The sequence below is a fragment of the Podarcis tiliguerta genome (genome assembly GCF_965153285.1).
Source record: "Podarcis tiliguerta genome assembly, chromosome: 2".
NCBI lineage: Eukaryota > Metazoa > Chordata > Lepidosauria > Squamata > Lacertidae > Podarcis > Podarcis tiliguerta.
The window spans coordinates 98,158,608-98,446,965 of NC_139535.1; the positions used below are offsets into that span (position 1 = coordinate 98,158,608).

Genomic DNA, 288,358 nt, shown 5'->3' on the forward strand with positions numbered 1-288,358 from the left:
TCGTTTTATCTGTATGAAGAGGCTGAGTAATGAAGACAAATGCTGGCAGTTCTCAAATGTGTACTGAAGATCTATTTCCATACAAGATCTGTTTAGAATTTAAGCTGAATTTAAAACAATTCCTCCATAAAGCTGAAGTTTAAAATAAACAGACATGTTACTTATGTTTTAAATGCAACGATTTCCAGAGGGGTGATCATATTAGGCAGCGTTGCAGCAAAAACAATAAACTGTCTTGTGGCACTTTCAAGACTAACTAATTTATTATGGCATCTGCTTTCATAGGCTAAAGTCCACTTCACCAGCTGCCTGAAGTATTACCCTCAGTTGCAGACATATACACATACAGTATTGGAGTGGGGGTTGTAAGCAGTAAGCAGTGAGGTCATAAGAAAATGAATTGTCACAGTTTGTACATTCTGCACTACATTTCTCTTTGACCTCGCTGGTTACAACACCTCCTTCCCATTAATATATACCTGCATTATATGCAAATAGAGGTTAACACTTCATAGTTATTTAGCAGATGAGCTTTGGGGGCATATTTTAAACTGGTTTTAACATCATGTTTTAATTGTTTTTGTAATTGCTAATTTTATTAGTTAAGCTCTTGCAGTTCTTCTTCAGCTTTCCTAGCAAACAAACCTGCTAAATTAAAGTGTCACAAAGCAACTATATAACTACCCCAGAAAAGCTCAGATAGGGACGACTGTCATTCCTTTTTGTTTTCATTCATATGTTTTTTATGTCACACTAGTGATATCTCCCATAAACTGTGATAGTCTGCACCACACCCCAAGATATAGGAAATGATTTTCTCCTCTATTAGATGTTGTTGCTTTGTAAAGAAAAGAAAATGCAACCCCACTGTAACCATCAACTGCTTGCCCCCCCCCCACTTCCCAAAGTTAATTCACTGGTGGACTGGAATAAGTTACTTCACTACTTCAACTACCCTTCCGGCCCATAGACTGGCGTGGCAAATGGCAAAGTTCTCAGGTAAGAAGAGCTACTTTCCTTAAATACTTATTGCCAGTGCCAGATTTACGTATAAGCTAAACAATCTATAGCTTAGGGCCCCACCCTCTTGGGGGTCCCCCAGAAAATGAAGAGGGAAAACTGGATGTACATTTCCAAAATATAAGATAAAAAACAAATAAGACCCACATACAGCAACAGTGTTTTGTGTTGTGTAGGCTCCTATGATGTAAGTAATGGGCCCCGCCTGCTAGCCTGCTCCCTAAAATATCACTGGTTTGCTCATTTCTATCTCAACTACTCTGATAAAATACATATTTTGTTATGTGCAAATGGCTTTAGATACCTATTAGGTCCATAAATTACCATATAGCATATATTCAACACAAAAAAAACAGTGACAATTTATTGCTGACAAAGGACAGCTGGACATTTAAAGGACCCCATTACCTTCAGTAGCTTAGGGCCTCATCAAACCTAAATCCGGCCCTGCTTATTGCTATTCCCCTCTGATTCCATTTATCTCCAGAGCTCCGAGGGCTTTTAAAAACAATTCACCTGTTCTGCTTGAGTGCAGTGCAGTCTCTTGCGTAATGATTGACCTCTTTTGTGAGTGCTGCAATACCTTGACGCTCGGGCGGCAGCTCGGTGAGAATGTCTTCTGATGTCGCATCGCTCACCTCGCTCCCCCTCCCTCAGCGTTCCCAGAAGCAAATATGTGATCCTTTTACGTTCTAGCCACAACCGTTCCGCCCACCCACCACAGATTACAATGCGCTAATAAGGATGGCTGTTCTCGACATGCACAAAGCGTAAGCTGAAGTGCTTCACTGTCAGCAGAATGGCACGTTATTGTTCTAACAGGATACATACCCAACAGATCTACAGCCCTTATACACCCAGCAGATCACTGCGTCTGAGGGAGGGCCTCCCACAAATGTCATCAGGAGGTCCATTCTGTATGATATAGGAATTGGGTCTTTAGCATGGTAGAATTCCTTTGGAATACCCTCATATTAAATGTAAAGGGGACCCCTGGCCATTAGGTCCAGTCGTGGCCGACTCTTGCTGTACTGGCCGAGGAATCTGGCGTACAGCTTCCAGGTCATGTGGCCAGCATGACTAAGCCGCTTCTGGCGAACCAGAGCACCACACAGAAATGCTGTTTACCTTCCTGCTGGAGCGGTACCTATTTATCTACAGTGGTGCCTCGCAAGACGAAAAGAACCGTTCCGCGAGTCTTTTCGTCTTGCGGTTTTTTCGTCTTGTGAAGCAAGCCCATTAGCGGCTTAGCGCTATTAGCGCTATTGGCAGTTTAAGGGCTAAAAACGGCTTTTTAAGGCTTAAGGGATTAGCGGTTTTGCTGCTAAAAGGCTTTTAGCAGCTTAGCGCTTCAGAAAAAGGGGTTTTGGCGCGGGGGAAAAACTCAAAAATTTTCGTCAATTTTCGTCTTGCGAAGCAAGCCCATAGGGAAATTCGTCTTGCGAAGCGCCTCTGCAAACGAAAAACCCTTTCGTCTTGCGGGTTTTCCGTCTTGCGAGGCATTCGTCTTGCGGGGCACCACTGTACTTGTACTTTGATGTGCTTTCGAAGTGCTAGGTTGGCAGGAGCAGGGACCAAGCAACAGGAGCTCACCCTGTCGCAGGGATTCGAACCACCGACCTTCTGATCGTGTGCATGCACACTTTTTCAGATACACTGAAACAGAAGTATCTGAAGAAGTGTGCATGCACATGGAAGCATATACCCAGAACAAACTTAGGTGGTCTCTAAGGTGCTACTGGACAATTTTTTATTTACTTCGACTGTGTCAGACCAACATGGCTACCTACCTGAATCTACAATTTGATTGTATTTCTCATAGCTTGAACTTCCAAGTATAAGCAGTTTGCAGGCTTCAAAGGGTAAATCACCTCCTAATGAACTGTAATATGTATTCACCTGTTTAGTGATCAGGTTTTTAAAAAAATATTTTCATTTGGAACTCCTATCATTTTCTTGTCTCTCAAAGTTAACTCGGCACATCTTGCAGTGTAACTTATTTCAGCTGCCACTGTCACAGACCAAGTCCATTGCCTGCATCCAGTAAAGTGATCTGTTATCCGTAATAGCTCTTGCCACAAGGAACTTAGGGTTGTATCCCATGTAGCGCCAAGTAATTCACATAACACAAGGATTTACGCTTGCACAATGGAATTCCCCCCCTTCCCATCATGCCCCGTAAATGTGTTCCGGATTATTACCAACACTCCAGAGTTGATTTGGAGAGGGTGTGGGCTCTGAGGAGAGGGAGGGAAATCCAACTGCACAAGCATAAATTGCACTGATGGGACACGTTAATTGGATACTGCTCTTCATCTTTCTAACAACATGTGTCTTATTGTTATTAAGGTATTTTCACTTGGATTTGTTAGGATTCTCACTCTAAACCATGGTTTCCCAACCTTGGGTCCCCAGCTGTTTTTGGACTACAACTCCCATTTTCCCTAGCTAGGAGGACCAGTGGTCAGGGATGCTGGGAACAGTAGTCCAAAAACCAGTGGAGACCCAAGTATGGGAATCCCTGCTCTACACTAACGACTAGGACCAGTATCGAAAGAGCTACTGTACTCTTCCATCATCTGTGATTTAAAAATTAACAGCTCCCCTTCCTTTGAGCAGCAGGTTCCTGTGCCAAATTCCAATTTTCATTTGAAAGTCCTTGCATTTTGTCATGTCGCATGGTGAGCCCCTATTTTAAGAACTCAAGTCCAAAGGACTTGAGAACTTCGTTTTGCTATTCTTTGGATCTCTCTTTGGGTTTATTTTTGGCTTATGTTAACAGGTGCTGTCCGTGGTGCTGAAGATAACATTCCATAATTCAAAAGTGGGGTATTTTCCGAGTGGGGCTTAAATAGCTTTGGCTGTCCAAGTAGCAGACATTCAGTGCAACAAACTGGGCAGAATCAAAGCACAATCTACACTCCAATACCGGGATACTGAACCTGCTCTCAAATGGATCAGGGAGCTGCTTAACCCACATGTGAACCTACAGAGTTCCTTCCAGGTATCTGCTTCAAAGAGAGGATTCATCATTTCCAATCAGCCCTACTGTATCTCAGCAGGAATCACTTCCCTGAGCTTATCTCTTTCCACTCAGGACAGGAGTTATTCTCAGAACAGTTCTTCACGCAAAAACACATAGACTAGTGGGCTCCTTTGAGGGTGAGCAAACTTTTTAAAACTCTAAACATAAACTGTTTCTGGGTGCAAGCCAGTGTGGTGTAGTGATTAAGAGCAATGGACTCGTAATCTGATGAACCGGGTTCGCGTCTCCGCTCCTCCACATGCGGCTGCTGGGTGACCTTGGGCTAGTCACACTTCTTTGAAGTCTCTCAGCCCCACTCACCTCACAGAGTGTTTGTTGTGGTGGAGGAAGGGAAAGGAGAATGTTAACCGCTTTGAAACTCCTTTGGGTAGTGATAAAGCGGGATATCAAATCCAAACTCTTCTTCTTCTTCCTGCAAATTTCAACTCAATACAAAAGTGCATCTCAGCAACCAGAGATTTAAACACTGGGCATTAATGGTTGGGGAACATCTCTTGCAAATGGTATTTTTTAAATTTTACCCTCTTCCCATTTAAGAGAGCTTCATGCCATATAGCATCCCCACCCCTTTTCTTATCTAGCGAAACGTGAGTAATATCACATTATAAAAGCATATTTATTTGAAAAATTATATTGCTTAGTATAATTAAACCTCTAAGTGGTTTACATAAAAAGTGGTTTACCAAAACTCTTTAGGGGGGATTCTAATGGGGGGGAACCCTGACAACATCCCAATGGGGCCTGAGCATGCTCAGTGGCCATGAAATTGCACTGGGGCAAGAGGATAGTGAGGGAGAAATGGAATGGAGTATTGTGGAGGAGGGCATGGTTGGTTGGTTGGCAGGAACACTGATTCAGAGCACAGTAGGTTCTACTTGCTTATAGATAAAACATTACAAAAATGTCACAAGTCCTCAGTGTGCTCTGATCTAAAGGAAGTCAAACCCACATTGCTCTTATCACTTGGCAAGGTGGGGAGTATGTACCATTACAAAAATTTTAAAGATAAAATATCATAGTATCATTAAAGTGAGTGCTAGTACTCTGGACTGGACTGGACTGTGCTCTTGCTTGCTTGCTCATTTTCTCTCTCTCTCTCTCTCTCACACACACATTGCCTGCCTGGCATGGCAAATAGGTCCTGTGCCTGAAATTTGGTTCCTGCTGAGTTCTGACATGAATTTGAGCAAAACATCCGTGCTGACTTGCAAAAGGCAGCATCTCTATGCCTTTGCAAAATTTCGTTTCTGATTGTGAATGCTGCAAATGCACATTGGAAGGCATTGTGCCTCTGAGGTATGCCATCGCACAATTCATCAACACGAAGCTTCAGCAAAGTTATTACATCCCGGCTACATACACACACTGTGATAATCTCCATCCCTCACACCTTCCCCCAAATCTCTTTGGCAGGATTGGGAGAAACTTCAAAAAGACTGCATGGTGAGTTGAGGGGGGGGGGATCATTCTTGCAAGCAGAAAAACTTGCAAGATGGAACAATCACCTTAGTGTGGCATTGAATTCCACCCTAGATGTATTTAAAAAGTGAATATATGGGTTGGATTCAGCTAGACAGTTGCACAACCCTCACATGGCCCAACCCTGCATTATTTCGTTTGATTGTGTCCTGTTATGCTCAGGCCTCCATTATAGCATGCTGAATCCCTAACACTCTCTCCCCTCTTTATATGGCAGCCATGGTTTCCCTCCCTCTCTCCCTAGGATAAGTCAATTGAACTGTCAGTCCAGGCCATGCTGTGTTTGTGTAAGCCTGTGCATGAATGTGGGCAGGGCCACAGCCCTAGGGTACAGTACTGCATACACTTTGTATGAAAAAGGACCCAGGTTCAATCCTCATCATCTCCAGCTAGAGCTAGGAAATACTGTGTTGGAGACCAGGCTGAGGAGTATTGCTCTGATGAGGAACGGTGGGATCCTGAAGCTGCTCGGGAGCAGTGGAACAGTATAGATTTGGAAGAGTGGCTTGCAGAGGGGCATAGTTCAGAAGGCAGAAGATGGGACAAGCCAGGGGGTTGAGCAGCAAAGCGAAGAAGAACTGGAAGAGAGAGAGCCAACAGACTCTCTCTCTCGCTGGAAAGTGTCCAGTCTATCAGTCCAAGGTCACGTAGGGCAGATAAGGTAGTGGTTGCGAGATCAGGTTGCAAGGTGAGGAAGTGACGAGGGTGGGGAAGGGGGTGTAGACATTAATTGGGAGCACCTTTACTCTGAGGGATGCGGGTGGCGCTGTGGGTAAAACCTCAGTGCCTAGGACTTGACGATCGTATGGTCGGTTCGAATCCCTGCGGCGGGGTGAGCTCCCATCTTTCGGTCCCAGCTCCTGCCCACCTAGCAGTTCAAAAGCACCCACTCCTAAGTGCAAGTAGATAAATAGGTACCGCTTTATAGCGGGAAGGTAAACGGCGTTTCTGTGTGCTGCGCTGGTGCTGGCTCGCCAGAGCAGCTTCGTCACGCTGGCCACGTAACCCAGAAGTGTCTCTGGACATCGCTGGCTCCCGGCCTCTTAAGTGAGATGAGCGCACAACCCTAGAGTTGGACATGACTGGCCCGTACAGGCAGGGGTACCTTTACCTTTACCTTTACTCTGAGAATGGACGCTTTGTTCTTTCACGGTGATCATTAAAATCTATTTAAATGGTAGGGGACTACAGTGGTACCTCGGGTTACATGCACTTCAGGTTACAGACTCCGCTAACCCAGAAATAGTACCTCAGGTTAAGAACCTTGCTTCAGGATGAGAACAGAAATCGTGCTCCGGCGGCACAGCAGCAGCAGGAGGCCCCATTAGGCAAAGTGGTGCTTCAGGTTAAGAACAGTTTCAGGTTAAGAACAGACCTCCGGAACGAATTAAGTACTTAACCCGAGGTACCACTGCATTTTGCTTTGTTCTGCTTATCCACGGGCAAAGGGAGGGAAGCGAGCCACGTTCCCAAAGCCTGACATACTGTTCCCTGAAACCTTGAAGTGCCACTGCCAGTCAGTGTTGGAACTATTAAGCTAGATGGACCAATGGTTTAAGGCGGCTTCCTGTGTTCCTACACTTGTACCCATATTTCACACCTATTAACTGCCTTTCTCTTTTGTAATAACTGTGAACCTTTGCTTTCCATATAAATGGTAGTCTGCGTTCTGTTGCCGATTTCTTCCTAATCTTAAGTGTGCAGGGCAACTTCTCCTGCAGTGTGGGGTTATTCTAGGCCCAATATCTTAGAAGACATCCTTCCGTCGATGGCATGCATGTGTGCTTGTGTGGCACATGTGATGAGGTTCATGTGTTAACAAGTAGTGCACAGGGAGAGGGAATATGACACGATTTAACTACTTCTATCATGTATTTATGCTGTTTGCGCTGAATGAAGTGCCTTAATGGGGTTCTGCAGTTTGCCCTTACAATATAATATTCGTACTCTTTGGGGACATCTAGTGGAGTGACAGATTTGTTACATTGCTACATCAGCAAGGCTTCACCCCACAGTGGTACCTCAGGTTACAGACGTTTCAGGTTAGACGCTTCAGGTTACAGACTCCGCTAACCCGGAAATAGTACCTCGGGTTAAGAACTTTACCTCAGGATGATAACAGAAATCGCATGGCAGCAGCAGGAGGCCCCATTAGCTAAAGTGGTACCTCAGGTTAAGAACATTTTCAGGTTAAGAATGGACCTCCAGAACGAATTAAGTTCTTAACCCAAGATACCACCGTACTTTAATTCAGAACTTGATCAAAAGACATTGGGGAGTAGGGCTTCTGTGCCGAGTGTATAGCTTTAGCATGTCAGGCACTGCTGTGTTTCTCTTGGGACTGACCATGATAAACATATGGCCAAGGAGACAGGTGTTGGCATAGCAGGTGCATTTAAGTGCAAATAATCATGGATCGTCTAAATTTTCACCCGTGTCAATGAAGCTTCTTGGTGCTCTGTTAACCTACTTGGAATGAGCTGTTGTTTTGCGTTACACTTATGGGAGTAGTAGTCAGCTATGTTTTGCTCAGAGTAAACCCGCTGAGATTAATGAGCATGACTCATAAATTAGATTCGTTAATTTCAGTGAGTCTACCCTGAGCAAAGCTTTGTTGAATACCATCCGTAGTGTTGGAGATGATAAAAGGCACCTCTGGTCTACTCAGTCCACCAGCTCATCCCAACTCCTTAGTTCAACCTACACAATTGAGACCACATAAGCCAAGTATAGGTACATTTACCAAAATATATTCTTCACATTACATTTCCATTTCAAAGATGCTCTAGAGGCGGAAGCATCAGTCCCTGACACAGCACAAAAGAAGGGCCAATCCCCTACCATATCCAGTTAAATGTTTAGTTGGGGTTGGCGATTATTTCACTTTGGGTATAACTATAAACTGTTTGTTATTATTGTTGCTGCTGTTGTAATTGATTTCTATTGATTTGTTGGTTGGTTTGTTGCTTGTATAGGATATTGTGGTTTTTAACATTAGATGTTTTGTTGTGTTTTTATATATGTTGTAAGCCTTCCAGACGGGCGGGATATAAATTTAAAAAATATTATTATTATTATTACAGTGGTACCTTGGGTTACAGATGCTTCAGGTTATAGACTCCGCTAAGCCAGAAATAGTACCATTTATTGCTTCAGGATGAGAACAGAAATCTTGTTGCGGTGGCGCGGTGACAGTGGGAGGCCCCATTAGCTAAAGTGGTACCTCAGGTTAAGAACAGTTTCAGGTTAAGAATGGACCTTCGGAACGAATTAAGTTCTTAACCCGAGGTACCACGGTATTATTATTATTATTATTATTATTATTATTTAGTAGCAGGCAGTAGGGGAAGACCTCCCTCCATCCCTCTCCTTGCATCACAGCCCTGATCCAAATTGAATTCCCCACACAGCTATATTTCGCCAAAATACCCCTAGAGACTGTGACTCTGGAAAGAACAAAGGCTCCCTTCTGTATTATAATATGCATGCCAGTGTGTGTGTTTTCTAGATTCACTATTATGTCCTAAATAAAAGAGTTGTATAACTGTGCAAAAATCTCCCTTGCCTGTTTTGCATGCACTTGAGCAACTTTAACATTTTTAGCTGTGAGAGCTCACTGGGTGACCATTGCCATTCAGCCTAACTTCACAGAGCCCTTGTGGGGATTAAATAAGGAGAGGGGAGAACCACGTACATGCCACCTAGAGCTCCTTGCCAGGGGGATCGGGATTTCTTATTGCTCTTCTAAGCCCTGTGGGGGTTCTGGATAGTATTACTGCGTCATCTGCGTAAAGCAGAGCCGTGATGTGCCGGTTTGCTAGCTTCGGAGGGTGGAAGTCAAGGTTATGGAGAGTGGTTACCAGGTTATTTAAATAAAAATTAAATAATAAAAGGGCCGAAAGGCATCCTTGCCTAACACCCTTAAATGTTTTGATGGGGTCTGTTTGATGGGGCCTAGCCGGCTGCACCTGACTCTAAGGGCCGTATTTGAATGTACTACCTGAATTAAATATAGTAGCCTTCTATCGATGGTAGTGGCCCGAAGCTTGTCCCAGAGTCTGGTTCTGGGAACTGAGTCAAAGGCTGCCTTTAGATCAACAAAGGCTACATATAGTGAGGCCTGCCGTCCTGAGTTATAATGGGGGTGGGGATGTGAGATATATGCAACTGATTGCAGTGCTATTTTCTAGGAAAAGAAGTGCCGGAATTCAACATGAACACCTCCCTTGTTCTTATAATGGCAGTGGTGCCCACCTGAGAGATGCCGGAACTGAGTTCCAGTGAGTCCAGCTGGAAAAAAAGCCCTGACTGATCGTACGTAGCACACTCTGAGAGCTTTATTGGCTAAATAGCAGGGCAAAAATAAAAATAAAAAAATTGACTTAAATAAATAAATGAAAGTAACTCCTTTCTGACTTTAGTGTTCCACACTGTGGTGGGATTCACCTTAACAAACCCTTTCAGTGTAATTAGTCCTTGCATTTGATTCCAGATCCTGCATTTGGTTCCGTAATCTATATCTGATACTGCAGCCTCTGCTAGCACATATGGGTTCCACTCTGGAAGGGAGCAAGGAGAGTTTTAATGTCAGGTGGCAGAGGATCCAACCCCCTACGGCAGGTTGGCAGGAACGGATAAGGCAAGGAAAAGTTCTTACCAACTGCTTTTTATTCAACATTCACAGAAAGAGGCTTGGGAAGCTTCTTGGAATAATGGCATTGCCCCAAGTGAGTCTCCACCCCTTTCCTCTCTCATGCTACAGATGCTGAAAAGTGCCCTCTGCCTTTAATAATAATAAATAATAATTTTTTATTTATACCCCGCCCTTCCCAGTTCAGAAAACTGGGCTCAGGGCGGCTAACAACAAATTTAAAACACTTAATTGATGCAACAAAAACAGCATAAAATACAGTATAAAACATTAATAACAATAAATCCAGAATTCTAAAATAAATTTAGGCGGGAAATCCATCCAATAAACATTAGATGATCACCAGGGCTAGCTGGCTAAATTAGTCCTATTTGGACCAGCGAGGAGACCAGGGGAGAATTAGCTGTGGGATCCCAGAGCGGGTAATCTTCATAAAAAGGAGAGGGGGAGGGAAGGAAGGAAGGGGAATAAAAGATCAGGCTAAGTTCAAACTGAAAGCCAGGTGGAATAGCTCTGTCTTACAGGCCCTGCAGCAGGAAGTTAAATCCTGCAGGGCTCTGGTCTCATGGGACAGAGCATTCCACCAGGTCGGAGCCATCACAGAGAAGGCCCTGGCCCTGGTGGAGGATAATCTGACTTCCTTAGGGTCTGGGACCTCTAAACTATGATTATTCATGGACCTTAAGGTCCTCTGCGGGGTATATCAGGAGAGGCGGTCCCGTAAATACGAGCTCTTTGTTTTCCTGCTTTCAATGCTTGCCAGGTTCTGGGAGAACGGGGGGTGGGGTCTGGAATGCTTTCTAAAGACACTATGTCTGTCAGCTGTCCCCCCCCCCCAGTGCTTCTTCTTCCTCCTCTCCCATTATTTCCCAGCTTTCCCCCTCATCTACCTCTGAGCAGTGATCTCCCTCAAACCCCTGTTGTAATTCTGAACAGTCTTCTTCTTTTCTGGAAGGGTCGGGCTGGGGAGGCGGTCTCCACCATTGCTCCTCTGCAGTGTCTCTGACATTTACTCAGCAAAAGGAAAAGAAAAAACGTATCCTCTTATCTCCTCTATTATTGTTACTGACCACTTGCCCAGGGGAAAAGGCTGCAACTCACTGGTAGAGAACATGCTTTGAATCCAGAGATCCCAGCTTCAACCTCTGGCATCTCTAGGTAGGACTGGGAGAGAATCTTGAAACCCTGGAGACCGACTGCCAGTCAGCAAATACAGTACTGCGCGAGATGGACCAATAGTACAAAGCAGCTTCCTATTTTACAATGCGTGACGGACACAATTTTGGCTTTATGTACTATCCCCGGCATGTATACCCTTTGTAAGTTTAGAGTCGCCTGTAAATACTCTGTATACCTGAAGGAGCATCTCCATCCCCATCGTTCTGCCAGGACACTGAGGTCCAGCGCCGAGGGCCTTTTGGTGGTTCCCTCGCTGCGAGAAGTGAGGTTACAGGGAACCAGGCAGAGGGCCTTCTCGGTGGTGGCACCTGCCCAGCAGATGTCAAGGCAATAAACAACTATTTTACTTTTGAAAGACGACCGAAGGCGGCCCTGTTTAAGGAAGTTTTTAATGTCTGACGCTGTATTGTTTTTAATATTCGGTTGGAAGCCTCCCAGAGTGGCTGGGGAAACCCAGCCAGACGGGCAGGGCATATATATAAATAATTACTATTCTTGATGGTAAAATTGCACCATGGTAAAATTCTTTGGTGTGTGTTTTTTTAAAAACTCTTGATGGGCCCATATTTATAATTTTTCTTTGACCATTTTAAATTTATTTCATCTCTACTTGGATCTTTCATATTAGCATGTTAGCTTGTGCACTTGATCCCAGTTAGCAACAGAGCCGAATACCATGGCAGCGTCAGTCTCGAGGCACATTCAGTAAAGCCCTAGAGCTCAGACTGGGCCAAGCTGCTTCTGCCAAGCTTGAGGCTTTCTCACTAAGCAGCAGACTAATATTTATTGTGCATGCAATATGCAACCGTAATAGATAATTTGAGGAAACCGTGGAAAGGAAGTCAATCACTAATGGAATGTATATTGGAAAATGTTGGTCTAATTTTAATAATTAATAATAATGATGCATTCTGAGCAGCAGCAAGCCATAAATCGAGCCATGAATCCCCACCAACAGTAATATTGGAGAAACCGGGGGGGGGGGGGGGAGACAAGTTCTTTCCAAAATGCTAGTCAAAAGAGAAAACTGAAAATCTCTTGAAACTGGCAAGCTCCATTAAACCATGACATGAGTTCTATTATAACTCAAAACATTTATTCAACTAAACATTTACTCAACTATTTGATGAAGAAAGCATGCAAGAAATCGGTTTTCGGTCAATAAAGATGGTAATTTAACATTAATATGTTGAAGTTCTTTTGCTGAATACTGTTAGGAGCTCTTTTGTCTATTTGTAAGCTAAATGGAGACATTTATTACTACCTAGATCCCTAGTTGAGAGCAGAATATAAATGAAAATCACTGAATCCAACTCTAGAAATCTCAGAAGAGGAAGTTAAGGAGTGATATTAAAAACAACAAACACTGGGATTAGATGGATTTATTTTTTAAAAATTAAATTGTAAAGATGCAACTAAGGAAAGTTGAAGATATCCCCCAGATGCAGAGAAAAACTGGAATAGTAGCTATTCCTAAGCCTAGAACAGGATGCATGTACAGTGGTACCTCGGGTTACAGATGCTTCAGGTTACAGAACTTTGCTTCAGGATGAGAACAGAAATCGTGCAGCGGTGGCACAGTGGCAGCGGGAGGCCCCATTAGCTAAAGTGGTGCTTCAGGTTATGAACAGTTTCAGGTTAAGAACAGACATCCAGAACGAATTAAGTTCTTAACCTGAGGTACCACTGTATCTGGAATCTGACAAGTTCTACTAAACAAAGGTGCTAATTTATTCAAACATCCTTGTCAAAAGCATGAAGTGCTACATTAAGCACTTTATAAAATCCGAAAAGGTTTGTTCACAGTGGACAGAGGGCTCAGTACATACAATATATCCACAGAACTTGCCTCTGAACAATGGCCTCCCTGGCATTTATCTGAGGCACTTTGTCTATACAGTGGTACCTCGGGTTACATACGCTTCAGGTTACATACGCTTCAGGTTACACACCCTACTAACCCAGAAATAGTGCTTCAGGTTAAGAACTTTGCTTCAGGATAAGAACAGAAATCGGGCTCTGGCGGTGCGGCAGCAGCAGGAGGCCCCATTGGCTAAATTGGTGCTTCAGGTTAAGAACAGTTTCAGGTTAAGAACGGACCTCCGGAACGAATTAAGTACTTAATCCGAGGTACCACTGTACTGTACTTCAAACTGTGTATAATCTGTTCCTTACATCCTTACTGCTCACAGGAAACTCTCTGCAAGCAATTTAGCAACTCCTGTCTATCTCACTTTTAATACTAACAGACAACTCCTTTTTCAAGATTCGGAAAAGTATGGTTCAAAGAGTGGGGAACTCCATTCTCACGAACAACTAACTCAAAAATAAGGGGTTGTGAAACCTACTTGGTCCCACCTGTTTCAAGCAAGACATTTGTGCCTCTGACAAATTTTCAGCACTGGGTAATGAATATGTCGCATATAGCTGTAAAAAGTTTTCACATTATATAACACGCTGCTTGGTATTTCAGGCAGACGGCACAGAAAAGGTTGAAATCTGCATGGCAAGAGGATCTGTAGGAACCCTTTGTCTGCAGGGGGGAAAGCTGATCCAGCATCTGGGGACAACAGCAGCCTTTCAACATGGGTTAGAGAATGCTCATTGATATCTGTCCAAAAGCTGACATTTGTCCTCACTGCAACTGCACAGCGTTTATAAAATCCTACATCCCAGCGTTGGAGGGCTTATGGGAAAACAAATACAATACTGAGGCCAGTGTTGAGAACAAATATTTAGTGCTTCTACTTGAACCTTAATGCTCTCTTCAGAGACCCTGCTCTGAGAGTCCTCAGCAAAAGAAATGAGGTGGAGGACCACCTTTTTGTGGTGACACCCCAGTTATAGAACAGCCTTCCCAGAGAAGTTTACCGGGCACTATCTTTATGGTCGTTTAAGGTCCACAAATAACAACACCCTAGAGGTCCTGGGCCCTAAGGAAGTTAGATTAGCCTCAACCAGAGCCAGGACTTTTTCAACTCTGGCTCCGGCCTGGTGGAACACTCTGCCTCATGAGACCAGGGCCCTGCAGGATCTGCTTTCTTTCCGCAGGGCCTGTAAGACAGAGTTGTTCCGCCTGGCCTTTGGCTTGGAGTCAATTTGATTCCCTCCCCCTCTTTCTTTTTTCCTTTCTCCTCCTGTGATGAGGCAGCATTTTAATTTTAATGTCGTATTTTAATCTTGTTTTTAAGTTGTATTCATTCAACTTGTTTTTATTATTGGTTGTTAGCCACCCTGAGCCCGGCCTTGGCTGGGGAGGGCGGGGTATAAATAAATTATTATTATTATTATTATTATTATTGTCTCACACCCTGCCAAAATCTGTTTTCCAGGAGGGGCTATAGCAGGGTTTCCCCAACCTGGTTCTCCAGCTGTTTTTGGATTCCCATCATCCCTGACCACCGGTCTTGCTAGTTAGGGATGATAGGAGTTGTAGTCCAACAACAGCTGGAATTGGGAAACCCTGGGCTATATGAATAGACAGAAACCAAATCCAAATAAGGCAAAAGTGTCCATGAGGGTGATCTTTACAGTGGTACCTCAGGTTACATACACTTCAGGTTACATACGCTTCAGGTTACAGACTCCGCTAACCCAGAAATAGTACCTTGGGTTAAGAACTTTGCTTCAGGATGAGAACAGAAATTGTGCTCCGGCGGCACAGCAGCAGCAGGAGGCCCCATTAGCTAAAGTGGTGCTTCAGGTTAAGAACAGTTTCAGGTTAAGAACGGACCTCCGGAATGAATTAAATAATTAACCCGAGGTACCACTGTATTTCACTGCTGCAGCAGGATCCCTTGCCCAACAAGTAAGGAGGGGGGGCAAGAAATGCCCATGGCGTAGAACAAAGAACCCTTATGCATCTTCTCAAATGAATAACTTTAGGCTAATTGATGACATTTTGTTGTGGCCTGCACGCACTGCTCAAGGCCACTTATCAGCAGCTACATTCCTACCCTATCAGGCTACTTTTGAAGTAGACTTTGCTCCACAGTGGGGGCTCCTCTTGCTTATCCTCATCTGTCTCACAACTATCAGGTTACATAAACATTAGGCATTCAATTGTCCGCCCTTGGCCTTGCTCAAATGCAAGCATTGTACAGACAGCTGCGTTGTTCCAAATTAGTTCTTCACAGGTGCCGGGTTAATATCTTTTTATTCACATGAGTCTCTTAACTAAAACTTACGCCAGGTATCCCCAAACTCGGCCCATCAGATGTTTTGGGACTACAATTCCCATCATCCCCGACCACTGGTCCTCTTAGCTAGGGATGATGGGAGTTGTAGTCCCAAAACATCTGGAGGGCTGAGCTTGGGGGTGCCTGACTTATGCATTTCAATCTGGGTCTCTCAGTTTTAAATTGGGGTTTGTTTGCTTTAAAATAATAATAACATAGTTCAATATTAATGGCACCTTCAATATAAAAATTTGAAAATAATGCTTGTTGCTGCAGGACATTCATGTTTGCTGGAGTTCTTCAGTCATTGGGACATTGGTTAGAAATATGCAAACTAAAAGGGGAAATTACATGATATATTACACTAATGAGGCACAGTAGCCTGGTTGGCTCAGCAATGCCATGGAGAGCCGGAAAAGGACCAGGTAGGAACGATGTGGTTCTGAACTCTTCTCTGTGAGCCTGCACATTTGCGTAGCTCCATAAACCATAGTTTCGCTTACTCATGATTCACAGCCCAGACCAGGATCTGCCTGGCTTGTTATTTGCAGCTGACATGGATGGCACAGTTTTATAAAATATTACGGAGTTTACTTGCAAGGGACAATGGTTCAAAAGTTCCTGATAACCAGAATAATAATTCCCCATATTTAATGAACTGGTATTTCATACTTTGGAATGTTGCCTGCATGGCAAGACACTCTTTGGTTAAAAATGGTAGAAAGGTTTGTTGTTTTTACTTTTTTGCAGTTTGCAATTACACATATGGTGACAGCATCAATTTGATTTCTTGTAACTACTACAGTTATATCATAATAAACATAACAAATATACACAATTTCTACTCAAGATGCCATTGTTTATATAAATATCAGGTGGCAAACTCTTGTTGTTGTTGTTTTTAAATGCAACAGAATTTGGTAAGAATTCTGAGGATGACTACATGTGGCTCACTAGCTCTTCCTAGACTGTGGGGCTAATAAGCATCTTCTACGTTGAAGAATTATTATGTTCAGCTGCTCAGTTTTCCTCCTGCCAAAGTGTCCTGAAATAGCAACAAATTAGACCCATCTTTGAAGCTTCAAGTTTCTGCCTGGAATGAAATTAAAAGGGAACAAAGATTCAGACCTAAAGCATCTGTAATCTTGCTAGGAGTCTCTCTCCACTCCTGTTAGACCTAGGTTGTTTATAAAGCCTCAGATGCCATCCTTCCCACAGTTCCTTGGGAATAAGCATCACACAACCCAGTGGGACTTACTTCTAAGCAGGGGGAAGGTCCTGGATTTACAGAAGCCATCCCAGTTTGATCCCGGAATGTCCCACTTTTCCTTAGGACGTCCCTATTTTGACTGGAGAAATGTTGGAGGGTATGGAGTTATCTGAGCTATCTTAAGGCAGCCTTTCAGCTTCCAGCAGAATATTAAAATACAATGATTCATCCAGTATTAAAAGCTTCCCTAAACAGGGCTGCCTTCAGATGTCTTCTCAAAGCCCGATAGTTGTTTATTTCTTTGACATCTGATGGGAGGGCAGATGTGGTACTATGACTTCCCTTCATCTGGACACTATACTTCTGTTAGGGCTGCCATATTTCTAAGAGCCAAAAACATTTGCCGACGTCCACTTTTAACTATGGAGCGCGGTGGCAGCTCTCATTTCAAAGATCCATGAAGAAGAAGAAAAGGACTTGTCCTGGAAAAAGAGCACATACAGTGGTACCTCAGGTTAAGAACTTAATTCGTTCCGGAGGTCCGCTCTTAACCTGAAACTGTTCTTAACCTGAGGTACCACTTTAGCTAATGGAACCTCCAGCTGCCGCCACTGCGCAATTTCTGTTCTCATCCTGAAGCAACGTTCTCAACCCGAAGTACTATTTCTGGGTTAGCGGAGCCAGTAACCTGAAGAGTCCGTAAACTGAAGCGTCTGTAACCTGAGGTACCACTGTATATGGCCACCGTGTTGATGCAGCCTAGCATAGCATTAGCTCTTTTTTGCTGCTGCATCATCACACTGTTGATTGATGTCAAGCTGGTGGTCCTGGTGTTGCGCGTGCTCTTCCTACGGGCGGCCTGGCTTCTCCACCCCATCCATCTCCCCGCTGCCCTAGGGGTCGCCACCGGGATTGGGAAGGCAGGCTCCTCAGTGTATAATCCGAGGGGTGGGTGGGTGGGTGGGTGGGTGGGTGTGTGTGTGTGTGTGTGTGTGTGTGTGTGTGTGTGTGTGTGTGTGAAGAAGAGGCCACCGAATGCATTGCCTGGCAACGCGGCTAGGATCTGCCGCATTCCGTCCCGAGGACTCGGCGGGAGAATGTTTCTTTTCTGTCGTTACGTCTAAAGCAGCGCCTGCGGAACGGCGCCTTGTATTTCCATTTCTTCCCTTCCCTCGGAGCGGGGAGGAGGAGAGGAATTCGCTGGGCTTGGAAACTTGCTCCTACCAGCAGACGACGCTCCTTCCTCTCCGCTTTCCGTCCAAGCCGGCGGAAGGCAGCTCGCCTCCCTCTCGCGCGGCAGAGCCAGGTAAGCTTGCCGTCTGCTGCCCTGGGAACGAGGCTGCGGGGCCAAAGGCGCGCAACGGCAGCTGCGCGCCATGCGCGCCGGCCGCCGCCTCCTTCTCCGCCCTCTCCTCCTCTCAGCCCCCCTGACGAAGCGGGCCTGAGGTGGAGGAAGCGGGGCCGCTGCCGCCGCTGCGTCTCGCCGGCTTGGCTGTTTTGGGGAGCGGCGGCTGCTTCTAGGCGAGGCTGCGGCTTCTCTCAGGTACAGGCTCGGCGGCGGGGAGGAAGGCGCCGTGTGGCGGGAACTGAGCGAGAAAAGACGCGGGGAAAGGGGAGGCCAAAACGAGGGGGAAAGAAGAGACCGTGTGGAGATATTCAGGGGAAGGAAAGGAGGCGGCGGGTTGGTTGGTTTATTTGTGTGCCCCCCCTTTTTAGAGGGCGAGCAGCACCCCCAGGCCCAGGCCCCTCTCCTTCCCACGATCCTTTGCTGGAGAAGCCGCTCGGGGGCTGCAACCCGACGGTCTCCTCTTCGGGAGGCTTGCCAAGGCCCCGGGGCTGTCTTGGGCATGTCGGCGCACGCGGCTTCTCTCCGAGCCCAGACAGGCTTGGCTGCTGTCGCTGCAGGTGTATATGGGGCTGGAGCTGTCAATAATTGAGGAGCAACCCTCACGACGGCGTCGGGTTTCTCCGCTTCTTGGCGCGGAACGCAGCAGCTACGCGGGCTGGGAGGGAAGGAGTTGGTTTTTGTAAGCTTGTCCGAAAGCATGCCTTTCGCATGCGTGCGTTTATGCGCTTTCCCCTCCCTGCCCCTTCCAGAATCGATGCTTTTGCACAACCTCATTATGCTGCCCATAGGAGCCAACTCCTATGAAATATTGGAGGGGGGGGCAAACCACCCCCTCCCAAAGTTGATGGGCATTGCAATTCAAATGGTGTGTGATCGATTATGCTGGGCCGGGATACCCCCCCCCCCATACAGTGGTACCTCGGGTTAAGAACTTAATCCGTTCTGGAGGTCTGTTCTTAACCTGAAACTGTTCTTAACCTGAAGCACCACTTAAGCTAATGAGGCCTCCCAGTGCCGCTGCGCCGCTGCTGCACGATTTCTGTTCTCATCCTGAAGCAAAGTTCTTAACCTGAGGTACTATTTCTGGGTTAGCAGAGTCTGTAACCTGAAGCGTATGTAACCCGAGGTACCACTGTATTTTATTCAAGTTGGCACCCCGGATGCTGCATATGAATTAGGTATCAAGTGGACATCCTTGCAGTTTTGCAGATAATGAGATATGCAGGGTGGGGAGGGAGAAGAAGAGCAATAGCAAGCCAGGTCCAAGGGATGAGGCTTTAGTAACACTTACTGCTTAAATTAGAAATATCCATTCGGGTGGCATGAGAGGGCAGTGTGCCTCCTCACGTTTGGAATGCAGACAGTGGTGCTTTAAGAACAAATCCCAAGGCTGTTCTTCTAGAGCCACAGCTAGAGTGGCTAGCTGTCAAGATATCAGTGCAGCCACCGTCAGTTATCTTTTGAATGCGGTTATGCCTGCACATGCTTAGATTATGGGAAGGAACAGTCCATATCTAGCTGCAGATAAGGAAAGGCCATCTTGTTTTCCTTTGAGGAGCAGCTGTATTTTACAATTTGCTTCTACTGTAGTCGTTCTGGGTTCCGGTTAGGGTTTTTGGGGAGTGATTTTGTTTAACCGTAAAGAGAGGCTGTGGGGAAAAAAAGACCAACAAGAGCACAAATTAATTCTCTGGTTTCCCTATCGCCACCAGCTGCTCTCTCTGCAATGGCATGCCAAGCCCTGAATTGATGCTGCATCTTCCTGTGGCGCAAAGAGATAAGATAAAAGTGAATAATGCAGATTGAACACATGTATGTTAGGGCTGCCGTCTTGTCAAGCCGTTTTGGCAGGAGGTTCCAGAAGCAATAAAAATAGATGGTGGGATATGATGTTCTGTTAAATCCTAAAGGACTGTTTCTGGGATGTTTGAAGGGTCACACCTGACAGGAAGACTTGGAAATTTTGAAGAGTTTTACGTGCAATAGCAAGATAAGTGGTAGCTGCATCTTGGAAATCCTCGAGAATATTTTGGTATGAGGAAATTTGACATTTCTAACCAAAACGTACAGATTAAAAGGATACTCAACAGACAGGTTTATTGAAAAGTGGTGTTTATAATCAGTGGAATATGAAATACCATGATAATTGAACCATATATATTATTTTGATAGGTCCAACATTGTTGTTGTTGTTGTTGTTGTTGTTGTTGTTTTGTTGTTGCAAATTGAAATCATATATTCATATGCTGTATATTTTATTTTCTAAAAGTAATAACGGTTTTTTATGTTTGGATTTTCACAAAAACTAAAATCATTACACATTCCCACTCCCCATCTGCATTCCCATGTAACCTTATGTATGTATAGATCAGTCAACTTACATAAAATTTAATGCATCTGAAGTGGAGACTAGTCCCCAGAAGCCTATGCTATATACCACAAGCCTTTCAGTAGCTTTTAATGCAACAGGCTTGCATGGCTAACACGCTGGATATATGTTAGCTTATTGACAGTGATAGCCTGCTTCATGTGGAAAGTTGATTGCATTGACAAAACGTTGATTTTCATCTAGCAGGCCATAAGTATAGTGTCAGGGTAAGTTTTTGGCAGTACAGTCGTACTTTGGAAGTCGAATGCCTTGCGAGTTGAATGTTTTGGCTTCCAAATGCCGCCAACCCAGATGTGATTGTTGGCGAACATTCTTTGGAACCTGAACGTCCATCGCGGCTTCCAATTGGCTTCCGCGTCTTGGTTCCCAAATGTTTTGGAAGTTGAACGGACCGTTTGACTTCCGATGTATGACTGCACTGCATAAGAACATAAAAGCTCTGCTGAATCTGACTAAAGGCCCATCTAGTCCAGCGTTCTGTTCTCATGTTGGCCAACCAGTTGCCCTTTGGAAGTCCACAAGCAAAACATGAACCTTAACTGCATTCTGCCAGTGGTGATTCCCAGCAGTTGTCAGCCAGGGGCACATTGCCTCTGATGCTAACTGTAACATAGCTGTTGTCTGTAGTAGTGAAATACGTATGTTGAAGTTTATATTTCAGCCATTCTTTGGCAGTTCATGCCACTAGGACTGCAACACTCGGGCTTCTTTTTTAAAAAAACAAACCATAATCCCATTAGAACTACTGTTTTATTAATGTGCATATTTGTGCATAATTAATCAGCAATTACTCAATTAAACCACATAGCTTATTCCAGTATGATTTCTTCAGATAAGTGGCCATTCTGTTTGCCAGCAGCTCCTACAATTGCTCATTGGGCTGGCTCACTGTCAAACTGCGTTTCCCTTGTTAAATGGCAACTTTAGCTGAAGCCTTCTTTCTTAACCTTACTTTTTTGCAAGTGACATCAGCTGAAATAAGTGTAACTCTGAATAAATATTGTTAGGAGTGCTTGTGTCTGAGAGCTGTCAGGCTAGTTGGCATGAGGGAAAGGACCTTTTCGGTGGTGGCCCCATATCTTTGGATTGAATTGCCGGCTGGGGTTCTTCAGGCATAAGGAGAATCCCAAAACTCATATGCTTTTACTACCACTTCTTTGATATATATTTTTGTGGTTCGCTCCTCCCTTTTATTGTAACTGCCTTTTGTTGTGTTTTTCTTGTTGTTCGCAACTGTATTTTTTTATGGTTCACCATATCTAGAGGGCTTGGACCCTTAATGGCAGCTTAGAAGTATTTTAAAAGAAATAAACAAATTAGGAGTATGTTACTTTAAATAGTTCATATTAATGTTTGGACTGAGAAACAAAATGAGCATATGACTGAGGTACTGTTCCCTTCGTACTGCATCTTTTAACTGATTCCTTCCCTGTAAATAGTGATTTTACTTTTAAAGAGTGTGCACAGCTTTTCCTAATCTCTTGACGTATTGGCAATATTCTGAGCAGATTTAAGAGTAATCCAGTTCCAGTTGCTAAAAAAAAAAGTAGGCAGTTGGCAGAAAAGATGGGATGTGATCTGTAATACTCACAGGTTGATCATGTGTGGATATTAGATTAAGAGGAGGCAGAATGAAAATGTATTATCATGCATCTTTTCCTACAAAGTACAAGTACAATTGTACGTGAGAGCTATACAGGCTAATTTCAATTAACTTGTGTTACCAATAAACTATTGGAGGATGTTAGATGAATCATTTTGCTTCTTCCATTGTGTAGTCTATATAGACCTTGGGATTTTCTCTCTCAGAAGCTGTGGGTGAAAAGCATTCAAACAAGGACCTACGAAATGCTTGTAGGTTACCCCTAACATTAGCTCTAGGTTTCTAAAATCATATTAGCAAGGAGGTTTCTGTGTGTGTGGGGGGGGGGTAATGTCTCTGGTTTACTGCACTGCAGCTGGGCTGACTGATTGGCTAAGTTCCTTTGCGTGACCTCCATGCTACACCCCCCCCTGCTTTCTTCAGATTTGCATCGGATGCTGCTGCTAATTTAGCATTACAGCACCACGTAGAAAGGAATGAGAGGTTCCTTTGCAGAAGTCGCCTGTACTTCTTCTGTAAGCCAATACTGTACATGTGAAGCTATCTGGATCTTTAACAAAAGGGGGTAACTAGAATACAGTTTAGTTCAATAGAGGCTTCAGTCAAACATGACGGGCATTAAATATGTAAACAGAATGCCTCTGTCTGGTCAGGAATTGTCTTTCTTGAAGCAAAGTGTATCTGCCTACTATAATGACATTTAAGTCTGCCTTACTGGCCCCTGGATGAGGTTTCACACAGTTTCTCCTCCTTGAGTGCTTTTATTTCAGTACGCCCAGATTGCAAAGTGCTGTGATCACAATGCTGTGTGTCCACAGAGAGACTCTAAAAGCCTCTTTCCTTTTTGTGCAAATTGCCTCATCCAGCCAATGTTGTCAGTTTTGTCAGAAATCCCTTTAACCCGAGTTCTTCACAGGCCAGATCCTTATAGAGAGGAATTGCTGTCAGATTACACAAATGTGCTTGAACTTCCCTTTCAAGATTATATTATTATTATTAAAAACTCTTCAAAGAGGGGAAGCAAGATTAGTGATGTAAATGAACATTGATTTCATATAGCAAATGTGCCATCTCTGTGTACATATGGTTAACTTTCTGCACCATGTTTTAAAGAGGTTTTTGGGCAGGAGTGGCAGATAATTTTAAGCTACAGAGGTGAGAAATAAGTTATGGTTTGTTTGCTCATCGTTGAGATGACTTGTTGAACAAATCATGGTAATAACAAACCATAGTTTAGCATTACATGCAAACAGCCTGTGAGTTGAACTGAAATAAGTATTTGTATTGAATACTTCACATGAAGAGGTTAATACCGTACAGTAAGCTGTCTTTCCAGGCTTAGCGAGGTCACTTCCCCTACCTTGGGAGGAACTAAGTAATCAAATCTATTGTTCAACCCCTAGTTTACCAGAGAACCTCAACATGTAAGGAGGTGTGAGCTTGTTGCTGCAGCTCAGGCTGCATGGCTCTTACAAGCCATTCTTGAGTTTAGAGAAGTTCTTAATGTTTGAAGTTTTATTCTGTTTAATATTCTGTTGGGAGCTGCCCAGAGTGGCTGGGGAAACCCAGCCAGATGGGTGGGCAATATATAATACATTATTATTATTATTATTATTATTATTATTATTATTAGTTCCTATACCAATAATTTAGGAACTTCCATCACTGTAACTCAGCCAAATTTTACAGTCTGTGCGGCTTTTTCTGAATGCTGTATGGAAAAGCATATGAATCAGACCTTCGAAAAGTTGGCATTGTTGGCTTCTCAGAAGACAGTTGATACACAGTATTCCTAAGGGCAGTGCTTTCTCTTCCTAAATCACAGGGATTTTCAATCTTTTCCTTTCCTTTTCCTTTTTCAAAGTTCCAGAGGACGGAGGCTTAGAAGAGATGCAAACATTAGAAACCTAACCATGCCTTGTCTGTAATGCTTACCATGGAGCACCAATAAATTCATTGATGGCATTATAAGACATGGTAAGCCATCCACCATGGCGTACCATGGGTGAGCAGTGTGCTAGCGCCCAGGCTGGATTGCTCCTTCTGCACTCCTCCATCACAGCAACCAATAAGCAATTGTAACAACTGTACATTTTCTTTTCATACGCTCCCAACATTTCCCGAGAGGAATTCGGGACACTCCCCATTCCACCGCTTGCCTGCTCACCCCCCTGCCACCTTATCTTCCTCTCTCCACTGCTGTTTGTGGCCTGTGGCTGCAGGCAAAGACCACGATGCAGGCGACTTCCGGAGGCGGCGCGAAACCGTGATGGCGGACCTCTTCGAGCTCTGAAGAGGGGCACCGCAGAAAAGGGTTGTTTCGCTACGGCGCAGCGGCAACCCATCAAGAAAAACCACGGACAGAGAGAGTCCGTGGCCGTGGGACTCGGCGGGCACCTGGAGCGACCCCAAATTCGCGGAAGGGACCCCGTAAGGGGCTCCGGAGTGAAGGAGGGGGAGCGGTGCTGTGAGTTCATCGCTCTTTCTGCGGAGGCGAAGCCGCGCGGCTGTCACGGATGAGCGCTGACCTTTCTTCCAAAAAATACTACTCTGAAACAGCAAACCCGTGAGTAAGGACTTAAGATTTGTTACAATAACTTGAAGAAATTTGGCTGAAACCGGGAGACGAGAAAGAGGAAGTCCGTCTTCCGGCACTGCTTATAAGATCAAAGCAGACTGTTTAAAGAGCGGAAAGCGCTGTGAACAGGGAAGCTTTAAGGCTTTAAAGTGGGACTTTCGTGCACACTTGAAATTCTATTCTTAAAGGAAGAAAAAATACAGTTTAAATTGGACTTGGAGCGGTCCCCCATGGGGCGAGGGAAGACTCTAACCCCAAATCTTCGGGTGGCCGGGTGAAGTTGCTTGACTGCGGAACTGTTACAAACTTCCAGATACTTTTGTGACTGAAGTGCAACTTTTGGGCTTACTTAGTTTGAGTGGATACAATTGCAGGCACCTTGTTGGAACATTGTTAAACGTTTTAAAGTGCTCTGCAGGACTTTTTTCTTAGTGTTTTGGAACTAACTTGCTTTTAAAATTCTTTTTGAAAACGGAAACTTTAATGGCGGAAAAGTTACCTTCTTCTTACTAACTTTTGGTGGCACTCCCCCTAGAGGACATTGGATAACAAAGGCCTGGGAAAAGTTTTTTTGCTTACTTTCTTTCTCCAGACTGTTTATAAATTTGGACTTGTCTTTCCCATGGGATTACAACATCTGACCTTGAACATTGACTGATGAGTGGGACAGGAAAGACAAGAGCAGCCAAAGCTAAGGAAGCTAAGGAAAAAGAAAAAGCAAAAAAGCAGGCACAGCTTTTGCAAACAACTTTAACTCAGGGACGTAGACTATCAGTGCCTGCTGTGCTTGCAACACAAAAAGTAGAAAGTGAAAAGCCTGAAAAATCTGAAGAGGAAGATATGGCATCAGGAGGAGCAGAGGCAGCACTGAAACAAGTTTTGGAACAATTGTCAACATTAAATCAAAAAATTGATAACCAATCAACAAAAATTGACCAAGCTACATCCTCGATCCAGAAATTGACAGATCAGGTTTCCCAACACACCCAAGCAATTGAAAAATTGCAAGGAGCAACGGAAGAGAACCGTAAATTGGCAGGGGAAGCCGTTGAAATTGCAACATCAGCTAAAAAAGAGGTTGAGGAAGTTAAAGCAGAAGTCAAGCCTCTGCATAAACAGATAGGGGACCAACAAACCTATCTCTCTTTGGTGGAACTGAAAAACTGGGAGACTAATCTTAGGCTTAGGGCGGTCCCAGAAATCGAACAAGAAGATTTGATTGGATTTTTGACAACAGAATTTTCAAAGTTCTGGGGCTTAAAAGAAGAAAGTGATTTTAAAATAGTATCGGCTTTTCGACTGGGAAGATTGGTAAGAAAAGATAGATCGAGAGACTGTCTAATAGCTTTGAGATCAAGAGAGGAGAGAGACAAAATATTAGGCCTACACTTCAAAAACTCAATTGAGATACAAGAGAAAAGGGTGGAAATCTACCGAGATATTCCTAAACAGCTATTGGATCTGAGAGCCACCTATTCAGAATTGGCTAAGTTGTTGAGACTTAACTCAATCCCTTATAGGTGGGAGTTCCCACAAGGACTATCATTTACTTACAAACAGAAGAAGGTTAAAATAAGATTACCAGAGGATCTACAAAAGTTCCAGCACGACCACGGAGAAGATCTCCAAAAAGAAGCAGCAGCCCTTTGGCCTATACTTAAACCAGGACCCACTCTGCCAGCAGGCGGAGGGACGCCTAAACCCTCGGAATTAGAGGAAAAAGAAGATACACCGCTCTAGGTGTAACAGAATAGTTCAGGATGTCTCTGCAGCTACTCAGTTGGAATATAAATGGCGGAAATTCCCCGGAGAAAAGAAGGAAACTGTTTCATATATTGAAGAAAGAACAATTGGATATTATTTGTTTACAAGAAACCCATGTGACCAGGCTCCACAGGAAAGTTTTGGTCAACAAAAGACTAGGCCAAGAGTTTATTTCCTCAGACAAGGTAAAGAAAAGAGGAGTGGTGATTTATGCTAAGGAGAGCCTGATACCTAAATTTTTATTCAAAGATGAATATGGAAGAATTCTGGCAATTGAAATCCAGACCCAAGGAGAAAAAATATTGATACTAGGAATTTATGCTCCAAACGACGGGAAATCAGAATTTTTCAAGAAGCTGCATGAGACGCTGCTGGACTATCTGGACTATGCTAACATCATAATGATGGGAGACATGAATGGAGTGGTGTCTACACATATGGATAAGTCTTATAACCAAAATCTAACATCAGACGGCAGACTGCCTAAAACTTTTTTTGAAATGACTGACAATCTGGATTTGATTGATATATGGAGGACAAAGAACCCCCTAGGTAAAGAAGGAACTTTCTTCTCTGAGGCCCACCTGTCCTGGTCAAGGATCGACCAAATCTGGACCTCCAGGGGGCTGGCACCCAAGACTAAAAAGGTGGAAATCTGCCCAAAAACATGCTCCGACCACAACGCCCTGAAATTAGATCTCAGACTTACTCAAACCGGTTCCTTCAGATGGAGAATGAATGACACTCTTTTAAGAGATCAAGAGATTGTGAAAAAGGCCCAAAAAACATTAAAGGACTATTTTGAGATAAATTTGAATACTACAGTAGAAAAAAGAACGATCTGGGACGCAAGCAAAGCTGTCATGAGGGGGTTTCTGATACAACAGAATACAATTAAGAAGAAGCTCTGGAATGGAAAGAAAGATAAAATACTGGAGAAAATACATCAAGGAGAGAAAAAATTGAGAACTAAACCAAAGTCAAAGGATCTGTTGAGAGAAATTAAATTCCATCAAGCAGAATATTCAAAATTGATTAATCAGGAGATTGAATGGAAAATAAAACAGATGAAGCAAAGATCCTTTGAATCAGCAAATAAATGTGGAAAGCTGCTAGCTTGGCAGCTGAAAAAAAGACAAAAGTTGAATACAGTTACAAATCTAGAGATTGAAGGAAGAACGGTGCAGAAACCAGAGGAAATTAGGAAGTGCTTCCACAGATATTTTAAAGAACTTTATGTACAGGGGCCTCAGAAAGAATCAGAGATAGATCATTTTTTAAAGACAAATGGACTATCAAAAATAACTCAAGATAAAAGATCAATCTTGAACTCTACAATAACCACCCAGGAAATTGAAAGTGCCATTCAGAACATGCAACTAGGCAAATCTCCAGGCCCGGATGGGCTTACCTCCAAATACTACAAGACTTTGAAAGACTATTTAACACAACCCTTGTTGGAGGTATGCAACCAGATACATGGATGGGAAGAGGGCACCAGAAACGTGGAAAGAAGCGTTCATCACATTGATACCTAAGATAGAATCTGAAAAGACTCAACTCAAGAACTACCGCCCCATCTCACTCCTGAATGTGGATTACAAAATATTTGCAGACATTTTGGCAAGTAGACTTAAAAAAGTTTTAATTGAAGTAATTCACAAAGACCAAGCAGGCTTTCTCCCTGGTAGACATTTATATGAGAATACCAGAAACATCATCGATATTTTGGAACTTTTACAAACTAACAGGAACACAAGGGCGGTGTTAATTTTTGTTGATGCGGAGAAAGCATTTGACAATATATCTTGGATGTTCATGAAGAAAAACTTGGAAGGGATGGGAGTGGGGCGGGGGTTTGAAAATGGGTTACGAGCAATTTATTCAGAGCAAAAGGCCAAATTAATAGTGAACAATGTGGTGACGGAGGAGTTCAAAATTGAAAAAGGGACACGACAAGGGTGCCCTCTATCCCCTCTTTTATTCATTTCAGTCCTGGAGGTGCTATTGAACATGATAAGGGAGGACCGGCTGGTACAAGGGATAGAGGTCGGAGTGAAACAATATAAACTTAAAGCTTTTGCAGATGACCTAGTTTTGACATTGCAGGAGCCAGAATCCAGTACAAAAAGAGTTCTTGAACTTATATCTGAGTTTGGTCAGGTGGCGGGGTTTAAGTTGAACAAACAAAAAACCAAGGTTTTGACCAAGAATTTGACACTTACAGAAACAGAGGGGTTTCAGAGAGAAACAGAATTAAATGTGGTAAAGAAAGTGAAATACCTAGGGATCTATTTGTCTTCCAAAAATTTGAATTTATTTAAGGACAATTATGAAAAATGCTGGTTGGAAGTAAAGAAGGATTTAGAAATTTGGTCAAGATTGAAACTTTCCTTGTTGGGAAGGATTGCAGCAATTAAAATGAATGTATTGCCGAAAATGTTATTCTTGTTTCAAACCCTACAGATCGTGGACAGAGAGGAATGTTTTGGAAAATGGCAGAAGGATATATCTAAGTTTGTCTGGCAGGGCAAAAAGCCCCGAATAAAGTATAAAATATTAACTGATTCAAAAGAAAGAGGGGGGTTTGCCCTGCCGGATTTGAAGTTGTACTATGAAGCTGCAGCCTTCTGCTGGCTGAAAGATTGGTTTTTGCTAGAAAACACCGACGTCCTAGATCTGGAAGGTTTTGATAATGCATTTGGTTGGCATGCATATCTATGGTATGACAAGGTTAAAGTTCACAAATTGTTTAAAAGCCATATTGTCAGAAAAGCGATTTTTGCAGTCTGGATGAAATATAAAGACTTATTAGAGAGTAAAACACCGAGGTGGCTATCACCGTTGGAGGCCAAAGCTCGAAAAAGACCCAATATGGAGGCCTATTGGCCGAAATATTGGGAATTAATTGAAAAAATTGGAGACGGTTGGAAGTTGCAGAGCCAGGACAAATTAAAAAACAAGGTGCGAGATTGGTTACATTATGCTCAAATTCAAGAGGTTTTTAAAATGGATAAAAAGGTTGGTTTCCAGGAGGGGAAATCGAAACTAGAGACAGAATTGTTAGAACCAAAGACCAAGATTTTATCTAGAATGTATAACTTGCTGCTTATGTGGAACACACAGGATGAGACAGTTAAATCTGCTATGATAAAATGGGCACAGGATGTTGGACATAATATTATGTTTGAAGACTGGGAAAGGGTATGGAACACCGGAATGAAATTCACGGCATCTAGTGCCTTGAAGGAAAACATTATGAAAATGATATACCGGTGGTACATGACCCCAGTCAGGCTAGCCAAGATGCATCACCTGTCTGACAACAAATGTTGGAAGTGTAAGGAAGCAGAGGGGACTTTCTTCCATCTCTGGTGGACCTGCCCAAAAGTGAAGGCCTTCTGGGAAATGATTTATAATGAATTGAAAAAGGTATTTAGGTATACCTTTCCTAAGAAACCAGAGGCCTTCCTGTTGGGCATGGTGGACCAGAAAATGTCAAAGAAAGATAGAACTTTGTTTATGTACGCTAGCACAGCAGCAAGAATACTCATTGCAAAGAGTTGGAAGACACAAGATTTGCCCACGCTGGAGGACTGGCAGACGCAGTTGATGGACTACATGGAGATAGCTGAACTGACCGGCAGAATCCGAGATTTGGATAAAGAAACAATTGAGGAGGACTGGGGAAAATTTAAAGATTATCTGAAAAAATATTATAAGCTGTATGAATCCTAAGAAAGTGCATGATTAGGAAATGTTAAGCTTCTGCGAATATGATTAAGTAAATGGTAAAATTAGTGACAAAAGAGAAAAGGAGACAATTTAAATTGAATATGTTATGTTTATTTTAAAGGTATTGAAATTGAGATATAATATATTGTATTTGGATACATAACATTCGAAAGTTACAACAAGGTATGAAATAAGGTAACAAAATGCTGACATTGTTAATGCAAAGAACGCAGAATCGGAAGGGGTGGGGAAGTCCAAGTTTTATTTTGTTTTTGTTGTTAAAAAAGAGAAAATTTGTTTCTTGTAACTACTTTATTTGTTTATAAACCTATAAAATTATGGAAAGAAACGCAATAAAAAAATTTATAAAAAAAAAAAAAGACCACGATGCAGGCAAAGACCACGATGCACGGTCAGGGGAAAAACAATGCTGTCCAGGGTTGCAAAGACTGCGGAGAGAATAATTGGGTGCACTCTTCCCTCCTTGGGTCAAATCTATGCTTCCAGGTGCCACAAGAAAGCTGCAGAGATAGCGCAGGATAGTGCGCACCCTGGAAATGATCTCTTTCAGCTTCTGCCTTCTGGAAGAAGGTACAGGGTTATAAAGACTAGGACTAGCCGCCTGAGAAACAGTTTCTATTCAAATGTGATTTGGGTTTTAAATGCAGTGTTAAGGTAGTCTCTATGGGAGTATATTGTATTTAATTATGGGGTATCAGAGTTTTTAGTGGGCTAAGCAGGCTGAGATAGCAGGCTTGTTGGTTTCTGAATTTCTGATGTAGATTTTCAATTTCGTTGTTCTATATGGGACAGTGACAATAAAGACTATTGTATTGTATGATGCGGTAGAGGTGGAGTTCGTGGTGCAGCAGAAGTGTGTTGTCAGCACGCTTCTGGAAAAGCCCAGAGCCTTGGCTAGGGCAGCACCAGCACAGGTGGAGACTGTGGCAGTGGTGGTGTTGGCCAAAATGGGACATCTAGGATTACTTTCAGAAGCTGGGGTTGCTTATGTAAATCTGGGATGTCCCGGTAACATTGGGGCCCTTTTTTTTTTTAGTATTGTTAAGTCCAGTTTTACAGCGGTACCTTGGTTCTCAAACGTAATCCATTCCAGAAGACCGTTCAAGTTCCGAAACGTTCGAAAACTGAGGCGCAAAGGGCTGTCTGCAAATTCAGTTGAGAAAATTGAAAAACACTCAGCGGAAGCTGTTTGACTTCTGAGGCGCATTCGAAAACAGAAGCATTTACTTCTGGGTTTTTGGTGTTTGGGTTCCAAAACTTTCATCAATGGAGATGTTCGAGAACCGAGAACCACTGTAGTAGCTTTTCCTGTGCTTGCAAAGCTGGCTGGAGAGAAGAGTATTTCTAATCATGTGCAAACATAAAGCTTGATGGAATTTTGCTAAATAAATATAGTGTTATAAAATCTGGATTTGGAGGGTTGTTTGTTCATCACAAAATTAACTAAAGTGTGGGGATACGGACCCTTTTTGTGTTCACCACCCATATTTGTCTTTAAAACTTCCACAGGCCCTATGCTATGATACCAAAAGGTTTTTTACTTCTACCAAGGTTCCCCTCATTTACCCCTCCAATTTAGACTTTTAAATTATTCTTTCTTGATTGCTCCCTTAGTTTCTTAGTTGCTGTGATGTCCTGCTTAAAATATGTGATTCACCCCCGGCCCCATTTGACATTTACAAAAAAATAATAATTGAATTTTGTAATAAATGACTCAAAATAGTGTAGAATCTTTGATGGAAAACTCTTATGGAAGGCAGCCTTGGGTAGTTATGAAATTATTCAAAGCTCCTGTAAGAGCCTGCTCATTATTCTACAATTAATAATATGCACATTGGGCATTTAAAAGGTACAAATTCATTTTATGTAGCACGCCTCATGCTTTTTGCTTGCTTTTCAGGCCACGTGTGAAAAATGCCTACAGATGCTCCGAGACATGTGGGAGTGTGGCGACAAACCAGAGCTCTTTTATATAAGAACTGCCTAGTTAAATGGAGGACGAAAAAGAGCAGTGTTCAGGTGAGCTGAACAGCAGTATTCTAATGTTTATGGCTGTCTGTGTTTTCTAGATTTATCTGAAAATGTTGCTGAAGGTTTAACGGCATTTCTTTAATTCTTGGGGCTGTGTTTTACAAAGATCTTTCAGATTTGCCCTTGGGTCCCTTCATCAAAAAACAAAATTGCTTAAATGTGATGGGCTATGCTAAAGGCAGTGTTTTAGTTAGCCAATTTTAATCCTTTGTGCTCCACGTTTTCTAAAAAGTGGAACTTGCAAGTATAAGGAGTGTATACGATGATTATCATGAGCTCAGTAGGAAAACAGTGTAACCATGTGAATTGCTATAATCACACCGTCATTTCAGTACTGCCACAATCTCAGGAGAAGCCTTGGTGCTTTTCTACCCATGCTGCAGCTGACTGTGCTTTTTGTTATTATGAATCATCAAGGGCACACTGACTGCGAGACAATATTAGGAGCAATGCTGTAGACCAAGAGCTGTTCTGCAAAGAGCATTTGCCAATGGAACTGCCAGAATGGGGCAGAATCATGCAAAGGACATGGGTGCTGCTAGAGTAGAATAGACATGCCATATCCTATACCCTTTCAATCTGCAGTGGGTGTAGCTGTTGACAGAGCAATTTTGCACCAACCCCAGACTTGGTGTAACAAATTTCCCTCCCGCTGGTTCTCATTTAAGTCTGTTGAGATGCTGTACCCACTAGTCATGATTATTTGCTTCTAAGGGTTTTGAATTTATCTGAATAATGTTGATTAATTTGATGTACCTCTTTTATACTGAGCAAGTTTGTGCAAAGGGTACAGTCCTGTTTATTATGCATATTTAAGCTTATTGCCTACCATGGGGTTAGGTACAGGAATGCAGCCTTAGGTGGCTACTGTTAGTTACTGTTACCCATTTAACTTATTCATTTCATTTGTGCAGGAAGTCCTACTTCCACTTTTCTTTTTATTTTGGCTAATATTAATGAGCATGATGTATCCAAACAAGAAATATGATGAGGTGCCTGATTCTGATCTTTATTCTGTGGATCACTCCAGCATCTCTGACTTAATTGTTGGCTACACACCAGCGAATGATGAGACAAGAAAAATCATGCACAAAATGTCTGCAGAATACTTTACAGAAGGTATTGCGAGCTTTCATTCTACTCTTTTTTTTGTTCTTTGTTTGTTCCGTAAACGTGTTTTGCCGTTTCCCTTTGCATTTACTTGGCAGATGCAGCTATCAGAATGATTTATCGAGTACGTTTTCTGCATGGAAGAGTGTTTCTCCTGTGTAAACACTACATTCTCAAAGCCTTTGACTTCACATTTTGTTCATAGTATCTAATCCTACACGACTACTGAATCCCTCTTGCATCCAGCTCAGCGACATATAAGGGCTCAGACAGACATATTTAAGGAGGAAGGTTTCTTTTCTCTCTCACTAGAATCTTATCTCGCAATGTGCTGTTCTCCATTGTTTCCCACTATTCAACTTGTCATTGATGTTAGAAGACTGCCTCAGAGGCCCTGAAGAATACATCTTCCTACTATACAGTGTTCTCATTGCTGGATACCAAGGGAGTTTTCACTACTTTTCCTGTGCCACTGCCTGAATCACATTAATAAGCCACATAGCAGTTATACCTTCCAGGAACAAAGAAAACAAGTTCAAGATTTGTCTTTCTCCTATTGGAAAAACTGGGTGAATATCCCTCCAGGGACATTGGCATCCTGAGTCTTAAGTGACCTGCCCCCCATGCTTTATGTTACTTGAGAGCAAAAGATCTGGGCTCTGCCATTATATTTCCAGTTGCTTGTGTAGAAAACACTTGCACTTCATTTGCCAGGGGCTCAGAGCCCTAATCTATAGAATCGGTCCACGGAAAAAGTACTTTTCTATTTTTGAAGCATACAGTTGCTAGGCTTATGTATAGGACATGATATTCATACGAGTTTACAATTTTCACTTTGCTGTCGGTTGCTTTGAATAACTTCAGGGGTTCCCATGCTGCCTGAAAAGCTAGAGCTGCCCTTTCCAGCACATACCGGTATTTGTAAAAACAAAAACAAAAAAGGCCTTCTAGGCTGTGGGCTAACAAATGAGGCAGCATCTAATGTACTGAATTGTCCTCCTGTTTATATAGATGTCCATAGTTGAGAGTAGCTAAGAGAGACTTTTATATTTTGCAGGAATAATTACAGAAGAATTTCTAAGTGAGGAAGGAATGCAAGAGGCTAATCTTCGTAACCCTCGAAAATTTGTGGGTGTAATTTTCAAGGATTCTATGTCCTACCATCTCAGATTTCCTCCTGCAAAGGTTCCAGTATCTGCAATTTATATGGAATCCAGAGGTAATACCTGTATGTATGTATGTATGTATGTGTACCCCTTATAATATTACAGCTTTAGTCATGGGAGCAACTTGCAACAGTAATTTTCAAGACAGTTGTTTTTGGTTGAGCAACTGCTAATCTTTTTGCTGATGCTTTTTCTTTGTTATTTTATTGAATGTATTTTTTGAAGCTTTGAAGTGTTTAAGTAGAAGAGTGCATTAAATAAGACAACCAAACCCACATTTTTGTTCCCATAGCATAGAATCACTGGGCAAAATCTAGCTCGGTGACAATAAAACAAATTCATAGGGTTTTGTCATCAGAATTTATGTCAGCCTTTTTGCTTTTGGCTAATTAACAGAGAAAGTTTAGGTTTCTCATCTTAGAATTTGTTTTTCCACAGCCAGCTGCCCAAGCCCTTCCAAGATATGTGAAGCTGAAACGTACTGGCGCAATGGATTCACTGCTCTACAGATCAGTATTGATGCAGCAATTATACAGGTAAATGAAAAGAATGAGAATGTGAAATGCCCTGAATCATTGTTGTTCAAGAAGAGTTGATATATTAAAAATCATTGCACTTTCTTCCTTGCATTGTAAGGCATTTCACATAATGGAGGGCTTTTGCTCAAATGAACGGCAATAACATTTGCCTTCATGGTGACTATCAATCAAGTGTATATGATGATTTCTATAAAGATATCAAGGCCAATGGTTAGCCCTCCATATACGTCCACCCAAATGGGTATTGTGGATATACATGCAAGCAACATTAACTGTGTTATGTGTCGATAAAGTTGGTTAACTGGATATTTTTTATAAGATACAGCAGACAGGTAGGTGGAGAGTACCATCATAAGAAATGAGAAAACAAGAGGTATGGCACACATGACTTACAAGATATGCAGAAACATCAACCTATAACTGAAACCATTAGAGGCACAAGGAGAACCAAGAATAAAAGGCTCTGTATTACATCAAGAAAATTTTTCAACCAATTAGATGTTACTTATCCCAAATTTCTTGAGAAGCTTGGAGAAGGGACAAGTGTAATTTTTGATTTTTTTATGTATTCGATAAAATCTCACCAAACAGAGGCAAAAAAGGTGGCCTTTGTTTCCCTTTCAAAAAAACAAACACAGGAAAATTATATTACATGAAACATTTACCCACAGGTAAATGTCTCACATAATGCAATTTTCTATACATCACTCCGCCATCATGTCAAAAACAGCATTTTGAATTGGACATGGAAGCAAGACTGGAAGCCCATAAACACAACAAAGCACTTAAGAATCTCACAGAACTCAAAAAGAACTTACTTCTAATGACTGCACTGTATGGATGCTTTCTGAGCATTTATCATTTTTGCTTGTGAATGTAACATCCCATGCCAGTTTTGGTTTGGTTTAGTTTTCATGTGCTTGTCTCATGAAGTTCTATTTTGCTATTTGGTTTATATGGGTAAAATAAAACAAAAATAAAATAAGGCCGTTCTTTGTTTTGTTTTGTTTTGTTTTGTTTTTAAGTGGATTTTGGCATGTTGAACTAGTTCCAGGAATGCTTTGACATAGATATGAATCAGTTTTTGGAAAACCTGAAAAGTTGGTGATAATGCAGCGTCACAGGTTGTAGTATGGACATGTTTTCTGTCTGAAATTCATTTTTTATTAATTTATTTGACTTTTCCTCTGCTCAAGAACCCCAAGATTCATAGAGTGAAATAGATAAAGCAAGCAAGCATTTAAGAAATCAGTTTTGTGAAACTCAAAAACGTTTGAGTTCCATGGGATTTAGCTGGATTACTAAACTAGGTTAAAGCACACATATTGTTATATTTGTTTTAATGATTTTGGAATTAAAGTTTACTTAATAGGGGCAGCATAGAAACTGATTTTAACATTCCCTTCCTTTTCTTTCTTTCTTTTTTAGCTGAAGACTAATCATTCGCTATTGGAAGACCTGAAACTAACAAACGCTGTCATGATGGGAGAGTCTGCCATTATGGAAATAGACAATTTCCCTCGTGCAATCATTTTAATTTATTTAGTAATTGCCTTTTCCCCCTTTGGTTATTATTTGGCAATTCATATCGTGGCAGAAAAGGAGAAGAAATTGAAAGAATTTTTAATGATCATGGGTCTCCACGACACTGCCTTTTGGTATGTATGTGCCTTAGTTCTTCGGTGTTAAGTAAACAGCATGGATAGTAATGCAAAGCCAAAGCCATGTTTTAGTGTGATTGCGTAGGCTCTCAGAGACGAGATCATAGCTGCTTTGCTCCTTCTAATCCTGCTACTTTGAGCTAAGCTGTGGTTTGGGTTAGCGTGGTTTACAGCATGTGGTTTGTCTGGAGGAGACTTACCTCGAGCATTTCTCCTCCTACCACAAACATGGACAAACGGATCACAAGGGCTTAGCTTACTCTCAAAGCCATTGTTGATTTTTCATATGCCGCCATTATTGATATGAGCTCTGCCAAAGGCTCCAAAATGGATCCAATGGTACATGGTAAAGAAAAGCCTATTATCCTGATGATGCTGCCACCCTTTTGCTCAATATGAATTCCAAGAGGCCTTGCAAACTGTTTCCCCAGGCCAGGATCTTATACCTCATTTCCAGAGGTCAACTAACACTTAGATTGCGTACCATTATGTAGCCCTGGTCTTGGGGGGCAGGGTTAGTTCTGACGGTTGCAGTTCCTCTGTTGTGGAGAGGTCTGGAAAGGAAACCTCTCTCTCCCCGCCCCCACCCCCATCAAAGTTGTTTTCCTTATCTTGAGCCAAAGGATGATGATTATGATGATGATAATTTATTATTTATACCCCACCCATCTGGCTGGGTTTCCCCAGCCACTCTGGGCGGCTTCCAACAAAAGATTACAAATACATTAAAACATCAGTCATTAAAAACTTCCCTAAACAGGGCTGCCTTCAGATGTCTTCTAAACGTCTGATAGTTGTTTATTTCTTTGACATCTGATGGGAGGGCGTTCCACAGGGAGGGTGCCACTACCAAGAAGGCCCTCTGCCTGGTTCTCTGTAATGTTGCTTCTCGTAGTGAGGGAACCACCAGAAGGCTCTCGGAGCTGGACCTCAGTGTCCGGCTTGGACAATGGGGGTGGAGACACTCGTTCAGGTATACTGGGCCGACACAGATAGTTGGCAAAGGATTAGATACATTGGCAGAATTTCTGAGACAGCTGTTTTGAAAGAGTTCGGAAGAATTATGTACTTTAGAACCTTTTGGATTAAAATGTTATTGAACTCATTTCAATATCTGTGCCACAATGTGCTCCATTCATTTGAGATTCACGCGAGGGCTCATTTTAGGGCCTTATCACTTCGTGCAGCATTGAGTAGCATGTATTGCATTTGGCTTCAGTTTGTTGTTCTTCATGGTCTCTGGGGTATCACATCTGAGTTCTGCACCTATGTTGGGCAAGTTCAGGATTTTCCTAGAACTACCCTTCTGTTTGGATAGAGCAGTGAATTGAGACACAGGGCAAGCACCTTCCAGTTCGGATCTCTTCTGGCTGTTCTTACAATAACAGCATTGATAACTTCCCTCTGACAGTTCCCTTACAAAATTTCTTCTAACACGATCCTTTGCATGTTTACTCAAAAGTAAGTCCAACTGTATTCAGGTTGGCCAACAGTAATTTTGTCTTGTTTTGTTCCAGCCCTGGTTTGTTAGCCTACGTTCAGCCCCCAACAATGATGTAGAACCTTTTTGGCTTTAGATGAAATGGAGAAATATTGCTGGGTGTCAAAATCCCTGGCCCACCATTTCCTGTGACTTCGTGAAGATGCTAAATAGTATGAGGGACAAAATAGGCCAATGCCAAAGGGGTGAACGGTGGTCCCCCCAAACCACCTTCTGGGGACACTTCACCAAGCAGGACTGAAGCCACTGAAAAATGGTTTCTCCAAGCCAAATGTTGGACATAATGGCCAATGACATAAAAAGCCACTGAGCATTCTAGTAGAACTAAGAGGGACCCCATTACTTCCCTGTCTATTATCTAGCGTAGATAGTTGGCAAAGGCAATTTTAGCCCCAAACTATATCAGAACCGAGATTGGAAGGCTTTGGCCGTCCTAGAAATTTCCCAACTTGCTCTTCTCAGGTACAGAAACCAGGTTTGAGACGTGCCCAGATGACCATTCAAAGGACTCACAGAAAAAGTATCTTTATCTGTACAGATGACCTTGAAATTCATGAACTTTCATTGTGTTTCTCCTCTTTCTAGGCTTTCTTGGGTCCTACTGTATACCAGTCTGATATTTGTCATGTCCCTTCTCATGTCGGTCATTGCAACATTCTCTTCGCTCTTTCCCAAAAGTAGCAGCTTTGTGATATTTCTTCTTTTTTTCCTATATGGAATATCTTCCGTAAGTGTGTGTATGTGTTCGTGCTCATTGTCAGTATATTGAGAGTACTGTGTTTTGGAGTCCTTCTTGCTATATTGGCATAAACGATTTGTTTATGATGTGTTTTTTCCCTCTGCTGTGAATAGCAGTAGGTACCCTACCTCTTTGACATAAGAGGTCCTGAATAGTTACATTTGCTTATACATTTTGGGAGACATTATTTTTCATTTGCTGTTGAATGTATTCAAATGGCTACTTACCACATAACCCTTCCCTGGTATTAGAATGAACTGCATTACTTATTCACTGCAGTCCTATTTTAAGCTGGCAGCTTTTAAAGAGTTATTAATTATCCATTAGCCAAGGGTGCAGTTCATCTTGGAAACATTACCACTGATTTTTAGTGGACCTGGATTATTCCAGTAGTTTCTGAGTGTTTTAAGTCTTTTGATTTTTAAACAATTTATTGCAGGCATAGGCAAACTCAGCCCTCCAGATGTTTTGGGACTACAACTCCCTAGCTAACAGGACCAGTGGTTAGGGATGATGGGAATTGTAGTCCCAAAACATCTGGAGGGCCTAGTTTGCCTATGCCTGATTTATTGTTTCTTGATGCTTGCAGGCATTTAAATAAATCAATGGTGGGTAGCAGAATGCACTCTGTGGATACTAAGATTAATTTATTTACAAATTTATCATCTGCCTCCTGTGAGGCCAGGGGTTTTGGTTTTTCAGTTTCAGAACAAACATCTTCAAACAATAGGCTATGAAGCTGGCTTGTTTATCTAATCACTGTCCATTTCAAACCACGATTCCTCGTTTGCATGTCATGACAAGCCACAAGTTGTCAAAAATGAAATGTAACTCTGGCAAAGTCCTTAGCATGCGACCCCAGGTTTTTGTGTGGGCTCATTTCTGTTCATGCACACAGTAAACAATGGTTTAACATCATGTGCAAATTCAGCCAGCATATCAAAAGCTATAACACTCTTAGGAAAAGATCCTCAGGATGATGGCCAGTTGATTTCTTGGATCAGGTACATTATAGATATTAAGAGAGCAATACGTTGTAATTGTTCCAGATTGTCTACACAAATTATGATTTCAGCAATTTTAATCGAGGTTTCTTGTGCACTGAAATAAATGTTCTGTTTCTGTTCAGGTTTTCTTTGCATTTATGCTGACCCCTCTCTTCAAAAAATCAAAATATGTCGGTACGGTTGAATTTCTGACCACCCTGGCTTTTGGTTTTGTGGGCCTGACAGTTGTTCTGCTGGAGGATTTTCCAAAGTCATATGTCTGGTTACTAAGTCCTCTGTGTCAGTGCACATTTTTGGTTGGTGTTGCACAGGTTAGTAAAGTTTCCTATTTAATCAGTGCTGGTATATGGGTTTCCATGAATAGTAACTTCACTATCGCTTAAATAGGATAATAAGATTTCACCTCAGTGTAAAAAATGTGTGACACGGAGTTGTCATTTCTTAAACTTGCAGTGAACATGTTGCTTGTTTATTATCAATGGTTTTCTCATAGCTTACATTGGCAGATATTTTGCGGGGACCAGAGCCAGAATAAATCTGCAACCCACACCCAGCACTCTCAAGGATGAGTAAATTTGGAATAGCTGGATCTTGGGCTCAGCCAGGGCTATGCAAGTTGAATTCCCTCATCTTGGCTCAGCTGGAGATATGCCAGTATAAGTCCCATAGCCAGCTGAAACCTGCTGAATTGAAGTCAGGTCAGGATAAGTCCCCCCCCCCCCAAGGGCATTCTGTGGGTATGGTAGGGGCAGGGCAGGGGAAGACTTAGCGTTATTCCAAACTCCTTTGAGCTCAGTCACATGACCTAGTCAAACTTGTATTTTAAAGGCTTGTTTAAAGCCTGACATCAGCCCTACTCCTGAATGGAGTTAGGAATAGGATGTTCACAGACGCGTCCGGGATTTCAACTAGTGTCCCAGGGGAATTTCGGAAAACCGGCCAAATGTCAACAACTTCCCCCCAAATAGCTCAACAACCCTGGGATATGTCCTAAAGCATTTTTTTTTCCTCTGGGACAAATTACACTGGCTTCCTGTCATTTGCATCGCTCTAATTAGCCTTTTCCTTTTGCTAGTTTACAAACCAATAATAATGTGTCCCCACAATTATTGATGTAGGAGAATTAATGGTTTTTGTTTTTGTTTTTGTTTTGTTATGTATTTTGTGTTCTCATTTTGTATTTTTATCTTGTGATCTTCAGATGAAGGGCAGTATACAAATTTAAATCATCATCATCATCGTAATAGTCTTTAAGGTGCCAGAGGACTTAAGCAAAAACAACAAACATAGATAGCCCTCCGAAAGGAGGTTTCTGCTGTAAACATTCGTACTAAGTGTACTGTTTTGCCGCTGTAAAAATGTGACTGCTAACCTTTTCCCAAGATAGTCAGTGGTTAGGTTCACCACCCATGCACTATATAAACCTTTCTCCTTCCATGTTCTGAGTAACCTCAGCTGGAACCTGCTAGGGTCTGCATTCCAGCAAAATACGGTAGGTAGGACCAGAATAAGTGCACATTCACACCCTTCTATTCTCCTCTACCACTCCCTCTCTTATGCAAAGCTAAGTAGAGACAGGCCAGCTGCCTGGCTTGGATTCTCAGTCATGGAATGTGGGGGGGTTGAGTGTGGCATTGTGGCCTTTGTTGCTTGGGCTAGTGTGCTTGTTTACATCCCTGCTTTCCTCACGGCGCTACAAGCCAAGAGGAGGCAGCCAAGGAAGCCATGGGAATTGGGGAAGTTGCAAAGTTGCACTCCCCACTCCCAACTGTGGTAGAGGTATTCTGGTCCCCTCTCCTGTTGTATCGCTGCTAGGCTGACCAGAGCAGGCATGGCTTGAGGTGAGGCCGCTGAGGTCTGGGTGAAATGATATCATGGTCTGGAGGTTCACCATTCCTGTTACAGGGGCAATGTTCAAGCTCTCATTTCCCGTGGAACATGTGCTTACTCTGTTCCCCATGGGATGGCATTCACTCTACCTGCAACAGTCATTAATGGTTCATTTTGAAGCTCATTGTTTCCTCTCAAAAATGCAGGGTGTTGTGTGTCCAGTTTCACACAAATAACAACTGTAACTTCTTCATTATCATCGTCTTCTTCCTCCTCCTCCTCCTCTTCTTCTTCTTCATTTACTTATTTATTTATACCCCACCCATCTGGCTGGATTTCCCCAGCCACTCTGGGCAGCTCCCAACAGAATATTAAAAACACGACAAAACATTAAAAACTTCCCTAAACAGGGCTGCCTTGATGGCCAGTTAGAAAAGTTCCCCTGATAATATTAAATAAAGTAATTCTGTTCCATAGTATCTATAACTTCTATAGTCAGTCAGTTTTATTGCACATAGCCAAAGGCTGCTGCAATGTACACAGAATCATTCAAGAATTAAAAGAAAATACGCTGGATTAATACACTGGATTACTATAACTTCTGTATTTGTTTGCAGGTGATGCATCTGGAAGATTATGAAGAAGGAAGCCTTTTCTCAAATTTAAGCCATGGTCCTTACCCTCTAGTTATTGCACTTTCACTATTGGCCCTGGACAGCATGCTTTATCTACTCCTAGCACTTTACCTGGATCAGGTGATTCCAGGTATGATTGGTTTTAGCATACACGCACGTACGTTCTAAACATTGCCTAACACAGCATAAAGTTGGTAGCATCTGGTAGGACAACATCCGGTCGGTTCAATGCCCACCTGTATAGGTGCATCCCTGTTCTAATAGTTAAGTGGGAAATTGTTCAGTGGGTTATCCCCATCCTTCATAAGAGAGAATGAGAAAGCACAGATAGGATTCCACCCCTGGATCTTGAGCCAGAGATGCTCGTGGGTGAAAGAAGGATTTATATGCACCACCAGTATTGTGCAATGCAAAGCATTGTGCAGCTGCACAGACAGCAGATGTGTATTCCCAAACAACTGTCCGAAGGCATTTGACACAAATGCATTACTGGAGTTAAGCTGGTGTGCCTGATAAGTTGCCTGGGTGGGAATCTGTTGTTACTGCTTGGATGGGCTGGGGCCTTTGCACATGCCCCAGAATTATGTGGTTCTTTTAGCTTTGCTTAGCAGGTGACTATGCAGTGTGTACACTCTCGGTGCAAGTGCATAAACTGGCAACTGTAATTAAAAAGAGATTGTTTGGGAATTGAGAGGCATGTATGCTGACACGTGATAGTTTGCTATCTGCCAACACCAGCATGAACCTCTGTTTGGTCTTCATTAGCCCTGGCGAAAAGGAAAAGAACCTTCTTTTGATTTACACTGTCATGGTGGGGACTGAATCAACAGCCATTTGCGTTTCCTAAGATTGAACACCTTTACCTTCAGTTTCCTCTGTATCTTAGATCCAAATATAGCATGGACTTGAGACAACTGAGTTCTGATTGGTTGTTGCCAATGGAGGCTGGTCCATTAGGGCAAATGGAGCTCTTCTCCACCAACTCAGTCTACCATCAGCCAGTCCCCATCCCCCCCGCCTTACAGCCTGTCCTGGGGGTGGCACTGTCTGCCAGCCTGCTGCTCCTTAGTCTCAGTGCTGCACTTGCAGAACTCGGCAGGGAGGAGGATGGGGGCAAGAGTGGAATTAGTTGGCTCTGCTTGGCTTTGGCGCCACCTGCTGTTGACCTCCCTGTCTCCCGTCCTACTAATCCAAATGGGCACTACCCACTGCTAGTTTTTGCCTCTCGCTCTTACCCCCTAGGTTGGCCCAGTCTGTGGGGTGAAATTTGCATGGCCGTGTTGCGAGAACGTAAATAAATTTGAAACAACTTTCCCAGGCAGCTGTTCAAAATGGTTCCATAAATACTTCCAAATATGTGTTTCTGTTGGGTTCAGAAAAGGCAAATACTCTATACATACCTCCTGATTCATTTGAGCAGAGCAACTGGGCATTAGTTTATGCTGATAATTGAAGGACGTGCATGCTCTGTAGTACTGACAAACTTTCCTTAATAAAGACCTAAACCCCGAATAAACCTTACAGTTTTCTCAGCTATCTAAAAAGCCATAATTGGAAATCAGTGAACATAAAAGCACCTAGCATTGATATGCTTTGATCAGCCTGTAGTTAATATTTACAGGCCTTTCTTTCTCTCTCTTTTTTTTATTTCTCAGGAGAATATGGACTGCGGAGAAACTTTTTTTTCTTCCTGAAACCATCGTTTTGGTTAAAGCGAACCCGAAATTATAAAGAATTGTATGAGAGCAGCATTAACGGGACCTTAGATTTCAATGAGATAATTGAACCGGTATCCTCTGAATTTCAGGGGAAAGAAGCTATCAGGTATGGACTGATTATGCTTCATTCTAGCTTCTGTTGCTAATGTCAGTTACTAATACATCAGGGCATGGGACACGGATGGCACTAAACCACTGAGCTTCTTGAGCTTGCTGGTCAGCAGTTCAAATCCACGCGACGGGGTGAGCTCTCTTTGCTCTGTCCCAGCTCCTGCCAACCTAGCAATTTGAAAGCAGCCAGTGCAAGTAGATAAATAGGTACTGCTGCAGCGGGAAGGTAAACGGCATTTCTGTGCGCTTTGGCACTGGTCACGGTGTTCTGTTGCACCAGAAGCTGTTTAGTCATTGTGGCCACATGACCCAGAAAGCTGTCTGTGGACAAACGGCAGCTCCCTCGGCCTGAAAGCGAGATGAACCCCGCACCCCATAGTTCCCTTTAATTGGACTTAACCGTCCAGGGGTCCTTTACCTTTACCTTTTTTTACATCAGGCAAGTCTGAAGTAGCAGTGATTCAGTGATTGGAATGTGCAGCTACTGCAAGTAGCAATTATTTTCATGGTTCAACTAATGTCGTGTAAGAAATGTTATGTAGTGGTTTCCGCATGTTACTGTGAACCAACTAGTTCTTTTGAATATGCAGGTTAGGCTTTCACTGCAAACCAAAGCAACCATTATTTATGGTAAAATAAATATTGATCCCTTTATACTGTTCACTTTTTATTTTGCTAGGGAAATTCTGCCAGAGTTCTGTGTTACCTTTTTATAAAAAAATAAAAAAAATAAAATTAGCTTGTCTTCTTTCAGAATCAACAGTGTACAGAAAACATTTGTTAAGAAAGGTGAAACTGTCGAGGCTCTAAAAAGTAAGAATTTCATCCCTCTGCCACAAGTGGGAGTCCTTGTACTTCGGTTGCTGCTGTTTATTATATAGGGACAGCAGAAGCAATGATATAGCACTTGAACAAGCTTCTCTTAAACCTCACTGATTATTAACTCTTCTGGATGTTTAAATATATTAACTAATATATGTTATATTATGTTGTGATAGTTTCTTAAGGGTGAGTGGGACTGTACTCTGTATGGCAGGGTTTCGAACATTTAATAAGGAGGCATGTAGAAGCACTTTCTTACAGCTTTTATCTCTGTCCCTCACCCCCACCCCAAATCACTTCATTCTTCTTTCCTTTCCTTTCCTTTTTTTAGGTTTATCCTTTGACATATATGAGGGTCAAATAACAGCATTACTTGGACATAGTGGAACAGGAAAAACAACCTTAATGCACATTCTTTGTGGATTGTGTCCACCTTCTGATGGTAAATATCATCTAAATGTGTCTAGTTTATCTGATCTGGTAACTAGTAAAGAAAGAGTCTTCCTAGGAATAATTAAACAGGTGGAACTACTTGATTTAGTTCATAGAACAACAAGTGCAGAATCACTCCTGTGGAGGGCCTTCTCGGTAGTGGCTCCCTCCCTGTGGAACACCCTCCCTTCAGATGTCAAGGCGATAGAGAATTACACAACTTTTAGAAGACATCTGAAGGTAGCCCTGTATCGGGAGGTTTTAAATGTTTGATGTTTTTATTGTGTTTTAGATACGCTGTAAGCCACTCAGAGTGGCTGGGGAAACCCAGCTAGATGAATGGGATGGAAATAATAAAACTATTATTATTATTATTATTATTATTATTATTATTATTATTATTCAGCTAAGTCCCTGCTGCAATTCCAGTGGTCCACACTTACTATTTTTTGTCTTAAGATTTCTTTTCTGCATCATTGCCTATCTTAATTGTATTTTTTCCCCATTAGGTTTTGCATCAATCTATGGATATAGAGTTTCTGAAATAGATGAAATGTTAGAAGCAAGAAGAATAACTGGAGTTTGCCAGCAGTTAGATATATTTTTTGATGTATTAACAGTGCAAGAAAATTTGTCAATAGTTGCATCAATTAAGGGGATACCCCCCAATGATATGATACAAGAGGTGAGTTAATTGGATGCAAGCTGCACAGTGCATGCAGTCATATTTAATTAAGGTCAACATATTATATTTAATGTTTTCTAAGCAAGCTTGGTAGATGTCCCAGTAAATTGAGGTTACCGCTAAGTACTTTTAATCCTTATTTTTAAAGGTCCAGAGAGTTTTACTAGATTTGGATATGCAGCCCATAAAAGATAACCAAGCAAAAAAGTTAAGTGGAGGACAGAAAAGGAAGCTGTCAATTGGAATTGCGATTCTTGGAGATCCAAAGGTAAATGGCAGCGGAACTGAATGTCCATAATATTTTGTCTTCCGCATGCAAAATAGATGTTTCTTTGACTTGCATGTAACCGTTAAGCATTTGTAGAAACATTTTACAGTGCATATTCATTATTCCCATTCATTATCCTATTTCTGCTTCTAAAGTGAAAATACAAAATAGCCAAGCGTTGTGGTTTATTGGAACTGACTGGGATTTTTACATCCAGTCCTGTTGCAATAAACACTCTTGGTGAGAGTGCTGAATCCTAACCAATAGACCACCAAGGAACTCAATAATGCTCTTGGAAATGTATGTCCATCTCTGTATACCCAACTTGCCAAAAAACTTATGTCCACCTCCCCATACATCTATCTTGAGACTGAGTGCTCTTGAGGGTCTATTGTATCTAGCACTATTGTTGAGGGTCCTCTTTCAAATCATTTTTGGGCTGCAAAGTTCAGTATTAAGGGAAATAAGTTGGTAGCTTCCAGAATTGTGGGGAGTAGAGGAATAAGCAATTGGGAGTTTTTCTCTCTCCCTCTAACAGCTTCCAGTTGACGAGCCCGGAACCTCAGCAGCTCAGCACTATAATGCTTTTTTCCTGTAGTGTTGAGAAGTGAAATACAGTGCTTGTGGAGCATCCAAACTGAAAGGCACTCAATCAGTTTGTCATTAGATGGAGCAATGGGGATGTGGGTGGTGTTGTGGTCTAAACCACTGAGCCTCTTGGGCTTGCCGATCAGAAGGTTGGCTCTGTCCCACCTTCTACCAACCTAGGAGTTTGAAAGCATACCAGTGCGAGTAGATAAATAGGTATCACTGCGGCAGGAAGGTAAACGGTGTTTCTGTGCACTTTGGCTTCCATCGCAGTGTCCCGTTGTGCCAAAAGCGGTTTAGTCATGGTGGCCACATGACCCAGAAAGCTGTCTGCAGACAAACGCTGGCTCCCTTGGCCTGAAGCGAGATGAGCCCCACAACCCCATAGTCGCCTTTGGTTGGACTTAACTGTCCAGAGGTCCTTTACCTTTTTTACCTTTTAGATGGAGCAAGTAGCTATTACCTCTAGCATGCTGATAGCTCCCTGTTGTACATTAGTGGTGCCATTTTTGGTACCTATCCCCCAGCACTCAGAATTGAGATGACTGTATGATGGTGGTGAGGATAAGTGCCTGCCTTATTGCTAATAATCTCACTGGCAATTTGAAATGAATACCTAGATATTCAATCTATTGCTTTCCTTGGCCAATAATTCAGGTATTACTCTTAGATGAACCAACTGCTGGCATGGACCCGTGCTCACGGCATACGGTTTGGAACCTGTTGAAAAACGGAAAAGCCAATCGCGTGACGGTGTTCAGTACCCATTTCATGGATGAAGCAGACATTCTTGCTGGCAAGTGCAAAACATTTTGGGGGGGAGTGGGGTCTTTGTTTGTTAAATACGTGTTTGGCAATATGACCAGCTTTTTACTCCATTGGTTATTACTGTATCAACTGGAATAACTGACGGTATCCTCTGCTTTTGTTTCTAGATCGGAAAGCTGTGATTTCTCAAGGAATGCTGAAATGCCTTGGCTCCTCTCTGTTCCTTAAAACAAAATGGGGGATTGGCTACCGCTTGAGGTATCTGTAGTTCGAAAGCCTGTTTCACTGTGTGTGGTAAAGGCCACAGCCCAGCCCAGGGTTAGATGCTATTAAACCTAATGAAGTCAATATATTGCTGCTCACAGGGCCGGCCCAAGATATTTTGGCACCTGAGGCAAACCACAAAATGGCATGCCCCCTCCCACCCAGGGAAGAACGGGTGAGTGAAGATCTACATCAGAACAAAGAAGGGTGGAATAAAGATCTACCCTGGGATCTGCTGCCTCTGTGTATCCTGCCGCCTGAGGCAGTAACCTCACCTTGCCTCATGGGTGGGCCGGCCCTGGCTGCTAATATTTCCTTTGGCTTTGTTGGAATATTAGAAAATGGATACATACTTATAGATTTTGTTCTTCAGTTGGATTAGGAAAATACAATTTCTCTTGTAAGTCAGCTTTCAGTATGTTGTTATTCCTAATTGTTTCTAAAAACAAGACTGAGACTCGCTTTGTAAACAAAAAATGCTTATATTTTGTATCCCCCCCCCCCTTAGTATGCACATAGACAGGTACTGTAACACAGAAGGTACAGCATCTTTGATCAGACAACATATCCCTGGAGCCAGTTTGTTAAAGCAGACTGAAGAGCAGCTTGTGTATGCCTTACCTTTTAACGACATGGACAAATTTTCAGGTATAACTTAACTATTGAAATTTCTAGTGAATCACATGGATGGCTTTTTAAAAATAAATTGCTGACACAGGAGGAATTGGTTCAGATTGGGACCCCAGTGCAGAGAAGCCTTAACACCTTGGCCCACATTGTTGTCCCAGTCTGGATGACCCCCCCACCCCATCGAATTGCACTGGGGAGGAAAGTTCCCATTGGACTCTCTAGTTTGGCCTTTATTTCAGGCTTTGACTTATGTCCTGTTATGTGGAACAAAGATACGGCAGTTATTCTGGAAGAGGACTGCTGACTCTCAACTTTCCCCCCAAAAAATAGCAGTTCTGGAAAGTAATAGGAAAGTTCCCTGCAAAAATAAACACCCCCCAAGGCTTCAAGCCTTAGACACACTTTTGTCCCTTACATGAACGCATTTCTGGACTACAGCTCCCATCAGCCCCAGCCATCATAGCCAGTGATCAGGGATGATGGGAGTTGTAGTCCAGAAACATCTGGAGGGCCACAGATGTTGTGCACCCCTCCCTTAAACAATAGTGATAACACAAGCCATGTTGCTGTTGTGCTGAGAACAACTTAAAGAAGTAAGAGAGCATCATTGCAAAGAAATGTATTTCCAAGCATTAACTTAACTACTTCTTACAGCGCTGTTTGCTGATCTAGACACTCACTCTCATTTGGGTGTCATATCTTACGGAGTAGCCATGACGACTTTGGAGGATGTGTTCCTCAAGCTGGAAGTCGAAGCAGAAATCGACCAAGCAGGTGAGAAGCAAACTGCAGTGCTCTCTCTAGTTTTCTAAAATAAAACACCATTATTATTTAAATGTAGATCTATCTTTCCGCCCAAAGAAGCCCAGTGCAGCAAAAATGATCAGTATCGAGTTTATTAAGGTTGTATTTGCAACTGGTAATAGTGCACAAGATCCCATTCTCATGATATATTTACATGGGAGAGATCATTAAGACTGCAGTGCCAACCATATTTATTGGAAAGCTCCGCTGAACTCATTGGGTCATTCTAATGCAAAGGCTAATATATTGCTCTATTGTATAGAGTTGTTTTTGATTTTCAAGATTCTGGTTCCAACAATGCCGCCCTCCAAAAACAGAATTTTCTGTTTTCTCCTTTAAGTAATACCTCATTTCTCTGGGCACAGTCCTGGCACTTGGCACTGCCAAATTAATGCGAATCCCAGAGTATAGTGTGGCAAACTTAAATGTAGGGTGTTACTGACAATCATAGTATAAGTGTGGACCCAAGCTTTATAGTGCTGTGGTTTGATCAGAGGGGATAAATTCTAAATTGCCAACCTGTTCTACTCTTTCCCCCTTAGATTTCAGTGTATTTAACCCAGAGCAAGCTGAAGAGGAAATGGATGGGAAATCCATTGATGAGTTAGAGCAGAGCCTACTACTGCTATCCGAGACGAAATCTTGTGCAGTGAGCAATAAGACTCTTTGGAAAAAGCAGGTCTTTACCATGGCGAAAGTACACTTCCTTAACTTAAAACGAGAGGTTAAATCAGTGGCAGCGGTGTAAGTATTTCAGCTTCGTGTTCCATAGAATTGTAGAGATGAGAGGGACCTCAAGGGCAGTCTAGTTCAACCCCCTGCAGTGCAGGAGCCGCAGCTAAAGAGTCCCTGACAGAAGGGCAAGGTCCAACCTTTGTTTAAAAAGCTCCCAATTTTTCCCCAGAGGGTGAAGCATGTGGCGAATGGAGCACCACGCCACACCCACTTCTCTTTATATATGTTTAAAAGGAAATGGTAAGGTAAAGGGACCCCTGACCACTAGGTCCAGTTGCAGACGACTCTGGGGTTGCAGCGCTCATCTCGCTTTACTGGCCGAGGGAGCCAACATACAGCTTCCGGGTCATGGCCATCATGACTAAGCCGCTTCTGGTGAACCAGAGCAGCACACAGAAACACCACCCGAGTCCCACTTGGAAATGGTGGGAGAACGGAAAACTTCTTGTTTACAAGTAGCATTCATTCCACAAGCCAAAAATAACTACAGTGGTACCTCTGGTTACGAACTTAATTCGTTCCAGAGGTCCGTTCCTAACCTGAAACCGTCTTAACCTGAGGTACCACTTTAGCTAATGGGATCTCCCGCTGCTGCTGCACGATTTCTGTTCTCATCCTGAGGTAAAGTTCTTAACCCGAGGTACTACTTCCGGTTAGCGGAGTCTGTAACTGGAAGTGTTTGTAACCCGAGGTACCACTGTAATAGGGATGGCACACCTTATTCATCCCAAGGGCTGCAACGCCAAACACAGCATTTTCCCAGGAGTTGTGCTTACATAGGAAGTTGATAGCTGCCTGTTGATAGGCTGTTGGGGGGGGGGGGAGTTTAAGGGGTGAATATAAGAGGAAAACCAGAGACAGTGTGCTTGTGGGATGTGTTAAGATGCTGGCCCGCCGGCAACTGTCTGAGAATGTGGATGAAGGATATGATATCATTCCTTTAGACATGCCTTGTGTCTGTGTTTTGATTATTAAGTCATTTCAGTGTTACAAACTCTATATCTTTATCTATTTTTTTCTCTATCTATCTATTGTGATTTTTTTTAATAAAAAGACTTTTGAACACCACAGTAGTCTCAAGTTAGGCTCTTCACTGATCTAGAGAAAAGTAATTATTAAATAGACTTACATATAATCTGGATCCGTTTTAATTATGCTTTTTCTTTCCTTTCTTTCAGATTCTTGCTATTCGCAGTGTTTCTTCTTATTCAGATTCTTATGTTCCTTATACACCATTCCTTCAAAAACGCAGTGATCCCTATCAAACTCTCCCCAGATTTATATTTTCTTAGGCCCAATGAAACTCATCACAAATACAAAACCAGCCTCCTCATTCAAAACTCTACAGGTAAGATGTATTTTATAATGTATTTCAATCACAATTTTAATAAGTGCGTCTTTATCATATTGTTTTATTTTCTTATTGTGAACTGCCTTGGAATTATTTTTTAATGAAAGGTGGTATGAAAATGATTTTTAAATAATTAAAAACACCCAAGTTATAAAATACAATTGATTGCGATGTACAGTGGAAATAAAGAATAGTATGTGTTAGTTTTGATGTTGAGCTTCAGACCAGAGGAGAGTGCAAAATATGGTCTGAAGCTCAACATCAAAAAAACGAAGATCATGGGCACTGGTCCCATCACCTCCTGGCAAATAGAAGGGGAGGAAATGGAGGCAGTGAGAGATTTTACTTTCTTGGGCTCCATGATCACTGCAGATGGTGACAGCAGCCACGAAATTAAGAGACGCCTGCTTCTTGGGAGGAAAGCAATGACAAACCTAGACAGCATTTTAAAAAGTAGAGACATCACCTTGCCAACAAAGGTCCGTATAGTAAAAGCTTTGGTTTTCCCAGTAGTGATGTATGGAAGTGAGAGCTGGACCATAAGGAAGGCTGATTGCCGAAGAATTGACGCTTTTGAATTATGGTGCTGGAGGAAACTCTTGAGAGTCCCATGGACTGCAAGAAGATCAAATGCATCCATTCTTAAGGAAATCAGCCCTGAGTGCTCACTGAAAGGACAGATCGTGAAGCTGAGGCTCCAATACTTTGGCCACCTCATGAAGAAGAGAAGACTCACTGGAAAAGACCCTGATGTTGGGAAAGATGGAGGGCACAAGAAGAAGCGGACGACAGAGGACGAGATGGTTAGACAGTGTTCTCGAAGCTACAAACATGAATCTGACCAAACTGCGGGTGGCAGTGGAAGACAGGAGTGCCTGGCGTGCTCTGGTCCATGGGGTCACGAAGAGTCGGACACGACTGAACGACTAAACAACAACAACAACAATGTGTTAGTTCAGGTTGAAGAGTGGCTGGTGTGGAGCATGGCAGGCAGATGGCAAACTCAGTCCTCAAAAGCAGAAGCAAATCTGGGCATTCACTCTCCTCCGAATTGGACTGACAGACATGTTTTGCACCAACAACCATTCTTCCCCCTGGTCCTGTTAGCTAAGAATCATGGGAGTTGCAGGCCAAAACATCTGGAGGGCCGCAGGTTGGGGATGCCTGGTTTAGGCAAAGCAGCTCTTGCTGCTGTAATAGCTGGTGGTGAAAAGGGGGAGGTATTTTTTGTTTGTTTTAAATGAAGATTTCTGCCATTATTCTCAAAGGTGAGCAGCCCCTTTAAATCTTGCTACTGGGTTTCTGGGGTTTTTCCTGTTGTTATTCTGTCTCTCACAGCTACAATAAACCTACCATTAAAATTATGGACTGGTCATTTCTTCCTCAGAGGGCAAACGGGCAAATTAAGCAGGGGATCAAATAGTTTCCCCCCTCACTGCATATTCAACACACAAAAACAGCAACAATTTGTTGTTGACGAAGGACAGCTGGACATATAAAGGGCCCCGTTACCTTCAGTAGCTTCGGGCCTCATCAAACATAAATCCAGCCCTGATACTGGCATATCATTCTCTTCATTGTCTTTAACCTAGGGTCAAACATTGACGACATCCTCAGATCTCTTAGGAGCCAGAATATTCTGACAGAGATACTCAATGGCAGTGACTACGGATCAGCTGACTCCCACGGAACAGCATTGAATGGCAGCGATTACGTCTCATTTGCTCCACATAATGCAGGATTAAACGTGTTGCATGATGACAAGGTGAGAAGAAATACTGGTCCTCTTGGGATTAGAGACAGGAAGGCCTGGGGGGGGGGACCGGAAAAATGGGGGCAGGGGTTCCCCCCCCCCGTTTTCTTCCAAATGGGAACAAACAGCTTTGGGGGGGGGGAACCCTGCCCCCCCCCCAATTTCCCCGGGGTTTCTCGCATCTCTGCTTGGGATATAGAGAGCTCAAGTAAACTGTTGTGCGTGTGGTTGCAATATGATGGAAGTAACTTGCTGGAAGCCAAGTAGGCTGGGTCACGGCCTGGATGGGAGGTTATCTGAGAACCCCGTGTACAGGCCCCTGAATTCTGGGATGGAAGAAATGTACTAAATATAAAGAAGCAATACTTTTAATGTTTATTTTTAGTGCATAAATGTTTATTAAATGTATGAGTCGCCTATTAAAGTGACATTCAGAACATAAAAAAACAGATCCCTCCCCCGGTTGTAAGCGATGGACGATTACTTCTAAGAATTGAGAAAGAATCCTACAATTAGTCCCAAATTAGAGCCATTGCTCCTTGGAATAAACACAGGGGAGTAACATGGCTAATCACTATTTTTGCAGTGTGATTTGACCAACAACAACCATGCAGTTGCATTATAACATTTGTCAAAGTGGAACTTGTAATGTTGTGACATGCTTTGAGAAATCCTTTTAGAAGCACATGATAGATAGTCTGAGGGCATTCTCGTGCAGAGGTATTTGCAAGCCTGATGTCCCATAAGTAGTATTATCTGAGTTTTCTCAACGTTTTGTGAAACTGTGTACTTTTGATTCTGGAAGCTAGTTTTTACATTTTTGCGTTTTATTTTTTGCAGAACTACATGTTTACAGTGGCTTTTAACCGTACAATGGTGCATTCTTTACCTGTTATGATGAATATCATTAGCAACTTGTACCTGCACAATTTAAACGTAACCGAAAGGATCCATGTCTGGAGTAACCCTTTCTTTCAAGTAAGTGAATGCAAAACCCAAAGACTAATAATTGTAAATTGAAGTGGTAAGGGAAATGTAGGTGTGTTTTTTTCTTGGGGATAAGCAACCCCCCTGTTTCTCTCCTTTATTCCTTTATGGATCCACTGCACTCCAGTCTGGTCCTGTAGATATATGCTCAGTGGCGGAGCTTCATGCTCCAGCACCGAGGGGCGGAGAGCAGGTGGGGGCGGGGCTGGCGTGTGTCCTGGGGGTGTGGCATGCTGCCTGCAGGGGCATGGCGCCCAGCGCAGGTGGGGGGGACAGCCGCAATGGCACTCCACTGGGATCGTGCTGCCAGGGGCGGTGCGCTCACCCCACACTCCTCTTCCTCCACCGGTGTGTATGCTAAGAACTGGGAATGTCTACAACATTAATTCCACCCTCATATTTTTCTTGCTGCAGTTTCACCATTTATATTTATTCGAATTAAGCACACGCACGCACACACACACGCACACATATTTTCTTCTTCTTTGGCGATCACTTGTAGCCGAGTAAGGCAGTCTTCCATAAACACGGTTTTAACAATGAGTCTGTAAGTGACTGTGGAGGCCAATTCTGGATCCACACGTCCTTCCACAGTGGGGACATTGGTTTCCAGGCGGGAGTTGATCACGGTGTGGATTTGCCAAGCGTGCCTTCCTCTTAGCACGTGTCTCCCTTGAGTCCTGAGTTCAAGTGTCTTCAAAGCCCATGACACCTTTGGTAAAGGCTGTTCTCCAACTGGAGCGCTCGCAGGCCAGTGTTTCTCAGTTGTCAGTGTTTATACTACATTTTTAAAGATTTGCCTTGAGACAGTCTTTAAATCTCTTTTGTTGACCTCTGGCATTACGCTTTCCATTTTTAAGTTTGGAATAGAGTAGTTGCTTTGGAATACGATCATCAGGTATCTGCATAACATGACCAGTCCAACAAAGATGATGTTGAAGAATCATTGCTTTAAAACTGGTGATCTCTGCTTCTTCCAGTACACTGACATTAGTTCGCCTGTCTTCCCAAGTGATGTGTAAAAAATTTTGGAGACACCATTGACGGAATCTTTTGAGGAGTTGGGAGATGGCTTTTATAAGTGGTCCGTGTTTCAGAAGCATATCACACATGAGCACAGCCAACCAAACACAGCCAACCATCTAGCTGTGTACTGTGGCCTAGCAAATGTTTGACAACCCTTCTATAACTTTCCAGTAACTAGCAGACAGCAAAAACAGGGTGTTGATTGAGTCCATTTGTGGACACATCCCCTTCCATGTCTGCAGACATAAAATTAATGTTCCAGATGATTTTTTGTTTTGTTTTTCTTACACTGAAATCTTTTGACTTGCAGGAAATTACTGACACAGTTTTCACACTAGTTCTGTACTTTGAGGCTGTGTTACTAGGAGTCATTGTAACTGGGATGCCGCCATATTTTGCCATGGAGAACGCAGAAAATCACAAGGTAATATATTTCAACCACAGTATTTAAAAAAGGAACATAAGTCTCATTTACTGGTTCCCCCGGTCATCTGGCCAAACATAATATGATATGAATGAGTAGATAATCAGGCCATCTAGTTGTCCTCATGACCCACATTAATTGATCTCACTTTGTAGTGTACTAATCCATAATAGACACAAACATATTATATGAAACTTCGGGAGTTTGCTGCTAGGGCAAAATTAACTCATGCTTCACATTTAGACGACAGGAAGGTATGATAGCTTCGTAATATAAGATGGAATAGTTTTATTGAATATAGCAAAATTAAATGATTGTGGCCACATGTAATAATAAATCAGTTTGTAATGCAATTCAGAACAGATACAAATAGTTTTCAATATAAATCAGTAGTTTTTCAGTTCTTCAGCAGGACAGTGCCCTCTCTTTGGTGGTAGAGCCAGTGTGGTGTAGGGTTTAGAGTGTCGGACTAGGACCTGGGAGACCTGGGTTCAAATCCCGACTCAGGCATGAAACTCACTAGGTGACCTTGGGCCAGTCATTGCCTCTCAGCCTAACCTACCTCGCAGGGTTGTTGTAGGGATTAAGGAAGGGGGGGAGGGAACCATGTACGCCACCTTAAATTCCTTGGATGTGGGGAAGGTGGGATAGAAATGCAATAAATAAATATTTGATAATGATGAAACAGTACAAATAAATTAGTAGTATGCGATTTATGTAAGCTTATAATATTGCAATTAACTATAGTTTTAAATTTAAAAGATGCTGCACGAATTAAGTATATGCCCATATTTGTTGTTTTTTTTTAATGGTTTGGGACCACACTAACTGAAGACCACTTGTACCTGCCTAGCCTTTATGATCAGTCACTGAGGTCCTCTTCTCAGCAGTAAGAGATGTTAGGTTAACAGACTACCAGGGACAGAGCCTTTTCAGAAGTCATTGGCATTTGTAGACCAGGGATTAAATCTCCTTCTCTAACCGTATAAAATCCACACGCCGCTCTGGAGGATTTTTATTTATCTTATTTGGGCTTCCCTTTCTCTCCGGCACCAATGTATCTGTCTTTCCTTCTTTGAGCTGCTCTCTACTTACTATATAGCTTTGTTACTAAATAAGACCTATTCTTATTTGATCTGTGTTCATTCATCACTTACTGGTGTTTTGGCTGCTGTACTTCAGTCCAGGAAGTTCTGGGCTTCCCGGAGGCATCTTGTTGGTGAGAACAGAATACTAGACTCGATGGGCATCCAACAGGGTTTTTCTTACATTCTTACATTTCTGTGATGTGCATAAGCCGTTCAGCTCTGTTCATCCCAATCCAAAACTGCTGAAGAGCAGAAATCTGGTTAGGCTAATCTGGTTAGGCTTGGTGCCATTTTCCGTGTTTGACATGTGTTTTAATGTGTTTTGCAGATCAAAGTCTACACTCAACTTAAGATCTCAGGTCTTTATCCATCTGCATACTGGTGTGGACAGGCGCTAGTTGACATTCCTTTATTTTATATTATTCTCCTCCTCATGATGGGTAGCTTATTTGTATTTCACCATGGAGTTTATTTTTTCCCTGAAAAGTTTATTGCTGTGGTAAGTCTTGCTTAATTTCAAATAAATTTCCTGTATTTTACTCATTCTTTGTTGTTGTTGTTGTTGTTATTAACCCACTTCTCAAAGGTAGAGACAAAATCAAAAATACCTAAATCTTAATTCCTACTAAAATAGAAAACAATGATACCACTTAGCCCCTCATACTGGTTTCACTATGGCAGTGAAAATCCAGCACAGATGCAAACATCTGAGCGCTTCCCAAACATTCAGTTTTTGTACTGTCTTGGTATGCAGGTGCTATAAACATAAGAATTATTTTCATCTCTTTTTTTCCTGGCTCATGGCTTTTAAGTATTTGTATGCCATTTCCAATCCAACATAGCAAATTGTGTCTGAAAATGGCAGTAGAGATACAACAGTGCAGCTGTGAATTTACTTTCTAGTAGCTACTCCCATTAGGGTATGGGCTGCTGCTTTCTTCATGCAGATTCATGGGCAATTTTGAGCAAAGCGCATATTTTTACTAATAAAAAGTAAGAACATCATCAGTGTACGCCAGCATGGTGTAGTGGTTAAGAGCGGTGGACTCGTAATCTGGTGAACCGGGTTCGCTTCCCCGCTCCTCCACATGCAGCTGCTGGGTGACCTTGGGCTAGTCACACTTCTCTGAAGTCTCTCAGCCTCAGTCACCTCACAGAGTTTTTGTTGTGGGGGAGGAAGGGAAAGGAGATTGTTAGCCGCTTTGAGACTCCTTAGGGTAGTGATAAAGCGGGATATCAAATCCAAACTCTTCTTCTTCTCCTTCCCCTGTTTCCCTTATCAAGCGGCTGTAGTACAAATGTGACCAGCCATTTTTGTTAAAAAGTGGTCTGTGTTTTCCTTTATCACATGGATCCCAAATCCTTCCCTCCTTCTGAAATCTCCATGTGCAGACTATAATCCCGAGTAGCCTGCAAGACCAGTCCTGGACAGGAGCAGGGCTATTGGCTTAAGGTCCGTGAGGGAAACATGAACAAAATAACAGAAGGGGGAACTTAAAGGACGCCATTGAGCCCTGTAGGGATTCCTTGCTCAGGGGTTTAGGGGAGCAGGGAGTGCCTTAGTTTCTTAACTGCTGTTACCTGTTTCCACCTCGGAACATGTTTTAATTAACACTAATAACTTTCCTTTCCTTACAGATTTTTTGCCTCATTGGCTACGTACCATCAGTAGTTCTGTTCAATTATGTTGTCTCCTTCACCTTTAAAACGATTCAAAACACCAAAGAATTTTGGTCATTCATTTTTTCAGTGGTAAGTTTAATGGCTGTGTTGAAGTTGCCTTTCCTGCTTACCATAATTTTGCAATGAGTATTGTATCAGTTACATTTCCCCCCCCCCCCCAGTAATTTGGATGTGGCCCAGTCCTGCAAGCACACAAACCCTGTTTAGGCGCTTGGTAGCCTTGGCTACCAAATGCAGGATAGGACTACCAAGAACACATGGAGCGGCCATGTCCTCTGGATGATGACACCGGCCATGCCTTCCCTCCCCAATCTCATAGCTATGCACACACGGTTCCCTCCATGAGAACGGGAAGCCAGTTGTTGAAAGTCCAAGTCTTTATTTTAATTTCTTTTCCCTTTCAGGCAGCCTTGGTTTGTTCTGTTGTCATCGAAATAGCGTTTTTTATGGTGTACTACACAACAGCGGCCGTCCTTCACACCTGTTTTTCTGTCTTCATTCCAATCTATCCCCTTATTGGGTGCCTCATTTCTTTTATAAAGGTAAGTTTTCAAGGAACTGAAATAAGGATATGTTCTGCTTGTGTTGTGACCTAGGGGAGGGAATATATTAAACTGCAATGTGAGTGCAGGATAAAGACATATCCAGTAGTATTATGTGGGTTAGCTCCTTCCTCTGATACCCACTACAAAATAAGGGTAGACCTTTTTCAAAGAGCATCATGGAGGTTGCCTGGGCAAGAGGAACGGTGTGAAGAGGGGCAGTTTCTCCTTTCACTGACAGGAAGAGTGGAAGAGGAAACTTACTGAGGCAATATCCCCAACCATAGCAGCCTCTGAAGTAAGAGACTGGCATTGTATTAATGTATGCAGTACTACCAGTCTTATTATATGCTTGTGAAACATGGATCACTTATAAATGCCACCTCCAACTCCTCGAAAGATTCCATCAACGGTGTCCCCAAAAATTTTTACACATCACTTGGGAAGACAGGCGAACTAATATCAGTGTACTGGAAAAAGCAGAGAACACCAGTGTTGAAGCAATGATTCTTCAACATCAACTTTGTTGGACTGGTCATGTTGTGCGGATGCCTGATGATCTTCCAAAGCAACTACTCTATTCCGAACTTGAAAATGGAAAGCGTAATGCTGGTGGTCAACAAAAGAGGTTTAAAGACTGTCTCAAGGCAAATCTTAAAAAATATAGTATAAACACTGACAACTGGGAAACACTGGCCTGCGAGCGCTCCAGTTGGAGAACAGCCTTTACCAAAGGTGTCATGGGCTTTGATGACACTCAAACTCAGGACGCAAGGGAGAAATGTGCTAAGAGGAAGGCACGCTTGGCAAATCCACACCGTGATCAACTCCTGCCCGGAAACCAATGTCCCCACTTTGGAAGGACATGTGGATCCAGAATTGGCCTCATTGTTAAAACCATGTTTATGGAAGACAATCTTACTCAGCTACGATTGACCGCTGAAGAAGAAGAAGAAGAAGAAGAAGAAGAATCGTGCATTTTAGTCACAGGCAATTATGGGAGCTCCCTTTTACCGTGTCATTTTTAAGCATCATGAAAACTTTGATAATATTTATCTTTGAAATATTCTTGTTATATTTTAAAAGGAGGGGAAGCATTTAAACAGCATGGTTACAATCCAGAAGAGACATCCCATTGGAATAAACTGGTATTTCTAGTTTATGGTATCTTTAATAGTGGTATTAACTGTATTGATTCACTATAATTCAGAAGAAAAATTTTATCACTCTTTGGGAAAGCATGCAGATTTTCTGAATTGCAGTGTTAAAATTAAAATTGGCATCATCTGCAAAATACATTGAAAAGAGTTGTATGAATAACTATTTGTTATCTTGTTAGATAGCCCGGAAACTTGATAACAAGATGGAAAGGAATTCAGAAAGATTACTGGTTTCAGTAGTAGCGGTAAGCATGCTGTTTTTCTTTTGCTATTCGGGGGATCGGCTATTTGGTTACATTTTGGAGAGTAATTATTGTTACTGTTTATCATTTGTGCAAACCCATCATATTATTGTGTGCTTAACTTTTTTTGTTTTTATTTACATGCAGTATTCTAACATCAAGTAGTATAGTTTCACCTTTTCAATCAGGGCATGTGGTGCTTGTTCCAGACAACCCTGGAAGTCAGTGTGCTTTGCCCATAGATTACTTGGGTTTTTGTAAGATCCCAGTTGAACTATTGCAATGCTTTATAAAGTGGGATTTCTTGAAAAAGCATTCAGAAATTTGGACTAGTGTAGACTGTGGCAGATTATTAACTGGAATTCACCACAGGGAACATATTACCAGAATGCTGAATGATTTTCTTAAGACTTCCATTCAGTTTCCGGGTACCATTCAAAGTGTTAGTTTTAACTTTCAGTGGCGAGTCTAGAACTTTAATGGCCAACTTCTCTTATGTGAGAACTCTATAATTTAAGAGCTTCATCTGAGGCCCTACTTTGAGCGCCTCTGTCTTTAGAACTTAGGCAAGTGCCTGCAGAAGAGAAATAGCACCCCAATTATGTAGTTTCTTTTCTACACTGCAGTCGAACGCATTGTTATCTTTTAAAGTCTTGTGTGTCTGTCCTGATTGCCCATGCTTTACTAGAGCTCTTGATATTTATTATCTGGTCTTTACTTGGTTTCTTAATTGTCCGATTTTAATTCTGATTTTATGAGAATTTTTTTTTTTTTTACATAAAAAATTTAATCTACAGGTGGGTCCAGAAAGTGCAATGACAGAGTGAAAGATGCTTCATCAGAATAATTTTACTTTTACGGTGTTTTCCTAAGTACTCCTAGCATTTTCCATGCCTATAAAACTGAATGAAAAAGGCAAATCGCCCAGAATATTTATGCTACATTCTATATCGCCTTACTATCATTCAGATTGATACTATTTAAAAGTAGGAGATTGATACTATTTAAAAGTCACCACAGAGCCTGCAACCTTATCATAAAGGTTTGCACTAAATGTGTCTGCCTGTCAGTGCCATAGTCTCATAACCATACACAATACCATGGATTATAAATATAGGAGTACAGCAATTGGCATGCCCCATTCTATAAATTCATGTTTACGTTTCAGTAAACTTGCAGTTACAAATACAAATCAGCACAGGACCAAAGCTGTTTCAATTAATATACTTTTTTCCTTCCTTCAATTTAGCCTTATTTGCAATGTGTAATTTGGCTCTTCCTTCTACGATATCTTGAGGTGAAGTGTGGAGGCAAATCGTTGAGAGAAGACCCATTTTTCAGGTTGGTTTGTCTTTGAAGTAGCAGTATTCAGAACAGTGTGCACCAGCCAAAAGAATCAGCACAGATCGATGCAGAGGCTGAGATCCAAACCTGATTTCAGGATGATATTATTAGCTGTATTCGTATTAGTATTATTTGCACTTATTAGCCACTTTTCTTACAAAATACAGTGGTACCTCAGGTTACATATGCTTCAGGTTACAAACTCCGCTAACCTAGAAATAGTACCTCGGGTTAAGAACTTTGCTTCAGGGTGAGAACAGAAATCGCGCAGCAGCAGGAGGCCCCATTAGCTAAAGTGGTGCTTCAGGTTAAGAACAGTTTCAGGTTAAGAACGCACCTCCAGAACAAATTAAGTACTTAACCTGAGGTACCACTGTAGTTCAAAGATTAAAATCAATATAAAACCAAAGCAGAAAAAAACCCATTCATATGTATTAAAAGCCCTTTCATTTCTTGTGTTCATTGGATGCTGAACACAAGGTTTGAGTTCATGTGAGGAGGGGCGGTCCTTAAAGCATTGAGCCACATAAGGCTGGAAGCTTGATAGGCCCAAAACCAGCACTTTGAATTGAGCCCAGAAGCTAATTGGTAGCCAGTGTCATCATGCCGGAATTTTTATATGCTTGGACTGACTTGCTCCCATTCAGCTCCCAGCTGCAGTTTCGGAACTGTCTTCAAAGGCATCCCCCTCCCTATATAATGCATTGCAGTAACCTAACCTAGAGGTTACCAACGTAAACAACAGAATTTAGACTGTCCCGGTCAAGATAGGGGCACAGCTGGGCCAGCGGTCAAAGCAGATAGATAGCCCTTGGTGCCACTGAGGCCCCTTGAGCTTCAAGCAACAGTAATGGTTGCCAGAAGCTATGTAGCTGCTCCTCCAGGGGGAGTGTAACCCCATCCAGAGAAGGCCACATCCTCCTCATCTGGTCTAACATTTAACCCTAGCAGTCATGTCTGGATTAGGTTCCAGTTTATTGACTCTCATCCAGTCCATTACAGAGGTAAGACGTCAGTGCAGCACATTCACTGCTATGCCTGCAGATGTAAAGGAGTAGGGCTGGGTGTCACCAGCGTATTGCTCCCGGTGTACTGCAAAACTCCTGGTGACCCCACTCAGTGGTTTCATGTTGGTGTTAAGCAGCACGGGGGATAAAACTGAACCTTGCAGAACCCCACACTGAAGGCTCCATGGAGCTGGACAGTTGACTCCCCGAGCACCATCCTCAGCTGTTGCTCCTCTTCAAGCCAGTAGTAGATGAATCACAGAATCTCGGCACTTGGGGACCCTCTTCTGTTGCTTACTGCCAGTTCTGCCGCAGTGATGCATCGGATAGGGACATACCAGCAGGGTTGCATGTATGGAACTTTCCATATTATGGACTGGCCTGTTGAGCTGATGGCATTACAGTGGTACCTCCGGTTGCAGACGGGATCTGTTCCGGAGGTCCGGCCGGATCCCGAGGCTTTCGCAATCGGAGGACCGCTTCTGCACATGCGCGCGCAGCAAAACCCAGTAAAATACTTCCGGGTTTGCCGCGTTCGTGTCCCGAAGTTTGCGTAAACAGAGGTACTACTGTATTTCTGTTAGTGCTATGTATCCAGAGGTCCCATGAGCAGAGTTTAACATATTTTCCTACCTTCAGAACTCCCGTGAAAGTGAAGCCTTGGAAGTTCCCAGATGTGCCACATAATGAAGATGAGGATGAAGATGTTATGGCTGAGAGGTTGAGGGTTAAGGAGATGACAACCTGCCAGAGCTGTGAGGAGGTAAGTCTTTCCCTTCAGTGAAAAATCACACTCCCTAGTTTGCACCCAATGATGTGCTAAGATTTAGGGAAGCTGGAAGTCTTTCTCCTGGCCGCACAGGAGGAAGACAGGTGAGTGAGGAGTAGATGAGCCTGAGGCTTCTGCTTAACCTCAGGCTCACGTTTGTGCCTTAGGCTCGTGTGTTCCTGCACATCACATTTAACCAAGGTTTGCTAATCCTCACTTCAGTGAGCTAATTCACCCCAATATTGTTTTCTGCTGATTTTGGTGATGGTGATGTAAAGAACAGAAATTAAATTAGACACAGCACCGGGGGGATGGAGCTCAGTGCTCGGATGAATTGTTTTTAAATTTTTTTTGCATTATATAATCTCATTCAGTATTCAACTCTATCATCTTTTGTTTTATTAGAAACCAGCAGTTTTGGTCAGTAATTTGCATAAAGAGTACGATGAAAAGAAAGATTTTCTTCTTGGAAGGAAAATAAAGAAAGTGGCAACAAACCATGTCTCTCTTTGCGTAAAAAAAGGTTTGAGTTAAATTGTTTACTACGGAATCAATACTCTTTTTTTAGAAAATACAACACACCCTCTTGTGAGGCACAACTGCAGGTGCTCTTTCTTTTTATTTCAGGGGAAATTCTGGGACTGTTGGGCCCCAATGGAGCTGGGAAGAGCACACTCATTAATATATTGGTGGGAGAAGTCGAACCAACTTCAGGCCAGGTATTGAAATGCAACCTAAGCTGTCTGCTCACTCTTCCTTCTGAGTTTTATTGTGTTCACCATTACAGGAGTTCTCTTTTAATTAAAAAGTTTCATAGCTCAGGCACTGGTCCCTATTTCTAGATTGAAGAAACTGATATCTCTTACCGAATCTACATACAGTTTACGGTTTGATTTCAGAATGAATTGTCCATGCAGCACTCTGCTCACGCCACACCCTGCATTGAGTCGCTTAAGAGCAGTAGCTCCAACGCCAGTCTTCCTACTGCCACAACAGCAGTGTGGCTCACTAGGAAGCATGATCTGACACACCAGCCAGCCAGAACAAAAAGCGTACAGAAAGAGAGAGAGAGAGAGAGAGAGAGAGATTGTGATGGGCTGACAGAGAAAGAAGGGGGATTGTCAGAGAGCATGGGGTGTGTGAAGTGTCCTTTTCTTCAGAAGCTCAGTGTGCTGATGCTGGTACAGCTGTTGGTTTTCATTTGCGCTGAAAAGGGCCATACAAAACTGAAATGGTTGAGCTGAACAAAACAGTGTTACGAGTTACAAACAGACTCACGCTCATCTTGATTCTGACAACATTCCAGTAGAAACTAAAGATAGGAAAAATGGGTTCCCCTCGTGCATATAACACTTTATAAAGTCAGAAATAGGCTCGTAGGAGGGTTGGAACCTGCCCAGCTTCCATAGGATTATCATTTATCAGTAAGATAAAAACTCTTCAGATAGTATTTCTTGCCATTGTTTTAATTTAGCTGTTCCTATCGTTCAGTATTTCCTTGCAAACTTTATGTAGGAATTTTAAAACCATAGACTGTGTAGTTTATTTTTATATACACCATATTGGAATGCTAATTATTAATCTGTATAGAAATGTTTTAAATTAATACATTAACAATAATAATGACAACAACAAGGTGAAAATGTTAACTAAGGATTGGTATCTCCACAGGTGCTGATGGGAGATTATTCCTTAGGTGAGAATAATGAGGATAACTCCATGAGATTTGTGGGATACTGTCCTCAGACAAACCCCCTCTGGCCTGATATTACATTGCAGGAGCATTTTGAAATTTATGGTGCTATCAAAGGAATGAATGAAAGCGACATGAATGAAGTCATAAAATGGTAAATATTTTATTTTGAACACTTGTTGTACAGTAGTCTATCCCCCCCCCTCCCCTTCCTTGGGTATGGGTATCTTACTTAATTGCAAAGTATAAAAGCTTTAATTGATGGTGATCAAATTGTACTTGTAAAACTTAGCATGTCCCTTTAAAATGCAGCTTTCAAGTATTAAAATGGTACATACAATATTTAACAGAAGTGTTTCCTTTACACTTGACAAATGGCTCAAAAGGGAGATAAACCCAGAAAGAAACAAGATTTAGGAACCTCAGAGTGGTGCTTATAAGTAGCAAATACATACCAGGAACTGCTCTAAGTTTTAAGATATTGGACAGTTCACAGGGGGGTGGCAGGGGAAAAGGATTCTCTGCTAAATCCATCTTCCATGCCCTTCTTTCTTTATTGGACAGTTTTCACCAGGCACTGTTTGTTTTACTACTTTTGTCCAGGTAAATCACATAAATCTCACTAGCACACTGAAAAAGATATAATGAGCGTATAATGAATTTATTGATGTTCTCTCGTGTAGGCTTTTTAGAATGCTTAATACTGTAGTGACACCCCTTTCTAGACTACAAAAATGTTGGCCATGTGGTTTTCTGCAGCGTTTCCAGTGCACTTGACTTCAAGGAACATCTTCAGAAAAGGACAAAGAAACTTGGAGCAGGAATCAAACGGAAGGTATTTTATTGTTTTAAAACGTTGCATTTCTAATTCAGGCTACATGGAATAAACGGGCATTTGACTATATGAGCACCCCCTGTTCAAACTGATGTAAACAAGCAGCCCTCTGCCTTGATTCTTCTCAAACTCCATTCTCTGCCTGCCTCTTCCCCAACAAAAATAAAACCTCACCTTGCAAGAAGCGGACATGGTAGCAAGTGGAGGAGAGCTCAATTGAGAATGAAAAATGCCTGTCTCCCTAGGTGATCATCCATCAGATGGGTAGATACTGACATCTATTGTCCAAAGGCAGAAAATGCAGAATTGAGGAAGTAGATTGCCTCTCAATGTACAGAACCTCCTGTCCATTCATGAGATTTTCATGTCATAGTGCCTCTTTCCCCCTCCCTCAACCCTGAGCCCTTTCAGTCACAGTACAGTGGTACCTTGGTTCTCAAACTTAATCCGTTCCGGAAGTCTGTTCCAAAACCAAACCGTTCCAAAACCAAGGCGTGCTTTCCCATAGAAAGTATTGCAAAATGAATTAATCCGTTCCAGACTTTTAAAAACAATCTCTAAAACAGCAATTTAACATGAATTTTACTGTCTAATGAGACCATTGATGCATAAAATGAAAGCAATAATCAATGTACTGTACTATAAAATCAATAAGACAGTATTGTAGATGATAAAATAAAATAAAAAAATATTTCCTGCACTGATGATAGTCATTGTTTGGATGGGAGGCTTTTATCTATTTCTGCAGTCACACAATCAATCAGTCAATCAATCAATCATCAATCAATCAATCAATCAATCAGTAGCTGAAATGGGTTCCACACAGTCACAAAAACAAATTAACTGAAAAATCCTCAAAAACAAAAATGCAAAATAACTTAAGGAATCCATTCTTAAGGAAATCAGCCCTGAGTGCTCATTGGAAGGACAGATCGTGAAGCTGAGGCTCCAATACTTTGGCCACCTTATGAGAAGAGAAGACTCACTGGAAAAGACCCTGATGTTGGGAAAGATGGAGGGCACAAGGAGAAGGGGACGACAGAGGATGAGATGGTTAGACAGTGTTCTCGAAGCTACAAACATGAATCTGACCAAACTGCGGGTGGCAGTGGAAGACAGGAGGGCCTGGCGTGCTCTGGTCCATGGGGTCACGAAGAGTCAGACACGACTGAACGACTAAACAACAACAACAAAATAACTAGCAAAAACAAAAGCACCAGACTTAATCCATTCTGGAAGTCTGTTTGACTTCCAAAATGTTCGAAAACCAATGTGCAGCTTCTGATTGGTGCAGGTGCCCTGGAAACAATAGCCGACAACCGCATTGGGCGTTTGGCTTCCAAAAATCGTTCGAAAACCGGAACACTTGCTTCTGGGTTTTCAGAGTTTGTGAACCAAAGCGTTTGAGAACCAATACATTTGAAAACCAAGGTATCACTGTGTAGTGGTTGTTTGCTTTTTAGTTAACCTTCCTTCCATCTTCCTTTCTGTGAGTGGTGTGTCAGCTCCTGGCAATTTATGCTGGGTTTCTTGGTGGCATTCTTATCTATTTAATCTCCAGTATTTGCAATTCCACATGCACAGCAACGTTTTTCTCCCTTGCCAGCTTCCCCCCTCCAAAGTAGGCCTTTTTTCTCTGAGACTCTTTTCTCTTACTTTTCCATGTCACTTGATTCCTCCTTTAAACAAAAAAACAAACCCAATCTGTCTTTCCTACTTTCTTCTTCTACTCTCCTCCCAGTGGCAGGCTGAATGGGTTGGAGCCCTCCTCTACCTACCACCAACTTCAGCTCCCCCAAAATGAGACTCTCCTCCCCCCCCCCCCCATTTTGGGGGAAGAGGCAATAGCCAGAAAGATTGCCATTGCACCCTCTGGCATTAAATCAAATGCTTGGAGATCCCCTTTGAGGGTTTCCAAGTGTTTGCACACTTTGAGGATTAACGTCAATGTAGTTTCAGCGTGTGCACATGTTTTCTTCATCTGTAGAGCACACGGCCATCAAATTAATCTTTCTTTCCTACCCTCTTGTTTTAGCTATGTTTTGCCTTAAGTATGCTTGGTAACCCTCGTATTACTCTACTAGATGAGCCATCTACTGGTATGGACCCCAAAGCAAAGCAACATATGTGGTGAGTAACACCAAACGACATGGAGAATGTGTTTTGGAATGGAATATCATGGCTTTTTATTTAGAATTACATCTCACCCCTTACTGCATCACTTTCAATGCAACTAGCAAAACCTGGACTAATCATCTGAAAAATCAGCACAGTGAACAAACATTGACAGCAGGAACATAATATAGTTGCAACACATAACACTGATTCTATTATTATTATTATTATTACTATTATTACTATTATTACTATTATTACTATTATTGCTGCTGCTGCTGCCTCCCCCACCCCCAGAATGCCCAGGGTAATTTTGGACAAAGTAGGTGGCAGCTATTTTAAGGAACCTCAGCTACCTCTGCCACCTCAGAACCAGCAAACAGTTGAGAAATGTAGATATTATGCTACCCACAGTAAACTCCAATCTCTTAAGAACCCTCCTGCTGATTATCAAGAACTTTCAACTCCACAGTACCAGAAAAGGGCGTTTTGTGCCATTTTTTCCACATACCCCAATGAAAGGATTTATCAGAGTATTGTGTAAATTGTAACCTATGGCCAGTGCACCGGACCTACCAGTCATCCCTGGAGAATGGGCACAAAAATACTTGGATATGGAGAAACTATTGGGGTGTGAGAGAGATTTGTATTTCATTGCATCTCCAGCTGATGGACTTTATAACCATTATATGCTATTCCATAGAGGAATACTAAAAAAGTGAACCATTTGCAGGTTAGCCACTCCACTTTTCCACTGTTTATTACATCTGACAGGAAAGCAATTCGTGCAGCTTTTAAAAATAAAGAGAGAGCAGCCATTCTGACAACTCACTATATGGAAGAAGCAGAGGCTGTATGTGATCGTGTTGCAATCTTGGTGTCTGGAAAATTAAGGTACCTCCTCCACATCTTTGGGATATCTTGAATAAAAGCATATTGGGCTTTTGCATTAAAATAATGTGAAGGGTTTTGACATTAAGTTCCCCTTTGTCTGCCTGCCTGCCTTTTCTTCCCCTTCCCCTCCCCTCTGCCCAAAGATGCATTGGTACAGTTCAACATCTCAAGAGTAAATTTGGCAGAGGATATTTCTTAGAAATGAAACTGAGACATGTGCCGCTTACAGAGAAGAAGGAGTACCTTCAGAGGGAGATTCTGCGCATCTTTCCAAATGGAAGTTACCAGGAAAGGTAAAAAAGCAAGTCGTGTAAGAGTTCTGGGTATTAAACTAGACAAAAAGAAGCTTGATTTCCCCCAACACCCCAAAGTGCACAACATGGGGAGGGAGGATGAAAAGCGAGGATTCATTGGTCAGCTGGCAACACACCTGGCAACACAGAACTTAGCCCACAGGTTGGTCACAACAAATGCCTGACTTCCAGCTGGTCAGCTCTACAGCAGGTAGCCTTGGGAAGGGATCTTGGAAATAGATTAGAGTGGGAATTTCTCTCCTCTGGTCTTCTCCTGAGCCATAAATTGGGCCCTGATGCAGGTTTAGGCCAGTATTTTCTTGCCTATCCTCCTACTTACATTTGGACACTCATTATTGCAAATATTGCTTGTTACTGTAAATACAGTTATGTGTTTGTTATAGACCCAAAGTAGACTGTGGTTGATGTGGCTGGCAGAAAAGTTTGCTTGGGTCCCTGACAGGCAGCTAAGATCTGCTTGTTATGTTTGGTTTTCTCTTTGCAAATCACTTTGATTGGTACTTTTCTTTGTAGGACCCTCAACTGGCTGTGTTACAAGTAAGTTGATAGAACAGATAAAAGCTGCAGTCTGATCCAAAACAACAGCCTGTTCAGGCGTATTACAACATTTTATGCTTAATTCCAGTAACATTACTTAAGCCACTGGTGGCTTTCATTTCTGCTTAGTTGTTGCTGAATGCACTGATGCCTGTTTTATCTTTGTTGCAGTTTTGAATCTATTTTGGCTTACAAAATCCCAAAGGAAGATGTCCACTCACTTGCATTATCGTTTTCTAAACTGGAGGAAGGTGAAGTAACAATTTACTAAGTAGAACCTCCATCTGATTCTCAGTTTTCTATCCAAACCAACTGTTAACCTGAATTCATCTTAACCTGAATTCACCACCCCCATCATCACGTCTCTTAGAATCACAATTCTCTCTGTAAATAATATATTCCCTTATCCAAACCCCTGGTCAGTGGATATGTTGCCTTCCTGATTTGCCTTCCTGAGACACATTGAAGTCTGTTAACTTTTAGAGCATTTAAAGAGGTACAGGATTTCCTCTTGATGCATTAACTTGTTGTCTCCTCACAGCCATACACTATGCTTGACTAGTGCTTGCATCCTTAAACATTAAAGTCTTCTGGAAGCTCCTAATGTGCAGAAGAGGTACCTTGATTCTCAAACTTAATCCATTCCGGGAGTCTGTTAGACTCCCGAAACCGTTTGAAAACCAGAACACTTACTTCCAGGTTTGCATTGTTTGGGAGTTTTGTTCGACAACAAAGCTGTTCAAGAACCAAGGTACCACTGTATACTGTACTGCAATGCACACAGTGGCTTTCCTGGTCACTGGAATCTTAGGGAACAGCAGGGTACATGTACCCCAATGTGTCTGTATATGCGGGAGCCAGAAACTGCTAAGAGTTTTAGGATGTGCACATCTTAATGCTTATGACCTTCAGATTAATCAGTGTTTTCTATTTTTACTGATGTTGAGAGACAGGTTTCATTTTAAAATGCATGTCCATGTAAAGTAATTTTTGATGTATAATTAATTACTGTTGAGGAGTAAGGAGTTCTTTCTATCACTTTTAACAGCAAAACATGCGTTTGATGTTGAAGAGTACAGCTTCTCTCAAGCAACACTTGAACAGGTAATTTAAACAGACTTTTTCAAAAATATAATGCAGCGTTCCACAGAACATAGTTTCACAGTTTTCAAATTTATATTTGGTAAAATCAATTGTTCGCTTCTGTAAGCTAGCTATATTTACAGAAAACATGGTCACAGAAAACATTCACACCTCTGATATCTGGCCATGATTTTATTATAGCTTTCCAAGTTCACAAAAGTTTTGTAAATTAACATGACGCATAATTTTTGGACCAAACTATGGCTTAGCACAAATGTGCAAATGTTTGGGTTCTGGGAGCAAATATCGTTGCCGCAACACTCCTGCTTCTTCTCTACTAACTAAAGCTAAGTCATTCTTTGGCTCAGTGATACATCTAAACGCGGGCTTGTGGTTTGCAACCAAAGTTTTAGTCTTGGTTTACTGCTTATGGAGATTTCAAACTCTCTATTAACTTGGGCTACCATTTTGCCTGCAAAATTCTCACATGCATTGTGGTTGTCATTTAACATATTCATGAAGCTCTTACTTGTTTTAGGTATTTGTGGAACTCGCAAAAGAGCAAGAGGAGGAAGACAGTGGTTTTGGAACACTAAACAGCACACTTTGGTGGGAACGAGCGCAGGAGAGAGTGGTTTTCTGATCTGGTCCGCGTTGTAGAATTTTACCTGTTTCATTCTTCAACCTTTTTTTAAAGGACTGTTCCCCCCCCCCCCCCCCGTCTTTGTTTCCTCCCTTTGGAATGTGTATGAGCACAGTGAATCGGAAACATATTCCCAAACAATTCTAAGTATAAATAACACTGATTTCACCTAAAAATGCAAAATGGAGCCTATTCACCTTCTTTGCCTTACATACATCAACATTATAAATGTCTTTTATCTATGACTTGCTCTTTTTATGTGAAATGTTTTGTAGCCATGGCAGAAAGAGGGCAGATTAGAATTTAATTTTTTGGGTGCAATATATGCTTTCTACTCTAGAATTTCATATACCAAATTTCATCAGTCAGTACAAGTATGTGGTATCCTCTTTAGCAGAAGACAACTACAGATTTTTAAATTTTATGATTACAAGGCATTTAAATGTGATGCAGTTCATGAACCTTGATTTCAAGAACCACCTCTGAAGTTGTAGGGAGAACATTTTGCGACACCACTGAGCAATCTACAGTATAGTAATCGGTTTATATGGATATTTTTCAGAGGAGATTTTTGCTAAAGACCATACTGACATGGTTCCGGTTCAACCTGGTAACTCCTGTCAGTTTGCACACATTTTTATGTAAGCTAAATCATAAGAGAAAGCAGTTCCCTAGACTAGCAGGTATTATTCAGGTGGCTCAAAGCTCAGGTACACCTCAATTTGTAATAAACCACATAATAGAATACTTAGCATTTATTTAATCTTCTTCAAACTTCTGGGGAAATTCATATTGGAATTTTCTTTGTATGTTAAAGTGCTCAAGTTGATCTTACTGTGTGCAACCCAAAGTAAGGAAATCTGCCCTGGGACAGGAACATTGGCAGTTCTGGCATCACAAACTCCCATTTCATACAACCCCCATTGTATCATGGCTGAGAAAAGGGGAGCAAGAGCACCAGAAGGCACAAGGGCACGTCCATGATAACCCCACCCACAGCAGCAAATTCAGACACAGCTCCCAGCAGCAAAGGCTGATCCACCCAGTACACACATGACCAGACAACACATGACACTCACACTCACTGTGATACTGTAAATACCCTTAGCACCAGCAGTGCTGCAGCTGGGTGGAAAGCAACACCTTGTCATTTCCACTTCAGGTCCGTAAACGCAGCACTCACACCACTGAAACACACGACAACAGGCAGATCATTTTTTTTAAAGCCCTTTATTGCTACGATGGAAGCAGCTACACAGTCAAACAATCAACACCTTGTCATTTCCACTTCAGGTCCGTAAACGCAGCACTCACACCACCGAAACACACAACAACAGGCAGATCATTTTTTTTAAAGCCCTTTATTGCTACGATGGAACCAGCTACACAGTCAAACAAAATATCTCTGTGCACCTTGTTGGGGATCCCCCTAGAATGATATGTGTCCATGTTGGCTCTTACATCTGCAACCTGAGCGGAGTAGCAGAAGTTTATTTCATTTACATTTGTATCACAAAAATATATATATCAAAGCGGTTTACAGCAATAAAAACATAAAATGGGGCCTGTGGTCATCCATGGGTGGGCTGGCTCTTTTGTTGCAGGGGGCTCGGTCGTTTGCTTACAAAGACATGCTCCCTTTTTCTGGACTAGCTTTGCTGGGCGAGGTGGCTGTGTGAAGTCCTCTCCAACCCGGTTACCATTTTTTAGTGGCGTTTCCTGCTGGGTCCTGTTATCTGTAGAGCTGCTGCTAAAGAGCCTGATTGGGATGGAAGCCCAAGAGTAGTGTTAGCTTTGCCCCATGAGCTGTAGAGGTAAAGTTTGAACAAAGTGCCTTCTGTTTATGTTCTGTGCAAAATACCCTTTCACCAGAACCCCCCACCCCCTCAAGTTCCAAGTCCACAGCCAGAAGCATAGCCTCATGCCGTTTTACCTGTTCTGACATTCTGAGTAGGGTTTGGCACATCACAGGTTTGTATCCAATGTACTGCAGTGGTTGGCTGTCTGGTTCTGCCACATGGATGAGAGAGGGAGGGAGAGCAAACTGGGAAGTCTGGTTTTGACACATCCGGTTGTGTCTTACTGGATTTCCCTTCCACCAGACCTTTTGGTGGGATTTGCCAGGTTGTGAGGGTGTGGCCAGCAGGAATGGGGTCTGGTCAGATGTGGAACTGTGTCTGTCCCTAACCACACCCATTCTTCACCAAAGCACCCCATCTGTGTGCTTTTTACCAGGTCAATTACCAGCAATTATGTCTTCTGCCCTCTCCATGGCCAAGGAGACACTTTTCTGACAGCTTGGATCCTCTCTGCCAGTACAGGGCCCCAGTACTGCCACATCCAAACCCAAACCCATTTAACTGAAGCTATGCACTATTTGAGTTAGAATCTACATTGTCAGTTTGCAAATTGCAATGATTTTTTAAAGCAAGTCGTGCATCAGAATTAATGACTGGTGCATTTATGATCTAGCCCCCATCTCCAAGCCCCTTTCCTTTTGTGTTGTATGGGCTAAATACCAGCCACAGGATCTTATAGCACTGCAGGTCAGTTGAGCATAATCAGCATTTCACTAGTTTAGAAGAGAGATTTATTGGGTCAGGTCCCAGAAATATATTGCACTTTAAGGCTGTGTAGGATTACATTATAAACCACTCTGAACAACCACATACTAGTCAACAAAATCCAAATACATGTACATAAAGTGTAGTATATGGCTGCCAGATATATAAATTGTTTGTTCTGAATGGTAAGTCTAAATTGTGTCACTGTTGCAAGTTGCACAGAAGCCTATACTGCATGCACACAAGTACATTTAAATAGTTTAAAGAAATAGGTTTCTTTCACGTTTACAAATGCAGATTGTGAAAACCAAATAGCTAAATCTATTTGTACATTCCTTAATAGCCTATAGCATGTTGAATTGTTGCATCATTGTGGTTATTTCTGTTGAGAGTTTCAACACATTAAGATCTACCACTTTTTGCAGGCAAACTTTTCTGTGTTCAGTTTTCAAGGTCTTTCCTTGACAGTGAAATTGTAGCCACGCACACCACAACCTTGTATTTATTGTGATGTTGATGATGATAACTATGGAAAAACATAACGAAGCTGTTCCGGTATCACTGGGAAGTAATAAAGATCTATGTTTCGTATAGCCATACTTGAATGTAATCAATTTATTATTGTGATATAAAGAGAATTCTTCAAAAATGATAAAGAGGAGATCACATTAGCACACCCCTAGTGTAAGCTGAATTCCATGCAAAGGCCTAAAATATCTGTACTTAATTAAAGAATGTTAACCTTTGACTAAGCACTATAGTATGAAAGTTAAATGCCGGATTCTAGCAGACTTACTGTTGCTTCAGCATGTACTCTTACAAAAAGTCAATTTTTCCATTAGGTTCTAGAGACTTGCTGTTGCTACTTCGATTCTGACTTTGCTAAATGCACAGAAGAAACGCTAAACTAAGATGTGGAAAAATATGTGTATATATGACAAATGATCCTCCAAAATCTTGTTCCTATAAAATCATGTTATTTTTGATGTTGGAAGGCTGTTTCTCAAGCACAATTTTCGCTCGCAGGATTTGTCATGCCTTCCTGTTTGAAGAAAATTGGGAGAAGGGTTTTTTACACAAGTCAAAGTTATGCTGCTATTGTTTTAGGGGGCTCCGTACTTTAAAAGGATGGTTGAGATACCACAAACTGGTTGTTGCTGACTGGTTGGTATTTTAACCAGGCAGATTTCCCCCAGAAGGGGTAAATCTGGATTGAATGGGGGAAAATGCTGGTGGGCATTTTGATGTCAAGGACTATCATTGTGGGGGTGTTTTAAATACGCTTCAAAAGTATGGTCTGTATGCAGCCTAGGAAAGCTTCGTCACTCCCAAATTTACAAAAGAGGTATGTAAGCAAAGACATGTTTCTGAGCAAGACTCTCTTAAATGAGACTTTGGGGGCTTTTAAGAATTGGTTTAATCTTCCACTGCACTAGATATGTAGCTTTGGTTCTCTACGATTATCTTGAACTTGAAATTGGTAGCAAGGAGGTGAAGACCAGAGTGCAAATTGCTTAGCCTGCAGAGGTATGAACAGCTGTTCTAATGTTAGGGATGTGAAAGGGGAAAGTCAGATTTGAGGGGAGAGAAATAAGTTGAAGGGCAGGCGTTGCCTATTCTAAAGCAAAGATGTCTTCCTTAAAGGGCTATTTGCAAGTTGCAAAATGAGCTTTAGCTAACGACAGCTTAGTGTCTCACGTAAATCAACTACATTTCTTCTTCCACACCAGGCTTTCTCCTTTACTGGGGACCTGTGCCCCGGGCAAGGCAGCAGGGGGCGAGTGGACACTCCTTTGCCAATTCCTATGGAGACACCTATAAGGATAGAACAGATTGGGGGAAGAAAAATAGTACAAAGGAAACAAAATCGATTTCCAGGACTTCTTACTACATGAACAGTGAGCTGCAAATGAATTATCTGACAAGGAAATGCTTTTAAGTGGGAGTTGGTTTGGGAGAGTTGGTCTTGGGGAGGGTGGGGGGTTCCCAAAGATGAAAGAGAATGTAGAGGCGATTTAGATGGCACTGATTCAGCAATGAGTAGTGCAAAAATGTTGAGTGCAAGAAGAGGACTGTGTGCACATTTCGGATGTAGTTCTTTAATCTTGATGGATGCTAATGGGTGACTAAGTACCCACGGTGGCTATTCCGGTGGGCACGCTGTTACAATTTAAAGATTTGAATAATTTATTTGAATTATAATGCTAACAGCGCTGAAGCACTTTAGTGCCAGCAGCTGGAAGCAGAGTAGGAGGAAACTGAAGATGAGGACTAACACAGGACTTGGGTATAACAAGCTGCACTTGAATGCTTACAGCTTCCATAAATCTGCTCTCATACATATACATTCCAGTGTTACCAACAGCCTGTTTGCTGGCATTGGATGCCCCCAGCTTTCCTGCTGAGGGACACCGGAAGGAATGGCATCAGACAAGAGCAGACAATTTAAACAGCTCTGGCTGCTTACCCTCACAAACCTCATGCCATCTGAGAGAGGAACTGACAGGTGTCTGAAGGGTTTTCCCCAAATATGTTCCCCTCCCTATGCCTGCACCCCAAGACAGTTTTGATAGAAAAGAGAACTGAAAATACAAGGTGGTGTAAAAGAAAACAAAGCACCCAGCTGGCACTTAGAAGGTAAAACTCCACACTGGGTGTTCACCTCATACTGGCTCCCTCTAGGCTCTAAATCTAAGTGGTCCAGAAAGAAGTCTCCCCTCTGGTCTGCCTTGGTTGGCCCATCCACAGACCAACCAGGGATGAGCTAATATGGCTGCGAGCAGAGACTGCAAGTGATAGGGTAGCCGGGTCACAGAACTGAGTGACCCCAGCCACACTGACCCATATCTGTCTTCCATCCTCCTGCTCCCTTCTCTGGAGGGCAGGGGACTTTCCTTCTGCTAGCATTAAAGCATTTGTTGTTACTTGTGTTTGCAAAACTCTCAAAACTATCAGCAGCTCACCGCTACTGGAACCTTGTCTGTCTTAAAGCACTTTTTGTATCTGGCCTTCCTGCCATGACTGAAGTGTTTGAATTATGTAATCAATAATATTAAAATGGTCGGTAAATCATACTGTTGACTGCTTTATGGGGAAATCAGAAGCTGGGTCAGACCAAATGTCTATATAATTCAGTAGTTTGTTCTCACAATGACCAGCCAGATGCCAATGGGAAGCCCAGAAGCCTAAGAGCACTTCACTGCTTGTGATTTGTTAGGAACTTGGTATTCAGAAGTAATATAGTAAAAATACTTTGGCCATCTCATGAGAAAAGAAGACTCCCTAGAAAAGACCCTGATGTTGGGAAAGGTTGAGGGCACAAGGAGAAGGGGATGACAGAGGGTGAGATGGTTGGATAGTGTTCTCGAAGATACCAGCATGAAGCTACCAGCATGTGGGAGGCAGTGGAAGACAGGAGTGCCTGGCGTGCTCTGGTCCATGGGGTCATGAAGAGTCGGACACGACTAAACAACAACAACATCTGGCTGGGTTTTAGTGTTAATATAGCCATCATAACTAATAATATGTATAGCTAAGTTACTGGAGAAATATAGCTAAGGTAATTTGGCCTTCATAAGGTATAATCATGGACAGGATCCATTTTTAAAGCCATCTGAGTTGGTGTTCCAACGTGTCATGTTATGGAAGCAAATTTCATAGTTTGAGGATGCACTGTGTTAAGTACCACTTTTCTGCTTCCCATAGATGCCTGGTTGGTCACACTGAGAATGAAATGCTGGATTGTTGGGCCAATGGCTAGATACAGCAGACTCTTACGTACTTGTTTATTTTTGTCTGTCTAGTTCCAAATGTCTTGAGATGCATTTGGTATTGTGTTTTTTGAGCCGTTGTGCCCCTGCCCTTGAATGCTGTGTCAAATCATTTTTGAAACTGCCAGGGGTCTTTTCAGAAGCAATGCCAAACAACGCAGGACTTGCTGTTCAAAGCTGCATGCACGGAGCATAATATTGCCTCAAACCTCCAAACAGTTACCTGATGACTTTTATTTAACTCTACACATTTGGGATTACAGTACTCCTCCTGAACGCAAGAACCCACTTTACATAAATTGCGAATCTAAATTTTCTTCTCGTTATCAGTAATCAATTATCAGTTCTCCTCACCCTCCCTCCTGCACCTCTTGTTTACGGCAAAGAGGCTGTATCCTAAGGAACCTTGCTTCAGAGTAACATGCCCTCCAACACTTCTCGGTTGAAAATAGGGGCATCCGATTCCATAATGATAATTTTAATATTTATACCCCACACATCTTACTGGGTTGCCCCAGCCACTCTGGGTTACTTCCAACGTATTTAAAAAATATAATACAGTAAACATTAAAAAAACAACACCTATACAGGATTGCCTTCAGATGGCTTGGGGGGGGGGTCAAATAACTCCATACACTCAGACATTTCTCCAGTGAAAATAGGACTTCTAAAGGAAAAGTGGGACACTTCGGAATCAAATCAGAAGCTGGGCCGGCTTCTCTAAATCAGGGGTGTCCCTGGAAAATAGGGAGGGTCTGGAATAAATCAAATGAATCCGCGAAGTTAATTTTCATGGGCGTAGCTGGGATTTTTGTTGGGGGGGGGACAGCCGAGGTTTCTGGGAAATCACGGGTAAAAATAACAAAAATAACATTAACAACAAGAAAATGACATTAACGGGCGGGACATGCTTCTGCTGGGTGAAGGCAGAAAGTCAAGTTAATTAAGTACCCCTTGGTTAATTTGCACACACATTGGAGCGGGGAGGGCAGAACCTCAGTTGATTGAGAACCTCAGTTAATTGAATAGCCCTTGGCTACGGCCCATGGTTAATTTGCTTATTGGCCGCAGTGCACACAGAGAGACGAAGACGGCAAAGCGAGGAAAGATGCTGGCCGGTCTTTGCCTCTGATTTGGCGGCTCTACCGACGACTTAGTGCAGCTAAGGCTCCCCCCCGCCGCCGCCGCCCCAAGGACAGGTGAGTTCGGCTCCCTGGTCCCCTCACCAAAGGCGCAGGTGAGTGAAGAAGGGCGGCGCCGGGCGCCGGCGGGAAGCAGCTGTCGCTCCCGCGTTCCCCTCCCTCCCTCCCGCCGCTCGGGGACTGGAGAGACGCCGCCGCCGCCGCTCGCTGCTCGGCCGGGAGCCTGCGGCCTGACGCAAAGGCCTTCTTCCCACCCGGAGGCAGCAGCTGCGCGCGCAGGCCGGGAGCGGTGGCACGGGAAGGAAACCGCCGTGAGGAGGAGCGACGCTGCGGTGAGGCGAAGGGAGGGATGCTGGAAGCGTCGAGTTGGAAGGGGTACTCCGAGGGGTCATCTAGCCCAACCCCGTTTGCAAAGCAAAGGGTTCTCAGCTAAAGCATCCGTGAGGGGAAAGCAAGCGAGGGAAGGCAGGATACGTTAGTGTGGGGTAATAATAATAACAGTAATTAAAATTGTTGTACTGACTTGGTGACCCCAACCACTCTGGTGATAAAAGGGAGGAGGGGCTTTTGTGTTTTTTGGAGGGGGGGACGCATGGGCGTAGCCAGGATTTTTGGGGGGACGGGTCCTCAGATTTGTATTGATTTGAGGGAAGCAGCTCCCTCCCCCTTGGATACGCCCATGGGGCTGGGGAGCTGTCCCACCACAGCAGCAGCAGCTGCACCTTCTCCAGATGCCTTGTTGCCCTTGGCTTGAGGGGCAAGGAACCGACCTTTGTGCTTTGAAAGGCGTCGCAGAGGCTGGTGCATGGGTTGCCTTTTCGGGCATGGAGCCAGCGCCCTAATGCATCCCTCAAATAGACTCAGTCAGGCGTCGCTTGGAGACACAGTGAATAGGAAAAAAAGAGAGCTTAGGATGGGATGAAGGCCAGCGAGGAAACGTTTCTCTTATCCCCGTTATCCCCTCCTTTTCATTGCTCCTCTGCTCCAGTACCTGCCTGCCTCCTTGGCTTTTAGGGTTGCCTGCTGCTGCTGCTGCTGCTGCTGCTTGAATCCTCTCCTCTCTGGGCTGCCATTTAGGTCTGACAACAGAGCCACCAGCCCATTAAGCTGCCTCCGCTGCCACCGCCTGGTCTGGCTCCTTGGAGGCCGCTCGCTGCTGCTTTCTATTAATTGTCATCTTCCATTCCCGGACTGCAGTGAGGAGGAGGACGTGATTGGCACGATGCTACGTTGGGGACTGAAATGCCAGCCAGGAGACGGCAAGGCGATGATGAGCTGAAGTGTGGGAACACCGTGGCTGTGCTTCTTCCTTCCTGGGGTCTTTTAACGGCCTCCTGCTGACTCCTGTTCTTGCTTGTCCATCTTAAGACTTTCACATCCACGGGTGCGGCTTGTGCCAGACGTCATATAGGGTCAGGACTTTGGGATCCCAGAAGAGCTGAGACACAGGGATCCTGCACGTTTCTCTCCCTAGCAGATTGTTTTCAGTCTCCACAGGTTGGTTAATACTTTTAAATTAAAAAGCATTACTTTTTAATTAAGCATTTAACACCTGGCTGTTCTGAAAGGCTGCTGTCCAAGGAACTTGTTTAAGTAGGTGCTGTTGACAGACAGAAGTAAGGTGGAAACTGTTCAGGTGAAAGGGATATTATTTTTTGGCCATGAAGAAAGTAGAAAGTTCTTTTTTTTTTTTGTCTCATGGGAAGGATTTTGCGGAGAAGATCTGTTGCTAATTCTGGGCAAGTAAGGGAGGTATGTTTATTAGCCTGAGGTGGGGAGAAGGAGATTGTGCCAAGCTATATAAGAGGAAAGTTCTCCTGGATTTAATCCTGGATGAAGGGATCGATCTGGCATGTGCTACAGAAACCTAGCTGGTGTGACACTGTGTCTTATTCTGTCCTGGAGATGTCCAGCTGCATTATCTGCAAAGCATCACAGGTGAATAGATAGCTAGGGTCAGGCAAAACAGCTGTATTTCATAGTAATTCCTTTTTCTTTTCTGTTTTTTTACCCATCAGTGTTGGGCTGTGAGGAGACACTGAGGTTCTAACCATCTCTGTGGTGGTCTCAATTTTACCATGTTGGAGATTTCTGGGCTGTTGGTCTGAGTGGGGGCTGCAATAATCCACATGAGGCCTTATTATACAAGGAGTGACTCAGGATTTCATAGCCACCATGGCAACCTTTGGACTGTCCTGTTATATAGAGAGAACAGATACATGGATCAGGTCATGCACTTGATGTGTTTGGTGCCTTATCTGGATTGAGGTAGAACTACTCTAGTGAAGGAGCCCTTTAGAATTAGTTCACTGTTGTGGGCCAGTCATTGCTTGGTGAAGTTCAGAATCTTGCAATATCTGATTCTTTCAAGTGTGAGGAAATCTGTTCAGATGGTTGATAGCTATTAGTTTTCAGAATACCTTAAGAGATTCCTTATTTAGAATTACTTGCAACCCTGTCACCAAACCTTTGGGAGAGGGAGCTTATGTGGATAATCCATATGAACTTGTGATAGGTATGTTGATTGTATGGTGACTTGCCTGTCTGTTAGAAAAATTCCAGATTACTACCCTATAAATATGTGGTGAATGTTCACAGTGCAGGAGAGGGATTGACAGTTGTGGCACCTCAGACACAGATGAATTGTGCACTCTAGGAAGAAAAACTAAGGTAAGGCAATGAAGTTCAGAACCTCCTCAATAGTGTTTTCATAAGTGTTACTTATTGTTGAATATACTTTATATTCCATATTTCCTCTAAGTAGCTCAAGGCTATATGTTCTCCTCCCTTATTTTCCTTACACCAGCTCTGTGAGATGACTTAGTATGTGAGAAAGTGACTGTTCCAAGGTCAGCTAGTGAATATTGTGCCGAACTTGAATCTCCCTAATCCTTATACAGCACACTAACCACTATACCACGTTAGCTTTCCTACTTGCTCCATATGCAGGGTGAACTAGATTGGGTCTGTGAGGGCTTGTTCTACGCACAGGACCAGAACGGTGAGGGTCTATGTGTTTGGGTGATGAGTGAGTCAAGAGAAAGAATTTAGCTTTCTTAAAGCACCAAGGAACAGTTTGAAAAGAGCTGTGCCTGTTGAAAAGAGATAAGACTCCATTTGATCTGTGATGGGATTATAATGGTGGTGGTTAATATCAAACAAGTCCTAGAACAGCTTTTAAACTGACTTAATGGGGGACTACTTCAATGTGACTCATTCCTAAATGAGGATACGGTAAATGTTTAGGGCCATTTAAATGAGGGATAAAATAGAACTTGTGAGTGAGCAACCAGAAAGACCCAATATTAACTTTAAGTGTATGTGAGAGTTGGTTGTTTTAACTATTGTTGAGCATTTTTAAAGGTGCAAATTAATTTAAAATGCACTTTTAAAAGTGCAAAGGCACTCATGTATTGCTTTGCTTTTCAGGCTACACATAAAAAATGTCTCTGGATCCTCCGAGACAAATAGGAGTGTGGCGACAGACCAGAGCTCTTTTATACAAGAACTGTCTAGTTAAATGGAGGACTAAAAAGGCTAGTGTTCAGGTGAGTTGATTTTTTTATATGCTGTTATGAGTTTGGAGTGCTAAGCTGTGTGCCAGACCACTCCAATCCCTGGATCCAGAGAGTGTTAAATTAAATCAAGGCTTCTTATTCTGCGAACAGACAAACTAGCCTCCTGGTGAAGTGATAGCCTGGGTGGTGAGCTGTTAAGGGGTTCAGTGAGAGATGGCAAATGGGTGGGGCCTCTTCCCTCAACAGACAAAGCCAGAGTTTGGAGTATAGTTTTGGAGTGATATGACCTAGAAATAAAGCAGCAAGCTGGAGAAAGAGTAGGAAATGTTCAATTTCTGTTTGAATCCAAGGCTTTGGCTAAGGGAGACAAAGACAGAGCTGTGGAACGTCATAGGCTCGGTTTATATATGTGTGTAAATAAACCATATATCATAAAAAACATCAATCTCTTTTTCTTTCAATTCTAAGAGTTGCTAATATGTTTTTAAACTATTCATATCACATGATGCAGAATTGCGAACCACTCTGAGGTTTTACTGTTGAGCAGTATGTACATTTTGTTACATATATCTCATTCATCTTTACGTTTTGTAGTAAATGCTGCAGCCCCTCCCCTCCGTTATGTGTACCTAAGCTGGTTGTCTTCATTGGGCCTGTGTGCATAAATGCAACTGTGGCTCTCTCGTTTCGTTTCTTCTTTTACCATTAAACTTGTTTGTTCCCTATATACAGGAAGTCCTGATTCCACTTACCTTTTTAGGTTTGCTAATAATAATAAGCATGATTCAGCCTAACAAAAGGCATGATGAAGTTCCAGATTGTAATCTTGATTCTACGAGTTGCTCCAGCATCTCTGAGTTTATTATTGGCTACACACCAGTGACTAATATGACAAGAACAATCATGCATAAAGTGACTTCAGAATACTGCCCAGAAGGTACAATGAGTTGTCATTCTGCACTGTCTTTCATCAATTTGTCTGGTGTGGTTTTCATTCTTCTTGAATTTACTGGGGAAAGTATGTGCCTTATTGCAGAGATATTAAAAGTTGAAACCGCTTGAGTTTGTTGCATGTTTTTCTCATACTAAACATAGAAAGTAACAAAAAGGATGTAATGCTCTATAAAACCTAAACATAATTATGTAGCCAAATCTTCACTTCCTTTAGTTGCAGAGCACACTACTAGACAATACATTGGTCTGCTTTTAAAGCTCAGTTTCACAGTTGTTATTTTGGCATTTTAAAACAAAATGTTTATTTTTTGTTTGTACTGCATTTATATATTTTTAGTATCAATTCAGGAGCTGTGAGAACTTTCTAAGATACTTTTTGCCTTAGCCATTTATTATTGATATTTTAATTATTAGAGCTTTATGTTGAATTGGGGGTATTGCTGGATACTTGAAAGAATTTGGGTATAGGTTTGTGACACAATTTGCATAATATTTTTAAATGTTAACATTTTTAAGAATGGTTTTAGAGCAGGAAAAAGTTGTGGATCTTGCTGTCAGCAATTGATCTGATCTATGGGGCACTAGCAAGATTTTCTTGGCCCAGCTCACTGTATGTGTATTCACACTCTTCCCACCTCACCCTCCATAAGCAGAATAGAATTGACCCTCTCTGTAGGTTGCTTGTGTGTGAAAGATATGGGCTCTGCGATGATATTGCCAGATTTGGCAGTGCTTCAGTGGGTGATACTTGCACTGTATCTAGCATAAAGTGCACAATACACGACTAATGAACAGAATTGAGCCACAAAGGAAAATGGAAAAAATCCTCCTATTTTGGAAATAAAAGAAAGCCATGATCATCTACAGCAGGGATGGGGAACCTGTGGCCTTCTCATTGGGGGAGGGCCTTAGCTTAGTGACAGAGTATCTCCTTTGATACAGACAGCCCTGGGTGCAATTCCCAACATCTTCAGGTAGGTCCAAGAGAAATTCCTGCTTGAAATCCTGAATTCGTCAGTATAATAATTATTTATTTATGTGCCATCTTTCCATAGGAAGCCACACTCAAGGCAGCTAAAAATATAAAAATATGTATAATTTACTAATTTCCAAAATACAACAAAATGTAAACAGTCAAACAATAAGCTAATTAAAACACGACACTAGGTAATATACTAAGAATTATAATTCATAAAACGTCTAACAAATAATAAATACAAAAAACAATCCCAAAAACAGTAAAAACCCCACACACCTCTTGAATTAAATATTTACCCCAACAAAAGCCCCTAAACATCTCCCTGATAGTCTCTGGGCATTCTGAGCAGCATGTCTTTCTGGACTCATGGATCTCTGTCACCTTCAACAGTAACAGTTTCTGTCGCTCCCCTGGTACCTTTAGCAGTAGTAGCTTTTATAACTGGAATTGGTCGAAGCCAGCACAGAGATCTCTGAACTAGATGGACCCAGTGGTTTGACTCTGTATTAGGCAGCTTCCTGCAAAAAAGTAATCAAGTAACTTTGCTATTTTGCAGCAGAAGATGCAAAAGAATTTCTGAGTGAGGCAGAAATGGAAGAGGCTAGTCTTCAGGACCCAGAAAACTTTGTGGGTGTCATTTTCAATGATTCCATGTCCTATCACCTCAGATTTCCTACTGTAGTGGCTCCAAGATCTTTAATCCTCCCGACATCAATACGTAAGTTTAAATAAATGAATAGCTAAAATATGTGTGCTTGTTAATTTTAAAGTACAGAATGTAGATGTTTGACCTTGTCTTGAAAATGGAGACTCGAAAAAAGTCAACAACAATAATAGGAGAAAACTGTTTCAATAGAAATAGATATTTAGGAATCCTTTGCACATGCTTATTTTAGGTCCTGTTTGCAGGCTCCCAGATTTTCAAAATACTTGCACAATTGGCATTACTCATTGAATAGAGAACTCTTATTGTGTTACAATTTCAGTTGTAGGAGTGGTTTGCAATAGCAAGATTATCTGCTACTACTTGTTTTGCCGATTGTGTATAGCTCTGCATGGCTATTTTATTAATTTCTGAGCATCAGTATCTTGATCCTCTGCATGAATTGTAGGGCAATCTATCCATGCTGGTATGGTATCTAGAATGGTGGAGATAAGTTTTTAGAATCTGCATGTATAGTGCAGAAACCTAATGTCAACCCAGTTTTGATGCTTTTGAATAATTAACAGACTTTAGATTTTCCTTCTTATGCTTTGATTTTTTCCCCATAGCCAGTTGTTCAACCCCTTCCAAAATGTGTGAAGCTGAAACATACTGGCATTATGGATTTGCAGGCATACAGCTCTACATTGATGCAGCAATTATAGAGGTAAATATAAATAATCAGAATGTGAGCAACTCTGAATCACCATTATTTTGTAATAGCTGACCAAAAGGTATTATAGGTTCACCCCCCCCCTGTATTTCAGGATATTTTATATAATGGTGTGCTTCGCACATCATGTTAGGCCAAATCAGCAATTGTTAACGATTAACGATCATAGCTGCTTTCATGATTTAGCTCTCCCCAGACAAACCATGAACTGCAACCAAGGCTGCTTCTGCGGTTTACAGCTCACGGCTTGTCTGGGAAAGCGAAACCACAAATGCAGGTTTGGATGACATGCTAAGTCAGCAGCACAGTACAAAACAATTAGGGAAGAGCAAAGCAGCTCTAATCTCCTTTCTGAGAGGTTTGTTTGTTTGTTTTTGTTTGACTTAATGTGATGTGTGAACAAATGCAATGAGGTGCTTTCCCCTAAGCCTAATGCATGATAGTAACTGTTCCGTTCGTCACTGAACGTTAAGTTTAGGCAGTGATTTCCATCAGGATATCTGTGTCAACCGTTAATGGCATATAATTTATTCTGAGTGTTACCATATACATTTATGCAAATGAATACTGTATATATAGCCCTAAGGAACTATGGCCAGTTATGGATCCCTGAGTATAAATATATATGTTTAAAGCCATGATTTGAATCTTGAGTTACCTTTCTGCAAATGGAAGTATTCATTCTATTCAAGGATGAAATGGTGGGAGGAGGCAGATTTTTTCTGATTACCTCCTTTCCTATGCAGCTCACCTTGCATGTTGTTTTAGAGAGTTGTGGAAGCCTTTGGAGCAGAATTGAGGGTGGGACATGGGGGTTTTATAGGCATGGGACAATTAGTCAAAATTGCCTGACCTCTCTTCTTCTGCCAGTGGCAGAATCCTCTGAGTGGAGTTCTACTCACATGAATTTGTATTTGACATCCATATGTATCCTTTCATAGACACTGTAGCAATTACCAATATGTATCCAGCAAACACTACTTTGTATTTTTTTCCTCACGAACCAAGTGAAAAGAAAGTTTGTGAGAGTCACCACTAAAATTTTATTTATGAAATTTTATAAACCACTATTTAAGCATGGCACATACATTTATCAAGAAAACACTGTTAAAATTCACAAAGTTGTCAAATACAGTGGTACCTCGGTTTTCAACGTAATTGGTTCCAGAAGACAGTTTGAGATCTGAAACATTCAAAAACTCATTACAGAAGCCTTGATACGGAAGCCACATGGCATGTTCAACTTCCGAGGTGAGTTCAAAAACCGAAGCATTTACTTCTGGGTTTACGGCGTTCGAAAACCGAAATGTTCGTCAATGAAGGCATTTGGAAACAAACCGAGGTACCACTGTATATATAAAATAATAATCAGTAAAACTTTTAAAAACAAATATAGATACCTAAATTATACATCTGAGTAGGCTTGCTGAAATAACAGTTTTCATAATAACAGTTTTTAGCAATTATATGACGTGAAAGTGCCTGCCTAATGCCAGTTGGAAGGGAATTTGGAGGTACAGTGGTACCTCGGGTTACATACGCTTCAGGTTACATACGCTTCAGGTTACAGACTCTGTTAACCCAGAAATAGTACCTCAGGTTAAGAACTTTGCTTCAGGATGAGAACAGAAATTGCGCTCTGGTGGCGCGGCAGCAGCAGGAGGCCCCATTAGCTAAAGTGGTGCTTCAGGTTAAGAACAGCTTCAGGTTAAGAACGGACCTCCGGAATGAATTAAGTACTTAACCCGAGGTACCGCTGTATAGGTGCTGCCAGACTAAAAGACTGCTTCACTACACTGGGCTACTAGATCCAGCAATTGCATCCTGCCACACTGATATTCTAGAACAACTCTGAGAAATGAAGATTTCTAGTTCATGAATATCTGGGTAATAATTAATGCTGCGGAATTTATGTGGCCACTGTTTCATATAGTAAAATAATTTGGTACTGATTTTTTAAAGAGGGATTTTGACATATTGAACTGGTATCCTGGATGTAATTTATAAAGATTGCTATACCCACTTTTGGAAAATGTGAACTTGTTGAAAGCAGAACATGGCAAACTCTGGGCGCTCACTATACCTTGTAACCAAACTGCTGTTGTGAAGGATCCCTTTTGAGTTTCATGGCAGTAAGTTAAATTTGGTATAAAAACTAGTTAAAGCAATGAGATTGGTATTTGCAGATTTACGGTTTATTTTGGAAATAAAAAATGCCTGTTGAAATAGCTGCTACAGTAATTTGAAATCTGATTTTAACATTTCATTTTTCTTAGTTGAAGACTAATAAATCAGTTTTGGAAGAACTGGAATCAGCAAAAGCTGTCAAGATGGGAAAGTCTGCTGTTGTGGAAATAGATAATTTCTTTCGTGCAGTAATCTTAATTTACTTAGTTATTGCCTTTTCACCTTTTGGCTATTTTTTGACTATTCATATTATGACAGAAAAAGAGAAGAAACTGAAGGAATTTTTAATGGTAATGGGACTTCAAGACACAGCTTTTTGGTATGCATATTTCTTAGATCTTTGATGTTAATGCAACTTTTATTCCATTTATTTATCTCATATCACTGCATTATGCTACTCCAGGAAGAAGCAGCACATAATAAGTTCAGCCAATTTAAGAAAGTTCATAAAAGGAAAGTTTCCTGTGCCTTCCTCCCCTGCTGCAGCCATCTGAGACTTGGTACTGGTTTACAAAGCCCTATTATAACAGCTTGGGACCAGGATACCTGAAATATCATCTTGTCTCTGTGGCTGTAGTCTGCACTTGTATTTTTATTGGTAAATCACTTTGGGATGTTTTATGTGAAGTGATTCGCAAGTGTGTGTGTATGTGTGTATGTATTTATGCAAGCAAGCAAGCCTCTCCAGAGGACCAGAGGTCTCTCCAGAATGCTTCAGTGCTCCAGAACATGTTGCACCTGTTGAGGGAAGGGAGAATCACTAAAAATTAGAAACCCTCCATCAACCCTCCTGCATTGTTCAGGAGGACACCTCCCAACGTTGCAGTTGTTCAGCAGAATATCTGATCTGGATCTTGCGTAGAGTTGAATTTTCTCCACCACAATTACGAGTTTAAAAGCTTTCCTGCGGAACAGTCTTAAATACTAGTTGCAATAAGATAAATGTTACGAAATAACAAAGTAACACATTACAAACAAACAATGGGGTTCAGTCCTTTATACTTTCCCCTCTCTGGTCCCAGAGAGAGAACCAGAATTTACTCATCTTTGCATAGCTTCTCTGCAACTCTTCTGATGATGATACTGCTGCTATCAAACACCAACAAACTCACATACAGGCTGAAGTTTCAGCTTCCTGCTGTGAATTTCTGGTAATGAGTCATCAGGTAGCTTATCTTACTGAACTGGAAAAATGCCAGCCTTTTCTGTTGCTTTTGCAGCATTTTAAATGTAGTGCATTCAAACGCAGCATGTTATGTGCTTTTAAACTTATAACTTTAACACCCTACACCCCCCAACCCCTCTGGAAAGGTTACAGGAGTAAGGAAGGCACAGTGTTTTTTTCTTCTATGATTTTTTGTTTGTTTGTTTTAGGATCAAAGCTAACATCATCATGGTGTTCTTGTGACAGTTTTTCTGTGTGAACATCTCTGGTTAATTTAAGTGGTCCCATTTGTGTGCTAACTTTAACCTTAAGACGGTGAGCCAAGCTGCATGTGATATGCATTATATGATCAAGGAAATAGGCATATAGAAGACTTTGAGGAAATGATTTCCCCATTTTATATCTGGGAACACAATGCCAAAGCCTGAGAAATGGCAACACACAAAGCTGCCTCTCTGTCTCTGTCATGCACCCAGAAGAGCTCATAGAGCCACACATAAAACAAAAACTGTGTTTCTGTCTCTCCCTAAGTAATCAGATGTTAAGGGACAATGGGGTGGGGATGTTGTTGCCCTCATGCCTGTCTTACAAGCTGCGTGGGACATTTGGTTGGCTATTCTTGTGAAAAGAATGCAGATCTAAATGGGAAAAGTCAATATGTCCAATGAGTAGAAGACAGAGGTCAGCTTTGAGCCCCAAAAGGTCAAACACCTCCTTTCAGTTAATATTTGTTGTTGCAACACAGCATATTTTTGCATTACAATTCCCATTATAGAATTTACATGTGTAGGCTACTTATACAGATATTAATAAGAGTGTAGGGCCCAAAGTATTTTTCCAGATATCATGCGTAAACTATTGAGACTGTGTCTTGCTTCTGAGCAGATATGCAGACGCTCATTCTTCAATCTACAGGTATTTTCTGTGCTGTTACTGTTGGTGATCTTCTCTATATTATCTGTCATTCAACTGCACACTTTTAAGCCTTCATTTCATCCCTACTCTCCATTTCAGTTTGTCTCCATTTATTTCCTCTAGTTTATTTCTCTTCTCCATAGCCAAATCAATTTCATTTCTCTAATTTTCTGTTCAATTTTATTTCATTCCCATTCATTCTTTCTTGTAGTTTATGAAAAACCCTCTTTCTGCAGTTTATTTGTTTGAGATTACCACATGATAAAAAAATGCCTATTATAAAATGTTGCTGCTGTAATAGAACACTTGTGGAATGACCACCACTCTGAGGGGTGTCATACACCAACATTGTGCATTCACCTCTTGTCAAAATTTCAACTATCTTTTTGCCCAAGGTTTTGAGACAAGTTAGATAGAATGTCAATTATACCAACTGTTTTATTCATTCTCTGCTGCCATGAAAAGTTTGAGTGATTTATTAAAATAGACAATATCCATTTTGCCAGGTAACATCATTGTGTGAAGTGCATGGTATATTAGGAATGGAAATACAACTAGATGCAACTAGAATATATGGGTGAGCGCTCCCAAGATCACCTTGGATTAAATTGGAAGTGATCCAGGGCTGGCCCAAGACATTTTGGCACCTGAGGCGAACCACAAAATGGCTCTCCCTCACCAGAGGAGAAGAGAGGAATGGAAATCTACATGAGGAACAAGGGGGGGAAGGGAATAAAAGCAATCTTTCTCAGTGGTTAAATTGGGAGTCAAAGGGGCCAACTTTGAATCGCCAAGAAGCTGCTGTGGAGGCAACAGATTCAGCCTCGAAGGAACACATTGCAGCCATCGCTGCCAGCATGGCAGCAGCAGTAGCAATGGGCGATGCATTCCTTGGAGGTCAGATCTGCTGCCCTTGTGGATCCTACCACCCGAGGCAGTCACCTCACTTTGCCTCATGGGTGAGTTGGCCCTATCAAAACCCTTCCAAAACCCTTGGATCACTTTTCTGAGCCAATTCAAAGCTGGCAAAATGATGGACCTCTTCCCAGCTTGTGAGGTCTGCAGGGACAAGTCCTGTTCACTCTTCACTTTTGGTCTTGCCAACTCTTAATCTCCAGCAGACCTCACAAGATGGGAGGACCTCCATCATTTTGTCCTTGAGTCATATGTATCGCTTGTACCCCAGTGATATCCAAATGATTCCTTCCCAGAGAAGCCTTTCACTGGCAGCAGACAATACATGTACCACTTGTTTATTTCAGTGGAAATGCCCACATAAGCTCTAAGCCTAACATTAACTAGTGATTTTCTTCCCATGAGAAACCTACCCAGCAAAAATTACTTTTCTTGGTTTGTGGCTTACTATGTACATTGCAAATATTTTAGATGAATATGAAGTAATTCATCTTGTCATGCTTACTGTGATTGTGTGCTTCATTAATTTCAGGCAAGGGTCCATTTGAGAGATCACTTTTTAATAGTATTGACTAATATTTAGCTTCAACTTAGTAGTTCGTATAGATAACTTTTAATTCATGAGCCTTCATTGTGTTTTCCCTTTTTCTAGGCTTTCTTGGGTCTTGCTCTACACCAGTCTGATTCTTGTCATGTCCCTTCTCATGTCGGTTATTGCAACATTTTCTTCGCTCTTTCCCCAAAGTAGCAGCTTTGTGATATTTCTTCTTTTTTTCCTATATGGATTATCCTCCGTAAGTGTGTATGTATGTGTGCTTGCTCATTGCCAATATGCTGAAGCTACGTGTTTTAGGATTGTCCTACCTGTTGACATAGAGGTATCCTATGATGGTGTTTCACAGGTACTCACTAATTTAGGGATAATCCGGGGGACGTTTAGGCAAGATGCTATGGATTTCCACCAGAATAATGTTACTTCTACCCAGATAAAATGTAGCAGGTCTAACAGACACAACTACAGCCTCCATGGCAATTCTGCCACCCCACCAATCGCAACACTGAATGCTGATAGCTTCCCCGTATTAGCCATCCATGGAGGGATCCAGTCAACAAGAGTGATGGCATCATGTCACCCTAGCTAGAACACACATAAAATATAACCCAGCAGCCCCAAAGGCACCACAACACTGTGCCCAGTATAGACCACTATGGTTTGGTGAGCAGGAGCATAATAGCTGATATGTACAGTGAAACTCTTCAGGGATCGCTTCTTATTGAGAAGGATTCTAAATCCCCCTAATAGTGCTACACAGGCAGTCTGCAAACAAGCATCTTTTGACAGACAACTGCACAAAGTCATTCAGATTGGCTACTCTGATCACAGCACCAACACAATGGATTCCCAAGAAGGTTTAAGCTGAATTGGACAATAATGTTCCCCCAAAGATACAGATTTTGGGATGAGCAAGCTATTTGGAAAGGACAGGAACATAACACATAAGGAAGAGCAAGGACCTCAACAGGCTGCTCCTGGAGGCCATTTCTAGGACCTGCTTTTTAACGCAGCAGAAATGAGCTATGCAGTATGTAGTGGGAGATAGCAGGACCCAACTATATAAACCAGGACTAAGAGAATTATTTAAGAACCAGCACAAGTTTAGTATGCATGAGGTCTCACGTGGGTACAGTCTCGCTAAAAGGACTGGAAGACGGCATACCTGAGGCAAAGCAATGTGACAGCCAATTGAAAAAGGCGATGTGTGGACCTTGTGGAACCCATAGAGCCCAATGGTTTGTCACTTTTGCTCAGCCCCCTTTATCCCATCCTGTCTATTTCTGCCTTTAGTGTTGCATGCCGCCTTCTTTCCTCCATCTAACCTGGCAAGGAAGAGGGCCTATACTAGGCATCATTGGAGTCGAGTGCTCCACTTCTCAGTCTCAAAGGTAGCTGTGCTTCTCATTGCCTCTGCTGGTGTGTATTGAGGTCCCACCTTCATGGCAAACATCCCCTCTTCCTGCAGAGCGTGTATGTACCCTGAGTTGGAGACAATATTGGTTGCCATTGAAGGAGAAAAGATTATTGGGAGTTTACACTGTCCATATTGTAGCAGTGGGTGAGGATTGGACAAAAATGGGAGAGATCTGGAGAAGTAATGTTTCAGGCATGGATTCCTGCCTTTCCCCCCACCCTCCAGGCTTCCGTTTAACTGTGTGTGGTGCCCAATGGTAGCAATGGAAGTTATTGTGCATTATCTCGGACGCCGAGAGACAGGGTATTTGCAATAATTCTGAAAAGATACACATGATCGTAACCTTTCTAACTTTGCACAAACAGTAAACATACAGGGCTAATAAAGAGGTTTTTTATCATAGTTTCCAGAGTTGTTCTGTGATTTAAGTTCTCTAGACACATTCACAGAGTAGTGTCACTTACCTAGTTGTCTGAACTGTGTTGTCCCTGTCTGAGTCTTATATACTGCTGGTGGTGTGTCATGATTGCCTGCAAAATTTGTTGAATTCCTCTCCTCGTGTAGTGCAGAAGGCAGTAACGTTGAAGTGCCCATTTACTGCAGCAGGAATCTCTGAACTAATGCAACTTCTTTTGTCCTAATGTTACACCACAATCAGGATTAACATTTTAGTCAGAACAGGATTCCACTCCTTCTGTAGCATGTTATGCCAGCACAGTCATGGCGCTGTGGTCTAAACCACTGAGCCTCTTGGGCTTGCCGATCGGAAGGTTGGTGGTTCGAATCCGTGCAGCGGGGTGAGCTCCTGTTGCTCAGTCCCAGCTCCTGCCAACCTAGCAGTTCAAAAGCACGCCAGTGCAAGTAGATGGGAAGCAGATGGGAAGTCAGGGCAGGACTATTAACATTGGTGTGTGGGGGCAGTAGTCTGTTCCCATCGCCAGTCTATCTACAGCATTCTGCACAAGGGTGGCTCTACATAAAGCATGTTGTTTCTGATTTATCTGTGTTTCTCGGGACCAAACTGCATGTGACAGGGTTGCCACCCATCTACCTGTCTGCCATTTTTGTTCAGATGCCAAGTGCAGGGAGATGAGTGAAACTTGCCATCACCTTCACTGTGCTTTGTTTCATTAAGCAGTCTTCTTCCAGCTCATCTTTGATACTGGGACAATTGGGTAGAAGAATTGAGCTGGGTAGAATTGCTTGAAGCAATGGAATGTGGTGCTGGTGGGAGTTGGGGAGAACAGACTGTATTTCTTTTCATGTAGTCCTCTTTCCCACCATGACATGTGAATGTGCCTAAGACCCTTATGATTGCCCCATCTCGGTTATTTAGACCAATTTGTCCATTCCTATTTCAGTCCATGTGTCTTTTGCATGTATTCACTTATATGCCCATTCTGTCCCATTTCTGTACTAATTTACTTTCTTTAAAAAAAGTTTGCACAATTTGCATATAAATAAGTGTTATTGAATGTATTTTATCTCAAAATGTTAAAACTTTTTTGGGATAAGCGCTGTGTTGCAACATTCAGAGAAGTGATTAAAATAGCAATGTTCTGTTCCACACATTAGTCCAGGAGTTTTGGATTAGGTCAATTCATATTGGAATTCGTAAAGTTCAGATTTCTCAAGCATACCTATGTTTAGTTTGGCCCAAAGTCTTCTGGCTCCTAACATTTAATGTATGGAAACATCTATTTATAGCAAGAAGAGAAGGTGACCTGTGGGTACTGATTTTGCACTTATTCCGAATTTATGAATATAGCATATGTAAATGGACTGTATATTCAAGGGCCTTTAAAGTCAAATTCTGATCTGCTCTCTGTTCTGCACAATCTGCCCATTATTTACATGAACGGTTTATATAGGCTGCATATTGTACAACCAGGCCTCTACTATAATGTGTATAGTCCATACATGTGGATGAAGTTTAGTGGAAAGACCGCTTCTGTGGGCTGGCATCTTTACCATCAGCCAGTCCCTGAATCTATCTGCAATTCCTTCTGCCCCTTGAGAATAGGATGCTTGGGTTGAGAACAATACCCTGCCCCCGGAAATAATAACATATTGTTTATACGGATTTTAATTTTAAACTTCTTTGGGAACCAATCTTGGCCAGAAAATGGGATATAAATGTAAAGTTCTGCTCATGGGACATCTCATTCATAGAAGGGCATGGCAGGTGACTCAGAAGGCTGTCGTGGGAAGGGAGAATTGGGAAAGTTCCCTCCCATCCCACTTTCATGAGCAGCAGCTCCCGCAGCCCGTCTTTTCATAGAATCAAAGCAAAATACATAATTGCTTAACTTCGAAAACCTCATTAAATGTAAGAGCTGCACTGTGATTTGAATTGCATCTTGGCCATTCACTGTCTTTCTGAACCTTGAATCTGAATTGAACGTGATCGTTTTTGAAAAGGTGACCTGTTTTTATTGCAAAAGAATCATTCCTTAAACATCACATTATATTTTGTTAATGCGCTCCTTGCAACCTTAGATTTCCCACTCTGATTTCATAACCAATTTGGGAAATTTTGATGTTGCAGTTTGCCAAAGGAGATAGTACTCTTAGGAAGAAAATCCTCAGCCTGATGTCTTTCATTAGCATATTATATTGTCTTTAGCAAATACTAAGTGATACAATAATTATCATGGTCACATATAAAAGTTGAGATTCTAGCAATTTTAATCAAGTCCTATTGTGCACTGAAAATACGCTTTCTATTTCTGTTTAGATTTCCTTTGCATTTTTGCTAACCTCTCTTTTCAAAAAAGTGAACTATGCTGGTTCAGCTCAGTTTTTCACAACTGTGGCTTTTGGTGCTGTGGGCCTGAGCATTGCCCTGTTGGAAGATTTTCCAAAGTCTTTTGTGTGGTCACTAAGCCCACTGTGTGAATGCCCCTTTTTAATTGGTGTTGTACAGGTTAGTAAAGTATTTGTTTGTTACTGTGGCATGCACCCATCACTGTGGTTCTAACATGAGATGTGATAATACTTTAAATCTTTCATCTTGGAATAAAGTATGTAACAGACCTAGAACTTGCTTTGAACTTTTTATATATGTGTTTCTTGTTGTTTTCTAATTTGTTATTAAGTAGACATTTTAACCGATGAGAAAAATCAACTGTAATAAGTAACACATTTGTCAGAAGTTCAAAGAACACTGTGTGTTGCAGACTTTTTATGTTAAATTTTGCAGCTTCCTGTCAGAAATGTGTAGTTTTCAGGGTATCACAAGTAGTCTTCGGCTAGCATAGCAAGAGATCACCTTACGGTCTCTGCCTCTGCAGTCTCCCGTGCACCTCATACATTTTCTCTAGAGGCTCCCCCAACTCCCTGGAGCAGATTTTGAGGATGCAGGGTGGGGAAAAGGAAGGTAGAAGAAGAGTTTGGATTTGATATCCCGCTTTATCACTACCCTAAGGAGTCTCAAAGCGGTTAACATTCTCCTTTCCCTTCCTCCCCAAAAACACTCTGTGAGGTGGGTGGGGCTGAGAGACTTCAGAGAAGTGTGACTGGCCCAAGGTCACCCAGCAGCTGCATGTGGAGGAGCGGAGACACGAACCCGATTCACCAGATTACAAGTCCACCGCTCTTAATCACTACACCACACTGGCTCTGTAGTGGAATCCCGTTGTATGAGCAGAAGTCAGCTTTAAAGCCACTGAGTTTTTCTTCTGGGTCAGATATTAACCCAAACTTTAGAAGAACACCTTCCCACTCCCATCCAGCAGCTATAATGGTAACAGTGAACTTATCTCCCCACTTCTTTTTCTCTTCCACTTTCCCTGGTGTCTGGAATGCTGCCACAATAGCATTCCATGTCTCTGAAACCCTGATGTTAGTTTGGGCATTTCGTAGTTGGAGGAAATTATGCTTCCTGGGGATCCAGGAAAGGGAAAATCTGGAAGAGAGGAGGCGGATAATGGTTGGGAGAGAGAGAGACAGGGACATTCAACCTTCCCTCCTGCTGCTGTGGCCACAACTGTCCTAAAGGTGGAGGAGAGAGAATACAGTGGTGCCCCGCAAGACGAATGCCTCGCAAGACGGAAAACCCGCAAGACGAAAGGGTTTTCCGTCTGCAGAGGCGCTTCGCAAGATGAATTTCCCTATGGGCTTGCTTCACAAGACGAAAATTGACGAAAAATTTTGATTTTTTTTTTTTTTTTGCTCCAAAACCCCTTATTTTGAATCGCTAAGCTGCTAAAAGCATTTTAGCAGCAAAACCGCTAATCTCCCAAGGCTTAAAAAGCCGTTTTTAGCCCTTAAAGTGCCAATAGCGCTAATAGCGCTACTCCGTCAATGGGCTTGCTTCGCAAGACGAAAAAACCGCAAGACGAAAAGACTCGCGGAACGGATTCTTTTCGTCTTGCGAGGCACCACTGTAATGGCATCTCACTGCTCAACAGTCTTTGCTACCTTACCAACCATGAAATATAGAGGGGATCACAGGGGATCAGCAGTTAAGAATGAATTTAGGACTTGGGGGGATAGCTTGAATGTTCTCTGCTTTAGCTCATAGTTGTCTGCCCAAATGAGGAACTTGGCCCATCACCCCTACTTATGATGGCAACTTGATCATCATCATCATCAAGGTTTATATAGTGTTACATTATTTACCTTACTATTTTAGTAAACTAATGCTGTCACATAGCTGCAATTTTTATATGTCTTTGCAGGTGATGCATCTGGAAGATTATGAAGAAGGAGCTATTTTCTCACATATAACTCATGGCCCTTATCCACTAATTATTGCTTATACGCTATTGACCCTTGATAGTATGCTTTACCTGCTCCTGGGGATTTATTTCGATCAAGTGATTCCAGGTATGTTAGAATCAAAGAAAAATACAAAAAAACCTGAACAACATCAAGGGTTTGGTTACATATTAAGTATTGTGACGCATATTATATGTGGTGAAATACTCATTTTAAGTGTATCATCATCCTTACTGAAATTGTGTCCATACTAGAAATCTTCATTCTCAACCTCTTTAAATTCATTCTAATTATTTGGGAAATATGTTGCAGAACCAAAATGCCTGGATATGTTATGACCTCTGGGCACTATCAAAATTGCCAGTTCATATACAATGTATGTGATTTACAATCCCCACTGGGATTAATGCAGACTGGAACCTGTTAATCATATACTCCAAACTACCCAAACTATTAGTTATATTTCATAATTCTGGTATATATGCTTCTGGTCTACTAATAAATAATAGTAAATCACCCACAAATCTGTCTGTGCTTAATAAAACCATCCTGATCTGAATGAACAACTATTATTATCACCACTGGCTGAACTCTATTTGACAAGATCACTTTTACTATCTTCTGTATTAATTAAAGAAATTTGCCTATAATTTGCATACATGGTTTACTATTCCTAAGTGTGGTACAAGTCATACATACATCTACATATCATAAATTGAAGTTGACTGGGTGCCTAAGCATTTTGATAAATACAGAAAAGCTTAGGGGTCAGAAAGTTTGAATGTGTCTTTTAGCATTCTATGCCGTTGCTCTAATACTCCTGTAGGATTCAGAAATGGTCGTTAATCATGGGCATTTTAAATGCAAAACTTTTATATCCCAAACCTCCTTAGATTTGGAGCCAAGAAATAAATAGCACCTCAATATAAAATTAAAGCAGAATTTCAACTTGCACATAGTGTATATGTATGTCTGTGGCACCAGAGATGTATTTGTAATTCATGCTAAAAATTACATGCCAGTCTATAGTACTGGAAGATTTCCTGGGTTACAAAATAAGGGATATAGTTTGCACAAGTCTAAAAATTAGCAAACTATAAACAGAAAACTGTCCAAACCTGTAATTATACCGTGTAATCCATATGTTTACAGATTCTTTCTCATCTTTTTTTACCCCTCAGGGGAATATGGATTGCGGCGAAGCTTTTTCTTCTTCCTAAAGCCCTCATTTTGGGTAAAGCGAACAAGAAATTATAAGGAATTGTATGAAAGCAGCATTAATGGAAGCTTAGAATTCAATGAGATTATTGAGCCTATATCTTCCGAATTCCAGGGAAGAGAAGCTATTAGGTATGACGGATGATGCTGAAGTTTAACCTGAACCTATTGTCAGTTACTAATTGTTTTTGCACTTAGAAAGAAACTGGCTGCGTTTGCATGAAACGATAAAGAACCTTGGCTTAATAAATAATTTTGTGTACAAGCAGCATGCACACACTTTCCGATTGCTGCAAGCAAATCAGCTCAGCCTGACATTTGAATGCAGGAGTGTTGTTCATTTCTCCCTAACAAGCAACTCTTGGTAGGCAGCCTTAAATCAAGGCTTGCTGTTGACTTTCAAATTCTGGTTCATTAGTGATAAACAAACCACACTCCTAGGTCATGTGAAGGGAAGAGGAAAGAGTTGAGTAATCCTCTGCATGTACATTATGGATTATTAAGCCAGGGTCCTTGGCTTAACATTGCAAGCAAATAGGGCTGCTGTGTGAAGTATGCATGCAGTGATAATTAATTTGTCAGTTTTATTATGCACACTCAAGAGGAGCAATGTGATAGTTTTCATATGCAAATATAGTTTGTCATTGTCCTGTGAAGTGATACTTCTGTCATTGATTATTGGCAAAGGAAAAAAAGTCCATATTGAGAAAAGACAGTGTTAATCAGTTTTGGTTCTATCAAAACATACATTGTAGACCAGTACCTGTGCAAGTGATCTGAAGCTCCATGTATTGCTTAAGATGCAAATGTTGCATGTTGCACGTACTAATATTTATTTCCTGATAAGAGTCAACAAAGGAGTCACTGCATGTGCAAATCTCTATTGCATGTTGACTAGTCAGTTTGCAATTGAGGCAAGGAAGGTCATTTTGCTATGCACTCAAAGTACTATGTCTTTGCGTAGGAACCAGCTTAGTTTCAATCAGAAGTGAGGCATATTCAATCCAATTAACCTTGTGTGCCATTTACCCATATTTTCCTTAGTTTGACAAGAAGCCAAATAGCAGAAAGTGGTATTTGTGGTTTAGAAATGCTCCATTTCATCTTTTTCACTGTATTCTGTGGTTCAGACCCCTCCTCATTGCATCCATTTCTCAAAATGTTTTATGAGAGATCAAACTCTGGAAGAAATCATAGTCAAATAATATGTTCAGGAAAAGTATGTGATACTTTCTTTCTGGGAAGAGGTTATGGCATAGTTTCCCAGGAGCATTGTACTACTTTTGAATATGAAGATCACCTTGCATTGTAAACCAAAACAGGAATATTCAAGCTAATATAAATATGTGGTACCTGCATATTCTTTGATTTTATCTTGCTTGGTAAATTTTTACCAAAATTCTGTGTTTCTTTTTGAAAATAAATTTATCTTTTCTTCTTTCAGAATCAACAATGTTCAGAAATCATATATTAAAAAGGGTGGAACTGTGGAGGCTTTGAAAAGTAAGACTTCTTAGGTTTTCAACTGTCTGCCACAAGTGTGAGCCCTTGTTCTTTAAGTGTTGCCTGTTTGTTGTTTTCTGACACTGACTATTTGCATGTCATGCTAAACCGTGGTTGAGCACAACATGCACTAGCAGAAATGAGTTTCAGCAAGACTTGGGCTTGCTCACTTCCTTCTTTTCCTCCCATATGCCTGGCAGGGTGAGTCCAGAAGATTTTGCTTTTGCTTTACCTAAATCACATCTTAACCATGGTTTAGCATGGTGTGGTCAAGGAGAAATAAACTGCACCAAATCTTAGGATTGTGCATTCCTGTTCAAACTGGGGTTCTTACTTCCAAACTCCTCTTGACCAAACCAGAGGAGGAAAATGGAGCACATGAGGCCAAGGCTCAATACAAACATGGCTAATGGGAGCAATGATATACCAGTATGCGGGTGAGTTTCTCTTTACTGACTACTCATCTGTAATCAGTAAATATCTCGATAAGGAAAAATCAGTCAAAACAAACTCAATCTGTACACAACTGTGTGTTTGGCTTTATTAAATATTAAATGTTCTGTTAATGGTGGGGTTTTTCTTAAGAGTAATTGATAGTGTATGTAGCAGTGGCTAAATACTTCCTGAAGCTTGTAGCAATACTATATAATGCCATTAATTAATCCCCTTCCTTTTTCATTTCTTATTAGGTTTATCCTTTGACATTTATGAGGGTCAGATCACAGCATTACTTGGACATAGTGGAACAGGAAAAACAACATTAATGAACATTCTTTGTGGATTGTCCCCACCTTCTGATGGTAAATATGTGCCTACCTCTGTTCTCTTTGCATTTGTCTTAAAGAGTGTTAATGGAAGAAGTCCCCTGGAAGCTTATATTTGTGGTTTTTGTTTTGAAATATGTAACCCTTGGGATGGGCTTAATGTAGGTTCTGACTCAAGACCCCACTCAGGAAACCTGAGACATTTGAATGTTTGAATAGAAGCCTTCTCTCAATACACACACACACACACACACACACGTGTGCAGGCAGTGCTATTTATTCAAATAATAGAGGATCAACAAGAGATTAACAATGTAGGGAGCAATACAAAAATATATTTTAGTCTAGTTCATTCCACTGTCTCTCAGGGTCCATCCATGCCAAAGGAAGTTTGTGCCCTTAGGTCTTACTCATGGTCAGTTAAGGGATTCGGCCCATAGATGCAGAATTTGAGAGCATCACAATACTGTACAGTCATACCTTGGTTTTCGAATTTAATCCGTTCCTGGAGTCCATTCGACTCGCGGAACAGTTCAAAAACCAAGACGCTGGACGTTCAACTTCCAAAAATTGTTCGAAAACCGGAACAATCACTTCTGGTTTTCAATTGTTTGGGAGCAAAAACATTCACGTTCAAAGGTGTTCGGCTTCCGAGGTTCCACTGTAATGAAATCCAACTAGCAGGTCACAGCAGAAAGGCTGCAGTGCAGTGGCAGCTGAGGTGTGCTGCAATAAAGAACTACAGCAGATGGTGGCACCAAGGCTTCTGTGGCTCCACAGCTGCAAACCAATAGTAAAGGTTAATTCAGCCAGTAAAGCTTAGCAATTCCTCATTTCAAGCAGTGTGCAGGAGAACAGTTCAGCTCTCTTCCAAAAGGTTCCCCCTCTCTTTGATCCGGGATGTGATCCCTGCTTTCCAGAGGTTACTTTTTGGGCATCCAGCATCACTCTTATTGAGGGTAGCTAGCTGACAAGAAGGCACAAATGGTCTTCATTAACAAGTCATTCATTAACTTATTCCAATAAAACATAGAGGGCAGCTCTAGCCAACATGCAAATGATTGTAGCATGCTGAATTTGGACACTGTGTTTTCTCTGCACTTTCTGCTTCCAACTGTTTAGTGGCATGCATTCTTTTCTCTACAGCTTCACAAATCAGTTCCAAGAGCTGTACTGTTCCTAATGTTTTCTGATTTGTGTGTGTTGATGGTAGTGCATAATATTTTTTATCGCTTTTATTTTAAAATCAAATCAGCGATGTTAGACACCTTGACTTTTGGGGGTGTTCTGCCTCAGGTTTGAGCTAGCTGCCTCTAGATATATGTTCTACGCTGGTAGCCATCACAGTGTTAACATTTTTGCTCTTGCTTTTCATGCATTAGGATTTGCATCGATTTATGGCTGTAGAGTTTCGGAAATAGATGAAATGCTAGATATAAGAAAGGTAATTGGAGTCTGCCAGCAGTCAGATATATATTTTGATGTATTAACCGTGGAAGAGAATTTATCAATAATAGCTTCGGTTAAAGGAATACCTCCCAATGATATGATACAAGAGGTGAGTGCAGGCTAATGACCATATTCCATTATGCTTTCATAAATATATTCCATTATACTACCATAATGTCTGCAAGCCATCTTGAGCCTTAAGGATAGGGATTTAACATGAAATACTTCTTGTCCTTGGTTTAAGGTCCAGAAAGTTTTACTCGATTTGGATATGCACCCCATTAAAGATAACCAAGCTAAAAAATTAAGTGGAGGACAGAAAAGAAAACTGTCGGTTGGATTTGCAGTTCTTGGAGATCCAAAGGTAAGCACCAGAAGGTCAAAACGGTTGATTGATGCAGCAATAATATGTAATTTCTTTACAAGAAATGTGTTTCTCTGCACTGCTTGTATGGTAAAGTAGTAGATGTATAGAATCAGTTACATGGCATATTTATTATGCAGATTTGTGCACCCATTCTAGTAGTTGATGAAACTAGAGATAGAAGCATCTGACTGTCTTATAGTGGCATCTCACAAAGTTAAAGGAATCCAGAAGGATGCAGATTTCAGTGTGACCCACAGGTCTAGTCTGCAAATTGGTTAAGGCGTATCTGTCTTCAAATCCTAGTTTGTTGGGTAGCTATTCCAGCTCTAGTTGAAATGGATCAAGGTAGTCCCTTCCTGTTCAGTTCTGACAAAGTGCTTGCCCATCTCTCAGTAACAACCATGCCAGAAATGTGGACAGGGCCACTGGGACAATCTAGCAGGAAATCTTTGAGCCAGATGCTTGCCTTCCTGGAGCTGTATTTCCAACTGTATGTCAAGTGTTGTTGTGGAATGGGGATGTTTTATCAGAGTTAACCACCTCTATTTACCTGCGTGCATTTTTTTAAAACCTCTGTACTACTACATTTGATTGGTCATAATATGGCTCTGTGCATTTGCCATATAGTCCTCAACTTCCAGTTACCAACATTGAGGTTGTTGGTTTAAATTTCCTCATTGTTACTGATCAGAGCCAGTTTAGCAGCTGCATATGTATTTAAGTCATATTTAAGCTGCGTATTTATTTCAGGCAATCCTACATAACACGAGGCCTGGAGGCCTATTACATCCCCTCCCTCTGAGTGTTTGAAGCCTCCTAGGATAATTCCAAGCACAGTTGTTTGCAGCTCTCTTCCCACTACTTTGTGAAAGCATCTCAGGCACTTTTATACATAACAGCAGACGGTGTGGGCTAGGGCTTCTGATCGTCTTTTCCTACATGGCTAACGCGGGTGGCGCTGTGGGTAAAAGCCTCAGCACCTAGGGCTTGCCGATCGAAAGGTTGGCGGTTCGAATCCCCGCGGCGGGGTGCGCTCCCGTTGTTCGGTCCCAGCGCCTGCCAACCTAGCAGTTTGAAAGCACTCCCGGGTGCAAGTAGATAAATAGGGACCGCTTACTAGCGGGAAGGTAAACGGCATTCCGTGTGCGGCTCTGGCTCGCCAGAGCAGCGATGTCACGCTGGCCACGTGACCCGGAAGTGTCTCTGGACAGCGCTGGCCCCCGGCCTCTTGAGTGAGATGGGCGCACAACCCTAGAGTCTGTCAAGACTGGCCCATACGGGCAGGGGTACCTTTACCTTTACCTTTATGCTGAAATGGCCTCCAGAATAACATAAGAAATGAGCTAACGATCCATTCACAGTCCATCAGAAGTGGTGATAGCACTGAAGAATGTCTATGTCACTACATCTACATTGCTCTTGGAATGGTGCCAACATTTCTCACCCAAATTTCTCCCCAGAGTTTTTGCAGTTCTTTACTAATGGAAAGATTAATGAGAATAATGCCAGAATCTCTGATGTTGTTTGATTTGTACTTCAGGACTGTGTTTCTTTTGGTAGGAATGGATTTGTCGTAATTATTATAAGGGGTGGGTGTGGGCATGTGGGTATATGAGACTTCTCAGTTTGCAGGAGCTGAACAGGATGTGTTTCATGAAGCAGAGTGTTTTAAAAATTATTTTATTTTTAGTATATTCCCAAACTACTGGGAGGCAGACTGAGACCGTGAAATAAAAACTTACAATAACAGGAGACAATATGCTTGAGGAAACAGTAGGGTTGCCATATTTCAAAAAGTAATAATCCAGACACAAAAGTTGTTGAGCTTTTTTCTTGGGATCTTATCTGGTCAAACTGTTCACATATCTGATAGAAGTGATGATAATGATAAACGATATTATTGATAAGGGATAACTGTTACTTTCAAAATGAATAGCTAGTCCATTGTTTTCCATGGCCAATATTTAGGTATTACTCTTAGATGAACCAACCGCTGGCATGGATCCATGTTCACGGCAAACAGTTTGGAACCTCCTGAAAAATGGAAAATCCACTCGAGTGACTGTGTTCAGTACCCATTTCATGGAAGAAGCAGACATTGTTGCTGGCAAGTGCAATTTGGGGGGCCTTTGTGTTAGTACCAGTTTGGTAATATGGCCAGCTTGTCGCTGTATGAACTGATATAACTGAAGGTACCTTCTGTTCTTGCTTCTAGATCGGAAAGCTGTGATTTCTCAAGGAATGCTGAAATGCCTTGGCTCCTCTCTGTTCCTTAAAACAAAATGGGGAATTGGCTACCGCTTGAGGTATCTGTAGTCTGAAAGTCTATTTCAATGTGTTCATTATTTTCCACTTTGCCTGAATTTTACAACTGATTTAAAAAACACCCAGTTTGGTTAGCTGGAAGTATAATAGCAGTGAGTAAACCTGGTAAATATGAACACTAGTTGGTTCATACTGCCTTATTTTCTTTCTTAATTATCACTACAAAGCAACTGTCACAAGGTTATAAAAAAAGCATTTGACAGAACAATTCTATGTCTATCCACTCAGAGTTCCCACTAAATTTAATACCACCTACTCCCAGGTAAGTGAGTACAGGATTGCATTCTGAATAAAATATTAAATAATAATTGGATCAAGCAGGCTTATACCTGCTAGAAATTTCAGTAACATCCACAAAGTACTGAATGGAAATATGATTGGTAGAGTTGCCCCCAAACGCCAAAACCCCCGCAGTTTTTTTATTGACTTGCTTAATATCAGGCATGAAGAAACAGGGGGTCCAGTTTGGACTGCCAAGGCATTTCCCCCAAACATTGCCAACCTGTCCATCAGCTACTATCATTGGTGATGTCAGCGGGTTGGCTGGACCTTCTTGGAAAGCCATCTCTTCAGCCTCTGAAAAGGATCAGTGTACGGTGGGCCTTCCAAGAAGAAAAAAAGAGTCTGCTACCTTTTTGCTGCTGGAGAGCAGCAGCAAAAGTGGGAGAGAGAAAATGCTGCAAAGAGCACTCAGTCTCCACTCTCCTATGCTCAGTCAGGAGCATGGATATTAATTTAAAGCAGCCATTCTTTGCAGTGGTTTCCCTCCCCCTTTAAAGTTTGCTGGAGGAACTGCAGCAAGGAGCACTGCAAGCAGAAGGGATTTTGACAAGTGGGCTGGGCAACCCATTTGTCAATCACATTATGTCATAGGGAGATGTGATTGACAACAAGATTGGCCCACCCATCTGTCAGAGTCAGCCTGCTGAAAAGAACTGGCCCTTAGAAACAAAAAAGGCCCACCTCTGGAATATATCTCAAATGTTTTTATGATTTATCTGTTAGAGTTTTAGATAATTTATGAATAAAGGTAAAGGTAAAGTATTATGGATACTTATATGTAAATTTTGTTTTTCATTTGGATTAAGAAAATAAAGTTTATATGTTAAATTGGTTTACAATATGTTATTTTTGTTACTTAAAAAACAAACAGACCATAGAGTCCCACCTTGTAAATAATAATTAAACATTGTGTGTGTTTGTTTTTCCTTAGTATGCAAATAGACAGGTACTGTAACACAGAAGGCACAGCATTTTTGATCAAGCAGCATATCCCTGGAGCCAGTTTGTTAAAGCAGACTGAAGAGCAGCTTGTGTATGCCTTACCTTTTAACGACATGGACAAATTTTCAGGTACACCTCATCTCCCCTTTGAACACTAGTGAAAATTGGAGAGCAGATGGGGAAAATAATGAAATTCATGGAAAACTAAATTGAAATGGACTTCAAGAGAAATAACATAGGTTTTGGGCCTGTTATGCAAGGGAAAGAGATGGTATTTATTGTGAAAGGGGTCAAAACACCCCAAACTATGTTGTTTGGTTTGTGTTTTGTTTTTTGTAATCTTCCTTCCTTCCTTGGCAAGCTTTTAATAAAAATTATATTGTAGCAAGGCAGTTCCCAGAAAACAACAAAAAATCCTCAATTTCAGACACATTTTTGACACTCTGATAAATGAAGGAAAACATTCACCTTTTGTTTCATGTGACTTTGAACTGTTACGCTATATGCAATCGTTAAACAATAGTGGCACCAAAGGGCTTTTTTGTTGTTACACTCAATGGCAAACAGAAATAAGGCAACATAATTGCAAGAAATGTAATAGCTATAAAGCTCAGTGGGAGAGAATAAACTTTGCATGCAGAAATCTCTGGCACCACCAGGTATGTCTGGGAAAGACTTGTGTCTGAAGCCCTGGAGACCCACTGTCATCGTAGACCAGCAGACAGACATAATACACCCATCCAGATACCTAATTTGGCACTCAAGGCAGGCTATTTTTCTCTAAACCACTCTCGCCTGTTCCACCCCTCATGCCATATATGATATGCAGTCATAGAATCGTAGTGTGTGTGGAGGGGTGTCATCTAATTCAATCCCCTACAGTGCAAGAGTCATAGTTTAAGGAATCCCTGACAGATGGCCATCCAAGTTCTGTTAAAAAAATTCCAGCGAAGGAGAGTCCGCCCACCTCCGGAAGTAGTCAATTCTACTGTCAAACAGCTCTTGCCATCAGAAAGTTATTCCTAATGTTTAGTCAAAGTCTCCTTGAAGATCTTTGAGGGAAGGTAAAGCTGCAACTCCCTGCTGAAATTGTTTGCAGGCACTTGCAAAGCCCAGTTTGTTTGCCTGCATGGTTTGATTACATCACGGTGATGTCAGGTGATTGACCCGTCAGCAATCCCATCCATCAGCAATGCATCCAATCCCTGCTGTAGGTAGGGATTGATCAATGGTATAAGACAGCTTCCTATATTTCTATTTCCAAGCAGTAGCTCGGCAGCGGCTGCTGCTGTTGCTGTTGCTACTATTACCACATCTATTCCTGCTTCTTCTTCTTCTAGCACTGTTTGCTGATCTAGACATGCATTCCCATTTGGGTGTTATTTCTTACGGCGTTTCCATGACTACCTTGGAGGATGTGTTCCTCAAGCTGGAAGTTGAAGCTGAAATTAACCACACAGGTGAGAATCAATGACAGTACTTCCTGTAGTACATTACAGAACAATGATTTGGTGGCGGGGGATAAATTCTAAGTTGCCTAACCTGTTACCCTCCTTAGATTTCAGTGCATTTAACTCGGAGCAAGCTGAAGATGAAATGGATGCAAAATCTATGGATGAGTTAGAGCAAAGCCTGCTAATGCTATCTGAGACAAAATCGTGTGTACTAAGCAATAAGTCTCTTTGGAAAAAACAGGTCTCTACTCTGGCAAAAGTTCATTTTCTTAATTTCAAACGTGACATCAAATCACTCACAGAAGTGTAAGCATCTTGGCTTTCTGTTTCTTAGTCCAAAATGTATGAGAGTCAGAAACGGAAATAGGTTAAAAGGTTAAAACAGACCGCAGCCCAGAGTAAAGACTGCATCTCAGATTGGTGCCTTGTGTTGCAACACCTGATAGGGAAATAGTGAGTACAGCATGTGTGTGCGTGGAGGAATTGCTATTGAGTCTCTTCATTGCTTCCTATGCTGCACACATGTAAGCAGCACGCAGCATCATTGTGGAGAGTGGAAGGTCTGTGTAGTTTTCCCTTATCTCTTAGTGCAAGTTAAATTTGGGACTCAAATAACTGCTGTTGTTGTTGTTGTTTAGTCGTTTATTCGTGTTCGACTCTTCGTGACCCCATGGACCAGAGCACGCCAGGCTCTTCCACTGCCTCCCGCAGTTTGGTCAAACTCATGCTGGTAGTTTTGAGAACACTGTCCAACCATCTTGTCCTCTGTCGTCCCCTTCTCCTTGTGCCCTCCATCTTTCCCAAATAGCTCAATTTTTTCTCAAATAGCTAGCATCCAGAAAAGAGAGAGAGAGAGAGCGTACATATGTCCATGCATGCTTGAGAAACACAAGGGAGATGTATGCATGCCTCCTAATCCCTATCATGTTCTAGTGTGCCAAGGAGAAGCCTGGAGATAGTTGGGGCTTAAGTGTGTTCATTCAGCCTTATTAGATTAGATTATTTCTGCCCCACCTCACCTTTGCCAGGAATATCTGTGTGAATACTTAATGCGCTTCAAGAGGGCAGCTTGCCACATCCTGAAAAAATGTTTGGAAAGAAGTTCCAGTGAGGAAGTGGTAAATTTCAATCTGTGCACATTATTTACAAGGATAGAGGTGTTTGAAAAGAAATTGCATCATCAAACATCACATTTGGCTGCAAGTTTTCTTACCTAAGGCTTACACATGAACTTCAGGAAACTTTTCCGTCTTATGTTTTAACGATCCAAAAGAGAAGGAGCCCACGGAAGGAAAATAAGTGATTGCATTCATGTCATGCTCCAAGAGGGACAGATTGCTATTGCTTGAGACTGGGGGCTTATCCACATTTACCTTTCCTCTCTTTCAAGGCATGATCTGTGCGTTAAAGCTGCAGGTCTGAGCACCGTTTTTGTTTTTAATCCTCTGGAGCTTTCCCCACGCAAACCTGCTCTTTAAAGCTCCACTGGAGCAAGCGTCAATGTGTGGAAAACTCAACTTGACATTGGCTCTGCTTGAGCACTAAATAATGGGTTTTCATGGGGAAAGCTCTAGGACAAAATAAAAAATAAAACACAAGCACAGACCTGTGCCTCGAAAGAGCAGGGAAAAGGTAAGTGTGGGTAAGCCCTCTGACTATAATGCTAGTTTTTCAATAACACTCCCTGCCCCTTAACCTTTCTGAACTTTTTAAATACTACACAAGGTGCCTTAGATATCATACTCAAGGACTGCTGTCTCAGTGTAGCTGTTTACAGGCTTGTACTTTTAGTATGTGGATGAGTGAAATCATTATTTAATGACTTGTCATCCAGAGCAGGGATTGCAGCCAATTTTACCAGTGGATACAGTTTTAAGGGTATTCTTCCAGAGAATGCTTGAGCAGGTCAACCCTTGTTCTGATCTAGCAAGGTCCTTCCCTTTGTTACTGCGAAAGAGTACATGCTTGTCATCCTCAAGTTATTTTGAATATGTGTTTTGTATTGAATAAACTTAAGACAGATTGGTGTTTCCAGTAAAACAATGCAAAATCACTTAGAGATTTAACAAAAATTAAAAAGTATACAGATTGTGTTAAATTAAATAAAGAAATACTATGGATGATGGCTGTTCAGTCTACCTCTGCTCTGAAGGTCACCATTCTTTACACTAATTTGTACCAGCTTTACGTGTACTTTTTTCTTATTCTTTCAGGTTTTTGCTATTAACAGTGTTCCTTGGTGTTGAGATTTATATGTTCAATATGTATCGGCAATACTTCAAAGATGCAGTGGTTCCTGTTACGTTTTCTCCAGACTTATACTTTCTTAAACCAAATGAAACTCTTCATAAATACAAAAGCAGTCTCCTTGTTCAGAACTTCACTGGTAAGTTACTTTTCAATTTATTTGCTTTTATTCATTATTTTATTTTATTTTTACTGTATGACATACAGTAGGAATAAATTAAAAGTGTAATTAAGTTTAACAGCAATCAGTGTAATGAATGGTTAGCTTGAAGACAGGTAGAAAAATCAGCCCTCTGGCAAGTCTGGTTTGATTCCCCCACCCCATTCAATCACAAATTGAATTTAAAGATATGTTTCTAGAATTGTATCTGGCCAACTTCATGGAACAGACTTTAAATAGTTTGATTTTTTACCAAAAAGCTGAAAGCTTTACAGCAGCATCAGTTAGTAGGCAGGGTATAAATATTTAAAAATAGATCAATAAAATAAGCAACATTATTTCATAATTATAGTAATTACATGACAGCACAGTTTGTGTGTGTGTGTGTGTGTGAGAGAGAGAGAGAGAGAGAGAGAATATATACACGTATTGTCAGTGCTTCAAGAGTATTGATCTCCGTCATGCACAAAGCAGACCCACTCAAATAATTAACTTTCATTTATTTCAACGTGTCGGGTCTGAGTATGACTTAATTGGAATTCACCCTAAAACTCTAAGGATATTTTGATGTTTATACGGGACTTCTGGAGAACATGAGCCTTCTTTTTTGCTGCAATACCAGTGCCAACTCTAAATGTTCAATAATATTATGTATCTTTGGCATAGCAGGGAATGGGAAAACTCTTTTCATGCAAGGAATCTTTGTGCCTGTGAGACTAACCTTTCAACTTTCTTTATTGTCTCAACCTAGGATCAGACATTGATGACATCATCAGCTCTCTTATAAGCCAGAATGTACACACAGAAATATTCAATGGCAGTGATTATGTATCAGTTGCTCCCCACAATGGAGCATTAAATGTATCTCATGCAGGCAAGGTGAGAAGAAATGCAGGTTAAATATATTGGGTCTATGTGGGCATTGGTTCTGTTTGCTGGCAGGGAGTTGGGGTGCAAAATGAATTTTTTCCCCAAGTGGGATAGGGGAGGTTTTGAAATTTGAAGAGGGAGCTCGACTTAGAAACAGGGCGGTAGGTCTTTTTCCTTTTTCCTCACTGTCAGTCTTGGTGGCAGCAGCAGTGGCAAGATCAAAGCTCACAGAGTTTTCTTTAATAGCTCACATGTCATTTCCTTTCTCCCAGACTGCCCTGGTGTTGTTCCAGCAGCACATAAAGTGCCAGGGGGAAGGAACGGTGGCACTAGAGATTTTCGCTGATTATGCTCTTCTTCTTGTTGTTGTTTTCAGAACTACATCTTTACAGCTGCTTTTAACTGCACCATGAAACACTCTTTACCAGTTATGATGAATATCATTAGCAATCTGTATCTGCACAATTTAAATGTCACAGAAAACATCCATGTCTGGAGTAGTTCGTTCTTCCAAGTGAGTAAATGCAAAGTCCAAAAAAAAGTTCTTGTAAAATGAAGTTGCATTCCAATTTGTGACAAGTTGGCCTTTGTGTACATTGGATTGCATGACTTGTGATCTCCAAAACCAAACACGTCTTAATTGCCATGTGTTGTGGTCTCCCAGGTATTCCCTGTTTTGCAGCCCTAGTCAGGCTGCAAAACAGATTTATTTATTAGTATTAGTTTTCAAACTTTTATTGTACTGTCTTTCAAAAGAATTAAAAATGCAAAAACCTTTAAACTAAATATAGCAAAAACAGACTGATTTATCAAGCCACAGTTAGACACCCCCCCTAAAAAAACCCCTTAAAATTATATTTCACCTTGGGTTTTTTCCCCTTTGTATTCTAATATTGCAATCTGTTATTTTGCAGAAAATTACTGACAGAGGTTTCATAATGGTGCTGGTTGTTCAAGCTTTGACAGTAGGAGTCACAATAACTGGATTGCCATCATATTTTTCCATGGACAATGCAGAAAACCACAGGGTAACTTTGTATTAGAACATACTTTTTTAAAAAAAGCAATGTGAAATGTCCTATACATTGGTTCAACACAGTGATTCCTCAGACCAAATTCCTCAGAGGGAAAATCAGGAGTCACCATAGTTATTCCCTTGCCACCTATTTGGCATCATAACTTATTTTAACTGATTTCATACATTGCAGTGAATCAATTCAGGGCAGATATGGTTGTACGTAAAAGTGTTCAAATAGAATAAGGAAATAGCAGCAATATTTATAACTCCTCTGTTCAATCACGCGGGTTGCAATTCGGCGCTTCTGCGCAGATGCGACTGCCAAAACCCGGAAGTAACCAGTTCCAGGACTTCTGGGTTTTGGCAGTCCGTAACCTGAAAAAACAGGGACGCGGGTGGCGCTGTGGGTTAAAGCCTCAGCGCCTAGGGCTTGCCGATCGAAAGGTCGGCGGTTCGAATCCCCGCGGCGGGGTGCGCTCCCGCTGTTTGGTCCCAGCGCCTGTCAACCTAGCAGTTCGAAAGCACTCTCGGGTGCAAGTAGATAAATAGGGACCGCTTACTAGCGGGAAGGTAAACAGCGTTTCCGTGTGCGGCTCTGGCTTGCCAGAGCAGCGATGTCACGCTGGCCACGTGACCCAGAAGTGTCTTTGGACAGCGCTGGCCCTCGGCCTCTTGAGTGAGATGGGCGCACAACCCTAGAGTCTGTCAAGACTGGCCTGTACGGGCAGGGGTACCTTTACCTTTTTAACCTGAAAAAACAAAACCTGAAGCATCTGTAACCAGAGATATGACTGTAGTATTGTTCAGCTAATTGATACCATTCTGTCATAACTTGGGCTGGTTGTCATTCTAAAGAGCTTATTTATTGGGTTTGATTAGCAGGATATTCTGGTTCATATTCATTGCCACACTAGGACTCAGGTGGAAATTGCAGATCATTCTAGTGATCTTTCATTTTACCAATCATCAAGAGTCATTTTGCTTTTTCTTCCTCAAACTACGCATTTGCTACTACTACCCAAACTGTCCCATTATTCAGTCTCGGGGGGAAAAACCACACCTGCTCTCTTAATTTTAATGATGCAACTATGTTTCTTTTCTTTTTCTTTTCTATGTGTCTTGTTTTTCTTTTTTTGCTCCATGTATGCCTGTGTTGACCAAACCTTAAGTTCAGAGAGTAAACACTTCCAGCCAAACTTTCATATATTCTCTGCAGATGCTTACATAACTTCTTGTTTCACTGCTTACAAAGAAACTGGCATAAAAGTAATTATTTAGATGGAAGTGATCCAAAAGCCTGTATCTTCCTTACACACCATGTTTCTTGTAGTATAACACAACTCCCAATATATTGTGGTGTTGTACACTGTTGAGAAGTCTTCTGCTAGCTTGCCCACAAAAAGTTAAGAAACGTTTTCTCCTTTCACAAATGGCTTTTTGGATCCCAACCTCTCTGAAAACCACAGCTATAGTAACTGCGGTTGCAACTTCTTTATTCATTACATTTACTTGGGAGTAAACCACATGGAATTATATGGGATTAACTTCAGAGTAGACATCAGAGTCTAAATGGGAGTATATATTTTGGCTAAATGCTGCTTATCCTTTTTTAAAAAAATAATCTAATTGCATTTGACCTCAATATTCCTAACTAGGCCTATTGATCCCATGTTGTGCTGCCAGCCATATAGGATGAAAAAGAATAAATAAAGCTTCTTAATTCCAGTGTCTCTGGTTGGGAGGCTGCAGGCATTACCTTTATTTGTTGCTTTAATATTATCTTCAGTGACTGATCTTGGGCTAGGTACTCACTGTTGTGCCCCACTGTAAAACAGGACTAATGTCCTCTAGATGATATAAATGAAATATAGTGCTTATATATGTGCGTGTGTGTTATGCATTTGATTTGCCTTGTAGCCTGTGGCTTGCCTCCCTGCTTTTGCCAGCTGGAGCCACCTCCTTGCATGCATATTAGTTCCTGCTTTCTCCTTGTGGCACGTTTGACTCTGGATTGTGTTGGCCCTGCTATTGTCTGCCAAACCACACTGCTGAGCTGCTGGACTCCGCCCCTAGCCCTACCCACTCCTGTACAGGAATGTCCCTATTTTCACCCATGAAATTTTGGGAGGTAAGTACTCCCTGGTGTGCAGGACTCTCTGCCATTGCTGTACTTTTCTTTGAGCTGCTCCCTAGTTAATTTTCTTAATAGGATATGATCTTCCTCCATCTTGGTTCATTTATCAGTTAGGGGTGTTTGAGGTGTCTTGTATCAATTAAATTAGAAGGACTCTTGATGTATGTTCCCAATGCTTTTCTTCTAGAAATCCGTATGTTCCAGCCCTACAGATAAGCTAGTGGCCGAAGGCGCAATCACACTTCCATTTGTCCACCACTTTCCTCCAGGAAAACCCACAGTTTAGCACCGAATCAGAACAAATAGCGATCTGCAGAAAATCTGGTTGCTGTTTGATCTGATTTAATGCTGAAGAGTGGGTTTTCCTGGGGAAAGTGGCAAACTGTTATGTACTGAGTTGAATAGAATCCAAACTGCAGCAGTCTAATTGGTCCTAGAACAATAGGATCCAAAATGCAGCAATCTGATTGGTCCTAGAACAATAGGATTCAGAATGCAGCAGTCTGATTGGTCCTAGAACAATAGGATTCAGAATGTAGCAGTCTGATTGGTCCTAGAACAATGCAGCAGTATGATTGGTTGGCAGGTACCACCCAATCATGCTCCAGATAGAAGTGAATCCACAACCTGATTGGCTTACAGTAGAATTCTGGAATTAGTCAATCATGTGCAGCCCATTGTGTAAATAATGTATATAAAGCAGATACTTTGAGGGGACTTTCATTCATTCCTCCTCACCACTGAATAAAGAGCATGAAATCACTTTGCGACTCTGAGTATATTTCACAAACCAAAGCCAAAGCTACTCAGACCCATATCTATAAAGTACAAGAAGTGTGGGTGAGCCCATAGAATGTTTTGTACTGTATTTTTTTAAAATAGTTCATTCCAGATCATATTATCAAAAGCAAAAGTACAATTGCTGGATTTCCTGCCATTCCCCATATTTGACCTAGATTTTCATTTATTTTTTGCACCTTTGCAGATCAAAGCCTATACTCAACTTAAGTTATCAGGTCTTTATCCATCTGCATACTGGTGTGGGCAAGCACTAGTTGACATTCTTTTATATTACATTATTCTCCTCCTGATGGTCGGAATCTTGTTCATAGTTCACCATGGAATTATTTTTTTCCCTGAAGAGGCTCTTGCTGTGGTAAGTTTTGTTTTCTTCCAGATACTTTTATCCGTTCCTTGGTCCCCTTATTGGCGTCACCTCAACAACAGAAATCCAGTAGGATTCAGAAAAGATTTCCCGATGGCAGGAAGGAACTGTGTTGCCATGGAAAACCCAACTGCACCTGTTGAAGGTGCGGGCAGGAATTACTAAACTACTGCTGGCAGGAATACCTGGAACCTTGGAAGGGAAGAATAGGGCCAGTGATAGAGCCACTGGATCAAAAATCAGTCTGTTTCCCTTGGAGGAACCGAACCAGGACTCTTTGCTGCACCATCCACAAAGAATAAAAATTAACTGCCCAGGTAGGCAGGAGCCGGCAGGACTGCGGATGTGATGGCAAATCTGCCATTCTTCAGCCCTAGTAAAGATTCTTCCCCACGGCACCATTTTATTTTATTTATTACAAAAGCAGAATAACACTGTATTCAACTTGGAGGTTCCCAAAGCATCTTACAGAGCACAGCAAGCCGCAAGCCACATAATTACTAAAATCAACAGAGCGGCAAAGTGAACATAAAGCAGAAATTGCCTGCGTAATGGCATTGCCTGCCATTTTACATGCTGCACTCACTGAAGTGTATTTCACACATCCTGCAATAAATAATGTTGTATACTTATGTTTTTCTGCTCTACTTTTAACCCAAAGAACCATCAACCTTTTGGCTTTTAAATTGGCATAGGAGCAGGTGGTAACACTGTAAATGAGTACAGCACACTGCAGGTAGTGAAAAACTTTCAACAATGTGCAATAATTAAGGGAGTCTTTGTATTTCCTTTTGTGTTTTTCTATTAAAAATATGACCCCTGATTTCATTTGCAAAACATTGCAGGCCAATAATAATAATAATAATAATATATTTATACCCCGCCCATCTGGCTGGGTTTCCCCAGCCGCTCTGGGCAGCTTCCAACAAAACATTAGAATACAGTAACCTATTAAACATTAAAAGCTTTCCTAAACAGGGCTGCCTTCAGATGTCTTATAAAAGTTTGGAAAGGTGACAGATTGTATTCTGTGTTCTTAATCATTTTGTTGTGTTTTCATGTTATGCATAACTCAAATTTAATTTCCTCCCTGCAGGTTTTGTGCCTTATTGGCTATGTTCCATCGGTAATTCTGTTTCATTATGTTGTCTCTTTCACCTTCAAAACAATACAAAACACCAAAGAATTTTGGTCATTAATTTTTTCAACAGTAAGTCCAGTACTTGATACATCTTTCCTAGTTAATGCAATTTAGTATTTTGATTGACTGTTATATTTAAGAAATAATTATATGTCTTTTTTTTCTCATTTGGGTTGTAGCTCAGTCCTGCAAGTGAATAGTTGCAGCATGAAACCAAACTTTGCAGGATTAATTATTTGTCTCTTAGGCACTATTTACTGTTCCTTTTATTCTGGATATTACTTTTTGCTTTCTTGGCAAAAGCAATCTGTACAGCTGGTTTTTCAGTAGCCCACATGCAAATGAATGCTACAACATTTTTTAAAGATGGATAAAAAGAAATCAAATGGTGCTCTAATTTTATTGTAATTATCTTTATTTCTTTTCCCTTTTCAGGTAGCCTTGATTTGTGTTATTGTTATTGATGTAGCTTTTATTCAGTCGTACGCAATAGCAATTATAATTCACACGTGCTTTTCTATCTTCATCCCAATATATCCTCTTATTGGGTGTCTCATTTCTCTAACAGAGGTAAGTTTGCAGTGAACTAAAACAGTGATAAATTTTGTCTGTAGTTTCAAAAGTCTGGTGTGCCGGAGGCAATACATTTGATTAAAATTTCATTCCACATCACTCACTACATGACTTAAGACTAGTTATGGGCAACCATAGCTGGGCTCAGGAGACTGAACTATTTTGAAAGTTGGAAAATAGGTTGTTATTTCTTTTCTTTTTTTAAAATAAATTTTTATTCAATACAAGTTAAAATACATACATATTCATAACAAAAGAAAATACAAAAGAGAAAAACAAATACATCTATCCAAGGAAAAGGAATTGAAGAATATTTTGCCTCTTTTCATATTTACAGTTATTTATACCTCTATAAAATGCTATTCATGATAACACAGTGAAATGAAATGTAAGATATCAGAATAAAGAAAAGGGGAACAAAGAAAGAATAAAAAAGTAAAAGAAAAGATCATATATGATTTTTTTTTAAAAGTAGATACCGTATTTTTCGCCCTATAGGACGCACTTTTTCCCCTCCAAAAATGAAGGGGAAATCTGGGTGCGTCCTATGGGGCGAATGCAGGCTTCGCGGACCTCTCCGCAAACAGCAGGAGCGCTCCCGCTGCTGGCGGAGAGGTGCCTGCATGCTGAAGCCTGCGCGCGCTGAGCTCAGCGCGCCCAGGCTTCGCGGACCTCTCCGCTAGCAGCGGGAGCGCTCCCGCTGCTGGCGGAGAGGTGCCTGCATGCTGAAGCCTGCGCGCGCTGAGCTCAGCGCGCCCAGGCTTCGCGGACCTCTCCGCTAGCAGCGGGAACGCTCCCGCTGCTGGCGGAGAGGTGCCTGCATGCGGAAGCCTGCGCGCGCTGAGCTCAGCGCGCCCAGGCTTCGCGGACCTCTCCGCTAGCAGCGGGAACGCTCCCGCTGCTGGCGGAGAGGTGCCTGCATGCGGAAGCCTGCGCGCGCTGAGCTCAGCGCGCCCAGGCTTCGCGGACCTCTCCGCTAGCAGCGGGAGCGCTCCCGCTGCTGGCGGAGAGGTGCCTGCATGCCGAAGCCTGCGCGCGCTGAGCTCAGCGCGCCCAGGCTTCGCGGACCTCTCCGCTAGCAGCGGGAGCGCTCCCGCTGCTGGCGGAGAGGTGCCTGCATGCGGAAGCCTGCGCGCGCTGAGCTCAGCGCGCCCAGGCTTCGCGGACCTCTCCGCTAGCAGCGGGAGCGCTCCCGCTGCTGGCGGAGAGGTGCCTGCATGCCGAAGCCTGCGCGCGCTGAGCTCAGCGCGCCCAGGCTTGGCGGACCTCTCCGCTAGCAGCGGGAGCGCTCCCGCTGCTGGCGGAGAGGTGCCTGCATGCCGAAGCCTCCGCGCGCTGAGCTCAGCGCGTCCAGGCTTCGCGGACCTCTCCGCTAGCAGCGGGAGCCAGCACTGGGCTCCCACGGCTGGCAGAGAGCTGCCTGTTTGGGGGCTGGGGTCGGGGGAAGCTCGGGCTTCCCCAACCCCGCGCCTGGGGGGGAAATAATTTTTTTCCTTTATTTCCCCCCCAAAAAACTAGGTGCGCCTTATGGGACGGTGCGTCCTATAGGGCGAAAAATACGGTAAGCACTCACAATACATAGCCATTTCCCATCTATATTTACATTCAATTGTATCATTTCGTCTTGTCCTTATCTACCGGTACCTTAAATAAATTGTTTCTTTTGAAAGAAAAAAGAAAAAACAGAAAAAAGAAAAAAAGAAAAGAAAAATAACGACTTCCACCGTTTACCTCACATGTTTTTAATAATCCCTTCTTCAGAGCCTCTGTTCTTCATATTTTCCCTTTTGGTTTCCTTAATGTCTCACTTTGTATTTTTTATATTACGCACAAGATTATTCTAAACACAACCAAATTTTTGTAGTTGAGCCCTGGTTTTGTAAATAATCATTTAAACACTCCCATTGCTTCATAACCATAGTTTTGGATTTTCTCCTTATTATATCTGTCAATTTTGCTAATTCCAGGTACTCGCAAAGTTTCCCCAACCATTCTCTTTTTGTTGGGATGCTTTCCTCTTTCCAATAGCTAGCAATCAAAATTCTTGCCGCTGTTGTCGCTTATAGAAATAAGTTAATTTTCTCTTTGGGGATATCTTTATCTAAGATTCCTAATAAATATGCCTCTGCCTTTTTTTTATGTGATGTCCTTATCAATTTTTTTATTTCGTCATGGATCATATCCCAAAAGATTTTAATCTTTGGGCAAGTCCACCACATGTGATATAACGTACCTTTTGTTCTGTTACATTTCCAACATTTGTCGTTGTTCCTTTTATTTATTTTTGGGCTTGTAAATTCTTTATTTGTTGGAGGATATCTTCATTCTTTGGGTTTTTCACTAGGTCTTTTTCTTTCTCTCTTATTTGTTTATTTATTTCCATAATATTATTATCTTTATTTCTCCTTATCTTTCCCATTTGTTGTATTAGGGATTGTATTATCTCATATAGGCTTTGCTTGCTTCCCAAATCATTTTTTTATCCGTATCCTGATTTTCATTTATTTCATAAAATTCTTTCAATATTTCCTTTGCCCTTTTAACCCTTTGATCGTCTCTCCATACCTCCTTGTTGAGTTTCACCTTTTTGATCTAGTTATGTTATGTTAACTAGTTATCTAGTTATTGCTTTTATTTAAGTTGTATTTAAATGAAATCTATTGTTTCTCTTGTATTTTGACGCTCTCTTTGAAACAAGGAAAAGCAGGTTTGTTTGTTGTAAAAATGTATGCTTTTTGATGAGCTTCCTGCAAAAATCAGTCTGTGGAAGAAATAATTCAGATAAATTAATTGTTTCAAAAAGCATTTTCTAAATGGTAATATTATATAAATGAACTCAGAATGACTTGTAGAAATATGAGGGGTGAAATATTGAAATAAGCATTTTCTGTATTGTTAGGTAGCAGAGAAGCTTGGTCGAAATATGGAAAGAAATACAGAAAGGCTATTGGTTTCAACAATAGCGGTAGGCACCATATTTTCCCTTAAGAATTTAAGAGGTGGGTTGTCTGGATACACTTTTACATGTAATGATAAGGTGTTATTGTTTTTATTTTATTTCATAAAATGTATATATTGCTTGCATGTAAAAAACCTCAAAGCGGTTTACAAAAAGGTGTGGGGCAGGTGAGCATGGTTTGAAGAAGGCTGCCTCTTGTGTCATATTTGATCCCCTGGCCGCTCAAGTTTGATCCATGGGCCAAATGTTTTCCATCACTGATCTATGGGGAAGACATGGCCATAATCACGGTCATTAAACTGAGCTTAAAGGGTTCTTTTAGAGTTATTTTGCTAAAACATAGAAGCAAGTGTATGCTGGTGCAACTAGTCTTGCTTCTAACACTAGGTGAAGATCAGCCATGTTTGATGTACTCTTCCTGACCCTCCCACCACTGTGGCATATAAATGATATTGAAGGGTGTATAGCACAAATTGGGTTGAGGCATCCTACTAATTGCTTAAATAAATACCCGTATTTTTCGCTCTATAAGACACACCCGACCATAAGATGCACCTAGTTTTTAGAGGAGGAAAACAAGGGGGGGGGGGAAGATTCTGAATCAAATGTTGTTGAGCAGGCTTTGCGCGGCTATCGCTGAAGCCAGAACAGCAAGAGGGATCACTGCGCAGCAATCCCTCTTCCTGTTCTGGCTTCTGGGATAGCTGCGCAGCCTGCATTCGCTCCATAAGGCTCACACACATTTCCCCTTACTTTTTAGGAGGGAAAAAGTGTGTCTTATAAAGCGAAAAATATGGTAAATAGTTGTGGAGACAACCGACAGATTGTTGCAGAAAGGGAAATGTAATGAAGGTCTTAAGATGCTCCATCACTCTAATTGTATTGTATTATTATCTTGCTTTGTGATGCCTCACGTGAAGTGTGATACATAAAGTAAATAAATACTAATATTTTATTTATCTTTGTATTTATATTCTACATTTTCTTCAAAGAGTTAAAGGCGGCGTACACACTTACTCCCTCCCCCCCTTTATCCTCTCAACAACCCCGTGAGGTAGTTTAGGTTGAGAAGAAATGACTGGCCCAAGGTCACCCAGTGAGCTTCATGGCCAAGTGGAGATTTGAACCCGGGTCTCCCAGGTCCTAGTCCCGCCCTCTAACCACTACACCACACTGGCTCTATCTTACATTGTTTTGTGGGAAGAGAGTGGAGCAATGTGCAAAGAGGGGGGATGCATCTAGGGTCCTTTGCAAAGGAGAAAATCCATTTTATTTAATGTGCTTATTCCTTTCTTCTCTTTTAGCCCTACTTGCAATGTGTCATTTGGCTCTTCCTTCTACGCTATCTTGAGGTGAAATGTGGAGGCAAATCAATGAGAAATGACCCATTTTTCAGGTTGGTATGCCTCTGTTTATGGTACTGAAATTACTACACCAAGCCAGTGTTAGTCAGTAGTGAACTGCAACAAAGTATACACATTAAAAGTCTCTTGGTCCATGGAGAAGTGACCACTTGCTGATGTTTAGGGCTTAAGGGAGGGCTGGAGTGATTACTTAGATAGGCAATACTTTTAGGGACGTCAGTGAAGCAATTGGAGTCCAAGAGTTTGCCCTGGGATCCTTGCAATGCCACAGTTTTTTCTGTTCATGATCTAAAAGTAGTGCCTGACACTACTTTATTAGGCAAACTAAAATATCACAGAATAGTGTGCATGCTTTCCTAGTTAGTGGATCAGACAAATATATTGTAGCCATCAGCATCAGAGAGTTTATTTGAACTTTTTCCCAAGTCAAACACCTCAATATGCTTTAGAATGAGAAGGAAAACAAAGCCTTCACACAGCTTCTCAGAACACCCACCCATCGTCCAACCATTTCTTTAGCTGACTGAATATGTGATGATTCTTGCATGAAAGACCATTCTTCTTATTGCTGCACATAAGAAACTGAATCAGGGATAAATGGGATATTATCAGCGACTGTAGCGTGAATGCTGCCACCTTCTCATTCACCCAATCCCTCTTTGATCTAGCAAAATATCTCACTTGTCTATTTTAGGTGTTTTTCTAGCCAATTCTGTCACAAGGTCATATTGGACAGGGAAGCATCAATATGGTTTCATGTAGGTCTACCTGATGGCATTATTTCTGTTAGTTCTATCTGTTCAGAGGTCCCAATGAGCAGATTTTAAATATATTTCCTTAACTTCAGAACTCCTGCGAAGCTGAAGGCCAGGAAATCGCCAGATGTGCCGTTTGACGAGGATGAGGATGAAGATGTTGTAGCTGAGAGGTTGAGGGTTAAGGAGATGACAACGAGCCAGAGCTGTGAGGAGGTAAATCTTGCTCTTCAGTATCAACCCTGTGAACCTACTGGCACCTGGTTGTATTGTAAGACCTGTATAAGGGGGGTGATGTGCCTTACCTCTCTTATAGTGATAGTCTGTTTCAAAAAGCACAATTTCCAAATCATGAGTTATGCACCTTGTTTAACTAACAATCCCTGGTTAGCAGAAGACGTGCTAAGATGTGCTAAGTTTATGGGAACTGAAAGTAAATGCCCATGAAATCCTTCTCCTGGCTGCACAGGTGAGCATGTGAGGTTGAGGCTTTGCTCAGGCTTGTTTGAACTTGTGCATGTAGCAAGAAAGCATGGTTTAGTTTTCCATGTGCGTTATTAATTAAGCTCTGTTATCTTTTGTTTCACTAGAAACCGGCCATTTTGGTCAGCAATTTACATAAAGATTATGATGAAAGGACAGATTTTCTTCTCGGAAGAAAAATCAAGAAGGTGGCAACCAATCAGGTCTTTTTTTGTGTAAAAAAAGGTTAGTTGTAAAAATAAATAAGTCGGGAAAATCAAATGCACCATCTCATTAAACAGAACTGCACATTTTACGTGTTTGCCTGTTCTTTTTCCAGGAGAAATTCTGGGACTGCTAGGCCCCAATGGAGCTGGGAAGAGCACACTGATTAATATGTTGGTGGGAGACGTAGAACCAACCTCAGGCCAGGTATTCAAGTGCAACCTGAAGCTGGTGTCCCCCCTCTTCCATCCAGAACAGGTTTCATAGCTCAGGCTGTAGTCCTTTTTTTTCAGAGGGTAAAAAATGTTATTTCATACTGAGGATCCATACTCTTTTCTGGATATTTCTTTCCAGCTGGCATGTAAATACCTAAACCTCAGCTAGATGGCCAAAGAAGATTATGCAAGAGTGGGGTGCCCATTATTGGAAATGTTCATGCATATGAATTTTCAGTGCCTAACTCCTTTTTGGTTTCATAGATAATCTCAGAACTATGAACTGGGGGGGGGGGGGTCACAAGACCTACTAAACTACATGGTTGAGAGTTGTGAACAGACTCATGTTTGCTTTGCTTCTAAAGCTAACACTTTTAGAGGGGGTACAATGGGTTTTCCGTTCATATGATATATGGCTTAGATTCAGAAATAGGCGCTGGGATGTTGTGACTACCCATAGGAAGGCTATTTCCCAGATGGCTCCTGGTATATAAAAGAGTGATCATGTAGTAAAACCAAACCTGAGCATTTCTTGTAATTTTTTTAAAAATTTAACTTTCCATGCAATCAACTTTTCTGCATGTTAACTGCAAACTATATGTAAAAATATTGAATAAGGACTGGTATATTCACAGGTGCTGATGGGAGATTATTCTTTAGGCGAAAATAACAAGGATAGCTCCATGAGATTTATGGGATACTGTCCACAGACAAATCCACTTTGGCCTGATATTACATTGCAGGAACATTTTGAAATTTATGGTGCTATCAAAGGAATGAGTGAAAGTAACATAAAAGAATTCATAAAATGGTAAATATATATTTTAAACACTTTGTTTACATTCAGATAAGTTTCTTCTCTTTTACTTTGGTATAATGTCTCCCTGAAAATGGTTGTTAGCTTCAACTTAAAAACCACACCACACAGATTCTTGTAGATTCACAGATATATCTAAGACATAAATTTGCATCATTTTATTTTTAGGCTGATGAAAGCTGTAGTTCAGATTCTGCTTTCTGTTATGTATCAAAATCTTCTGTGCTAGTTTGAAAGGTAATTTGTAGTCAACAGTCTAAGTTACAGACAAAATTGTCAGGTTGCAAGACTTTTCTGGTCACATCTCTTAAAGCAACATTAAAAAAACACTTAAGCTACCTGTGGCATACATCTTGATTATTTCTGTAGGGAAGATCAATCCAGTTAAAACCACAAATAGTGTAAAGTTAACTGGAGATCAAATAATACTAGCTAAAACACAAAATGTCATATGAAGTAATTTACTTGAAAAAGAACTAATGAGCATACACTAAAGTTCTCTAATACTGGTTTCTTAGAATGTTTAACACTGTATACTTTTGTTTTTCTCCAGCATTTCCCATGCACTTGACCTCAAGGAACATCTACAGAAAAGAGCAAAGGACCTTGGAGTAGGAATCAAACGAAAGGTATTTGATTGTTGTTTTTAAGCTGAATTGCTAAACCAAAAATCCAGGATCAATAAGCCTGGATATGCATGACCACTGTGAATCCACACATTCTTGTTTCACCAAAAGCCAGGGGGCATCAAGCCAAAAAACATTGCTTAATAACCTGGCTTCTTTTGAAGCTAGTTTCTAGGTTTGCTCACAATGGAAAGCTGTGCTAGAAATCTTGGCTTGTTCTGCCACTGGTAGGAAGGAAGGAGCAAAGTAGTAGGAAATGGGCTGCATGATGATGCACGTCACTTGTGCATATCCCAAGTTTAAGTCAGGATTTTTGGCTTGGCATTAGTGTTCAAATGCAGCCAATGGTGCATTGTATAATGGTCACCCTTCCCTTCCCTTCTCTTTCAGTTATGCTTTGCTCTTAGTATGCTTGGTAACCCTAATGTTACTCTATTAGATGAGCCATCTACTGGTATGGACCCTGTAGGGATACAGCAGATGTGGTGAGTAACCCCAAATATCATGGAGGCTTTATGTGGAAAGCAATATCACATGTGTGTGTGGCTTATAACCATGCTTTGCTCATTATCTCTCTTCTGCTTCTGAACAGTAGGCTCAGTCTTTTTGCATCTTTACAATGTACATATCTTGAAGATACATGCTTAGATAATCTATCCCATATTATTGGCTGCCTTCCTATTAATGCTATAGGTGTATTCATTTATATATATGACAGATGTTAGCAGGGCTAAAACAAACCTTCTCCCCTGAAGAGTTTACAGTCGAAATTGGGTGTGGCATTGGGGAACACTATTAGCTGATCCTTTCCACCCTCTTTGCTGTTTCCTCTTTCATGTTGACCAGGCATAGGCAAACTCGGCCCGCCAGATGTTTTGGGACTACAACTCCCATGATCCCTAGCTAACAGGACCAGTGGTCAGGGATGATGGGAATTGTAGTCTCAAAACATCTGGAGGGCCGAGTTTGCCTATGCCTGATGTTGACACACAGTAGCTTTGTTCCCACTGGCTGTCCTTTTTCTTTCACAGAACTTCCATGGCACCAGCTGCATGTCACGACTAAGCGCTCATCCAGACTGCCTTTTGTGCCATGTTTCTAAGGCATGGGTTTAAAGCTCTGAGCGTGTCCTGGCGCTTTCCCCAGGAAAGCCTGCATTTCACCGCTGAATCAGAACAAAGGGCAACTGGGTTTTCCGTGAATTGCCATTTTTGCTCCGATTCAGCAGTAAAATGTTGGTTTTCCCAGGGAAAGCACCAGGACAAAAAACAAAGCAAAACGCTAAGACATGGGCCTTTAAAAGGCAGACCTATATCTGGAAAGTGCAACGTAACAGGAAGTCTGGATGATCCCTAAATGTCAGAGGGAATGTGAGGAGAGAATGCATTTGGTGGCTACTCACAGTATACCACTGCCTGTACATTTCCCACTCACTTGCGGAAGATCCAACAAATGATCTTATGCCCTTTATATGTAACTGCACACCGAAAGAGCAACAATTTGTAACTTATTCACCATAGGAAAGCAATTCGGGCAGCCTTAAAAAGTAAGGAGAGAGCAGCTATTCTGACAACTCATTATATGGAGGAAGCAGAGGCTGTGTGTGATCGAGTCGCAATCTTGGTGTCTGGAAAATTAAGGTACTTCCTTGGCATCTTGAGTGAAGAAGCTCAGATTTTTATTGTTAAAAACGAATTTAATGCCAAAATCTATTATTTTGTTTGCCTGTCTCTCCCCCCCAAAACGGATAGGTGCATTGGTACAGTTCAACACCTCAAGAGTAAATTTGGCAGAGGATATTTCTTAGAAATGAAATTAAGAGAAGTGCCGGATTTACAGCAGAAGGAGCGTCTTCAAAGGATGGTTTTGCGCATCTTTCCAAACGCAAGTTGCCAGAAAAGGTAGAAATCAATAGTTGACGTTTCTGAGCATTCAAAAGAAAAAGTGCTTACCATTCTTTTTTCAAGCAATCGTTTTAAAAATAAAAGCAGAGAGAAAATATTACAATTATAAGAAAAGAAAACACTATGGCCAAAATGTATTAGTTTTCTATGAGAGCTCTTGTACACTTTGGGCTTTGAGTAATGCTTACTAGAGAAACATACCTTATAGACCAGAGGTTCTGGAAATGTGGTCCAAGGTCCACCAAAGAAACTGGCATAGTAAAGCAACCAGCATTCCCCTTGTCTATTTTGCTATCATTTACCGAGCCATAGCTGCAGAAGGCAGGAAGCTGCCATTCCTGTCTGCATTTGCTGTGTCAAGGATCTGTCCAAGCATGGAGTTAATTACCCCCCACCCGCTTCAGCTTGGCTGAATCACTCATCATTATTTTCTTGATGTGATGGGAGCAGAGAGGTGCACATCTAAGACTGGTGCTGATTTAAGTCTCTCCTCATAGTGTTCAAGTGAAAGAACCCTGAATTACAGTGGTACCTTGAGTTACAAACTCTGCTAATCTGGAAGAGTTACCTCGAGTTGAGAACTTTGCCCCAGGATGAGAACGGAAATCGTGTGCCGGCAGCAAGAGGCCCCATTAAGAACAGTTTCAGGTTAAGAACGGACCTCCGGAATGAATTAAGTTCGTAACTAGATGTACCACTGTATTGCTATGGTTAATCAACACGTTTTCATTCTCAAAATAGATGGAACTTGGTACATGGAAGGTTTCATCAGTGAATGCTTTGGCAACTAGGCAAGCACCTTGAATGCCTCCCTCTCGTATCATCTAAATACCTTCCTAAATACCTAAATACCTTTATCTAATAAGATAAAACCTCTAGTTTGATTCAGAGTTATTGTACCTGTTTGGCTACATTGTACAAAATGCTTAACTCCTGCATCTTTACTCCAAGCAATTTTGTGATTCTCATTTCTGCTTAGTTGTGGTGGTATGTACTTGTGTCTGTTTTTTGTGTGTTGCAGCATTGCCTCTGTTTTGGCTTACAAAATCCCAAAGGAAGATGTCCACTCGCTTGCAGTATCTTTTTCTAAACTGGAGGAAGGTGAGGCAACAATTTACTAAGTAGAATCTTCATCACTGGGTTCTAAGTTATCCATCCAAATCTCATAGTAATCTGAATTCACCCTGCCAAACTCCCACATTGTCCCCACTATGTAAACAACACATTCCTTTATCCAAATGTTAGATTACCTACAAGCTTTTATCGTCTCCCAGGCCATTTGCCTTGGTGCATGTGTCGCCTTCTTCCCTTGCTTTTGTGAGGCATAGTAAAGTCAGAGCATTTTAAAGAGGCACAGGATTGTCTCCTGAGAAATAAACTTGCCATTCCCTTAGAGCCACAAGGTATGTTTGACAGGCTGCAGTGTCCTTAAACATTTAAATCCACTGCACTACAACTTGACAGTGGCTTTCCCATTGAGGACAACTGGGTTCCTGTACCCTATTATGGCCACTTCTGGCCATACTGATTTTAGTTGATTGTGTGTATGTATTCTTTTGATGCCTATGATTGTAAATACTTCTTTTTAACATTTCTAACAGCAAGACATGCTTTTAATATTGAAGAGTACAGCTTTTCTCAAGCAACACTGGAACAGGTAATTTAACCGTTTTTCAAGAACAGAGCATGCCAGCCCTAGAAAATAAGTTTGAAATGCGGTGTCTCCATTTACATTTCTTATATAAAATTGTCATTTTATAATTCATAAATTAGTTACATACCTAATGATGTTTTGTCACATAGTGGGGGGTGTCGTCGGGAATTGATCCCCCAGAAGAAAAACCTCTATGTTTACATGTACAGATGATTTGTAATATAGCACTGTTGACTGGTGGAGATTTAGAAACCTATACTAGCTTAGAGCACTATTCTGCCTATAGGACGGGGCAGAATCCATGTATTAATTCATATTTCTTATTCATTTTAGGTATTTATGGAACTTGTCAAAGAGCAAGAAGAGGAAGAGAGCAATTTTGGAACCCTAAATGGAACAATTAGTTGGGAAAGATCCCAGGGGGAGAGAGTTATTTTCTGATTTGTTTCACATTGCAGAAATTTAAGAGCTTCACTTGTCAGGGTATTTGCTAAATATTTGTTTGCTGTGGCTCTAGAGAACAAATATCTTACAGAGCCTATTCCTGAGCAATTGAGTAAACCTTCTTTGCCTTATGAAATATTATGAAATGCCTTTATTTTTGAATACTCTTACTACTATTCTAAGACTTGCTTCTTTTTAAAAAAAGTAATAATGAAAACCTCTATGATTTTATCCTTTTGTTTTGTTCTGTAGTAGTGGTGGAAAGAGGGCAATGTACTTAATATACTGTTTGGGGGCAATTTATTTTTCAAGAAACTCATTGGCTTTATGGGAAGGACCATGGCTTGGGCCCCAGTGAACTCTAACCCACTAAATTTAAGCTTCAGGTAAGACCAATCGTCCTATTTCAGTGGGTTAAGGAAGGGTTAACTGAGTTGGGACTGCAGTGCAAATACTAAAGAACCTAATGCAATACTGTGCTTGCATCAGCTGAAGAATACACGTCCAGTCTGTGGTGCCTAGGGAAGATGATCATGTTGCCATTTTACAAATATCCAGCAATGATGTGTTCACAGCAAAGGCAGCATTAGCTGCTGCTGACCTAATTGAATGAGCATGAACCTTTGTTTGCTAGGGTCTGTGTTGAAGTGCTTGTTAACTCTTTATTGCACTACAGTACTTCAAAAAAAGCAATTGCACTTCCAGAAATCCCCTCATCTCAGTCAAAAAAACAATGGGAGCACAATATGGGTTATGAAATAAACACTGCCCAATGGACTAAACTGTGGTCTAAACCTCCCTTTAAATCCATATCAGCCAAAAGAAGGCAACTCACATTGAAACTTATCTCTAGATGGTACCTAACAACCCAAAAGGTGGTGCTGACACACCCAGGAACCCCACCAAAATGATGGAGCGGTTGCACCCCTTTGGACATCACTCCTACAAGAAATAGGCAAAATAACAAAACAGGTACTAGAAGCCACCCAAGAACTGGCCCTACTGAATATTTTCCAAGACAATAGGCACATTCACACTACAAAGAACTCATAACCCACCTATGCTCAGCAGCCAGGATCATCATAACTAGACACTGGAGGTGACCTTCAGGAGTGAACACAAGCCACTGGGACCAAACTGTCTGGGAAAACCTAAGCAACACATTGAAACTAGCATGGGGACAAACAAAAGAGGATGCCTTCACCCTGTTGTGCCTCTCCTTTATTACATACAAAGCCCAACAAGACAAGAACCCACCGACTGCATATGAATCAATATGACTAACTTAACCTAACAACCCCTGCCCCTCACCCATGCAAACAAAACTCACTGCAGTCAACTGAAGGCAATCAACCAGGCCTTGCCTCCCAATCTCCCTCACCGCCAGTGAAGATGTATGAATAGAAAGAGAATCTGCCCATGTGACACTGACCCAAAACCTTGCACATAACACAATGTAAAATAATGAACATTTAATACTCTCTTCTCTCCCCCCCCCCTTTCTCCCCCAACCTTTTATTGACTAAAACATTGGCATCTCATGTCGAATATGACTGATCTGTAGAAAGGACTCTGAACTGAAAACAGATGCTGTTTGTACTCATGTAACCCAATAAAAATTAATTTTAAAAAAAGCAATTGCACTTGAGAATTAGTGACAAGGCATTTATGGCATTGTTCTAGCTCCCCCTTTTGGGTTACATATTCTGAACAACAGTCACATTATCTAGAATAGATCTGGTCAGATGGGTATAGTCAGCATTTCATGAGCTCGAAATAAGTATTTTGCCTGCAGCCAATCATTTTAAGCCATTATGAATTACATTCAATAATGTCATAATACATTTCAATATATGTGTAATGTGGTATAAGACTACCAATGCTCCATTTTGTTTTGGATGGTTTAAACCATTACCGTTGCAAAGAACCCTGTATACTGCATGCATGCATACGTCCATTTGTTTAAATGGGTTTCTCTCACTTCAAATGCAAATTGTAAAGGCAACATGACTAAATCACTTTATACAGCATATTAAAGCGTTGCATTATCTTTTGCCATTTTAAATGTCAACACACAAGATGTACTACATGTTTGACAGACTTAACTTTTTGTGTTCCGTTTTCAAGGTCTTTACAATTTGTAGCAGCACACCCCAGTTCTAATGTTTTGATAACCATGGAAAGCAATGAATCTGTTCCATTGGCCACTGGAATAACAAAATAGAGGAATAAACATTTATATGATAAAGTCATAGTTGCATGTAATCAATTTAGGATTAGGTTGTAAAGAGAATAAAGTGGAGATCATATTATCACACCCCCATGAGAAACTGAATTTGAATGAAAGCCATACCTTATATCTCTGCTTATGAAATTAAAGATGTTCCAGCCACTGATGCACTCTATAGTTTGATGGTTAAATTGTGGGTTCTAGCAGATTTGCATTTGTTTTAACATGCATGCTTCCAGCAGACTTGCACAGATGTAGGGTGACACCGTGCTGGCTTCATGATGGTAGTGCTAACAAATCTTCCATCCAATCTTCCATTTTGCTTTTTTTATTATTACTTTAAAAAATGTAGTACTTGCAGTTTACAAAAGAAAGATTAGTGCTAGGAGCTGCTTGTCTGGAAAAAATCTTAGAGAAAGTATTGCCACTTTAGTTTACATACATCATTTTACTTCAATCTCTAAAAATATAAACCCATGAACAACAGCACCAGAAACAGAAATTATGCTCCGTTACAAGTCTTGATCAACTGACGGACGTAACTTAGTACAATTTTCACAAATATATGTTCTGCAAATGCAAATAAAATTTTTTTCAGATAAAATAAAAATATAATAATCTAGACCTCTTTATGCTTTGGCATTACAGATTAGTAAAGCATTCTTCAGCCTTAGCTATCTTTCACTCCCTCCTTTCCTTATGGTTTCTAATATCTATGTAAAGCGAGGTACTGTATTAGGTAGTTACAATTCATGCATCTTGTGGGGAATGTGCAACCCGTTAATTTTCCTGCCAGCTTCATACAGCTTTGATCCAAAAAGAATATGTGCAGAGCAGCTTGTCTGTGCCTGGAAATGTTAAATAGTAGAGGAGCTTCTTTCATTCATGCAACCCTTCAGTTCTCTGAAGCTTATGAAGATAAAAAGGAAAGCTTAGAATCGGAAGCAAATAATCTTCTAGAAAGTGCTTCTGGTGAAAGAAAGAAGCATGAGATGGTTGGATTTTAAATGGCATATTATTGAAATGAAGTTCTATGGGTTGATGCAGCTAATTGTGTCCACAGTTACTATTTCACAAATGGTATGAGAAGACGATACACTACAAAAGTGTTAGATATTACTATGAAGTGTGATTACGTAATGTTTATTTGAATTAAGTTTTAATGGATGTTGGGTAATGTGTTCTGACATTTGTACTACATTGTGATGCATTTGACATGGGAAGTTTTCTGTCTGCTCCTGTGGAAGTTAGTCTACCTGCCGCTAGGGGCCTTAACTAACAGCTGCGATAATTTCCGAATTTTCAGTTTGGCACCACTGGCTGGAGCTGGACTAGAGGGGCCAGAAAAAAGTACATATTTAGCCAGGTGCTGGTTAGTTGGCGACAGCTGGACTTGTTGGTGCTTGGTGTCATGGAGTCAGCCAGAAAAAGACAGCAGAGGAAGAGCAGCAGTGAAAAATAAGGAAGGCCTGGGTGGAGTGGCTGGTGGGAAAAGACTTGCTGGGGAGAGCTGAATCACAAAGGCATTTACCCTTTTCCAACCTGATAAATATGCCAAACAGTACAATTTTATGTGCTAAGCTATACATAATGCATTTTATGGTTTTAAAGTAGTAAATTAAGCTGAGATGATATAAGAATTATGTACTGCATATATTTCCATTCACACACCCCCTCCAAAAAAAATCAAACATTTTTTTCTGGAAAACAAAAAATTTCCAGGGGATGGACATGTCCAGAAATGGTACATTTCATTCTCTACATATGACCAATATGGGTTTTGGTCACACAGAGCTATATGTAAAGTCTCCCGTCAAAAGGCTGGACTCCAGTCTCACATGCCAAAGGAGGCACAACATTATTCAGAGACGGGCTGCTAGATCCTTCTTATATCCTGCTTGTTTCAAGGGACCAGCACTTACTCCTGTAAGCATCAGTTTCATGTCCAGGTTGTGAACAACTTAAACATCAGCCTGCTGCAGCTGTTGCCATTCAAAGGCTGTGCTCAGAGACGGATCGAAACAATCACGTTCCTGCTCTTTGACAAGTTCTAGGAAAACCTGCACAATACAGTAAAAAAGGGGGGGTTTCTTCAGCTAAGTAGTGCTTGAAATATATCACATTCCTTTTCTTTGGATCATTCTGATGAAAATGAAGATAATTAAATCAATCCTATTATGTACAGATGTGACCTAAATCTGCCGTCTTTTTTAAAGGAGGGATCCTACTCCATCATGTCAGTTGCCATTTCCTTTCAACATGGCAAATTAATAGCAGTCTAAATCCAGAATGTGTGTCTAACTGCTCTGAACATTTTCTTTAAAAAACCCACCCTGATGAACTCCATATTTTTTTAGCTAATCCAAGAACTCAAAATACAACAACAAAAACACTCCATACATCTCCAAGGAAGTGGGGAAATCTTTCTACTGTCTGTACACAAACTAATGATCATGATAAGGAAAAGATGCTACAGGGAGAAAATCAAGGGTAAAAAAAAAACAGGACCTGCAAGAAACAGCTAACTCGCTCCATGGGCTGGTTTCTCCCCTTTTTGTATGCAATGGAATCACATAGCTACACAATATATAAAGCAGAAGAAACCAAGGAATTCACCTGTGGGTGCATTGCAGGCTCCTACCCACCTCCCAGTTCTTCCCAGGAAGAATCTCCATTTCCCCCTGTTTAGTATGTCAGAGCAAGGCCATTCCACTGACTCCAGTAGGGGCAGTCTGAGAGGCCAGGGAAGCTAGCAATATTTTAAGCTGAGTGGGCAGAAAAATCTCCTCTGCTGAGGTTTTAAGGGTGACCCTTTGCCTTGCCCCAGTTCTTTTCAGAGCCAGGCTCAGGAGAACTTCACCAGATCCCTAAAAGTGGTTTTGCAGAAAATTCCCAATTGGATAGATAATCCTTAGTTCTGCATGCAGAGATCCAGCACTGGCTGGGGAGGCACTTGCTGAGTTCTCTTGGCACCATAGCTGTCAACTTTCAGATTTGAAAATAAGGGATCAGCAGCCTCACCTGTCCCGGGGACAGTCTATCTAACAATCTGGGATAGCAGCGGGAAACGGCGCTGGAATAAGGGAATTTCCCGCAAAGAAAGGCAAGGTTGACAGCTATGCTGGCACTACTTTTCCAATCCAGCAGAGGAAGCCCACGAGGAAGCCAAATTGTGGTGAATGCAGCGCTACAAAACCCACCATGCAATTATATTTGAAAAATCACATTACCTGCTCCAAGGTGTTCAAAGAAAAGCTGTACTCCTCAAAGCTGAAGCTTCGTTTAGCTGTGTGGATGAAAAGCCAATTATGTTTGGTTGACCCAAATCAGCTTGATAGGTTCTTTTCATGGGAATGACTGAATTTCAGTGCCAGAGCATCTGCTTTTTATGTAGAAGGTTCTTTCTGGGTTACTGGAGAACCTTTGCCAGTCAGCAAAGACAATGCTATGATAGATGGACCCGATGATCTGACTGTGCATAAGGCAGCTTTCTATGTTCCCATGATGCACCTTGCACCTTCATTCATGCAAGATGCACTTCCGTCTCTTCAACACCCCAGATGTCTGAGGATGCAGCATTTGAAGCAAGAGCACACAAACACGTAGAAAATAAATAAATAAATAAATAATAAAATTATTATTATTATTATTATTATTATTATTATTATTATTATTATTATTATTATTTATTATTTATAGCCCGCCACTCTGGGCGGCTTCCAACAGAATATTAAACTACAATAGTCCATCAAACATTAAAAGCTTCCCTAAACAGGGCTGCTTTCAGATGTCTTCTAAAAGTGTGGTAGTTGTTGTTCTCTTTGACATCTGGTGGGAGGGTGGGTGCCACTACCGAGAAGGCCCTCTGCTTGGTTCCCTGTAACTTGGCTTATCACAGCGAGGGAACCTCTGAGATACAATATGCCTCTACATTCCCTTAAAGTGCTGGGTGTTACACATCTTTCTAGAGGTAGGAAAGGCCTACCAAGTGAGTCGGAAGGAGGGATCCTCTCCAGTGTGCGTAGAGGGAAGGGAAGGGGGCAATACCTAAATCAGGTGGGCATTAAAATATCTTCCACAAACAACTGCACAGTCTGTCTGTACGTACCTTCCTCTAACATGGAGAAGGCCTTTGATAGAGGCAGTGCGTCTTCCATTGGGATCTTGTAGGCCAACAAAGTGGATATCCTAAGGGGAGGGAAATCAACTCAGTCACCAGAATGGCTTTGATCCAAATGGAGTAAGTGCAGTGCAAGCAGTCTGCATGTACACAGCCCTGGTTAAAAAAACCAAAGTCCAGTATGGGGGAATGGGGGGAGTGGAATCTAGCATGCGCGCGCACACACACACACACGAGAGAAACTTTTCCTGCTGAGCAACAAGACTAGATTTTTAAAGGGTCTCCTTGTGCACAGCCTTGGCTGTTGGCAGCAGCGTGCTTTGGACTCTCAAATTTCAATGGCACCCTGTGCACCACTAAAATTCGACACACACCCTCCTCTCTCACTCTATTCTACAGCCTTCTGGTGCTTCCTGGGGCAGTGCACAGTGCAATCACAATGGTTGCACACCACCCTAAAACCGCCTCTGCTGTTGGTTTCAAAAGGGAGCCACACGTGAGTTTCCTCATCCACCTATGGATCGAAACAGAAGCCACCTGAAATGGGGAGTGTGGGGCCGTCTCCAGAAATAACACCTGCTCAATATGTGGCTCCAGAAATAACACCTGCTCAGTATGTATCCACGTGCTGGTTCATCATTGGGGCCTAGAAGGCTGGGGGACAGGAAGAAGCAGAAGGGCATTCTGTCCCCATCATGTTCATCTGGCCCATTACCAAGAGCTCAAGGAGGGTAAGTAAGAGGGTATACAAGAACATAAACTATAAAGGTAAAGGACCCCTGACCATTAGGTCCAGTCATGACCGACTCTGGAGTTACGGTGCTCATCTCACTTTATTGGCCAAGGGAGCTGGCGTACAGCTTCTGGGTCATGTGGCCAGCATGACTAAGCCGCTTCTGGCGAACCAGAGCAGCGCACGGAAATGCCGTTTACCTTCCCGCCGGAGCGATACCTATTTATCTGCTTGCACTCTGACATGCTTTTGAACTGCTAGGTTGGCAGGAGCAGGGACAGAGCAATGGGAGCTCACCCCGTCGTGGGGATTCAAACCGCTGACCTTCTGATCGGCAAGTCCTAGGCTCTGTGGTTTAACCACAGCGCCACCCGTGTCCCTCTGAACATAAACCAAAATAATTCAGGAAATTGTGTGTCAAGCTGCAGGAAAAACACTGCAGTTACCTTTCTTGACGAGCTGCATGTGGGAAGATCTGTAGAATATGAGTATTCAGAAGCTCCCCGTGGTCCACGCCCTTAACTTTTATTTGGAGCAAATAATTTTTGCCAAATTTGCTTTTGAGATACTGAATAGAACCAAGACACCTGCAGAAGGAAGGAATCAGCATTTGTGACATTTGGATTTGGGGATTGAAGATAATGTACTGTTATAGAAAGTGGTTTTGTTGAGTGTTATATTGGAGTGGATGAAGTTATTATTGTTTATATATAGCAGACAGATGAAGAATGGGAAGTTCTGTAGATTCTGAACTTTATCTTTTCCTCTTTCTTTCTTTCTTGCTATGTTTTTTATCTTATTTAGATCAATGCTGATAAAAAAGGTATTTGATATTAAGTTTTGTATTTTTCTTTATAAACTCTAATAAAATTTATTTTCAAAACACACTTTAGACAGTTAGTGTCAAAAACATAACAAATTATAAGTTGAACACAGCGAGCGTCAGAATCAGAAGAATCTTTATTTGCATCAGCCACTAGCCATAGCAATAAAATAAAATACAGTGTACTGAAGATAGAGGTAAAAACTTAACTATACAGCAAGCTTCTCATGAGAAGGTGGAAAAAGAGTAAGAAGAAACTTTTGCCCCCTCAGAACATCAGCTGTTTATGGTATCCTAATATGCTGGAAAACAAAATGCAAGTTGAAGCTCACCTGAGCTGTCCAGTCACCATGATGGCTACTCTGTCACACACTGCCTCAGCTTCTTCCATGTGGTGAGTTGTCAAAATGGCTCCTTGGTCTTTGTCCTTCAGCGCAGTGAGGATTGCTTTCCTGCAGTCAATGCAAGATTTACTAGGGTGGAGTAGGGTTGAAGGAGCTGTAAACAGCCTGTTCCTAGCAGACATTATTGTCTGGTACAGTGGTACCTCGGGTTAGGTACTTAATTCGTTCCAGAGGTCTGTACTTAACCTGAAACTGTTCTTAACCTGAAGCACCACTTTAGCTAATGGGGCCTCCCGCTGCCACCATGCCGCCGGAGCATGATTTCTGTTCTCATCCTGAAGCAAAGTTCTTAACCTGAGGTACTATTTCTGGGTTAGCGGAGTCTGTAACCTGAAGCGTATGTAACCTGAGGTACCACTGTATTTCAAAAAGACACTGAACAAATTCACAATATTTACTCGGATTCCTAAATGCAAGTATATCATTATAAGTATACATTTTGTTTTGAGTGATAAGCTGTTATGTATTGCAAATTCACAAACCTGGTTCGAGATATGAAGTGTATGAGTCACTCACCACACTTGGCGCTTTCCTCTGGGATCCATTCCTGCTGTTGGTTCATCTAATAGCATCACTGCAGGATTACTCAGCATGCTCAGGGCAAAGCATAACTAAAATGAAGGAAACAATAATAACCATTTAAAGTTGCTTCAAACATTTGATAGGATATAATTGGGGGGGGGGGAGTAAGTACAAATACAACTAATAATATTTGCAGAGGGTTCTGGAAGACAGACGAGTCTGTGGTGACAGTTGCCCAGGTGCAGAAACCCAGAAAATTATCAATATGTGAGTGAGAACTGGTGATTGTAAGAAGGCGTTGTTTTCTCTTCCACACACTGATTCCATTGTGCTGTAGTTTCTCTTCTGCCCAAACTGCATTATCCGTCTCACAGTCCGCTGTGGCAAAAATATTTGTTTCAGTGCAAAGGAAGCAACGGTGGAAAGAATAATGAATTATGTATTGTTTGTGGACTGAAAGAACAACAACAGTAAATGCAAAACAAAGTGGTACATGCTGGGTTCATTTCCATTTCGGAAACAGGATGGATAAACAAGCATTGGCAATTTCTGTTCTCATTACCGCTTTTGTCAGAATTCTCCAACGTCCCTAGCGAGACCAAACTAAAAGATGCTGAATGCTCGGACAGGCAAATAAGCCAATAAGAGATTTTGGTACCCTTTTTCCTTGAAGAAACTGAGGTTGGTGGACAAGCAAGGCAATTAGGACTTCCAAGGATAATTTTCAGCCCCAAAGTTTTGAATGGACACACCCTGGTAAGACTGCAGCATATTTAGAGCAGAAGGTCTGTTAAGAACTAAGGTGTGGATATGTTGTTGAAATCACCGAGACAGCAATCTGCACCATGGACTACGTTGTTCTGTGATCCTCTTGCACTGCATCTTCTTATTCACAACCAATCCAATTAACTCAAAAGACAGGCTAATCTCCCAGCCAGCATAACATAATGACATACAATGTAGATGTTAATAAACCAGGGCTGGCTCCAGGTTTGCACACTGAATCCACCTGCCGCCCTCCTTGTAGTGGGCTGTGAATGGCCCTGGTTTTTAATGTTATGTGTTCAGTGTATTCAGTGGTCAATGTTTGACTGAGCTTGAGTCTGGACTAAGAACTCTGAGGTCCTGTGTTCTGATTCGATACATGATATCCAATCATAGAACATTTCAGGATTTGGGCCTCTGCCATTGGCCCTTGAACTCCGAGTCGTGATTCACAGCTTGCAAGACAGCCAATCACGTTGGGAGTGGGAGTGGGAGCGGCCCAGGCCTCCAGAAATGGATATAAGCAGTTGCTTTGCCCCTGTTATCCAGTTCTGTAGTTCAATAAAGGTTCTTGCTGTTATCACTGTGTCTTGCCTCATAGGAGCCTATACTTCAGTTAACAGAACAGGGATGTGGGAGAGAGCATTTTCTCTCTGTAGACAGGCAAATGAGATGGACTTCCCCGCAAACAACAGCAGCGAAGAGGTGGAGGCGGCAGTGTCGGTGAAGACCAGGACACAGCAGTGTGGGCAAGGAGGAAAATAGGCAGTGCAGTGGCAAAGAACTAGCGCTGACTGAGCAACAAACCCAAGTACCTTGTGATGCCGCTTGGTCTCTAGCCATTAGCCAACATTAAATATTTGGCAACCTGTTCAAGAAACTAACAAAACACAGAACTTACTTTCCTTCTCAGTCCAGCAGGTAATGCCTTAGCTGCTGTTTTCAAATAGTCCTGGAGTTCTAGAGCTTGAACTATTCTGAAAGAAAGGGCAGAAGAAACGACATCTGGAATATTCTAGAATGGATCTCTTTTGCATAAGAATTACAGGGGAGGTTGCAAGTGAATCTCAGGGATGCTGTTATGATACTGGATGGAGATAAACCACATGTGCTATTTGCCGGTGTAAGAACCTAATGCTAACTGCCCACCTCCCAAGGAGAAATGTCAATGCTAAAAACAATTAGCTTTCAAAGTCCAATGATTCTGTCAAGTATAGAATGTGGGGCTTTGCACTCAGTAGCCCAAAAAACGAAGAGATAGGAAGTGTACAGGATCTTTTGCTGCCCTTACCGACTGATAGCAATACCAGCTGAGTCTTTCTGCATCCCTTTCACAGCTGCATTAATCTCCAGATGTTCTTTCATGGTCAGGCTGGGCCAGAGGGCATCCTCTTGGGGACAGTAGCCAAGAAAACCGACAGCATTTTCTTCCGTTGCAGCTGCATCAGCTCCTTTCATCAGGACCTGTCCAAAATATTGTGGCCCCATTTAAATTTGTCCAACATGAGTCATCTTTTGAAATATAAAAGTCCTATCTAGGAAATTAAAGGCCAGCCCTCAATCTTCTACCTCCTATGCAAAAATCCCTCCCTGTTCCTAGTCCTAGATGGGAATCTGCTACTGATGCCATTGCCATACTACACTTTGTAATGCATTGAAGTTGACTTTTGCAGTGATGGTGCACCTGTTCATGAAAAAGAAGAGTACATTTTAGTGCTCACACCTACCTGTCCAGCTGTTGGATCTGTGTCTCCTGTTATCATATTCATTGTTGTACTTTTACCAGCTCCATTGGGTCCAAGTAGCCCCAAAATTTCTCCTAGAACAACACACATACTCACACTTTGGTAAGGATACTACACATTATCCCAGCAAATAAAATAAAATAATAAAATATTTATACCCTGCCTATCTGGCTGAGTTTCCCCAGCCACTCTGGGCGGCTCCTAATAGAATATTAAATACACGATAAATACATTGAACATTAAAAAATTCCCTAAACAGGGCTGCCTTCAGATGTCTTCTATCTCCTTGACATCTGTAGGCAGGGCCTTCCACAGTGAGGGTACCACTACTCAGAAGGCCCTCTGCCTGGTTCCCTGTAACTTCACTTCTCACAGTGAAGGAATCAGCAAAAGACTCTTGGAGGAGGACCTCAGTGTCCAGACTGAATGATGTGGGTGGAGACGCTCCTTCAGGTATACTGGGTTGAGGCCATTTAGGGCTTTAAAGGTCAGCACCAACACTTTGAATTGTGCTCGGAAATGTACTGGGAGGCAATAAAGGTCTTTCAGGACCGGTGTTATATGGTCTCAGACAGCTATATTCATAAGAAATATTGCACTCTCAGTTGCCTCAGTCATCTTCCCAGGTACTACTCAAATCATCTTCCCAGGTACTACTCAAAGTCTTACAATTGGATATGACCATTAGACTAAGGCTGCAACTTTAAACTTTCAGGTCTTGCATCTGAGTAAACATGCATAGTACAGCACATCACTATCTAAGCAATTTAGGTTCCCTATAATTATTTTAGTCTCTAGAGAAATGTGTTTTTTAATGTTGATTTTTGATATAGTAAAAAAACTTACACAAAACTTAAAATAACTTAAGTAATTTTAAACAGCCTGATTCCCTGGGAGCAACAAATGCTCTTCTTCTGTAAGTTCTGCTTAGTTTTAACTTTCTGCAACAGCGAAGAACATTTTCCTGGTACCATGGAGAGAAAAGTGGCAAATCACCCCACTATTTCCAAACCCCTGCTGGCTTGCATCAGCCGGTCTGGGAGTACCTTCCACTGAAACCAATACAGTGGTACCTCAGGTTAAGTACTTAATTCGTTCCGGAGGTCTGTTCTTAACCTGAAACTGTTCTTAACCTGAAGCACCACTTTAGCTAATGGGGCCTCCTGCTGCCGCTGCACGATTTCTGTTCTCATCCTGAAGCAAAGTTCTTAACCCGAGGTACTATTTCTGGGTTAGCGGAGTCTGTAACCTGAAGCATCTGTAACCCAAGGTACCACTGTAGTGATGAAATTACCCAACCCATCTCCAAGCTGCCATTGGTAACAAGCCCGATCCTGGGTCCCATCTAGGAAGAAGAGGGTCTTTTGGGTTCAGTAGATTCAAGTCTGGCTCTGCTTCTGGCTTTCTCCAGGAACACCGGCTTTCCGGGCTACTGCCAGGAAAAATGCCGCAACTAGTAGATCAATGGCAACGAAACTTTCAGCAGCAGCTGTGGCCCCATGCCACAGGGGCCACCTGCACCACATCAGAACCCAACCCACCAAGCAGCCAGAAGATCTGGGCTTTAGGATTGGTCTGCCCCTATACTGATTCCTTTCCTTCCTATCTGAGTCACTTACAATATATTCAAATGTCAAGCATCCCCCAAAATGACTACAAAGTAAAAGTTATGCTTTTCCTTGGTCAAGCTGTAACAGTAATTTTCCATTGCCAGCAAACCTTTTTTAACACAGAAGGAGACACTTTTGGTGGCCACTTTCCCCAGCGTCTTGCTTTTCTTGCCACAGGAACAAGCCTTCTCACTTCTGTATTCTTTGCGCAAGTTGCTGACTAGGATAACTGGTCTCTAAATAGGTGCAGAAGAGAGAAGCTTGCTTACGGCACATATACATACATAGCTATACCTTTGGTTTAAGTGGGTCAAAGCAAGAGGCATGGAAGACATTCTGCTTCAGACAGAAACATAGGAAGAAGTTGACTTATAACAAGCCAGGCTATTTGTCTATTTACTCTCTGGCTGGTGGCAGTACCCCAAGATATCAGGCAGAGGATTTCCATGCCCTTTGTCTGACTCTGAAGCCTTCCTGTATGCAAAGCATGAGCTCTATCAGTGAACTGTGGTCCCACTCCAAAGCTAAATGCCTCAAGTATACATCATCAGATAGTGCTAACTGTGCCAGCATCCGAACCACACACCTGTGCAAACAACTGTCAGAACTGTGGCATATTAAGAAACCAGGTAAAGATGATGGAAGAAAAGATGATGCTTCAAATTATTGTTAGGTCAAGTAAGTCACCTTAACATTAATATGTTAATATTAATAAGCCAAGACAGTGGTTCCCAATTGGTGGTCTGCATAACCATTCACATAACAAAAGCTACTGTAGAGATATCAACATTTTCAAAAGTAGGGGGGTGCATGGCTTGGCTTTTGAAAAACAGGGTATCTGCAGTACTTAGTTTTCCAGCACTTAAGGTACTGACACTCTTCTTCCAGACACTAATATCACATCCCTACATAGAGCTCTGTTTATCTAGGAGGGCTCAGTCTTTTTCTCTTAGCATCTCTTCCTCCACTTTTTCCAGCTTTTATAAGAAGTACCCATGGAGTGCCAAAAATGTTAGGTGTTTAAGCCATAAAAGCTTGTTTTCCAAGGTGACTGTAAGCAGGAGCAGGCATCGAGTTACATTACACAAGCAAATCACTGCAATGAACAGTAGAGTAAGCTATAAAGCCTTTCTATAATTCTATAATTCACAATAATTCTGCTTTACCTCTTCCTGATTTGCAGAGGCCAGCACACTCTGAACTCTTGCCCTTTCCTCTTGAACATCTCTATCATCGCCCTGACTGGCTTCTTCAGGATTCTGATGGCTGCTCTTTCTCTGTGGAGAAATCCTACAGATCAAAGACACCACACAAAGTGTTTCAAAAGCACTGCACACCAAGGAATGAATTCCATTCTCAAGTAGGAAAGCAGAAAACAGTCCATAAGGAAGCGAGAATCTCTGAACTTAATGTGCAAACTTGTCACAGCCCAGAAAATGCTGCCTTACAAAATTACACCTGCTTCTGCAGATAACACATATCGGGGGGGGGGGGGACTAGGCAGAAACATATGCATAATTATAGTTTGTATATCCCTAGCCACAGTATTATTGTTGTATGAATTTTGTTGGGGGACGGGGGACAGTCTGCATGATGCCCCAAGTCCCTTCCAATTTTTTTCTTCCTCTATCCGTAGGGGGGGTAGGAGGTATGAGAGCAAACTCATCAAACCGATCTCTAGGCAATGGCTGTGGCTGAGTAGATAAACAACACAATAAGCATAATTGCTCTGCGCCATACTGCAGGTCTGGATCCTGTCCGGAGCCTGGGCGCAGGCTAGGGCCATGGCACGAATCCATCAGTGACCCTGGGGGTGCTCTTAATTGATGTATATCATAGGGCTCCCACCTACCAGTGGTTTACCCTTATGAGACTCCCTGCAGACGGGCAGAAGTCCGGATATCATTTTGCCCAATGCCTAAGGCAAACCGCTCACATCTGTAACCAATAAAGGTAAAGGGACCCCTGACCATTAGGTCCAGTCGTGGCCGACTCTGGGGTTGCGGTGCTCATCTCGCTTTATTGGCTGAGGGAGCCAGCGTACAGCTTCCGGGTCATGTGGCCAACATGACTAAGCTGCTTCTGGCAAACCATAGCAGCACACAGAAACACCGTTTACCTTCCTGCCGGAGCGGTACCTATTTATCTACTTGCACTTTGACGTGCTTTTGAACTGCTAGGTTGGCAGGAGCAGGGACCGAGCAACGGGAGCTCACCCCGTCGCAGGCATTTGAACCGCCGACCTTCTGATCGGCAAGTCCTAGACTCTGTGGTTTAACCCACAGCACCACCTGCGTCCCTTCCGTAACCAATAAAGTTGTGGCCTATTTTATCCCATTAAGCTAAACATTTGTGTCCGTGTGTCTATTATCTAAGGGAACTGCAGGGCCCGGGGCCTCGCCAGGCAAATACAAGAACAATAGCCAGTGTAGTGTAAGCTAGGCAGAAAGGAGGTGAAGAAGCTGGAGACACAAGAGACATGCTTGTTCTGTGCTGGGCTTTGGGGCTTCCCTGGAAGCTTAATTGGAAAGCAAGATCTGTTGGGAAGTTAATGCTGTTAAGGCCCCTGCAGTCCCTGCCAGTCTTCATTCAAAGAAAACTGAACTCGAGAATGCGCTGAAATCCCTGGAATCTCTCACCATTTGGAGACTGGGTGGTGTGTGACGTTATAAAGATCACGTTATTAAGATTATTATTATTATTATTATTATTATTATTATTCTATTTATAAAGTCAACTTCTGGAGCTAAAGGTTGATTGTTAATGTTGTTAACATTGTTTTAAAGATTATAAATACTGTATTGATTTGTTAATTATATAATATGGTTTGCTTTAAATGTGACGTTTGTCTTATTTTTTTAGTTATTGATTTGTAAGCAGTGTTTTATAGATTGCAAATGTTCTACTGATAATTTGTTAATTATTCTATTTCATTTATGTTGTTATTTGTGATGTTCTGTTATGTTCTGTCATGTTATCACTATTATTATTTTTTTGTAAGCAGCTTTGGGATTCATTTGAATGAAAAGAAGCATAGAAATATAATAAATCAAATCATTATATATTCTGCCTATGAGACAATTTTTTTAAATCATACTTTAACAACAAAATAATATCTTTTTTCAGAAGTTTGGCTCTATGGAAGAAAACAAGCACCCTCATGAAATGAAAGATTCCTAAAAATTATGAAGGTGTTTGTTAAATCTTGAATATCCTCTTTAAAACAACAACTGTGAAATGCATCTTCCTTTACACATTGCCAAACACATTAAAGCAGAGCTTTTCAAACCTTTCACATTGGTGACCCCTTTTTAGACATGCATTATTTCGCAACACAGTACAGTGGTGCCTCGCAAGACGAAAAGAATCCGTTCCGCGAGTCTTTTCGTCTTGCGGTTTTTTCGTCTTGCGAAGCAAGCCCATTAGCGGATTAGCGCTATTAGCGCTATTGGCAGTTTAAGGGCTATTAATGGCTATTAAAGGCTTAAGGGATTAGCGGTTTAGCTGCTAAAAGGCTATTAGCAGCTTAGCGCTTCAGAAAAAGGGGTTGGGGAGCGGGGGAAAAACCTCAAAAATTTTCGTCATTTTCGTCTTGCGAAGCAAGCCCATAGGGAAATTCGTCTTGCGAAGCACCTCTGAAAACAGAAAACCCTTTCGTCTTGCGGGTTTTCCGTCTTGCGAGGCATTCGTCTTGCGGGACACCACTGTAATTCAGTTTTAGTAGCAAACTGGAAGTTAAACTAACCCCTTCCCAGCCCCAGGAGGAGAATTGGGGTTTGGCTTTTGCTGCCCAACTCCCCATGGGATTCTTTGAGTCCCCTAAGTCCATGATTTTTACCTCAGCGTGGGGAGCATTCACACGACACACCTACACACTGCAGCCGACACACTAACGTTTCACAACACAGAGTTTGGAAATCTCTGCCTTAAAGTTTTCATGGAATAAATAAATAAAGCGAACCAAGGGCTGGATTAAACTAAAAAAAGCCCCGTCAGTGGAAACCTGTTCAAGAACTTCCAAAAGTACAACAGGACTACCCCAACTCCTCCATCCATTACTGCATCAAATTGGCTTGGGGAAGGGGTCAAGAGAACCCCTGGAACAGTAAGTGGGAAGAGAGAGAAGTTGATTCCCTCAGGCCAGCAGAGATGCATTGACAGAGCCATTTGCTTAGCACTACACTGAATTAGACGCGGGTGGCGCTGTGGGTAAAACCTCAGCGCCTAGGGCTTACCGATCGCATGGTCGGCGGTTCGAATCCCCGTGGCGGGGTGAGCTCCCCGTCTTTCGGTCCCTGCTCCTGCCAACCTAGCAGTTCGAAAGCACATCAAAGTGCAAGTAGATAAATAGGTACCGCTTTCTAGTGGGAAGGTAAACGGTGTTTCCCTGTGCTGCGCTGGTGCCGGCTCACCAGAGCAGCTTCGTCACGCTGCCCACGTGACCCGGAAGTGTCTCCGGACAGCGCTGGCCCCCGGCCTCTTAAGTGAGATGGGAGCACAACCCTAGAGTCGGACACAACTGGCCTGTACGGGCAGGGGTACCTTTACCTTACACTGAATTACTCCCATGGGATATTGGGATTCTTAAGCGCAAGAATCCCAAGGCGTTTGGGAGCCGAGGTATGACTGTATGTATTTGAAAGTCATCATTTCAGAAGAAAAACAGGAAAACCTTTTGCATTACTAAGTCTGACTGCAATATGTGTACAAACCTAAACACAGGATCTCTTCTCATAACTGGCCTGCCATATTTCGCCGTCAGACAGCGGAGTAAAAGAATGAGAACCACAATGTGGAAGTAAGGCTAAACAAAACAAAAAACAAAAAAATCAGAAACAACCAATTATGTTCAAGAAGTGTACAGACCTATAACCAATTTAAGTCACTATATTTGGGCTACAGTCCTATAAACCAGTAGTGGGGGAAGCCATTGCCTCTTCATTTGGCCCATGCAGCCATTTGGGGTAAACCAACACACCTGCCAATCATCTGACATCCTAACCACACCATGCCTGGGGCAACTAAGGGGATCTCTCATCTTAACACCACGGCACTAAAATCAGAGACAAGCAAGAGTTATCTCCGATGCTCTTATCTAGAATGTGGTCTTAGTGTTCTAGTGCTCATCAGTAAAACATGGAGATAAGATTCCTCTCCTTGCCATTTAAAAAACCAGGTAGAGAGATCCATTGTAGAGAAGGATTTTGTATGATGTAGATAAACTTTCAGAGCTCTGCGCACATCCAGGGAGTGCCAGGCTTGCTCCTTAGGTTATTTTGGATGCAGACGGAAAGTCAGAGAGTCAGATCTTGTTAGACGTGGAACCTAGATAGACTTTTGGAAGGAAAGGGTCTGAACATAGTGCCAACTTATCCTTGTGGAAAATACAAAGATGTTTAGGTGTAGAAAGGGCTGAAAACTCTGACACTGTGTGCCGAAGTGATTGCCACCAAAAGAGAACTTTGAAGGAAAGGATCCTTAGGGGTGCAAGACATAGATGTTTGAAAGGAGGTCTCTGAAGAGCTGTGAGGACCGAGTGTAAATTCCAGGTGGGGAAGCGATGTGCCATTGGTGGGTGTCGACGTACCGCACCCTTGAGAAAGCATTTGACTAACCAGTTCTGGGATAAGGGCAGCCTACCGGTAGCACTCAGAATTGAGGAAATGAATGAGACATGTCTTTTGAGTCGCACATCTCACCAGGCACTGATTCTGGAAAATTTATCAATATAAGTAGACAACTAAGGAATAAAAGAAGGGTGGCAAATAAGCAGAACAACCAAACAGAAAGAGCAAAGGAAAGGGTTTCATTTGTCTGTCTGTCTGTCTGTCTCTTTGTTTGTTTGTTTGTTTGTTTGTTTGTTTGGTTAGTTGGTTGGTTTTTGTGTGTGTGTGTAAGAAACCACAATGCATGGACAAACAAAGAACTGTAGAACTAAAATGACGATAAGGGAAATCTAAAGAAAAAAAGAGGGTTCAGAAACTAGTAAAAAACTTAGTTGAGTCAGGAGAGATAGGAGGAATGTACTGTACAGGTGAAACTCGGAAAATTAGAATATCGTGGAAACGTTCATTTATTTCAGTAATTCAGCTTAAACCATGATCATCACAATTATAACAAATAAAGGCTTGACATATCTCGCTTTGCATGTTATGAGTCTATCTCATATATTAGTTTCACCTTTTAAGTTGAATTACTGAAATAAATGAACTTTTCCACAATATTCAAATTTTCCAAGTTTCACCTGTATGCATCTAGACAGGAGGAAAAACTGAGGGAGTCCAGCCTGCTCCCCACAAGTCTTTGCTCCTGTCTAGTGTCTCACACCAAGGTGAACACCCATTCCATTGGATACAACACCCTACGAACTAAAATATCTCCCCTACAAGTATTGAATTCATTCCTCACCATAAAGGAAGCCACCCCGAACAGATTCATTAAATCACTCTCTTCCTCATAAAGCGATGCACTCAACATCTGTAAGGGGGGAAAAGGTGATTCTGTAGATTATTCCCTCTAATACTGAAGTCAGGTTGTGCCAGTGCCTGTCAGCTTGAAAGTTAGTGTCCCGCCAAATTAAGTTAACTGTTTCTGCTTACTCAGAAGTATACTAGTTTGTGAAGTAAAAGAAAATGACTTCGAAAGACAGTGACTCAAGCTCCTGTGAGCTTCTAAGACCTACATTATGTTGAGTGCTTCTTGTTGTGGGAGACAGGAAAATTGGGAACTGCAGGTCTATGCAGGATTGTTTTTTATGTATTAAATCTGTATACTGCCCTTCATCTGAAAATTGCAGGGCGATTCACAGCATATAAATACGAGACAAAAGATACAAAATGCATAATAAGGACAAGAACAAACCAAAGCAACAAACATTCCCCCCTTCCAAAAAAACATGTAAAAGGACATAGGATGTTAGTCAGCCAAATGCCTGGCTGCAGAGGATAAACTACACTTCCCAGAATCCTTTTCATGAGGCAGAGGAGAGGATGGGCTCCAAATGTATGCCCGGTGGTGTGTGTGTGTGTGTGTGTGTGTGTGTGTGTAGGCAGCCAGAATCAATAGATGTGTGGGCGATTCCCAGAGGGCCTGGAGCCCCCTCTCGACGTGGAGGGGTGCAACAGAGCAAGGGGGGAATCCTGGAATTTAGTACCAAAATGTCCCATTAGATCTCTGCTAAAACAAATTTGCTAGTCATTTTGTGAGTAAAGTCCCTCAGGTTTGTTTGGAATTGGATGCCATGATTAGGCTTAAGCCATATGGAGGCATCCAAATGGAGCAGAGCTGTTGGATCAGTTTCGGTTACAGTGGTACCTTGGGTTACAAACTTAATTTGTTCTGGAGGTCCATTCTTAACCCGAAACCGTTCTTAACCTGAGGTACCACTTTAGCTAATGGGGCCTCCTGCTGCCGCCATGCCGCAGCTGCACAATTTCCATTCTCATCCTGGGACAAAGTTCGCAACCTGGAGGAACTACTTCCGGGTTAGCGGAGTTTGTAACCCGAAGCATTTGTAACCCAAGGTACCACTGTATTACATCCCAAGGATGTGGAGAGCACCTCAAGGGGGTGGAGATGTCTTCCACTCCCTCAATATTTGTTTGAAGGAGACCCAGCTCAATGTTGTGGAAAGCTGCACTGGCCTGTGCAGTGTCAGGAGCCATCGTGGGTACCGGCATGCCTAGCTCAGGGTCACACCTGCCTGCGCAGCATCTCCCAGCACTGCAGGGACCAACATAGCCTAGCAGAAGGCTGCACCAGCCAGTGCAGTGGTGGGAGACATGTGTGGTGTCACGTGACATGCACATGACGTCATACATGCGTGTTGTGCTCCAGTCCCCCCAATCTTGAGGCTAAACTGGCACTGCCGGTAGAACAGATGCTTGAAAGTGTGGGGCCAGTGATGCAATTCCTTGATCCTCTGCTTCATAAGAGCAAAATGCAGGGGGTTGACAGACCAGGAGGATGTGCCATTATGAATCTGGTGGCCCATGATGAGCTACTGTTTCCTTAACCCAAGAGCACAGTTGCAAAGCGATAGCCTAGCGGACCCTAACCTTTTCGAATTGTGTGATAAATTCAGAAACTGGACACCAAATAATGCCGATTTCATAGGGCGAAAAATTGCTCATGTTTGGAACTCCCCCCACCCAACACAAATCCCCACCCTGCAAAAGCACAGACAAAACGCACAGACAACACCACATAAAAACAGGAAGCCTCCCAACCCAAAAACATCATTTAAAAATGAAAATAAAATTGGAAGGGGCAGGTGGTCTTGGTACGTGACTAAGGTACCAAGGGCTCTTTGGTGCCCTAAGGGGCAAGTTCAAGATACCAGGAATAGGCTGCACTTTTGCTTACCGCTGTGAAAGTAAACATAAATTCTGGTGCTGCAAACAGGGGAAGAATTATTATTAGTAGGTAATGCACATAGTGGACTGCATAGATTGCATTAATCAAAGCAAGCATGTTCACCTGAAATGAAACAAGAAAAAAGTATATTAAGCTTTTGAACAGATTAAACAGCTTCTTCCCCTTTTGTTTTCCATACTGAGGCTTAACTCCTTTACACCCCAAATGAAACACAACCAAGTGTGTGTAACTACATCTCTCAACTTACGTGGGGGTTATGTTCTGAGGACAGTGTCACCTATGTCAAAATATAATGGGTTCAATGGTGGGTGGGATTGCCAACGTCTTTTTTCTTGGATACCTGCCCCGCTTTCTGTCCCCTTTCAACTTTTGTTATTATTTTTTTATTTGCCAAGTGCATAAAACCAAATGCTCAGAAAATAATGTGCATAAGTTGAGAGTTACCACTCTGTGGGTAGTGGGTGAATCCTACCTCCCACCCCACTGGGAGATGCGAATTGCTGGGGTGGGAGGTGGAATTCACCCGATACCCATAGAATGCAATCTATACCTCAGGGCTAGCCCAAGACACATTGGCATCTGAGGTGGACCCCAAAGTGACTTCCCCTCCCTGCCAGAGAAGAAGGGGTGGGGGAAGATCTATATTGGGAATGAGGGGGAAAGAAAGTTTGACACCGGGAACTGCTGCCACTGTGGATTCCAACGCCTGAGGCGGTTGCCTTAGCTTGCCTCACAGGTGAGCTGGCCCTGAATAAGATCTACATTGGGGTCTATTGCCCCAATACCTGAGGCTACCTGAGGCAGTTGCCTCACCTTACCTCACAGCCACTGGTTTAACAGACATTATTTAGTCTACGGGGACAAGGTAAAGGTAAAGGGACCCCTGACAGTTAAGACTCTGGGGTTGCGTCACTCATCTCGCTTTATTGGCCGAGGGAGCCTGTGTACAGCTTCCAGGAAGGGGCAAAATGATAGTATCCTATTCTAGTGGTAAGAAGAAAAGTTTTTTTTGTGGCAGAGTATAAGTCAGGTACAGATCTCTTTGGGCAGCTCCTGAAGAAGGGTCCTCACAGTCCCAAGCATGGAAATGCAGACAGTTTGAAGGAAGTATTTAGAACAGGGTTTCCCAAACTTGAGTCTCCAGCTATAGTTGGACTACAACTCCCATCATCCCTAGCAAGCAGGAGCAGTGGTGAGGAGTGAGGGCAGTTGTAGTCCAACAACAGGTGGAGACCTGATTTAGAATACCGCTTAAGTAGGCACACTTAAAGGATCACTGCTCATGCTCTTTTCTGTTCAATGTGTCATTCAGTCTTACATTATTTCACATTATTATATTTGAAGCATCCATTAATTTGTCTACTTTAATGGAAAATTATAAACGATTAGAGGTATTGTAAGATTAAGAATATAAGGAAATAAATGATCAGTCAGTGGTCTGGTCATAAAACTTACCAGGATTAAGACGAATGACCAAAAACTGCTAGTATGCCATTTGTTGCGAAACACAAAGGCAATTACATATAGGAATAAGACCATCGATGTGCTGTAGCCAAACAGAAATGACACCTGTTAAGAAGAAGGTTAATATTTATTGTTAAGACTGGTGTCTGAAAACACGGGTTTTCTGGGAACTCATTTCATATGACCAAACTATACAGAAGGCCCATTATGTTCGGGTGAGTTTACTCCCTTGTAAACTATTGAGGACCGCAGCCCAAGTTTATTATTCAGTGGAAATGGTCCGATGTTTGTAACTGAAGTTTGTAAACGTTAAAGGTAATTTAAAGACTACTTTTTAAAAGTAATGTAAGTAATTGTACTCACCAAGCATAATATTGTGGTAGTATGGCCATGAGGTCCCACAATGTGTAATAGTCTGAGCCATGGCCAAAGCAGGAGGAGGAGGAGAATAAAATGCAAAGGGACGTCCACCAGAGCTAATCCACACCAAAAGGCAGAAGGAAAGAGTCCTGAGACCCGCAACTGAGAACGTGCTTTTATCTAGCAAAGAAAATTGCAAGAGATAATTATGCCCTTCAGTATATGATATGTGCAAAGATACATAATAAAGGTAAAGGGACCCCTGACTATTACGTCCAGTTGTGAACGACTCTGGGGTTGCGGCGCTCATCTCGCTTGATTGGCCAAGGGAGCCAGTGTACAGCTTCCGGGTCATGTGGCCAGCATGACTCTGGCGAACCAGAGCAGAGCACAGAAACGCCGTTTACCTTCCCGCTGGAGCAGTACCTATTTATCTACTTGCACTTTGATGTGCTTTCAAACTTCTAGGTTGGCAGGAGCAGAGACCGAGCAACGGGAGCTCACCCCGTCGAGGGGATTTGAACCGCCGACCTTTTAGTCTCTTCTAGTTTAACCCACAGCACCACCCGTGTCCCTAAGATACATAATATTTTTCATCAATTACTTAGTTCCCCCCCATCCTTTCTTTTGTGTCCCCTCCACAGGAGGTTCAGATAGGATGGGAGTGGTGGTTCCCAGCTAGTGGAATGCTCTCCCCAGAGAGGCTTGCCTGGTGCTATTGTTACTTAACTTCAGGCACCAGGTAAAAACATTTCTTGGGCTTTAAATTGCCTCCTTGTGTGTGTGGGGGGGGATGTTTTATTTCAACTTTTTAAAAGTAGAGTAGCCATTTAGATTTTCCTTTCCTTCCTTTTATGATAAATTTAAGGTATTTGTTTGTTTATTTACTGTAAGACTCTTTGAATGGCTTTGGTTAAAAAGTGACTAGCAAATTTAATAAATAGAACTAATAAACTTTGTGTTAAACCACAGAGCATAGGACTTGCTGATCAGAAGGTTGACGGTTCGAATCCCCGCGATGGGGTGAGCTCCCGTTGCTCGGTCCCTGGTCCTGCTTTGCTTGGGAAGTGAGGCAGAGAACTTAGAAACTATTTTTACACTGGATTTTCCTGGTGCACATAGAGCTTTTAAGCTATCTGGCTTGCTTTCTGAGCAAGGCTATCTCCTCTCACCAGTCTGGGATGCTCCCACGAGATCACATAAAAGTTTGGTTCCAAGGGTTTGAGTTCATGTGTTTTGCCTATACGGGCAACCCTTGGAACTAAACTCCCACATAAGACACAATTGTACTGCTATGCCAAGGGTGCTGTGGGTGCTTGGACAGTAAACTATATGCAGATCCAAAATTGATAGATAATCTACTGAATTTGTTGTCAACTGGAGTGGGGGAAATCAAAAGACTGCATTCATTGCAAGGGAATAAGTTTCATGCATGTTTAATTACTTTACCTTGTAGTAACGACCGCTCATCATCGCAAAATGTGCTGGAAAGGTAGGGTATATAAATACCCCCAACAGGCACATGTTACAGAAAAAGATCCATAGCTGTTTGCTACTAAATCGCTGGGAAACAAATAAGAAAGATAAAGTTTATAAACACTGTGTAACAGTATATATGATTAGAACAGCTGCTATTATTCTCTGCACTTGGTAGGCTTAAAAATGATATTTAATTATAGGAATAAAGTTGATCATTGCTTATTTAAAAGTTGTCTTTAGGTTGATGATGTTGTACTGTTAACTATTATAAACTCACAAGAATCAACTGAATTCAGAGACTACAGCAGAGTCTCTGAGTATAAAATCGACTCAGGTGGTACAGATATTATGAGTATTAATATACTGTACTAGAAGAAATTAAAACTAAAATATCAAAACAAATGAATATTAAGTGGACAAACGTTTCTATCAAATACCTTAGAATATATATAACACCAACTAATAAAATGATGTTTCAAACTGAACTCATGATTTTTTAAAATCACAGAAGTTCTGAAAAATGGATGAAATTAGAAATACCTTGGCTTGGAAGCCTATCAATATTAAAGATGAATGCAAATCTATTAAAGAGAGATTGTGTATGTGTCTGTGTGTGTGTGTGTGTTTTCACACTTATTCACCACTACAACTAGCCCGCCTCTTCACACTACTGTAACCATTCTTACAATCCAGTTGAAAGACTTACAAATAGAAACATTTGACTCCAGATTCGAATATGGGCAGCGGAATTTAACATTCGCAGGCGTGCATTGCTGATGATGTTGACAAGCACCGGAAAGCAATTGGTCACTTCCATGTGGCATATGAGTGTGAATCTGTATTTCTGAACCGAGACAAGAAATGAAATACAAGTTAGAAATTCCAGCGAGTCAGTGAATGAATGCTGAGAAAATAACAGCCTGTAATGAAAACAGAAATTCATAAGCCTGCTTTATGTGTTATTTGTAATGAAGGTGTCCTACATCACTAAGTGCCTTCAAGTGTGGACCTTGGGCAGCAGATGGGGAAGAGTGGGGACAGGAGCCTGAGATGCCAGAGCAAAGTCTTGTCTGAAGAAAGATGGTAATGCTGCTACTGGAGTCTCTGTTACTGTTTCCCTTCCTGTTGAGGAGAGAATGTTGCCAGAGGCTGTGGAGAGCTCAGAGCCACAGCCTGGGGTGAGGCTGAAGAGGATTCACAAGAGGAGGCAGGTCTGCCATTGTCTCCCAGGGTCAGAAGATGCCTTCACCAGTGGGAACAGATGCGCCCACCTTGATGGAGTCTGCACCTGCAGGCTAGACATTCTTACAAGGCTGATTCTTTCAAGGAAGGTATGTGCCATGCCTTAGCTGTAAACGGGGTTGTTGTTTTCTGCCAGAACTCACAGGAACTGAGCTCCAGCACCTCTCAGGTGGGATCCATTACCATTATAAGATAACAAGTGAGGCGTTCATGGTGAGTTCCAGCACATCTTCTTCTGGAAAAGAGCTTGCTGGGTAGGTATACGAACTCGTTGGGACAGCTTCTGTTATGTACTAAGCTTGGATCCTAGAACAATAGGCAAGTAGGATCCTAGAATGCAACAACTGATTGGCTTGCAGGAAAAGACCAATCAGGCTCCAGGAGAAAGTTAATCAGCCTATTAGGCTGGTAGGATCCTAAAATGCAACAACTGATTGGTCTGCAGGAAAAGACCAATCGGGCTCCAGGAGGGAAACAGAATCAGCCAATCAGACGGGACTCATTGTGTAATTAATGTATATAAAAGCCTGGGGTTTGGGGGGGCAATTCAATCACTGTTTTACAAGCTGCAATAAAGAGCGTGAAATCACTACAGGACTCCGAGTATATTTCAGCTTCATTGCTCTCATACAGTTGTGAACTTTGTGCCCCCATATTTTGGAATCGTAGTCTTGCTTCTAATTTGGCTGGGATGGAGCTAGCTGTTACCTGTTACCTGATGCTGCACCAGTATTATACTCTGCTTAAAGAGCATTTCTCTTTAACTGGGAAAGGCACTTAAAAACAAGCTTGCAAAACAGCTACGCTCAACACCACAAGATGCTGCTTGCTTTCAAATTCAAAACATGTACAACCATATTTGGTTACCAGGATTTTTTAGTATTGCTTTTATGAAGAAACAAGGACAGTCAAAGCTCTCCTTCATTGTTAGGGAGCCAGTTTCACATGATCCTAACCCCCTCCAGCCAGCGATATGGGGCTAAAGATTAAAAAAGGAAACCACATGGAAATGCAAAGAGTAAGTCTGCCCTGACATTTCCTGCCCCTGCACAAGCTGGCACAAGATGGTAACAGTCGATATGGGGCTTTGCTCCCCAGTTTTATCCCACTTAGGATTACACCCAGGGGGGTTCCCCCCCCCCCAGGTCAGAACTCAGTTCTGGCACCTCTCAGGTGAGCACCATTGCCATTTTAAGAAAACAAGGGAGGCGTCCGTGGTGAGTTTTGGCACCTCCTTTTCTAGAAAAATGTTACTGATTGCAACAAAAAATAACTGAAGTTACCTTGTCTTCAAGGGATACCATTATAGCCCCATTGTGCACTAGTTGGTCACTGACATTTTTGCCAGAGACAACTTCTACCAGGACATTCTGATTCTTCACTGCTTGGATGAAATTGTCAATGCTTGCACCTGAAAAAGAAAACAAGGATTCACAGAATGACCGGAGGACTGTGGTAGAATCTTAATTTCTCAAACAGGAGAAAACCAAAATGAAGTGTAATACAAAATCTGAATTATCTTTGTGTAACATTTAATGCCTATTTATTTGCTAAAATGGGTTGTGTTGGCCCGCTAGCACATATGGGCTTCCCTCACCCTCTCCTCCCCAAATTGACTTGAGGGGAGGGAAGTTTGGGGAAAACCCCTAAAACAGCATGAAGCAGGAGATGAGCACTGACGGAACAATCGCCTTAGTGCCATCTTGAATTCCACCCAAAATTCTTAATGTTTTATTTTTACTATTGAGGTAATATTGGAATTATCTTATTCTTTTAGGACTGCCAATAGTGCCAGGCTCCATGATACAACCCCGTCAGTGAAGCAAGCTTTGAAGAGCCATATCCTGGTTGGCTGTAATCAAATTTTTTGTAAGCAAATATCTGATACCTTACACAATCTGGCATCTCAGACAGCCCTGGAGGAATCCTCTTCAGAGGTGGACTTGGCACTCCCCAAAGCTAACATTATAGAGGAGCACAATGTATAATGGGGCAGTGAGACACAGCAGGGGGATTTGGGGCTATCAGGGATCATGGCACAAGACCTTTCTCCACCAGACCTTTGCTCAAAATCAATGGTAGAGGCTAAACCACTACTGAGTCCAAGGGAGTACTGATTCCTAAAGTTGCAGGCTCAGTCAGCTGCCTGATGCTGAAGTTTTCTCCAGAAGAACATGGTCTCGTACGGAACAAAGGGTTATTTGTAAGGAACCTACTCCTTATGAGTAGACCAAACTCCTCAGGCAATCCATAGAGCTATGCTATAGGTGGGGCTCTGGGTGCTCTTAGTTAAAAAGCCTTCAGTTCCTGATAGAGAGCTGGAAAAACATTTTTCACTCGCTTTCTACTGGTCCATTAAAATTGTATGAAAACTTCATTTTATTACATTCATATTCTATCCTTCCTTCCAAAGGGCTGTTAGACATGGTTCCCCCTCCCCTCACTTTTTGCTCACAACACTGAGACAATATTGGATTAAGAGATGATTATTGTTCAGGGGGGTGCCACTAGGGGCGCATTGGAAGATGGCCGACAATAACATCTCTCCGACCCACACTAGGTAATTAAGAGGATGTGATGGGAGTAAGCAGCCTCCCTGCCCCCCCAAGTGAGTGGGGGGGACTGCCCTTGCCTGCTGTGCCCTATACCACCCCCGAACTCGAGGGGGTGGGGGCACTAGGCAGAAAGCCCTTGTGCGGACTTCGGCTCTCCTGGACGCTGTCTCTGATTCGCGCCTCTAGCTGCAGCAACTTCAAAAGAAATAATTAGGTGGAAGCAAATGCACATATTTCAAGGAAGAAGGGGGAGTAAAGACTGCTAATTGAAGAGATCTCTGAGAAAGAAGACGGGTTGTATAAACAGGAATATATCATGAGAAGACACACCAAGGCTCGGTATGTCGGCAACGGTACTGGATGGGGGGGGGGCTTTCCTTTCTTTTCTTTATGTGATTAACCAAGAATCCCCCCACAAGTCAGAAATGCTGCTTAAATGACCTAAGATGATGATTTAAGACTGTGTGGAGATAATCTCTAACCAAAAGCATGTTTTAAGGAGATCGTGGAAAGTTTAAGAGCTTTGGGATGACACAGTAAAAAAAAAAAACAGCGTCGCCATTTTGGCAAGTTCTGTCGAAAGACTTATGTCTGGGAGGAGGAATGGATCTGTTTTCATACTGCGGGCGGCCTCCTCAGAGGACTAAAGAAGGCGACAGATTTGCGAAGATGAATGATGGAAAGAGTGCTTTTATTTATGGAAGTGATGATATATGGAAACCATCTCGATATGGTGATTGGACTAACGGAAAAATCCACACAGGATTATAACTGGTGTTTACCTGCTTAAGGAGATTATCAGAAGAGATCACAAAGAAAAAAGAAAAATATATGAATAAGATGAGATGTGGGAACAGCAAGATAGGACTGGATAGAAATATGAACATTATTTGGACAGATTTGTGGATATTAACGCAGCAGCAAGATGATGATTGGAATCCCCTTCGGAACTTGAAATATGGGTACCCCCAACAAAAAAATTAAAATTCGGCTTTGTAATTCGGAATTTATGTGATGTGATTTGATTTGATCGGTTGGTTAATAAAAAATATTTTTTTAAAAAAGACAGATGATTATTGTTCAATCACTGTGCTTTATGCTGAGGAGAGATTTGTACCCAGTTTTTCCCAGTCTGGCCATGGTGTATTGGCATGTTGGCTCTTGGTCGAAACCTGATTGGGGCGGGGGGAAATCTCAATATTCTGTTCTTCACTCTTACCTGTATTATTAAGGATCAGAAGTCCAGCAGACCCTCTGAAAGACTCCTTTCCTGGCTCAAAATAAAGCCCAGGATGTAGCTCTGCACAATGCAGGCTCCCCCAAATAGTATATAACAGCACCTGGATGACTAAAGGTGCCAGCAACATTCCAAAAAGGAGCAGTCTGTAATAAAGAAAGGATAGTAATTAAGCAAATGAGAATGATAGCAACTGGTATTGAATCTATTAGTGGCAGGAACCCCCATTTCTGTCACTGGCCAAACCAGCCTATCGCCCATTGCTAACCTCTCAATTCTGCCCCCCACCTCAGTGTCGCGAATTCCTCACGGCGTTCTGAGTCCCAGGTTTTTCCAGTGCAGTCTTTTTAATGTGAGCTATATACAGGTATTTACAAAAACAGTCCATACAGAGTACCTGCTCCTTAAGGCAAACGAATACTCTCCACCACAGCACCACCATACCACAGCACAACCACCACAACCACTGTTGAACAGGCTTTCCTTTTTAAAACAGGTGATAGCCAATCACATTAATCACACTCCTGCTGAGTCACTCTGACCCAGCACTTCACAGAGTATTGCATCATCCTGTTGAAGCCTGCAGACTTACTCAGTATCCTGCGAATCCCAGTACAGTGGTACCTCGGGTTAAGTACTTAATTCGTTCTGGAGGTCCGTTCTTGACCTAAAACTGTTCTTAACCTGAAGCACCACTTTAGCTAATGGGGCCTCCCACTGCCTCTGTGCCGCCAGAGCACAATTTCTGTTCTCAACCTGAAGCAAAGTTCTTAACCCGAGGTACTATTTCTGGGTTAGCCGAGTCTGTAACCTGAAGCGTATGTAACCCGAGGTACTACTGTACTGTAGACCAGCCCCCTCCAACCGCATGCAACTACTAATCCCCATTTCCACCTTCCCAACCCCATTTCTGAAGCTGCTTCTCTCTTCTACACTGCTGTCCCCTTGCACCCCCACATTCCCCTTTCACCCCCATTTCCATGCCTCTTCCTCCCCCCTCATTTTCTGCCCCCTCCCCTTGATGGGAACAGGGATGAAGGTGAAAATAGTGTATGATTGTGGCTGCAAAATTGGAAGGGTAGTTGATTCACAATTGTGGTGTGTGTGTGTTAGTAGTTACAGTGTGGTGGAGGAGGCTAGGGGGCGATGCTACATATACAGTAACCCAGATTGCGACGGCTTGTAAACAATTATCTTGGCACTTACAGCGTTCCCCAGAGTTTGCTCTCGCGCTTGAGATTTAAAAAATGCATTCTTGCCATGGCGCAAACTTGTTGCCTCCAGAGTTCTGATCCGCTTATGGTTGCCTTTCCCGTGTCTGAGAGCAATAGCAGATCTTGTTCCATTTCGTCAGCACCCTTAGGCCCCTCTTTGTAATCAAATTTCAAAAGCACAAAATCAGAACTTTGGTATTGGCCAAATGAGAGACTACTTGCTTATACAAACTCAGTTCTGACTTCTTCTGATACTGGGTCAGTCAATCCCCTACTTCCCCCCAGCTCTCCTTGCTGCTACCACTACTGCAGATGTTTTTCCCCTGTCATTGATAAACCATCCCAGCTCTCACTCCCAGATTCAAAAAAAACAGGGAAAGGCAGCTGTAACGCAACACTTTTCCAGGGACAATCCTGGATTCACAGACGCTGTCCAGGTTTCTGATTCGATCCCAGAATGTCCCGCTTTTCCTTAGGACGTCCCTATTTTCATCAGAGAAATGTTGGAGGGCATGGAGTTATGCAACCCCCAAGCCAAGGAGATAAGTAACTATACAAGCTTCAGAAGACATCTGAAGTCAACCCTGTATAGGGAAGTTTTTAAACCTTTTATAGAATCATAGAATCTTACGAGTTGGAAGGGACCCAAGGATCATCTAGTCTAACACCCTGAAATGCTAGAATATATGTTTTATTATGTTTTATATATATTTATTGGAAGCCAACCAGAGTGGCTTGGGCAACCCAGTCAAATGGGTGGCATATAGATATTATTATTATAAAATAGGAGAAATGTTGGAGGATATGCTCCCACGACAGTTGGATGCCAACAACAGATATGGTCCCAAACTCATATTTTCCCTGCTGTAACAGGGAATCACTACTAGAAAGTACGTTATTTGGAACAGTATTTTACCTTTCTCATCAATCATTTCATTTCCCTCCAGCTTCAAGAAGACATCTTCCAGAGTTGTCAGGGTAACCCCATAATTAACAATTCCTAGTTCTTTCTGGCGGTCCATGTCAGAGAACAGATCTACATGACAGGGAGAAAGAAACTCAAGTGCTTACTTCTAGTTCAAGATTAGCATTTCCAATCTCCATTGCGGCCTTGTGCAAATCCTTTTTATTGTACTTACAGCCCAAAGTAACATTTTGAGGAACATCTCCATTAATAGCACACTCAAAGATGATAGCTATGATATCATTTACATATTCAAGACGATAATTACCTGGAAATTTATCCACATTTTCCAAGGGCAGTATATAACTCAGCTCATTTTCATGTTGTGCTGATAATTTGGCAGCAGGGATGTATTGCTTGACCAGGGATGTTGTTCTCTCGGGGTCATACAATTCATTTACATGCATCCTGTTCGTATTCAGAATGGATTTAGATGGACACCAATTACCAAGTATGGCATTCCTTTAATAAAACTGTTATCTGAATCAAGTATTTATGACATTACTAAAACCATAAGAGTTCTGCTGAAAGAAACAGCAGCACAGCATCTTTACAGCCTGATCTGTCCCTTTCCTCTTTTTGGTCTGAGCTTGGACCAAGAGACGTTGAGACAGAAAGGAGGAATTTCTTGACATACTTAGAATTTTTTAAAAAAGAAGAAGAGTTTGCACAATTTTATAAATAAAATAGATAAATATCTGTGATTGCCCACCAGAGATTGCAAAATAGGTAAGAGTACAAGATTGCCAAACTCAAAAGTACCTTAAATGGTAGCCAACACCCCATTTTTTCTTCAAGAATAAAGATGAACCAACACAAGACAGCCTGCCATGAGAGATAAATGCTTTCCGGTCTGGAAGGAAAAACACATAAAGTTCTGGTTTTACTTATCACATTCTGCAGAAATAAATTCTTCCCCATATCCAAATCAGAAGCAGGAAATATCTGAAGGGTGCAGTGAGCTGAGATTCAGAAGGGTGATGCAGAAAATAAAACGAGTTCCAGAAATGCTGCCTTCATTTCAAACAATCCTGTTTGTTTACATGCACACGAATCAGAGGAGTATGTTGCACACACAAACAGGCAAGCTGTACAATCGTCACAGCAGGTCTTGCAAGCAAATCTATTTCATTGGGGTAGAGTTAAGTCAGCATAATTGTCCAGGTCACAAAAAGCAGTCTGGAGCGAGTCAGAAGCTGAAGACCAAGGTGCAATCTAAGGGAAGCTACATATCAGGAACCCAGAATAAGATAGGAAATGCAAAACACATTTCAGCTAAGGCAGAACTTGTTGATCAAGGCTCAGCTGGAAGAGATCTATTTACTCCTTGTAACCCAGGTGGAGCCAAGCTTGGAAAATGCAAACACTTGTCCCCCAGAGTGATGGGAGGGATTATTTCACCTGTCCTCCCAGTACAGATTATTTTACAATCACATGTCAATTGTTAGGGCAGGGCAGTTGATCTCATGCAAAAAGAGATGCAAGAGATAACAGGGAAAGGATCCAAAAGCTAATGAAGGTGATGGAATGAGAGAAAAGATTGGTCACCCTGTGAAGACTGCATTGAAGAGTAGTAGCTGCAACCCATTAAACCAGCATTTCCCAAACTTGGGTCTCCAGCTGTTTTTTTGGACTACAACTCACATCATCCCTAACTAGCAGGACCAGTGGTCAAGGATGATGGGAATTGTGGTCCAAAAATAGCTGGAGACCCAAGTTTGGGAAACACTGCATTAAACGCTTAGCCCAGGCATCCTCAACCTTCAGCCCTCCAGATGTTTGGGGCTACAATTCCCATAATCCCTGACCACTGGTCCTGTTAGATAGGGATCATGGGAGTTGTAGGCCAAAACATCTGGAGGGCCACAGGTACGGGATGCCTGGCTTAGCCAGTGAAGCAGAAGAGGTAACAGTAATTTGACATTTCACAAAGGCATTGGAATTTCCAAGGCTAGTCCTCAGCACGCCTGTTACTCCTGGAATAACAGGAACTTGGTGAATGACAGCATAGTGAAAGATGTGAAGGAATCATCTAGGGTGCTATGTGGATCACCTCCTTTACACAGTGCAACGGAAGAGCTCCTGGCTTGAGAGCAGTACATGTGAAAAGGATCTAGGAGTCTTGGTTGACCACAAACTTGACATGAGCCAACAGTGTGACGTGGCAGCTAAAAAAGCCAATGCAATTCTGGGCTGCATCAATAGGAGCATAGCATCTAGATCAAGGGAAGTAATAGTGCCACTGTATTCTGCTCTGGTCAGACCTCACCTGGAGTACTGTGTCCAGTTCTGGGCACCACAGTTCAAGAAGGACACTGACAAACTGGAACGTGTCCAGAGGAGGGCAACCAAAATGGTCAAAGGCTTGGAAACGATGCCTTATGAGGAACGGCTAAGGGAGCTGGGCATGTTTAGCCTGGAGAAAAGGAGGTTAAGGGGTGATATGATAGCCATGTTCAAATATATAAAAGGATGTCACATGGAGGAGGGAGAAAGGTTGTTTTCTGCTGCTCCAGAGAGGCGGACACGGAGCAATGGATCCAAACTACAAGAAAGAAGATTCCACCTAAACATTAGGAAGAACTTCCTGACAGTAAGAGCTGTTCGACAGTGGAATTTGCTGCCAAGGAGTGTGGTGGAGTCTCCTTCTTTGGAGGTCTTTAAGCAGAGGCTTGACAACCATATGTCAGGAGTGCTCTGATGGTGTTTCCTGCTTGGCAGGGGGTTGGACTCGATGGCCCTTGTGGTCTCTTCCAACTCTATGATTCTATGATTTGTTCCAACAGACAGAAATAAGGATAGTGCAGATCAGTGCGGGATAAGTTCCCAAGTCACATGGTTTCGGTTATTTCTCTCTCACTTCATGCCTATATTTGTCAAACCATGATACATTCTACTAACCAGCAAGAATATCAGCTTCATCCATTAACTGAGTGGTGAGCAGAATCACTCGACCTGCTTTGCGCTCATTCAGGAGGGCCCACACTTGGTGTCGAGAGTAAGGATCCAGCCCTGCACTTGGTTCATCTAAGAATAAGACCTGTAGGCAGAACATGCGATTGCATTTTCAGACTCGGAAACCTTGAGAAATTAGCACATAGCATTCCATGTTGAAGTGGATTCTTTAAAAAGAATTAATGGCAACCCAATTGGGTCAATGATATTTTTGAATGCCACCCCAACTGTGGAGTGGTGCAAGAGCCCAGGGGTTCCGGGATCTTACCCAGAGTTCACTTTCCTTGGAATGAGGGACAGCAAAGACTGTGGTGCCTTTATAATATATGGTTTATATTAAGTAGTGGGTTGACAAAGCAGACGACACAGAGATTTCTCCAAGTGGTTCTTTATAGTAAGCTGGAACTGAACTGAACTGAACAGCTCAGCCGGCCTGCTTTTATAGGCAGCCGGCTGTCAACATTGTAACAACAACACCCCAGGGTTTCCCGCCTAAATTAACTGACGTGGACCTGAGTGAAAACTATATACAGTGGTACCTCGGGTTAAGTACTTAATTCGTTCTGGAGGTCCGTTCTTAACCTGAAACTGTTCTTAACCTGAAGCACCACTTTAGCTAATGGGGCCTCCCGCTGCCACCGCGCCACCACAGCACGATTTCTGTTCTCATCCTGAAGCAAAGTTTTTAACCCGAGGCACTATTTCTGGGTTAGCGGAGCTGTAACCTGAAGCGTTTGTAACCCGAGGTACCACTGTACACAATACCCCTGGTGGCCAGGGTGAGAACTTCAATACATAACAGTTTATTTACACATAAAGTGGTACCTCGGGTTACAGATGCTTCAGGTTACAGACTTCGCTAACCCAGAAATAGTACCTTGGGTTAAGAACTTTGCTTTAGGATGAGAACAGAAATTGAGCAGCAGCAGCGCGGCGGCAGTGGGAGGCCCCATTAGCTAAAGTGGTGCTTCAGGTTAAGAACAGTTTCAGGTTAAGAACGGACCTCCAGAACAAATTAAGTTCTTAACCTGAGGTACCATTGTATATACAACCTGAGTCTACGATGGATATGGTCACAGCATTAACACCCCAGAAGGTCTTGCTTTTCCCATAGCCAAAGCCTTGGATTCAAACAGAAATCAAACATGGCTCTCACTCTCTGACTTCTGCCTGCTGTTTGCTTCCCGCCCAGCTCTCTCTCACATACCTCTGGCACTTGTCCTTCTCACCACCAGCCAGGTGAGGGAAGGGGCCCCCTCATTTGGCCTCTGGCACAAAGCCCACTTCCTTTGTTACCCTAAGGACCCATACTTAAGGGCCATTAACTCACCAAGAAGCTGGCCTGGCTATTCCAACAGTTGCATCTTCCATTACATTTTAACCCCTTGCTGGGTGCAGGGTTAACTCACAACAATATAAACAGTTAAAGGTAAAGGTAAAGGTACCCCTGCCCGTACGGGCCAGTCTTGACAGACTCTAGGGTTGTGCGCCCATCTCACTCAAAGAGGCCGAGGGCCAGTGCTGTCCGAAGACACTTCCGGGTCACGTGGCCAGCGTGACATCGCTGCTCTGGCGAGCCAGAGCTGCACACGGAAACGCCGTTTACCTTCCCGCTAGTAAGCGGTCCCTATTTATCTACTTGCACCCGAGAGTGCTTTCGAACTGCTAGGTTGGCAGGCGCTGGGACCGAACAGCGGGAGCGCACCCCGCCGCGGGGATTCGAACCGCTGACCTTTCGATCGGCAAGCCCTAGGCGCTGAGGCTTTAACCCACAGCGCCACCCACGTTATAATAAACAGTTATGCGGCTATGCGGCTTTAAAAAATGTTCTGGGGAAAATAATTTTATATTATTATTATTTTTTAAATTGAAGCTAATCTTGTACTAAATATGAAAGCTTCACTTTACATACAGTGTTTGGGGAATGGGAATTTAGAAGGGAAGTAAAGATAAGACTGAAATTAGGGAGTTTCATGACTGACCACAGATCAGTGAGAGATCTACACACTCCATTGCTTTTGAGAGGAAACAGTAGATGCATTACAAGATGGAGAGTACTTATGAAATATGTTCAGCAGGTCCCTTTGTCCTGACCTTGCTTCACCTACCTGTGGCTCTCCCAAGAAAGTAATTGCGAGAGATAATTTTCGCTTTTGCCCACCACTTAAACGATTAGCTTGGGTGTCTTGAATGGCATCGAGATCCAAGAGGGTCACTAGCTTTTGCACCTGTGAAGCATATAAACACATGTTTCAAGCACCAAGATGTTGGATTCTTTCGGATTTCTTCCTATCTTGCTTTTCAGTCGCTTGGTTGGTTGAAAGCAACAAGCTCTCATATTTGAAGTATAAGGCATTTCCAGATGAGATGTCGTCCCTGGAATTAGGATCATTTGCTCAAGCAGGTTTTTGGAAGAACCCAAATAGCATTGCTCCAGACTGTTGTATTCCAGGGTTTGCTTGGTTATGCAACGATGCTTGTGCTATTATTATTTTTTTTTATGAATGCCAATGGGATAACAGTACAGTTTCATGTGTGGACTGGAAAACGCTATTGGTTCATCTAGTGAAGAGTGGTCCATGAGGCAGTTCGGTGTTGCTCACGCTGCATTTTCTGGATGCACAGCTGTCACTCAAGGAGCCCTTCAAGAAGGTTTAGAGTTTGAAATCAGCTCTTGAGAAGCAGGAAGTGGGATTGCATTAAGACCCTGCTCCTTGCTCCCTCCCAAACACATCAACACGAGGACTTTAATATGCACCGGCTGCCTGAATATCTGCCGCTAAATGTTCTACAACATGGTCCATTCCTACATTATTTTTCAATCATGCCTTTTTCTTCACCCATGCTGTGATATTTAATAACTAAGGAAAAGGCATTGCACATAGCATCCATTAGGTGACTCCTGCTGCAACATTCTGCCTTCATTTTTGCCTTCAGTCAAGTACCAAGCATTATTTTGCAAGTCCTTGTTTTCCATAGATTTCAGCTGGGCAGGAAAACCTTAATAATTTCAAACTGCTGATCAGGATTTCATCAAAACAATGAAAAGGTCTGGTCCACAACAAGCATGGATAAAGTACACCAGTAGTTTGCAACATCTAAAAGAAATAATATGAAATGATTTGTTGCCAACTGGAAAATTGGCAACACTTTGACCTCTTCAAAGTGTCACTTTTCAGCACTTTGTAACTTGCTGTAATTGTGGCCATTTTTACAGGATCAGTTTGAAATGTGGCGGCTTTGTAGACGGCATCAGCTAGATTGTAAATGCCAAGTTTCAAGTTATGAGCCCAACAGAAGCCTTTTTATCAGCTATAGAATTTTGTGGCTAATCATTCCCGAGCCTTGTTTCTTCTACTCAACCAGAGGAACCCTTTTGTTTTCCTATAATCTATGCACTCTTGTCTTTGCATTACACCCAAAAATAGCTTTTTCTTTTATCAATTTATTACTGTTCTGCTTTGTTTAGTATGTATAATTGAAAAGTCAAAAATACAATGCTTAAACAAACAAAACTAAATCAATACAAGGTATATACTCGTGGTAAATATCCATTTATTCAGCTGGGAAAGTCTGTCAAAAAAATTAAATTCATTTGTTTCTGGAAAGAGCAGATAATGGGCGCCTGTCGTATCTTGACAATAATACTGTTCCAAAGAAAGGCGGCAGCCACATGAAGGCCCTGCTCTGAGTTATACATATACTCAGCAAGAATCTCAACATACCCTGCAACCTGCCACAGAGGAAAATCAGGATGCATGTCACATGACTCAAACAAGAGCACAGCCCCCCAAAATGGGCATCTTTTGAGGCCACACTCTTGTGGGAGCCAAAATAGTACATCCAATCAGGAGCTGAGATGGCTTCTGTAATTCTGGATGTCCTGGTCAAATCAGGACAGTTGAGGGGTATGCCTCAACTCAACTCATTTCAAGAGAATCTTCAAATAATTCCTCCATAGTATAACAAAGACAGTGCTGGAAGAATTTTCATTTGTGTAGGTCGCAAGGCTTACATATTTTGTCCAGTTATTGAATTAGTCCCAGTCTAAGGGACCCGGGTGGCTCTGTGGGTTAAATCACAGAGCCTAGGACTTGCCGATCAGAAGGTCAGCAGTTTGAATCCCCGCGACGGGGTGAGCTCCCATTGCTCGGTCCCTGCTCCTGCCAACCTAGCAGTTCGAAAGCACGTCAAAGTGCAAGTAGATAAATAGGTACCACTCCAGCGGGAAGGTAAACGGCGTTTCTGTGTGCTGCTCTGGTTCACGAGAAGCGGCTTAGTCATGCTGGCCACATGACCCGGAAGCTGTACGCCGGCTCCCTCGGCCAATAAAGCGAGATGAGCGCCGCAACCCCAGAGTGGGTCACAACTGGACCTAATGGTCAGGGGTCCCTTTACCTTTACCTATTGCAAATTTATTGCACCTCTCTCATTGCAATTAACAGGATTTAAATTGGTTTCAACAAATTTGTCCCATTGACTCCAGGGGGACTTAAGCACAATGAGTTTTCTCTGAATTAGGCTGAGTAAACCTCAAATACAAAGCAGAACAAATGATAAGGCAGTAATCCCTGCCATGAACCTGTTCTACAAAGAAAATAGATGAAGAATATAAAGAGGCAGAACAGAAATACTTGCCATATGAATATATCCTTACCTCATTCTCAATATCATTGTTTGGAATCCCCTTTATTTTAGCAAAAGTCCGTAAATTTTCTTTCAGCGTTAGGAATTCAAATTGCACGTTGAATTGTGGGCACACAGCACTTATCTCTCTAATTTGTTCCATATCTTCCCTTGCTGATATATTGTACTTGAAGATGGTCGCAGAGCCTGTATACATAAGTAAATAGGAAGCAAATAGGTTGGCTTAATAAACAGAGTAGGCTGCTTGAATTCTCATAAAAGTTTCAACATATCCTATTAACTGCTGTCCTGCTAAGAGTGGAAATGAGACCTAGACTGCAATTCTAGGTATGGTTGTTTGGAATCCTTGCAGCCTCAATGAAAACAATGAATCTCAGTTCTCCACAAAGCACACAATTAAACTACAGACGTGGCCCCCAACCTAAATGGCCTTAAAAGGGGATTTGGATATGTTTGTGGCTGCTAGTCGCAATGGCTAGATCAGAAGACTAACTGTTGGGGAACTGCTACTGCCCCCTTTGTGCTCCTCCCAGTGGCGTGTGGTGGGCCTTTGTGGGAATCAAATGATGGACTTGATAAGGCTTTGGTCTGATCAAGGGGAACCTCCTCCTGTTCTTATGGATTTGGGTGGCAGCCTCCTTCATTTTAAAGTTCTGATACGTACCATCGGATGGCTTCAGAAGTCCACTAAGGATGTTTAGCAGTGTTGTTTTCCCAGCTCCACTACAACCAAGAACTGCAGTGATTTGACCTTCATAAATATCCAAGGACAAGCCTAACAGAAGAGCAGAAGTTAGCTCTTAAAACAGCCAAGGTACACGGAGGCTGCATTCCTAAACCCTCTTACTAATAAGTTCCATTGAAATCTCACTTCTGAGTAAACCTACAAAACTTCCCCTGTCAAGCACTAGGGATGCTGCCCAAATTCTCGTTTGAATTTTCGGATGGATTCTTGGAATTTCATACTGCAGAATATTGCTTCTCCATGGAATCAATCGAGAATTAGGAAGAAATCTTCCACTGTTACACCTCCCCGCCCCATCCTAAATTTTGTACAGAGAGCTGTGCATGTATAGTCCTGATGTCAGTTTATTTCATTTGTCTCCACTTTTCAATATCTGTATGAATTTTTGGCATGCATTGATAAAGCACTGCAAAAAGTCATATGAGGTGTTTTTGTTTTTTACCACTGTGCATGCACTGATATGTAGTACGGGGGGGGGGGGAGTACAATACAGTAGTAGAGTATGTGTTTTACATGAAACAGGTCCCTAGTTTAATCCCTAGCATCTCCAGGGCTGGGAATGTCAGTGCAATAAGCCCTTGGGAGCTGCTGGACAGTCAGTGCAGATGAGCCAGAGGTCTGATTGGGTATAATACAGCTTCCTATGTTCCATATATACATGTACTTTTGTGAGCTCATAAAATAGTCCAAAAATGCCACTTGATGTGTTTACATAGAAGATCGGATCCAATTGTTTTCCAATTATCATGAATTCCTGCATTGCAGATGGCTCTTGGGTCCCTGCCAACTCTTAAGATTCTATGATGGAAATGGAAACAAGACACATATTTAAAAAAATTGTGAAAACGCTTTTTTAAAAAAGTTTTGAAAAATGTATTGAATTTGCCATAGCTCACCATCACCATCTAATGTAAGATTGTATAATGCACTTTACAACACACTTAATCTATCTATCATCTATCTATCTATCTATCTATCTATCTATCTATCTATCTATCTATATCTATCATCTATTTGCAGCTATACAGTATAGCTGAGTCCTAGGATTCAATTTACCTTCTGTCCACCCCAGCTGTAGGTTTTGTCCTGAAGATATCCACTTCTAATTTGTGGGCGTTAGTGACAGTGTCAAGGAGTCATGTCTCCTCAAGGGTGACAAATGAACTTTATGAAGATTATTTTTGCATTTGGTATTTCATGTGCAAATGAGTAAAAAGAAAAAAGGCATAAAAGGTTTTGGAATTTGGTTTTTGTATGCAGTATTACTGATGCACATACAGTATGTGTATCAGGATTGTGGAGGAGAGATTAATGAACCAAAGGACATTGTATCTGCCACAAGCTGTTGCTCAGGGATGTTTAAAAAATAATTTCGTGTGTGTGTTTGTTTCTCAGTTCTACGCTTTTACATGCATTGTGGTATTTTATGCATCATGACTTGCAGTTATTTTTATTGATCATAGTTTAGTAATTATTGTAATTGTTAAGAGTGAATTTTTGCTTAATTATTATCAGCTGATGTTCTGAGAGTTAATTTTATGGTGTACTATTAGATTCTAATACATCAAATAAAGTAATATACAATAATCTAAGTTGTTCCATTTTAAAGTTATGTTTGATTGTGACTTTTGGTATTGGATCAAATTATTAAAAGGTATGTGTTCTTTGTTGTATATTTTGTTGCTGTAAACTGCCTTGTACATAGTAACATAGAAAAGTGGTACAGTATTCATAGGGAGTGCAGTGGAAGCAATTCTCCTAGCTGTTTATGAATGCAGAAGCAGTTGAACATGGGGCAGTGGTGAGCCTATGAATCAATAAAGGAAGAGGGGAAATCCATTATTTCCTACAAACCGCCTCGTCCCACCATAACAGTCAGTGCTCAATAAATGTAACTGCATCGAGGGGAGGTTAGATATTAGCCACAAAGCTTAGAGTGGGCAAGCCTGCTGAAAAGGCAATGGAAAACAAAAAGAAACCAGACTACTTGTCCACATTTAACAGTGCAAATTAGGAGGGTTGACCTCTGTGCTCCAGAGCAATGTTTCACAAACGTATAGCCAAGGCTCCTTATTCTGCTTCCAAGCCCACAGCCCATTGTTAGTTTCTCATTTTCCTTCAGTAGGCGGTGGAGTCATTCAATCTGCACACACAGTTTCATGCATGCAGCCCAGACCACTACGGAACGGATGAGAAAACATGAAAAGCATCTCACCTCTCAAAGCTTCTGTTTCCTTGCTCTTCTCTTTGTAAGTTTTTTTAATGTTATTTAGTCTAAAGGATTAGGAAACAACGAATGGTTAATACAATACTGGATTTTAGTTACAATTTAGTCACAACTATCTCCCCGGTGGCGTATCATCTCTATGGGAAATGGTCAAGCTGTGCAACTTTGAAACTATTTCAAATTCAGACCAGATATTATCTTACTTCCCTATCAATGTTGCACATGGGTAGAAAGAATTCTTAGACATATGCTCAGTTAGTTGTCATTCCCAATAAACAACCTCATCCACATACTTGAGACTCCTTGGCATTTTGTGCAACAGGAGTATATATTTCTGTCTGCATCGCTCTCTTGTGAATGAAAACAATGTTCCCCGATACCCTCTGAAAACAAAAACTAAATATTTTTTACTTCATAGAGATCCTTGGCGCAGGGGCAGGATTTCTGCGTCAATTTGCTCAAAAAATTATTTAAGGCCACGCCTCCTTAACTTTTACCTAATGGCTTCCTTTCCATCAAATTCAGGAGGCACAAGCTCAGCATTGTCACTGAAGATATTACCATGGCTTGGTTCATTTGTCAGAGCAGTGCTGGTATAGCTTCCTCTTGATTTAAACCAGTAGGACTTCTTCAGGAAAAAGAAGGGAGGATAGGGCACGCCATATTTGTCTAAGATACACATATAAAAAAGGTTTTATGCATCAAAAGGTTCTATTAATTCTTGGTATTAAACATGTAACACACTTCAAATTTATCAGCCCCTGCTACTTCTCTATAGCACAGTCTCAGTGACCAAGATTTAGTGGAAATGGAAGTTGCAGCTTACTTAAACAGTCATTCATTCAAATATGTAGTGGTTGTGGAACAAGTCACATAACTTTAACCGAATAGATACATCGGTTGCATTCAGGCAATCATATCTTGGCTTATTAAGCCTCAGCCTCTTTCCTGTTCCCTTCACACGAGTCACATTAAACTCAAAATGTCTCTAATTGACCATAGCTTTGTGTTTCATCTGAACTAGGAAACTATGGCTGCTAATTTCAGAACAAAGCGGGATTTTGCCTTGCTCTAAAGCCAGTAAACGTCATTTTCTGGTTCAAGCAAAACAAGAAACTATGGTTAATTAGAGACTTCCTGGTTTGATTGCTCATATCTTGCAGGGAAAAGCAAAGGGGTTGTAAAATGCGCTTTTAACTGTCCTAGATGAAAGCAGGGCTAGGACCTAAAAGCTAACAAAGTTTCTTTAAATATACCTTCATAGAATCCATATTTGGATAAGGCTTATGCTTTCAGAATCTTAAACAGAATATATAAGCTACTACATCTCAAGCAAGGTCTAGTACTGCTGTTCCAATCATGCAATTTCCCTTAGAAAAGGCATTAATCACAAGGCTTCCTAAATTACAGAAGTCAATACAAAGAAATAAATCAGAGGTTAGGAAATGCAATCTACAGAGATGCAATCTTCCAGCCAAAAGCCATTTCTTCTAATTTTTGTTTTGCCCACCCTTCTCACAGCAGTCACAACAATTTAAGATATTTTAAAACAGTTAAAGACAAATTACCATACTTTTCCGTCTATAAGACGATGTTTTTTCCCCTTAAAACAACGCTTAAAAATTGGGGTAGTCTTATACATGGGTAGTACAGAGGAAGGATTGTGGAAATGATTTCTGTCTTGAGTAGTAGATAGTTACTGGTGTTATTGCGGGTGGTAGGCTGCTGCGACAATGTCCGCTTGTGATTGGGTGCTGCTGCGACAATGTCCATTTGTGGATGGGCATTGCTGCGGCAATGTCTGCTTGCAATTGGTCGCTGCTGCGAGAATGTCCACTGGCGATTGGTCGCTGCTGCGACAATGGCTGCTGGTGATTGGGCTCTGCTGCGGCAAATGGGCGTGTGATTGGCGGCTGCTTGTGTCGATCGGAAATACGATAGAAGGCTTCTGCATTGCGTTCGATCACAAACGTTTGGAATTTGGGTGAGCTTTTTTTTGGCATTCCTCCCATTCTGGACAATCTCCCCATTTTCTTAATATTGAGTCCCAAAAACTAAGGGGCGTCTTATCCATGGGGGCGTCTTAAAGACGAAAAAGTATGGTTATTGTCACAAGAATAGGGTGGATCCTATCCCTATGTCAAAGACCAGAGTACATCTCAAATCTCATAGGCCAGGAGGTACACCTGCAGTATGTCAGAAACTCTTCTTACTGGGACTTATGGATATAGAGGTTACAAAAAGACTATGGAACTTTGCTACAATATTGTGATTGTGGCTGCAAGTCTTTTATATGCACAAAGATGGAAGGGCCAACTATTACCAACAACAGAAGAACAACTGTTAAAACTAAAGACTTAGCAGAGATGGAGAAATTGGCCTTGTTTAATGCATTGTGAACATTTGTTAAAGACTGGAACTCCCTCGTGGACTTTTTGCATGAAAAATAAAATAAAATACTGATATCTGAATTAAAGGATTAAAGATAATGTTTGTTTATAAAAAACGGTTTTGTTTGGTGTTATATTGGATTGGATGAAGTGACTATTGTTTTTATATATAGTGGACAGAAGTCCTTTATTTTCTGAACCTTATTTTTCTCTCTTTCTCTTTTAATCTCTTTCCTTCTCTTTTTATTTCTTTCCTTTTCTTTCTCTAGCTCTCTCCCTTGCCCCTCCCATTTTTGTGTTTTTATTGTATTTAGATAAAAGCCTCGGTTTGATTTGGTGGTGGTTGTTTTTTTAAAGGAAAAAGATATTAATATTCGTATTTTTCTCTATGGAACTTATTAACATTTATTTAATAAAGAAACCATACAATGAAAGTGCCATCTGGGAGAGAGAAGTCCACAGCTTGGGGGCTGCCACAGGGAATGCCCCTCTCCTCAAAAAAACTTATGAGAGCAATGGAAGTACAGTTGTACCTCGGTTTTCAAGCGTCTTGGAAGCCGAACATTTTGGGACCCGAACGCCAAAAACCCAGAAGTAAATGCTTCCGTTTTCAAACGCGCCTCAGAAGTCAAACAGCTTCCACTGCATGTTTTTCCATTTTCTCCACTGAATGCTTGCAAGTTTTCTGCGGACTTCCCACAGGTATCTTGTTGGTTACTGTGAGAACAGGATCCTGGGCTTGTTGGCTCTTTGGCTCTTTTATGTTCTTACCAAGAACATAAAGGTAAAGGGTAAAGGGACCCCTGACCATTAGGTCCAGTCGTGACAGACTCTGGGGTTGCGGCGCTCTTCTCGCTTTACAAACCGAGGGAGCTGGTGTTTGTCCGCAGACAGCTTCCAGGTCATGTGGCCAGCATGACTCTGGCGAACCAGAGCAGTGCACGGAAATGCTGTTTACCTTCCCGCCGGAGCAGTACCTATTTATCTACTTGCACTTTGATGTGCTTTCGAACTGCTAGGTTGGCAGGAGCTGGAACCGAGCAATGGGAGCTCACCCCGTCACGGGGATTCAAACTGCTGACCTTCTGATTGGCAAGTCCTAGGCTCTGTGGTTTAACCCCCAGCACCACCCGCGTCCCTACCAAGAACATAAACCACTACTAAAGCCAACGGATGAGAGGGTTTGTGGGGAAGGAGGCAAGCCTTTCAGATATTTGCTTAGGGTTTTAAACACTAGTGGTGTGAAACATCTTCAACTGGGCCCAGAAACAAATGCAACTGATGCAGCTGTTTTAAAGCAGCAATTATGCAGCTAGCATGCTTGTCGTATGCTTACCGGGTATGACCTTGTCAAAATAGAGGGCCAGCAACATATATAAAGTACCGTCAAAAACCAGGATATATGTGCATGGTTCATGCATTAGGCTAGACAAGGTGAAGTTTCCTCCATATTTTTGAGCATGGAGAATCTGTGGAGGGAAAGAACAACGTCTAAGTCCCCGTGGGTCAAAACTGGAGGAAGAAAAGTTTGAAACGGAATTAGCCCCTCGCTGCCTGCCTGTTGTTTAAAAGCTAGCCCCACGTAAGCGAAGCATGGGTCACAGTTAAGTAAAATAGAATAGAATACAGAGGAGCACCTGTTGTATCAGTACAGTCATACCTCGGGTTACAGATGCTTCAGGTTTTGTTTTTTCAGGTTGCGAAACCCAGAAGTACTGGAACAGGTTACGTCTGGGTTTCGGCAGTCGTGCATGCGCCGAAGCGCTAAATCACACTTTGCGCATGCGCAGAAGCACTGAATGGCAACCCGCGTGGGTTGTGAACGCTGCGGATTGCGAACATGCATCCTGCATGGATCACGTTCGCAACCTGAGCGTTCACAGTATACAGATTTCTGTACATTCACTCTCAGAATACCTTAAGAAGAAGAAGAAGAGTTTGGTTTTGATATCCCGTCTTTCACTCCCCTTCAGGAGTCTCAAAGCGGCTAACATTCTCCTTTCCCTTCCTCCCCCACAACAAACACTCTGTGAGGTGAGTGGGGCTGAGAGACTTCAAAGAAGTGTGACTGGCCCAAGGTCACCCAGCAGCTGCATGTGGAGGAGCGGAGACGCGAACTCGGTTCCCCAGATTACGAGACTACCACTCTTAACCACTACACCACACTGGCTGTAAGAGAGGCAAATGGAAAGGGCAGGGATTGCCCAACACACTTTCCTGCATAAAGGAAAGGGTAAATGGGTGCTCTCCCCTCAGCTCTCCATGTGCAGAAGCCATCTGGACCAGAAGCTTCAGTACTGGTGACAGGACAACACCACTGCACCTGTGGGCAGCAGGTTAGTTTTGGAGGCACAGGGCATGTCATGTGGCACACACAGCAATGTCCTCCCCTGCTTCGCACTCTGCATGGCAGCACTGGCAGAGGAAGAGGAGTGCTGGGGGAGTGCACAGCCCCTGGCAGTGCAATCCTGGTAGGGTGCCATCGCGGCTGCCCCCCTGCAGGTGGCATGCCACGCCCCCTGGGACGCGTGCCAGCCCTGCCCCCACCAGCTCTCCACCCCCCGGTGCCGGAGCATGAAGCTCTGCCACTGCATGGCAGGGGCCAGCCCTGGAAAATGCCCGTGCTACCATGATGGTTGGGATCTTTCTCCACCACAGGCGCCAACTCTATAGGGCTGAGGTTCCTTCAGCCCCCTTCACAAGTCTGTTGGGATGGGGCTGAGCCCCCCCCCCCGCACTAGGCTTCCTCCCACTATTGGCCTCCTCCAGGAGGTGTCACTAGGCAGGCTGAGCGCTAACAGTGCCACCCCGTTTTGCCCCCTGTTCCACCCTCTGCTGCAGCCCCAGGCTGAGGGAGAGGAAGCTGCAAGCCCCAGGGCTGAGGCAAGGGGCAGCCAACAGCTACACCTTTGATGGGAAAGTGGGGGGGGGGCATGGTTTCTACCATTACCCTGCTGAAGAGAGTCATCAGGAAGGGTTAGGCTGTGCTGTGGCATTCGTCGCATCAGGTACAGGGGCAAAGAAACAGGTGCTCTGCTGTGAATGTGACACACAGAGAGCAGGAAAAGAAGCGGGGGGGGGGGCTGCAGGCCAGCATGGTAGGGCAGGGTGGGGAGAACTGACAGGGTTTCACTTTCCTGTTTTTGAAAGGACAGAGCTGGCCCCCTGCCTCCATGGTCAGCCTCCTCCCAGCCCAGCATTCGTCACATGCGCAACAGGCCCCACAATGTTGGGCACAACTCGGCACCTCTGCTCTCCACTGAAAACATGCCTGAAAATCAGCTTCACCAAGGTTGGGGGGGTAGAATGTTGTTTCCATCCCAAATAAAGCACAACACCCTACCTTTGACAGTTCAACACCAAAGGCGAAGGGGCAGAAGACACTCAAAGTCCATTTCAAAGCTGCAGGAACTAAATTGATCAACAGAGCAATGCTGATGGCTCCAAAAGTAAACATGAAGAGGAAGACAACGAATGAAGTGGTCCTAGGCTTCTTTACGAGAGAACTGACCATGAAACAGAAGCATATCTGAAAAACAGGATACATACAACCAGTTAGCAGGAATTGAGTTCGTTACTATAGTGGTACCTCGGGTTAAGTACTTAATTCGTTCCAGAGGTCCGTTCTTAACCTGAAACTGTTCTTAACCTGAAGCACCACTTTAGCTAATGGGGCCTCCTGCTGCTGCCTTGCTGCCGGAGCACAATTTCTGTTCTCATCCTGAAACAAAGTTCTTAACCTGAAGCACTATTTCTGGGTTAGCGGAGTCTGTAACCTGAAGCGTATGTAACCCGAGGTACCACTGTAATTTAAAGAGATTGGATTGCTATTGAAGTAAGTCGTGCTTTGAGCAGACTCACTAAAATCAACAGACTTAAGTACCAGTATTTTTCGCTTTATAAGACGCACCCGGCCATAAGACACACCTAGTTTTTAGAGGAGGAAAACAGGGGGGGGGGAAATATTCTGCATCTGAGGCCTCTCCCCTCCTTGTGCTATGCATTTGAGCGCTCCTGAGCCTTGCCAGGGGCTGCTGATGCCGCAGTTGCTGCTGCTGCTTCTAGCATGTCAAGGGGCTTGCGAGAAATAGAGCCAGGCAGCCGGCTTAGGGGGCAGCCGGGCTCTGAGGAGGGCTCAAGAGAAGCCCAAGGCAGCTGGGGAAAACAAGAGGAAGAGGAAGAGGAAGGAGGAGGGAGGATCAGGCTAAGGAGCCGCTGGTCCGCCCGCCCGTAAGGCTCCCTTCCGTCCCTCATCCTGCATCGCTGGGAAGGCAGCACAACAAGAGGCTTTGCACAGCTCTCCCTCTTGCTGTTCTGGCTTCTAGGATAGCTGCGCAGCCTGCATTCGCTCCATAAGATGCACAGATATTTCCCCTTACTTTTTAGGAGAGAAAAAGTGTGTCTTATGGAGCGAAAAATACGGTAAATTGGTGGTCAAATGGCAAATGCAATTCAATGTAAACAAGTGAAATTGAAACGTGTCTGGTGGGGGCATATTAATTTTACATATATGCTCATTAGGTTGCCAGTAACCTCCACAATCTGTTACATGGGGAGGTTGTGCACAAAGGGCTACAGGGTGGAGGAGAGGAAGTCCCATTACACAGGCAGATATCTACTCATGCATTGTTGGATGTCACTTGAAACCCGTCCACATTTTTTATTTCATTTTAAAATTTAAAATAATGTTAAGAGATACAACAGTGAGCAAGCAGGGCAAGTTCTTCACCGACTGCCTTCTTCAAACACAGGACCATTTCCCCAAAAGGGAATATTTAAACCTTTCTTATCCTGAGCCATTGTTGGCATAGTGTCTCAAGAAGAGGACCAAATTGTTTCTTTGCCCCATAGCATCTCCGAATTCCTTCCAACAATCCTCAGAAGGATGTTTGGTGGTGGTGGTGGTGGTATTGTTTAAAAAAGATAAAATCTGGAAAAAGGCACAGTTGGCTTACCCTAAGTTTCTTTCCAACTGTGTACAGAGGGCATCCTGACTCAGAGGACAACCCACAATCAAAATGTAGGAGAAAATGTTACAGTGGTATCTCTGGTTATGAACTTGATTTGTTCCGGAGGTCCGTTCTTAACCTGAAACCATTCTTAACCTGAGGTACCACTTTAGCTAATGGGGCCTCCCACTGTGGATGTGCTACCTGCATGCGATTTCTGTTCTCATCCTGAGGTAAAGTTTTTAACCCGAGGTACTACTTCCGGGTTAGCGGAGTCTGTAACCCGAAGTGTTTGTAACCCGAGGTGTTTGTAACCCGAGGTACCACTGTATTTGGAATGTGACAGCTAGCATTCTGCTGGCTTAACTGCAGCCAGGCCTGTGTCTGAAGCATGGGGCCAGAGTCTTGTTTCCCCCATAAAGTTCCGGGTTGGCTGGGAGGCATGAGATGTTCTTGGCATGAGAATGTAAGTCTGGCAGAGTCCTGGCAGGGAGCCCCTGGCCAGCTTAGCCCTCCAAGGCCTGGGGCAAAGTACTCAGCTGCCCACCACCTCCACAGGCCTGACTGCTGCCACCCCCCCACCCCACCCCTGAATTAAGTACTTTATAGAATAAAATTCACATACTCACACATGATATACCATAAAGGAAGAGCATAAAGAATACTGCAGGAAAGGTGCTTGCAGTCAAATAGGAAATCATCAAGGGAAATGCCAACAGACAGGACAAAATCGCAACGTACACAGCATACAGCAGACCCCAGGATAGCCTATGATGGAAAAATCCTGTTAGTCTTCTTGACAATTTGAACTCCGGCACGTGATTGGGATAAAGGCTATGCAGAATGAAAGATGACAAAGACGACACGCAAAGTTGCGTAAGTGAGAAATTTGACATCGAAGCATCCATGGAAGTTTTCTTTTATGACTGGAAGGGATCAAATGGTGTGTTTTTAAACTTTTATTGATAAATACAATACTTACAAACACAAAACAAAACAAAACACAATACAAACTTATTATACACACATACATACACCTCTCAACTTAGATTACAAAAAAAGAAAACTAACTAACTAACTAAACATGCAAACATAAATCTTGACTTCCCTCCACCTCTGTGTGGCTTCCTTTATTTCTTTTCTTCTTTTCGCTGTGTTATCAATATTATTTTTGACTATCTCATCTTATACCCATTTCTTCTTAATTTTTTACTCTATAAGTTTCATTCATTGCATATTGATATATTAATACCAGAACAATGTTTTTTGATGTATTCCTTCACGCAAGTCCACTCCTCAGTTTTTGGTCTGATTGGCCTCTTACCACTGCTTTAAGTCTTGCTCATTCTATGTACAGTGGTACCTCGGGTTAAGTACTTAATTCGTTCTGGAGGTCCGTTCTTAACCTGAAACTGTTCTTAACCTGAAGCACCACTTTAGCTAATGGGGCCTCCTGCTGCTGCCTTGCTGCCGGAGCACAAATACTGTTCTCATCCTGAAGCAAAGTTCTTAACCTGAAGCACTATTTCTGGGTTAGCGGAGTCTGTAACCTGAAGCGTATGTAACTTGAAGCGTATGCAACCTGAGGTACCACTATATTCACAAAATCCTATTTGCCATTCTCTTACTGAGGGAGTTTTTTTTCTCCTGGAAGGGATCAAATGTTTAGGCAGATGGAACCATGCTCTTCACCCTTGCTAATGGCAGCTGATGATGTAGAGTAAGAAAGGGGAAATAAACAACCCAATGGCAACACAGCCAAGGTAGGAGTACCAGAAGATTATGCTGAGGGAAAAGAACTCAGGTTCCCATTTGAAGCAGCTCCTCCATGTTCAGTGTTTTCTAATGACCTAAAAGTGCCCAAGGTGGCAACATTTCCAGTCCAATCTCTATTATGATTAAGGAACTATAGTCTAAAATACAAAAACTCAGATCTAGGGGCCTCGTATCATTCTTTTATCCTTTTTCTCATAGGAAGCCAATCCCATAGCTCACCAGAATGCTGTGTCTCGTAGCCCCATTGTCTTCATCATCTCCTTCAATTTCCGTTTTTCTCCTGAAACATTTTGTGACAAGAAGTACAAAAATGGAGAGAAGCACAAGACTGTAGCCAGAAAGGTCAGGTTGTTTCCTAAGCTATCTGAAGGAGTAAGAGAAGACGATCTCATACGGATGCCACCAAGAGATTTCATTTCGTCCCAAACAGAATGATTGGTGATCAGCTAAAAATTAAAATTAAGAAGGCAACAGTGTTAGAAAAAAGTCGTTGAACAATTCCATAACAGTTCTGGAGTATTTCACAATTCTCATTGCCACATGAACCTGTTGCTTATCCCCGTTTTGCAGACATAGCTCAATGGCAAAAAGGTCTTCACATGTCGCCACTCTGGGCAGCTTCCAACAAATTATTAAACCACAATACTACCAAGAAGGCCCTCTGTAATCTCACTTCTTGCCAGTGCTTTTTTTCCTTAAAAAATGTTTAGGGGTACTCTCATTTTGACTCAAGAAAATCACCATTTTATATTTCAAATCGGGGAAAATAAATACAGTAAATGGACTAAAGTACAAAGATTCACAAAATGTTTAGGGTTATGCATACCCCTGCATCCCATCCCCCCCCCCCCCGAAAAAAGCACTGCTTCTTGTAATGAGGGAATTTCCAGAAGGCCCTTGGAGCTGGATCTCAGGGTCCGGGTTAAATGATGGAGGTGGAGGTGCTCCTTCAGGTATACAGAAGGTATACATTTAGGACTTTGTTTAGAAGCAGAAGTTGAATTGCCTCCTAGCCCTAGAATACATAGATGCAAGAAAATCTAGGCTTGGGCAGTCACAAAGCAAAAGGCCTTGTGACAGAGAGCCCAGCTTAATAAAACTATAAGGGACTCGTTGACAGTAAAAAGCTCCTGGAGAGCAGGCTGAGCGCTTGCAGCTGGGCCTGGGTGAAGTTTGTCAGACTAGACCAGTGTTTCCCAAAGTGGGCAATACTGTTAGGTTGTGGGTGATTCTTCAAACAGCTCTTGTTTATTCACAGGCCAGAACAGAACTGAACTGAAGGGTTCAGTCAGCCTGGTTATATAGAGTTCCAGTACAATGTAACTGTAACAATTTTCTAAAACTATCCAATCACTGAACGTCACTTTCGATCCCTTATTTGCATAACTATCTACAGTATCCCCTTGCTGGGCCAGGGTGAGAACTTCAGTATATAACAAATACCACCCCCTGGGGGGGCACTGGGACGATCCAGGGGGGCAGTAGAAGCCTCTGGTGCAATTGGGGGGATACTGAATAAAAATAAGGGAGCAGTGGAAGCATAAAGAAATAAGAGGAGAAAATTCTGAAAAACCATTCATGCATGTTTCATCTGTTGTGCAATGATGCTTATCGCCAGGTTGGGCACAGTTGTGGGGTGGCAACAATGCCTTCCCTGGATCCGGCGGTTGTGCTGGAGGCAAGGGGGTTTCCCAGGCTTCGGTGAACCCTTTTCAGCTTCACCCAGGCCCAGGAAGTGGATCGCAGCTTGCCTGCTTGCCTATTTATAACATCAAGCTTCAAGGTGTCTTATTTACAACAGCATCTTTCTTTACTGTGTTGTAGGACGTAGGTAGAAATATAGATGCATAAAAGAAGGCAAATTTATCACTGCATCTTTCTGTTTGTTTGATTAAAGACGGCAAATTTCCAGGGGGCAGTAGGCCAAATAAGTTTGGGACCCTCTGGACTAGACTATATAAGCTTCAGGGATGGAGGACCTATGACCCTTGAGATGTTGCTGAATTCCAGCTCCTGTCTTCCCTCATCGTTAGCCATGCGGGGCTAATACAAGTTGGAAGCTAACAACAATCAGTGGACCACAGATTCCCCATAACTGACTCAGCTGAGGTCTGGGAGCTGCTAAAACAATTTGTGTCTTTCATTTCCCAGATGCTTGTGAACTGCGTGTTTCACTTAATCTGCCCTACCTTGTTATGAGGGGATGTGGGTGGCGCTGTGGGTTAAACCACAGAGCCTAGGACTTGCCAAACAGAAGGTCAGTGGTTCGAATCCCCGCGACGGGGTGAGCTCCCATTGCTCGGTCCCTGCTCCTGCCAACCTAGCAGTTCGAAAGCACATCAAAGTGCAAGTAAATAAATAGGTACCACTCCGGCGGGAAGGTAAACGGCGTTTCCGTGCGCTGCTCTGGTTCTCCAGAAGCAGCTTAGTCATGCTGGCCACATGACCCGGAAGCTGTATGCCAGCTCCCTTGGCCAATAAAGCTAGATGAGCGCTGCAACCCCAGAGTCGGTCACGACTGGACCTAATGGTCAGGGGTCCCTTTACCTTTACCTTTTTTACCTTGTTATGAACTATTGCTTGTTTCTGGATTGAGATTTCCCTTGTGTTTCTGATCCCAGTGTCCTTTCGACCTGGTTCTGGATGGAGTTACTCCACCCTTTCCCTGAAAATTGAGACTCACCTGGCCTGATCAGGACACCTTCCTGATGGTGAATATGCAAGAGGGAAAGTAAACAGTTTTTAATGGTACTCAAGTGTACAGTTGTTACTCATTTATTAATGCACAGTCCAGATGTGTTCCTTCAAGTTGCAGAGGGTCTATTTCCCCATATATACAGAAAGCTGGAGCCTGGAGCTGTTGTATTGTCAAGAAAGCAACTCAGACTTAAGGCTGGGCTTGGGTTAACTTTGTTGTCAGACTTCCACATTTTTATATTACATTTAATATATATCTTGATAGGGAGACTAATATGATACAGCAGTGTAATGCCTCAAATAATAAAATAACGCTACTTACTTCAATAATAGCACTGTCAATGCTGGACTGCAGTGATAGAAATCCTTGAAACCAGTATTTTGGATTTTTACAATAGTCTGATGTATAGTTGTAACAGTAATCTACAAGCAAGAAGATGAAGACGTGGACAGTGTGTTATATGCACATTCTATTAGGTTCCCTACAGTCAGGGAAGCATTGAAAATGTACGGTAATTAAACCAGATTTAATCAGAAGGGAATATCAAATGTTCCAAAAGATTCTTTGCTCGGTAAATCCTATGAAAGGTCTGAAGGAACATAATTTAAAAGCTTTCCAAAAGTATCCTAATCTGAAATTTTCTTTGGATTTTGACATTCTGAATTATCTGGTCTCATTTCTGAAGTAGGACATATATGTTAGAAATGCTTTATCACCTCCTATTCCACAGGGTTCTGGCCTAAAAGTTATGCATGCTCAGAGCAGGGACAGAGGAGAGGAGCAAGTAGATGAATATGTGTGCATGACTACTTTAAATATCTTCCTACATGAAGAAAAAGGAGCAGAAGTATTCGATTATTTATAGGTCTATATATAGGGACGCGGGTAGCACTGTGGGTTAAACCACAGAGCCTAGGACTTGCCGGTCAGAAGGTTGGTGGTTCAAATCCCCGTGACGGGGTGAGCTCCCGTTGCTCGGTCCCTGCTCCTGCCAACCTAGCAGTTCAAAAGCACGTCAAAGTGCAAGTAGATAAATAGGTACCGCTCCATCAGGAAGGTAAACGGTTTTCCGTGCGCTGCTCTGGTTCACCAGAAGCGGCTTAGTTATGCTGGCCACATGACCCGGAAGCTGTATGACGGTAATCGGCCAATAAAGCGAGATGAGCGCCGCAACCCCAGAGTTGTCCGCAACTGGACCTAACGGTCAGGGGTCCCTTTACCTGTACTTTCAGGTCTATGTATAGGATAGATATGCAGCTGTCCATTCTACATTAAAAGCTTACTCATCTTTATTAACTTAACATGTGGGTCCAGGTCTGCACCCGATTGCACAGTACACCTATGAATATATAAGAAATGGAATGTAAATACAAAGGCATATTGGATTTACCGATTTCTTCAACATTAGCGCTTGGAGAAACCACTCTAGGATAAGAAAATCTGAGTCGATAAGAAGTGTCGTCCTGAAAAATAACTCCAACATATTCATAGTCATCATCATCATATTCATTCTTTTGCGCGGCTTCCATTGCATTTTCATCTTCTACCGGTTCTACTCTTACACCTTTAGTACAAAAAAATTGCAGTTACTATATGAGCCTCCATACAGAGAGACTGAGTGAGAGAAATGGCTTCTTGTGTAGAGGCTGCAAGCAATTCAAGTGTATCATTATGACATGGGCATCTCACAAGATTATAGAGCTTAGGACAAACTCGGCGCTCCATATGTTTTGGGACTACAACTCCCATGATCCCTAGCTAACAGGACCAGTGGTCAGGAATGATGGGAATTGTAGTCCCAAAACATCTGGAGAGCCGAATTTGCCTATGCCTGGCTTAGGATAAGGAAACCACAGACAACTTTGCATGCTGCAATCTCACTCCCTAACCACCTCCCTCTTGCATGCCTGTGGGAAGCTGCCAAAGTTACCCACTCCCCCCCCCCAAAAAAAGGTGTAGCCAGGGAGGCCAAAACACTGGGGTTCTCTGGTGGTCCCCTGTCCCCAGTTGAAGAAACACTGTTCTGCTGTTGACAGATGGCCTGATTCTTCAGAAGAGGTCTCAATCCTGCCTGAAAAGGGCTGTTTGACAGGGGAACCCTCTGCTTTATTCACTCTGGGGGGGACAAAAGGGTACTCTGCACATGGACAAAGGCACTCATTATTTGCCTATCTAGATCACACTCCTGTCATAGAAAACAGCCTCCAGAGCTTATCCATTTTCAACTTAAGCCTTTCTAAAGAAATAACGTAGCAAAATGTTTTAATAGATAGTATATACCTTTCATGACAGAGGTGGTTTTTACTTTCTCCATGATTTCCATTGCCATCTTTGTTCTTGGAGTATACATGATTCTAAGTTCTGTATAATTGAAGGAAGGATCATCTAGTTGACCAAGGAATGCCTGAGGTATTTCATGAGCTGTCTCAGAGAATATCCATGCTGTTGATAGGTAAAATGTGAGGAGGAGAACCAACACCGAGAACCACTCCTAGAAATAACAAACAAGTCACCGACTGGAACAATACATTGGATGTTTTAAGCTATGAGAATGTTTTTGTTCCTATGGGTTCCTATGGTTCCATATATAAAGTTAAAGGTAAAGGTAAAGGACCCCTGGGTGGTTAAGTCCAGTGAAAGGCGACTATGGGGTTGCAGCGCTGATCTCGCTTTCAGGCCGAGGGAGCCGGCGTTTGTCCACAGACAGTTTTCCGGGTCATGTGGCCTGCATGACCAAACCGCTACTGGCAAAACCAGAGCAGTGCACGGAAACGCCGTTCACCTTCCCGCCACAGCAGTACCTGTTTATCTACTTGCACTAGTATGCTTTTGAACTGCTAGGTTGGCAGGAGCAGGGACAGAGCAACGGGAGCTCACCCCGTCGTGGGGATTCGAACCACCAACCTTCCGATCAGCAAACCCAAGAGGCTCAGTGGTTTAGACCACAGCACCACCTGCATCCCCATTTCCATATATAGTGGAAAGGGGATGAGGGAATGCCCCATGCCCCTGTTGAAAATTAGCATTCTTGTACACATGTTCACGAACATGCACATATCTATAACCCCACAAATAGATTGGATTTGCCCATAAAGGTAGGGTCACTCCTTGAACAGCTAGAAAAATAGAGCTGAAGCTTTTTCTGCTCAGAAAAGCATGGGCAAACGTCTGCACAGAAAACATGTGAAACATGAGGGCCTTCTACAAGTGGGCAGCCACTGCAGAAATGGCTTCTTCTCATACTGCCGCCCTCCAGACCTCTTGAGACACACAAAGACGGGCCTCAAATGATGATCACAGGGTCCGGGTCAGTTCATATGGGGAGAGGCAGTGCTTGAGGTATTGCGGTCTTGAGCCATATAAAGCTTTTATAGGTCAAAACCAGCACTTTGAATTTGGGCCCAGAAACTAATTGGCAGCCAGAGCAGTTGGACCAGGAATGGCTTTATATGCTGAAACCTTCTTGCCCCAGTGAGCCACTGAATTCTGCACCAGCTGAAGTTTCGGAACAACTTCAGAAGCAGCCCCAGGTATAACATATTGCAGTAATCTAACCTAGAGCAGAGAAAGCAGAAGTTAGGCTATCCTGGTCCAGATGGGCCACCAGCTGAAGCTGATGGAAGGCACCCCATGCCACCAAGACCACCTGAGCCTCAGGTGACAGCAGTGGATCCTCAAGCTGTGTACCTGCTCCTTCAGAGGATGTATAGTTCCACCAAGAGCAGGCAGCCTCCCATTCATCTAATCTAAGGAACCACCCACTAACAGTGCCTCAGTCTTATCTGGATTGAGCCTCAGTAATCCAGTCTATTACCAAAGCAAGGCACTAGTTCAACACTTCTACTGCCTCACCTGAAGATGTAAAGGGGAAGTATAGCTGTGTGGTTTTGACTGTTTTAAAATGACCATTACAGATCTTCCTGTTTGGTTAATCCTAGCTTTCCTAGATTCAAGCAAGCCTTTACAGCTCTTAGTTTCCAGATGTTTTCATTGGCTATGACTGACGACCAAGATTATCAGATTTTCCCGGCGTAGCATAGATGTATTTGGGGGAATATGTGGATAGAAGATCTTCCACACTACATTTTATTTTGTCCTTTGTACCTGGAACTGCATTTTAAATGTGTAGAATTTATTGGGGTTACATTCAGAATCCATCAAATAAAAGATTTGTTTTCTGTTGGCAGATCTTTTAATGACTTATAAGGTATCTCTTTTTTTTGTACTGACTTCCGTAAGGATCTGGGTGAAAGAGTTTTCAAGGCACAATGATGCTCTGATATTTATTTGAATTACTCATAGTTGTTTTTCCTAATCCTTTGTTGTGTTGCCTGTTTGTTTTTTAAAAAAGCTTTTTAAAAATCTATTTTATATAAGTAGTATTTGCAGTATTTGCATACCATTGAACTTGTCTGATTTTTGGAAAGGCCTTTGTTTGTGTGAAATACAAGCCTGACTTGAATTGGAGCCAAGGTGGTGTATTCCAAAATCAACTTACTACACTTATGTAACCCCTTAAAAATTCTGCCAACTTTTTGCTGTTCCAGCCAGGATAGTTTAAGGCTTGTAACAGAGAAATACCTCTCCCCCCATCTTTTTAAAAATTTATTGCAAAAGCACAATTAGAACCATGTCTTTTACATGTAAGAATATATTGACAGTGCTTATCACAGTAGCAATGCTATACTGAACAGAGCTTTATCATTACAGTGGTACCTCGGGTTACAGACGCTTCAGGTTACAGACACTTCAGGTTACAGACTCCGCTAACCCAGAAATAGTACCTCGGGTTAAGAACAGCTTCAGGTAAGAATGGACTTCCAGAACGAATTAAGTTCTTAACCCGAGGTACCACTGTAATAGCAAATTAAAACTAACAGGAGAAGAGGATGAAAGGGAGAAGTACTGCAGCTATCTTTAAGTTAAGAATTAAGTAAAGGTAAAGGGACCCCTGACCATTAGGTCCAGTCGTGGCCAACTCTGGGGTTGCAGCGCTCATCTCGCTTTATTGGCTGAGGGAGCCGGCATACAGCTTCCGGGTCAGCATGACTAGGCCGCTTCTGGAGAACCAGAGCAGCGCACGGAAACGGCGTTTACCTTCTCGCCAGAGCGGTACCTATTTATCTACTTGCACTTTGACATGCTTTCGAACTGCTAGGTTGGCAGGAGCAGGGACTGAGTGACAGGAGCTCACCCCATCGCGGGGATTCAAACCACCAACCTTCTGATCAGCAAGCCGTAGGCTCTGTGGTTTAACCCAGAGCGCCACCCGCGTCCCATAAGTTAAGAATTGAGTTTCCCCTAATAAGATGTATGTTGTTGGGTTTCCATATCTTATGCTTTATTACTCTAGAATGAAATTAAGAACCTCGGTTTCTCAATGAATTTATTGTCCTTCCATCTGAACTTTCTCCATATGTCAGTGGTTTTCAACCAGTGTGCCATGGTACACCGGGGTGCCTTGAATGATGGTCAGGTGTGCTGCCAGGGGCGGAGGGAAGGGCAGCCTGCCCAGGTGTCATCACTGAGGGAGGTGACATTTGGCACCCAAGCCTACCCCAAGCCATTGGGGGAAGGGGCGGAGGTGCACCGCCTTGCCGGCGGCCGGCTCCCTCTCCACCCCACCCCGCCCAGGAAACAGCCCGCCATGTGCAGCTTGCTCCACCCCCAATGGGTGGCTCACCACCTGGGACACTCGCCACAGCGCCCCCCTGGGAATGCTTGTCCCTCTCCCCTGGGACATTCGCCCCGACCCCATGGCCCCGCCCCCGGGTGCACAGCATATGCGACGCTCCGGGTGCCGCGGGCAACATTGGCCTCTGTCCCTCTTTCCTTCCCTCCCTCCTCTGATATCCTCTCGGGCCTTTGCCTCCCAAAGGCTTGCATGGCTGTTTGTTGCAGCAGCTCTGGCTACAAGCTCCCCAGGGCAAATGGTGGCTCTGGGGCTGGCCAGGCAGCTCTGTTTGGGGCAGGCGGGGCAACTCAGAGACCAGGGGCAGCGGCGACTGCAGCCTGGAGGACTCCTAAGGAGAGGGGAGGAGGCTGAAGGAACACACCACAAAGGAGGGTGTTTGGAAAGGGGTGAGGGGCTGCAGGGGCTGGAGGCAAGGGGTGACCTAACTGGGCTTCAGAGGCTCAGAGCACATTTCCCCACACAGGAGCCTCAAAAAGAATATAGTTGGTCAAGGGAGCCGTGGACTCAAAATGGCTGGAAACCTCTGATATATGCTATGGCCCCATTCCATAGGATCCATTCAATTACCATAGGTGAACTTTTACCCAGTTACAGCAAATAGTCATACAGGCATCTGTTTGTCTTTATGATTGATTATATTTTGTTGGACCGTTATTCAGAATAATAATAATAATAATAATAATAATAATAATAATAATAATATATTATTTATACCCCACCCACTCTGGGCAGTTTCCAACAAAATATTAAAATACAATGGTCTGTTAAACATTAAAAGCTTCCCTAAACAGGGCTGCCTTCAGATGTCGTCTAAAAGTCTGGTAGTTGTTTTTCTCTTTGACATCTGGTGAGAGGGCATTCCACAGGGTGGGCGCCACTACCGAGAAGGCCCTCTGCCTGGTTCCCTGTAGCTTTGCTTCTTGCAATGAAGGAACTGCCAGAAGGCCCTCGGCGCTGGACCTCAGCGTCCAGGCAGAACGATGGGGGTGGAGATGCTTCTTCAGGTACACTGGACCAAGGCCGTTTAGGGCTTTAAAGGTCAGCACCAACACTTTGAATTGTGCTTGGAAAAGTACTGGGAGCCAGTGTAGGTCTTTCAAGACTGGTGTTATATGGTCTCAGCGGCCGCTCCCAGTCACCAGTCTAGCTGCTGCATTCTGGATTAGTTGTAGTTTCTGGGTCACCTTCAAAGGTAGCCCCACACAGAGCGCATTGCAGTAGTCCAAGCGAGAGATAACTAGAGCATGCACCACTCTGGCGAGACAGTCTGCGGGCAGGTAGGGTCTCAGCCTGTGTACCAGATGGAGCTGATAAACAGCTGCCCTGGACACAGAATTGACCTGCGCCTCCATGGACAGCTGTGAGTCCAGAATGACTTCCAGGCTGCACACCTGGTCCTTCAGGGGCACAGTTACCGCATTCAGGACCAGGGAGTCCTCCACACCCGCCCGCCTCCTGTCCCCCCAAAACAGTACTTCTGTCTTGTCAGGATTCAACCTCAATCTGTTAGCCGCCATCCATTCTTAATATGCTGATATTGATGCTGATAATATGCTGGGACTTTGGGCCAAAAAGAGCTATATAGGTAAATAATAATAAAACAAAGGAAATAAGTGGACTATAATTTATCCTACTTTTTCTTGCATGTTTATTAGAACATCCTTGGAATGATATGTACTGGCAAATCAAATTTTCTGCAATTAACATAGTAACTGAAAAGGCTAGTTCCCCATTGCAACTTTACGAGTGGCTTCTCCCCTTGACTTCACTGTAAAACAAAATGGCAATGGCAATATAGCACACAAGTTAGCTGTTTGTATTCAAACGTTTAATAATTTTTCACAACGTTAAATTTTAAAAAAGAACAGGAGAAGAAATGCTGAACATTTATTTCCCCTTGATTAGCAATTTTTACTTGCCTGAAAGCTTTGCATCCTCATCCTCCATTTCAGAATTATATTTTTCCACAAAAGTGCAATTGTCTGTTGATACACACTTCTGTTCCTCTGGCGTTGTCCCTGCATTTTCAAGCCTGCTTAAAATGAAAAATAAGCCTGTTCCGTCAGAGGTTACTCACTCTAGGCAAAGTGCGGCACTGGGCAAAGGAATAAATTGCAACACAACCCACCCTCCCACTTATTTGCACAATGTTCTGTGCGTATATTGATTTTCCTAGCTGGGTATGTGTAGATACCATGCAGAGTCCAGACTAGCCTCTCCCAACTTGGTGCTCTTCAGATATTTTGAACTACAACTCCCATCAGCCCCAAGGAGCATGGACAATGGTCAGGGATGAAAACATCACACTGGATATTGGGGGGGGGGAGGTTTGACAGGTTGGGTCCTCCATCATGGAGGGCACTTATTGTGGTGAGATCACCAGCAACTGCCTCCTTGTTGTGGGGCGGGACCGTTTGGATGGCCACAACACCCCATTGGTTGCCCCTCTGTTGCTGGGGCAGAAATGTGGTCAGTTGGGTTGGCTATTGGCTGCTGCACATCGCTGGAGAGTTTCACTTTCTTGCGACGTGCAGCGGATCACCCGCCCTCCTTTCCCTATATTTAGGGTTGTTCTTATGGCCTTGCTATGCCTGTCCAGGGGTCGTCAGTTTTGGAGCAGGGCCCCAGCAGGAATTTTGCCTGATTTGGCTGATTGGCTGGTGCCACTTGGTTTTTGCCTCATGTGTTTAATGACAAACAGATGTTAGAGGTAAGAGGTTAAATCAAACTTTATCAACGCGTGCATAGGGAAAATCCAGTTAGTGTCATGCCAAAGTTGAGTTAGGATCTCTATAAAACATGTTCCCACTCTGCTGCTCATCATGTTTAAGCATTCCTGGACCTACTGCTGCCTTTGACCTTGAGTTATTTCGCACCCATCCATGAACACAACGGGATGTTTGAGCATCAGATACCAAATACTCTAATAGGTTTGAGATAGCATCTGAGTTCTAACATTCTTCATCCATGTAGTGTTTCAATCTCTAGGTCAGTGTTCCCCAAACTTAGGTCTCCAGATGTTGTTTGACCACTACAACTCCCATCATCCCTAGCTAGCAGGACCAGTGGTCAGGGATGATGGGAGTTGTAGTCCAAAAACAGCTGGAGACCCAAGTTTGGGAAACAGTGCTCTAGGTGAAGATCCTGCTCGAAATGTGTCAATGCAAGTATGTTGGGGTTCCCATCCTGTTCTTCCATGGCCCCGAATGAGATTTTATTTTGGGAAGAAAAGTAGGTGGGTTCATTTTTAACACCTGATTTTATTGGCCATATTCACATATATATTGCATTTTATGTAAACTGCTTAGAAGTTTTAATTAAGCAATATATAAGTCCTGTTGGGGGTGGGAATAAACGTAGACTTCACCCAACAGAAGGCAGTGAGAGAGAAACACAGTGAGGGGCAGAATGGTTGCATAATCTCCAGCTGTCAGAATATTTAAAGGGACAGAGGCGATCTTGGGTACGTGATCTGGCAAACCCATTCTTAGGTGGCAATTCCAACCAGCCTACTTCAACTACTCATCTGCCTGCAGATTTCATTTAGGACAGCAGGGAAGAAAAGGTAGGAAATATGACTCAAGAGAATATTATTCCAATCAAATTCATAAACAAGCCAGTGACCAGCTTTACCAAATCAAGTGAAGCTGCTAACAAACCTAATAAGGAACACTTGTCAAAACTTTGCAATGCTTTGTATAAAACTAATTTGGGATGGCAACGTTAATACCTCCACATGGATGGTAAAACTCTTAGCATTTGCAGTTTCAAAGCTAGCTTTCCTATGGTTTTACTGCTCAAGTGCTTTAACAACAAAATTGTGTTAAAATATTTCTATGGGTCAAAGAAAATTCTAGGTCAGGTTATTGCTGCAACAGGAAGACATTTTAGACTGACCTAAATAAATCAAATCACAGGCATACCAATCAAACTCTGCAGAGGATTTCACATAGTTGGCATGTGCAATCCTATGCAATTTACTCAAAACTAAGACTTGCCAAGTTTAAGGAGAGTTACTCCCAAACAAGCATATAGGACTCCAATGTTAATCCACAAATGAGTCAAGATGAGCTGGCAGAGTTTAGGTACATAGGTTCAGATATCCAGATCACTTATCAGTTGATATCCAAGCACTTTGAGTAAGTGAGTTTGCATTCATTCAGCAGCAATTCTCCCCTCTTTCCCTTTTTGCTCCCAAATAACTAGGCTTCACATCAGGTATCAATTGCAAGAAAATGCATTGAGAGGCAAAGAGAAAGCAACATTGAAAAGCTTACCTTAAAGTAATCAATTTAGGCTAAAACGTCAGCAAAGGATTCAAAGAAAACTGCATAATAACAGCAATGTATTTTCTTTGTCTGAAATATGATTTATAAAGCCTCCAACTACTCTTTCTGCTTCGTTGTGCCTTTTCTCTTTCCAGTCCATAAATGCAGCCAGAAAAAGCAATGGCCATTCACAACAACTTCGTGTTTTTGTCCTCCAGTAGTTCCTCCCCTCGAAAATCTTCTCCCAGGACAGTTGAAGAGATTTCTTTGTTCTGACAAGACTTAATCATTCTTGATACAGCTGGACCGCTGATGGAAAACTGTGCCCCAGAGTTTTGCACAGGCAATCAGCTTTGTAAATATATTCTGCCTGCAGCAAATTGAAAAGGAGCAATGTATTGCAATGTGGGAGAGTACTTTTAAGTGCACTCCAATTTCTGAGCAGTAAGAGGTCTCAGATTCCCAAAGCATGGCTTGTGTTTGGTATAACTGGAAAGAATGTCATTTTAGACTACCACCACTCCATGATATAAGGAGCATAAGTAAACGGCAGAGCAGAGACAGAGGAACCAGGTAAATAATGAACTCCTTGATCACCATGGGAGAGCAGGGTTCAGTCATTGTGATATCCAAGTTTAAAATCAATCGGCATAAAGCAAAATTATTCCACAATCCACTACCAAAGCGGCCACATCAGAAAGAGGGCTTCTGCACTTTTAATAGGAAGCAGTTTGGGCAGGTGTAACTTAATTGGGCTCTTTTTCACCTAGCTACCTTACCTGGCAGACCCACAAAACGGAGTTATTGTTTGATCTAGAGTACTACTTGAGGTTATTAGGTCCCTTCTATAGGGGGGAAATAACATATTCCTTGTGATTCCTATCCGGCAGTAAGAAATCTTCAATCAGAGTTGCAGTTAGTGGCATAAAAAACACACACCCAGAATCACAAATTAGCATTGCTTTTCCTGAGAGAGCTATATATGGGCTCTGCCTCTTTCCTGGGCTGTTTCTGATTGTGCTGGATAAAAGCAACTCGAGATCCAGATGTGTGGTCTCATTGCACTTAATATCAGCTGGCCTCTAGTGGTAACTGCCAGTAAATTATTCCACAATGAGCAACAGCCTACCAGTTCTTAACACTTCACTTACCATATCTGTAGTAAGGAGGAGGAGAAGAAAAAGAGTTTGGATTTGTTATCCCGCTTTATCACTACCCGAAGGAGTCTCAAAGCCGCTAACAATCTCCTTTCCCTTCCTCCTGTGAGGTGAGTGAGGCTGAGAGACTTCAGAGAAGTGTGACTAGCCCAAGGTCACCCAGCAGCTGCATGTGGAGGAGCGGAGACATGAACCCAGTTCAAAATATTATGAGTCCACCGCTCTTAACCACTACACCACACTGGCTCACCAGCAAAATATGCACCTAGGGCAGATTTGTCATGTACCAATAGATCTTAACTGTCCCCCAAAGGGGGGGGGGAGAGACTGATTCCACTCATCTTTTTATTTCCAAGATTTAGTTTTGCTGCTATCACCCTGCCTTCCATCTGGAGCAAAGCGGTGGTAGAAAATCCAGTTGTGTGGTTAAACATTTGTTTCCTTGTCATTTATTACCGTATTGGCCTGAATATAATCCGTACCTGAATATAAGCTGCACCTTTAAAATTCGGGGGGGGGGGGAGAATACCTGAATATAAGACGCTCCCTTAAAATTTCGCAGGCACTTGCACCGGTTCCGTTTTAAAAGCAGCCCATAGATCAAAACTATAAGGGGAGGGAAACATAAGGGTCAGACTGAGTCCAAACCAAAGGCCAGGAGGAACAGCTCTGATTGTATTGTATTGCACATATACATAAATCAAAACTCACAAACTTAAACAAACAAAAAAGACTTATGTAGAGAGAGCAAAAAAAAGAAAAGAATAAAAGCAGAAACTCCAGAAAGGAAGAAAGAAGTAAGAGATATAAATATATGCCTTTTTGTAAGTACATTTAAATCTTAGAAAGAAAAGAAAAAAGAAAAGAAAAAAGGAAGCCTACATAAAACAACATTAGTTCATTCTTCAATAAACTAAGACATTTCCAAAAAAAAAAGAAACATAGTTGTTGTCAACTTCCGCCAACTTCATAACAGTTCATTATTTCTAATTAAAGTCTACCTGTCTGTATTTCAGTAAATCCATCATCTTGGTATCAGGGAGTTTTTTCCTTTGCGGCGTTATTCTAAACACAGCCTGATCTTAGCTGATGAACCTTGGTTCATCAAGTAGTTATTTAGGTAATCCCATTCTTTTTTAACTATCTTCTTATACTTATATCTTATATCTGTCAGCTTCGCGAGTTCCAAGTACTCACACAGTTTACACAACCATTCTTCTTTGGTGGGTATATGATCTTCCTTCCAATACTTAGCCACTACATGTTACATAAAGAAATAGTCTTGTTTTCTATTTAGGGATATTGTTTGTCAAAATTCCCCAAAGAAATTATTCCGTTTTTTTGTTGAATGTAATTTTTAATAACTTTTTCATCTCCTCATAGGTCGTGTCCCAGAACTTTCTAATCTCTGGGCACGCCCACCACATACGGTAAAAGGTTCCTACTTGATTTTTGCACCTCCAACATTTCTTGTTATAAGTTTTATTAATTTTTGCCAGCTTTACAGGGGTCCAATACCACCCTGTATTGCGTTTTCATGAGATTTTCTCTCATTAAGTAACAAGCCGTAAATTTTATATTCTTTGTCCATAGTTCTTTCCAGTTATCCAATTCAATTGTGTGGCCTATATCTTGTTCCCATTTTATCATAACATCTGAAAGAATTTGTTACAGGGAGGGACTAAGACTCTAATATATACCTGTGTGGTGATACAAATCTTGTTGGGCAGTGAAAAAATGGGCACTTTAATGTTGTTGGATGGATGAGGGGAGCTGGGAGGGGGGGGGGACCTTTTGACAACCCTGCAATGTAGTCCGATTGCATTTTCCACATTGGGGTTTTCCCCCCCAGGAAATGCAGCTGACCGCAGCAGCGGCATGGCAGGGGGAAACGGGGTGATTAAATGTGTCCCCTGTCCACTGGAGTAAACAGGAAACTTCTTGTGAGTTAGATGGATTTCATCATTAAAAGTCTATTGGTTTTCTTTTACTGTTTGATAATGTCTGCTGCGCAATATCTATTGAAATATTTCATTGGTCTGTAAGTTTGCTTATAGTGAACGTGTGTAAACATTGTCAAGGCAAATCTCCACAACCAACATTAATCTAGACTTGACCACAGAGGCAACCTGCCAATAAATGTTTGCAGTTTAAGGTGGGGGGGGGGACTGCAGGGAAAAGACATTAGAAACCTTAAACTGGGCAGAAGAGCAGCGGATTGAAGCTTTCTTTTAAAAAGAGTTGAAAACACTAAGCAATTTTGAAGGATTACCTCAGCCCAAAAGGGTGGAGGAAGGAAAGAATAGCCAGCCAGCAACACAGTGTTCCAAAAAAAACCCCACTTCTTTTAAAAGTCTTGTAGGGAACATCCAGCTGTTGGAAGTCCAGGCAGTATAGGTCAGAAAAACACACAATAAACATCTTGTTATTCACTTATTGGCAGAATTTTGTTCACATATCACGGTCAGTGCTGGGACGATGAAAGAAGCCCTCCAGACCTTGTTGGACTCTAGTTCCCTTCAGCCAAGCTGGTGGTCAGGGATGATGGGAGTTGTAGTCCAGCAACATTTTTTTAGGGCCTCAGATCTCCCACTACAGTCATACCTCGGGTTAAAGTCGCTTCAGGTTGAGCGTTTTCAGGTTACGCTCCTCGGCGACCCAGAAGTAACGGAATGCGTTACTTCCGGGTTTCGCCGCTCGCGCATGCACAAACGCTCAAAATTACGTCACGCACATGCACAGAAGCGGCGAATCACAACCCACGCAGATGCCGGTCACGTTCTGCTCTGGATGCGAATGGGGCTCCGAAACGGATCCCATTCGCATCCAGAGGTACCACTGTATAGCTTTTGTGGTGGGCACCATCTTACCATCAAATCTTTTTTACTTATTAATCAGTCAATCTTTCAATTTGTGCCAAAATGCATTTCTATTAAAAAGAATTTTTAGCAAGATACAATTTGAAAGAGAGAATATTAAGAATGCTGTAATGCTACAGTGCCTAGTGGAATGAGTGGGAGGGCTAACCAATCCAGGAATCCACTCCTTTACTGCAGGAAAATAATCATACAGTGGTACCTCAGGTTACATTACGCTTCAGGTTACATACGCTTCAGGTTACAGACTCCGCTAACCCAGAAATAGTGCTTCAGGTTAAGAACTTTGCTTCAGGATGAGAACAGAAATCATGCTCTGGCGGCGCGGCGGCAGCAGGAGGCCCCATTAGCTAAAGTGGTGCTTCAGGTTAAGAACAGTTTCAGGTTAAGAACGGACCTCCAGAACGAATTAAGTAATTAACCCGAGGTACCACTGTACTTACAAAATAAAAAAATAAAAATAAAATAAGGTGGTATTTCCAGGAGGTCCTACAATGTCTAACAGAGGAAACCATTGCCAAAGCATAAGAGCAAACAGAACACAATGCAGAGAAATGTTCACCAGAGCTAATCCACACTAATATGCAAAAGGAAAGAGTCCTGAGACCCACAACTGAGAGTGAGTTTTTATCCAGCAAAGAAAATGAAAAGAGATAGTTTTTCCCAGTGCTTTTTTTCTTTAAAAATACGTTATGGGGTACTCTCATTTTCCTACTCATATTGATATACTGCTCCTCAATGAGGCCAAACTTAAATTCACAAAACGTTTACGGGTATGCGTACCCCTGCGTACCCCCAGAAAAAAGCACTGGTTTTTCCTTTCAGTATTTCATCTAATTAAATGGTCACAGGTACAGTCAAAGCTCGGTTCCCAAATGCCTCCGTTATCATATGTTTTTTCTCTGGAATGCTGAAAACCCAGAAGTAACTGCTCTGGTTTCTGAACGATTTTCGGAAGCCAAACAGCTTCTGGGGAGTTCTTTTTCTCTTTCTTGTTCTCTCCATTGCCTTTGCTGACCGCCCTTTGATCCTCAGTTGTCGAACATTTCGGAAGTCGAACAGTCTTCCGGAATGGATTACATTCGACAACCAAGGTTTGTCTGCATAATATGTGTCAAGGTACACAAAGCTAATAATATGCATCAATTATTCACAATAATTTCCTTTTCCTTTTTTTTACCCCTGACTCTTATGACCATTTCTTCCTTCCTGCTCCTAGTGCATTTTTTCACTTCTCCAAGTTCTTTATCTTTGATCCCGTTCCACTCTTTAAGGTTCAACATCATCATTAAGCATGTTATTCCAGAACATTACATGGAATTGTAGTGTTTTTCCATATGCTTATTGGGTTGGTTTCTGCATATTCTTTTCTAATATGTTAACTTAATCAGTGTTACAGTAAGACCATATTTTTCTCCTTCCACTCAGATTCTGTAAAGGGATATACTTTCCCCCCACTTCTTAGCAATCATTCGTTTTGCAGCTGTTGTAAGATTGATTACTATTTCTAAGTCGTTTTCCAAAATAATATCCTTCAGATAACCAAGCAAGAAAACTTTAGGTTCTAAAGTTCATGAGATATCCTGACATATTAGTTTGCACAGATTTTGTAAAGGCTCATACTTTGAGACAGTTCCAAAAGATGTGTATAAAATCAGCTTTGACTGAACCACATCTCCAGCAAGTATAAACTCTAAGCCTGCATATTAGATCACATTTAGCATTTTTAGAGAGTCTTACAACAATTTTCCTTTGAATTTTCTGCCATCAGTTTAAACGGGATATTGTCCCAAATACATTTCTGTAATGGTTCTAGGGGTTGCTCGTGCGTAAGCCGGTGCAAACACCTGGCTGGGTTGCCTGAGTGAACCTTTTCTGTCCGGACAGCCACTCACCCGTGGCTGTCTCAATCGCTGGCAGAATCCGTCAGTGGGCGTTTCTTAAACTTCTTCCAGCAAAGAAGCTCTTTGACGCCTAGTCTCCTCCTACTCTCTCTGCGCGAAAGCCTTCTGCGCAAGGAGGGCGTAGGCAGCGGAGGACCCCTACTCTCCCCGCTGGTCCCCGGCAAGGAGTCATGGGATCGCCTCGCCGCTTCCCCCATCTGCCCCCCTTCTCCACTGGTGCTACGCTGATTCTCTTCCCCAGAAGATAGGCTGCTCCTCCTGATCCCTGGACGCTCTCCGGAATCCCTCTGGCTTTTGCTCTCTCCCTCCGGCACTGATGGCAGTTCCCTGACAATTTCCATTCTTCCCTCAGTATTACACCTGATAATTCTTTCTCCCATTTTTTTTTCATGTATGCATCTGATCTAAGCTTGATCATAAAATTTCGCAAGGGTGCCTTTATCTATATGACTGGTGAACAAAATTTCACACTTATTCTCTTTTCTTAAAGAGGTGTGTTTATGAATTTAAACTTGCTCCTCTAACCTAAAAATACTAAAAAAAAAAAAGCAGCCCTTCTTTCTTCCAAAGTTGTTAGAACCCCTTCAGATGTCAAGTCAACCTGACCCCGTAGTAACATCTTTATAAACTCTCTGATTAATTGTGGTTCTTGAATCAAATATTCGTTCTAATATAGGGCCGTTGAAAGTGATAATCCAATAAACATTTAGGTGGGTGGAAACTGCTGGAAAAATGAAATTAAACCCTTACACTGCACATAGCCATTCAGTTTGAGCTGTGGGTGGAAGGTTTTTTTATGACCGAGTTGAAAACTTTTTTCTTTTCTTGCCTCAGCCAGAAGGGTGGAGGGAAGAAAGAGTCGCCAGCCACCTCCATATGGTGTTGCTCTGGGACAGGATGAGAAAAGTGGAAGGCAAACAAAACAAAACTCCTCTAGGGAACATACTGTTGTTTGAAGTCCAGACGGGCAGTATAGGTCAGTCAGATAGATATACAATAAATATTTTGTTCTTCAGTCGGAGCTGTTTTATGTGGAGGTCGATGCTGGGACAACAGAGCAAGCTTCCTATAAAACAAGGCGAGGGAAGTGAGGCAGTGTGGTGTACTGGTTAGAGCGTTGGACTAGGACCTAGGAGACACCAGGGTTCAAATCCCCACGAGGGCATGAAGCTCACTGGGTGATCTTAAGCCAGTCTCTCTCTCTCTCGCTCTCTCTCTCTCTCACCCACCTCAAAGGTTTGTTGTAAGTATTTAAGGGGGAGGAGGAGAATCAATTCTCCAAAGGAACACAGACTCTCTGTGGGTGCCTGGAAACCCTTGCTACCACTCAGCAAAGCGAAGGGCAGACGTTTGTAACAATATTTTTTTGGTGCACTTTTGAAGAAGAGAAGAAGAAGAAGAGTTTGGATTTGATATCCCGCTTTATCACTACCCGAAGGAGTCTCAAAGCGGCTAACGTTCTCCTTTCCCTTCCTCCCCCACAACAAACACTCTGTGAGGTGAGTGGGGCTGAGAGACTTCAGAGAAGTGTGACTGGCCCAAGGTCACCCAGCAGCTGCATGTGGAGGAGCAGGGAATCAAACCCGGTTCACCAGATTACGAGTCTACCGCTCTTAACCACTACACCACACTGGCTTTCCCACCTCTCTGGTTTATCTCTGGCATTAGTGTTTTCCATTCATTCTCCCCCTCCCACCGCAACCTCCATTTCCTTTATGGTTAGCGTTTCTCTGGCCTTATCCCCAGATGGAAATGGTGCATCAAAGACAATGTTAGTTTTAAGAACGTAAGAACGGTCCTCTAGTCCATTTAAGGGCACCTGCCATGTGCTCAGGAGGAATTACGCAACCATGGGAGCGGGAACAGGAATTCAGCATTTCCTGTTTTGATTTATAAATCTATTCTGTCCCTATGGAGGTGTTTCTGGACTGGTTTTTGTTTTGTTTTCAGAGATGCACAATGTTCAGTCCTCAACTCCAAACTCTGGATATAAATCTCACATTGCTGCCAATTTACATCAGCTGGATAGGAAGAGGTTTTATCATTTGGAATCATTACAAAAGTTTCTTTCATCGATTGCTAGTATGGGTGGAGAACCACCCTCCGGCTTTGTTGTGCTACTGATCCCCTTGAAGGGAGAGGAGAGATGATTGACCATCCCTGGAGGACACTGGGCCCACCCACCATTGATTTGGAACATCTGGCCTCAGCACCAGACTTCTGGGTGGGGTGGGAAGGCTAAAGGGGGGCAATTGTTGGTTTGGTGTGAATGGTTTGGGGACAAATTATTGCTCTGTTTATTATGTGAGTATGTTTTGAAATTACTGTTACTATATTATATAAAATATTACAGATCCTCCAAGTGTCCCTATTTTCCAGGGACAGACCTGGATTTACAGAAGCCGTCCTGGTTTCTGATTGCACCCCGGAATGCCCTGCTTTTCCTTAGGACATGCCGATTTTCGTTGGAGAAATGTTGGAGGGTATGGAGTTATGCAACCCCCGAGCCAAGGAGATGAGTAACTATGCAACCTGTTGAAGACATCTGAAGGCAGCCCTGTCTAGGGAAGGTTTTTTTTAAAAAAAAATGTTTTATCATGTTTTTATACGTGTTGGAAGCCACCCAGAGTAGCTGGGGCAACCCAGTCATATGGGTGGGGTATAAATAATAAATTGTGATTGTTAAATAGGACATCCCTAATTTCATCAGATAAATTTTGGAGGGTATAATATTAATGTATTAGTGTATTATATTATTGCCCCCACTTCCCCTCCTCATAAGGTATTATGTACTGTATCTTTTCTGCTGTCTCTTGGAGACGTTTGGGTAACAAGTGATTAATAAGTCTAATAAATGAAATGAGAAGTGGATTCTATAACTAATAATCTACCCAACGTCTGCTTTCTTTTACCACGATGATATTTGAGAGGGCACAATCACTGGGGGGGACGGGGGACAGGGGGACAGGGACAGTTTAAACAAAATCTCTGGTGTTAATTCAGCTAAATGTTGCTAACTATGTAATTAAGTTCCATTGAAGCCACTGAAGACTAACAGTAGCTGGATTGGAGCCACTGCCCTTTGAAAAGGAATGAATGAAGTCCCAAATAATTGCTGAATTATCAGTTTGTCTTCTGTTCCCTGTAAACTGCAGACAAAATAACAAAACAAAGTACTGTACGGCCAAAGTTAAGCATGTTTCAGTTTCATTGAATAATGTGGGAGAGTTTGTGGTGTCATTATAGGACATGAAAAATGCTGAACTCTGGTAGGATCTTTCAGCGTAAAGTTTTAAGCATAGATTTAACATGTATTTAACATCTATTTCACAATAGATGTTCATACAAAATGCATGTTTACAAAACTATTGTACTACCAAACTAACTGTATGCTTGTGAAACATGGACCATCTCCAACTCCTCGAAAGATTCCATCAACGGTGTCTCCAAAAAATTTTACATATCACTTGGAAAGAGAGGCAAACTAATGCCAGTGTACCGGAAGAAGCAAATATCATCAGTGTCAAAGCAATGATTCTTCAACATCAACTTTGCCGGACCAGTCGTGTTGTGCGGATGCCTGATTATCGTCTTCCAAAGCAACTACCGGTACTCTATTCCAAACTTTAAAATGGAAAGCGTAATGCTGGCGGTCAACAAAAGAGGTTTAGAGATGCTCTCAAGGCAAATCTAAAAGAATGTAGTATAAACATTGACAATTGGGAAACACTGGCCTGCAAGCGCTCCGGTTGGAGAACAGCCTTTACTAAAGGTGTCATGAACTCTGAAGACGCTCGAACTCAGGACAAAAGGAAGAAACGTGCTAAGAGGAAGACACGTGTGACAAACCTTCACTGTGATCAACTCCCACCCAGAAACCTAGGTCCCCACTGTGGAAGGATGTGTGGATCCAGAATTGGCCTCCACAGTCACTTATGGACTGTTAAAACCGTGTTCATGGAAGACAAACTTATTTGGCCATGAGTGATCGCCAAAGAAGAAGAAGGTGGTGGCACTTGACCTTTTGACAGGAAATGCTCTACAAAAATGGGGGGGGGGTTGAGGAGGGTCAGGAGAGTGAGAAAAGTCTGTATTTTCATCTGAGGAATGTTGGAGAATATGGCCTTCCTGGGTATGGAAGACTGATAACATGGTACAACAGCAATAGCAGCAGCAAAAAAAGGAATCTCACCTTACAGGAAAATATCTAGCAATACAGTGGTACCTCGGTTCTCGAACGTAATCTGTTCCGGAAGACCGTTTGAGTTCTGAAATATTTGAAAACTGAGGGTCAAAGGGCCATCTACAAATTCAATTCAGAAAATTGAAAAACACGCAGCGGAAGCCGTTTGACTTCCGAGGCGCGTTCGGAAACAGAAGCATTTACTTCTGGGTTATCGGGTTCTGAAACGTTTGTCAACGGAGACGTTCAAGTACTGAAGTTCCACTGTACAAGGGATATAAGAAGCGGACAGATGTAAAGACACCTCACTTTAAACTTTTAAGTAGGGGAAAGACACACACACACACACACACACACACACACACCGTTTAGCGCATTCACTAACTTTGAAAACATTAAGGGAAGTGTAGTAAGAATGAGGCCTAAGGAAGGGCTTTGCAACTCATCTGAGGTTACACACGCCAAAACCAAACCAATTGCTTCCAGATCACTTCAACCAATTAATCCTGGATTTGGCCCTTACTAGCACACAATTGAATCCTCACTCCAGTCCAGTTGGGGTGGAATTCCAGTGACCAAAAGTTTGTACAATAGTTTCCTTTGAATAGAAGTTTCTGAAAGTGAGAACAGAAGTGAATATACAGGAAAGGAGGAGGAAAATATTTTTTGGAGGTCATCAGGAAGGCAGCCTTGCTCTACTAACCAAAAGGCCATGGAAACGGAATGTTCCACAGTGGGACCGAATTTGTTCTCTTCCACACACAACCCCCCCCCCCCAATTTTTTCTAGCTTTGTCTATTGTCCTCTGACAAGAAAACCATTATTGTGTAGCCACATTTGTACTTAAAAAATAAATGTTGCACAACGTAATGCAGATTCCTAGAAAAACCACAGAGGGATATTTCTCTTTCCTTAGTTCTTGGGAGGATAGAAGTGATCTTTAAGACGTAAGACTGGCTCTTTTACAACTGAGTTGTAGATTTTGCATAAAAGCCTCAGCAAAATCTGCATTTTTAATGTCTTCGCATAGTCTGCCACCTTCTGGTGATATGTTAAAATTGCAAGGCTTGCATTTCCATATACTATGTGTGTGTGTGTGTGTGTGTGTGTGTGTGTGTGTGTGTGTTTATAGATGATATAGATAGATATAGATATAGATATAGATATAGATATAGATATAGATATAGATATAGATAGATATATTATACTGGTATATATATCGTATATTATACTGGTATATATTGATATAGATATATTATACTGGTATATATTATATACTGGTATTATATATATATATATATATATATATATATATATATATATATATATATCTGTGTACACATTACAATTTACTCTTGCTCCAGTGCACTGCCACCACTGGTGTTTGAAGCCATGCACACATGCCGCTAGCCACAATCCATATACATCCTGTAGTTTCTTGAGAAATGGTGCCCTTTCCCCTCAAACCAGCTTCCATCTGATTTGGAAATGTAAGCTGTATTCAAGTTGCAGTTAAGCTGAATTGTGTACATTTGAGACAGCCATTGCCTACGCATTGGTGACAGCTTCACAAAGATGAGTTTGAGGGATGTGAAGAGTAAACTAAGCAGGTAATGGGCAAAATAATATACAGTGATACCTTGGGTTAAGTACTTAATTCATTCCGGAGGTCTGTTCTTAACCTGAAACTGTTCTTAACCTGAAGCACCACTTTAGCTAATGGGGCCTCCTGCTGCCGCCGTGCCGCCGGAGCACGATTTCTGTTCTCATCCTGAAGCAAAGTTCTTAACCCGAGATACTATTTCTGGGTTAGCAGAGTCTGTAACCTGAAGCGTATGTAACCTGAGGTACCACTGTACAATAGCTCAGAAGATGCTGCACTTGACTAGCTGGCTGAACGATGGATGCGCAATCTCATACAATCAAGCAATCATCTCACTAATTTGCCTAAGACACCTGCTGCTTCAACACATTGCAGAATAAATGGCAACTATATATTGACCTACCGTATCAAAATACATAATTCAAAAGTATAATGGTGAGTGCGAATGCAAAGCAATGAATTAGCATAATATATATGTTTCTCACCGACATCACGTTTGATCAGTTGCAACCCCAGAAGTGGTGAAAGGGTCTGAGAAAATACAACCTCAGTACAATACAAACAAAACAGACTTTAAATTTCAAAAACAATACCTAAAAGATGAATAACTGCTAATCTAAAAGAACTCTGTACAATCTGTCAGTGGCATCTTACACCTCATGAGTTAAGCAAGATGTAGGTGATTAGGGGCAGATTATTTACATATTTTCTGGAGCGGAGTAAAAAAAAAAATTAAAATGAAAGTGTGGTTCTCAGCATAGTGCAGGAAATTCTAGGATACATTATCTCTAAAACCTTCAGTGTAACCCCTTTGTGTGTGCTGAAAACAGGAGTGGGAATGCCAATGTACTATTTGTTGTATGTTAACAGGCTCATTGCTCAGCTTTGGGAAGAAAAAATGAGCTTTGCCATTAAAAGAATGGTTACAGAAAGTACAGAAAGCTGCCCTAATGACTAAACTGACATATCAGAGAATAACATCACATAGTCAACAGCAAGACAGATTCACAGAAAGATGGGAATTATTTATTAATTTCTGGGACAACATCCATGATGATACAGTTCCATCTATGAGTTTGTGTAAGCCCTCTTTTTTTTTTTGAAGCATATCTATATAGTACTAACTTCACCTGTTTAAACAAAAGCAAATCAACACCCAAAATCAATAACAAATCTTAAAAGGCTGCGATGATTTGAACCCACACATTTGGAAACCCAAAGCTGTCCCTGAGCCTAAACAAACAAAAGCTAGCAAACAGACAATAAAAAGAGCTCAGCTGCAGACTTCTCTGCGGCTTTTAGATTTTGCTGCTTTTATCTAGTGTGGGTTGCTTTGGCAATATTCTTCCCTTTTGACCGTATTTTATGACCTTGAAAGCTGCCCAGGGAACTTGTTTGAAGGGCTGGGTGAAAAAAGATGCCAAAGTAAATCATTAAATAATAAAGACAACCATCACTAAAATAGCAATAAGGACAAACATAAAAGCCACAGAAATGGAACGGCAAATGGACCTGCTTGTTTTTATGAAGAGCGCAGAAGAAGGCTCCCCAAACTTTCTAGACCTCAGTGGGCTCTCTTGGATTTTTCAAGAAGTGAGCTCCAACCCTTTTAGTCACTTCTCGCCCCAAGAGACAGACAAAAAGTACGTTTAAAAGTCAGATCCGAAAGAATTATTCAGCGCCTTCCAAAGCACATTGAGCTGACACAGAAAGTGGGAAAGAATCAGCGCTTTTTTCCAGCTGGAACTCAGTTTCATCGCCTCTCAGGTGGGCACCATTGCCATTATAAGAGGACTTCATTGTGAGTCCCAGCACCTCTTTTTCTGGAAAAATAGCACCGGAAAGAAATCTTTCAACTTCCTCCTTCAGCTCTCTGTATTTTTTCAACAGAGAAACCAGTAACATGAATAAGCAGCAGCGAGTGGGCAAACTGAGAGGCCAAAGAATTACCTCAGAAGTGTTCATTGTACAAACAGGCATGTTGGTAGCCTCAATCACAGAGGTTTTTCCAGTTGTTTCCATATAAAGTAGTGAGGGGGGGGGCGGAATGGCTTCTCATTGCTTGTATGTTGATCCCCGTTTACACTATTATGCTAAAGAAGTACACCAGAATTTAGTGGTGTTGGATATTTTGGCTCCCAAAATGTCCTCGCCAGCAATGGCCGCATAAAATCCTTTAGTCAGAACTGAGCGATGGGCAACACACTGCCGTGAGACAGGAGCTGTGTGAGGAGCCAGTAGTCAAAACTGAGGTGAGGACAAAAGCATACTCTCCAACATTTCTCCGATGAAAATAGGGGTGCCCTGTTCTGTAACAACAATTTTACTACAGTGGTACCTCAGGTTAAGTACTTAATTGTTCTGGAGGTCCGTTCTTAAACTGAAACTGTTCTTAACCTGAAGCACCACTTTAGCTAATGGGGCCTCCTGCTGCCGCCGCGCCGCCGGGTCACGATTTCTGTTCTCATCCTGAAGCAAAGTTCTTAACCTGAAGCACTATTTCTGGGATAGCGGAGTGTGTAACCTGAAGCATATGTAACCTGAAGCATATGTAACCCGAGGTACCACTGTATTTACACCACATCCATCTGCCTGGGTTGCTCTAGCCGCTCTGGGCGGCTTCCAAAACATATAAAAAGGTAATAAAACAGTAAACATTAAAAAACTTCCCTATACAGGTTGCCTTCGGATGGCTTGGGGGTTGTATAACTCCATACCCTCTAACATTTCTCCAATGAACATAGGGACGTCCTAAGGAAAAGCAGGATAACATCAGAAACCAGGACAGCTTCAATAAATCTGGGACTGTCCCGGGAAAATTAGGGACAACTGGAAGGTTTGCAAAAGTGGGGAAGTTAAGATCAAGGAACAAGAGAGAAGTCATGAGTGAAGGACAAGCCAAAGGAGAGGGTGAGGGAGGAGGCTTATTGGCTTGTTCTTGTTCTTGTTTTTATTGTGTATTTTGTGTTTTTTACCTTGCATTTTTATGTTGTAAACCAACCTTAAATCTACGGATGAAGGGCAGTATATACAATTAATAAAATAGTAACAATACTATAGACAGGCATGTCATTGTTCAGGAAGGTCTACTGCATAAATAGGGTATAAATAGTAAAGTAGTATAAGTAATAACGTAGCAGTAGTAAAGTGGACGTAAAGTGGTAGTAAAGCAATAGTAAACCAGTAGTGAAGTAGCAGTTAAGTAATGGTAAAAAATAGTAAAGTACTGGAATAGTAGTAAAATAGTAGTAAAACAGTAGTAAAGTAGTAGTAAAATGGTAGTAAAACAGTAGCAAAGTAGTAGTAACACGGTAGTAAAGTAGTAGTAGAATAGTAGTAAAGCAGTTGTAACATGGTAGTAAGGCAGTAGTAAAATGGCAGTAAGTAGTAGTAAAGCGGTAGTGAAGTGGTAGTAAAACAGTAGTAAAATGGTAGTAAAGTAGTAGTAAGGTAATAGTAAAATAGTAGTAAAGTGGTAGTAGGGTAGTAGTAAAATAGTAGTAAAGTGGTAGTAAGGTAGTGGTGAAGTAGTAGTAAAGATCTATTTTCATCAGAAAAATGTTGAAGGGTATGCTTGAGTGTACTTTCCTGGGTGGGATATTTCCTCAATAATGGCTCTTGCTTGCTTGGATGAAGGATAGAGAGGGGTGTTGTGTGCGTAGTAAGTAAAGGTAAAGGTACCCCTGCCCGTACGGGCCAGTCTTGACAGACTCTAGGGTTGTGCGCCCATCTCACTCAAAGGGCCAGCGCTGTCCGAAGACACTTCTGGGTCATGTGGCCAGCGTGACATCGCTGCTCTGGCGAGCCACGGAAACGCCGTTTACCTTCCCGCTAGTAAGCGGTCCCTATTTATCTACTTGCACCCAGGGGTGCTTTCGAACTGCTAGGTTGGCAGGCGCTGGGACCGAACAGCGGGAGCGCACCCCGCTGCGGGGATTCGAACCGCCGACCTTTCGATCGGCAAGTCCTAGGCACTGAGGCTTTAACCCACAGCGCCACCCGCGTCCTAGGGTAAAGTGGTAACAACATGGTAGTAAGATAGTAGTAAAATAGTAATGGATGTTAGTAAGGTAGTAGTAAGGTAGTAGTAAGATGGTAGTAAAATAGTAATAAAATGGTAGTAAGCTAGTAGTGAAGTAGTAGTAAAGTAGTAGTAGTAAAGTAGTAAAGATCTCTATTTTCATCAGAAAAATGCTGAAGGGTATGCTTGAGTGTACTTTCCTGGGTGGGATATTTCCTCAATAATGGCTCTTGCTTGGATGAAGGATAGAGAGGGGTGTTTGTGTGCGTAGAAACTACCCTGCTGTACAAAGGTAAAATTTGCATTCATGAAATTTGCTTCTGGTCTTGCCCACCACTGTTATGTGGCCCTCACAAAGTCGCCCAGAAGCGAATGTGGCCCTCGGGATGAAAAATGTTCTCCAGCACGGCCCACAAGCAAGAAAATATTAGCCCTTACTCACTCATTTGAAAAGGGAGCCAAGGAGCTTGCAAGAAAATGTCTTTTCTGTCCGATTATTTCGACATTTAAAAGGTCAACATCTTGACCTTTTTCTATTCTATGCATTAAAAAAAAGAAAAAAGAAAAAAAGCCTGACAATGAAACAACAGAATTCAGTCTTCACTTCATATGGAAATAGGGGCATCTCAGGTCAGGTATATAGTTGTGCAATCTTCTTCTCTAAACAGCTTCCCCTAGCATCTGTTTCTAATCTGAAAAGTATTCTTGAAAAAGAAATCTGTATTTTGAAAAGAAATTGAATACTATCTTGCAGATCCTGTGCGGTTCGGTCTGAAAGATTATCTGTCTGGTTTACGCACAAGAGGGCGCCTGGGTTCTGCATGCAGAACAGATTCATTTACTTTCAAAGCTCTAGTCTGGTTGATATCTTACAGGTTGCAACAGAGTCCAACGAGTCTTATGTGGCACAGGAGAGGGGAGAGGGGAGGAAGTTTGGGTCATGGGCAGCACATGCTGTATATATGGCAGATACCTACAAAATCCCAAGTAACAGCTGCCAGCAGAAATATCCACTTTTTAATATGTGTAAAACAAGCAAATGGGGAAAAAAACCCCACTAAAACTCTTTATTTGATGGGAGTTTTACCCTTGTCCCACTCCTTCTCCCAGGGAAAAAATCTGGGTCGATGTTTGCTCTGATTTATCACTAAAGAGCAAGTTTTCTGGGGGGAATGCAGAGGGGCAAAGGCAAAACTGCTCAGACCTATAGGACATGCGTTGGACCCACACTATACCTGAATGAGTGTCTCCACCCCCATTGTTCTGGCCAGACGCTGAGGTCCAGTGCTGAGTGGCCTTCTGGCAGTTCCCTCACTGCGAGAAGCAAAGCTACAGGGAACCAGGCAGAGGGCCTTCTCGGTAGTGGTGCCTGCCCTGTGGAACGCCCTCCCATCAGATGTCAAAGAGATAAACAACTACCTGACATTTAGAAGACACCTGAAGTTTTTAATGTGTGACATTTTTATGTATGTTTAATCTTTGTTGGAATCCGCCCAGAGTGGCTGGGGAAACCCAGCCAGATGAGTGGGTTAAAAATATAATAATAATAATAATAATAATAATAATAATAATAATAATAGGCAGGGGAATAGTGGAAGTGTGGCTGAGCCCCAAGTAGAAGAGAAGAAGAAGAAGAGTTTGGATTTGATATCCCGCCTTTCACTCCCTTTTAAGGAGTCTCAAAGCGGCTAACATTCTCCTTTCCCTTCCTCCCCCACAACAAACACTCTGTGAGGTGAGTGGGGCTAAGAGACTTCAAAGAAGCGTGACTAGCCCAAGGTCACCCAGCAGCTGCATGTGGAGGAGCGGAGACACGAACCCGGTCCCCCAGATTACGAGACTACCGCTCTTAACCACTACACCACACTGGCATTGTATGCGCTGGGGTTTATTTATACATTTCTTCATTATATTTTATACCATTTCCCAGGCAAAACCCATTTCCCTCTCCTAAACCAGCTCAGAATAATTAAAACGCAACACACAATCCTAGTGGCAAGCACTGTACATAAATAAGACACACTCGCTAGTGTTCATTCTTCAGATTTGTGATAGGAGTGGTTGAAATCAAGTGATCTATTTAGATAAGAGTTGTTGCTAGCCTGCAGGCCTAAGTCCCACTGGTTTCAAGAAGGAATTACATGCAAAGGTACACAGAGGACTGCAGCCTGAGTGGGTAATGGAGGCATCCTTGTCCCTAATAAACATGTAGGCAAATACATATATTTATAATCTTTAAGGTACCACGTAGTCATTTTCCAAGAAGCCTGATACAAACAAGCAAAATAGTTTGCATTTATTTATCTCTTGTTGGCAGAAGTAAACAAATCCTAGGTGATCTGATTGCATCCCAGACTGTCTGGAAGGATACAGTGGTGCTCTCGTTGCCATTGAAATCTGAACCAGATCAACACCACAAGGGCAAAGCACTTCAAATCTGACATTTGGGTAGATTTGTTCTTGTGGCAAAAAGCAGGAAATGCAATGTTAGAAATATCCTTTTATTTTTGTTTCTGTTTTAAAAAACCAAAACCATTCCTGCCATTTTATCCGGATATCAAATCCAGAAGCCCTTTTAACATCTTCCTCATCTCCTTGTGAAGCTGAATTCATATTGTGGTTTGGGTTTTATGCCCTGCCGTGCTTGTTGGGCAGTTTAAGGTCTTATTTTTGCGGATCTGGGAGGACTGGGTGATCCGGAGCCAGGAAACACTGATGGGACTATGGGATGCCCAGTGAATTTCCCCATCGGTTAAGGAAAGTATGACTTAGCATTGAGGCTACTGAGCACCTTCACTGAAGCAATTTTGGTTCTTTTCAGCCACGAAGGCCAAGCTGCCCTTGTCACTGAATGATGAGAATATATAACCCTCTGCCGTTAGTATCGTTTCACCATCCTTTTCGTTTTGTTATGAAGCCCCTTCCACAGCTACCCTTTGACGCAAACCTCAATGTGTCACCCTTTTGCTTTGCCAAAGCAGCTGCTATTATTCCAGCACAGCTGATCAATCTCCCTTAATATAATACTCCCCACCAACGAATGAACCTCCCCTTCTCTTGCTGGAACATCCACTGCCTTTGGCGGCTCAGTTTTCACACCCGTGGAAAGCACCTCGAGTGCCAAACAAAAGCTCATTTACCAGCCCCAACACATGTTTTCCATTAGTAAAGTCATTAAATCTCACATACGGTATATTGAATATACCAACTACAGGCTTTATAATAGGAGCAATCGGAAACACGTTTTAATTTCAAACTCCCCAATAGTCCATGCACCCCCAGGGCTGGGAGTTGATTTCTTTCAAGCCCACCTTCTCAATTCTTGGGGGGGGGGGTTGTTTGTTTTTTAATGGAGCCTACATGTAAACAGTAAGGTAAAGGTAAAGAGACCCCTGACCATTAGGTCCAGTCGTGGTGAAATATACTCAGAGTCGCAAAGTGATTTCATGCCCTTTATTCCGCTCATAGTGGTGAGGAGGAATGAATGTCCCCTCAAAGTATCTGCTTTATATACATTATTTACACAATAGGCTGCACATGATTGGCTAATTCTGGAATTCTACTGTAAGCCAATCAGGTTGTGGATTCACTTATATCTGGAGCATGATTGGTTGGTTCCTGCCAACCAATCATACTGCTGCATTGTTCTAGGACCAATCAGACTGCTGCAATTTGGATCCTATTGTTCTAGGACCAATCAGACTGCTGCAGTTTGGATCCTATTCAACTCAGTACATAACACCCCTCCCCTCTAAGTTCCAGTCCTGCCCGGGAGGTCGCATTCATAGTCCTCGAGGTACGCCGGCGGCCTACGTGTGCGTTGCGGCCTGTGGTGTTCCCTGGTCCGGGGTTCAGGTTCTGGCTCGTGTTCCAAGGATGCTGGCTGTGATGGGCCTGTTTGGTCTGGCGCAACCGGCTCGCTCAGTCGTGGTTCTGGTTCCAGTGTCCTTTCGGCCTCGCGGGTTCTCTCTGTATTTACTGATTCTGCCTCTCCTGCTGGCCCCTCCTGCTCTATGGGCCTCCCTGCCCCTCTGTTCCCTTGGGACTCCTCTGACCTTTCCTCCTCCTGGTTTTCTCCCGGGAATCGTCGGCGTATCTGGTCGCAGTGGCGGCGCCAACATTGCCCCCCATCCGTTAGCACCTCGTATGACACGGGGCCAGTGGCCCTGGTGACTGTGGCGGGAACCCATGCTGGGCCTGCCCCAAAATTCTTTGCGTACACTGGGTCCTGGGCCTTGAAGGTCCGGGGGTTCCTGCCTTCCCCCACCACTACCTCATCCTGCGCTCTATCGGGGTGAAGGCGGTCCAATCTGATTGCAAGGCGCCGACCCATTAGTAGTTCAGCGGGGCTCCGGCCAGTCGTTGAGCTGGGGGTGCTGTGCTGTGCTAGGAGGAATGTGGCAAGGCGGTACTCCCAGTCCCCTTGCGTCATGCGGCGAAGGGTGTCCTTGGTGGTCCGCACCATGCGTTCTGCTTGGCCATTGGTGGCAGGGTGGAATGGCGCCGAACGGATGTGGCGGATGGCGTTCTGCGCTGTGAAGGTTTGGAATTCTTCTGACGTAAATGCAGTCCCGTTGTCTGAGACGAGAGTGTCAGGGAGCCCATGGGTTGCAAACAGCTTGCGTAGTACACGGATGGCTGCGGATGTAGAAGTGGACGGTACCAGTGCGACTTCCAGCCATTTGGTGTAGGAGTCCACCACTATGAAGAATGTTTTCCCCTGAAAGGGGCCGGCGAAGTCCACATGCAGGCGTGACCATGGTGCTCGGGCGGACTCCCAGGACTGTACTGGGGCCCTTGGGGGATCTGGGCGGGATTCTTGGCAGGCCTGGCAGTGTTTGACCCAGGCCTCTATCTCTCCGTCGATCCCCGGCCACCACACATAACTCCTGGCCAGGGCCTTCATTCTTACTACCCCTGGGTGTGTCTCGTGTAGGGCTGTGAGGACCCTTTTGCGGAGGGGCTGGGGAACCACGACCCTGCTTCCCCATAACAGGCACCCCTTGTGGGCTGACAGTTCATGTTTGCGGGTTGTGTAGCCAGCGAATTCTGGCCCGGGGCTGCTGCTGGGCCATCCCCTCCACACCCAGTCCAGGACCCGGGAGATGACCCTGTCTTTCTTGGAATGGTGTGCAACTTCTTGTGCCTGAATGGGGCGGTCGGGAAGCAGCTCCATGCTCATAACCTCTTGTGCGGGTGCTGGGTCGGGGCCTGTTTCCGGTAGTGGTAGCCTGCTGAGGGCGTCTGCATGGCCCATTGCCTTCCCAGGTCGGTGAATCAGTGCATACTGGTAGCTGGCAAGGAAAATTGACCACCTGAGGACGCGAGGAGACAGCACTTGGGGGGTCTGCTTTTCGGGGGCAAACAAGCCAAGCAACGGTTTGTGGTCAGTCACCACGGTGAAGGGCCGCCCGTACAAGAAATCATGGAATTTTTTTACTCCTTTCACAATTGCCAGCCCCTCCTTGTCTATTTGTGAGTAGTTCCGCTCGGTTGCGTTGAGTGTCTGGGAAAAGTATGCTACCGGTACCTCTCTTCCGTCCGGGAGTTGGTGTCCCAGGACAGCGCCAATGCCATAGGGTGAGGCGTCGCATGCTAGCACCACCGGCAGCCTCTCGTCGAAGTGTGCCAAGACTGAGTTTGAGACAAGCAAGTCCTTGACTGCCTGGAATGCAGCCTCCTGGCGCTGGCCCCACACCCAAGGGGCCCGCTTGTCCAAAAGTCTGTGTAGGGGCTCCGCTACCGCCGCCTTGTGGGGAAGGAAGGAATGGTAAAAGTTCAATAGTCCCAAGAAGGCCTGAAGTTCAGTCTTGCTCTTGGGCGCTGGGGCATCACAAATGGCCCGTACCTTGTCCCCAGTCGGGTGGACCCCTTCTGCGTCCACCATAAATCCCAGAAAGTCCACCTGAGGCACTCCTAGTAGGCATTTTTCCCGCTTCACCTTGAGACCCGCCGTCTGGAAACGGTGCAGAACGGTGCGGAGGCGGTCCTCAAACTCCTCTGGTGTGGGCCCGGCAATCAACACATCATCGAAGAAGGGGGTGACGCCAGGAATCCCTTTAAGGAGCGAGTCCATTAGATTCTGGAATATGCCTGGTGCCACACTGACACCGAATTGCAGCCGCTTTACCCTGAAGGCTCCTCTGTGCGTCACAATCGTCTGTGCCTCTGCTGTGGCCTCATCTACTGGCAGCTGTTGATATGCTTGGGCTAAGTCCAGCTTGCCAAAAAATTTCGACCCAGCCAGGGTGGCAAGGACATGGCTGACCACTGGCACTGGGTATGCATGGGCCGTGAGGGCCTTGTTTATGGTACATTTGTAGTCTGCGCAGATGCGGACCGAACCATTGGGCTTGACGGGTGTGACGATTGGGGTTTCCCAGGGGGCATTAGGCACCGGCTCCAGCACTCCTTGCTCCACGAGCCGGTCCAATTCCTCGTCTATACGGGGTTTCAGGGCGAACGGGACCCGGCGGGCCTTGAGCCTGACCGGTCGTACTGCGGGGTCAAGCTGTAGCGCAATGGGGGGGCCCGTATACTGTCCCAATTTCCCATCGAAAACTCCTGGAAATTCCTTGCATATGGCGTCCACGTCCACTTGTAAGGTAGTGTGGTTCACCCCGGTGATGGCTAGCCCCAGTGGTCCAAACCATGCCAATCCCAGTAAGCTAATGTAGGGGCCCTTGACCACAAGCAAGTCCAGTTGCCGCGTCCGCCCTCGGTATTGCACCCTGAAGGTCCCCACCCCCATTGTGGGGACCTTACGTTTCTGGAAGTCCCGGAGGGTGAATGGGGCCGGCCTGAGTTTGGGACCCCCAGTAGGACACAGTTTCCTTAAGGTCTTTGCCGAGATTATGGATAGAGTTGAACCCGTGTCAAGCTCCATGCGGCATGGGGCGCCCTCTATCTGTACCTCTACATAAATTTTCTCTACGTTGGGGTGGGGCAACTGGTATACCTGGAAGTCCGTGAGCTCCGTCGAGTTGCCTTGGTGCGTTGGGCCCCTGGACCTGGGGCTCTTGGATTGGTCATCTGATGCCTGGCGTCGGGTGGACCGAGCTCGACACACCCGGGCGATGTGTCCCAATTTTCTGCACTGCCTGCACTCTGCGTTGCGGAAACGGCAGGTCCTCCTCTCGTGACTTTCCCCGCAGCTTGCGCAGTTCCCTCCTTCTCGTCGAGGCAGCTGTGGTATGTGGGCTGCTTGAGAGCGCTGCTGTACTCGGTGCACCTCCTCCCTGTCAGATCCTGAGTCGTCGGTGAGGTCTTCGTGGTGGACCCTTGGTTGGGGTGGCAGTCTCGGCCGTGCCTCTTGCGTCGACCTCTTGGCAGCTTCCGTTGCCAGGGCCTCCTCCAGAGCGACCTGGAACGTTAGGTCCTTCTTAGCGTAGAGGCGTCGTTGCAGCTTCTCATCCTCCAGGCCACCGACGAGGCGGTCACGAAGCATGTTCTCCAGCTCTGAGAAGTTGCAGAACCGGGCGGCTTGGCGGAGAGAGGTCACAAACCCAGTTATGGTTTCCCCGGGGGCTTGCCGCTTTGCGTAGAAGGCATTTCGACGAGCCACCACTGAGGGCTGTGGCGAAAAGTGCCCCTTCAGCTGTTCCATTATTGTTTTGTATGGAACAGTAGCGACGTCTTCAGGCGCAAGGAGAGCCCGGGCGATTTCAAACGTCTCCTCTCCGCAGACGCTGAAGAATATTGCCCTCTTCTTGGCGTCTTCTTCATCAGTGACCCCTTTGGCTTCTAGGAGGAAGGTGAAACGGGAGGCGTACGCTTCCCAGTCTCCAGATGCTGGGTTGAACGGCGAGAAGCTGCTGTCGGTTGCCATTCTGAGTTCCTTGTGTCCCGGAGCTGAAGCCTGGATACACGGTGCGAGGCAGCGGTGCGGCAGGTGGCGGTGCTGCGGTGCTGTGTGTGGCAGTCAGCTCAGCGGGATCCCACCTTCGTCGCCAGTGAAATATACTCAGAGTCGCAAAGTGATTTCATGCCCTTTATTCCGCTCATAGTGGTGAGGAGGAATGAATGTCCCCTCAAAGTATCTGCTTTATATACATTATTTACACAATAGGCTGCACATGATTGGCTAATTCTGGAATTCTACTGTAAGCCAATCAGGTTGTGGATTCACTTATATCTGGAGCATGATTGGTTGGTTCCTGCCAACCAATCATACTGCTGCATTGTTCTAGGACCAATCAGACTGCTGCAATTTGGATCCTATTGTTCTAGGACCAATCAGACTGCTGCAGTTTGGATCCTATTCAACTCAGTACATAACACGTGGCCAACTCTGGGGTTGCTTTATTGGCCAAGGGAGCCGGCGTACAGCTTCTGGGTCATGTGGCCAGCATGACTAAGCCGCTTCTGACAAACCACAGCAGCGCATGGAAACGCCGTTTACCTTCCCGCTGGAGCAGTACCTATTTATCTACTTGCACTTTGACGTGTTTTTGAAGTGCTAGGTTGGCAGGAGCAGGAACCAAGCAACGGGAGCTCACCCCGTTGCAGGGATTCGAACCGCCGACCTTCTGATCGGCAAATCCTAGGCTCTGTGGTTTAACCCACAGCACCACCCACGTCCCTCATGTAAACAGTATGTTTTACCAAATGCTGGAGGTTTTCAACCTTTTTGAGTCCACGGTTCCCTTGACCAACTATATTCTTTCTGCAGCACCCCTGTGGGGCTCAGGAGCCCAGTTATGTCACCCCTTGCCTGCAGAGCCGGCAGCCCCTCACCCTTTTTCGAACACCCTCCTTTGTGGAGGGTTCCCTCAGCCTCCTCTCCTTTCAAGTCCGCCAGGCAACCTCCATCTTTGCCCCTGTTTTCTGAGCCACCCCCTCCCCACCCTAAAGTGAGGTGCCTCCTCACACTGCCCTACAGGGGCCTGGGAAGAGGATGCCCCAAGCCTTAGTGGCCCTAAGCAGACTGGCCAAAGGTGAATGTGAGGCCAGCACCTTGCTCACCTTGGAGGCAACACTGGGCAATGGCAGGTCTGGATGGCAGAAAGGCTTCCCTTCAGTGCCAGGCACTCAGTTCACAGGCAAGCCTTGTACACAGAAAGCACAAGAAAGGCCAGCAGGACACCTCCCTCTTGTCTGTCCATTCCCAACAGCAAGGGCTGGTGCACTGGCTAGCTGGGCTCCCTCCCTCACTTGCTTGCTTACTCTGAGGCCACCTCAGCTCCTGGCAACCAGCAGCCTCTGGCCAGCCTGAGAGGCACCATTTGCCTGGGGAGCTTGTAGCCAGGGCTGCTGCAACAGCTGTGCAAGCCTTTGGGAGCCAGAGACACGAGAGGACATTAGAGGAGGGAAGGAAGGAAAGAGGGACAGAGGCCAGTTTTGCCCACGGTACCGCTGACCATCATTCAAGGCAGGGTGCCATGGCACACTGTCTGAAAACCACTGGCTTACAGCATAAACCTTGTGGAAGGAGGCCTCCACTAGGGCTGGTCCTTGTAACCATGGCCAAGGACAACAGAACAGATTATAATTCCCTTTGAGTCTTCTGGGGCCATTGAAGTGATTTGGAAAACACAGGTTTAAAAACCTTGTCACAGAGAGGTTCCCACACCCACTATCTCATCTTCACTCGGGGGGGGGGGGGGAGCAACCTTTTTACCTCTTCATAATTTGCAAGAATTCCAAGGGGGAAATCCTGTGTCCCCACTCCAAACTTCCCTCCCACTTCCATGGAACATTGTCCCTATTTTATTTCCTTATTTATTCATTTATTTCATAAAATGTATACACGACAGACCCTCCAAGTGTCCCTATTTTCCAGGGACAGTCCGGGATTTACAGAAGCCGTCCCAGTTTCTGATCTGATCCTGGAATGTCCCGCTTTTCCTTAGGACATCCTTATTTTCATCAGATAAATATTGGAGTGTATGCGACCCTCAACCCCAGGAGATAAGTAACTATGCAACCTTTAGAAGACATCTAATATAGGGAAGTTTACATGTTTTATTATGTTTTCATTATGTTGAAAGCCTCCCAGAATGGCTCAGGCAACTCAGTCAGATGGGTGGGGTATAAATATTAGTAGTAGTAGGATTGAATAAGATGTCCCTATTTTCATCAAAGAAATGTTGGAGGGCATGACACCGCTTAATTATAGAAAAAAACTTGAAATGGTTTACATATGTGGAAGTCTTCTGCCAACTACCTTCTTCCCCAGGTAGCAATTCTCACCCACACCCCCAACGAGTCAGCACATTGCAGTTAGATGGGAATGACCACTGAGCACATCCAAATCTATTTTGTACTAGGAATGAATAGGGAACCTGCAACCCTCCAGAGGTTGTTGGACTCCAACTCCCATCAGCTCTTGCCGCCATGGCCAATCATCTGGAATGATGGGAGTCCAACAGCATCAGGTAGACCACTGGCTTCCCCCCACCCACCCCCAGCCTGTTTGGACCCACAGGTTACCTGGCAATCAAGTCCCACTGGAGTGCACGATCCCAAGGCAGATGCTAGCACATAAATCCAGCAATCTGGCAGGCCAACAGATAGAAAGACCAAAGTTCAGTCAGGCCAAGTTCCTGCCTCTGCAGCTGATCCAGGGGTCTGTGAACTTGGAGGTTAGTCCCATACTAGTCCCAAAGAGCTCCCTGGAACATCCAAGCTATGGTCCAACCAACATGGGAAGTAGAGCAAACACAGCTCTGCTGTCCTTCTGTACTTTGCCTGCTGATTGCGGCATCTGGGCTTGACGAGGCATGTGAGCCTCACCTGTTCTGAATCAACTCCAACTGAAGAATCACACACCTCTTCCCAGTCCTAGCAAGCCTCACCTGGCCACCTAGGGAGCTGGGCTGTGGGCACTCACCTGCCTCATCCTCCTAGAGCAGGCATGGCCAAACTTGGGTCTCCAGCTGTTTTTTTGGACTACAACTCCCATTGTCCTTAGCTAGCAGGACCAGTGGTCAGGGATGATGAGGACTGTAGTCCAAAAACTGCAGGAGACTCAAGTTTGGGAAACACTGTCTTAGAGCGTCCCTCCCACTGCTCCCTAGCATCAGAGCCTGCTATGTTCATGGAGACACCCCTCTAGTGCTGGGTCCTGCTGTTCTGGTGCCTGTACACTGACCCCCATTCCTTCGCCATCCTCTGTCACCCTGAGAGTACTTCCTACACCAACTTCTCCATCCCCAGCTTGACCCGATGTGTGCCCATGCCAGCTACAGCGCTCATTGAGATCCTCTTCTTCTTCTCCCTCCTTCCTGTTGTCCTGCCAGTTCATGGCATCCCCTGGCTTAAGGGTTAGTTGTTTTTGAAAGATGGGGTATATAAGATATGGAATGGAAAGGGGGAAAGGATGGTCAGGAAAGTGTTGCAAAGAGAGGAAAGAGCAAGAAAGAAACAGAAGGAAACACAAAAAGTGTTTGGTACAAGAGTAGCTCTCCCTATAGGTGGGTGGCTATTTCAGTTTTAAAATTTTGGTTCTAATGATGTATGTTGGTTGGTTGGTTGGTTGGTTGGTTGGTTGGTTATACTGCCCTTCATCCATAGATAATCAGGGTAGCTCACAATTGAATGTACTATACCTATGATCTATAACTTAGATATTCCTTAGCCCAAAATTTCTCCAACATTTCCCTCTCTCCAAAAACCAGGGGTCAGCAAATTTTTTCAGCAGGGGGTCAGTCCACCCACTGTCCCTCAGACCTTGTGGGGGGCCGTACTATATGGGGGGGGGGTGAACGAATTCCTATGCTCCACAAATAACTCAGAGATGCATTTTAAATAAAAGCACACATTCTACTCATATAAAAACACGCTGATTCCTGGACCATCTGCGGGCCAGATTTAGAAGGCGATTGGGACGGATCCGGCCCCCAGGCCTTAGTTTGCCCACCCATGCCCCAAACCATTCTCCATCAATTAATATAAATTGCATTCAACATTCATCAAAGGGTTAATTTTTTGTATGTGCTTTCCTTAATTCTTCCTTTCTTTCTTTCCACTACTTTTAAGCTCCCCATTGCATTTGCATTGGAGTAAAGCACTCAGTCTAAGGCCATTCAGCAATTAAGTATGTTTGCAAGGATGATTCTCCAATAGCTGCCACCAGCCCGCGTTTGATTGTATCAGAGAGATAAGCAACCCTCAGACATACCGCTTTCAGCGGAGTCACTTTGTACACTCTTCAGTGATTCACCAAGTGTCAATAGAGCCACTGATGTCATATTCATTGTGGACCAGCCCTGAGGGGACAAGCAGCAGTGTGAAGCATATTTGACACTAGCTTTTATGTTGAACCTTTTCAGGCAGGTCTTCTTTTCAGTCCTGGCTATTAACCATTTGTCAGGTAGTGACAGAATGTGACAGTTCCGCTACTGTTGTGGGAAACGGCACCAGAAACCTCATGATAAACAACACAATGGAAATGAAGAAATAGCAAGTGCCATCTTCAGCAGATACCAGCAAAGTCTTATTACAGCAGAAAGATATAGAACCATAAAGGTGTATTGTACACAGAGTGTAAGAGCTGGCGTTTTTGTTTTTACCTATGGGAACCCTAACACGTAGAATAGTGAGGCAGGCAGGCAGGGAGGAGATAAATAGATAGTTAGATTAGATAGATAGATGATAGATAGATAGATAGATGATAGATAGATAGATTATAGATAGATAGATAGATAGATAGATAGATGATAGATAGATAGATAGATAGATAGATAGATAGATAGATAGATAGATAGATAGATAGATAGATATAGATAGATGATAGATAGATAGATAGATAGATGATAGATAGATAGATAGATAGATAGATAGATAGATAGATAGATAGATAGATGATAGAGAATTGGCCTTCACTGGCTCACTTATGTAGCTTTCAAAATTGCTAGACTACAACAGAGGGGCCTCAAAGGTTAGTCCCCTATGGGATGTTTTTTTTTCATATCACTCAAAATCAGAAAGCTGAACTTTAGGCACAAACAAAGCCCCATGCTCAACAATCATCCTTTTATCCTGTCCTTGAGGGAATATATATTTTAGAAGTCTTGCCCTTTTTACTAGCTCCAGAAAGAGCTGCTTTCAAACACTTTCAACAATTTCACACTGAAAGTCCTCTGTCATGGGCAAAATGCCTCTGAATACCAGATTCTGGGTTTAAGATCCTCTACTGCGTTCAGGTCCCCTTTGCGGGATTCCTGTATGCATCTAGTTGGCCTCTATGAGAACAGAATACTGGACGTGATCCATCAGGGCTACTCTTAGTCTTTTGCCTGGAGTTATGGTTCCCCTGATAAAGTTAACATTTGAAATGGATTACAACAACAACATGGGAGAAGGAGGAGGAGGAGGAGGAGTACATAGAAACTTTTTTTAAAAAAAAATATTTATACTTTTCAAGTTTATACATTTCATTAGTTTTGTGTGTTCAGACCCACAGACCTCCCCCCTAAATAAACACACAATTGACTCAAATTTTAGTTTTGGTTTTTGCCAGAATTTAGGCCACAACTTTATTGATTACAGAAAAGTGAGTGGTTGCATAGGCTCTGGTTCGACCAGCTCCCTCCACCCTTGCAGGTAGCGCTTACCCAGAGCTCTATCATAGGTCAGCCAAGGGTGAACACCTGAGGTAGGTGAAAAGCCTGGGAACAGACTCTGTTCACTCCCCAGAGCTCCCCTGGACTCAGGCACGGGCACAACTCCCTCTTGGGGGTTGACTAAACCAAGTTGAGTCCCTGGATTCCTTTAACGGAATACCCTTCACGTAGGGATGGCGAGACTGTTCTCCCATCCCTATCACCTGAACCAGTGCCTATCCGCCACACAAACACCCGCACTCGCCGCCAACCACTCGTTCCTGTAACCAACCCCTTAACCCCGCTGACACTGCTGTCAGCCACAAATCATTCCCAATCACAGACAGATGAATCCCATCAAACCTGTAAAGGGATGCATCACGGAAGGTAATGCCCTGGTGACAGATCACCATCCCACCCAAGGCCAGAACCTTCTTGGCCACTGCGCTCTCGATGCGCCTCCTGGCACTCTCGGTGGCAGCTGGGCGTTGGCTACCTCGCCACACACGTCGCTGCAAAAGCTGCGACCAAAAAATTTTGAGTCCAGGAAGAGCTGCCTTCAACTCTTCCAAGTCCTCCTGCATGCGGGTCCGCAAGCTCAAGCCGGGAGCTTCTGGCAAATCGTTCTTGCCCAGCTGCACCACCATCGCCGCAGGCGTGCCTTCCGCAGACACCTTCGCCCACACCGTCATGAGAAACTCCTTCCAACACATTGCTCGTCTGGACACCCAGGAGAAGTGCACGTGGTCGGGAAGTCCGAGCCTGCGTCCGAATCCAGACTCCATTGCCCTTCTGCTGGCCCAGTGGACAATGCTGTACCCGACTATCCAGATGTGTAAGGCAGACAGACCTAGGAATGAACAAAATAATATTAATAACCGCACTTCAGCGCCACTTCCGTACATAAGTATCAGACTTCTAGTGGCCCACATCCTTGATCCTGTCAACAGACAGGCCCCAGTGCGCCGCAGTGGTGGCAGCACCAATGCGGAAGGAATGAGGTGCAAACTCACTGGCCAGCAGGTCACACGCTGCAATCGCCTTACGCATCACTGCAGCAAACCATCCCCGGTCTTTGAGGGGGCGGTTTCGCTTTACATTTTCTTGCTATTAAAATCCTTGCTGCAGTTGAGGCATACATGAGTAGTGGTCTGTGTTTCTTTTGGATTTCTGGTGTCATGAGTCCTAATAAGAATGCCTCTGGTTTGGGGGGGGGGGTGAAGTCTTAAACATTTTCTTTAACTCATTATAAATAAGGACATCCTGTGCTTCATCTTATTTAATATGTTCAATCTGCTGAGATACTGTGGGGACTTCCCCTCACCCACCCACCCACCCACCCACCCACAATGCTTAAAAAGTGAGGTGCATTCCTATCCCGGCTTCACTGTGTGTGACACTGAGAAAGTTGGGACCGCACTCATGGGAACTTCACAATACCAGTGTGGGAATGAATGAACGCAACATTTTTCAGCCACTGTAGTAGACTATATAATGTATACAGAAAACATATGAGCAGCTTGATAGCAGGCTGCATCACAGAAGCTTGAACGAAAGATTCTGGAAGGTTCTGGTAAGTGGTCTGCTTTAGCATTCCAGGGAGCGGCAGTTGGTTCAGAGTCGCAAATCCATACGAGTAAGAAGGAAAGATTTCCAGATATTTCCATAAGACACTGAGGGCTATTGATTAGCCGTCATGTCACCTTGCTTACTGCCACAGAGATTTTGAACTGAATCTAGCCATCTCCCCCCAAAAAAGGTCTGGTAAGAAATAGGCTCAATGACACTTGGGCTAAATACCTGGTTTTCAAAATCAATAGATCCTGTGAGAAACAGAAGAAATACAGGATGGAAGGAAGGAAAGAGGAACAGTATTTATCCCTCCCTCCCTCTCTCCCTCAAAAATAAATATAGTTTTAAAATTAAACTTGGGAGACCAAAGGCCTAGCACAGGATTGGACAACTATTTTCTGTCACAGGCTGAAGGTCTGTGCTGCAATCGGCTTTGAATCTTTTAGGATGAGGTGTCTTCAAGGTGTTGTAAACGAAACCCAATCAGTAGTTGCATTTGGAAGATTTCACAGCCAACCACCATGACAGGCAGTACTTTTCCAAAGGTGCTCCATGTTTAGTTCTCTTTGCTCTTGCACACTGTAAGATGCTAAGTCTGTATCTCTACTCCATGGGTCACAAAGCTCCTCCATTTAACAACATATCCACATCCCAGGTTTTATTCCCAGCATAGGTACCTCTCTGGCGGGAAGGTAAACGGCGTTTCCATGTGCTGCTCTGGTTTGCCAGAAGCGGCTTAGTCATGCTGGCTACATGACCCAGAAGCTGTACGACGGCTCCCTCAGCCAATAAAGCGAGATGAGCGCTGCAACCCCAGAGTCGGTCACGACTGGACCTAATGGTCAGTGGTCCCTTTACCTTTACCTTTTAAAGCAACTCAAGTAAATCAACAGCATACTTAAAAGGTAAAGGTAAGGGACCTCTGACAGTTAAGTCCAGTTGCAGACAACTCTGGGGTTGCGACACACATCTCGCTTTACGGGCCAAGGGAGCTCGCGTTTGTCTGCAGACAGTTTTTCCGGGTCATGTGGCAAGCATGACTAAGCCACTTCTGATACAATGGAACACCGACACCAGAGCAGCGCATGGAAACGCCATTTACCTTCCCGCTGGAGTGGTACCTATTTGTCTACTTGCACTTGACATGCTTTCAAACTGCTAGGTGGGCAGGAGCAGGGACCGAGCAACGGGAGCTCACCCCGTCGCAGGGATTCGAACCGCCGACCTTCCGATCGGCAAGCCCAAGAGGCTCAGTGGTTTAGACCACAGCACCACCCACATCCCCCATAGCATGCTTAAAACAGCTAAAAACAACCACAACTGTTATGTACTGATGTTCTCCCCCTGGGCCAACAGGGGGATACTGTAGATAGTTTTCACTCAGGTCCACGTCAGTTATTTTAGGCGGGAAACCCTGGGTTGTTGTTGATACAATGTTGACAGCCAGCTCCTATAAAAGCAGGCCGGCTGAGCTGTTTGCTGTTCAGTTCTGTCCAGCTACAATAAAGAGCTGCTCTGGAGAAATCACTGTGTCATCTACTGTTCGCCCACAACTTAACAACAACAATACTAAATGTCTGACCAATTAAGCTACAGTTTAAATATAGAATGGGGACAGTAACAATGTTCATAGTTAGAAGTTCTTATAAAAAGAAACGACTTTGCTTGTAAGTGAAACAAGAGCAAATCATCCTGGGCAGGCAATCTCAGCAGGTGGGAGAAGCCTGATTCATATATCCCAATCAACCACCAGGAAAAGAGGACAGAATGCAAAGTCTCCATTCGTGATCAGAGGAGGGAGAAAGAGAGGGGTGAGAGGAGGTGTTCTACAAAATATCTGTCTCTGTCTCCTGTTGCTCAGCTCCCTAGCAAATACTGGTGACGCCATTTTCACACTCGTTCCTGGAGTGTCCATCGCAAGTGTGTGATGAGCACTGAAGACCTCATGTTTGGTTCAGGATCCGTCATCCTCCACAGCTCCTCTGACAGAAATGCCAGGCTTTGGACCCCAGAAGGAAAATTGGTACCGGGCCCTGCCCATCCAAAGAGATGGAGCCTGAAAAAACCATCAATATATGCCCATTCCAGGTAAGTTTTCCTTTGCTACAGTTTCAATCATTTTCTCTTGCGGCGTGTCCATATCACTTCACATTTCTTCCACTCTGTAGAGGTGTGTTGAATACAAGGATCTAAACAGCAGTCTTCCCACCTGGGAATGTTGAGGGGCAAGGCTGGTCCTCAGTCATGGACTGGATATTCATGTGTTCAGTCAAATACCTGAACATGTCTGTCGCAATGTCTGTGGTATCCTGGCAGAATCCTGTAGAGCAGCATTCTTCCATCTTGGCTTCCCAGATTTTGCACTCCAGTTCCCATCACCCTGACTATTGGCTAAAATGGTTGGGGGTGCTGGGAGTTGTAGTCCAACAACATCTAAGGAAGAACTGTGCTGTAGAGGAATACCGCGGCTATGGAATCAACATATTCTGCCCTCCACTGTGCCCCAGATGCCTACAAACACTACGCAAATGTTATGCATGCTTGTGTTATATATATTAGCATGTATGCAAACCACGTTTCAGCTGCAAACCCTTTCACTTTGTACAAGTGTCTTGAAGAACTGCTCTGGAGCTGATAAATAATACGTTGAATCAATACATATTTGCAGACCCTGTGATTATTATTTTTATAGAGCATTTATGTAAAGAATATATTCATTAAGGCCATAGAATATCCTTTTAAAGAGAACAAATAATGTACTAACCTACATAACCAGGGGCAAAATCAATATACAAAATTAATTTGACCCAGGCAGGCTATCAAAATGCTTTATAGAGCTGACATGATTCAGACTTCTTTATTGTGCCAAAGGTTTGACCCAGGTTTCATAAGGTGCCTGGTTTATCATTTTGAGAGGGTGTCCGCTCTATGAAAACAACCGAGGCTGTGTGTGCACCCGCAGTGTCAACAAATGGAGCCCTATCGTTCTAAGTCCTTTGTGTTCTTTCTCGCAAACTCAGTTGCATCAAGGGAAAATCGGCTCCATATGTTTACAAAGGAAAAGGTCAGTTTAAGGAAACGGTGCCAACAAATGTGCTCTGAGAAGTTTGAATTAAGTCCATGAACAGACATACAAATATGATTTTCATTCAGAGACACAGAGGAATCCATGAAGTTTTCCCCCCCTTTCCCCCCTAGGAGGCCCCATTTCCCCCAAAGGTTTGCTGCTGTTACTCCTCCACATGTTCTCCCTAGCATGGAGATAAGAGGGAGGTACATCCAGCAAGGGACAAAACAAAACCCTTATGGGTCCATCTTTCCTGCAAGGAAGAGTTGAATACACACCATATATTTAAAGCACAGCCCCACTTCCCATCACAAGAATCCTGGGATAGTTTACCCCTCACAAAGCTACAGTTCCCAGCACCCTTGAGAAACTATAATTCCAGAGATTCTTTGAGGGGAAAATGTGTTTTAAATGTATGCAGTGTACCATGGGTACGCAAACTAGGGCCCGGGGGCCAGATCCGGCCCAGTCGCCTTCTAAATCCGGTCCGGGAATCAGCATGTTTTTACATGAGTAGAATGTGTCCTTTTACTTAAAATGCATCTCTGGGTTATTTGTGGGGCCTGCCTAGTGTTTTTACATGAGTAGAATGTGTGCTTTTATTTAAAATGCATCTCTAGGTTATTTGTGGGGCATAGGAATTTGTTCATTTTTCCCTCTCCAAAATATAGTCCGGCCCACCACATGGTCTGAGGGACAGTGGACCGGCCCCCTGCTGAAAAAGTTTGCTGACCCCTGCTGTGTGCGCAGGGGAATAGCAAACTGTGAGGTGAAATCCTTTGCGTTTCAGCCGAAACAACCTCCCACTGAAGGGGCCACAAAACACTGCATTGCCTATAACGGTTGTACAGGATATATAAAAATAGACTGCGCTGTTACCGAAGCCATTGGCAAATTTTATAGCACAACCTTTGAAAATCATCAGGTTTTCAAGTTAATGTTGCCACTAAAAGAGGCCGTTTTAGGATAGCTTGACTGGTTCAGCCACACTGGGCACCACACTGCAGCCCAAAGTCCGCCACTGTTACCAACCAGGTTGTGTAAATTCTTTGTTCAGGAAAGCAGGTCAAGCATGTGTTGTACCATGCATGCTGTGCCCACAAGAAACAAATGGAGCTTTTTCCGTGGGCTCAGTAGGCAGACAGCACAGCATTAAGGTTTTTTTTATTTATTTAAAAAACATTTTTAAAACACATATAAAGTTGAATACTAACTGCACAGCTCATAGATATATATATATTTTTAAAAACAAACAAACACTGAGACAATGTTCTATATCTAACTGTGGGTTGTTTACGCACAAAGAGGCGTTCTGCGTTCTGCAGTGAGATTTTGATCCTGACATTTAAGTGATGAACCTTGAGGTCAAGAGGATTCAACAAATCCCAAACAGCAAAATCTGAAAAATTCTCAACCTTTTGTAAACTTGCATTTCGGCTCTGAACGTGCTGCTGACTGTGGGACATGGAACTCCACGTGCAGCAGCTGAGGAGATTTCTCTGACAGGGAGAGTGCTTCCAAGCTGGCAACCTTGCAGAAAGCAAATTTACAGCACGACCTCAAGAGCACAGCCTAGCCAGGGATCCCACAGACATCCTGCTCCCAAGGCACTTGTTTTGGGGTTGCTTTTATGTACAAAATGACCCTGCAGCGCTTCCCCTCCCCAAGTTCTTGTTCCAAACTGGCATTTAGATGCGTTGCTCTCTCTGCCATTTTGCTCAAGAAAAGCACTGGAGGGCTTCCCAGGAATAAGAAAAGCAGACACATAGTGGTACGGTGATCTTACTACCCTGGCATTTCCCTCTTAACTGTATGTCCTGTAGCATAGTTTTATCTGCGGGTGAACTTTGCCAAGTCACGTAGGCTCTGCACTTCAAGAGAGGTTATTATTTATGCTCCTAACTGATGCACACATTTCTGAAGAGGATTTAAGTGACCTCAAACCACCTGCCCCCACCTGCCTGCAGTGTGAGAAACTCAAGATATATAAGCTACGCACCAAATGGGTTTGCGGTCGCCAAAACGGAACGTCTAGTTGCCATTTGGGGGCCAGATGACTTGAAAGTTGCATTTTTCAATACAGCTTTTGGGTTCCTGGAATTCGTTCTGGTTGTGCAGATAAAATATCATGGACAGAATTCTAGAGGATGTGTTGTTAGTGTGTGAAAACAGTCAAGATCCAAGAATCCCCAGGCATGCGCCTCCAGACGGTGGAGACGTCGGGTGGCATCCTGATACCAGGGCATCTTCACTTGGTTGCAAGTGGCTGATAGGTAAAGGTAAAGGGACCCCTGACCATTAGGTCCAGTCGTGGCCGACTCTGGGGTTGCGGCGCTCATCTCGCTTTATTGGCTGAGGGAGCCGGCGTACAGCTTCCGAGTCATTTGGCCAGCATGACTAAGCCGCTTCTGGCGAACCAGAGCAGTGCACGGAAACGCTGTTTACCTTCCCACTGGAGCGGGACCTATTTATCTACTTGCACTTTGACATGCTTTCGAACTGCTAGGTTGGCAGGAGAAGTGGCGGACAGCCAGGTGCAAAATGTGCCTGCCGAATTTTGAACACTGCCTGCCTGCCTTCTTTTTTACATCTAGTCCAGAGTGGTGGTGGCGGTGGCACTGCCTGTTGGTTTAAATTTCTCCCCTAGTGATGCATATGGTGGGGCAGAACCACTGAGCCACCCTCTTGACAGTGGTGCTGCTGCTGCTTGCACAGAGAGAGCAAGGCAGGGCAGTGGTGTGGTTGGGGACTCTCGCCAGTGCACCTGACCTCATCCCTGCCCCAACCAGGTAAACAGCAGCAATGCTCACGTCCAGGAGGCCAGTAGCTGTGCAGCCCTCTGCCCCACTGCTGCCCCTGTGTCATATGCCAATGAAAACCCTGCCCCCGATGACGCTATTGCCTGCATTGGAAAATATAAAGGAATAGCCTACCGTATTTTTTGCCCTATAGGACGCACTTTTCCGCCTCCAAAAATGAAGGGGAAATGTGTGTGCGTCCTATGGGGCGAATGCGGGCTTTCGCTGAAGCCTGGAGAGCGAGAGGGGTCAGTTCGCACCGACCCCTCTCGCTCTCCAGGCTTCAGGAAGCTATCCGCAAGCCGTGGGAGAGCTACACGACTTTGCGCAGCTCTCCCACGGCTAGCGGAGAGCTGCCTGCACCCAGAAGCCTGGGGCGCACTGAGCTCAGCGCCCCCCAGGCTTCGGGCTTCACACAGCTCTCCGCTAGCCGTGGGAGAGCTGCGCAAAGTCATGCAGCTCTCCCACGGCTTGTGGAGAGCAGCCTGTTCTGGGGGCTGGGGTCGGAGGAAGCTCGGGCTTCCCCCACCCCAGCCCCACGCCTGGGGGGGGGGGAATAAAAGTTTTTTTCTTTATTTCCCCCCCCCCAAAAGCTAGGTGCGCCCTATGGGCCGGTGCACCCTATGGGACGAAAAATACGGTATGTGCTGCTGTGTGTGGTTTGCTCTACAGCAAGGCAAATAGCTTGAAATGAATTTTTAATTGGTTAAGTGATGTGAGGAAAAGAGTTAGCATCTCTCTCCCGCAGCCCCGGCCGCTTGTGTAGTGCTGTGGTCCCAATCTGGATCAGGCCTTCTTGCGATTGCTGTCTGTAGACACTGAAAGAGATGGAGATGTATTCACACATACCTCAGATATGCATTTCTCATCCATCATTTCAAAGCCTCCTCCAAGCATTGGAGAACCTTGAAGCATCCCTGTAAAGCAGGAGGTGTATTGGATTTGCACGCCATCTATCTAAACTGTCACCTAACATGTCACCTACCTGACAACTGCACATGTAATCTAGCTAACATTTCATGCTGCAGAGATCCCAGCGTTCCGCTAGTCTGAAGAGCGGTCTGTTTAAATTTATGATCATTATAAATCCCAATGTCCCATATGTCCCTGTATGACTTCTCTATAACACGCCCCATAAGGTTGCCCATTGTTATTTCCATTTAATGGGTTGATAATTGAGGCTGAAAAATTGTGACTTGTCCAAAGTTATCAAGTGACTCTGTAATTGAACTGGGGTTTGATCTCAAGTTTCCGAAGTCCAGTGCATTTATCAACTGGCCTACAAGCTTCTCCCTGCAGAATATTTTACACTGAAAACAACTGCAATTAGTTATAACGTGAAAACTATTTCTTCTGCAGTCTTCCTCATTATCAAATCTGGGTTGTGGGGAATAAATGAATTTGTTGAACACACACACACACACACACACACACACACACACACGTGTGACACTTTTATACTATGGCAGTAGGTGTAGCTGGGTATGTTCCATATATACGTAGGATCCTTATTTGCTATGCTCCAAAATCTGAGCTTAACTTTTTTAGAAAACAATTATTATGTAGTAGTTATTTATAGAAGTGTGTGCACAGCATTCTAATGAGAGGGTGGAACGTGAGAAATTGCTCTTTAGTTGAAATGCAAACTCACCTTAGCCTTTTGGGATTTGCAAGTAAGGAAGAGTGCTCTTGTGCTAAGGTCCTTCTTGCAGGTTTTCCACAGGCATCTGGTTAGCCACTGTGAGAAGAGGCTGCTGGACCAGATAGAAGAAGAAGAAGAGTTTGGATTTGATATCCCACCTTTCACTCCCTTTAAGGAGTCTCAAAGCGGCTAACATTCTCCTTTCCCTTCCTCCCCCACAACAAACACTCTGTGAGGTGAGTGGGGCTGAGAGACTTCAAAGAAGCGTGACTGGCCCAAGGTCTCCCAGCAGCTGCATGTGGAGGAGCAGGGAATCGAACCTGGTTCCCAAGATTACGTGACTACCGCTCTTAACCACTACACCACACTGGCTCCCCAGATAGGCCTTTGTTCTGATCCAGCAGGGCTTTGCTTTTGTCCTCCAGATCAGTGCTTCCATGCATGGAGCTCCATCTCTCTGATACACTGTGAATGCACTCTATGGCATACCCACTTGGCCCTTGTGGCTCTGCAATGCAGGGGCAGGGGCATAAACACAGCCCAACCATCCGCCTGGTGAATAACTGGCCACCATTAAGCGTCTCTTCGTTAAGGAACGTCAGGTATAATATTTGTACGAAATCCCTACAAAGGTACCTGACAACACTACTTGCAAGTGAGTCGTACAGTCGTAAACATTTACACATACTTTTTAAAAATGTGCAGTTATTTTTAAATTGCTTATTTTATTTTTATATTTTGGTTAAATGTTCTCTCAGCTCGTGTTCCGCGTTGGCTTTCATTAATCTTTTGAATGACTGTATGAGGTGTGTTCTTTGTAAATGGCAAAGCAAGCGTAAATACAAAATGTAGACATTTAAGTAAACAATATTTTGTTTGTTTGTTTGCTTACATGAAACGGGATATAAGCATAAGTATATATGTGTATACACACACACACACACACACATATATGTGTGTGTGTAAAGGTAAAGGTACCTCTGACCATTAGGTCCCGTCGCGGACGACTCTGAGGTTGCGGTGCTCTTCTCACTCTATAGACTGAGGGAGCCACCGTTTGTCCGCAGACAACTTCCGGGTCATTTGGCCAGCATGACAAAGCCGCTTCTGGTGAACCAGAGCAGCGCATGGAAAAGCCATTTACCTTCCCGCCAGAGCAGTACCTATTTATCTACTTGCACTTTGACGTGCTTTCGAACTGCTAGGTTGGCAGGAGCAGGGACCGAGCAACGGGAGCTCACCCTGTCGCGGGGATTCGAACTGCCGACCTTCTAATCGGCAAGCCCTAGGCTCTGTGGTTTAGACCACAGCACCACCCATGTCCCTGTGTGTGTGTGTGTGTGTGTGTGTGTGTGTGTGTAAAACACATTAAATCCCTACCCCCTTTGGATTAGAACCCCATGGAGTCACATCCGAGGCGAGAGAAAAGAGAATAAAAAGAAAAGGGCTTTTGCCACGCTGCCGATCCTTGAGGAGGGACAACTCTTCAGTGTAAATGAACCTCTCAAAAGTACAGAGCAAGAGACCCTTGAGCCAGCACAGCATGGGAGCAGCAGCGGGGATCCGACGAAGGACAGCAAGCTGGAGGCCAAGGGGCAGCAGGAGCCAGGTAAGCAAGAGCTTGTTATGCCAAAAACTTCCCCACAGAACTGGCATGTATAGCTACTGTAGGAGAATAGTAAAGGACCCCTGGGTGGTTAAGTCCAGTCAAAGGCGACTATGGGGTTGTGACACTCATCTCGCTTTTCTGGCTGAGGGAGCCGGCGTTTGTCCACAGACAGCTTTCTGGGTCATGTGGCCAGCATGACTAAACCGCTTCTGGTGCAACGGAACACTGTGCTGAGTGCCAGAGCACACAGAAACACTGTTTAGCTTCCCGCCGCAGCGGTACCTATTTATCTACTTGCACTGGTGTGCTTTTGAATTGCTAGGTTGGCAGGAGCTGGGACAGAGCAACAGGAGCTCTGCTTGCAGCTGTTATAGTAACGTGCAGAAAGGCGAGGTCCCTTCCAAACCTATGTTCTATGGACCTGCACTTAGAAATGTGGGGCAAATGTAAGTGTGGGTGAGCCCTCAGTTCACATTTCCCATGTAGCTCTACAAAACATGCACCATTGCATCATCATGCCTTGAGTCTCCCTGTCCCCGGTAAGCAGTAGCCAATGGCACAGGGCGTTACAAATGAAGGGGAGAGAAGATGGCGAAGGAGCTGCTGCTTTCAGCGGTAACTCTCCATAACATACAGTCTCCACGATATGCAGGCAAGCTAATCAAATTCCAGAAGGAAAATTGTATTGGGCGCAAATAATAATAATAAGAAAAAACCAGCCAACCCCCAGTGGGTTGTTCAGTTTGTTCCACCAGAGAACAGTCTGCCGGCATAGTTTTTTAAAAACAACAACAACAACCCAGGAAGTCACAGTTCCCAAAGCCTTTGAGAGAAAGGAATGCAGAGTCTCCGTCCAGATCGCAAGTCCTTGTTCATTCAGAACTCTCGTGGCAGCCAGCAGGCAAATATCTGAAATATTAGACATATGAAACGGTAGGATTTCACACCAGGATGGAGTTAGCAACAGATGGTTCTAACAGGCAGACAGCCTCGTGCAACTGCCAAGCTATTCAATAGATTGCAAAGGCCTGACATATTGCTAAGAAACAGAAAGGGACCACACTGCAAGGAATGCACAGCTGTAGAAAAGGAGGTGTTTGGGTTCGTTTTGTACAATGCAGTCTCTGGAATATGAATTTCATGCAGTATGAAGAATCCTGCTAATAATCATCATAAATAATACACACACACACACAAATGATTTTTCTCCTTTATGCGTGCTGCCAAAGTCCTCTGGGCACATACGAGCAATATAATTAAACACATACCAAGGAATAAAGGAACACTGCCTGGTGAAATTCTTACCTGGGGAATGCAGAGGAAGGATATGTATACATGCATTAAACTCAGCTCCTAGCCATTAGCCAGACAGGGAGCTCTGAAATTCTCAAATGCTTGCAATCCCCCTCCTGAGAGATTGTGTAACTTACTTACACGGATTCGCATAAACACACTCACTGCATCCTATTCTTAATCATTTAATGAGCTAATGGAGAGGATGCTGTACGAAATCTTTAAAAATACTTATTATTTTTATTAATTAAGAATTGTTACAGGCAGTAGGCTCTGGCCATAACATGCATCTCCTTTTCTCTAATCCTAACTAGTATCTCATGTGCCCTCCTTATCACACAGCTTGCCTTTCTTGGTCTTTGTGCTCCCACAAATTATAACTAATAAGGCCATGTTTGCACTGTACATTTAAAGCAGCATCATACCACTTTAGGGACACAGGTGGCGCTGTGGGTTAAACCACAGAACCTAGGACTTGCCGATCAGAAGGTCGGCGGTTCGAATCCCCACAACGGGGTGAGCTCCCATTGCTCGGTCCCTGCTCCTGCCAACCTAGCAGTTCGAAAGCACATCAAAGTGCAAGTAGATAAATAGGTACCGCTCCAGCGGGAAGGTAAATGGCGTTTCCGTGTGCTGCTCTGGTTCACCAGAAGCGGCTTAGTCATGCTGGCCACATGACCCGGAACCTGCACGCCGGCTCCCTCGGCCAATAAAGCGAGATGAGCGCTGCAACCCCAGAGTCATCTGTGACTGGACCTAATGGTCAGGGGTCCCTTTACCCTTTACCTTTACCATACCACTTTAAACAGTTCATGGTCCGCCCTCCACGAAGAGCCCTGATTTGTACAGGTTGCAGAAAGCTACAATTCCCAGAGTTCCCTGGGAAGAGGAGTTGACTGTTCAACCACTCCGGGAATTTTAGCTCCGCAGGGGGAACTGGGGTCTCGAAACAACTTTTAGCACCCTTAAGAAACTATAGTTCCCATGATTCTTGGTGTGAAGCCACGGCTGTTTAAAAAGCAGTATGAAATGCTTTGAATGTATGGTGCATATGGGGCCATAATGAGGGCTGTGAACAGTGCTGAGCGCATTCTGGATATGCGCTCACTAGGTCATAATGTTCTTGCTACTCGTATAGCCAGTGCTCAGCGTGAACAGGTGGAGTTCTTAGTGTGAGGGGAACTGAGTTCAGAGAGATCTTGGTGAGAATAGAGAAGAGTAAGGAAGGACGGTTGCCACGGATGATTGACATGGAGTGAGCAGTTCAAATAGGGGTGCTCACTTGATAAACGTGGAAGCATGCTTTCCCCCATTCCCAAGAGGCAATGCAGCAGCTTTAAACTTGTAAGCGCAACGACTGTAGTACATGGGGAGAAACTGCCATTGTAAATACAAATAAAGAGTTTGTGGGGGCCCGCTAGGCCAAAACTTTCCTCCCTCGTGAGTCTCCTGCTATTGGCCAGTCTTAAAGTCACCGCTTATCTGCCATCCCAAGCATTTTAAAGCACCATCTCAGTGCTAGGCAACAGAGAGAAAAGCCTTTAAAAAACCCAACCGATTTCCATGCCTTTACATAAAAGCAGAAGCCAAGTTCCTCTATCCGCCTCCCGCCTAATGAAACGTTGGCACTTTGTTGTTGTTGTTTAGTCGTTTAGTCATGTCCGACTCTCCGTGACTCCATGGACCAGAACACGCCAGGCACTCCTGTCTTCCACTGCCTCCCACAGTTTGGTCAAACTTTGAGAACACTGGCCAACCATCTCGTCCTCTGTCGTCCCCTTCTCCTTGTGCCCTCAGTCTTTCCCAGCATCAGGGTCTTCTCTTCTCATGAGGTGGCCAAAGTATTGGAGCCTCAGCTTCAGGATCTGTCCTTCCAGTGAGCACTCAGGGCTGATTTCCTTCAGAATGGCTAGGTCTGATCTTCTTGCAGTCCATGGGACTCTCAAGAGTTTCCTCCAGCACCATAATTCAAAAGCATCAATTCTTCGGCAATCAGCCTTCGTTATGGTCCAGCTCTCACTTCCATACATCACTACTGGCACAGATTGCCTTGAATACTGTTTTCTGGGGCTATGAGTCACCTGTCTTTCTATATTTAAACACCTTTGTGAACGTGTGTGTTGAAACACAGATTAGTGCTGCATCCACACGGCTATTTGGATGGATATATACCAGGCCTTATCTCAACAGTGAAAGGCAAAGTCTGTGCCAGCTGTTTAACAGGGAGGAAAAGCTATGCTATGCCCCTCCTTTGCACTGTGCACTTCAGGACACTGGACACAGAAGAATCTCCAGATAACAGATTCTTCTGCCTTCTCAGCCAAGAGAGGCTGTAATCCTGGGCAATTACACTTAATTCAAGTGGGGAGGCTGTTACTGGAAAACTGGGAAGAGAGGCTGCTGCTCCTCAACATTTGGGGTGGTGTGTTTTTTTTTTGCAAAGGAAATGATTTAAAAGCATTCAGACAAAAATATTATTTGTTGTTTTTGCAATGCTTAGTGTTCTTGAAAGTTAGAAGTCGGTCATTTCTTCCTACTTTCATGAAAACAAAAAAGCGGCTAGCTTTTAAGCCTGGGTTTGTGTGTTTTTTTGTTTGTTTTTCTGAAGAGACCCATCAGTGGGAGAAAGTGTTGGGAGAGGAGTTTCTTATATCTGTTGGATTATTTTACTTTTATACAATTATCGTTCTGCTTAAAAATAAAGATTGGGGCCAAATAAAACACCATGCCCATACTGCTATTACTAGCACCAAGGGGTACTAGCACTCTACTTTTTCTGCTCTGCAATTAAGATGCAGTTTCAGCAGGAAGGCTATTCAGATCTTTTAAAGGGCGAAAGAGGAAAGGCTTGAAATTGGCCTGTGAAAGATTCTAGTCACACCTCTCTGGTGTCAGTTCTTGTTTGACCTTAAGCCTTGGATGTGCATAAGCAAATTGAACATTAAGGTATGTAAGATTTGATCGAATCCAAGTTTGCCCTGACTACCCCATTCAGTCTGTCAGCCCTAACTTTATTTTATGCAGCTATTTAGATCCTTTTGCAGGCCGCCTGCTGTAAGCTCTCTGTTCTGGGACTGGACCAGTTAGGGTGGGGAAGCTTAAGCATTTTACTTTGTGGCCATCAATGCAAAACCCGCTGTGGTGAAAGGATAACAATTAAGAGAAGGAACTCAGCCCAAAACAACTGGCCTCAGTGCATACGGAAATCCAAACTCACTTAAGTATATAAACAGCTTCGCAAAGTCAAGAATCCCTTAACATATACTTTAGAAACTGGAAAAGATATATAAGTGGCAGGCAGTGGGTAATTTATGAAATGTGTAACCTCAAGGTTTTTTGTCATGATAAACCAGCTGAGATGTTTGTTGTTTACCAGGTTGTAGTGAATGGAGGGTTGCAACACTTCTGCCCTGATATCTTATGAGGGCAGACTATAAATACAGTGGTACCTCAGGTTACAGACACTTCAGGTTACAGACACTTCAGGTTACAGATGCTTCAGGTTACAGACTCCGCTAACCCAGGAATAGTACCTCGGGTTAAGAACTTTGCTTCAGGGTGAGAAAAGAAATCGTGCGATGGCAGCAGCAGGAGGCCCCATTAGCTAAAGTGGTACCTCAGGTTAAGAACAACTTCAGGTTAAGAACGGACCTCCATAACGAATTAAGTTCTTAACCCAAGGTACCACTGTACTTATATAAAGAGATGCAAATAAGTAATTAAACATTACTGTTTTGTAACTCGAAACAATTGCAAAGGGCATGTGAGTCTCTCACACTATAAACTGAAGGACAGAGTCTCCTCACCCTCCAGGAAAGCTGAAGATGGAGAAATACAATTCAAGAAAACTGCCTGTTCTTATTTGTCAGGCTTGAAAGGGGAGCCTGTGATGACTCTCCAGCAGCTGTCTTGTCTCTCCATGAAATGTAGTCAGACAAGGCCACCCACTCCCATGTAATGGGTTTATGTGCGCCCCCCCCCCCAGTCTTCACTTTGCAGTTAGAACCTGGGCTGCCTGTTGGCTCTTCTTCCACCTTCCCCCACTTGCCAAGGCAAACTCAATCGCTGCCTCCCACAACTGAGAGAAAGTACACCCTATAAGAGTGCTTCCCCTGCTCATTGGAGCCAATAGTGTGACAGGGATGTTGCCTGGCCACAACCTAGAAAGCTAGTTGATCTAATTCTGTCATGAGACACCAACAAAACGACCTCTACTGCAACAGCTATGCAGTACTTCTTAATCCAGCCTGCAGGAGCAGCTGTGTTGAGGAGAGTCAAAGTTTGTTCTTCCAGTTTTAAACAAGACACAGTTTCCTGTGTTGTCCAAGCTCAGAGAACAGTGGTTTGCTCAACTCAACAAAGTATAGCTTCCCACACTGGCAACTGTGTTTTTGTTTAAAACTGGAAATGAAAGCCTACAATCTCTCCGCGCCCCCCCCCCCAGCTGTAAAAGATGATGGAGCACACAAATCTGAGTCTTGCGCAGACCCATTTGTGGTAATGGGAAACCTTGGTTTCCTGTTACATCTGAACCAAGCCTATGTCTCTGCTTATGGGAAATGAAGCCTGATTCCTGACTCCCATCTGAAAATGTATGTAGTTTTGCAAGTGAATGTTACTTACTGCTTGTAAGTTCAATGGCTTAACGAAACAAACTGCCAAGTGTGACAGGAGCTAGGACGTTATCTCAATTGAAATTTTAGCAAAAAGCAGGCATTCTCAGCTGCTATTCACAGGAAACAGTGAAAAATATCATGGCAGATATTAAATGAAGAGTGTTGTGAACTGTTGGTTTATGAAGTCTAGACGGGTGGGAGGGTCTTACCTCTGCATAGCCCATTGTTTCAAACTCATTTCATATCAGAAGCATCTGAAATGAGAAATGAAAAAGGGGGGATATCTAATTCCCTTGTTCAAACAGATACACTGCATAATTTTCTCTTTCAAAATCCCATCTTCAAACATCGCCTTGGAGATCAGCCGCTGCCTGTCTTTCACACAAATCATAACATGATTAATCTATTGACACTCAGTCTATCTTTCGCCGTCAATCACCTGCATCTGCTTTTCTCTGAGAAAACAACCTGAATGTTGTAAAAATGCTCATTCCTCTTGGAACAGAATATATTTGCTGAGCATCCTTGAATAGTCATTGGCCCATTATGGCAGGGACAAGGAAGGCATTGTCGGACCACAGGCCCATCTACTCCAGCATCCTATTCTCACAGTGGCCAAGCAGGTGCCCGCAAGAAGCCTGGAAGTACTACATGAACACAACAGTATTCTTCCCCCCTCTTGATCTCCATCAACTGCTACAGAGAGACTTACCACTTCTGATAAGTACATAATCATCATGATTAGCATTACAGATAGCATAAATTTGTCTAATGCCATTTTAAAGCCATCCAAGCCGGTGGATATCATTAATTACATCTTTTGGTAGAGCATCCCATAATTTTACTAGGAAGTTTAATGTGAATAAGTACTTACTTTGTCCTGAATCTTTCAACATTCATCTTTGCTGGATGGCCCCAGATTCTATTGTTAGGAGAGAGTGTTTTTGTACATAGCATGCGTAATTATAAACTGTAGCATTTTCATTTTACTTGCTTTTTTCTGAAGTAAAAAAAAAAGCCTCATATATTGCAACCTTTCTTCACAGGAGAGCTGCTCCGATCCCTTGATTATTTCGGTTGCCCTTTCCTACAACTGCGATATTATTATTATTATTATTATTATTATTATTATTATTATTATTATTAATTATGCAGTGACCGCAAGTGCACACAGTATTCCAAGTGTGGTTGCATTGTGATATCTGCAGTTTTAATTTCAATCCCCTTTTCCTAATGTTCCCTAGCATGGAATTTGGCTTTTTCAAAGCAGCCACACACTGGATCGACAGTTTAATCAGGCTAGGCACCATGCCTCCGATATTTGTTTCCCGATAAGCCATTGCAAACTGCACAGAGCAAACATGTCTCTTTGTCTCCAGTTTCCAACCTGCTTCCAGCTCACTCACTCACAACTCTGCCTATTGTTCTGCTGTGTAGCAGCAGGGTGAGGAACGGCCACCCATTTGCTCTACGGCACAGAGCAACTTCTTTGGATATGTAAACTGCGGTACTTAACTTGCCAGCCAAAGTCATCACCTTCACAAAGGAACTGGTTTGGCTGCTTCCCTCTGCCATGCACACAGGATGACAGGTTTAGAAAGGGCACAGGTTACCCACCCACCCCACATACACATTTCTCCTAACAATGAGTTACAAACCCAAAACAGTTCCCTAGCGGACCCTGCATCTTATACCCCTCCGCGGTGAAAACTGTCCCTTTATCCCTCCTCTCTGCTTCCTGTTCTTTCACTGGTTTCTGATCCATAAGAGGACTTGTCTTCTTATCCCATGTCTGCTAAGCTTACTCAGAATGAGCGGCTTTTCTCAGAAGCTTTTTGAAAGTATAAGTGGCGGGATGGAAGTATAACCAACAAGTAAACAACTGCATGAAAATCAGACCTGCTGCAAGCAGCAAACATGTGAAAGAAGCACATGTACAAGGGGTGCAAGGAGCAGTGGCGTAGCGTGGGTTGTCAGCACCCGGGGCAAGGCAAGTAATTTGCGCCCCCTAACCCGTGGGTTTGCGCCCCCTAACCGTGGATTTGCGCCCCCTAACCCTAACCCCCAGATGTTGCGCCCGGTGCGGCCGCCCCCCCTGCACCCCCCACGCTACGCCACTGGCAAGGAGGCCTGAAAAACCCACCCTGTGCTGATCTGTGTTGAAGGGAATCGGCACCGGGTGAGTTTTACAAGCACCTCTGCTCCCACCTTTTGAAGCTCTGCTGGAATTCCAAGGGTGCCCATGTCTTGCAAAGCCTGCCTGGTGCTGATCCTTTCCATCTCTGATCCAGAAGGTGAAAGGATCACCACAGGGTGTGCTTTGCAGCACATGGGAAGCCTTGGAAATCCAGTGTAACTTCAAAGGAGGGGCGTGGGGATGCTCCCAGGGTGCAGAAGAATTCCCCCCTTCTTCCCCATGCTGCTGTTACCTTGCTAAGTGACGGGGGCGGGTCTGGATTTTTAAACTTACTGCAGCACCAGTGGGAAGGGGCCAAGGGGAAAAATAATTATTTCTCCTCTTCCTGCTGTTGTACAGAATCACCGGCAGGGGGGTTTGTTGCTTGAGGGAGGAGGAGGGGATTTGTTCTCTAGCACCCACCCCAAGCACCTTTTGTTGTGTGTGTGTTTTAAAGAAAATAATAAATTGTTATTTATACCCTGCCCTTCCCGATTCAGAAAACTGGGCTCAGGGCGGCTAACAACAAATTTAAAGCACTCAATTGATGCAACTAAAAATAGCATAAAATACAGTAAAAACGTGAATAACAATAAATTCAGAATTCAAAAATCAATTTAGGGGGGAAATCCATCCAATAAACATTAGATGATCAAAAGTGATGGGCAGGCCTTGAGTCTGCCCCTCTTCACGATTTGTAATGGAATTTATTGCATAACATTCGATAAAATTTGTCACTTGAAGCTCACAGTCAGGGAGACGCACCAGCCACAAGTGGCAAAGCTGGATCCAAGAGTGCATACCTAAGCTACATACCTGCTCCTTCGGGGGCAGTTTGAGTCCTTCCAGAACAGGTTGTCTCCCCAGACTCCCCAGACTCACGAATAGCCCACCAACAGCACCACCATCTCATCAGGATTCAACTTCAGCTTATTGGCTTATAGACCTCATCCAGCCAATTACTGCCACCAGGCACTGATGGAGGTAAACATGGATATACCTGCAGCATCTTCAGATCGCCTGCACTGAGATCTTTGTGACCTTGTCAATAACTCAGCCAGGCACGCTATCTTATCTCCCAACTAATTGGTATGCCTGGAACGAGTCGAGAAAATTAGGGGAATTATGCATGAGTTTAAAGCTATTGTTGGTAGACTATTTGCTTCCATTGTCTCACAGGCATTCTGCTTGTGTCCCGTGAAAGCATGTGGGGTGTGTCAGCTCCTTTGCTGTCAAGCAGTAATGGGCGAGTTCTTTCCAGACTGATTTGGAATGGATTAACTAACTAAAACAATTTCCAAGATAAATTGTTTTCAGTAGATCGAATGATGTGCCAGGCTAAAGTTCAGGTCCACCATGTTCCTGATGGTGTTATCTGAAGCATCATGGGGTCTATAAACCTCCCCACACCAAATCTTCTGCCAACAGCACCCTCTCCCTTTTCCTGAACCGTCTTTATCTTGCTGCAGTGAGGGGCTCACAGCTGGAGCCTCTGCTAGACCCTATGTGCTGCCAAGAGCTACTGAGAATCATGGGGACTATATGACTCCTACTGAAGAGTCCTTATGCCCACCACTGACTAGTAAGTGTAAGTCAGGGGAAAGGCAGCAATGGCAAAACCTCACCAGATCTTTAGATTAAAGCAATCCCCTACCAGGCTCACCCAAAATTAAGAGCTGACTCAGTATCAGCTCACAGGAGTGTTGAGTTACTGAAAATAATATTTCAAATCACTTTCCCAAATAAGTTTCAGTGCCACCGCTTAGCAAACAATATTTATAGATCCAGGATGCAGAACAAGAACACCTGACTGGGACATTTCTCAGGCTCTAATTGGGAGGACAAATTGGGGGTAAAGGACAAGGTGAAGAAAAAAATATCCCTGAACTCAACTGTAAGTTAATGCCAGTTCACAGAAGTGAAGGGCAATATACAGATGATGGACACTAGACACAAGAGAGTGCCCATCATTTGCAGTGAATACAGAAAAGGGGGATCTTGAATTTGCCAAGCTGAATATCTCCAAATGCTGGACACAGATGATATTTCCTTTCCTTAATTAGGCTGGTAACAGCTTGAATCAATATTAACACATGCAGAGACTGGCGAATAATTTCCCACCTGCAGCAAATATAATGATGTCCCCAAAGTCAACATGACAACTGGCATGAGGAATGTTTCACAGCGGTCAGAAAGATTAATCAATATAATAAGAGGTGTGATTTTGTGTTGTTTTGTGTGTTTCTTCATAAGCCACAGAATGTGCTGCTGTGAGCTGCATTCCACTGTTTAGGGCCAGCCAGGTAACATTGGGCAGAACTTCATCTGCCTTGAAGAACTAAAGTCTCTGGGCCTTTTTGATAACTGCTTTAGTGCTTTATGCATCCTATTTCCACCAACAATATAAAAAGATAGGAAGCTGCCCTCTGCTGAATCTGACCATTGTCCCTCCAGCTCAGTCTTGTCAACATTGACAGGATTTCAGATGGCGTTGTCTCTCAGCCCTAACTGGAGTTGCTGGGAAATGAGCCAGTGACCTTCTGCAGACAAGGCTGATGCCCTCCCATTCAGCTATGGCCCTTCCCCAAGATATGTGGTCAATATCTTTGTGAGCACACTGGGCAAATCTTTCTGCTGGACACTTCTGACTTACTTAGGGGGAGCAGGTGGGACACAAGTAGGTGTGCAGGTCCTACAAGTCCCCCACCACCAACATGAGCATCCTTGCCTTTCCCCAGGTTTGCTTGTTCCTACCTAGCTCTGATATTCCTGATTTTCTCGCCAAATTGAAGATGTTCTTTTTCCATGCGCGCACGCACAAACACACACCAATATTACAAGGAGCCCAAGCACAGAGGCCGGGGGAAAGACACTTTATCCAAACCCAGGCAGTAAGAGCATCAGAGTGTGATGAGCAGGCACCATCATAACTAAACACATTGAGATCCCACTCCTGCCACTAACTCAGGAGGAGAGCAAGGGGCAGTTGTGAGTACAGGCTTAGAGACTTGAAGGGTAAAGAAGGCAGCCATGAGTTGCTTGGTATAGGAGCTTCTCCCCCCTCCCCAGAGCTGCTTGCTTGCCTGATTGATTTTAAGAAAAGTTATATAAGGTAAAGGTAAAGGGACCCCTGACCATTAGGTCCAGTCGTGACCGACTCTGGGGTTGCGGTGCTTATAATAAAAGACCTGTAAGCCGTTTACAATAAACCGATGTCCATAAATAGACTCGCTCATCAAAGCTTGATGGCACAGTAGTAGCAAAATATATTGTGTGCCTCCTACTGCATCCCAGGCTGCTTTCTTTCCTCAGAGCCTCAGCTACCCAGAATTGACTGTCCTCGACAAGCGTCTCCCAATCAGGTTCCTTCAGAGGACACGGCGCAAAGCCAACTGAAAACACCCCCGCTATGCAGCATCCTAGGGCAAAGGAAGCACGAGGTAACAGCACTGACGATAGCATTCGCTCTTCCTGCTGTCTCTGATCCTGATCTGACTCACAACGCACACCCCTCCTTCCCCAGTGTAGGTTAGAATTCAGGTCAAGGTTAAGGGCTTCTCATATAAGCACTGGTTAATCAAAGGGGCTCCACGTGATAATGAAATTTTACCGAGAGTAAGCCAGCTTTGATCCAGAGAACTGCACGTATCAATCCATGTGCCAAAGTGAGGTTTTGGGTTTGGGTTTCTTGAGTGCCACCCCCTCTCCTGAATCCTCTTTTGAAAGTGAAAGAAACCTTAAAAGCCAATTGTGATACGGCGTTGCTGTGCATAATATACCGGGATGTGCACAAAAGATAATGCTTCGTTCAGAGTCTGCTTCAGCACTTGAAAAACGAGGCCACTTCATCTCATATTGCTTTGGGTATCTTCAGTTTGAGTCAAAAGTAGAACCTCACTTTGGAAATGTGAGGTCTTGTATGTCCCTCTCCCCCATTAACCAACATAGGGAGATGAATAAATAGTATCTCATTTTTACTTTTGGATAGCAGTGGATGAAACTTGCAGGCATATAGCCCCTTCTGAGGAGGTGAAGCCTGCCAAATTTCTGACAGATGGGGGGGGCAGGGAGCTGTACAAAGGGAGTCAATGGTTTTTCTGCAAGTAGTTTCACTCTCCCCATCCCACACATTGTGAGGGGGGGGGGCATTTGTATGGAAATGGACTAAAAGCCTAGACTTGTCCTTGGGTAAGTAACCTGCAGAATCTCAGATAGATAGGTGCTGTGGTTATGGGACTGAGGAGTTAGGAGGAATGAAGACTTGTTCTGTTCTGCCCTTTGAAAGCAATGTGATTGGAAGGAGGAGAGGAGAGCCGGGGCAATGTCATTGCCTTGCTATTGGAAGCTAGAACCTTCAGCTACAAAACTATACTATACCTCCACTGCCTCCTACCTCCTCTACCTGCCTCATACTTTAAGAGCTTGGAAAGAAAATGTAAGCATTTCTAAGAAATACTACGAGACTCGCTCTCTAAGATGGATCAAAGGAGCGTCACAACTCACTTGCAGCCATTTTGGAGAAGTCCTGCTTTGCCATAGCCTGAATCCCTCCATCAGCACTTCCAAGCTCCTCGCCTGATCACAAAATGACACCACAACTCCTCTGTTTATATTACAGCTGCATTTCTAGGGTTTCCAAATCTTGAAACCTCTTTGGAAGCAGCCTCACTAGATCAGAACCAGCAGCATTCACATCTGCCTACTGGCCCAGAAAAATGCAGATAATGTCAGTAGGGGTGATCTCAAGGTTCACTCTAAATCTCTTGTTGACCAGCTAGGGGGTGTGTGTGTGTGTGCCGGCGTGCATTAAAACAAATAAATGCATTTAGGATTCCAAGGGGGCAGGTATACCCCTTGCCCTGCCCTGCCCCCCATGATTTGTGTTGTTTTTTAAACAACAACAATCAAACATCTCCCCTTAAGAAGAATATTAGCACAGAAAAGCTATAACCATTCTTGCTGGTGTGCAGCTTGTTCTGTGGTGTGTGTTTTTTTAACGTGGGGTGAGCATTCAGAAATGGCGCCACCTGAAGCGATACAATCCTCCGGACTTTGCCAGCTCCTTCTTGCTATATTTGTGAACCAGGCCCAGTGGCGTAGAGTGGGGGGTGCAGGGGGGGGCCCGGCCGCACCGGGCGCAACATCTGCTCGCACTCGCAGCTCTCTGCCCCTACTAAAATCCACGGGTTAGGGGGCGCAAATTACTTGCCTTGCCCCGGATGCTGACAACCCACGCTACGCCACTGACCAGGCCTCACTCTGCCTCCGACTGACAGATATGACAGCTCATGCATCTTTCTTTCTTTCTTTCTTTCTTTCTTTCTTTCTTTCTTTCTTTGTCCAATTTTGACACCAGAGCTTTTTCAAACACAATCTGGAAGAAGAATTCCTGCAAAGAATAGCTAGGAGGACAGTCCGCCGACATCTGTTTGGAGAAATCAATCCCCACAAAGTCAACCGGTTCGGGGCAGGCTGTTCACCTTTCCATGCGCTGGCAACTACGGTATGTAACACATGCTTCTAGAGCCCCTTGGCTTACCTGCTTTTCTGACAGGCTTGCCTCTAGTCCTTTGTTGGCCTTTTACAGCTGTCTCTTGAGTTGACATGTGAGTTTCATTACATACATAATTATTACAGTTTGTTATTTGATAACCTGAGCAGGTCAAAACTCCTAGCGTCATGTTATCATATTAGTCTCATGAATCTTTGGTGCTTAGCATGTTAGGCTATTACTAAAGCAAGTGTGCCTATCTGCGTGGCAGACATCACTTAGGCTAGAAGCTTGGCCCGGAGCAAGAGTTCTGTGTCAGGCCCCTCATAAAAATGTAGTTCTCCTTCCTCTCTTCCAGCCCTCTTACTTTAATCCTGTTGCTTTATGGCACTACAGCCCAGCCACATGAAATGCCAAGCCGTGTTGATTTCACTGGGACTTTGAATTAGTGCTCTCAGAATGGCAGTTTGATAGATTTATGAAAGGTTTAGAAAACTTATTGATTGGAATATTTGTGTGAGATTGTATGGGAAAAATACAGAATAAAAGATACAATCTTGCTTAAAATGTATATAGGAAGTGCAGTGTAAGCGATGGAAGTCAATCATTTAAATTTTATTATTATTTTCATACTGAGATATTTGTAGAATAAATTTGGAAGAAGTTCTTCCAACTTTTCTTCTTCTTTGTTTCTCTTTATTTTTTCTTTTCTTCTTTTTTCCTCTTTTCTTCTTTTTTATATATGTGTGCTTATCTGAAATATATATGTATGTATTTGCGATATTTTGCTTATATTTTGTAATAATTATGTTAAATAAATTAAATAAAAAGAAAGGAAGAAAAAGAGAGTTGCTTCCCACCATCGGCTGTGAGCAGACTTCCACAATTTACAGTTCACGTGAGCAGCCTAGCTGTGTGAACGGAGCAATAATACTGAATCTGCATACTCAAAGAAAATGGCATCTCCAGTTCTGTAAAAGAGAAAATTCTGATCCCCTCCTCCCTGTGCACAGGAGTTGTGAGTTTGCAGCTCCATGGTTATGTACCATGCTTAGACAAGTAGGCCAGTCTTCTGCAGGAGTGAGCCAACAGTTCTGCATGGAAACAGATGGTAAAAATGCATTTGACTTCAAACGCACCCTTTCTCTTCCATATATATATATATATATATATATATATATATATGCTTTTCTAGATGTTCCCCAACCAAGAGCTAAACTGGATACCTGCACTATAAATTAAAGCAGGATCATGCCACTTAAAACAGTTGTGGCTGCCCCCAAAGAATCTTGGGAACAGCAGGCTGTTAGAAGACCCTTGCTCCCTCTCAGAGCTACAGTTCCCAGTGTGGTATAACAATTAACCCCCGCTTCCAAGGAAACTCTGGGAATTGTAGCTCTCTGGTGGGGAATAGGGATCTGCTAACAACTATCAGCAGCCTTAACAAACTCAAATCCCCTGGATTCCTTGGGTGAAGCCATCACTGGCTAAAACAGTATGATGATGTTTTTAATGGATAGTGCAGATAGGGCCATAGTAATCACCTGGGTGCAAATAATGTGTGCTTTCCTCCCTTTTTTGCTATGCAAATAGCAGCCCCAGGGAAGTCTGAGCAGCCTTTAGAGTATAGACCAAGGGGCTAGTGAGACTGGGGGGGGGGGGACCACAAGCATAAGAGCATAAATAGTCCTGCTGGATCAGTCCTATGGCCTATCTAGTTCAGCATCCTGTTCTCTCAGTGGCTAATCAGATACCCACAGGAAGCCTGCAGGCAGAACCTGAGCCCAAGAGGACTCTCCCCTTCTGTGGTTTCCATCAACTGGTATTCAAGAACCATGAAGGCAGAGCATAGCCATCATGGCCAGTAGCCATTGATGGCTGTATCGTCCATGACAATCCCAAAAAAAGGAACACCACTCCAAAGCTGCTGTTTCTATTTCAAGGAAAGATCAGGCTTTTAACTGCACATTAAATTGCATTCATGAAATTCGCATAACGTCTACTCTGACCCTAATTGGCTGTAAGCAGCTCAGAATAGGGATTTGCACTCTATACGCATTGATCATGCTATGTCCTCCATCACGATCCTCCCTTCAAATATGGCCTCTGCAATCCTTTGTAGGAGATGGAGACTTTCACCTTGCCCAGCAACTTACCCATGACTGCACGGATGGTGAGCAAGGGAATCGTTTGCACCTCAGAGTCCGACTTAAAGTCCATGCAGCTGACATTCCCAGAGCTGGATGAAGTGTCTGCAGAAGAGCCCAAGGCAAGTGACAGGAAGAAACCACCGGATCAAACCAAAAAAGCTAAGCTGCCCCCCTTGGTTAAAGCTTCAAGATCTCGCCTCTCTGAAAACAAGAAGACTTCAGGTTGCCGTCTTCCCTCGGTTCCTGCTGTAATTGCATCTGCATCACTAAAGTGGGGAAAGTTTTAATAACTTCTTAAGGCTGCTGACATGGATTCCATCAAAGCATGCCCTAGTGTTCTGGTCTTGGTATCTGGTACAGACCACAAATGTTCAGACACTCTGAAGCCAAGCACTTCTTTGGTACATGAACATTGCAGGGAAAGAATATCTGTATATATCGAATCACCAGTGGAGGGGGAGAAATCTAAATGTTCCATTAAAGAAAGTACCATGGGTCTCTTTGGTGGGCAAAACTGAAACCATTTTAATCTGTTGCATGAGCAAGGATGTTTCTCTAAGGGTGCAAAGTACACCTTTTAGTCTGAATTTGGAACTTGTGGATGTTGTCCAGGAGGGATACAAAACTGAAGAGTGTAGGGTGGGTGTTGAGGATATAAATGCTAACTAATATGTTTTATTTTTGAATTACAGACTTGGGAAATATTAAAAGCAATTTAATTTGTGAAGAAGCTTGATATTGTCTACATATCATTCTTTGGACAGCTCTAAACACAGATTTGCCCTAAAGGGTTTCTAGTTAGGTGGGCAAGAGCTCTTTTGGTCCAAGATTTTCCACAATCTAACAAGACCTTTTCATCGGGAAACATTTAATCATAGCTGGCTCATTCCCATGGACAATCCATGACAGTTAAAACTGGCTTAAGGTTTAGTCTAAAGGTATGCACAGATGGCATTTCAAGGACTGGCTGTAAAATGGGCACTTGCTACATTCTGCACATGCCCTTGCTAATTCTCCAACTGGTCCTGCAGCTCTTTCCCAAAGATGACAACAAGCAGAGACCCCGAGCATGCCATATAATCTGCATTATTATTAATTAATTTATGGATCGCCTTTTCCACGTGCTTTGCAAATATATCATAGAAACAGGTAAAAATTATTTTTGAAAACAGTACCAAGAAATAATCAAAGTTGGTTTTTTAAACACAAAGCAAACAAAATGAACACCCAAGGCAGAGAGATCTGTTCCTCCAGCTAGAAAACCTTGTGGAAACAAAAAGGTACTCAGTTGCTTCTACAAAGTGCAGATAGTTATGCCTGTTGTATCTCAACAGGAATGCTATTCCACAGAGCGGTGGCAGCCACACCCTTGAGTTGCTGTGGACATTTCAGGCTTCTGGTATTTTTGACACTTGAAGGAGAATCTCTCCTGCAGAACACAGTGACCTACTGGGCACATGAGGGATAAAATCAGGCCTTTCAGCTGGGCACCATTGCCATTATAAGAGAAAAACAGAGTTCATGGAGAGTTCTGGCACCTCTTTTTCTAGAAAAAGAGCACTGGATAAGGTGATATTTCAAGCAATCTGGTCCTGAGCTGTGTTAACAAATACCAAAATCTTGAACTTGGCCCAGTAGCAGATGGACAGCCAACAAGTCAAGAGCCTCAGAAGGATTGCCAGCTCTGCCCACTGGGAAAATCCTTCAGAGGGTTCAGGGATCCATCAGAATCCATAAACCTCCAGGGGCAAATCATCCTAATCAGTTCCTCCATCCCTGCAGGGGGAAATTGGTGCCATTAGCCCAAGCTTCACCAGGAAGTGGCCTGACTATGACAACGCAGTCACAAAACCCCCACCCCTTTTCTAGGTCATCAGCCTCACCACCAGGAGCGAAGAAACACAAATCAGTGTGTCAGGCTAAAGATGGCCATTTGAGACAGCCTCATGGAGGCCATGAAGTCCCATACCAGACCAGTGAGAACAGCCTCAGTATGGACATTCAAGTCCCACAGGACAATAATCCTAGGTTCTCCACACCAGAGGTTGCTTCCACCAGCTCAATCAGGGAAGCAGATGGGTGGGCAGTACACCAGCAGCACCCCCAATCTGTCTTTTTGGCCCAACACCCTCAAGCCCTCGAGGCCAGTCCGCAAATGGAGAGGTCTCGTGATGAGCAAGATAGAAGTAGCTGTATTTTGAAGGCTTCCTATTCTTCTGAATTAGCTTAAGTGCGTCCTGGGTTGGTTATAGTGAGATTTGGCCCAATCTGACCTATTTCCTCTAGTCTAGAGATCTACTTAGCCATTGGGCTTGCCTCCAGGGCTCTGCTGTCTGATTAGTTCTTAGGCAGGTTGGTAGTGGAGAAGACTAAGCTGCTTTGGATGCAGGTGAGATCTGGAATTGCAGCTTCAAGAGACACTTCGTTAATTCTACAGTGGTTTGCTTAATTATACCTCTCAATAAAGCAAAATGTTGCCATCTCAGTTAAAAAAACACTAAAAACCTTCAGTTGAAGCGGCATTAATAGTGAGTTACAAAGCAAAATCGCAGTCTTGTGAGCTATAATTGCCCTGTAATCTTCACCTCATTACTATGTCTGTAATAGTAGTAATCACCCCAGGTACGGTTTTGTATTCCTGCTTTTTCAGCAAAGGTGGAAATTATGATGCAAATACTTGGGTCTGTCTTAAATTGGAATTATAGTCTGGGAGTAGATCTAAATATTAGGAGATAGTACCTGATGTTGCTTAAATAGTTTGATTCCTAAGAGTCCTGTAGTTATACCAGACAGCACAGCATCATTGTTTCAGGACTAGCTTGCACATCATGGGATGAACTTCAGCAACTAATGTCTGACAAATCTCCTGTTTTTTCAATGCCAGGCATATAGCAGTAAGTCTCGTGCCATGGGGATGGGGGTCACTGCTTTAATGAGTGGTGGGTTTTGTTCAGGGTGGTTGGTACAGATCTGTTTTAGGATTACCAGTGGGGTTACCCCTTTCCAAACAGCCCTGGGTTCCTGTCTCCTTCAGAGTTTATTGCATGCAACTTTGAAATTATGCAAGTTCTCCGCCACAGAACCATAGTTCCTCGGTTCCCAGTGGGAAAAGAATGACTATTAAAGTAGTTTATGTCTGTATGGTGGATACTAACAGCTGAACTGCAAGGGGAGGTCCCTCAGAGGGTCTCCTTCTCCTCCCTTGTCGCACTGCTTAGAGTGCCTGTCCGCTGCCACAACCATCTAATGTCTCCTGTGGAATGCAGAACCAGATCCCTGGTGAAGAGGAACACACACTATGGTGGACATACCAATGGAGGATGAAATGGAAAAGCAATCTCCCCCCCCCCCCGAAAGAGTCTTATAAGAGACAGGATTTAGCAGACTTTCAGCAAGCTTTCTGCAGGAAAGCAGGATATAATCTCTTGCAGCCATGTTGCATGCCATTACAAAATTAGCTTTACTAGGTAAAATCAAGGTCTGCTTCATTCCCAGGCTGTTCTGCCTTGCAATGTAATTAGTTATAGTCATCTTTAAAACACACACACACCGCTAATGGCTACCTGCCACCATGATGAGAGCACCGCGCTGTCACATACTGAGACTTTTCCAGACAAGCACAACTCATTTATTTGTACACTGAGACAGCACTTGGCACTGGTGATAAAAGCTGTGCTCTGATTTAAGCCTTTATAAGGGCAGGAGTTAAATGGAAATGTCTTCTGAATCAAACTGACATTAGCAATGTCTAAACATTCCCCCCAGAGATGCTGCTCTTGATGACACTGCTGCAGTGCAAAGCTATGGAAGGAGCTCAAGTCCCTAAGCCAAGGAATGGCTGTAAAAAGAGCACATCAAGGAGAATTTGCTTCAAAGGGCAGCAATCTGGTTCACAAAGAAAGGAGTGTGGCAATGTGAGCTAAAAATGTACCGTCCGTGGAAGAAAGGACAGTATTGGGTTTTCGTATTTTATTTTAGACATATTTTTCATTCCAACATTATAGATCACCATAACAGGAACACCACATTTCTTCTTTGAGATGTTTGTCCGATGTGTAATAATATAGTAGAACTTACTCAACCAGTCCTCCTGAGATGAAAGTTATAAAGCAAAATGTGCAGGTACCCTTTTAAGCAATTTCTGCGAGATGAGCTGGTTGTTCCCATCTTTCAATATTTTAGTGCAGCCAAAGTTGTGATTGATGAGTGAGTTTAGACACCAAACTACAGGAATCCCTGAGGTCCTGAAGAGCTCACATTTCCCCTTTCCTTTTGTGTACTTTTCTTTCTTGCTTTTGTCTCAGTTTCTAATCCTTGGAATCCCTTCCCAACTATCTAACAACCAGAATTCATCTTTCATGTGGTGGGTTCATTTGAGATCAGGTACCCCGTATAAGTTGCTTTCTTCCAAAACTCTGGAAAAGGGCTTGTCTCCTGCTGTGAAAGAGCTACAGTCAAAGCACTCATTAAGAATTCACTGTATAATTAACTTAAAATTACAATGGTAGACATGTATACTCAGAAGTAAGTCTATGTGTGTTTAATGTGGCTTACTCCCAGGTAAATGGGTACACAATTGCAAAATCAAGTAATTTCAACACACATCAATAATAAAACAAACATTATAATAAACATTATAACATTTTAAATCCTGTTACTTACTGGTTTTTCCATTGGGACAGAACTTTGGAAAGTGGGAGCAGATTTTGTTTTTTTAACTGAGCAATTAGGGAAAAAATAGTTACTCTCTGCTTTTCCTTACAATTTTACCTATAAAAGTAAGGTAGTAAAACTTTTTTAAGATAAAATTTAACAATCTCCCACCCATAGTGGCTACAGGCCTAAGGTAAGTCTTCTTAGAAATTAGTCCTCTGTGCACACTAACCGGAGGGTAAGCACGATTGAACACAGATGACACTTATATACCTAAAACATGTAATATTCTGGCCAGATTAAGACTGGTTGTACTAATTTGTGATGGGTGGGAGCAGAAGAACGTGGCCCTATAGTACAAAGATGGATCACCCTGGTTAAAGGAATCAAAATTTGATGCCTATGATACAAGCACTAAGTCCATTTTCCAGCCATTTTATATCTCCTTCTATATCTTTGCAACGGCCAGGTGAAGAGGGCCAGCCCATTCATGAGGCAGACTGAGGCAGATGCCTCAGGCTACAGAATCCAAGGGGCACCTCTGTGGGCACAGGCCCGCCACCGCCACCAGGAAAACGAAGAGAAGCAGCAGCAGCACTTTCTGGGTTCCAGTGAGATCCTGCAAGAACCCTACAAAATCATGAAGAGGCCTCCCTCTGTGTGATCTCATGTCACTCTCATGAGATCTCACAGGTTTCTCTCTAGATCTTGCTGGAACCCAGAACCCAGCCTGGTAAGCGAGGTTTCAGAGGGGGCAGCAAGGCGACACAAAACGGGATTCAAGCAGTGAAGTGGGGCAGGCTGCCCCTGCAGGTGAGGTTGAGATTCAGTAACTGGCCCAAGGCAGGACGTATTTTATGTTTTTATCTTGTATTTTTTGTGTTTTGAACCGGCCTGAGATCTGCGGACGGAGGGCGCTATATAAATTCAATAAACACATAAGTGACGAGTCGGTGAATTTAAAATGTAAAACAAACTGTTCAGGGTCTTTTCGTTATCAAGGTTGGCAAAATGTTTTTAGTTTTTGTTTTGCTGATACTTATGTGTGCAATGTATTTTTAGTAGTCCACTAAACCTTATGCCATAATAAATTTATTAGTCTTCAAAATGCTGCAGGACTTACTCTGTGGTATTTTATTTCGTGCATTCCTGGGGGGTGGCACCTTCTCCCCCACCCCCATCACATTAACCCAGTTTTAACAATAAGGTTTATCAAATGGGAATGTTCCTCTCCGCTAAGAGTCCTGTGGAATGACACCAAACTAGAATGCCAGAAGAACAGTCCTCTGTGCGATCATTACAACAACCAGATGGAGAATTTGGCTGTGTGTGGCCTGTGTAAAAGAAAAGTGGGACATTTCAAATATTGTCCCATTGTGCCAATTCTTTTGAAACCGTACATTTGTGCTGCAGTGTGGTTCCTGTTTCTTATTATTGTAAAATTGACATTCTTCCCTTTCTGAAGTATTTCCCTCATAGATGGATGCAAATGAAAATATTTCATTAGAATGGGTCATCAATCATCTATCCTTGCTCTGTTTCTCCTAAAAATCACGTGAGCCAAGATTGATTTCCTGATAGCCCTTGTTTATAGGACTGTGTAGGTGACCCATTATACCAAAGAAGAAAAGCTGAGATATAAGCATTCTCAAGAATCATGCCCAGAGCTATTGAAGGAGAACAGAACGAATCCTCAAATCTGAATTCATTCTCTTTTGAATCCAGCAATGGTGATTTTTGCTCATAGATGCAGGCCTTGCCAAAAACTTTTCAGAGACTGGTTTATTCCAGCAAAACTATTTCTTTCATCAACATTTGTTTCTCAACATAAGCCAAATGCCTCTCATATTTTTCCACTTTATGGAAACAATTCTTGGTGGGTAGTAAAGTGCATGAGTGTTGTTTTAACAACTAGTCACATTCAGAGAATGGCATTTCTTTCACTTCTGGTTTTTGTTTACATTTCATTTTCAGCAATGAGGACTAGTTTTTACCCCCAGCTGACACAGGTCAGTTTGAATGACAGCAGACTCACAAACACAATCATTTATGTATCTATGTAGGAGTAAGTCCCATTTACTTTAGTGGGGCTCCTTTTAGCCTCAGTGGGTCAGACATGAAGGCCGAATGGAAATGATTCTCTGAAATTTCATAAAGCCAACTTCAGCTCTGTAAAGTCAAGTATTTTGTGAAGATGGGAGAAAACCGACAAGGGGCAATCTATTTGCACTATAGGAGTTCACCGATCTTTTGGGGTCAATGGGTATATTTGAAATTTTAAAAAGTGTCATGAGTACCAGTTACAAAATGGCTGCCATGGGGTGGGTGCATGACACAAAATGGCTGCCACATCTAGAAGAGCAGAGAGAGCCACAAAATGGTGCAGGTATTCTCCCCCTACACTGTCCCACCATCAATCCCGCATTGATGGGAAAATGGCATCTATTTCTGCACACAGAATGAAGCTCTTTTTTTCTTTTCTTTTTTGCTACGTCTCAAAAAGACAAAATTCCGCAAGGAAGCAAAGCCCATGCCTAATAATGGCATGTGTTCATTAATTTATTACTTAGACCAGAGTAAGTGGCAGCAAAAAGCAATGCACTCTAGAAAATTATCTGACCTGATTTTTCATAAACTAATCTCCCCCTATATTTGAAGGACACCTTGGCTGTCATTCAGGGCTTTGCATGCCAAAAAGAAAAGGAGCTGAATCAGCAGGAGATTCTGAACAGAAAAATTAGTTTGTCCGTGTTTTCAAAAACAAAAACAAAAAAACCCCAACAAACAGACAATTTACACAGTTTGCAGTAACAGCGGTCGCTTGCCTGGATGGCAATTAAACTGGCTTGTTCAATTGGCATTTTTAAAAAGGCAGACGACAATGGTCTGTATGTTGCAAACACTCTTGAGCTTCACTGGGAGACGGACAAAGATGGCCCTTTTGTGTTTCGAGCTAAATGCCATCAAAGGGCCAGTCGCCACAGTGGGTCTCTGCATTCAGACCACTCTTTCGGGACAAGCCATGTGTTACCTATCGCAGGCTTTCTCCAGCAGAGTGCTTTGAAGATTATTATTCATTACTTTTGTGTCCAAGGAGCTGAGTGTAGCTTACATGGCGGCGTATGACAAATAACCCATTTTCTCCTCTCAAAAGCTGTGCGTGAGGTAACTTGGGATAAGAGATGCCAGCAACCAAAGCCCATGCAGTTAAAAAAAGAAATCATGCCTGTGTACCAATCTGAATGAACCATCTCCTGGCAATGGGAGACCTGGAAGCGGACAGTTCAAGTCCCCATTGCTGCAAGGAGCTCGGTGGGTGAAGCTCAGGCCTGTCCCTTGGCCTAATTTACCTCATGGAGTTGTTGTGAGGAAAAAATGGGGAGGAGGAGAACTACATGCACCATCCTTCATGGGATGATCCCAGATTCTAGCATTAGGAGATAAAAGGGAGAGAAAAACTCTGTTTGCACACCATGGGGATTTTTTCGTCCCCCTAAACTAAAAAGCCCTAATTTGGTGGCCGTCGCCACATCTTGTGATAGCGAATGCCATGGTTTAACTATGTGCTGAACCTTAGTGGAGCGAGGTGAAATATAGCTATACTAAAAGGATGAGGGGGGAAAGCATAACTGTTCACCAACAATATGTAATCACATGATTATGCTAATGATGTCATCTGTGAAAGTGTGTCCTTTTGACATCCATCAGACTTCAGCAAAAAAAGAACATGCCTTGCATTATAGATAGCGTAATTCATTGCCTCATGACTTAAATGTAGGATACCCTGATCTAGACATCTGGGGTGATCCACAGCCCTCTTTTTAAATGCAGCTCAAATTACTATAATTTTCTACCTGTCTCCTGCCATGCTCCTAAATATACTGGATTTTTTCCACAGTACTTTAATGAGTAGCTTAATCAGAGAGGTATAATTTACTAAGATTCAGAGGCGCTCTCTGCATACACATGAAAAACTTTTTTTAGTGTTGCATTTATTTCTCTTCATGTTTACCTGATAGCCTGGGTTGTTTTTTGTTTGTTTGTTTTTGTATAAAAAAGGGCTTCATTCCCCACCCATCATAATGCAGCCCATTACATTTCAGTGTAGTTGTATCAGCTTGCCCTCTGAACCACTATTCCTCATAATATCTGGATGTTTTTAGGGAATAAACATCATTTAAGTGTTTGGCATTCCAGACTTACCCCTGCATTCCCCAAAAAGGTTTTGAACTCAAAGTACGCTTGCCATTAAGATCCAAATATCCAGAAAAAACCAGCTCTCTTCATGGATTATTTTTTTTCCCTCAGAAGATGGGAACTGAGTTGTGTATTTTGTATGCATACGTGGCTCTTAGGGTACAGAACATTGCTGAAGATAAGCAATTTTGGGTCTGGTTGGTACATCGATGGTGGATTGGCCAGGGAGTTACATACATACTGCCTTGGGTTTCATGATGGAGAAAATAAAATATTTAGTTTTGTGTGCCTTTTCTGTAAAAGTCAATTTTAGGTTTCCCTGGTGTGTGGGTGTGGCTGTTTTAAAGACCTAAACCTGAGGAAAAGGACTGTAAAACCATTCTGGGAATTGTAGTTCTGTGAGAGGAATGGGTGTCTCCTAAAAAATTGAAGCACCCTTCATGAACTACACTCTCCAGGATTCCTTGGGGGAAGTCATAGCTGTTTAAAGTTGCATGATACTGCTTTAAAAGTACAGTCCAGATGGGGCCTATGTTTCTGTTAGTGCTAGTTTTTGTTTGCGTTTGCTTATTTCTTTAAGATCCAGACTCAATGAAATTTTCAGTGCTCCCTTGACGTCCACATACACAGATTATGGGGATCCAGGGCTCACAAACTCTTAAAATATGAATATAAACTCTGCAGCATCTATGGAGTTCAAATAATTTTGCAAAAAGATAGAACCTAGGGGTGCTATTTTCATGCATTTCAAGCCCTTGAGTAGCCACATCCTGTTTGTGTGGAAGAGAAAACAAAAGTTAAACTTTCAGTAACCTTGGAGTGTCGGGGTGGGGGAATAAGAGTTTAGCATTTGGAATAATAGTCATCCCTTAAATTCATCCATGGCAACTGACCACAGGCTTATTCACTGTTTTGGGAAAGTGTCTGCTTTACCAGCAAACATGCACACATATACCAACCCTTTACAGTAGATTTTGGGGAGGAAGGGGAGGGGAGGTTTCATTGGACAGTGACTTAGTGACTTAGTTGGATTAACGGATAGGGAAGAAATTTGGCTTGGTTGGGATTTTAAAGCAAAACTACCTAATCTGTACTTTCCCAAGCAGTATGCGAACCGGAGTACAGCAATCCTTTGAAATTTGCTCTTCTCTGAATTTTGTGATACAGTTGTCCGGCCAAATAATGAGTACAAAATGTGTATATTCAGGGAAAGTGTGTATAAAAAAAATTGTATATTGATGAAAATAGCATATAAAATGCATTATATTAGGAGAAGTAGTTTGCAAAGATGCATATAACAGATAAATTTGCGTACCAAAATGTGTCTATTATGAGAAATCTGCACTAAAATACGAATGAATTTCCATGAGGAATTTTACAAAACAAAAATTGCAAACTGATGCAGGAATGTGAGGGACTGAATTTAAGACTAGAGAAACAAGAAACTGAGAGAGAAGCTGACATTGAGAGATTTGTCCATCCTTGGTGGGATTCAAGCCTGAGTCACGAAGCAGCTTCCCAACATCCTCACAGAAAATGCCCAAAAGAATGGTCTCCTGTGAGCCATATCATGTCCCCAGAAAATGCTGAGGAAAAATAAAAGCCACATCCTTTGTGTGCTTTGTGGGACTAAGTGGTAGGTAGTGGGGGCTCAATATGCATGAGTCTGGATTTTGACCTCTCCCTAGCTTCAGGAGGAACTATATATATATATATATATATATATATATATATATATATATATCATTAGGGGCAAGAGCATTGAAACCTCTGCCCAGCAAATAATTTATTCCTCCGTCTTCTACACTGAAGGCTACACAACTTTGCTTTATTCCTTCTGAGGATGCAAAGTTTTTATGTTTGACGCATCAGTGTTTTTAAGAGAACATTCCAAACCACTTCTTCTTCTGTTTTACAACCACTGATAATAATCACCACTAAACTGGTCTCCAGAGAGGAGAAGCCTTTATGTCATAACTTTGCAGGAAAGGCTGACACTGCTCACAGTATTTAACCTTGCTGGGGCATATTTGTTTAGCCTGTTGTACAGTTGTGCTGTCTGTGACCCTTCCTAGACTTTGGTTGGCCATTAACAGCATGTCTATTAACCCGCTCCATCCTGTGTTGCTTTGATAATCAAACTACGTTTCCTTACGCCTCCCCACTGTGGAGTCATAGCTCAAACACTGGAGTACCATAGACATCTATCTCTATGGTAGAAACCTAAGCTAGGAACATAGGAACCTGCCTTAAACCATTGGTCAACCTAGCTCAGCACAGACCTCAGTGACTGGCAGTGGTTCTTCAGGGCTGCAGACAGGGTTCTCTCCCAGCCTAAGCATTGACCTACCACTGGGATATATTTCTTCCCCCAAATTAACCTGCTTCAGTCCAGCTAAAGTCTGTCCAAGCTGCCAGTTGCCTATGACCCGAAACAGGACCCAAATAGTGCCTCCCCTGCCTGAAAGAGCTCCCCAATGGCAAACGCATTCCCCTAAGGCAGTGGGTCACGGGCTTAACTAGGCCCACCACCATGCAAGGCTGTTTCAGCCTAAGGCCAACAAAATATTGCAGTGACTCCATGAAGCAGGTCTTATCACCTTGCTGCAGGGCAGGTGTGGTCTTGCTAACTGTTGCAGGAATTTACAGGCACAAACAGATGTGTGTGTGTGGGATTTCTTAATAAGAAAGTTACTGAATATGTTCGTGATTGATTATAGGAGTTGGAACGAGCCACTGTGTATTGAGAGAACATTTACTGCAGTTACTTTTATATAAGAACTAGTTTATAGAGGAGGCTGTAGTACCTGACATTGCAAGTAGAAGATGCCATTTGCAAATGCCACCTTCTCTGAAATGCTTCTCTGAAAGTTCTACCTTTTGTGGGAATTAAATTCTAGTTCCCATTTAGCAGAGTATGCAGAAGACAACCCTGGGTCACTTGACCCTTTAATTAGTCCTCTTTTCTCCCTCCTATAAAAATGACCCAAGACACCCTCTTTTAAGGTTTAAAGAACATAAAACTTTTGCTTAGTGTACTTGCATTTGCAGATTAAATATACAGTGGTACCTCTGGATACGAATGGGGTCCGTAAGATGCAACTGCACATCTGTGCATGTGCGGGTCCCATTTCGCCGCTTCCGTGCATGATCATGACGTCATTTTGAGCGTCTGTGCATGCACGAGTGGTGAAACCTGGAAGTAACGCACTCCGTTACTTCCAGGTCGCCGCAGAGTGCAACCCGAAAATACTTAACTTGAAGCTACTTCAACCCAAGGTATGACTGTAGAGTTATTCAGCTCTCGCAATTAACCCTTTACATATGCATTTTTGCTCTATGTTGGTTTTATATTTTATTGCCCATCAACAGCCAGCATCTGCTCAGCAGAATGTGTAGGCACACAAGTCACACTCCTCCACTATGGTGAGACGTGTTGTGTTTCTGTTTTAATTATAGGAGCTATTTCCAAACTTGTGTCTATATGTGTAAATTAGCATATGCAAATCTATTGTCCCTTTTTGTACTGATGCACGTCCTCATTTTTTTCGTGCTACATCTCTGACCACCCTACAGTCCATTATACCTCCACATTCTTACTTGTCTCTCAGCCTAACTTCAGTGTGGTCAGTGTGATTAAAGAACCGCACAATCCCCATGCACACCAGCCTAAATTCCATAGAGGATTTAAGGCTGATTTGTGGCTAAGGAAGCAAACACAGATTTTTAGTGATATCGAATAAATAACTAGGTCTGCTTTCCTAGATCTCATCCCAAGGGAGTTTCAGTGCCATACATGCAACTATCAAAAATCCACCTTTCTCTTCTGGAGCTCAGAAGTTATCACGAACCATGATGAAAGTTGTTTCCATGTGTGGAAAAACCTTTCTATCCCTAGCAGAAACACCAGTATGAAAAAGGAGCAGAATATTTGCCCTGATTCAAAGGGTTTTGTAGGGCGCATTCACAGCATTTTTTAATGGGATTTTAAATGCCTCCTTTAAAATGTTAACATGGGTCCATATGAAGCTGTTCTGAACAGTTATTACATCAAAAGGCGATGCTATTAAGCTCCAGTTATGTCATGGGTCAAGGAGTAGGCCATAGGTGTCAGCTAGATTAAAGGACTCTGGAATTTAGTTGATGCTCAGCTGAGAAAGAGCACAGATCAGACAAGAAGCAGCTTATCAACAAAAAGCAAAAGAAAGGAACCAATAGGAGACAGATTGTTCAAAAGGAGGGATTGGCAGCTTTTCCTGTATAAACAGAAATCATTTTGTTGGCTTCTTCTACATATAAATTCTGGATCTGACCTTGCAAACTCTACACAGTTTGAGTAACATGTTCCACTGAAAACTGCCTCCTCCTCCCTTTTGTCTCTTCATGAGCTCACTAATGGAAGCTCCACTCCCAGGGCTAATGGCAACCAAGGGCCCCACAATTTTCTTCAGGAGTGTAACTGGGAAAGACACCAAGTGGCCATGGTCCAGATTCTTATCTGAGGCCCCACAAGCTATTATTAAGGGGGTGGAAATAGACACATGACCAGATTCACACATTTAACAGCAGAGCTAGTTTGGGAATAGGCTGCTGATTGTATCCCCCATGCAGGGAATCTACACAATCATGTAACAGTACATACTTCCTAGTTACAGAAACCTAGGCACTCAACAAAGGGTCCGAGGACTCCAGCAATAACATTCTTTCCAGACTGGATCACCTCAGCATGCAAGTAATAATAAAAGAACTTGAGTTAGAATGCTCCCAGGGATTGGGGATTGGGTGTGTGTGTGTAAAGAACTAAGTCTGGGCAATGTTTCAAGAGGAAATCTCTGGAGAATGGGATGTCAGGCTAAATGTGTTGAAAGAGTCGAAGAGAAGAGGAAAGGACAGTTGGGTCTGTAGTGGGAATTTTCTCAATTGACATTTGGAAGAGGGAGAGGGATGACGGCGAATAGCTAGGTGGAAATGGGTTAGGGAGATGACTAGTTCTGGTTGCGTTCATCCCAAACTTCAGTTTACTGTGAATGTGGTTTCAACCCTCTGCTTTGCTGTTAATCCTGGGAAATTCTTAGTGAAACATCTGCTTAAAGGGTTTGAACACTTACCCATGGTTTGGTCCCAACAAGACTGTGACAAAAAAATCTCATACACACTGGGGGGGGGGGGGAGCAGGCCAGAAAGAAAGCCAAGCTGGCAATTTCATTCTTACTTGGGTTATTCTTTGAGCTTGGTCCTAAAACTCTCAATCAGTTAGTCAACAGAGCCAACAAAGGAAGGACAGTAGCTAAGATGCAGAGCATGCTGGTTGTAATACGTTGCTGGACTTCATCCATACTTCCAGACCACAGGCTACAGCAAAGCTGATGGCCCAAACCACAGTAATGCAAGAGCAATTTTCTTTATATGTTTGGGTGAATCACCCACCTACCCATCACACCTGACCTATTTGCACATAGTATATAATTCTGCTAGCAATTCCAGGACTGTGTCAGATCTCTTTGTGGAACATAGATTTTTATTTTCTCTTTGCTGTACCTCGGTGCAGTAAAACTGGGGAATGAAGTGGATTTTCTGTTGAGCACAAAATATGGCTTAAACATCCAGTTCAGTTTTTAAAGTGCTATGCTGGACTCGAGTACGCCATACTTGATCTAGATGGCATGCTCTCTTTGGCTTAGCCTCATCAAAGAGAATTGGGATCTTTTCTCATGAAGAGCAACATCTTCAGCATATTAAAATTAATTCTGTCTGAAATGAGTCCAAAGCAAAAGCACTTTAGGGCATACTGACAAAAATAGTTGCCCTGAAACAACCTCAGAGAAATCAGTGTTCTTCAGAATTACACGTCAATTGATCTGTAGCCGCAAAGAATTGAGAGTCCTCCAATAAAACTCTTTTTTAATTCAACGGCGCCTATACTCTCACAATCAGCTGATGTTTATCTAGTATGCTCAAAAGCTCTTTCCATTCTGATGATTATCTCTGCTAGATGTTCTGCTAGTATCCACTGCCATACATATGACTGTGCAGTGTTATCTACTCTGGGAACAGGGATGGCACAACTGGGGACATGAGCATTCTTCATGCAATGCACATTTCTTCAAATGCATAACATTACTTGAGCTCGTATTCTTCCCATATCCATTTTGAGACCCCTAAGTTGGCATTAGTCATGACCTGGCTGGCCACATCAGGATTCAGAAGCTATGTAGCTTCCGGGAAATGTGACCACGATTCCTTTGCAATTTAATATAGCAAAGAATATCTGGTTAGGTAGGTAGATAATCCTGACTCCTGCTACTGCTTGTATGAAAGGGGTGGGAGGCATCACAGTAATTGTTTCTGGAAGGAGGCAGGGGCCAGCTCCCACCTTACGCTTCCCAGAACATGCTTTCTCTCTCTCTCTCTCTCTCTCACTCTCTCTCTCTCTCTCTGTGTGTGTGTGTGTGTTGCAGTTCAGACCCACAAAGGAGATCAACAGAAGACTCACGATGAGTAAGGAACATTCACCGCCTCCAGGACAGGCAGATCTTCTGTCACCCTTGCCTGCTTCTGTAACAGAAGTTGAAATTGCATTGATATGAATGATGAATGGTATATAAATACAGCAAGTGTTGTTGTAGTTGTTGTTTTCCGAAATGCCATCCACATGAATTCTTTAATACACTGTGAGGTTTGCATATTCAAGACCCTAGTTGCAAACTTTCTCAAATCTGCCAGTACAGATTGACAAAATTTACTGTGTTCCCAGCACTGCCTTATAACCCAAGGTTTCATAAATATGCATGCCCATCAGATAATCTGTGTCTTTTATGATGAAGTCCTTCCGTTTTGGGGTTTGCAAAAGTCTTAGATCATGTGACTCATTCTGAAATGACATTAAAAAAAAAAAAAGCTGGGGTGGAAATTTGTATGAGAAACGATTTACCCATTCTTATTCTTCTTTCCGTAGGCAGTGTTTTGATGGGCTATATTTAACCTCTACCAAGAGCTTCATAATATTGCAAAAGATGGGACTTGTGGAATTAAAGGCTGTTCTTGGTATTGCAAATACAATTGTTGCAGTTATAGCACCTTTTGGTCCTCCAGAGGCAGCCATTTTGTAGCCTCCATATCCCTGGGTAGGATAAAGATTTACTGCAATTCCTCCAACTGGCTTTCTGTGGTTAAAAGGTTTACTAAAGCCTACTCTGGCCATCCCTTGCTTTACACAAAAGATGGTGCTATGGCAGATTGTTTCAGTGAACCCCTTGGGCTGCAACTAAAAACAGCTCTGGGTTGCAGCCAGGATGGTAAGCACAGCTCACGTTTCGCATAATTCTGGAACTTTTAACTTTACCGCCATTTCTCACTGCATGAAACTGCTGCCTGTGCTTATGGCTACGAATGGGTGAGTATGCCAATTTCAGTTTCTCTCAGTATCTTGTTTTTCCAATCTTAAATTCTGTTCTCCACATTTCCACAGCAGCAAGCAATTTAAAAAAAAAGTCTGCATTTTATCAGCATTTTAGTGTGGATTTCTCTTCATATACACATTTTGCATGCGATTTTGATTAATATACACATTTTTGCAATTTCCCCTAATATAATGCATTTATGTATGTTAGTTTCAGAAATATATGCATTTGTATCAACACTTTGTCCTAGTACGTGCATTTTTGTACATGTGAGTTGGCTGGAGAATGGCACTGCAAATTCTGAAGAATGAATTTTGAAGGACGGCTGTGTTTCAGAAATTGCAAATTATGCTGTTCACCTTGAAATGTAAACCAGATCAAATTTTTCCACTACCCCTATAAATGTCATAATGTCCTTGGCTTGCCTGCTGTAGCCGATGACTGGCAGGAGCTGCCAGCTTGGTGATGAGCCACCAGGTCTACAGGCTGCAGCATCTCCATGGGCAGGGAAGAAGTCCAAGTACTAGTTGTCTTCCCTGTCTCTGCCTTCTGCTGATTCCTGGCTTTATCTCCTGGCTCAGGCCTCTGGCATGATTCCCGGTTCCAACTTGACAGCTACCTCTGACTCACTGGTTTTATGCAGTGGTGGAAGCACTCTTGAGTTGAGGATTGTATGGTCTGCCGAGTCCTCTGGAGTTGACCCTGAGAGAAGCCCAACCAAAGAATTGGGTGGTGGTATCAAGGCACTTCATTCTATCCCATTAGTACAATCCTTCTGTGTGTCTAATTGGCAGGTTGGGCAGAGCTCTCCTAAACAGCAGCTATGTTGAGCAGAGCATTCATAAAACTAGTAGGGGCCTTGTCCTTGTGAGCAGCAGATCTTGGCTGCTCATAATCTCGTGGATCTTGCCACTTTATTTCATTTCTTATGAATACAATAATTTACGTCACAGTCCCAGTTTCCAGAAACTGAAGCTCAGATCAAGAGGAGTTAAAGACACACCAAGTAAGTGCTGGGAGGACAGACACGCCGTCAAATATCGCTTCTTCCCAGTTTAGTAGGCAGAACATCTTGCCACTCAATGTGGCTATGGGGGAAGATGGAATTGTCATTATCAATGCCGTCTGGTGGTCACTATTAATGTTTTGCATGACCCAATGCAAGCCACAAAGTGGTTGTGGAACTGCATGGCATTGATTCAGAGAGATCAGAGTATTCCCCCTAATGCCCCAAGGGGTAGTTATACTTTTAAGAAGCACCCAGGGAGGACAGCTCTTTTTGAACTAAGCAGTAGGCAAAAACATGCAACTTGTGATCTGCTCTCATAGGGACAAATGAGTGGGAAAGTGACTAGCCTTTCCCTGCAATTAAATTGTCTCATAACCTAATCATGATCACGACTGGGCTGGTAACTAATGGGTTGCTGTTTCTCTGAACTGGGCTGTGCCCACAACTGAGCATTGCCACAGAGAAACTCTCGGAAGAATGCTTACTCTAAGCATCTGGTTTTCTGAATAAATGGGACGCTGTTGGCATTGTCTTGAGGTCATGACAAACTGGCACTGCATCGTAAACAGATACTTTGTCCCTGCCTCACCCCTTCCCTCCTCCACATTTCCTGAATGGATCACCGGGGGGGGGGGGGGGGTTGGTAGCAGAGTCTGGAGGGGAAGTGTTATTGCTAAGCAGATTCTGCAGAATACGTTTCCAAACTCTTTAGTAACTTAAGCTTTCTGTACTGAAAACAATCTATAGCAGAAGAAGGTGTCTTTTTTATCAACAAGAACAGAAGTTAGGGGTTTGTTTGTTTTTTAAGTAATTCAAGATGTGTACTACTTTTATAGATCTCCTGAGGATTTCAGCTGTTTGTTCAGATGACATAAAACAGAAGAGGAAATAAATGCAAAAGGTTTGCAGCAACGGATCCTGAAAATACCTAAATCTGTTGAGAGAGAGAGAGAGAGAGAGAGAGAGAGAGAGAGAGAGAGAGAGAAGCTGAGGGCTGAACCAAACCAGCACTGGCAATGCTTAGAAAATAGGGCCTTCTATTAGTTTTATACAAAAAATAAATAAATTCAGATTCTCCAGTTATCATCAGAAAGTAAGGCTCACTCAGAGGACAAAATCAATACATAAAATGTTTGAATGCATTTCGCAAATCTGTTGTTTAAAATGTTAAAAGCAGTTGCAGGGATGCAGTGGGAAACTGATCAAGACTGCACCACCAATGGGAGAGCAGTTTTTTTTAACCCTTTCTCCTCTGCCACAGTCTCAGTGAACATCTCCCCACCCAAAAAGCTTCTATTGAGCCCAGACAGAAAGCTTCAATTCATTTTAATTTTATTATATGTAAGTTATTTCATTATTTATTGGCTTTAAATTGTAAAATGTGGTAGTAGATAAATTCCCTACCCTCCCTGCTAGTGGATACTGATGCCACTATTCTTCCTTCCCTCCTTCCTTCCTTCCTTCCTTCCTTCCTTCCTTCCTTCTGTCCTTTCTTGCTTGCTTGCTTGCTTTCCAGCAAATTAACTTAAGCAATGCCAGAAGTGCCAACTTGGCCCCGTGACCAAGGGTGTCTGGGGCCGTGGGTGCCATGCAGTGAGCATAGCCCTAGCACCAAAATTTGTGGGTGTCCGGCCCCTTCATGGGGAATTTTGTGGGTGCTCAGGCACCCAGGGCCCCAGGGAGTTGGCACCTATGAGCAATGCTGGGTCCGTTGCATTTTAATATTCATTCTCTCTCCATAATGATACATCTACAACAAAAGGTATCCACCAACCAGACTCTAGCTGTTCTGCAACAAGCTGTAAACTCTAATGAAGCTTAAACTTCAAAGGGAAACAAAATCTAACAGCACGTCGAAATGGCTATTTATAAAGAAAATAACAATCTCTGTCCCATTTCCAAGGGACCTGGCTGACCTGCACACACTGAAATCTGAATGCTACTGAATCAAGGCAATTCCTGGTGGTACCTGCTGAAAGACTCAGGAGGCTGCTGCCATAAGAATATCGATCATAGTAGTGTCTGTCAGTCATCCTTTACTATTGAAATTATTATTGACCCAGAAACTTGCTAATTCGCATCCCCACACCCCTGTGTATTCCTAATTGTGGTGAAAGCGCTCCTCAGCTGTCAGCAGAGATTTGATAAGGCAACTTGTTTTCATGGAACGCTTTGCTGCAATTTTAATGAAATGAGAGCTGTTAAAGTGGTTCAGTATAGCCTATTCTGCACAACCGGCACCAAATGAATCCAAGGACATCCCAAATAAGACGGGACAGGTGACAGATATGCAAAGCAAGACCGTACCTTTATGAGATGTGCAGAAAAGGGAATCCCAGCAGGCACAGCCGTTCTTACTCCGTGTGGCAAAACCCACTCACTGGCATTGACTTTAGGATCCTTGTTGATCTTTCAGTCTAGTCACTCTGTGTGGGGGTAAGCTTTTTCCGTGCCACAGGAATATGGTGATTCCCAATCCCATACACCGTAGGGTACAATCAAACTGAAAGCTGCTATCTTTCACCAGAGAGCCAAGCAGGTACTTGGACTGTCAAGTGGAAGACTTGGCGCATGGGATTAGGCCATTAGTCTGCAATGCTTTGCTAACCACTGTTTTGCGAAAGTAACACCACAGTTTCCAGCAGCCTTAAATCCAGACTCTGACTCATGAGGCCATCACAGCATTCGAGCAATAAATCATCTAGTAATTATGCCAATAACTGTTCCTGTTTGGTACACTAAGCAAAACAAATCCTTTGTTACGTTTTCTCAGCACTGTGGTGCAAAAATAACTTGCGGTCTATTCTTGACGTCTGCTCCTTTTCACATGCAATTCTTTCCATCTTCTCTAAATGCTACAACTGGGCATCATTTCTAGAGCACTTTCTGCTTGCCCTCACAACAACCTTCTGAGAACGGGTCACTATCTTTTCTCATTTTACAGATGCCAAACAGAAGTGGAGAGAGAAAATAACTTTATCACGGTAACTCAAGATGACAAAAGTAGCTCTTGAATCCAAGTCCCATATCCACCTCTGCCACTCCAGCTCCTGGACCTTCCTAGAAGAAGAAGAAGAGTTTGGATTTGATATCCCGCCTTTCACTCCCCTTCAGGAGTCTCAAAGCGGCTAACATTCTCCTTTCCCTTCCTCCCCCACAACAAACACTCTGTGAGGTGAGTGGGGCTGAGAGACTTCAAAGAAGTGTGACTGGCCCAAGGTCACCCAGCAATTGCATGTGGAGGAGCGGAGACGCGAACCCGGTTCCCCAGATTACGAGACTACCACTCTTAACCACTACACCACACTGGCTCTCTCTAGATCTAAATGTGGGGTGCTTTTTAGAAAAAGCAAGGGGATGGTGGAAGCAAAGAGGGCTTTCATTCATTGCCCTCCCGGCTGCTGATTTGTCCCTCCAAGAATATCTGCACTGACTTCCTCTCCCTTATTTCCTTCTTTGGCATCCTAGCAGCAGGAAAGCCCACAAGAGGGACGTACAAAACAATCCTATATAGGTTTCCTGAATAGTAAACAGAATTCAAAGGGCTGACTCCGGCATCAAGGTGCATAGGATCGCAGCATATTAATGCATCCACATGGTAGTTTTGGTAGGGGTTGAATTAATAATAAATAAATAAATAAATAAATAAATAAATAAATTTATACCCTGCCCACCTGAGTGAGTTTCCCCAGCCACTCTGGGCGGCTTCCAACAGACTATTAAAATACAATAGTCTATTAAACATTAAAAGCTTCCCTAAACAGGGCAGCCTTCAGATGTCTTCTAAAAGTCTGGTAGTTGTTTTTCTCTTTGACATCTGGTGGGAGGGCGTTCCACAGGGTGGGGGCCACTACCAAGAAGGCCTTCTCCCTGGTTCCCTGTAACTTGGCTTCTTGCAGCGAGGGAACCACCAGAAGGCCCTCGGCGCTGGACCTCAGTGTCCGGGCAGAATGATGGGGGTGGAGACGCTCCTTCAGGTATACTGGACCGTGTGTTTGGAGGTATATATCCAACACACTGGGCAAGATCAGTGTGGCAGTCTGCATTAAAAAATATGGTCCCTTTACTTGTAATATGCATGAAGAGCTCAAAGCGGCTTGCATGTTTCCTAGACAATCACCTGTTTAGGCAGCTTACAAGGCCAGATTTCTCATAGGAAGCACCACGGACACATTTACACACAAATATGTCTGTTGTTTAAAAGCCAATTCTTTTATTTTACCATTAAAGTGGTAAGCCAAGTACATGAGAAGCTACTGTGCTCCAAGTTTTTATGCATCTTCCTCTGCAGATTTAAATTGCTTTGGAAACCTATCTAAAATGTGTTCACACAAAGTTTGCAGGTGTTTATGTGACATCCATGGTTGATTAAGAGTCCATTATGATTTGTTGGGGAGGACATCAAATGGCATGATGCCAAGCAACTGTAATATCCCACACTTCCCAGCGCATCTTCCTATTCCTTTCCTTACTGCAAAAAGTCGGGGGAGGGGGTTGGGAAGTAAAATCAAACAAGAGACCAAATCCACTATAATTGTGCAAGCTGAATTTGCCTGTTTTGTGATTCAATGCCACCCACGAAATAGCAACAGTCTGGCAGCGGCCGTGATTTCTCTGAGACCAAAGGAATTTCCAGTTCTGAATATTGCAAGCTAGAAGCTTCATGCAAGGGATTGGGGGAATTATCCACAACACAATCAAGAGGAACGGGTGTCACATCTGTACTAAATCTGATTTCTTCCTCAGTTGCTAAGCACCTTGGTTATAGATGCAGTTGTTTTTCGCTTCTAACGTCACATCTGGAGCCTGAGCCAGAGGTTTTGTTTCCTGAATTCTAATTACATACTTTTTAAAGGTCACCCAGAAGGAAGGATGGCAGAGGAGTCTTAACATAACGCCAGGGATGAATTAGGGCACCGTGAAACCTGAAAGATTGTCTCTCCAGTCCCAGACCAAAGAGGGGAGTTCTTCAAGGGTGCAGAATTTCAGCAAGACTCTCTAAAGGCATGTTGGGAATACGAAGGGAGTGGTAGGAAATATTATGACAGTGTATTAAACCTTGGCTGCACATGCATCTGAATGAGAAAAGCAATGAAACGAGCAGCCAAAAACTCTGCATCCCAGACTCAGAAAAATAGTTCAGTGATTTAAAAACATTCAGTTGCATCTCAGGAATGCCTGCGAAAATGTGCTCCGTTTCACAGCCCAGTACAAAGCTACCAACAACATCCACTTCTCCCCAGGATGAGAAGCAAACGGCTATCAAAATATCAGAGTCAGCAGTTCCATGGATCAGTATAACAAGTGGGATGGTCACTGTTACAAGGCTGTCATGCTGTGCTGCCATTGTCATAATTACACCATGCCGGTGTCAATCATTGGGTGTGAATCCTTTACCAATCCCTTGGCAACTAACTAACTAACTAACTAACTAACTAACTAACTATCTAACTAACTAAATCCAAGGGTTACTGTCTGAGTTTCTCACAGTGTCCAGGAACAACCCAACATCAAGGGATTGTGGGAAAATAAAATGGCAGCCATCCAATAGTGTTCAAAGCTCTGCTGCTGGGTAAGCCAGCTAGAGCTCACCAACAAGGGGGTGCAGGCCGCCACAAGGCACTTCACTCAAATATGAAGCTGCACAGCGTCTTGATTCCTCAGCAGCAGGTTTTAAGCATCTCTCTGCCCAAACCAAACCCACTGTTCAGCAGTTCAACACCAGAGGCACTTCCTCTTTCTGTACTCAAGTCACAAGGACACGGCAGCATGTTCTGTGATGTAGGAGATGTTCGGAGATGGAGCGGCTTGCATATTTGTCCGGCCACAGATTCTAGCTTTCCCAGAAGTTATTCCCCCAACCATACAGCAGACTAACAATGGCTTGGCATGGAAACATGTCTGACAGGATTCCCTGAGAACACGGACTGCTTCCTGCATTTTGAGTGATATCCAAAGTTAGTCATAATCAATTCAACTAACTGGTCTTGCTACCAGAAGCCCATGCAGTGTAACTATGCTGAGGTTCTTGTGCCAGCGCTCCGTGCTTTTCATTGGCTACCTGTTGTCAGCTACTCTACCTACCAAAATTCACCTGCATCCTTGCCAGACAAGCCCAGCTACTAGCTGGCCAATAATTAACTTCCTTTTCTTCTTGAGCAAATTTTGAGGGGGTCTGGGGGGCTACAGAAAAAAGAAGGGGAAAGTTCTGCTGCACAAGTGGAAGATTGTTGCACTAGCAAAAGGGCAGCACTGGAGACAACCCAGTCTAAATACAATAATTTGAAATAAAAATAATATAATTTCACTACAATAACACACACACGCACACGCACGCTCTCTCTCTCTCACACACACAAAATTAACAGTTCATTTTACATACATTGAAATTTAAGTGAGCATAAAAGTCAACAAAGTAAAATAATTTCACACCTAATCATAACCCCAAAGCTGACAACATTAGGCATTCAGCCCCTTTCAGTGTGGGTTTCACTGACAATCACTCATAAGTGAACAACAAGTGCCAGGCAGATAGGTATTCAAGATCAGGCATCAACCTGGCACCTAAAAGTACACACCTACCTGTAGATACTTACCTAGGACTGGGAGTAAGCTCCACTACACTCACTGGGGTTTTCTTCTGAATCAACATGTGTAGGATTCCTCTGAATGCATTCATCAGTAACTAATTGAAGCCAATCTCCTGTACACAGACAACTTTTTAAAAATGACCTGTGATATTTTGGCACCTCAGTCCTAAAGGTTCTAATTGTTTTGTTACACAAGCATAGAATAATGTTTTGCATATACCATCATAAGCTCCTCCTCCTGCCAATTTTGTAGGATTTAGGACTGGGTGAAAATTCAGTTTTTCTATAGTGAATTATTCAACTGCCTGATAGTATACATCTGCATGTGTTCTTACCTAGTGCAGATTGTACAATATAATTTACATTCCTTTCTCGTTATTCACAGGCAAAACACATTGTTGGAATGTAATCTGCTCCCCATGTAGTCTGCAAAGTGTATATTGTGGAGTAATCAAAGGGTTTTAGGCTTGTCTTTCTCTAAGCACACTAAACATCCCTCCAGCACCTTGTGACATGATCACAGTGGATACCTTATGAGATGTATAATCTGATACCATCTGTAGTGTTGGCATTTCCTCACATTAACCAGAGAAATGAATACTGATCGGCACATGGAATGGGGCTAGTCTTTCACCTTAACAGGGAAAACCATACTGATGAAAATGTATTTGTATATTTAGCTAGACCTTTGACGTATTAGACATTACAGGCATGCCTGCAGAGATTTCTGAGCAACAAAATAAATAAAAATAATATTACACATTCTTGTTTGTAAGGCGCGTCTCCACCCCCATCATTCTACCTGGACACTGAGGTCCAGCGCCAAGGGCCTTCTGGCAGTTCCCTCACTGCGAGAAAGCAAGTTACAGGGAACCAGGAAGAAGGCCTTCTTGGTGGTGGCGCCAGCCCTGTGGAACGCCCTCCCACCAGATGTCAAAGAGAACAACTACTACCAAACTTTTAGAAGACATCTGAAGGCAGCCCTGTTTAGGGAAGCTTTTAATGTTTGATGTATTACTGTATTTTAATATTTGGTTGGAAGCAGCCCAGAGTGGCTGGGGAAGCCCAGCCAGATGGGCGGGATATAAATAAAAAATTGTTGTTGTTGTTTTATTACACGACAAGGAACACAATTCAATGGGGCACTTCCCAGCACAAGCCCAATAAAATGAACAAAATTGGCATAGAAGTACCATGTTCTTGTGTAGCTCGCATTCAGTTCAATGGGCCGTGCCCAGGAGACATTCCCAGTCGAGTGTGTCCAGTACTCAGGGCCAGCCCTACCATTAGGCAGAAGGAGGCAGGTGCCTCAGGTGACAGACGCTGGAGGCCAGCAGTCTATCAACCATTCCCCAAACTAATCTTTAATGCCAAGGATTTATGAATAATAAAAGCCTGGATATTTCCCCATGGAGTTAAAAAAGAAGACAGTACTGTGCAAAGAAAAGGCTCAAGAGTAGTCCTCACCACAGAATGGGAATCAGAGAAAATGACAATTTAATACAGAGCTAACCTCACCCTTTGGGTGGAGAGCTTTTTTGTAAAGTCTCTCATTTGCTGACAATGAGATAATAAATGCCTTCGATCCTAATGCTGTGGTTTCCTGCTATTGACTCATTTTACTGGGCTTCCACGATAGTCTCTCAGCTATCCTATGATAACTTGCTAAAACCTGCTGGCTAATCCTCTTTTTGAAAGCATCTCATTGTGCCTGAATCCTAGGCAACTGCAACCAGTTTTCTGTTGCAAAACGCATGTAAAGGATGATAACTGAAAAGAGACCAGATCCTCTGGATGACATGCTTAGGACACTAAAAGGGTGAGGTCCAACTACACGTTCCAAATCTGGATTAATCAGTAAATTGAGGATAAAGGTTCCAGGTTGTGTTTCTTCCTGTGGTTTTACCAGAATTATCCCAGTGAAGGAAAAGGGATCAATCCAGGCACTTTGAACATTCCTTGAGGTCACCACTAAGCAGATGTGGGGACTTTAGCAACATTTCCAGCTTCTGGGTAAATGAAATACAGTAGCCTCTCCAGCTTCACAGCTGAAGCCCCTGTTCATCAGCTTGGTTGCGGTGGGTGGACAATGTTTGCATGCTCCCCGCCACCACATGAAACAAAACTCCCTGCACATTCAAAATTGGAGAGAAGGCTCGAAATTTCTCCTTAGCATGCAATCTTTCCTCAGGACAATTTTAGACAGGGGAGCATGCAAACAAGTCAATCCCCAGGCAGCTGTCTGAAGTAATACACGTCAGTATGATGCCCACTATGCTAGCCAGCGGATCATATGATGGGACGTGGGTGGCACTGTGGTCTAAACCACAGAGCCTAGGACTTGCCGATCAGAAGGTCGGCAGTTCGAATCCCCGTGACGGGGTGAGTTCCTGTCACTCAGTCCCTGCTCCTGCCAACCTAGCAGTTCGAAAGCACGTCAAAGTGCAAGTAGATAAATAGGTACCGTTCCAGCGGGAAGGTGAACGGCATTTCCGTGTGCTGCTCTGGTTCACCAGAAGTGGCTTAGACATGCTGGCCACATGACCCAGAAGCTGTACACTGGCTCCCTTGGCCAGTAAAGTGAGATGAGCGCCGCAACCTCAGAGTTGTTCGCAACTGGACCTAACGGTCAGGGGTCCCTTTACCTTACCACTGCAGCGGGAAGGTAAACGGCATTTCCGTGTGCTCTGGTTTCCGTTATGGTGTTTCATTGCACCAGAAGCAGTTTAGTCATGCTGGCCACATGACCCGGAAAGCTGTCTGCAGACAAACGCCAGCTCCCTCGGCCTGAAAGCGAGATGAGCGCCACAACCCCATAGTCGCCTTTGACTGGACTTAACCACCCAGGGGTCCTTTACCTTTTTAGCTTTACTTTATGAGCTCAGCTCTCAGAACTACCAAGATTCTTATCCTTGTGGATTTCAATTATTGGGCAAAATCCTCTGTTTGGTTAGAATGCCACAGAAGGAAAATACTAACCGTACCATGAGATTCAGTACATTTGGATGCCTACAGGCACATTGCATCCTTCTGCTGACTTTTTGATTTTGTGACTGCTTCATTCTCAGTCCAAGCCCTTAAATCAGACCCTTCTTTTTGCTCGTGGTACAAAATACTTTTTAACATTCTACACGGTGCTCTCCAATGGCTAAGCCAAGTAAAAAAAAGAGCTTTGCTTCATTTTATAGAGCCATGCCATCGCTTCAGCCATTCTAAATGCAGCGCTCGTGTCCGTCAGTCTTCCAGATTTGATTTGGTTTCAACAGAGGAGTGGCGTCTGGTCATCAACATTAGTAGCCAGAGCATTTGTAATCTAGATGAAAGTTTCCCGCCCCCTTGGCCGCTCTGAATTCCTAGGTCAACTTTTAGATTATGAATGAATATATTCCTCTCCTAGGCTGTGTACACAAAATGCAGCTAGGTTGCTCTTTTTCTCAACTCAGATCAAAGCTGTTGTTGTTGTTGCTGTTGTTGTTGTTTAGTCATTTAGTCGTGTCCGACTCCTCATGGCCCCATGGACCAGAGCATGCCAGGCACTCCTGTCTTCCACTGCCTCCCGCAGTTTGGTCAAACTCACATTGGTAGCTTCTGTAACACTGTCCAACCATCTCATCCTCTGTCGTCCCCTTCTCCTTGTGCCCTCCATCTTTCCCAACATCAGGGTCTTTTCCAGGGAGTCTTCTCTTCTCATGAGGTAGCCCAAGTACTGGAGCCTCAGCTTCAGGACCTGTCCTTCCAGTGAGCACTCAGGGCTGATTTCCTTAAGAATGGAGAGGTTTGATCTTCTTGCAGTCCATGGGACTCCCAAGAGTCTCCTCCAGCACCATAATTCAAAAGCATCAATTCTTTGGCGATCAGCCTTCTTTATGGTCCAGCTCTCACTTCCATACATCACTACTGGGAAAACCATAGCTTTAACTATACGGACCTTTGTCGGCAATGTGGTGTCTCTGCTTTTTAAGATGCTGTCTAGGTTTGTCATTGCTTTTCTCCCAAGAAGCAGGCGTCTTTTAATTTCATGACTGCTGTCACCATCTGCAGTGATCATGGAACCCAAGAAAGTAAAATCTCTCACTGCCTCCATTTCTTCCCCTTCTATTTGCCAGGAGGTGATGGGACCAGTGGCCATGATCTTAGTTTTTTTGATGTTGAGCTTCAGACCATATTTTGCACTCTCCTCTTTCACAAAAGACTTTGATTGCAGATTCTATTCCAACATCCCATTTTAATTTGATATCCATTCTTTCTCCTCGTGCCTTAACTACATCATAGGTTAATTCCACCAACTACCTTTGAGAAGTTTAACTACAGCTTTAATTTCGCCACATCTTCCTAAGAGGAATTGGAACCACTTTTATTATTACTTTGAAGCATACCTCCGGTTGAAATGTAAACATTAAAACTTCTTGTTGCTGCTTTTAGATGGGTCAGACAAAACCGTTGACTTGGGTTAGGAATTTTCTTCAGCCAAGTAAGCTGTGAAAATTCATGAAAGGAACAGCTTCCTATACGTTTGGAAGAGTCCCAAGCAGACCCGGTGTTTTCAATAGGGCTTGTTCCCTAGTCAGTATGTTTACGATTGCAGCCAAAAGTTTAAGATTACTGTAAGATGCTGATCCCAGCATATCCCCAAAAGCAGCCAAAGTAAGGCTGTAAACAACAAACTCCAGGCAGGCATTCCCACTCATCTGATACTGCTGCTCTTGGCTGAACTGCTAAAATATTCTGTTACAGCCAGGTTGCTTAGAAATGCCAGAAGCTGAACATGTTCCTGGCAACTAGAAGGAGAAGAGGGAAAGGGAGGGTCATGCCACACCTTCTGCTGGTAATTTCAAGCATGCCCAAATTCTAGTTTATGGCAGATTTGGTATGCCTATAGGTATTTGTTTATGCAGAGTTTTCAGCATGATCATTAATAATGAGTTATTAATGTAAGAGTATTTTCTCCTAATGGATTAATGCAATTAATATTGTTAGCACTTAAGCTATGGTAGCTAGCTACCAGCAAATAGCCTGAACTACTTTTCATAAATTGGTTGTAATGAAACTCATCACTGTTTAATTCCCATTACAGTCTTATTGATGTCTGACATGCTCCCTCTTAAGCCCCAATTTTCTTTTTCCAATGATGTACTGTTTCTCGATTGATTGTTTTGACGTTTCATTAATATATAATGCCTCAAGTGAAGAAATTGAAATAATGGTAATCTGTTCCCACTGTGCTCTAATGACATTTCGCTGCAGTTAAGCTAGTCGGTTTTTTTATTATTATTTAGAAGAAAACATTGATATCTAAGTTTGGACAATCTAATGCATTTGGGGGGATCATGCCCCAAATAACATTTCAATTAAAATCTCTTTGGGGTGGGCCCACAAAACTGCAGGAGGCACCGAAGAGCTTACTGTGAATGTATATAATGTTCGAACTTTTCAAAATGCCCCAAAGACTAGGATTATATTTAACATTCTCTAATTTACATACTTTTTAAAGTCTGTAATACATATTTTAATGGAATTTCGAAATATCTCTCTCCAGACTGCTTCCATCGATCATCCCCTCCTGAGACCTACTGTGACAAATGTGACTGACAAGAATGACAATACATTGTGATAGAATGAACAGCGAAACCCACCTCTATGGTAATCTTTTCCCCCCTTCCCTCTTTCAAATGGTGCATCTTGAAATTCTTGGATGCTTGGAAACAAATATCAAAAATTATTTGTTTGCTGAAATAAAGGCTCTGGCCAAACCATCTCAGCCTTACAGTCCTAACCTCCTCCCCCCCCCCCCAAAAAAAAATAAGCAAAGATTTAAACAAGAACATAGGGTGTGTTAAGATTCAGTGGTTTTGTTGCTGGTTATTAATCATGGCTGATTAGTATTCGTGTTAATTTTTAGTTGACGTTTTCATTTTTTGTATGTGATTATTTCACTGTCATATGTTATGTAATTCCACCCTGGAATCATATATGATGGAGGGTGAACAATGTTAAAGAAGACAGTGGTGATGATTATGTTAAACTGAATATATTTCAGCTAGTCAGGATATTTTTATTTATTATTTATTTAAATGGCAGCCTTTCCAAGCCCTCTTTGAATTCTTTCTTCAGCGGCAAAGAACTGACAGGCGGTTTGTTTGTTTTTTTACTCACAAAAATATTTTAGCTTGCACTTTAAATGTAATTTCTCCATCAGTCCTTTGTCTCCCTCTGTTCTGATCTGGCTCCCGAAATCTCTCCATTTAAGAAAAAAACCAAACCCCAGATAAAACAATAAAGTTGAGAAAAATTCACAACCATACTTTTAAAACATACAAAATTTTAAATAGTAAGGCAGAGTACAATTTTGTTCTAGCAGTCAACTGTAGCTTACTTTACTCTGGGTTAGGAGCGGGGGGGAGGAGCAAATATGCTTTGCCCATTGTTAGTAACATGGTTATATATACCTGACGACGCCCACATGTAGCTTCTGTTAGGTTACCTAAGAAAATGGAAATAGCTCAGAGAAGGGGAAGGGTGTGGGAAACAGTCCTCCTGAGGAATGAAGACAGGAAATGAATTTTTAAAGTGGCTCGTGCAAGTGCTGCTTTTTGCAGGACAAAAAATAAAAATAAAAATCCAGAATCTGGAGGCACAATATAGGCAGATGCCTTGTACCACGGTGGATGAGCTAGTGCAGTCTCCTCTGGCTGTCAGGGTCTCAGGAAGAGAGTTAAATGTTGGCATTGTGTACTACAATGTGGCACATTTGGATTTCTGAGTGAGTGGTGTGGGCGTCATCTCGTCTTCCCACTTCTCTCTCCCCCCGCCCATTTATTTTATTTAATAAAAGATGCATTCTTTGCAGAAGTGTCTAAATGACTAGCATCCCCCCTCCCTCAAGAGGCAGAAAGAAAGGGTGTGTGCACACGCTTCGGTTTTTGAAGGGATTTGAGCAATAAACAGCCTCAGTCCAGTATACCTGAAGGAGCGTCTCTACCTCCATCGTTCTGCCCTGACACTGAGGTCCAGCACTGAGGGCCTTCTGGTGGTTCCTTCACTGCGAGAAGCCAAGTTACAGGGAACCAGGCAGAGGGCCTTCTCGGTAGTGGCGCCCGCCCGTGGAACACCCCCCCCCCCCAGATGTCAAAGAGAAAAATAACTACCAAACTTTTAGAAGACATCTGAAGGCAGCCCTGTTTAGGGAAGCTTTTAATGTTTAATAGGTTATTGTATTTTAGTGTTTTGTTGGAAGCCGCCCAGAGTAGCTGTGGAGACCCAGCCAGATGTATAAATAAATTGTTGTTGTTGTTGTTGCTGTTGCTGTTGTTGTTGTTATCCAGAAGCGTTATCTTGAGCCTTGAAAAGCACATAGAACCGAGTGTCACTCATTCAACTTCCTCCTTCCGTTTTATGCGCTGTCCTCTTCACCACCTCATGTCCTTGAGGGCAGGGACTGAGCGGGATCAGAAGCTTTATGGGTGCCAGAGGCACCCTTCTGCCCATGGGCACCCTGTTGGCAGCCCTTGCGCTATTTGGAGAGAGAGAAAATGGAGATGCCGGAGACTGGACCATCAAGCTTCCCCAAATAAGTGCTTAAACCATCGATTAGGCAAACTAAGGCCCGGGGACCAGATGCAGCCCAATCACCTTCTAAATCTGGCCCGCGGACGGTCCAGGAATCAGCGTGTTTTTACATGAGTGGAATGTGCCCTTTTATTTAAAATGCATCTCTGGGTTATTTGTGGGGCATAGGAATTTGTTCATTTTTTTAAGAAAATCAAAATATAGTCCAGCCCCCCCGCCCCAAGGTCTGAGGGACAGTGGACCGGCCCCCTGCTGAAAAAGTTTGCTGACCCCTGGCTTAAACGTACGAATATTTGTTTACATGTAAGAGGGAGTATGCAAGGAAAAATGCTGGTGGAAACAATAGGTTCTTCAGCCCTATTTCACTGTGCAGTCAGCTAGCCCTCAACACCATTTTGGTGTTGTTTTAGCCAGTTGCAAGAACTTAACCTGAACCACTTGTTAAAAAGGTGCTTCTCTCTGGCGGCACCATCTTAACTTTCCTGAAGCTGTGAAGCAATTCCGCTGATGGGTGGACCACTTGCCTTTATAACCCAGATTTCCTCCAGGAAATTCAACATGGCATACACGCTTCTCTCCCTTTCCATATTTTCCTCACAACAACCCTGTGAGAAAGGTGTGGCTGACAGTCAGCTTCAGGGCCAAATGAGGATTTGAACCTAGTTTCACACTCTACCCACTAGGCTGTACTGTCCCCTAAGTTATTGATAAGTGTATGCCGTTGCCCATCCCATGCCAATGGGAAGGCTTACAAAGCCACGGGCAACAGCTGACCCGAACTTCTAAGAGCGATGTGCACGTGGGAGAAAAATCTTGTGACCATCATGAGGACTAGGAGCTCGCTTGCTTTTTTGGGAAGAGCTATTGGGCACCGCCAGACGTGCGAGCGTGAGGAGGTGGGTGGGGAGGAAGGACTACACCTTCCGCCCGCCGTCGACGACGCTAGATCATTTCTGGCCACCTCGCAGGAATGTCCTCGCGCGTGGCTCCCTTCTCCGAAGGTGGATAAGCCTCTCTCTCCGCGGAGGGGCTGGGCGCTGCTGCCGCTGCTGCTTCAGGAGCCGAGAGCTTTCCTTCCCCCCGATGGATGCCGAACGCGCCACTTCTGCTCCGTGCCCAGAAACTGTCTCAGGCTTGCCCAGGACATTTCGGCGGCGCTTCGGGGCTGGCGAAGAATGCAGGGAGGCAACAGCGCAAGGCTGCGTCCGGATGGGGATCTGCTGGCCTCTCCGGAGCAGCTGCTGCTGCTTCTGAGCTAACCTCTCCTTGGCACAGGAGGAGGAGGAAGAAGAGGGGTAGGTCAGGTTAGTGGTGCCTGTTCCCCTCCCTCTCCTTCCCCTCCCCGAGCAAGAGCCATCCTCCCCGAGGCTGCGCTGCCTGCCTGCCTGCCTGCCTGCCTGGGCAGGGCAGATCTGGAGAGGCGCTTTGGCGAGGGCGCAGCCTCGCCGCTTTCCTGGAGAAGAGGGACCCTTGCGCTCTCCCCACAGCCTCACCTGCGCCTGCAGCTGCCGCGGGGCAGAGGCCTGGCTCCGGATCCAGGCTCTGGGCGTCCCTTGAGGCCACACACACACACGCCCCTCGGGACTCGTCTCCAGGAAGCCCCTCGGCGCACCCGGAGAGGCGCCAAGGGGGTGCCACCACCCACGTCTCCAGGGCGCAGCGATCCCCCGTCGGGCTGGCCATGCTGGGGCTCCGGCGCGACCGGCTGCTCATCCTGCTGCTGCTGGGGGCGCTGCTGAGCGCCGATCTCTACTTCCACCTCTGGCCCCAAGTGCGCCGCCGCCTGGCCCGCGCCGGAGGGCACGGGCCGGGCTGCTCCTGCCCCGCTGAAGAAGCCGCCGCCGCCTGGCCCCCTAGCACCGAGCCCTGGACGCGGCTGCCGGAGCAGCGCAGTACCCAGACGGCCGGCTCCAAGCTGCGGAGGCTCTTCTCGCACCCGCTCTACAGCGCCCCCGAGGGGCCGGCCGAGAAGCTGCTCAGCGGGCAGGAGGCGCTGCGCTACTACCGACGCAAAGTGGCCCGCTGGAACAGGTGCGTAAGCCGGGCTGGACGGGGAGCAGACCTCCGGGGGGAGCGCGGGGCGGGGTGGGGGGCTTCGCCGGCTTCCCCGGGCAGGGAGACCCCGCCGCCGCCGCCGCCGCGGATCCTCCCCCCGTTAGCATCGCCTTTATTTTCCTACCAGTGCCCGGAACTCCTAAGCAAGTGCGTGTTAATTTCGACCATACGGACTAGAAACTTGCTGGTGTTGTTCAAAAGGGAAATGGAAAGGCCATTCTCTCAGCCGGGGGTGAGTAAGGGGAATAAGAGTTCATTGCAATGTCAGTTCCGGAGGATTGGATTTTTTAACTTGGTTCTACTATTTGAGAGTAAAATGTGCAACTTCTGGCTACAAAGAAGTGGCCTTCTTGAGCGCAGACCCGAAACTCCAATGGGCAAGAAGGGTTGCTGCTTCTCCACTCGCTCTGTGTCTTCTAAACCCCACTGAACTCAGGGAAGGCATGCATTGGATCCAAGTTTGTATGTTTCCATCCTTCCGCTTTAGCCTCTTTATTCTGGGTGAAATTGCTTTATTGGCCTGCATAGTCCAACCCTGCTTTTTAAAAAAAAGAAAAAGAAAAGTTTCAGGCATAAAGGTCCACTATGTCAGTCTTGAAGCCCGATAACCTTTTCAGCTGATCCTCCTTATCTCCAGGCTGTGTAATGCTTCACCTGCTGATTTCTGCAGACTGTGTTGCTGTTAAAGATATAGGGACAAGACAGATTGGCCTTTTTCTCATCAGTTGCCAACCTTACCACCACACTAAAAAAATAAAATAAAAGACAGAGCAAGAATGCTAAGATTTGCTCTCCTGAATGCAACCTAGGTAAAGGGACCCCTGACTGTTAGGTCCAGTCGCGGACGACTCTGGGGTTGCGGTGCTCATCTCGCTTTATTGGCCAAGGGAGCTGGTGTACAGCTTCTGGGTCATGTGGCCAGCATGACTAAGCCGCTTCTGGCGAACTAGAGCAGCGCACGGAAACGCCGTTAACCTTCCCACCGGAGCGGTACCTATTTATCTACTTGCACTGGTGTGCTTTTGAACTGCTAGGTTGGCAGGAGGAATGCAACCTAGGCTGTGTTAAACACCATACTTTTAAAGCGTATTTCCCACCACTCTCACCAAAGAATCCTGGGAGCTGTAGTTTGTGAAGGGTGCTGAGAATGATAGTTTGGGGGCAAACTACAGCTCCCAAGAATTCTTGAGGGATATGCTTTAAATGTATGGTGTGTACACAGCCTAGGGCTCAATGCAGATGCCAGGGTTCCCTGACCTTACGGCTGGACATTCTTGTATCTCATGCTCTTGGGGGGATGAGACTACAGCTTGCTACTTGCTGGAGTAAGCTGCACTGAACAGCAATTGCGACTTACTGTGATTCTTGCACATCAGTTGGGAGGAGGCCTATCCTTCTCCCTGGCTGCTGGAAGAAATAATATGTGGCATTGAGCATGTCCACCAAACAGTTAGTTAAGCAAGGCTCAGTTCCTGAGGTTAAGAGTTCGTTTGTCTGGGTTGCAATGAGGATCTTAGTCACTGCTGGAGTAGATCAAAACCAGTAGCTCAGTGTCAAGGCCCCACTTGCTGGAATATTTCGGGGTGATCAGAATTGCAAGAGGCAGTGGCGTAGCGTGGGTTGTCAGCACCCGGGGCAAGGCAAGTAATTTGCGCCCCCTAACCCTTGGATTTGCGCCCCCTAACCCTAACCCCCAGATGTTGCGCCCGGTGCGGCCGGCCCCCCCTGCACCCCCCACGCTACGCCACTGGCAAGAGGAGAAAGCTGCTTTTAAAACTGGACAGCACAGAATGTTCCATGATTCTAAGCAGAACATCTGTCCTCCGGCGTAGAGCAAGTTTGGTAACATGATCTTTTAAAATGTGACAATTTCTGTGCTCCTTTAACTCCTTGCAAGAGGTTATGACAGAGCCAACGTGTTAAACAACTGCATACATTGGTAGGATTGACAGAAAACTTGTAGTAAAAAATCTGAACTATGGATTGACGAAGGGTTTATAAAAATAGAGCTGTGATAGAGATACAGAGGAGGAAATCGTTACAATGAGATCCACAATTGGGAGTAGGGAGGGAAGTCAGAAGAGATTATATGTTTATGTGTTTAATTTATTTGTTTATGCAAAATGGAAAATGCAAAAATAAAAATTATATATATAAAAGAAGAGCCAAAATGTGTTCATTAGCTTGAAGAGTAGTTAAGAAATAAGCACTAAAGGGAGAAGGAAATGGGGGTGCAGTCCTATCTGAGGGAACCTCATTGCAAATAATTTGCACCACCACTCAGCTATGGCTCTTCCCATCAAATTAATTCATCAGACGCCGCAGCTGTAATATTTGGTAGCTCTTTGTATATTTGATTACAGCTGATTATTGGGGGTAAGCCACAGTTTGAAGTTTGTTTTATGTGAATTCTCCCTTCCTCAAATACAGTGGTACCTCAGGTTACATACGCTTCAGGTTACAGACTCCGCGAACCCAGAAATAGTACCTCGGGTTAAGAACTTTGCTTCAGGATGAGAACAGAAATCGCACAGTGGCGGCAGCAGCGAGAGGCCCCATTAGCTAAAGTGGTGCTTCAGATTAAGAGCAGTTTCCGGTTAAGAACGGACCTGCGGAACGAATTAAGTACTTAACCCGAGGTACCACTGTATTTCATGCAGTACTTGACCAGGAGCACTGGCGGAGGAAGAGGAGTGCGGGGGAGCGCACCGCCCCCGGCAGTGTGATCCCAGTGGGGTGACATCACAGGTCCCCCCCCCCCCGCCAGCGCTGGGCACCACGCCCCCAGGACATGCACCAGCCCTGCCCCCACCTTCTCTCCACCCCCCACACCCCAGTGCCGGAGCATGAAGCTCCACCATTGACCAGGAGATCACAGTTCATAAACTAAATGTCAGAACCTAATTGGAGCTCATGGGATCAGGCCCCTGGCCCATCTAGGCCCCAGCATCCTATTCCCACAGTGGCCAACCAGAAGCCTGTGGGGAAACGGGCAAGCTGGACCTGAACGCAACAGAACTCTCTCTTCCTGCATTTTAGCAACTGATTTTCAGAAGCATTACAAGCTCGGACGGTGGAGGCAGAGTTTAACCCCTGTGCCTTGTAGCCATTGGTAGCCATCCCCTCCGTGAATTTGTCCAGTCCTCTTTTAAGAGAGCTAGTGTGGTGTAGTGGTTAAGAGCGGTAGATTCGTAATCTGGGGAACCGGGTTCGTGTCTCCGCTCCTCCACATGCAGCTGCTGGGTGACCTTGGGCTAGTCACACTTCTCTGAAGTCTCTCAGCCCCACTCACCTCACAGAGTGTTTGTTGTGGGGGAGGAAGGGAAAAGGAGAATGTTAGCCGCTTTGAGACTCCTTCAGGTAGTGATAAAGCGGGATATCAAATCCAAACTCTTCTTTTTCTTCTTAAAGCCATCCAAGTTGATGGCCATCACTGTGAATTCCATAATTTTCAGCTTCATTAGATATCCCTGAGTTCTAGTGTTATGCAAGAGGGAGAAGAACTTTTCCCTATCCATTCTCTCTCCATGCTTCCCACGAATTCTTCCCTTATCTCAGATTTCATGCAGTATTTGATCACGGTTCATAAACTAAGGGGGAGATACAGCTTTTTTTTTTTTTACATCTCCGTCTTATTCACTGTTACTGGGAACTAAGGCATGCTGATTGCTTTGGCACGTACGGAAAGGTAAAGCTGCTGAAAACTGCAGCCTTAGTCTTTTAAAATGCACACTGTACAAAAAAATAATTGGGGAGTGCGTTGAGCAACCGTGCCCTTTCTAAATGCTGCGATTGAGCTTTGTTTAGTCTTTAAACTTATAACAGGGTCACTTCTATCCTGCAGGAAAAAGTCGAGCTGAAAGCCTTGGCACCGGAGCCAAAAATCTTTATCACAAACCTGCCACCGTGTCTATTTTGTGCTTAGTCCCTAATCGGTGCAGCTTACGTGTCACCAGAAACGGAAAACAAAGTAATAATGTAAGAAGAAGAACTGGTCTGAGCTCGAAGGAGCATAATAAGAGTGTGTGACCTTGCTTTGGTTCAGTGGGACAACTGTACTTTTCTTTGAACCACTGAGACGTGACTATAGAGATAAATAAGCCTGTCACCTTAGATCAAAAGCAAGCATGGTGCAAGCACAGCTCTTTGGTCTCTTGAAACTTTTGCAAATAACAGCGGTGGTGACGGTGGGGGAGAAATATGTTTTTTTTCCTAACGGTGCAAATAGCAGCTTGGGGGTATGTGAAAGATTTTAATGTGGAGAATGGGGGTGAAGACAGTCTTCTTCTTCTTCTTCTTCTTCTTCTTCTTCTTCTTCTTCTTCTTCGACGATCACTTGTAGCCAAGTAAGATTGTCTTCCATAAACATGGTTTTAACAGTGAGTCCGTAAGTGACTGTGGAGGCCAATTCTGGATCCACACGTCCTTCCACAGTGGGGACATTGGTTTCCGGGCGGGAGTTGATCACGGTGTGGATTTGCCAAGCGTGCCTTCCTCTTATTTATTTATTTTTTAAATAATGTTTATTAAATGGTTTTATGTTACAAAAAACAATACAGCCGTACTACCACTAAATATAATTAAGAAATAAAGATTACATACATCGATGAGCCCGGCCTTGGCTGGGGAGGGCGGGGTATAAATAAAAATTATTATTATTATTATTATTTAGTTTGTTATTTGTTATTTACCGTCTTATTTCCTCCCAAACATTGCATACAACAACACACATGTGTGCAGACACCCACACTCGCACAGAAAATGATAATAATGAAAGTAAATTTTCCCCCCCTTGTATCTTCCCAAATCTTTTCTTCAACTTTGACTTCCTGTCAAGTCCCTTTGCATATGTTTTATCTTACATTTGAATGTACACAAAACAATAAACCTTTCTATATATTTTTTCTAAGCGTGCCTTCCTCTTAGTATGTTTCTCCCTTGCGTCCTGACCTGGGATGGTGTTACTCAGAGTAGACCTATTGCAATGAATGAACCTGACTTAGTCACTTAGTGGGTCTTCCCTGAGTAAAACATAATTCCATATTGCCCCGGCCAGTTAGCAACACTATTCTCAATGCATGCATGCACCTGTTTTTCTCTGCTGTACTACTGTCCTGAGAATTCTCAAACACTTGCTGTCCTCTGTGCTCAGTCACTCCCATGCTGGGATGCCATCAGGAATGCTTCTTGCCGCCTGTGTGCAAGATGTTTCTGCCCGCTCAGCTCCCATCCCACCTGCCACCCATTTGCCTCTCCTACCAGCAGGCAGGCCAGCCACTTGCCCCACTGGAAATGGCGTTGAAAGCCAGGAGGCAAGCTGGGAAGAGAGGACAGCGCCCAGCTGGGGGAGAAACAGTGGAGTAGCGTGGGTTGTCAGCACCCGGGGCAAGGCAAGTAATTTGCGCCCCCCCCCGCTGCACTGTCCCTCCCCCAGATAGTCCCTTGCTCTCTCTCCGCACTGCACCGCACGCCTGGCACCCTCCCCTCCACAGTGGGCAGCGACCCGGCGGCTCGGATCGGATTCGCACAGCCAGCACTGCAGTGAGAGAGAGTGAGTGAGCCAGGTAGGGGCAGAGAGCTGTGAGTGCGAGCGCCCCCCCCAGATGTTGCGCCCAGTGCGGCCTGCCCCCCCTGCACCCCCCAAGCTACGCCACTGGGGAGAAATAGCTGCTTAGGGAGGGAAAGAGGGGGGTACCAACTTGCAGAAAATATTGGGGGTGGGTGGATCACCTAAATATTTTATGGGGGGAGCTGAAGAAATCAGGGCCCCACAAAATTGGCACCTATGCACTGAAACTGCCTTGCCCAGTCTGGTTGATGGCATTTGTTGGAAGGTTGATTTTGGGGGTGGGGGAAAGTATGATTTCATTTGTTCTCCTTGATCTCTCAGCGGCTTTTGATACCGTTGCCCATGGCATCCTTCTGGAGGGTCTCAGGCAGGTGGGGGATTGGAGGCACTCTCTGACCGTGAATCTGCTCCTACTTTGGGGGCCATTTCCGGAAAGTAGTTATGGCTGGCTGCCGCTTAGCACCTAGGAGTTGTC

General features: G+C 43.2%; 6 protein-coding genes and 7 long non-coding RNA genes across 39 annotated transcripts in view; 8 read left to right on the forward strand and 5 right to left on the reverse strand.

Annotated features, from left to right (window-relative positions):
• The window catches only part of LOC310671741, a 5,119-nt gene extending 4,876 nt beyond the window's left edge, over window positions 1-243 (forward strand). For both annotated transcript variants that reach the window (XR_014508135.1, XR_014508136.1), the window contains one exon: window positions 1-243. This exon is cut by the window's left edge and continues 27 nt beyond it. This is a non-coding gene — a long non-coding RNA (uncharacterized lncRNA).
• A 17,557-nt stretch (window positions 244-17,800) lies between these two features.
• Window positions 17,801-74,898, forward strand: ABCA5 (ATP binding cassette subfamily A member 5). 7 transcript variants are annotated; one of them, XM_083427240.1, is made up of 39 exons: window positions 17,801-18,069; window positions 32,102-32,220; window positions 33,147-33,351; window positions 34,400-34,561; window positions 34,947-35,044; window positions 36,476-36,705; window positions 38,795-38,936; window positions 40,078-40,266; window positions 42,403-42,550; window positions 44,076-44,244; window positions 45,004-45,062; window positions 45,403-45,513; window positions 46,013-46,188; window positions 46,337-46,456; window positions 47,702-47,840; window positions 47,980-48,070; window positions 48,585-48,724; window positions 49,361-49,480; window positions 50,053-50,254; window positions 51,424-51,593; window positions 53,189-53,361; window positions 54,190-54,327; window positions 55,673-55,786; window positions 57,203-57,373; window positions 58,513-58,626; window positions 58,962-59,099; window positions 60,439-60,504; window positions 61,751-61,842; window positions 63,492-63,615; window positions 64,027-64,144; window positions 64,249-64,340; window positions 65,293-65,468; window positions 66,074-66,149; window positions 68,185-68,279; window positions 69,039-69,158; window positions 69,302-69,451; window positions 70,181-70,260; window positions 71,058-71,113; window positions 71,631-74,898. In XM_083427240.1, the coding sequence occupies exons 2-39, from the start codon at window positions 32,116-32,118 to the stop codon at window positions 71,733-71,735; spliced, it is 4,974 nt and encodes a 1,657-aa protein (XP_083283366.1). In that variant the 5' UTR covers window positions 17,801-18,069; window positions 32,102-32,115; the 3' UTR covers window positions 71,736-74,898. The 7 variants fall into 7 exon arrangements, with proteins under 7 accessions (XP_083283366.1, XP_083283371.1, XP_083283368.1 ...); XM_083427242.1 differs by having other exon boundaries at window positions 18,057-18,306; XM_083427243.1 differs by lacking the exon at window positions 17,801-18,069 and adding an exon at window positions 18,112-18,306 and having other exon boundaries at window positions 31,972-32,220.
• Window positions 71,807-79,373, reverse strand: LOC310671714. Its single transcript, XR_014508096.1, has 2 exons — window positions 79,296-79,373; window positions 71,807-76,114 (listed from the first exon to the last, which is right to left on the reverse strand). It is a non-coding gene; the product is annotated as an uncharacterized lncRNA (long non-coding RNA).
• Window positions 78,687-131,197, forward strand: LOC310671378 (cholesterol transporter ABCA5-like). Of its 15 annotated transcripts, none has more exons than XM_083427259.1 (41): window positions 78,687-79,268; window positions 80,409-80,708; window positions 81,810-81,881; window positions 82,641-82,759; window positions 83,462-83,666; window positions 85,219-85,380; window positions 85,935-86,032; window positions 88,315-88,544; window positions 91,873-92,014; window positions 95,928-96,116; window positions 97,873-98,020; window positions 99,094-99,262; window positions 100,575-100,633; window positions 101,323-101,433; window positions 102,780-102,955; window positions 103,091-103,210; window positions 105,182-105,320; window positions 105,429-105,519; window positions 106,752-106,891; window positions 108,103-108,222; window positions 108,321-108,522; window positions 110,430-110,602; window positions 111,375-111,502; window positions 111,870-112,007; window positions 112,408-112,521; window positions 115,631-115,801; window positions 116,907-117,020; window positions 117,387-117,521; window positions 120,424-120,489; window positions 121,788-121,879; window positions 122,695-122,818; window positions 123,193-123,310; window positions 123,405-123,496; window positions 124,140-124,315; window positions 124,875-124,950; window positions 125,338-125,432; window positions 126,468-126,587; window positions 126,699-126,848; window positions 127,873-127,952; window positions 128,453-128,508; window positions 128,839-131,197. In XM_083427259.1, exons 4-41 carry the CDS (start codon window positions 82,655-82,657, stop codon window positions 128,944-128,946), a joined length of 4,932 nt encoding a protein of 1,643 aa, XP_083283385.1. In that variant the 5' UTR covers window positions 78,687-79,268; window positions 80,409-80,708; window positions 81,810-81,881; window positions 82,641-82,654; the 3' UTR covers window positions 128,947-131,197. The 15 variants fall into 15 exon arrangements, with proteins under 15 accessions (XP_083283385.1, XP_083283384.1, XP_083283383.1 ...); XM_083427258.1 differs by lacking the exon at window positions 78,687-79,268 and adding an exon at window positions 79,326-79,543 and having other exon boundaries at window positions 81,815-81,881; XM_083427257.1 differs by lacking the exon at window positions 78,687-79,268 and adding an exon at window positions 79,404-79,543.
• Window positions 80,889-83,575, reverse strand: LOC310671774. Its single transcript, XR_014508176.1, has 2 exons — window positions 83,482-83,575; window positions 80,889-81,406 (listed from the first exon to the last, which is right to left on the reverse strand). It is a non-coding gene; the product is annotated as an uncharacterized lncRNA (long non-coding RNA).
• On the forward strand, window positions 108,532-110,295 carry LOC310671842. The gene is made up of 2 exons (XR_014508249.1): window positions 108,532-108,845; window positions 109,063-110,295. It is a non-coding gene; the product is annotated as an uncharacterized lncRNA (long non-coding RNA).
• On the reverse strand, window positions 126,623-127,864 carry LOC310671833. The gene is made up of 2 exons (XR_014508240.1): window positions 127,752-127,864; window positions 126,623-126,871 (listed from the first exon to the last, which is right to left on the reverse strand). It is a non-coding gene; the product is annotated as an uncharacterized lncRNA (long non-coding RNA).
• Window positions 131,198-131,491: 294 nt separating the features above from the next.
• Window positions 131,492-219,594, reverse strand: LOC310671379 (ABC-type organic anion transporter ABCA8-like). Of its 3 annotated transcripts, none has more exons than XM_083427262.1 (40): window positions 219,318-219,594; window positions 193,152-193,512; window positions 190,794-190,906; window positions 185,460-185,670; window positions 184,570-184,743; window positions 183,501-183,601; window positions 180,701-180,927; window positions 179,335-179,473; window positions 177,100-177,285; window positions 175,093-175,225; window positions 171,864-172,035; window positions 171,355-171,413; window positions 169,059-169,169; window positions 168,405-168,580; window positions 165,856-165,975; window positions 163,694-163,832; window positions 161,555-161,645; window positions 161,061-161,200; window positions 160,745-160,864; window positions 159,821-159,983; window positions 158,597-158,760; window positions 156,106-156,233; window positions 154,287-154,424; window positions 153,551-153,664; window positions 152,105-152,281; window positions 151,733-151,846; window positions 150,266-150,379; window positions 148,310-148,378; window positions 146,614-146,705; window positions 143,068-143,191; window positions 142,011-142,137; window positions 140,274-140,365; window positions 139,838-140,010; window positions 139,448-139,523; window positions 137,776-137,870; window positions 137,188-137,307; window positions 136,479-136,619; window positions 135,288-135,367; window positions 134,410-134,465; window positions 131,492-133,239 (listed from the first exon to the last, which is right to left on the reverse strand). In XM_083427262.1, exons 3-40 carry the CDS (start codon window positions 190,896-190,898, stop codon window positions 133,141-133,143), a joined length of 4,860 nt encoding a protein of 1,619 aa, XP_083283388.1. In that variant the 5' UTR covers window positions 190,899-190,906; window positions 193,152-193,512; window positions 219,318-219,594; the 3' UTR covers window positions 131,492-133,140. The 3 variants fall into 3 exon arrangements, with proteins under 3 accessions (XP_083283388.1, XP_083283389.1, XP_083283390.1); XM_083427263.1 differs by having other exon boundaries at window positions 190,794-190,909; XM_083427264.1 differs by lacking the exon at window positions 193,152-193,512.
• LOC310671733 lies at window positions 193,508-201,965 on the forward strand. Its single transcript, XR_014508125.1, has 2 exons — window positions 193,508-193,715; window positions 201,433-201,965. It is a non-coding gene; the product is annotated as an uncharacterized lncRNA (long non-coding RNA).
• On the reverse strand, window positions 214,616-216,868 carry LOC310671278 (uncharacterized protein). Its single transcript, XM_083427023.1, has 2 exons — window positions 215,845-216,868; window positions 214,616-214,943 (listed from the first exon to the last, which is right to left on the reverse strand). Exons 1-2 carry the CDS (start codon window positions 216,712-216,714, stop codon window positions 214,905-214,907), a joined length of 909 nt encoding a protein of 302 aa, XP_083283149.1. The 5' UTR covers window positions 216,715-216,868; the 3' UTR covers window positions 214,616-214,904.
• Window positions 219,595-224,007: 4,413 nt separating the features above from the next.
• On the forward strand, window positions 224,008-249,574 carry LOC310671600 (uncharacterized protein). Of its 4 annotated transcripts, none has more exons than XM_083427928.1 (6): window positions 224,008-224,066; window positions 225,864-226,090; window positions 232,904-233,118; window positions 244,516-244,643; window positions 246,560-246,706; window positions 248,817-249,574. In XM_083427928.1, exons 2-6 carry the CDS (start codon window positions 225,930-225,932, stop codon window positions 249,129-249,131), a joined length of 966 nt encoding a protein of 321 aa, XP_083284054.1. In that variant the 5' UTR covers window positions 224,008-224,066; window positions 225,864-225,929; the 3' UTR covers window positions 249,132-249,574. The 4 variants fall into 4 exon arrangements, with proteins under 4 accessions (XP_083284054.1, XP_083284051.1, XP_083284053.1 ...); XM_083427925.1 differs by having other exon boundaries at window positions 224,015-224,189; XM_083427927.1 differs by having other exon boundaries at window positions 224,029-224,416.
• Window positions 249,575-255,457: 5,883 nt separating this feature from the next.
• Window positions 255,458-269,318, forward strand: LOC310671823. Its single transcript, XR_014508230.1, has 3 exons — window positions 255,458-255,883; window positions 266,940-267,004; window positions 269,048-269,318. It is a non-coding gene; the product is annotated as an uncharacterized lncRNA (long non-coding RNA).
• A 10,686-nt stretch (window positions 269,319-280,004) lies between these two features.
• FAM20A (FAM20A golgi associated secretory pathway pseudokinase) overlaps window positions 280,005-288,358 on the forward strand; it is a 45,120-nt gene continuing 36,766 nt past the window's right edge. Inside the window, exon 1 of the mRNA XM_083427651.1 lies at window positions 280,005-282,290. Coding sequence (XP_083283777.1) covers window positions 281,941-282,290 — 350 coding nt within the window. The 5' untranslated portion in view covers window positions 280,005-281,940. The remainder of the gene's footprint in view (window positions 282,291-288,358) is intronic.

Excerpts from the sequence above, each read along its gene's own strand:
- LOC310671278 (XM_083427023.1), bottom strand. The coding sequence starts at position 216,714 with ATGGCAACCGACAGCAGCTTCTCGCCGTTCAACCCAGCATCTGGAGAC. Across the intron at positions 214,944-215,844 it reads CGGAGCTCACGGACTTCCAG|GGATTCCTGGCGTCACCCCC; the intron begins GTATACCAGTTG and ends CGCTCCTTAAAG.
- LOC310671600 (XM_083427928.1), top strand. The coding sequence starts at position 225,930 with ATGAGCACTGAAGACCTCATGTTTGGTTCAGGATCCGTCATCCTCCAC. Across the intron at positions 226,091-232,903 it reads TCAATATATGCCCATTCCAG|AACCCCATGGAGTCACATCC; the intron begins GTAAGTTTTCCT and ends CCTTTGGATTAG. Across the intron at positions 246,707-248,816 it reads TCCATGCGCTGGCAACTACG|GAGATGGAGACTTTCACCTT; the intron begins GTATGTAACACA and ends AATCCTTTGTAG.
- LOC310671378 (XM_083427259.1), top strand. The coding sequence starts at position 82,655 with ATGTCTCTGGATCCTCCGAGACAAATAGGAGTGTGGCGACAGACCAGA. Across the intron at positions 120,490-121,787 it reads TATTGGTTTCAACAATAGCG|CCCTACTTGCAATGTGTCAT; the intron begins GTAGGCACCATA and ends CTTCTCTTTTAG. Across the intron at positions 126,588-126,698 it reads TTGGTGTCTGGAAAATTAAG|GTGCATTGGTACAGTTCAAC; the intron begins GTACTTCCTTGG and ends CAAAACGGATAG.
- ABCA5 (XM_083427240.1), top strand. The coding sequence starts at position 32,116 with ATGCCTACAGATGCTCCGAGACATGTGGGAGTGTGGCGACAAACCAGA. Across the intron at positions 54,328-55,672 it reads GGAGTAACCCTTTCTTTCAA|GAAATTACTGACACAGTTTT; the intron begins GTAAGTGAATGC and ends TTTGACTTGCAG. Across the intron at positions 69,452-70,180 it reads AATGGAAGTTACCAGGAAAG|TTTTGAATCTATTTTGGCTT; the intron begins GTAAAAAAGCAA and ends TCTTTGTTGCAG.
- LOC310671379 (XM_083427264.1), bottom strand. The coding sequence starts at position 190,898 with ATGCAGGGACAACGCCAGAGGAACAGAAGTGTGTATCAACAGACAATT. Across the intron at positions 180,928-183,500 it reads TTGACAGTGCTATTATTGAA|CTGATCACCAATCATTCTGT; the intron begins GTAAGTAGCGTT and ends TTTAATTTTTAG. Across the intron at positions 160,865-161,060 it reads AAATGTGGATAAATTTCCAG|ATCTGTTCTCTGACATGGAC; the intron begins GTAATTATCGTC and ends CCTGTCATGTAG.